General features: G+C 44.0%; 3 protein-coding genes across 9 annotated transcripts; 1 reads left to right on the forward strand and 2 right to left on the reverse strand.

Annotated features, from left to right (window-relative positions):
- The first annotated feature begins 8658 nt into the window (after positions 1-8658).
- Positions 8659-49751, forward strand: PRNP (prion protein (Kanno blood group)). 4 transcript variants are annotated; one of them, XM_075601282.1, is made up of 4 exons: positions 8660-8749; positions 9381-9504; positions 41903-41972; positions 46683-49751. In XM_075601282.1, exon 4 carries the CDS (start codon positions 46693-46695, stop codon positions 47353-47355), a length of 663 nt encoding a protein of 220 aa, XP_075457397.1. In that variant the 5' UTR covers positions 8660-8749; positions 9381-9504; positions 41903-41972; positions 46683-46692; the 3' UTR covers positions 47356-49751. The 4 variants fall into 4 exon arrangements, with proteins under 4 accessions (XP_075457399.1, XP_075457397.1, XP_075457400.1 ...); XM_075601283.1 differs by having other exon boundaries at positions 8686-8749; positions 9384-9504; XM_075601284.1 differs by lacking the exon at positions 41903-41972 and having other exon boundaries at positions 8659-8749.
- Positions 49752-91882: 42131 nt separating this feature from the next.
- RASSF2 (Ras association domain family member 2) lies at positions 91883-129007 on the reverse strand. Of its 2 annotated transcripts, none has more exons than XM_075601287.1 (11): positions 128850-129007; positions 125452-125542; positions 122041-122116; positions 119315-119466; positions 108271-108338; positions 106969-107129; positions 99355-99456; positions 98823-98874; positions 96737-96858; positions 96111-96208; positions 91883-93584 (listed from the first exon to the last, which is right to left on the reverse strand). In XM_075601287.1, exons 2-11 carry the CDS (start codon positions 125508-125510, stop codon positions 93515-93517), a joined length of 960 nt encoding a protein of 319 aa, XP_075457402.1. In that variant the 5' UTR covers positions 125511-125542; positions 128850-129007; the 3' UTR covers positions 91883-93514. The 2 variants fall into 2 exon arrangements, with proteins under 2 accessions (XP_075457402.1, XP_075457403.1); XM_075601288.1 differs by lacking the exon at positions 128850-129007 and adding an exon at positions 126029-126157.
- Positions 129008-130426: 1419 nt separating this feature from the next.
- Positions 130427-241649, reverse strand: SLC23A2 (solute carrier family 23 member 2). Of its 3 annotated transcripts, XM_075601291.1 has the most exons (17): positions 241464-241649; positions 236713-236760; positions 195497-195778; positions 183181-183279; positions 177157-177273; positions 169099-169256; positions 168270-168358; positions 159375-159442; positions 158297-158478; positions 155787-155907; positions 152970-153126; positions 148382-148529; positions 146763-146868; positions 138319-138448; positions 137548-137685; positions 136608-136703; positions 130427-134953 (listed from the first exon to the last, which is right to left on the reverse strand). In XM_075601291.1, exons 3-17 carry the CDS (start codon positions 195599-195601, stop codon positions 134718-134720), a joined length of 1950 nt encoding a protein of 649 aa, XP_075457406.1. In that variant the 5' UTR covers positions 195602-195778; positions 236713-236760; positions 241464-241649; the 3' UTR covers positions 130427-134717. The 3 variants fall into 3 exon arrangements, with proteins under 3 accessions (XP_075457406.1, XP_075457404.1, XP_075457405.1); XM_075601289.1 differs by lacking the exon at positions 236713-236760; XM_075601290.1 differs by lacking the exons at positions 236713-236760; positions 241464-241649 and adding an exon at positions 211936-212090.
- Between the last annotated feature and the right edge of the window lie 2144 nt (positions 241650-243793).

The raw sequence follows: 243793 nt of genomic DNA on the forward strand, positions 1-243793 counted from the left end.
CTCGTGTGCGCCCGCTTCCAACCTGACACGCATAGCCCTAATGCTCCCACCGGGCTAGAGGTGGAAGGGGATAATAAAATAACAACAACTTTATTGATACATTAAAAACGGACAAACAGACATAACTAACAACAACTGATAATACACAAAAAGGTTCAGCTATGAAATACCACATAATAAAACAAGAAAGATTAAAGAAAACCTAATGATAAATTAAATACATTTAGATGCAAGAAAATGTTTAAACAATCACAAACCCAACCTGACTGTAATAATTAGTAAATAATAAAGTATTAAATATATATATATATATATATATATATATAAATAAATACTAATTAAATACTGAATAAGCAAGAACTAAATTTATAAGAAAAAGCACAGACTCGGTATTTGTGATTGTTATGGACATAGTTCATTTATATGGGAAGAAAATAAATATTAACTATCAGATATAATATTAAACCAATGCAATACTATAAATAATATAATATAACTTCTATATATAGATGAAATAGATAAGTACTGTTTAACTAAAATATTTCAATAAAAAAGAATACTAACCAACTTAGATAAATCATAAACATTATTATTGAATTAGTTGATCAGGGTAAGCATAGAACATTGCAATAATACAGAACCCTTAACCACTAAAGAAAATGGGAAAGGTCCCAATCAATATTTATACCGTGAGGCACTCTGGTTCTTAAAGTAAAGATCCAGAATGCCTCACGTTGATCAAGTTTTAATTCTATTACCCCCTCTGGGTGATGGTGAAATAAACTCAATACCCTGAAAAACGGAAGTTTTTTAATCCACCTTGGGTACAATTAGTGAAATGTTTGGGGACAGGGTGATCCAAATTCCCTTTGGAAATCAATCGTACATGTTCCATAATGCGAACTTTAAGATTCCTAATTGTTCTTCTCACATATTGGCTACCACATCCGCAAGTGATGAGGTAGACAATATATGAGGATTTGCAGTTAATGAATGACCTTATAGTATGAGTCCTTCCAGTTTGGCTGGATACAAAGCTATCTGACTTTTTCATATTACTGCAAATCTTGCAATTACTGCAAGGGAAAGAACCATTAGGAAGTACATTCATCTGGTTAATTTGCGAAGAGAAAAGACTTGGGGACAAGGAATTAGCTACCGTCTTCGCTTTCCTATAAACTACATTTGGACCTGAGGTTATATATGGTTGCAGGATGGGGTCCAGAGACAGTATTGACCAATGTTTCTTTAGGATATATTTAACCTGTTCAGCCTGAGCACTAAATGAAGTGATAAACAATGGTGTATCATTAATCATAGAACCTTTCTTTGAGCGGTGAAACAAATCCGCTCTATTGATAGTGGAAACCTCCTGTATGGATTTACATAAATCCTCTGGGTTATAACCACGCTGTACAAAACGATCAAACAAATCTTTGACACGTAATTCATAATCTTCGTCATTCGAACAATTGCTTCGAAGACAAATACGTTGACCTTTAGGGATTCCTTTAATAAGGGCCCTTGGGTGACAGTTGTTAGCATGTAGAAAAGTGTTCCGAGAATTGGACTTGCGATTAGTGTCCGATTGAATAGATAAATGAATATCAATATAAGGATAAAGATCTAAATAGTGAATGTGATGGTGATTAAACGTATACGTGAAATTTAAATTATAAACATTGTTATTTAAAGTGTTAATGAAAGATGTGAGTGAAGTGACATCACCCTCACAAATAAGAATACGGTCATCTATAAATCGTTTGTAAAAGAAAATGTTCTCCCTAAACATGTTCCCATCTCCAAACACGTGGACAGACTCCCACCAACCCATAAAAAGGTTGGCGTAGGAAGGAGCAAAGCTCGTTCCCATTGCTGTTCCACGTGTTTGGAGATAGTGAACCCCATCAAAAAGAAAATAATTGTGAGTTAACAGAAAGTGAATAGAATCTAATAAAAAAGTGATTTGTGCAGGTCAAATATCTGTGCGTGAAAGAAAATGGCTAACAGCTGTCAACCCGTGTTGTTGTGCAATCATTGTGTACAGAGATGTCACATCTAGTGTGACCCAAATCATGTTAGGTCTCCATGAGATTTGATTAATATGTGTCAGGAGCTCTCCACTATCCAAAATGAAGGATGGTAAGGATCTCACAAGGGGCTGTAAAAACCGATCAACATAGCGTGAAACACGATCCCCCAAAGATCCAATGCTAGATATAATAGGTCTCCCAGGAGGGGAGACTAGCGATTTATGAATCTTTGGGAGATGGTGAAACACTGCCGTGGTCGGGGTCGCATTGAACAAGAATTCTCTATCATTTTCATTGACGACACATAACATTGTGCCCTCATCACTTTACAATTGTACTTATTACAGGCCTAACAAAACAATGCAATACAGTTAATCCTATCTAACAATACATTGACATAAAACACAGAAATATATATACAGATTTACAAGTGCACAAGAATTATGATCATAATTACCTTAAATGATGTCTTTTGGAATTCCAATAGGTCTTTCTGAGCTCTTCCTCCAAAACTCTTCTCTCCTAACTAACTAATACCCTGTCTGTGGTTTAAATGTGTTTCTAAACCCATTGATCAACATGTAGGGTGATTTCTGATTGGTTGGGAAAAGATACTCAAACTAAATGATGTGTGTGTTTCTTTGAAGTTGATGGGAAAACCTAGTAATACCTGATCTATCATATGATAGCAATACAGTAAATGTTGGACAGGTCAACAATACCGGAGTTTGATCTGATTGGGAAAATAGCATCTGTTTCCCCTGGGATTTAAATGTTAATTCAGGAAACACAAGTCTTGTTTTGAAGTTCTTGATAATACACAAAATAATGTTTATTATCAGGGTGTGGAGTAAATAAACCTTTTGTTTGTCAATTTCTCTCACTTGTTGCATCTCAATGGAATGTGTATCCAGGTGCAGATATCTACTTCAAGACAGTTTGTGATTTCTGCACAAAAGCATTTCTCTTGGGTAACACTAGTGTACGAGAGCAGGGGGTCTCCGGAGCTGACCTCCTCAACAGGACCACCTGTTTCCCGAGTTACAGGCCGGTATTCCACTGCAATGTTTAAATCTCCTGCATCACATGACCGGGAGATTTAAACGCACAGGAGAAACCGGCATCCCATACTGGGGCCTGTAACTCGGAAGCAGGGGGTCCCCGAGTCTGAAATCAATGCGGCTCAGCTCCAGAGACCCCCTGCTACAGTACACTGTTATTAAATGTAAATAAAAGCCATGTGACCGCCTATGAGAGCTGTGCAGGAAGATGCATATTTTTCTGTGCAGCTCTCTATGCTGCTCTTACAGACTGCGGCAGTGTTGAGTGGGATTGAGGGGTAGCCTGCAGATACCGAGCGGGAGCCCATCGAAGTTGAGCAGGGGACATTCGGTATTGGGAAGAAGTGGGAAATGGGGAAGGTTGTAATACCTGGTGATACAGCCTCACTTCTTTTTCCTCCTTCATACTGCTGTCTGGCTGATGTTGTAGTTGGCGGTTCTGGTGATGTTGCTTCCACTTTCTCACGGCGTCTGATTCATGCTCTCTCTGTCTGATGCTGCCATCTTACCTGCGCCCTCTGTCACCATACAGCTATACCTCCTGCACTAAAACACACACCTACAAATCATCCTCACACATTCTCTTTCTGTCCATGCTTCTCCTCCTTGCTTCTGGGGATATCTCTCCCAATCCTGGTCCCTGCCTTATTTCTAGTTGCTCTCGTCCTCGCCTCCCACATGCAACTTCTACTCCTTCTGGTGTAAACCCCTCCAACCTCATACCCATCCCCTGCCACCCTCCCTCCTCTCTCCCTTTCTCCTGTGCCCTTTGGAATGCTCGCTCCCTCTCTAACAAGTTCCTCTCTGTGCATGACTTCATTCTCTCTCACTCCCTGCTTCTCTTTGCTATAACTGAGACCTGGCTCACTCAGTCTGACTCTGCTCTGGAAGCTGCCCTCTCCTATGGTGGCCTTTCCTTCTCCCACACTCCACGCCCTGGTGGCAGGGGTGGAGGCGTGGGGCTCCTGCTCTCCTCTCTCTGCCGTTACAGAACAGTTTCTATTCCCCCCTCTCTTGCTTTTCCCTCCTTCGAGGCTCACACAGTCCAGATCTTCTCTCCTCTCCAGGTCAATGTGGCGGTCATCTATCGCCCACCTACCTCTACTCATCCCCCTTCTGCCTTTCTCTCTCACTTTGAATCCTGGCTCTCTTTCTTTCTCTCCTCAGACTCCCCTGTTCTTCTCCTTGGGGACTTCAATTGCCACATTGATGACCCCTCTCTCTCTTGGGCTTCCCGCTTTCTTTCTCTAACCTCTTCTTTTGGCCTTCAACAGTGGACTGCAGCCAGCACCCACAAGGATGGCCACTACTTAGACCTGGTTTTCACTAAAAACTTCTCTCTCTCCGACTTCTCCATTTCCCCTTTTCCTCTCTCCGACCATCACCTCATCTCATTTTCTCTCTCTCGCTTCTCTCCATCTCCATCTCCATCTCCATCTCGCCCTCGTTTTTGCAGAAACCTGCGCTCTATTAACCTACCAGCTCTTGATTCCACTTTACGCTCCTCCCTCTCCTCTCTCAGTTCTGCTTCAGACCCTGACAACCTGGTCAGGAACTACAACTCTGCCTTATCTTCCTCTCTTGATCTTCATGCCCCACTTTCTCTCTGCCGTCCTTGCCCTTCTAACCCCAGACCCTGGCTAAACTCCCACACACGCATGCTGCGTTCCTCCACTCGTTCCTCTGAACGCCTCTGGAGGAAATCTCATACGCTCGCAGACTTCATTCACTACAAATGTATGCTATCCTGTTTCAACTCTGCCCTCTTTCAGGCTAAACAAACCTACTTTTCATCACTAATCAACACACACAAGTCTAACCCACGCCGTCTCTTTTCTGTCTTTGACTCTCTACTCAGACCACCCTCAGCTGCCTCCTCTTCTTCATCCATCTCACCTCAGGACTTTGCTGACTTTTTTAAGAAAAAGGTGGAGTCCATACGGCAGAACATCCCATCTGTTGCCTCCTCCCATCCCACAATGCTTCCCAACTCTCCTCCTGTCTTTCTTGACTCTTTTTCTGCTATCTCGGAGGAGGATGTATCACTGCTGATCTCCTCTTCTCCCTCTACCACTTGCCCTCTTGATCCCATTCCCTCCCATCTCCTAAAACCTCTTGCTCCTTTTATAATCCCTATGCTCACACAGATCTTTAACACTTCCCTCTACTCTGGTACCTTTCCTTCATCCTTCAAGCATGCAACCGTTATACCATTACTCAAAAACAGCAAGCTTGACCCTACCTGTCCTTCTAACTATCGACCTGTCTCCCTCCTGCCTTTTGCCTCCAAACTCCTTGAACGTCTTGTATTCTCTCGATTGCTACACTTTCTCAACACCTATTCTGTACTAGACCCTCTACAATCTGGCTTCCGCACTGCTCACTCTACTGAAACAGCCCTCACTAAAATAACTGACGACCTCCACGCTGCCAAAGACAGAGGTCATTACACTCTGCTCATATTACTCGACCTCTCTGCAGCATTCGACACCGTGGACCACCCTCTTCTCCTTCACATTCTCCATACTCTTGGTATTCGGAACAAAGCTTTATCCTGGATCTCCTCTTACCTCTCCCATCGTACCTTCAGTGTCTCTTTTGCTAACACCTCCTCCTCCTCTATTGATCTCTCTGTGGGGGTACCCCAGGGCTCTGTCCTGGGACCCCTTCTCTTTTCTCACTACACACTCTCTCTAGGTGACCTAATCACATCTTTTGGGTTTAAATATCACCTCTATGCTGACGACACACAAATTTACCTTTCAACCCCTGACCTTACACCTGCTATAGAGACCAAAGTTTCTGAATGCCTCTCTGGAATATCATCCTGGATGGCCATCCGCCGACTGAAACTTAACATGGCAAAAACAGAGCTCCTTATACTACCTCCCAAACCTGGCCCTACTACATCCTTCCACATTGCTATTGGAAATACGATCATTCACCCAGTAGCCCAAGCACGCTGCTTAGGGGTCACACTTGATTCCTCTCTCTCATTCTCCTCTCATATTCAAAACGTTTCTAAAACTTGTCGCTTTTTCCTCCGCAATATCACAAAGATACGCCCTTTCCTCTGTTACTCAACTGCTAAAACTCTGACTCAGGCCCTCATTCTCTCACGTCTCGATTACTGCAACCTCCTGCTGTCCGGCCTTCCTACCTCTCACCTGTCTCCCCTACAATCTATCCTAAACACTGCTGCCAGAATCACTCTACTCTTTCCTAAATCTGTCTCAGCATCTCCCCTCCTGAAATCCCTCTCCTGGCTTCCGATTAAATCGCGTATCTCACACTCAATTCTACTGCTCACTTTTAAAGCTTTACATTCTTCTGCCCCTCATTACATCTCAGCCCTAATTTCTCGCTATGCACCATCACGACTCTTGCGTTCTTCTCAAGGATGTCTTCTTTCTACCCCCTTTGTATCTAAAGCTCTCTCCCGCCTTAAACCTTTCTCAGTTTCTGCCCCACACCTCTGGAATGCCCTTCCCCTCAATACCCGACTAGCCCCCTCGCTATCCACCTTTAAGACCCACCTTAAGACACATCTGCTTAAAGAAGCATATGAGTAGCACTGGATAATCATGGACACATGACACAAAGCTTGGCCCCCTGCAGACGCACTTACTAGTATTCCCTCCTACTGTCTCTGTACGTTCTCCCTACCTACCAATTAGATTGTAAGCTCCTCGGAGCAGGGACTCCTTCCTTAATGTTACTTTTACAGTATGTCTGAAGCACTTATTCCCATGACCTGTTATTTATATTTGTTATTTATATGACATGTATTACTACTGTGAAGCGCTATGTACATTTATGGCGCTATACAAATAAAGACATACATACATACATACATCTCCATCTGATGCTGCCCTCTTCTCTCTTTTTTTCACGTGGTCACTCGCATGCATTCCCGCACAGCCGCATTTATATACGGCGCGGGAACACACCACGTGATCACACTCGACCAATTAAAATAACCTGCTCAAAATTACATTTTCGGGCTTTATCGGTTTTAACGGAAAACACCACGCTCGGTTGTGGTCTATCTTTTTTTTTCTGATTAAAACCGGAATCCCTACAGTATACATAAATCACTGAAGGGGTTAATAAATAAAACACTCAAAGGGAAGGCTTCAGACAGTTTGGGGCTTTTAATCTGCCATTCCAATTATAAACTCTGGATCATTTGGTCCTTTCCTGGTCACCTGGATTAGAGCCCAACCACATTTTTTGAGAGGGCAGGAAACAGAACGCTGATGCTTTCAATAGAGCATTTAACAGTGGGAGCAGCTAAAGTAACACTCAAGGGGGCCTATTCTAGTAGCCTTCATAAAATGTCTCGCTTGGTCATTTACGCTGCAGGTTTTGTCAGTTTAGTTATCGTCGTATTCAGAAAGACCCTGAAGCCATGCAATAGCAAAATGACCAAAACTGACAAGGAGCAGCAACGTGATCTCAGCCTCTCTCAAAAGTTCTCACCAATTTGCATTTGCAGCAATCTGGCCCAGCTGCACAGAGAGCTGCACAGAGAGAGCCGCCTCTCCCTGCGCATAACTCACCAGCGATCGCAGGGTGTTAATAAGAATGTTAAAACTTGTGTACGTAAGCAGGGGCTCTCCGGAACAGAACCGCATTGATTTCAGGTCTGGGGACCCCGTGCTTCCCGAAATACAGGCCCCATTATGGGGTGCCAGTATCTTCTATGCATTTAAATGTCCAGTTACGTGACGCAGGACATTTAAATGCATAGGAGATACCGGCACCCCATATCTGGGCCTGTATCTCGGTAAACAGAGGGTCCAAGGACCTCAAATCAACGTGGTTTTTCTCCGGAGACCCCCTGCTCTCGTACACTAGTATTAAATGTTTTATTAAAATAGCTTCACTACCTTAGCGGTTAGCCGCTAAGGCAATGAAGGGGTTCAACTTCATTAGTCTGTTTATTGAGGGCAGAGGGGGTGGATGAAGGGGGTAGTAGCCCCAGAGTGGATGGCCAGACCTTCCAGGAAGGTTGTGGGATGAGTTAACCCCTTCACTGCCATAGCGGTGGAAACCAATAGGGTAATGAATGGGTTAACCAGTCCCGCTACCACCATCCCCTCCTCCCCCCCAGTCCTAAACACCCAACCTTAGGGCAACTACCCCGTGCACCCAATCACTCTACCCCCAATAAAGAAAAATAAACACAACAACCCTACTACCCACCTCCTCTACCCCCAACACCCTCCCCCCCCCCCAACACATACAGTACAGTAATGGGCAAAATTACTATTATCCAGATATGGGATGGCATATCCCATAGCAGCCTCAGAAGCCTGAGATTACAAATATCATGATTTCTGAGGACGACATGCTCAAGGAGCAAGATACTAACATTATATGTGTTACCTTTATATAGGCTTTGTGGCTTTAAAGGTTCTCAATGCCTTGCAAAACAAGCCTGATAACACGCTGAATAAAACATGCCCACTGACTCCCAACCAAATGTGTCAGAGGCGGATGGAAGGACCATTTGAGGATAGATACATACACTCCCCTCTTACAACCCTCTCTCCTAGCTCCACCCATCTCTGCTGCTTTTCTTAGCTGCTGCGTAAACCAGTCATTAATTCAGTCCTGGCTGAAAGAAGCTACTGGAAACTCTTCTTCTAGGTAAGCGGTGCCATCCATTGCAAACGATGCTGGGCTCCACAGAGCCATTCTGTGCTCTGCGTATTAACCCCATAAACCTATTATTGCAGTTTTTTTCACAATGCTTTGTGTCTGTGTGTCGTGTGTATTAAACCTTATGCTGTCACTGGGTCATGCCCCGCACAGGCTTAAATATCGTGTGAATCCCCTAACCCTGCTCTCTTTCAAATGCGCCGTTTCTTCTCCATTTTAAAATGCCCTCTTTTTGTTTAGGCATTGGCATTTTGATGCCTTCACTGTTCCTGTTAGCTGCTCCTTATATGTCTGCAGATATACGCAGGAAATGACACTTGCTTTATCCCGATTATTTTACTGCGTGTTCATTAAACTGCTGATTAAAGATTTATATGCCGGCGAATATTTTCATTGCGTGCGATTATTCGAATTTTTAAAATTATGCGTAGTTGCATTTTCTGTGCATTTTCCAGTGTTATTGTAATATATATATATATATATTTATATATATTAACCCCTTTGGTGTATGGGGGCATGCGGTGCATCGCCGTGCAATGTGTCGTAGGACTTCTGGTAACAAAGGTGTTAATACTACACCCCTTCCTTTTGTCTTATTCTTCGTGTTTTTTATACACAGCAGCAGCAGCAGTAGCAGCAGCATCACAAAGCACAAACAAGGCAGGATCTGTCCCCAGCTGCTTCATTAAAGGGATTATATACAGAGAAGAGTCACGGAAACCAAGACACAGACAGTAGAAGGGGTAAGAAACATTGAAGCATCATTACACGCCTCCCTTCCTGATATTTAATATGCTGCAGTGTAAAACAGTACTGAGCCTCACTACGTATTTTTACCTTCCATGTTAATAGATAAGGATGCTGACTCTATGTACAACTTCTGGCTTCTGACTGCCTGATACTTAGTGTACACCCTTTAACCCTATACAAACACTATAAGAATCTCCTATTGTAAGGCCGCGCTTATAGTGCCGGTGACAGCGACGCGACCAATGACGTCACCCGTCGCCGTCGCCATTTGCAAAAGATGTGTTTAGGTTTGCAGCCAGCGACGTCATAAAAGGGGAGGGTAGAGGGACGGAGAACCTCCTGATTGGCCGCAAGGGGAGGCCGTTGCCGAAAAAATCAAATATCAGTGACTACCAGATTTCTGGTAGCACTGTCGCTCCGTCGCTTTGTCGCTATCGCGTGCAACGGCGACAATGCATTTGTTTTGCCGCGATGCGACGGCACTATAAGCGCAACCTAATGATTGACTCATTAGAGGGTAGAGCGCAGAGACCACACAATGTGACATGAAATGGGGGAAGTGTATTTTGATGATTGTACAGTACAGCCTATTAATTTTCAATGTGTAAAGATGCTTTTTATCATGATACCGTGTAGCACATTTGTTTTCAGGTGGGAGAAAGTGTATAAATATGCTCAGTATTATTATATAGTGTAGCCTGTTTATATTCAGTGGTGGAACTGTATAGAGGCACTCCGTATTATTATACTGTATAAACTGCCTAATTATTTATTGGATGTGTATATAGATGCTCAGTATTATTATATAGTGTCACCTATTCATTTTCAGGGCTGTTGTAAAATACTCCGTATTGTACCGTGTATCATGTTCATTTTCAGGAGGTTGAAAGATACTGAGTATTATATATTTAAGCATCTGTCTTAAAGTGTATATAGATATTCTCTATCATTATAATTGCAGCATGTTAATATTTAGTGGTGGAAGTATAAAGAGATACTCAGTAGAATGATATATTGCTAGAATGCTGGATTTTACATTTCAGTTGGTTTTATATAGAGACCCCCTGTTTCTTTAAACAGCTCAGCCTCTATTTATGGTGCAATGGGTAAACACATCATTATACTGTGCACCATTTCATAGGGAAGAAGGTGTTTTCCACCCCAGAACAAACTGATGTTTCCGTTCAGCTAACATACAGGGGAACTGTTCTGCGGCCTCTTACTTATTTTTCTTGGGAACGGTTTAAAAGCGAGGGTTGCCAGGCAGCTTCTCTAAAAATACTCGACACAAATCCCACAGGCCCCCAAGCCAGTCAGGTCACTATGTCAGAGAGGTAATACCGGACACATACATGTCCACTATTACCACTCGTTTTTACTGGGCAGTGTCCGAATACAGGACTGTCCAGTTCAATACTTCACACCTGCCAACCCTATTTAACATCTATTCCCCAAACCGCCCCAGTTGTTCGCTTGGTTTCCCCCCCTCGCCAGACTAATCAGTGCCATAGTCACCGTTGCTTCTGGAAACAGCTCAACCTATCCTCGCGCTAGCAAAACAGGATAGGTTGCTCTGTTGCTGATCGTGGCGGTGACTGACGTGTGGGCCAGGAGTACATTTTTAGGTGCTTTTTCCATCCCTGATTTAACATACAGCTCAACCCCCTTACAACGCTGTGCTTGGGGTCCAAAGAATCACATCGCGTTATAAGTGGATCGTGTTAGAAATAATGTACAATTGTTTGAATTGCACAATAAAGTATTTAAGATACCAATAATCGTGTTGAAAAGTATTCATAAATATGAAAACTGGGAGCTGCACTTGCACCGCGTTATAAGCGGATTCGCGTTGTACCGGATCGCGTTATAACGGGGTTGAGCTGTACTTGCTCTCGTCATGACTGGGCTGGAAAATAGTGACTAATTGTTAATAAACGTGTTGGCAGTGTGGAAAATATATTGCTAGGAGGCAAATGAGTTAATGAGGATTAACGCTTGTATTAAAACTGTGTTGTCTCTTCACATGCCGTGCTGGCTATTCCTGGCACTGGCAGCCAAGGGCTTAAACTCAGATTATTAAAATGTGACCTATTGCCCATGTATGTTGTGAAGCTGATTCCTAGGGCTAAAGATTTTAGTCTCTTCAATTTAAATGAAGCTGATCTTTTCTCTAGCGCGGGGAAGCAGTTTCACAGCATATTGAACAGGAGCCTATTTGAAGGGTGACCAGATTTTTAAATGTAAAAACTGGGATACATGAAAAAATATTTAGAAAACAAATTAAATCACAAAGTGTGCCCCCCCTCTTTTTTGCTTTCCTCCATCTCCCCCATACTCCCTTCTCCCTCTCCCCCATCCTCTCTCCTCCCTCTCCCCCCATCCTCTCTCCTCCCTCTCCCCCCATCCTCTCTCCTCCCTCTCACCCCCATCCTCTCTCCTCCCTCTCCCACCATACTATCTTCTCTCTTTGCCCCCCATCCTCGCCCCCCACCTCTCCCCCCATCCTCGCCCCACCTCTCCCCCCATCCTTGCCCCTCCTCTCGACCCACCCTCGCCTCCCACCCTCTCCCCCCATCCTTGCCCTCCCTCCCCCATCTTCGCCCACACTCTCCCGCCCATCCTCTCTCTCCCTTCCCTCTCCCCCATCCGCCCCCTACCCTCGCTCTCCCCATCTTCCCTCCCTCTTCCCCATCCACCCTCTCTTTCCCATCCTCCCTCTACCCTCCTCTCCCTCATTCTCCCTTCCCTAACATACATCCTCCATTTCCCCCAGCCTCCCTCTCCTCTATCACCCCTCTCTCCCATCCCCATCTCTCCTACCCCCATGCTGCCTCTCCTCCCTCTCCTCCATCCTCCCTCCCCCCTCCCATATATACACACACACTACACCATATACATTTATATTCAACATATACAAACACTCTAAATAAACAACATACTGTATACATGCACATACAGTAATGCATGAAACACACATGCATTACAAATACCCACACTTACCAAACACACACACACACACTTACCAACACAGGCACACACACTTACCAATACAGACACGCGGAACCGGGAGATCTAGAGAGGAGCACTATGGAGTGCTCTGCAGCGTTACCTGCTGACCAGAAGCTGCACTGGTTACACAGTGAGACAGCCCTGCTCTCCTCCTTCCTCCTACTGGCTACAATTCTTGTAAGGCCGTGTCCATACTCCGGCGCGAACAAAAGGCCATACAGTACATCTACGAGGCAGGCCATAGAGCACGCAACCGTGCGCGCACAAACAAATTTGTGTTTGTCGTGCGACAGCCGGGTCACGTGAGCATTTCAGCCAATGAGGGCAAACCGCTCACGTGCTATCACGGCCATGCCGCCGCCACGCCTCCCCGTCGCTGTGGATGTCAGGCCACACATCACTTTTTGGCTACTGAATCTGCGGCCTAACGTGATCAGCTCCGTGCTCTGCCGCCGGAATCCTCCTCTGATCTCCTCCTACCTCCATCTCCACCTACCTACCCAAACCGGGAGGACACCTTAATAACCGGGACTGTCCCTGCTAAACCTGGTCACCGTAGCCTATTTGGTCTCTCTTATTAAACGGTGATGGTGTCGACCAGGGTATTACCGAACAGAAACTCATGTTCAAGTCAGAGAGAGTTTCCGTACGATAGTGCCCCAATTGCCACAATTAATGAATAACCCTGTATGATTCAGAGCAAACAAGTCTATGGGGAAATGGACAAAAGCTTGAAAGTGCGCAGCTAAAACATGATTCAACAGTGTATATAGAAACAGTGCAAGTGAAAGTTTAAATAAACAATAAATTGACCTTGTGGGAAATAACACTAATGTGACGTCTGCAGCTTTTCTTGAGGGGTGGCTCGACACCCCTAGGGCTATAGAAAAAACAAAAAGACAGGGCGCACAACGCACATAGTGAAGCACAATTAAAAAATAATTTTACTAAAAAATTAAAGGTTCTGCGTACATCAATATAATGAAAATCAAGCAGTGGGTTAGTGGGGTTACCACACGGAAGAAATGATCACAGCTCTCCACTGGAACAGACGCGAGGCACTGGATACCAGCAGACCACATCCAAGGCAGCAGCTTCCGTTAGACCTTCAGTCAGGGTAACCAGATGTTGGGGACCGGTGAAGAGTCCCGTGTAGAAGTCCCGCTATGAGGCTCAGAAGCCTCCGTCAGTCCTACAGCAATGCAGCTCCAACAGCACGCCGCTCAGACCCGTGGTGCGCCTTCTGATGACATCACGACACTCTCCTTCTCACATGGTGCGGGGGAGAGAGCACATCGGCGAACAACACACAGGGCAGGCAGGGTAGCAATAGTAAACACCCTGATGAAGTAACCGTGTTTTACGAAACTAGTTGGATTGTTGGATTGTTCATCTATCTGACCATACTGTTTGTCAAGTATATTCTTGGCTTGTGCCTCCCGGTCCCCTGCCTCACTGCATGTCGGTACGGGTGTTTACTATTGCTACCCTGCCTGCCCTGTGTTTTGTTCGCCGATGCGCTCTCTCCCCCGCTCCATGTGAGGAGAGTGTCGTGACGTCATCAGAAGGCGCACCACGGGTCTGAGCGGCGTGCTGTTGGAGCTGCATTGCTGTAAGTCTGACGGAGGCTTCTGAGCCTCATAACGGGACTTTTACACGGGACTCTTCACCGGTTCCCAACATCTGGTTACCCTGACTGAAGGTCTCACGGAAGCTGCTGCCTTGGATGTGGTCTGCTGGTATCCAGTGCCTCGCGTCCGTTCCAGTGGAGAGCTGTGATCCTTTCTTCCGTGTGGTAACCCCACTAACCCACTGCTTGATTTTCATTATATTGATGTACAGTACGCAGAACCTTTAATTTTTTAGTAAAATTATCTTTTAATTGTGCTTCATTATGTGCGTTGTGCGCCCTGTCTTTTTGTTTTTTCTATGGGGAAATGGGACTGATTTTGAGTCAGACTCCCTGATTTTTAGCCTCCATTTCACAGATTCAGTGATGTCACATTGATAAAAATTAAAACTTTTCCGTTAAAATGTTGTTGTTTTTTGGTCCAGAACCCCCAATTCTCCCTAGACTCCAACGTTAGGAGGTACTGTACCTATTTAGGAGCAACTGTACCTATTTAGCAGGTACTGTACCTATTTTGCAGCAATATGTACAGTACCTAATGCATATCAACTGTACCAATTGTACTGGTTTATGGCATTTATAAAAAATAGATCTGATAAATATTATGCATGTATCAGTATATACAAATACTGTATGTAGAGATGTTTTATTAGTTAAAATATTTGCACATGGTTAACCAAATTTGTTATGCAATATTTATAAGATACACCTGGTTGCATCAACCCAAATGGAAAAACTACGTGTATGGTTTTAATGCACTGGTTTTGGTCATTATGGAGTGACATCTTTCTGCATTCAGTGCAGTGGTTCCCAAACTTTTTTTAACGTGCCCCATCCCTAAAACAACTCTTTGTCTACGTTGGCCCCCTATTATGTATTTATTGCACAAGCCAAAAAGTTTGAGGGGTTGGGCACCCAAAAAACATCAAATTTAAGTACGGATTCCACTTAGCAATATATATTGATTGGGATATCCATGCAGAGAAAGGGTCTTCTTTGTCTCTGACCACATTTCTTTGTCTTGTAAAGCAATGTGTTGCAGACCCCTTTGGCAGTGAAAAGGCTAGGGCTGCAGCTGCCTTGATGTTTTCCTTTCCGCCTGTTTGTGTAAATGAAACTGGGAGGGAAGATACAGAAGCAGATGGTTGGACAAGGCCTTGGGTTGCCATGGAGATGGCTGGAGGGAAGGCTGCAAGGCCTAGCACTTACAATGTGTGGTGTTCACACACTCTATACAGAGTTATTTTTGTGAGGGAAATAAAATTCCAACATCTAGCGATTATGAAATTATTAATAATGGGGCTGGGTTATTTTTATTAGTTCAGACATAAATGTCTTTATTTAGGGCACCTTTTCCCTATAAAAATGCAACTGCAAATATAATATTAAAAGAAAGAGATGTAACATTGCCTGTGCTGGATCTCCCCACACCCCTGAAGATTTAGATACTCTAATATAAAGCAGTATTGAGTATGGTTGTGTAGTTTTAACTAGTTACAGCATTGCATCTCAAACTTGGAGAACCCACAATTTTTAAGTAATGTCCTCCTTTCGTAATGTCCCTTACAGACTCTGATAGAGGGAGTGAAACACGTCCAAATATTCACCATTTAAGTTCCAAATCGAGGATGGTACCGGGTTAGTTCGTTTATATAAATTGTAATGTCAGCTTCTAAGAAAATCTGACTGAAGAAGGGACCTTTGTGGTCCTTAAAGCTTGCACTCTTTTTAACTAGTTAGCTATGGAGCATATCACTTCTACCTTACTTTTGTTTCTCTACCCTTCAAGTTAGAGAAGATTTGACCTGTTTTGAAGAGAGCGGTAATACTTGTAGGTGTTCCCAGTGTCACCAGCTGCTTATTCTACAAGCCCAACCCAAATGATCTAGGTGTTTGTTATTGCTCATTTGGTAAATGCCAGTCTACAGAAAGGGCCGTTTCCTCTTTTCTATTATACCCTCTGCATGTAGTTGAGTGGGTGTGTGCTCTGGCAGTCTTCCCTCCAAGACCAGTAAGAGTTTGGCTCGTTCCATGTATCACAGGACCCTGGCAGCATAGTGAGTTATAAATAGGAATTCTGGTTTTCTGTGTTAATACTGATAAAATAAACAATGAAAACAAAAAAATCGCCCCACGTCATTAAGAACATTTTAAACTGTGCAGAGATACCGGCACCCCCTTCCGAGGTTAGTAACTCAAGAAGCAGGGGGTCCCCAGAGCTGAAATCAACACAGATAAGCTCTGGAAACCCCATGCTTCAAACCTATTTTTTTATTTTTTTTTACTGCTGCTCCTTTGATATACCTGTAACGGGTATTCCCCCACCCAATCGCAAATAGGGTCTCCTAGGGGAAATGCTACTCTGGTTACAAGGCATAATAGTGTGGCGCACCTGCTGGCTTACAGGACTCCTGAGTCTCCCGCTTGATGGTATTATGGGGAAGGTCAGGACAGGCTTCTGGGGACATACCCAGTACGTACTCACGGTGACAGTGCCTCCATCTATTGCAGGCCCCAGGATATGGGGTGGAATCCCTGGAATAGAACGTCCCACTCAGGGATGAGAGATTCCAGTCTCACAACCGCTTCTTTATAATCAGGAACACTTTATTTCCTCTGCAGCACACTGTACAGCATACACAGTCACAGCAGTACTTCTCAGGATAACCCTGGCCTTTCACTCCCAGTCAGGGCCCTGGAAGCAAGCCTAGCTCTTCCACTACCCCCTATCAGAGTAGTGGGAACAGTCTGCCAACCTCTCCCAGAGGGAGGGCCTCAAGCCTGCCAGGTCCCTGAGAGCTCGGTTAGGTAAGACTCAGCTCCTCTCAGGGTAGGAGCAACTGACTCAATACAGGAAATGCAGATCATTAAGACAGATACAACAAGAGCCCGCCCCTGTCCCTTATTGGACACAGGCCTGACTGCACTGCTTTCTCTGCCTCACTGATCTGCAGTGAGTGGGGAGAACCCATCTTAACTCCTGGCAAACCTGCCCTTACCAGGGATTATTGCACAGAAGGAGGACAGAATAATAGCCCAAACCTACCAGGGCTATATACCTATTGACAATCCCAATGCCACTTATGCTGCCCATCTTATTTCTTTAACTTTTTCTCCCTGTGTACCACCTCTCCTACTGTCTGTAATGGACACTCCCTTAACTTGGTTTTCTTCTGCTCTGTCTCTAACCCCTGCTTCACAATTATTTTTTTAGAGCAGAGGGGGAGGGGGAGGAGGGAGAGAGTTTTAAAAAAAATAGGTATGAAGCAGGGGTTAGTCTCTAAATAGTGATGAAAGTGATAGAACAGTGATGAACCACATCTCACAAGAAAGACCTGAAAAGAAAAATACAAAAAGCCCAGGCTCCATAGCGTAACTTGACACAAACAATTTAATAAAAATAAAAAAGCCTCTAGGACTTGCACTCACAATAGTTTAGTTAAAAAATCACATATAGAGAAAATTGCTATGCACGAACGGATGCTGGTTAGCGTGCGGGACATCAGCTGGAGGACGTCAACAATAGTACTCAACCAAAGCAGGAATCAGTAGAGAGCCTCCAGGAGATGCAGATATCCACAGAGGGAGGACCCGTGGACCCCACCGATATTTGCCGCCAAGCGGATTGAATAGATTCTGACCACTCTTCGTGTGTCCAAGATGGCGACTTTCGCATAGCTGGTATGGCGTCCGTGACATTCTATGCATTTTGTCACAACGTGACTTCATTAGGGGATAATTGATTGGTCCATAGTAAGGGTTTAAATACCCTAGGTTGCTAAAAAACCCACAATGCTAACATCATATTGGCCAATCATTATAAAACATACGAATTAAATTGTGAAAGGTGGGAATGCACATAAAGTGGAGTTTAGTACTAGATTGCTTGAAAATGATGTTATTTGTACCACAATGTTATTGCCAAACATGACCTAACATAATGAATGATAAATGCAGAGAGGACATGGAAAAAGAAGCAGTAAATTGCGGATAGGAAACACTGATTGCTATAGAATGATTCATAGGCTGGGAAGTGAGGAACACAGGACAGGGAGAATACTGAAGACAAACTACGTGCCAAATAATTGTGTATAAAGGCAGTATTATACCAGAATGCTAGTATCAATGCACTCATTTAGGCCTACAGGTGTGTGTCCCCATATTGGAAATCAAAAAAGTATTAAAAAATACTGAGAGACTTGAACTTATCAATTCCAAGTTTAAATGGTGGAATATGATCCAAACCCACAACATTTAAACTGGCTGGGTCTTTAGAGTGACCGGACGAAAAATGTCTGGGAACACTACAGATGTAGCGCTATGGTCGGTCGCTTGCATGCGAACATGGGCTCTTAAAGCATGTGCAATGGCTTGAAAGTCGGTGGCACACCGCCTAGCAGTCAGTAATGGCCCATCGGGATTAACACAGCAGGGGTACCTGCGTTTGAATGGGAGTCGGGCTGTGTGAATCCTACCAGGCAGCATCTGTCTGTAAGAGAGGCGCACTAAAAGTGAGACTAAATCAGTCAATCTTTCTGCGTGCCTCTAACAGGCAATCACACAGATTTTATTTTATTTTAATAACACAGTATTGAAGCAAGGGGTCTCCGGAGCTAAACTGCATTCATTTCAGGCCTGGGGACCACCTGCTTCCTGAGTTACAGGCCACGGTATGGGGTGCCGGTATCCCCGCCATGTTTAAACTCTTCTGTGTCACGACCCACATGACTGGGACATTTAAACAAAGCAAGGTGATACTGGCACCCCATAATGGGGCCTGTAACTCAGGAAGCAAGGGGTTCCTGAGGCTGAAATTAATGCAGCTCCAGAGATCCCCTGCTGCAATTCTGTGTTATCAAAATAAAATAAAAGCAGCTTCATTACCTGCAGGGTAGCCACTAAGGCAATGATGGGGTTATCAGAGTACCTGGTTTATTGGGGGTAGGGGCGGTGGGTGAAGGGGGTAGATGCTCCAGGGTGGGTGGTTATGTCTACCGTGAAGGTTGCAGGAGGGGTTTAACCCCTTCATTACCTTAGCGGTAGTAATCTCTATGGTAATGAAAGGGTTAGCCGCTCCAACTACCCACCTGAAAGGCTGTTATGCCGGTGCTACCCGCAGACCAGACCCGTCCCCTGTGCTGAAGGGGGAAGTAGGATATACACGCACCCGCAGCAAAGGGAGCGAGTCCGGAGTGTGGTGTCAAGCGTTGCCAGGCCAGATATAAGTAACGTGGACAATACTTGCCGGTATAAGAGAGGAATAGTGATTGCCTTGCCGAGGTCAGGGAGCGGAGAGATGAGGAAGGTTGAAGTACAAACCGTGATCGTGGGATGCCAGAAAATACGTAGTCCAAGGAGAGCCGAAGTCGAGAGCCAAAGGGGTTAGTCGTACGAGTACACCAAACACTTCCATACAGAGACTATGTCGAGCGATGAGAGAGGGCTCAGAGATGCTAGATAAGGCTGGGCTGACCAATCAGGGATGGAGGCGGGTCAGGAGGACTGCAGGTAGCCTCTCTGGATAGTTGTGGCTGATACAACCCAGGTGAGCACTGGTAGCACTCTGATTACACCCATGCAGTGTACGGGGCGGAGCCTCATAGCAGGAGTGGAAGTAGAAGAGTGGGTGCTGGGCGTGCGCTCTGTAAGCTGCGTGTGCACGTGACCAGCATTGAAGGAGGACACACGTGTGCGTGTGGGACAGAGGAGCTGACGGCCCGTGGAGGCAGGTAAGCGGAGGTTGCGCTGCGCGCCCTTAGTCTCTCTGAGGGTAGTCTGTGTATTGCGTGGACGGCGCAGAAAAATCAGATTCCTAACAAAGGCCTAACTGTCCTGGAACAGGATTCATATTTCTGTTTATCCGCACTTTGCAGCTTCTGCCTGTCAGTTCCTTATTTCAGCTGCATGTATATTTGCTCTGAAAACACACTGTACCTGTGTGATAGACACAATGTTGCAATCCCTGCCTCTGTACATTTAGTCAGTGGGTTGCTATAGCAACCTCTGAGATCCTTCTCAGAATGGGCTATTCTGCCCTCCCCCCGTCTTCCGTCTTTGCTACACAGTTAGTTTAGTACCATCTCACTTATTGTTGACCCTTGCTCCTCACTTCCTTTTCCTTCCTGCACTGGCTGAGTGAGTAACCCCCTAATGCTACACACTCCACGGCAAGGCCATTCTGTTTTACCTGCTTCTCATTACAAAGCACCTACACAGAGAAGCACTCTCTCATCACATCATACCATCTGCAAGCACCTGTATATATCTTATGCCTTTCCAATAAAGTTAAGAAAATATCACAGGACTTGGTGTGCTTTGAAAAGCGGGCTGAGTTAAGCTATCTGGCCATACTATATCGGGCCTATACCCTGTGGCTACAGAATACTAACCATTCACCCAGGGGCAACTACCCCCTTCACCCAACCCCTCTATCCTCAATAAACATTACAATACATACACCAATACAATACATTGAACAACCCTCCCCGACCCCCCCCCCCCCCCGCGCCCCCAACACGTACAGCACAGTATAGTAATGGGAAAAATCCCTATTATCCATATCTGGATAATAGCACATTTGCCCATTAAAAAATAAAACATAAGAAAAACATTACCCAGCCAGCATATAGTAAATTAAAGCTGTACTTACCCCTGCCAAGATGAAGGCCGTCCTCGTCCTCTTAGTCTTCCTCGACATCCTCCGTGTCTTCAGTGGGAACTGACAGTAAAATAAAAAAAACTACTGACCTGCAACCCCTTACATAGTTACATAATAGATGAAGTTGAAAAAAGATGTGTTCATCAAGTTCAATCTATGCTAAATGTTGTGGTTATTAACCGCTATGATATTTAAGGGGTTAAACCCCCTCCCGCTACCCACCCTCCTGGTTAGGCCTAACCACCCTCCCCGGAGCAACTACCCCCCCCCCCCCCCACCCCCTCTACCAATGAAATAATAAAACAAGCACTGAATAAAATACATTATATTTCAATAAAAAAAAAACATTTGACAATAAACCAATTGATTGGCACAGTAATAAACTGTTTACCACTCTAGCAGTCAGTGGGCAACCTAATAAAAAACAAACACCAAATAAAATACGTTGTATTTGCCAATAAACCAATTGGTTGGCACAGTGATAAACCATGGCCATAATATGGGCATTGTTTGCCACTATCGCAGTCAATGGGCCTAAAAAAAAAACAAGCTCCAAATAAAATACATTGTATTGTATTGTTTGTCTTTATTTATATAGCCCCATTAATGTACAGATAGCCTCCTGCCTGTGTATGCTGTTTTTTTCTCCATGATTCTAATAAATTAGCTTTTTTCCACTTTGGGAACACTCTCCTTTTTTGATCTATCCTATTGGGAAGTAGTGCGGTGTCTTTTTGTTCCTGCTTTAGTTCAAAATCCAGGATTCAGGTGTTATCCACTTGTTCATTCCTGTTGAACACCCTGTTCAACCACACACTGCATTCTACATAAAAAATGCTACTTTAAATGTAAATGTATGCTGCTTGCCCCTGCATTACTGCTTCCCCAGTGTGTCTCTAGCTATATAGGTCTTACAAGTCACCTGACTGAATTCAGTACAGCCCAACCAGCTCAATTAGCACATGTGAGACACGTTTAAACAAATGGTACTTCTAAAAAGGGTGTTGTCCGGTCTAGGTGTTACAAGTTGAATTTTATCAAATAGACACATCAAGGGGTGATTAGGAGACAGAAGAATCAAATTTGGGTTTTACCAAGGAGTTATAAGTTGAATTTTGTCAAATAAACACATCATGACATTTCAATTTTAAAAAAAATTGCCAAAAAATGCATTGATTGCCACTGCGCTTATTTATACCCAGAAATGGCCATCGATAAAGACATAGGCAGTCAATGGGCAGCCTAAAAAATATTCAATTAATTGGTTTATTGGCAAATGGTTTTTTTTTTTTTTTTAATTTAAATCTCATGTATTTTATTTGGTGCTTGTTTTTTTTTACTTTGCCCATTGACTGCTATAGTAGAACAACCATGCCCATATTATGGGGGGGGGGGGGAGCAGTTTCCTCAGGAAGGGTGGTTTCAAATCCGGGGTGGGTAGCGGAAGGGGGTGTTATCCCCTTAATTATCACAGTGGTTAATAACCGCTACGGTGATTAAGGGGTTGGAGGTCAGTAGTTCTTTTAGTTTACTGTGCCCACTGAAGACAAGGAGGATGCAGAGGAAGAGAAGGAGGACAGGGCTAAATAAAATTTTAATTTACTATATGCTGGCTGGGTAATGTTATGGTTATGTTTTATTTTTTAATGGGCAAATGTGCTATTATCCAGATATGGATAATAGGGATTTTGCCCATTACTGTAGTGTACTGTATGTGTTGGGGAGGGAGGGGGGTGAGGGAGGGAGGTGTTGTTCAATGTATTGTATTGGTGTTTGTATTGTAATGTTTATTGGGGGTAGAGGGGAAAGGTGAAGAAGGTAGTTGGTGAGAGTAGGATCTCTGGTTCTTCCAACACTGAGAAGCCCGCCCATGGCTCCATCAAATTCAATACTAAATACAGTATAATGGTCGTTCCAACATACTGATGCAGCGGCCGTTATTCGAACACTTCACACGTCATGTACATCGGAATCACGATTTGAAACCGCGGGATGAATTCCAGCCTTCCTGCACTATGATGCGAGCGCGGCGAGATCAGAAAAACGAATTTTAGTGTTCTGGCTTTTAAAAACATGAAATTGACACAGTAGCACAGTACTGTACACATTACAATTCATCCATTTTATTGCAAATAAAGAAACAGAATCCATGAAATTCAAACAAAACATCCGTGATAAGCGCGGGTGCCTGGGGTGATTGGCCGTGTTTCATGCTGCGTGGGGAACAGCAGAGAACTCAAAATCGGCGCCGTGATGTTTTCGAATAACGGCCGCTGCATCAGTATTTACAAAAGTTCTAAATAAATATTTAAATGTTTTACTTTGCGATCCACATTTAAGCCACTCACTTCTGTACTTTTTCGTAAGGCCTCTAATATAAAGAACATTTTGGCCCCTAGTAGGATAAGATCATCTAGGGATTCTAGTTTGACCACTGCTGTGGCCACAAATAGTAAGTACAAGTGTGGTACCGTACAATTCGGTGCCTAACATGGAAGCATATTGCTCTAAGTGATTCCTTCTCATTTTCTCGTTTTCTCTCTGTTTTCCCAGTCAAAAGTTCCATCACCTGTTTAACCACTCATGTGCTCCTGTTCCAGTGGTATTCAATATACTGTATAGGACTCATGAAGCGTCCGCTATGTGTAAGGTTTCTTGGGCACAGGGTTGCTATTCTCAAAGGAAACCTTGCACATAGTGTTCCCAGACATTTTTCGTCCTGTCACTGTAAAGACCCAGCCAGTTTAACTGTTGCGGGTTTGGAATATATTCCTGCATTTAAACTGAGAGGTGATAAGTCTCTCTGTATTTGTGAATCCTTTTGGATTTACAATATGGGGACACTTGCACCCTTAGGCATAAATGAGTGCATTGATACTAGCATTCTGGTATAATACTGCCTTTATACACAATTGAATTTTTTGGCACGCAGTTTGTCCTCAGTAGTGTCCCTGTCCTTTGTTCCTCACTTCCCAGCCTATGAATCATTCTACAGGTAGTCCTCGCTTTCCGACATTCCGCTTTCCGACGGAGGCTAATGCAATAAAAAAAATTTTTTATTGCATTAGCCTCCGTCGGAAAGCAGAATGTCGTAAAACGAGGACAGTTTCGTGTATCCGACGGAAATCGCCATCGGTTAACCGACGGAAATCGCCATCGGTTAACATTGGTCCCGCTTTCCAACAATCTGCTATGTGGAAGGGGTTTGCAGGATGCTTTGTGTCGGATAAGCGAGGACTCACTGTATAGCAATCAGTGTTTCCTACTGTATCTGCAATTTACTGCTTCTTTTTCAATGTCCTCTCTGCATTTATCATTCATTATGTTTGGTCATGTTTGACAATAACATTGTGGTACAAATAACATAATTTGCATGCAATCTTGTACTAAACTCCACGTTTTATGTGCATTTCCACCTTTAAAATTTAATTTGTATGTTTTATAATGATTGGCCAATAGGATGTTAGCTTTGCAAGTTGCTTAGCAACCTAAGTTATTTAAAATCTTACTATGGACCAGTCAATTCTCCCATGATGAAGTCACATTGTGACGAAACGCGTAGGGTGTCACAGACACCATACCAGCTGATGCGGAAGTCGCCATCTTGGAGACACGATAAGTGGTCGGACTCTATTTAATCTACTTGGCAGTAAATAACGGTGGGATCCGCAAATCCTCCCTCTGTGGATATCTGCATCTCCTGGAGGCTCTCGTCCAATTCCTGCTCTTGTTGGGTACTATTGTTGGCATCCTCCAGCTGATGTCTGGTGTGCTACCCGGCATCCGTTTGTGCAGAGAAATTTTATCTATATGCAATTTTTTAACTCAACTATTGAGTGCAAGTCCTAGAGGCTTTTTTATTTTATTGCTATGGAGCCTGCGCTTCTAAAATGATGCTGGTGTTTTCGGCTAAAACCTTAAACCGGAATCTCTAGTTATAAAGCTGTCTTGCATCCTTTGTCAGAGTTAATGGTTCCGGTCAATTTTTTCTATTGGCACACTCCAAGTGGAGTGACGAGTTAAAAGCATTTCCATTAAGAACAATTTAAAGGTGCTATCCTGTCCAAAGACATCTTTTTGCTCAGTGTATCATATACAAGAGCAGCCAATTAGAAGCTCAACCAGAAATAAATGTGGTTGTTACTTCCTCTCCCCAGTACCCTCTACTACTTGTCTCATCCTCGCTGTTTGATTGGCTTCTCTCTCCCAATTAAAGGCAGTAACATCTTCAGCCTGGAATTAGAGCTTAATCTGTTTCTATCATCCATGTTATTCTATCCCAAACAGCAGGGATTTTCAGAGGGGCAGTTTTAGGAAGGGGGCACAGGAATGTCGACAGATACAAATACACATATAACCAGCTATGTGTTGAAGGCCCTTGTCTTGCAGAAAACATTTTCAATTAGCAGGACCATAAATGCCAACCCTCCCTACAGTATATAGGGTGTAGACTAGATGTGCGAAACTGCCTAATATGCATTTACCGAATTTCAAGCATTTCTTTCCTGCCAAAATTCGATTCTCTGCTAAATATTTTGCCAAGCTTCAAAGGAATTATAATGTGGCTGCCAGCAAAATATTGCTAAACTGTGCTTTTTTCACGATGAAAACATTGTCAGCTGTGCATGGTTCGCGACCTCATGTGAAAATCTATTAGGGAGACTCCCGATTTTGGGCTCAGTCTCCGTCCTTCATCTCATTTCCCTGCATCTCCCGATTGCCTGCAAAGTGTTAAATAAAATCTATAAATCTCCCCCTCCACACTCCACCCAGAGCCTGCTGGCAAGGTCTAATCGATCTCTCTGACAGATTATACCTCCCTGCACTCAAGAGCATGGAGGAGGCTCTGGAGAGGCACTGTATGCTATATTTATTTATTTATAAAATGTTTTACCAGAAAGTAATAAATACATTGAGAGTTACCTCTCGTTTTCTAGTATGTCTAGGGAACAGAGTTATGATGACAAATACATGGTTACATTAAGTGAAAGTGAACAGGGTTATACAGTACATGCACAGTAAAAGATAATATGTTGTAGGCGTATGTAACATTTGCAGAACAGATTAAAATGTGCGAGCTTTAGTTTTGAAAGACCTTAGACTGGTGGCGGATGTGAGAGTCTCTGGTAGATTGTTCCAGTTGTGAGGTGCACGGTAAGAGAAGGAGGAGCGGCCGGATACTTTGTGGAGCCTTGGGACCATGAACAGTATTTTGGAGACAGATCTCAAATGATAAGTGGGCAAGGCAAAAATGAAAAAAAATAATGTATATATAGTCCCAAATGGTGCCAAGTGATGAAATGATAGTTCAATGGTTACAACCTTAAAAGTCCGGTTGGGCACAAACTCAGTTCACAGTTCATCAAAACAGATGGTTCTTCTCATATGTTGTACTTGATCCTGCATATTAAAGATATCAAGCAGAGAACAAACATTGCGCAGTATATTGAGACAAACAATAATATTTCCAAATGATGATGTATATCTGAATTGCCTACTTACTAGAAGTAGCTAGATCACGTGCAGGGGAGAGAATCTGTTCTTTAAGCCTTCTTGCCCTGGAAGCCTCTTGATGTCGCACGAACCCCTCGTGGTGTTCCTGGCCTCCGTGGGTATAGAAGGGATCTTTCTGCAGCCCCTGTCTTCAGGAATCCTGTACCTCTTACTCCGTTTAGGGAACAAAAAGAAGAAGGACAGAGGATTGCGCAGCACAATAAATCTTTAATGGCACTTGCCCAAAACCACGATGAAATACTCACAAAAGAAGAGTTAAAATACAATAAAAAGGTGCTCGGCCCAGCACACACACACAGCCGCCTGAGTCACTGGTAGTCCGCTCCGGTACCGCGTGTACCTCGCGTGTATCCGGCGCTCTAGTGTGACGTCACTATCTTCCGTAAGACTCGCGGCTGGGATGACTGGGACACTGCTCCTTAGGCTCCTCCCTATTGTCATCTATTTTTGTGTTTATTTAATTAGTTAGAGATATAAGAGATGTCTCAATAGATCACCAGGCAGCTCAGTTTAGTAAGTGCACAGCACTGTAGTAATAGCATTAGGTTTAGCGCTTTAAACAGTATATTTGTAATTTAAATAAGTGGGCAAGGAGTGGATAGTGATGCAATGGGGGTGTGGTTAGAATTAATTTGAATGAATATCAGTGATATAATTGGTGGCGGGGGCAAGTCCCATGACTGCCAGGGAAGGTATGTTGGCATCTATGCAGGTGTTGCACACTTCATCATGAAGGAACACAGAGCACGACCAGATACTTCAAACCAACCACTAGAGATATGCAAAGCTTTTGCCCATGGTCGTTATCCAGTCGTAATTTGTCCTTTTTCAGCAGCTTAAAAAAAACGAGACCTAGTTTTTACAAGCACAGTGCCAAGAATTACGTAAACGCCAAACATTGCAATTTCACAAAATTTGCTAATTTGCAAAATCCTCTAAAATCGCCTAATGCTGAGACTATAAATAGAGTACACACACCATGTATCGCTTGCTGACTGGCGATATTTTGCTGGATCTTGCGAAAAATGCAAAATCTACGACTATTTTAGCAACATTATTAGCGCTTTGAGGCTTGGCGAAACGTTACCCAAATAAGCAAAATTGGAAAAGTAAACGCTAAAAGTTTTGCAACTCCATTTTGGATGGATTTTCACATCTCTACCCACTATAGCTTCTTCTGATTATACAATTTAAAACCTTAACCACATTAATGGCTTTTTTTCAATAATTACAAAGGCTTTCTTGCCCCCTAACAACTTCTCAAGAATACCCTCATACAGCGACAACTAATTCAATTTATAGAACATGGGCTAGCATTTGAATATGAATGATATTCCCATTAATACTGCTTTGTTGGCAAAGAGATCAAAGGGATGCCAAGCTCTCATTGTCAATGTTTCCTAGCAACACAAGGTAATCATGTAGTGTAACACCAGGTTGTACAGATGTAGCCAATGTTATTATTCCAACCAGTGGCACACTCCCACTGATGATAGGGTGCGACAGCCCCGCCGTCTTCCGGGATGCGGCTGAATCATAACAGTGGCCTCTTCCCCTGCTGGCGCATTGTGTATTTCCCGCTGCAGTGCACCATGAGTTGCAATAATGTTGGCTACATCTGTATCTATATAGTGTTTTCTATTAAGACAGAAAGCTGCTTCAGCTGCAGACATATCCAGAGTTGATTGAGTCCTGGCAGTTCCAAAAAGTTTAGCAACATGCTATTATTCTCAGGAGAAAGCTAGATTCCTTTGCAAATTACAATACCTTTTCTTAAGAGTTCTTTATCAACGTGAATTTTTGTACACGAGAATAAAAAAACAAACGCATCTGGTGTAAAGAAGTCTTATAATCTCAAATTAAACATATAAAGTGGCCTATTCTATAAGCCCCAATAAGCCACTTATCGAGCACTTATCGGCCAAAATGCCTACTGCTATTGATTAAGCCTCGATAAGTGGGCGGTAAAGGCATAAATCGCCCCAAATTTCAGCCGCCAAAAACAGATCGCCGGGTGAGCGGCAATAAGCCACTTATCGGCAGGTTCTTAAACTCGTGCAATTCTAGTAGCCTCGATTAGCTTATCAAGGTTTATCGCAGCTCTAGAATGGCAATTTTCTCCCAAAATCCTCACGCCAGGAAAAGTTGGCGTGAGGCTGGGGAGAACCTGCAGAGAAGGCGGCGGAGAGGACTTAGAAAAAAAAAAACTTTTTCCTGCATCGGATTGATGCCGGGGGTCTCTGGAACTGGTACCCATTAATATCAGCACCGGAGGCCCCCGGCATGAATCCCATGCAATAAAAATGCATTTACATGCAACTTCATTACATTAGCGGCTAACCGCTAAGGCAATGAAGGGGTTAACTACCAGTGCCATATTTATTGTGGGTTGCGGGGGTGGGTGAAGGTGGTATTTGGTCCTTGGGTGTTTAGGCCGTGCGGAGGGGTTGCGGGTGGCGTTAACCGCTTCATTACCTTAATGGTTAATACCGCTACGGCAATGAAGGGGTTAACCAGTTCCGCAGCCCTTGGGAGCCTTAAACACCCACCCTTGTGGCTACTACCTCCTTCACCCAATCCCTTTACCCCCAAGAAACAAAAATAAACACAACAACCCAACTACCCACCTCTTCTACCCCCAACAACCCCCCCCCCCCCCCAAACACATACAGTACAGTAATGGGCAAAATTACTCAGGGGCACAGATTTATACAGTATCAGTCAATGGGCAATCACAAACATAAAAATAAATAAATACTATAAAAAAACCTGTAAAAAGACATTTACATATATTCTATATTTTACTTATTTACTTTACTTACTTAGAAGTCATCACCCCCGAATCCTAGCGTATCTGCAAGCTCTCGTACCGCAACGTCATCACCTGCAATCCAACGCCATCCACCTTGAAGACCAGCAACAGGTAAAACAAATCTTCTTTCTTTTATCTTCTATCACCGTCTTCTATCTTCATTTGTCATTATTTTCATCTTTTATTCTATCTTCTATCTTCATCTGTCAATCCAAAGCGCCATGGTAAATCCCTAATGGATGTTGTCTCGTCGGATTCTTGAGGTAAAATGAGACGTACAGGCCTTATATATGGCCTGTGATGTCACATTTTAGGGTCAGATTTTACAGCTCCAATCCGATTTGCCGCTGTATCATGTGCCCACCTCTTTTTTTTTTTTTAAGGTTGTGACGTCAAATCCAAGGGAGGTACGTCACATCCTCAAAACCTCATGACTGAGATCACATGGTATTACAGCTGATGGGATTGCAGACAATCCCATTGGTTGCTGTACCATGTGATATGTTACATTAGTTGAAAAAGCTGTGACATCATCCCTTAAAGTGATGTCACATCCTTTTGAACTAATGTAACCTATCACATGGTACAGCAACCAATGGGATTGTGTGCAATCCCATTTGGCTCAAAAACCATGTGATATCAGCCATGTGGTTTTAAGGATGTGACGTACCTCCCATGGAGATGATGTCACTTCCTTAAAAAAAAAAGAGAGACGGGTACATGATACAGCGTCCAATTGGATTGGAGCTGTACCATCTGACCCTAAAATGTGACATCACAGGCCATATATAAGGCCTGTACGTCTCATTTTACCTCAAGAAGCCGACGAGACAACATCCGTTGTGGATTTACCATGGGGCTTTGGATTGACAGATGAAGATAGAACAAAAGATGAAAATAATGACAGATGATAGAAGATAGAAGACGGTGATAGGATATAGAAGATTTTTTTTTTTACCTGTTGCTGGTCTTCAAGGTCGATGGCGTTGGATTGCGGGTGATGACATCGCGGTACGAGAGCTTGCAGATATGCCGTGATTCGGAGGGTGATGACTTCTAAAGATAAGTAAAATATTGAATATATGTAAATTTATAGTATTTATTTATCTTTATGTTTTTGATTGCCCATTGACTGATACTGTATAAATCTGTGCCTCTTTAGGGTACAGATAAATACAGTGACAGCCAATGCATTTTTTGGCAAATGCATGTTTTCTATTGTTTTTCGATTTCTGTTTATTGTTTGGAATAAATTGTTTAGAATTTGGATGGCTTGTTTTTAGTACATTTTAGGATTGGTTAGCGTTTTAAATGTATTATTTGTTTTGTTGGCTACTGGTTTAAATTAATTAATTGATTTGTTGGCTACTGGTTTTATTTATTTCATTGATTGGCTACTGGTTTAAATTAATTATTTGTTTTGTTGGCTAGTGCTTTTATTTATTTAATTGATTCTTGCTGGCATCGGAGGACATGGACCTGCAGTGTGCTGACGAGGATGCCCTTCATTATGGCAGGGGTAAGTTGAACGTTTTATTTACTTTATTAATGCTGGCTGGCTAATGTTTGATTTTATAATGGACAAACTCACTATTATCCATATGAGGATAAGAGTAATTTTGCCCATTACTGTACTGTATGTGTTTGGGGGGGGGGGGGTTGAGGGTAGAGGAGGTGGTAGTAGGGTTGTTGTGTTTATTTTTGTTTCTTGGGGGTAGAGGAATTGGGTGAAGGGGGTAGTAATAATAATAATAATAATAGTATGTTCTTGTATAGCACTGCTAATTGTACGCAGCGCTTTACAGAGACATTTTTCAGGCACAGGTCCCTGCCCCGTGCAGCTTACAATCTATGTTTTTGGTGCCTGAGGCACAGGGAGATAAAGTGACTTGCCCAAGGTCACAAGGAGCCGACACCGGGAATTGAACCAGGCTCCCCTGCAGCAATCTCAGTGTCAGTCAGTGTCTTTACTCACTGAGCCACTCCTTCTCCCTAGTAGCCTGAAGGTGGGTGTTTAGGCCTTCCAGGGGGTAGCGGGACTGGTTAACTCCTTCATTACCATAGCAGTTCCCACCACTATGGTAGTGATGGGGTTAACTCCTCTCACATCCTTCCAGGCAGGCCTAAGCACCCAACCTGGTACTACTATCCCCTTCATCCACACCCTCTGCCCCAAGAAACAGGCTATTTAGGTTTAACCCCTTCATTGCCTTAGTGGTTAGTCGCTAAGGTAATGAAGCTGTTTTAATATTACATTTATTACTAGTGTAGATGAGCAGGGGGTCTCCGGAGTAGAACCGCATTATTTGATGTCCAGGGACCCCCTGCTTCCTGAAATACAGGCCCCGTTATGGGGTGCCAGTATCTCCTATGCATTTAAATGTCTCATGTCACGTGACCATAGGAATAAAATGCATAGGAGATACCGGCACCGCATAATGTGGCCTGTATCTCAGGTAGCAGGGGGTCTCCGGACCTGAAATCAAAGCAGTTCTGCTCCGGAGACACCCTGCTCACCTACACTAGTATTAACATTTTTATTAAAAAAACATAAATTTCTGGTGAGATTTGCACAGGGGGAGCCGTCTCTCTCTGTGCAGCTCTCTGTGCAGCTCTCTCAGCAGCTGGAAAAAAATGCCCAGTTTACTCTTTTGAGAGAGGCGATCATCACGTCGTCGGCTACTCGTCAGTTTGGGAATTTTGCACTCACAGGTAATTGAAGCTTTCTGAATACCGTGATAGCACCACTCAAAAAAAAGACGTCATACACGACAGGGCGATTTTTTTTATGAAGGCTTAAAGAATAGGCCCCAAAGAGTGAATACTGGCTCATTAACTTTTTCCTTATTGCCCCATATAAAGGCTTCTAATTTCTCCTATTGCTTTATATACCACTCCCTATATTTCCTCCTAATACTCCCTTTAACTCAACTATTGCTCCATATTACTGCCCCCTAAAACTCTTTGTATTACTCAACATAACAGCTCGATATAAGGCTTCCTATTGTTCTACAGTATATAAATGCTCCAAATAACCGCTCCCTATAACTTGTCCTATTGCTCCATATAACTGCTCCCTCTAACCAGGACCAGCCTTAGCCTTTGCGGAGTCCAAGGCGACGTACTGACAGCGGGCCCCCTCCATGGGAAATAGTACTTATCTGCTGGCCTGGACGAGGAGACGTCCTTATGTAGCGTAGCGGCGTCATGATGGCATGTTACATCTCGTCGTCATTTGATGTCAGTCGCCATGACAATGAGACAATGCAGGAGAAGGGCGGCTCTGGAGAAGATAAGATCTCTCTGCCTCCCCACAGGAGGAGGGGGCCCAAAGCAACAGTCTTGCCCTAAGCCCAGCCCTGCCTCTAACGCATTCCTCATTTCTCCTAATGCAATATATTACCGCTCCGTATTGCTGCTCCGTATAAATTCTACTGTTCCATATAACCCCTCCCTTTAACTCCTATTGCTCCATGTAACCGCTCCTTTTAACTCCTACTGTTCCATATAACCCCTCCCTATACCTCCTCCTATTGCTCCATATAACCCCTCCCTTTAACTCCTCATATTGCTCCATGTAACCACTCCCTGTAACTCCTATTGCTCCATATAACCCCTCCCTATAACTCCTCATATTGCTCCATGTAACCACTCCCTGTAACTCCTATTGTTCCATATAACCCCTCCCTATAACTCCTCCTATTGCTCCATGTACTATAACTCCTCCTATTGCTGCATGTACTATAACTCCTCCTATTGCTGCATGTACTATAACTCCTCCTATTGCTGCATGTACTATAACTCCTCCTATTGCTCCATGTACTATAACTCCTCCTATTGCTCCATGTACTATAACTCCTCCTATTGCTGCATGTACTATAACTCCTCCTATTGATCCATGTACTATATCTCCTCCTATTGCTGCATGTAACCACTCCCTGTAACTCCTATTGTTCCATACAACCCCTCCCTATTGCTCCATGTAACCGCTCCCGGTAGCATTGACTAGTCCCCACATTATTATATTGTATTGTATGTCTTTATTTGTATAGCGCCATTAATGTACATAGCACTTATTACATCGTCATTAAGGAACCAAGAGGCGCAAAATCGGAGCAGCAAATCCATTAGGTGAAACTAAATGAGCTCTAGATATCCACAGGGAAGAAATAAAAATTAATTAAAACTGTAAATTTCACGGGAGAGGGAAAATCACATACAGGGCGTGTGACCTACTTAGGAGAACACGGGATATTTCATTAGAGACATTTCAGAGAGCACTTTAGCTGATGAGTAAACTCCCAGTATCTGGATGAGCCAGACACTAATGTGATCATGTACATTTACAGAGTTTATCTTGTTAAACTGCTAGAGAAGTCAACAATGCAATCCCTTTTTCAACAGGTTCGAGCAAACAGAAGAGGTAGTGGAGTATGTTTATATGTTAAACCGGATTTTAAAAATATTATAAAGGAAGATGTTTATGAAGGGATTGATGAAAATGTAAAGACTTCGGTGGATAGAAATTAGCAATGGAGGTAAAAGTACAAAAACAATATTTGTAGGGATATGCTATAAACCACCAAATATCTGTTAAATTAAGGGAGCCACATTGTGTAACCCTCCCTTCTCTCCCCTCCGTCTCACTCTTACTCCCTCTCTTCCTCACTCCCTCCCTCACCCATTCTCTTACACCCCCTCTCCCCTCTCTCCCCCCCATCCAATTACCCCACACTTTCATTTCCTCCCCCCACTCCCCCTACACACACACAATTCCCCCCCACAAAATACATATAAGAAAACCCAACCCAGCCCCAAATACTTACAAAGACTCCCCCACCCAGCCCCAAATACATATAAAGACCCACCAGTCCCAAATACAGATAAAGACCCTCACCTAGCCCCAAATACATATTAAAAAAGCACCCAGCCCCAAATAGATATTTAAAAAAACACCCAGCCCCAAATACATATAAAGACCCTCCACCCAGCCCCATATACATATTAAAAAACACCCAGCCCCCAAATACATATAAAGACCCTCCACCCAGCCCCAAATACATATTAAAAAACACCCAGCCCCCAATATATATATATATATAAAAAAATATATATACCAAATAAATACCAAGTTACCTACCTTGAGGATAGTCTCCATGCCCTGACTCTCCCCCAACTGCTTTGCCCGGCCGTCAATTTCAGAGAGGCCCGGCACATGCCAGCTTCATAAGCATGGCCTGGGACAGTCAGTAAGTGAGGTACGCAGCTGGGGGAGAGCCGGGCCTGGCGGCAACTAGAGGCCCAGCAACCAGTCTCCCCGCAACCACCAGGCCCGGACACTTTTCCCAGCTCTCTCCCTCTGTCTTTGGCCCTGGTGCTGGGTTCAGGCAGCTGAGTGATGCGATAGCAAGTATGAAAATGATGGGTGCCAGGAACTTTTGTAGTATAACTCAGTCTTTATTCACGTCCCTAGACACGGGTACACATCACACGCACTAGACACGGTATTTTATATACTCGTAGTTATTCATGAACACAGTGACCATTTTTAACACTTAAAGGGAGGTGTATTTACTTGGTTGCATTTCGAGTATAGAACCAGGCCCCATTCTTCGGCATAACATTCGTTGTTCCCCGTTTACTGCGGGCCCTTACTGGGATCTTAGATGGATCTGAGAACGAACCAACTATACTCCATTTCTGATTGGGAACTGCCACTTCCCTACTGAGTGAGGAGATTACTAAAATAGATCCGCCTGTAGAGCTGATCCGCTGACACCTGAGGGCCCTCTGCATTCAGCCCGCTGTGGAGTGTCTGTTTCTCCCTATGTAATACCTACTTGCTTCCATTGGCCATATACTTGGGATCCTCACTATAAGGCACTTTGCCTATCTTTAACATTATAAACAAGAGGGGGTCTGATCTCTTCTATTACATTATGAGCATCCTCCCTATTTACACTCCCGAGGCTCCTCTCCTTGTCCTCCAGGAACCTATCTTCTAGAACCTTCCTCCTATCCTATATACTCCCCTGTGGTGTCAGTATCCCTGTGGCAACACATGGTGGGGCCCAGCATATACTATTCTGCTATTAACCCCTCACAGCAACCTGGTAACCCCATTGAAAGGGGGAGTTACAGGTGATTTTAATTATCCGGACCTAGACTGGAGCAATTAGATTAGCAGTACAATAAAAGAAAAAGGGGGGTTGTGGGTGTGCTAAAGACAATTACAGTACATGACCCAAACTATTGAGGAACCAACCAGGAGAGGGACCTTACTGGAGTTAGGCTTTGTCCCCGCTGGTGCTGAGCGTGCTCATGCTTGGAGAGCTCTCCAAGCATGAGCGTCGGGTGTCCTTTAAATTTTCGCAAGCGCTCGCGGGGGGCGGGGGGACGCTGCAGGGGAAGTTCAGCGCACTAGGAAGTTAAATTTTTTTGTTTATCTAAGCGCCGAGCACCGGTGAGCGTGTGTGCCCGTGCATACGCGCGCATCGCGTGAGCGGAGTCTTGCATATTTATATATGCAAGTCACCTCGCCAAACGCCGCCCGCTCAGCGAGCTCAGCGCTAGCGGGGATGCAGCCTCATTAATATCAATGAATGTAGTAGTGATAACAAATATTCAAGTCAGTGAACATTTGGTAAACTGATCATAACATGGTCTCATTTTAAATAAATTATCAAAAAACATTATACGTGTTCAACAAAGACTCTACATTTTAGAAAGGCAGATTTTAATAAACTAAGAAATACATTGGGATCACATTTTTGCATTGAAAAATGTGGAAGATAAGAGGGCAGTCTTTAAAACATTGTTAGATACATACACTTGTTGGTGTATACCCTTGTGTAATAAATATAAAATAAACAAGTTTAAAGCAATGTGCCTAAATAAAAAGGTTGGGGAAATAATGGACAGCAAGAGGAAGGCATTTAGATTCTTAAAGTCAGAAAGGGGGAGATTCATCATATCTAATTATAAGAAATGTAACAAACATTGCAAAAGAGCAATCGGATTAGGACAAATTGAAAACGAAAAAAGTATTGCAATAGAAAGTATGATCAACAATAAAGTTATTCAAGTACATTAATAAAGAAAAGATTAGAGAAGAGAATACAGGACCATTTCAGTGTGAGATTGGCAGGCAAATGATTGGAGATGATGAGGGGTCAATTGCAAAAAAAAGGTAGAAGCCACAACCTTTATATTAACAAACAATTGGATAACAGAGTTCTTATGGAGTTAAGTTCAGTAATAACCAAACCATTACATTTAATATTTAGTGACTGCATTTTCACAGACTTAGTACCACAAGATTGGCGTAAAGCAAAAGTGGTGCTTACATTATAAAAGAGAACTAGATCACAACCGGGAAATTACAGACCTGTAAGCCTGACATCAATAGTGGGGAAGCTACTTGGAGTTTTAGAACAGGTTAATATTCAGGAATACCTAATGGATAACAAAAATATTAGTAATAGTTAGTATGGATAGATCGTGCAAAACTAACCTTATTCGTTTCTTCGAGGAATTAAGTAGGAATGTAGACCAGGTTAAAGATGATGTGGTCTGCTACAAATATTTTGCAAAGGCTTTTGATACGGTACAACACAAGAGTTTAGTGAACAAAATAAAGGAAATTGGTCTGGGTTAAAATATTTGCTCCTGGGTTTAAAACTAGTTGAAAGATAGACAAGAATTGTCATAAATGGAACCTTTTCAGGTTGGGCTAAAGTTGTAAGTGGAGAACCTCAAAATTTAGTACTGGCAGTGGCGGATTTCAAAATCCGCCGCCCCTATGTATGCCTCCTTATCTGCCACCCCCTCCTCCTTCTGAACCGCTGCATTAGATGGCGCAGCGTACGTCACTAATGGTAAAGCGACGTCATTACGTCATTTGACACTGTGACGTTACGTTGCCGTGGCAACAAGACGCCATGTGATGTCACGCGGTTCAGAAGGAGGGTGCAGCAGGTAAGGAGGCAGCCGTAACAGCTAAGTGCCTTTCCGTCTGGTCCGATAGGCCTAAGAGCACGGCAAATACTTATGGGGGAAGACATTTTTGCCCACCTAGACCAACTGGATTTTGTGCCTGGAAAACAGGCAGTGGCCGCACAAGATGAATTATCGATTTGGTTGCGTATGCCTCCAAAAATAATACACCCTCAATGGTACTGAGTTTGAATGCCGAGAAGGCCTTTGATCGCATTGACTGGGCATATATGTGCAAGATCCTTCAGGCCCGTTTCTGAAACCAATATAGGATCTATACACAACCCCCAAAGCAAGAGTAATCTCCCAAGGCTTCCCCTCTGATCTATTTTCTATAAAGAATGGCACTAGACAGGACTGCCCTATCCCCTCTATTGTTCACTCTCTGCATGGTACCCCTGGCCGCTAACATTAGACACAATCCCAATATTTCTGGAATACAGGTAAAAGATGAGACCTATAAGATTGCACTTTTTGCGGATGATGTTATTCTCATACTTTCTAAAACTTTGACCACCCTCCCAAAACTGTTCTTCACCCTATCACAATTCAATAAATTATTGGGATGCAAAATAAACAACAGTAAATCCGAGGCCCTTAATATAAATCTATCAAAAGAGATGGTCAAACTCATCGCCCTAAATTTTGATTTTAAATGGCAACCAATGGCTATTAAATAATATGGCTATTCAATAATTAGGAATCTTTATTACAAAAGAATTTAACTCTCTAAAGCATGAAAACTACCCCAAGATTTTTAAAACCCTCATGGATGATATAAAAACATGGTCTAACTATAATATATCATGTATAGGAAGAAGCCATTGTATAAAGATGAATCTTTTACCACGCCTGCTGTACCTCTTTTAGACCCTACCTATCCCAATAGTGACAAAGGATATCACATCTCTCCAGTCTCTCATAACTAAATTTATATAGGGAAACAAGACCCAGAATTAAAAAAAAAAATACCATCCCCAATAAAACGGGAGACCTACCGTGTATACTTTCTTACTACAAGGCAGCCTAATTTAGCTAATTAGTATTATGGCATTCTAGTCCTTCCCTCAGACGATGGGTATTTTTAGAATCATCCTTGATCTCCCTGGTAGAGCTCAACAACCTGTTATGGCTCCCTTTTATCTTTAATTACCCCTTTTTTCAACAACCCCAGATTTAGACCAGGTCGGTCAAAAGAAAGGGGTATTAACTGGACAAATGCTGGGATATCAAGACTCAGATACCTGGGCCCTAATCTAAAACCTAAGACTTTTGAATTCTTTCATGAGGAAAAAAATATACCAAACTCAGAATTTCACCCATATTTACAACTGAAAATCCACCCTTCCAGTCATCTCACCCAATTTGAATCTTTCTTAATAGAAAGGATATGCCAAATAAGTAAACATGGGAAGGATATTGATCGAGGAAGAAATCTGATTGCCATTATTGGAGCCAGGAAAGAATTATTATTTTTCCCCTTATGATACATCATTGGATAATGTTTCATTTATTGTTTGCCTTCCTCTGGATCAATATACTGTAAATACAAATATAGGATAAGTACAAATAGGTTGAACTCAATGTCTTTTTTTCAATCTCATCTACTGTGTAATGATTTGTCTGTACATAATGTATGTGTGTGTGTGAGAAGATTTAAGATAGAATGTTATTTAGCTGGCACAAGTTCCAATTGAGACTATAGCAAACGGAGAACTCTATAGCTTTATAGCTGACTTGCTATATAGTTAGTAGCAGATAGCTACTTCACTGACATTACTTCTTCAGAAGTGCTTTGTTTCCTGCTGCTAGAGCTAAATATTACACCATCACTTTGATATTACCCCTAGCATAGTTGGGAATATCTAAGCATGAACACCATAGATTGTAATATGAATGACTACTTTAGCAGTTGGATTCTGCCTAAAGAGATTAAGGTCTGATGGTGCAACTCTGTGAGGCTGCAAGATAGCCACTATCTCAATTATAACAAACAATATATCAGTGCAGTGCCAGTTTCAGACATCTTACATACAGGTGTTTCATCTTAGCCTACTGATTGTACTAAGATAGTAGTCTTATCATGATCTCTTCCCTGTTCCCCCATTTTTAAATTATGAATACAGTATATGTACAGATACTATGGGGCGTATTCACTAAACTGTGATAAGTGGTTTAATGCTTGATAAATGCCCTTATAGCGTGATACTGCCTGCTTTGCTATTCACTAAACAGTGATAACAGTGCAATATCGCGCTTTAATGGCTTTTTAACGACCTTTAACAGCCTGAGGCAAGAAAGTCGTTAAACAAACCAAAAAAAGGGCAAAATCACTAAACAGTGATAAGCATATCGAACTTTAAAATCTTGCAATATTTTGTCACCAGCTAAAGGTTAGTGCTAAAAATATTGCCAGATGCATTAAAGCATTTTTTTTTTTTTTCTGCACAGGATTGATACCAGAGGCCGGCAGGGGACCCCCTTCATTACCTTAGCTAACTGCTAAGGTAATTAAAGGGTTCAAAAGCAGGCACTGCAAAGTTGTTGGTACAGGGGGTGGGTGAAGCTTGTAGTTGCCCCAGGGTGGGTGTTTAGGCCTTGCGGGAGGGTGGCAGTAGAAGTTAACCCCTTCATTACCTTAGCGGCTTGCCACTACACTTAAGGTTGCTAGGTGTCCGGTATTGAACCGGACAGCCCGGTATTTGGCTACTCTGTCCGTTAAAAGATGAGAAATAATACCGGACATGTATGTGTCTGGTATTACCTCTCCGGACTTAGTAACCAATTGTGGGATTTACCCTGAGAAGGAATAGAGCAAGGCTGCTGCTAGGGGGCTGGAGGAGGAGGGTGAGAGAGGATGAAGGGAGGGGGAATGAGAGAGGATGAAGGGAGGGGTGAGAGGATGAAGGGAGGGGGGATGAGAGAGGATGAAGGGAGTGGGTGACGAGAGAGGATGAAGAGGGGGATGAGAGAGGATGAAGGGAGGGGGAATAAGAGAAGATGAAGGAGGGGGTATGAGAGAGGGTGAGGAGAGGGGGGTGAGAGGACGAGAGGGGAGGGGAGTGAGAGGATGAGGGGGGTGGGGGGTGAGAGGATAAGGGAAGAGAGAGAGGATGAGGAGGGGTGCAGTATTGCTCGCCATGGGCCTGTGACTGCAGGTCAGTTCTTTATAAATGATCTGACCATTACAGTACTTCATTTGTTCTAAATTTCACTCCAACCATGCACCAATTTGCATCAATTTGCATTATTTCATATTCTATTTCCTACAAATATCCTCGGAAGGGCACCCCCTCCCAAGACCCCCTCCCAAGACTCAACAGAATATAAATTGGTACAAATTGTTGAATACGTGGAGTGAAATTTATAAAAAATTACGTAACAGTCAGGTCATGTATAAATAACATTCTTCCCCACCAACGATTCTCGCGCACGTCGCACCTTTCACCATTTTGTCCAGTATTTTTGGACAAGCCACCTGGCAACCCTAGCTACAGTAATTAATTTAAATTTTTTACATGTGGTTTTAATACAGGTGTGCGGGAGCAGGGGGTCTTCTGAGCTGAACCGCATTGATTTCAGCCTCGGGGACCCCCTACTTCCCGAGATACAGACCCAGTATGGGGTGCTGGTATCCCCCTGCAGGATTTAAATCCCCCGTTCACGTGACGCGGAGGATTTTAACATAGCGGGAATACCGGCACCCCATACTGGGGCCTGTATCTCGGGAAGGAGAAGGTGCGGCTCAGTAAGTAAAGACATAGAGTTTGAAGCAGGGGAATCTGGTTCAATTCCCAGTGTCGGCTCCTTGTGACCTTGAGCAGGTCACTTTATATCTCCCTGTGCCTCAGGCACCAAAATATAGATTGTAAGCTCCACGAGGGGAGGGACCTGTTCCTGCAAAATGTCTCTGTAAAGCGCTACATAAAACTAGCAGTGCTATACAAGAACATGCTATTATTATTATTATTAAGTAGGGGGTCCCGAGACTAAAATCAATGCGGTTCAGCTCAGAAGACCCCCTGCTCCCGCACACTAGTATTAAAACCACACACAAAATGTTTTACTAGTTTTAAAATTAATATTGGAACTGCACGATCGCCTGTAAGAGCCCCGTGCATGGAGACGCAGCGTCTCCATGCGGCTCTTCCAGGCTGAATTTTCAACTATCAGTAGCCGATCGCTGGATAGCACTTGGATCGTTACCGAGCACGATAGCACTTAGAAAAAAAAAAGTCATTCGATGGTGCTTTTTCTTATCGAACTTTAAAAAACTTGGATTTTTTCTTAGTGAATACTATTTTTACCAACATCTTTTAGTGCTCGATAAAACAATGCAAAGTCGTTCGGCAATGCACTGATTTTCACAGTTTAGTAAATAGGCCCCTATGAGTTTAATGTATCTTTATCTTATTGAGACTAATGAAAAGTTATATTTTAATGAAACTATTTTCAGATGACACAATTCTCCTATTTTATACTAAGTAATTATTTGATATTAGGTAATTTTCATGTTTCATACTACAGGTTTAATGTGTATCTGTATCTTATTGAGACTCATTAAAAGTTATATTTTAAGTAAACAATTTTATGATTAGGTAATTGTCATATTTGATATTAGGTCATTTTCATGTCTCATATTAGGCCATTCTCATACTAGATAATTTTGTATTTTCAATATAGCATTAACACGCTGCCAATTGGATATTCTGAGTGAACATTGTTAAAGCAGCAATACAGGTTTCATTTATTTATTTATTTGTATTATTACAGGTTTGAAGCAGGGGGTCTCCGGAGCTGAATATAACAGTGCTCATCTCAGGAAGCGAACCGCGGGGCTAAGGTAGGGGTATATATTCACCGACCAGAGCCAAGGGACAGAGTCCTGTTAGAGGTTGCATATGTATGTATGTTTGTATGTGTGTACATCTTTATTTATATAGCGCCAAAAGTGTACTCGGCGCGTCACAAAGAATACAGTACAGGGAATTATAATAATACAATAAGCGCAGCAAAATCAGACAATAGGAAAGGAAATCCCTGCCCCGAAGAGCTTACAATCTAAGTGGTATGTTGGGAGACTTGCAGAGACAGCAGGTGAGGGAATAAGTGCTCTAGATAGCAGTGCTTGGTCCCAATGGTTGGTAGGAGTGACTGAGTGTGGGACAATAGCTATGAGTGCAGGCTATTGGGATGTTTGATTTGTGAGGCGAGTTTTAAGGTTAGTCAGTATTAAATTAGATACTGTAGGTCAACACCATTAGCAGGGAAAGAGGTGGCAAGGAGGCGTGGATGAGAGCAGGTGTGTACGTCACTGAGTTTGATGTCATCTCTCTCATCGCAGTAAGTAAAAAATCCAATTGTTTCCCTTTCAACACAGATTGATGTGCTTGGTCTGGCAGAAAGCCTAGTTGGGGAGATACAACTCTAACATCCTATTCACTGGAAATCCTAACAGTTCAATAAAGAGCAATCCCATTAACAGAGGCAAAAAACTACAGAGCGTGTTCAATTTGGAACTCAGGTCTCAGAAATAGCACTAACCCCTTCACTGCAGGCAAATTTATAGAGTTGTAGATGTCCTCTTGAGAGTAATATACATTGTTTTGCAGGTTTTCGTGGACCGTTGTGATAGGAACAAATAGATGTATATGGGATTTTCAGACCGGGATAGCCAGAGGTCTCGAAAGATCAAATGGAATCTAAAGGGATTAATTAAACGTCACTTGGGCAGATCTTGGCAAACTCCCATCTACTTGAATAGGACTTTCCGTGCGATGTGATAGTGCTCCAATCAGCACTATTGCAGTTTAATGGGTAACCCCTAAATCTGTTAATCCCTTTGCTGTCAGAGGGTCCAACAATTAATCTGATGTCAGTAAAGGGTTAAGGACGCGTGTTGGTCCATCGCGAGTGGGGGGAGGGAGCACTGTCAATACAGCTGTGCGTTGACTCTTCATACATTTTTTATGTTCTATCAGAGATTGCAGCTGCAAATAAAGCAGTGATTTTAAACCAGGGGGGGCGTGACATTGAGGTACGTCACAATCCCATGTAAGACACAAGAGCAAGACACATTTTAGTAGGCTACACTGAAACGCAACTCTACACATCAAAGAAAACACATGGAGAATAGAAACACTGTATTTGAATTTAAAATAAAAAAACCAAATCAACATCTGGACAAGGATTATATAGCAAAGCTCTTTTATAGAAAACCTTTGCATCAAAGAAATAAGGGTGTCACCTGTGTTTTTATAAGTAAGCCAGGGGTATGCAAATAAAATTGAGAACTATGAAACTTGTTAGGAACAGCTGCCTAAAATAACTAACACATGATTTCAGTCACACTATCACATCCAGTTCCCATGGAAACAGAAGTGCCAATGAAAGTAGAATTAATTCACATTTAATGAGATACGCGTCAAAGGTGCAATTGCCACTGCTCCAAAAAAAAATAACATGTTCTCCTTATCGTCTTTTAAAGGGCTTTCCCTCCACATTTTTGCAGGCCCCTCCTTAAAATTATATCAGAGGGAGAAAGTTCCTCTTAAAATCCCCACTGCACAGAATAGAACTATTTAGCAGAGAGAACCTTGCTTGGCACAGGGAGAAACAGTGTGCAGTGTGGAAACAGGGAATTCTGGGAGAGGAAAAAGCAGCCACAGGCTCTCCCAGACATAGCAGCCAATCTTTACAGGAGCAATACCTGAAATATCCTACATGTGTGTTTTTTTTATTTTATTTTTTAAATAAATCAGCTCTGTAGTATTAGATAATATTCACTACATATATATGTAGTGAATCTATATGTATATATCAAATTCAACTCTTCATGCCATTTTTTATGAGTTTTCATATTATGAGCATCATTTGATTTGTATAGCAGGTTTTAAAGCAGCAGTCCAAGCTGCCATTTAAAAAACAAAAATGTATTTAATTTTTTTCCCCCTTTAATATGTGCATCAATACAATCCACAGAATGCTAAATAATTAGCTAAGCTGCCTATCGATCATCCGTTCTCCTGTGATCGATTCCCGAAGATTCGGCTCTGGGGTTCACTAAATGACTTCAGAAGAGTATTGACTCAGTATCTGTGACTTTGTAAACGGTTGCTATGGGAAGAAAGGCTTGTTACAATAGAATACATCAGTTTTTTTTACCAGAGTTGTTTTTAAAAAAATGGAGAAACTCATTGCATTCCTGAGAGAGAGCTGCCATACGTTTTCCCAAATCTGGGATCCCTGGATTGCGGGAGAAGGGGGACAAGGGGACAATGGAGACTTATCCTTTATATAGAGAGGAACAAGCGATCCCCCCGAGGTCATGCGCACAAAGCCTGAAACATTGAGCATTTCTTATAGAATACTAGCTGATATACCCGGCGTTGCCCGGGATGTAATCTTCCCGCTCCCCTCCCCCGTCTCTCCCCTCCCCCGTCTCTCCCCTCCCCCTTCTCTATCTCTCTCCCTTTCCCCCTCTCTCTCTCTCCCCTCCCCCCCTCTCTCTCTCTCCCTCCCCCCTCCCTCTCTCTCTCTCTACTCCCCCATCTCTCTCTTCTGCTGTCTCCCCCCTCTCTGTTTGACCCCTTTCACATCAATCTGGTCGTCGTCCCCTTTTACAGGTCTGGTCCCTCCTCCCCCCCCCATTTACTGGTCCGGCCCCTCCCCCCTTACAGCTCCGTTCTCCCCCCTTTACAGCTTCATGCAGTGTGTGTGCGTGTGTGTGCACCAGTCAGTGTGTGTGCGGCAGTCAGTGTGTATGTGTGCATCAGGCAGTGTGTGTGTGGGCGCGTCAGCCAGCCAGTCAGTGTGTGTGTGTGGGCGCATCAGTCAGTGTGTGTGTGTGCGTCAGTCAGTGTGTGTGTGCGCGTCAGTGAGTGTGTGTGTGCACCTCAGTCAGTGTGTGTGCGTCAGTCAGTGTGTGTGTGCACGTCAGTCAGTGTGTGTGGACGCGTCAGTCAGTGTGTGTGGACGCGTCAGTCAGTGGGTGTGTCTGTGCATCAGTCAGTGTGTGTGTGCGCGTCAGTCAGTGTGTGTGTGCACGTCAGTCAGTGTGTGTGTGTGTGCGCGTCAGTCAGTGTGTGTGTGGCGTGTGCGTGAGTATGTATGCGTCAGCCAGTCAGTGTGTGTGTGCGTGTCAGTCAGTGTGTGTGTGTCAGTCAGTGTGTGTTTGTGTGTCAGTCAGTTTGTGTGTGTGGCAGTCAGTCAGTCAGTTCGTGTGTGTGTTTGTGGCAGTCAGTCTGGTGTTGCCCCCCCCTCTCTCTTGACTGCCCCCCCACCCCCCGCAGAAGTGCAGAGGAAGGGGGAGACGGAAAGGAGAGAGAGAGATGAGGCGGTGCGCGCGGCGCCGCCGAGGGTAGCGGCGACGGGGAGGCTGGCTTTTGTTGTGAACGGCGTGGGGGGGGAGAGAGATGAGGCGGTGCGCGTGGCAGTGCCGAGGGTAGCGGTGCCGGCGGCGGGGAGGGTTTCTTTTGGTGTGTCCGGGGGAGGTGGGGGGGTGTGGGGAGAGAGGTGAGGCGGTGTGCGCGGCAGGGCCGAGGACCGTGGTTAGCGGTGTGACGAGGGGGAGACAGAGAGAGTGAGGAGCGGGGGAGAGTGAGTGAGGGAGCGGGTGGAAGGGTGAGATCAGCGGCGGTGAGGCGAGGAGAGCGAGTAGCAAAGTAGTCAGTGTGTGGTCCTGCCAAGTGAGCTGCCAACTCCAAGTGAGCCCAAGAGGAGCACGCGGTGTGAAGGGCAGGCCCTGCTGTGCCGTCAGCCCACCCTCAGGCCAATGAGCTGGTGGGCCAATCACAGGGGGGCCAATCACAGGGGGAACAAATACACACACAAACATTATTTCCGTCTTATATATATAGATGGGTACTGATGACAAGTTAAAAACCTATGGCTGAAGAAGGAGTTCTCCCCCTCCTCCTCTTCCCCCTGTATTTGTCTGGTTTGTTTATTCTTTAAATGTGTTAGTGGTAGTTGTTGTTAATTTGACCCCATCAATACTGTTGAAATTTGACTGAAACATTGGCTAGATTGGCCCATATGTTATTTAATGCGAAAACTGCTAGATGTGGTCCTGAATATTCTCTTTTTATTTTCTGTATCCCATTGAAAACTGCAATAAAATCAAGCTAAAAAAAATGCTACAAGTATTTTCTCATAGTACAGAACTGATTTATTAGAAAGAAAGAAAAAAAAACCATGTGGAGGATATTGCTTGGTCTGCAGCTTTAACACACTTCCCCAGCAGTGCAAAATCTGTGCAACACTTTACTGTTTGCGATAATTTGTTGCCAATATTCCCAACTGTTTGAGCTGCAAACTGTAACAATAGATAATGTTACCTTAGTAATATAAGAATACATTGTAGCTGCTGAGTTACACTGATTGAAGGATTGATTGAAACTGAAAGGCAGCCATTTAATGAACCGTGGGAACTAGGATTTAAAGCCTAAGGTATTAAAATGTACGACTAATCTACACTTCTCCAGAACCAACAAAGAGACTAGAACCTTGAATGACATACAAGTTGATGATTTGTCATTTCCTCTAATTGCAGGTTTGTCACCATGCAAAGAAGTATATGGGCTTGTTTAGTGCTCATCTCCCTTGTCCTTGTGTTGACTGAGGCATCCAAGAAATCTGGGAAGAACAAAGGCGGCGGGTGGAACAATGGGAACAACCGGAACACAGGCCAAGGCGCACCTGGGACCAACTGGAACAGCGGCAGCAACTGGGGGCAGCCATATAACCCCAGTGGGGGCAACAACTTCAACAACAAGCAGTGGAAGCCCCCAAAGTCCAAAACCAACATGAAGATGGCAGCAGGAGCAGCCGCGGTGGGAGTAGTTGGGGGTTTCATGCTGGGGAGCGCAGTGGGCCGGATGAGCTACCAATTTGACAACAACGAAGAGTCCCGTTATTACGACCGCTATCACAACCAGATGCCCAATCAGGTTTACAGACCGGTGTACAGAGGCAACGCTTACATCCCAGAGGACAGGTTCGTCAACGACTGCTTCAACATGACGGTAACAGAGTATATCGTGAAGCCGGCTGAGAAGACAAATAGCAGCGAGATCGACACAATGGAAACCAAGGTCAAGAGCCAAATAATCCGTCAGATGTGCATCAGCGAGTACAGAACGAGCTACGGCTTCGGGTTGAGACTGCTGTGTAACCCATGGCTGGTCCTCTCTATTACCCTTTTTGTCTATTTTGTGGTCCAGTGATGGGATAAGATGTGTGTGTATATATGGATTTTTGAAATATATACATATTCAGATATGTCCCGGCTAAGCTGGCATTCTCTATTGTGATTCCCTGTGTAAGCACTGCCATTGGATACTATACAAATCTGTAATATAACCTATTATAGTGTATACATGGCACATGTCACATCTGTATAGAAAAGCAAGCAGTGGTTTTGTACTCCCTGGCTTGAGTCACGTGGATACAGATCTGTATTACTGCAAAGAACCACAGTTAATGCTGCAGTTCTACTTACAACATCCAATGTGTTTTTCATTTTGTACAAGCTGTCTTTATTTTGCCCTTTTTTTTTTTTAAAGTCACATTTAATTGTGAAATTCCATAGCAGCTGAAGAAATATCAATTGTAACTTATTTTTCTTGGCCTCTTACAATGGTCGCTCTTCTGAATTGGCAGACTGCTTTATAATTCATCCCTAATCAAACTAGTTTTGGGAATCTTCATTAGGTATGGAGAACACGTAGAGAATAACAGCTATTACGTAGTTATGCTTTTTGTTGAGGTCCTTGTTTGGCAAAGATATTCAACACTAAAACAGAATAGAATCATTTTGTTAGAGAGGGTGTTACATGGCTGAGTACTGTAATTTCATAGTTAAAGCAGCACATCTGGTTTTTTTTTAATTGTGATATTTTATTAAGAAATGTACAGATGTAACGAGGGTTATTTCCACTGCTGGCGTAATGGTGGAATGCGTTGGGATATTCTGCGTTATCGCTGCCATAGAATTCTATGGAAACTCATTCATATTCTACAGTGTAATGCAATATTCTGCATTCTCAGCAGGTAAATAAAAACGTGTTACTTCTGTACATGGAGATTCACAGTGTATGTATAAGTGATCCTTGCAGGAATTTAACCCACGTTCATGAATTCATTAATACCCACTCTACATATTCTCCCATCTGAAAAATGTATTAAAGATGAACTGCTCGGAAAGGCACTTCCCTAGCTTGCAAGTTCTGTGGGTTTTTAGTGCTTTTAATTTCCTAACATAAGATCTGTTTCAGAGATTCTTAAAGGCTTGAGTCGAAACACCTTCTCGTCCTAATGCTGAAGGCATAAAGCAATTCTCCAAAGTGAAACATTGATGTAGATTGCTTCCATCTTTAAAGAGACCAGAAATTATCAATGTTGTGCAAAAAAATAATAATAGTATGAAGCATGCAGTCAAGGTGAAAAGTAAAGGGGCTTTGTAAATCAAATAACCTTCTACGACCAAGTAGACTGTTGATTTAACAGATTTTTTGTAATGTGGTATAGATCCCTTGCCATTAAAGCCGTTATTGATTAGTAAGCCGAGGGCGACGCGTTTGGGGCGCATTTTCTGAATATTATTTTCGACTCCGTCCTGCTTTTAGCTGCGCCGTATATTTTGACTGTTACTGAACAGAAATGATTGCGCATGTTTTGATATGAAAAACCCCTTACAGTTATTGTTAAACGCTAATATGCAGAACTCCTTAACTTTGACCAATTATATGATACATGATACAGAGTAAGTGCTTTTGCATGCGTTGCTGGCCCCTTTGGTGGCAAAGGGGTTGAAGGTATAGAATTAATAAAGTGGCAGCCCCCATATACTGTAGGAATGCAGTGAGCTGATGTCAATTATATATGGTACTTAATGGGTAGAAACATTGTCAGGAAGGTTAAACCTACATAAATCAAACAAGTGTACGCATTTTAAAACCTTTTTGAAAGGCAACTTTGATATAATTGCAAAAAAAATCTATAAGGGACTGGGGGTTTCAGGGATTTATCAAATTATATCATCATTGGGGTGCAAAAATAAATAATAACCCCTTAGAATACCCCTTAATCCTGCTCCTCCACTGTAAATGTAAATTACAAACGTATGTATATATAGCTTCTCAAGCACAAAGATTTCCCCCATTAAACATGTCACTAGTTTATTTTGATCCTATAACCAATCAACCTATTAAACAGGTTTACGTCAATTAGTTCATTTTGTTCCTATGGAAGACTGGCCCTTGAAACCTATTAAATATATCATGGTCCTTTAAACCTTTCGCTGCCTGAGGGGCCCGAAAGCAATGTGTTGCTGGCCTCTCTGCAGGAAAACTATGTTACCCATTAACCATAGGTCACTTTGACCCTTTATCCCATTACTAAATTGCCATTTCTGCATTCGCAATGGCTTGTACCATGATACATATTACATAGGTCCTTCTGTGTTTCCTAAGACAATGTGATAAAATGTATTACAGCGGTCTCTGTTCAAGCTCATAAAACTGCCAACTGGTCCTGATCGCGTGCATTTATCATTCTCACTGTTAACAATGTTGTACTTTGTTTATAATAAACTACTGTGGATGAAACAGTCTTTACTGAAGGCGATTTTTGTTACGTTTTAACTTTGTCAAGTGCAATGGATTGTAAGGAAATCCATTGCAATCCGCTTCAGAAATCACTGCAGACATGAACTTCATAAACGCATAAAGAATCTCTCTGATCATAAGACCTTACAATCTAATTCAGAGTAATTGAGAGACAGGGATATAAAGCCCCTAACCTCCCTTTCCCACCCTTGCTTCTTTAAAATGTGAGTGCAGCGGTCTAAAACATTTAGCTGACGCCACTCCGCCAACGCCGTTTAGCCACATGGACATTTAGCCGCTGGGCATTTTGCCGCCAAGGTAACCCCCTAACCTTACCCCTTACTCTAAAAACCTTAACCTTGACTCCCTACCCTAACCCATTAACCGCTAACCTTAGCCCCTGATGCTAACGCTAATCTTTACCCTACAAACCTACTCCCCTTATCCTAAAACCCCTAACCTCTTACCCTAACCTCTTACCCTAACACCCTAATCGGACCCCTTACCCTAAAATGCTTAACTTTAACCCCTTACCCTAAAATGCTTAACTTTAACCCCTTACCCTAACCCCCTAAAGTTAACCCCTAATGCTAACGCTAATCACTTACCTTAGTGACGAAACAGCCGGCGACACACTGTCCTCGGGGTCCCATCCCCAAAGGTCCCATTCTGGGGTGCAGCTTATAACAAAGCACTATGGACAGGAGGGACATTAGCTTCTATCATTCGATATTTTCTAAGGGATATATGGCCATATTTACTAAGTAGTCTTCTGTCAAAAAAGGCACCAATGGACTGTGCAGGGTCTTCCAGCACCGGAAGGTGTCATATAGCAGAAGACTGCTTAATAAATAGGACCATGCGTTCTCCGGTCTGCCCCTGATGTTGAATAACAAAAGACAGAAGGAATCTAATACTTGCCTAGTCTATCGCTCCCACAATCAGCGTTACATATGCAAAGGATCTGTGGCCTATCCTTTTTTTTTTTTTCTCCCACAGAGGGAGATAGGACTGAGCGTGTCCCTCGCACCACAGGGTGACACGGTGACAGGAAGACTAAATAGCTCAAGGTTTGTCCCTCTCAAAGCCATAATCTATACTGCAGGGTCATAGTGCCTAAATAGTAATACAATCCACAACACTCCCATTCCAAAGCAAGTCTAAACCTTATTGAAGCATAAAAAATATAACGTAATACACATGATAAAAAGGGCAATATTTAGGGCTCTAAGTCCTTTGTCAAGTCTGAAACGTCCTTTAACATGGGTATTGCTTTTTTTATGCTAGAATAAATTTTTGACTTCCTTTTGAATAGAAGTCGCGTTATGTATTCTATCGCTATTTACATATTTGCTCGCTGTTTGTGGTGGTCAAAGGGAGTTCCACATACACCTGGTCATCACAAGGCTACTAAAGGTGAGCATAGGTTACAGTGCTAGAATGAGAGCCCCAAACTCTTAAGGAAGGGGCAACACGTCAAGTCCAAGTGACCCCTCCCAGGAAGATGTATGGTGGTGGAATTGAAGTTAAAGGTATTTGAGGGAGGAAAAAGGGTGGTCCTACTTCTGTTCCTGCTTGAAAGTGACTCAGATGTTCCCTTCCTCCTTTGGGGGGTGTTTTACTGGTACTTAGTTGATTTGCTATTAAAAAAAATAATAATAAAATGAAAAAAGTGATGGAAGAGAAGTGATGAATAAATAAGAGTGTGTGTGTACACATTAGATAGATAGATATGTGCAGTGGCTTAGCGTGACATGCACGGGCCCCCGGGCAAAAAACTTTTCAGGGGCCCATTATAAGTGAACGTATTCCGTAGATTCAGGAGAAAAAATTGTCTCTATATAAATTGGAGGGCATCTCTCCTAATCATCTTTCCTCAGCTCTCTCCCCCGCCTCTTCCTCATCCCTCCTCATCATCTTTCCTTATCTCTCCTCAGCTCTCTCCCTTCCTCTTTCTCTCTCCCTCTCCTCCAGCTCTCTCCCTCTCCTCCATGCCTACTGTGGTACAGGATGGTGATAGAGGCAGGCAGGGGGAGATGAGTACATGGAGGCGGGCCGCCAGAGTGAAGCAGAGGAGCAGCCGGCAGGGGAGTTAGGAGTTGCACGGGGGCAGAGCAGGACGGCCGGGGAGGAGCGCGCTGTAGCAGCATAAACAACGGAACTAAGAAAGACTTCCGGGTCTGACCGCTGAGGCGCGCTCCTCCCCGGCTGTCCTGCTCTGCCTCCGTGCAACTCCTAACTCATCTGCCCGCTGCTCCTATGCGTCACTCTGGCGGCCCACCACCGCGTACCATCATGTCCCCTCACCTTTTTCTATCTGGGGGAGAAGAGTAAGGGATGTCAGCAGGATAACTGACAGGGGGAGAGCAGGCCCCCAAGAGCGCGGGCCCTTTGGCTTTGCCCCTGTGCATGTGTACATGTGTTTGTTTAGGAGGTGTGTCTTTAATTGTGTTATGATTTCATGTACATGATTATCATAGCTTGGTGGGCATAAAAGGGACTTGGTCAATGTTGTCTCCTTTAAATGAAGGTGATCTGGACCTCCTACAATATGGTAATGGAAAATACAGTGTCATATGCGGCCGGGGCAGCTGGTTTGGGAGTGAAATTCCAGGCTGTTGTATGTTTGTAAGCCACGTGGCCTGGGCAGCTAGTGGCGATTGGAGATACTGTATGAGCAGGGGGTATCCCTCCAACTCTTGTAATGGTAGAGGCAGGGCTGGATTAATAGACAGGCAAACTAGACACCTGCCAAGGGCATGCTGGTACAGGGGGCCCCAAATGAAATAATTTTGCAGGAAGAAAAGCCTGTCAGTCACTCTGTGAAACTTTGTATGTGCGTGTGACTCTCTGTCCTCTCTCTGTGTGATCACTTAAGCATAAGGTGTATTGTGGGCCCTAAACCTTGCCTAGGACCAAGTACAACTATTTTTCAGACTCAGGTTTCAGTGCAACTTCTGGGTACCTGGATTCATCAATATTTGATGTTTTGTATGTTCAATAAAAATATGACCAGTTATCCTTCCTGCTTGGTGCTGTGTGTTATGGGGTTAAGGGAGAGGCCTCAGTCGAGGCCTGACTAAGTCTAGGATCTATGACCCTTTCAGCCCATGCTAGTCATAGTCAGGTGACAGAGTGACAGGGACACAGGAAGGAAGAAAATATTGGATATCTGCTGGTATTTTCACACGTGTTATCTGTTTATGAAACATTAAAAATACATACTGAGTGTGGTTGATGAGTGATGGTGCTAGTAGGTACTTTCATACTATTTTTATTCACACATTACTTTTTTACTTACAAATTTACAAATGCACTTTAAATTACAGAAAAAGGTGATTTATAACAAAAAGCTCTTTAGAACATAAACATTGTATACATCTTTCTAAAGTGAGTTCCAAAAAGCGGTGCCCCAATGTTTAACAGGTTTACAATGTACTTGGATACATCATACTCCACTCCCAGCATGCTCTACTTCCAAAAATGCCCCAAAATATCCTTTATTAGCAGGTACAGTAATGAACCTAGATTTTGAGGCTGTGTCTATTTCTGCCAGTGTGATAAAACTGAGAAGAGCACCACTGACTGTCTCCCATTGATTGAAGCTCGGAACCTTACAGCAGCTTGACGATCAATTACTGATTTGATCAATGATAAGCATTATAGGAAAGTTATCACCACTTCTATTTTATGTATAGGTCACAGGAGACCAGAACTTATTCATGGGATCAAGCACCAGACAGGACACAGAGATCAAATAAACGGGTGTTCATTTCAGCCGTAGCCAACAGACACAGCACAAAGTCACTTAACAGAGCTATACTAACAGCAATACAGAGGAAATCCCAGTCGCCTAGTTGCCCAGCAACACCGGAATGACTTCCCCGGAGCAACTTCAACTTCTGTAGGAGGTCCAGAGTCTTCAGGCACCGCTGGATGCAAGTTGCAGCCGAGCAACTTTAAATCTGCTCGGAATAGCAGGCAGCCTCGATTTCAGGTGTGTCTGGCACGTCTTTGGAGTCCTCCGCTTAGTCTGCCTGCACGCCAACCCAAGAATAATCTGTGGTTCTCAGATTGACCACTACTTTTCTAGAGTCGCCCCTCTCCATAGAGAAACATGGAGAATGGGGCAGCGACCAATTACGGCACGAATTCTGTGTGTTGAGCCAATCACAGCACGAGGGCTCACCTGTGTTGGCCAGTGTGGGCTAGGGGTGTGACGGGGAGGCTGAGGCAAGGAGGGCAGGAATTAAAAACCGACCAATGGGGAGGCGCATGCGCGACGGCAAGGAGCATGGCTGCTTAAGATAAGTGCTCCGTGCCTCGCTAGAAGATATTGATAGCTGAAACCTACCGAAACTCATTAAAATTGCCCACACAACACATCAGAGGACATATAAAGCCCCACTGTACCCCGCAATGTCTCGAAAACCCCCCAAAACAAGCAAAAAAAAGGTGCTGCCAGAATACTTTGGCCGCGCGGGACCCAGCGGTGCAGGAGGAGAAATGGCGCCACATTCAAACGCCGGCTCGGAAACGGAGCCAGAAGGAGAAGGAGAGGATAACCCTGCACCGAGGCCGTTGAGACAAGGCGACCTGGACAAATTATATGACAACCTTAAAGCACTGCTACAAGCCGAGCTTAAGGACATTAAGAGAGAGGTTACCGGGCTGGGGGAGAGGACGAATGTCCTAGAAACAAAAATGGACCAGACAATCAGATCCATAAAGAGACAGGACCGCAAATACAGCAATCTCCAGGAGCAAATAAACGAACTGCGGGACCGCCAGGAGGATGCAGAAAACAGGGACAGACGGAATAACCTTCGGGTGAGGGGGGTCCCTGAAACAATCCTGGACTGTGAGGAATTCATCATGAAATGGTTGGAGTCTCTGATGCCTGACACCCCTAAAGATCTCTTAGCCCTCGACAGGTGCCACAGAGCCCTGAGATCGAAGCCTCTAATGCACGAGCAGCCAAGGGACATTGTGCTCAGAATGCATTATTACCGCTCAAAGGAAGCAGTGCTGCACAAAACAAGACCCCTGCCGATCGTTGAATTTGAGGACGTGCGTATGTCTGTCTACCAGGATCTATCCCCAGAGACACTTGCCCGCCGTAGAGCCCTGTTACCGTTCACAAGGACCCTAAGAGATAAGGGGGTGAGATACAGATGGATCTACCCCTTTGGCCTCCAAGTAACAAGAGGCGGCAAGACGAGCACCCTGCGAGGACCGGACGAGGGGCCAGCCTTCCTCCACAAGCTAGGCCTAGGGGAGGCCCCGGCAGCGGACGCCCCCAACAATGCCCTCCCAGAACCGATATGGGACCAACAAGCTAGATCCCCGAGAGAGCAGAGGGGTGCAGTATCAACATAATGGTCCCAGAAAAGTAATAAACAGATTCAGTTTAAGGTTCAAAGTTGGTGAAGTTCCATCACCTAAGATGTTTGAGTTACGGGCTACTTGGCTTACGTTGATTACACCACCCCAGAAAAAAAGAGAAAAAGTAACGCACCCCTGAGGGAAAGAACGGAGATCCCCGACACTCCATCAACGGAGGTCCGGTGTCCAGGCAGCCGCAACGCACTAGAACTCCTGTTGGGGAAAAAAAAAAAAAAATGCGGCCTACCTGGCAGATAATGGAGGCCCCAGACACAAGATGGTGAAGCAGACCCAGAAGGCGGGAATCCATCCTGGAACGCAGAAGCCGGAAGAGAGTGGTGAGCGGGAAACAGGAGCAGAGGCGCGCACCTCCGCACTGATCGAAGACGACTTCCAAAATGGCCGCCCCCCGGATACGCGTCACAGAGGTGGACCGGAAGGTGAGACGCCATCTTGGAGGGGGCATGAGACGGGCCCTCACTCGTGCAGCCAGATGACGCTAACACCAAAGGCTGAGGACCGCAGAAGGACCCCAAAGCTGGCCAGAAGCTGCCGATCGACCCCCGCAGGCCTAAAGTGGCCACCTCACCGGCCCGCCGCGGGCAATTTGAAATCTGAAGCGAAACTGCGCTGATAGACGGCGGGGAAGAGGAAAAAGCGGTAGGATAGCGCCGCAGCGGCGATCCTAGAGAGCGAGCAAGGGCAGGGTAAGTAGTAAAGAGGGAGCTAGGACAGAGGGGGAAAGCAAGTGAAGGCAAGGAAATAAGGCGATAAGGAGACATCTTAGGAGATAAGTACATAAGAAGGAGTAGGGAAGTAGACTTAAATTAAGAGGAGTATGAGGGGAAGCCAGCAAGTAAGGTAAAGGAGAAGATGAGCAAGGAGGACACCAGAAAGATATAGAAAGATGCAAGAGGGACAGGAGGAGTGGTGACTGGAAATAGAGGGTAGGGGGACGTGACGTCAGATGAGAGGAGCAAAGTAGCAAGTGAAATAGGGTCGGATCAGAAGGTTGAGGAAGACAGGGGGAGGGAGAGGAACAAGAAAGCGAGTAGTAAGAAGATATACGGTTTAGATTGAAAGCAGGGGCCAAGAGGGAAGATTGAGAGCAAAAAGAAGGAGCAAAGAAACGTAGGTAATCATAAAGATTCGCAGGCTGTTGAGGACAAGACGTAGAGGGCACAATCGGACATACTAAAGGGGTGTACAAAGCCAGGGCGGATGCTAGTTTTACAGAATGGAGGATAGGTTTCATTAATCCGAGTTTAGGGAGAACGAGGCAGGAAAGGGAGAGAGAGTGACCTGCTTCTAAAATCCGCATGAGCCAGGCACTAGGGGGGAAGAGGGAGGACCTCCTGGACCCTAGTGAAGTCCTCGGGGACTGGGCGCGGGGGGTGAATAAACCTCATCCCACGTTTCCTCCGGACATTTGAAGAGGAACCCAGTTTCCCAAGGGCGATGATCTCGTCAAGGATGCGGCGGTGCCGAGACGACGAGAATGTTACTGTTTGTTGTCTTGTTTAAATGTTTATGTGTCCCCCCACGTGTTCCCTTTTGTGTGCTCCCCTTTGTGTTTCCCTGTAGGTGGCGTACTGAGTCATCACAACTCGAGAAGGAGAGAAAGTCGGAAATCCGGTCCAGGGACTTCTACTCGGAGCAGAACTCAGCAGCACAGTCTTCATATAATCGCAAATGAGTAAGGAACTCAGGCTTGTATCACATAACATTAAGGGGTTTAACAGCCCGGCCAAGCGACGTATCGCCTTCCGGGATTATAAACGCAAAGGGGCAGAAATCCTATTTCTGCAAGAAACACACTTCTCCCAGGGTAACTACCCCAAATTTTTAGATAGGGACTACCCGACACACTTTTTGTCTTCCGCAAAAGTGAAAAAAAAGGGGGTGGCCATACTAATTCATAGAAGAATACCATTCGTACTTGATAGGTCCTTCAAAGATACAGAAGGAAGATTCCTCATAGTTAGAGGGACAATCCAAGGGTTCCCAATTACTTTAGCAACAATATATGCCCCTAACGAGACAGCCCCAGGCTTTTTCTCTACCTTCTTTGGAAAACTTAATAGAGTGGCCAGAGGCAATATCATGGTCGCCGGGGACCTGAACAGGGCGCTACGAGAGGACCTTGACAGATGCACATCCACTAACATTACACACAGATCCGACTTACTAACAATTAAACAAGGCCTACGCGACTGCCAGCTACTCGACATCTGGAGGGAACAACACCAGAGACAGAAAGAATACACCTTCTACTCACACCCACATGACACATATAGTAGGATAGATTACTTCCTTGTATCAAATAGAATGGTCCCTGGGGTCTCTCACACTGAGATCCATGATATTTCATGGTCTGACCATGCATCTATTGAGCTGCGATGCACACTAATCCCACTAGACAGACCTAGAGCGAACTGGAAACTAAACGAAATTCTGCTGAAAATCCCAGCCCTACAGCTAGAAATCGGGGAAAAGATTACACAATACTTCAAAGAAAACGAGGGGAGTGTTGCGACACATTCCACGCTGTGGGAGGCCCATAAGGCTACCCTCAGGGGGGTCATAATGAATCTGGCCGCTAAACGGAAAAGAGAGCGGGAGGGAAAAATCTCTAAGTTAGAGGAAAAGTTAGCGGAACTCTCCTCCCTACACAAAAAGAACAAAAATGCCCACACGCTGACTCAAATACTATCCACAAAAACGAGTCTTAACCTCCTCCTCTCCGCCCAGGCTGAAAAGGAATTGACATGGTCCAAGCGGAAATTTTTTGAAAAGGCCAACAAGCCTGACACACTACTTGCCAACAAGCTAAAAAATAAGCTTCCAAACTATCACATTCACGCGATTCGAAACCAAGGTGGGGACCTTACCTCCATCCCAGCGAACATTGCAGGGGAATTTAAAAAGTATTATGAAGTACTATACAATGGAGATAAGGTAACCCATAACTCAAAAACAAAGGAAGACTTACGGTCCTTCCTAAAAGAGGCACATTTACCCATCCTGAAGAGATGTGAAAGGGAAGCACTCCAGTCGGATTTCACGATGGAGGAACTCTCTGGGGTTATTAAAGCACTAAAACCGGCTAAAGCCCCAGGGCCAGATGGCTTTTCAAACTTATATTATAAGAAATACTTAAAACTTCTAGCCCCCCACATGTTGAAATTATTTAACGAAATCTTAGCAGGGGCCTCATTCCCAGCACAAATGCTCCAAGCCTCAATCTCAGTGATCCACAAAGTGATCCACTTTCCTCCGGAAAGGACCCGGCAGACTGCAAGAGCTACCGGCCCATTTCACTGATTAACTCGGACCTTAAAATAAACTCTAAACTCATAGCCAACAGGGTGGGTAGCGTCCTTCCCGGGTTGATACATACGGATCAAGTAGGGTTTATCGGAGGTAGACAAGCGGCAGATAACACCAGGAGAATTATAGACTTGATTGATCTGGCTCAAAAAGAAAAAATACAATCCATGGTGTTAAGTCTGGACGCTGAGAAAGCCTTCGATAGAATAGATTGGCCCTACCTTTCGGAAACGTTGAGAGCATTTGGCTTCGAGGGACGCCTCCTGCAGGCCGTCCTGGCACTGTATAAAAACCCAACAGCAAGAGTGAGATATCAAGGCTTCCCCTCAGAACAGTTTGAAATCAAAAGCGGAACACGCCAAGGATGCCCGCTTTCGCCGTTACTGTTCGCCTTATGCATAGAGCCTTTGGCGGCACACATCAGACTTAACCCAGATATCTCGGGGATCCCATTAGGAGACCAAATGCACAAAGCCGCGCTATATGCGGACGATGTCATTCTCACAATAACCAAACCTCTCACATCTCTCCCAAATATATTCAACATTCTGGGCAAATTTAACCACATTTCGGGATTTAAGATCAATCAGTCTAAATCAGAAGCCCTCAATATTAATTTACCAAAAGAAGTTGAAAAACTGATTGACCTCAATTTTCAGTTTAAATGGCAACCCTCTGCGATCAAATATTTAGGGGTGTATCTCACAAGGGAATATAAAACTTTGTATAAAGCAAATTTCCCCAAGATCATAAAGACACTGGGGGAGGATCTCCGAACCTGGATGAGGGGAAATATCTCTTGGATTGGGAGGATACATAGCGTGAAAATGAATCTCCTCCCAAAGATGCTATATCTTTTCCAGAGCCTCCCTATCCCATTAGTACAGGCGGACATCCTCTCCCTACAGTCAAAAATTATGAAATTTATTTGGAATGGGAAAAACCCACGAATTACTAAAGGGATTTTAAAACGCCCCACACTACGCGGAGGGTTAGTGGTGCCTTGCTTGCAGGCCTACTACAAAGCAGCCCAATTAGGGCAGATTTTCCAATGGCACACAGACCCAAGCCTACGGAGATGGGTCGAGTTGGAAAAGAGATGTTGTGCACCAATTGAAATCCGAAATTTAATCTGGCTACCCAGAGAAGGGGTACGCAAGATGAACAAGCCGCTACAGACCATGGTCAATTCGTTAAAGGTTTGGGAGGCCACGAAGTTTAAATGTAACCTGACAACCAAAGCGTCATTAATGACACCAATAGTGGGCAACACAGACTTCGCTCCGGGCCTGAATAGTAAAAATTTCCTAATTTGGACTCAGAAGGGAATCTCCCACCTAAAGGATCTGAAGGGCATAACGACCATACAAACATTTGAACAAATTAAATCCTCTAAGAATATCCCAAACAGCGAATTTTTTAGGTACCTTCAGATCAGGGATTTCTACAACAAAACGCCAATACGACCGGCACGAACAAATTTCGAGTGTTCTAGAGATACGGACACTAGAGGACTCACGTCTAGAATGTACAGGGAAGTGATCTGCCAGAAGTCGCCCAATGACAATAGACTGAGTTACATGAGACAGTGGGAATCTGACCTAGGAGAGACTTTAGAGGACGACGATTGGGACAGAATTATTCAGGCGGCGGCAAAAAGCTCAATCTGCACCACACTAAAGGAGAACGCATATAAAGTCCTAATGAGGTGGTATTACACTCCGACGCGCTTAGCAAAATTTGTAAAAGGCTACTCTCCTCTCTGCCCTAAACAGTGCGGAGAGGCAGCAGATCTCCGACATATGCTGTGGTCTTGCATTAAAGTGGCCCCTATTTGGGAACAAATCAGAGATTGGATTCAGCGGATTCTCGATTTGGAGATCCCCCTGGACCCGTGGCTGTTCCTCCTGGGCAGACAGATCAAGGGTCTTTCAAATGCGTCGCATAAATTGATCGCGCATTTTGCCACTGCCACGAGATGTGAGATCGCAGCATTATGGAAACAGCAGGAGACACCCATTATCCCTAAGATCAGAAACAGAATTTGGCATGTTTGCCGGATGGAACAATTAACGAGTTTAGTTAATGACTCCGGCACAAATTTTCTAAAAGTTTGGGACCCATGGTTATCCCAGAAAAAATCCCAGGAGTGGACGCCTCCTCAATCCTGCATTAACTAAACCAAATGCGTTCTCCTTTAAGGACAGATTAGACAAAAAGACATAGTGACGCACAGCCAACGGACATCCCGATAGCCATAGCCAAAGGGAGACTGGGAGTGAGAAAGATAAAAGAACCTATGTAAAGCTAGTCAAAACTAAAATTCGTAGCGAGGGCCGAGAAATCAGCAGACAACAAGCCTCCACATCCGCTCCAGAACCTGGACATAGACCACCTCCCCCCACCCACCACCTCCCCCCTCCCCCCCTCTATCCCTGTCTTCATGTCACGTCAGTCTGGTCTTGTTTGTATTGTCTTAAGTAGTCAAGTCTAAATGTGGTCATTATATGTGGTTTGACAAAAATGGAAATGTAACAACGGGCTGTGAGAAATTGGTTGTATTTGTACTTTCCAATAAAAATTGAAAGTTGAAAAAAAAAAAAAACGACCAATGAGAACAGAGCCTACCTCCTCCTGTCACTCTGTCTGGGCAGACAATGGCTTCGTTCTTCAGACCAACGTCTCCAATATGGGAGGACTGCCCACCCCCATTCTTTGTTCTAAACCCCCTTGTGGAATCAGCTAAACCCAGATTGCTGGGTGTGCAGTGTAAGTAAGTGTATTACCAAGAACAAAGGAATACATTTTACAGTGAACAACTGTTACGTTTGTGTATGTTGCTTTGCACTGTCATAAGCAGAGGTGAAGAGTACAGACCGATCCGTACCTGTGATCTAAATCCTGAATCAGTAGAATAGTGGGGTCCAGTTCCGGGGTCAGGGCAGGAGAGAGCCAGAATGGTCGTTGTCACATTTCCAGGGTCAGGGCTGGAGGGAGGCAGAATAGTCGAGGTCACCGTTCCGGGGTCAGGGCTGGAGAGAGAGGCAGAGTATTCCGGAGGCAGGCAAAACAGAAACAGGGCTTCTAACAGGAGACAAGGTAGGGAGTACCACCGCTGCCTAGCGGGTCTGTCTCCTTGCTAGTACAGAACGACATACGCAAACATAACATGTTGCACAGGCCCCCAATGAAAGACTCAGATACAATCCTTTCGTCAAGGTCTAGTCCAGTTACACATAGCCACTTATCTGCGACAGTTGATGTGATGAATGTGCCATTGGATTGGCCATCAGTAGGAAGCCATCACCCTTGGGCAGCTCGGTTTCGGAATGCATCAATACAGATGCCAGGGAATCCGTGAGCAGTAAACTTGCCTTTGCCATACTGCTGCGGCACAGTTTATTCGAGCATTTGCCCGTTCTGTGCCGCAGCAGTAGCCTGGCGCGCGCCCGAGTGTGACGGGCGCGCGCCGAAGCAGCGGAAGAGCGCCCTCCGATCGGGGCGCTCTCCCTACCGCTGCCGGGTCCGCCGGGTCCGCCGGAACCCCCTGCCGCTGTCCCGCGATCGCGGGACACCAGGGCTCCCTCGGGGAGCCCCTGGACACGCGTGCAGGGGGCGCACGCTCCCGATGACGCGTGACCGCGCGTCTATGACGCGCGGCACGCCGAGGGGCGGCCACTAGCAAGCCGGGAGATTTCCCGGCTTGCGGTACCGACCACACTTCAATAAAGTGTGTCGGTAGTGTAGGTGGAGGGGGATACAGAATAACAGGGATACAGAATAACATGCTTGGGCAGGGGCATGGAGTAGCTGGCTCCTATTTAAAGCCCTAAACAAGTGCAGACAATTACTAACTTCAGGAAGAGGTTTGCCAGAAACCAAGATATGGCTGCAATGGCCACGTAAAGGCAAGTTCCAGGAAAACCCTGGACCGGAACTCTTACAACAACAAGCACAGTATACAACCATAAAGGTGCTAGGGTTAACACATATTCTGGACAAATGAGCCACAGACAGATGGGTGTACACATACAGGGTGATCCTGTACATCCATCAGACGGTTAGGGGCAATAGCTGGGCTTAACCTTCATTAATATGAGCCGCATTGCCCCTCTCGTCACAGAATATAGTAGTACATATAAATACAGATGTAGCAGGCATTATTGCACCCAATGGCACATGCCAGCAAGTACAATAACGCGTCACCCCATCCCTTTATAGTGAGTGGCTAATGTATCTATGTATGCATATCTTTCTTGATATAACACCATTAATGTATATAGCGCTTCACAGCAGTAATACATGTGAAATAATAATATTAATGTAACGGGTATTCCCCCTACCCCAATCGCATATAGAGTGCATGTGAGGGGAAACCTATATGTTACCAGGTGTGGTGCGTATACCTGCAGGTTCACAGGAGGCCTGAGCCTCCGCTGATGGGAACCTGGGGTGAATCCTCTGGAACGATCTTTCTTACAACGCCTCCAGCTATGTAGGATTCTAGGAGTGTAGAATGTACCCCACACAGGACCCACATATATTAAACACATACACCAAAGGTATATATAACACAGGTTTACTATATGCAGATAATAACATCACACAATATACATGCATCAACCATATGACATCAACAGTGCATAACTTCAGTGTCACCCTGTAACACTACTAAACACAACTATCCACACACCTCGCAGGGCCTTAACCCCACACTATATTCCCAAAGTCCTTGTACCCAAAAGTCCCACAACCCCACCCACGTATGGAACAGCGCTGCCCACTAAGATGAAGTGTATAGGTGGTGCACTTGGTGACTTGAATAATACCTGCCCGGCTCTCCTGCAACCGGTTACCGCAGAACTGTGGAAGAGGACCCGTCTGTATCCAGTGCCGAAGCCTCAGCAATGGGGGTCTCCTTCTGAGCAAGCTCACCACTCAGACAGTCTCTGTCTCTGCTCTGCAGAGAATGATCCACTGCAACACTGACCCTTCTTGTCAGAGCACACAGCACTGCAGATGTGTCCCTAACTAAGCTGACTGCTAACAGGGCAAGGTCTACCTAAGGGGGCCTTCCCTAAAGCAGCCACAAACTGAAGGGGAGTTGGGCCTAGCTAGGACCTAGGGGGTAACCTGGCCTAGTGTAGAAGCACTGCTCCCTACACACACCTTCCCCTACCTTATCCCAGCACCAACTGACACTCTGCCCTGCCTAGCACACAGCTGAAGGCACAGGATCCTTACCTAAGGGCCTGTCCCTATGACCACCCACCCTCACAAGTGGGGAGTCAGGGCCTCAACTCTAGCCCGGGGGATTTCTGGCCTAGGGCAGAAGCTCGCAGCTCTCTGCCCCCCTTCCTTCCCCCACTGTCTCCTTAGCCGAACTGACTCATGTACTTCACAGTCTGCTTCCTGACTCGGCACACAACAATGTATCCTTCTCCAGCAGGAGAATCTGCAAGCTCTATTGGCTGTCTGGCTGCCTGTGACCAAGGTGAAAGTACAGCCCCCAGAGGCTGCTGGGAATTGTAGTCTTTTATGGCCCTCTTTAACATTGAGGCCGCGTGCGCGCTGTGTAATGGCCGCCGCCGCTGCTAACTGCGCAAGTGCGAACTGGGGGAGGTCCCTAACTATGGAGCGCCTCTTCTCACTCCCTGTAATGGCTGCCGCTACTCTCCACTGAGCCTGCGTAACTGTGGGCAGACCCTGCACTCCTAAAATGGCTGCCGCTAGCGTTCTGCGCATGTGTGAGCCTCCGCGCCTGCGCGAAAGCGCACAAGATGGCGGCGCCCTGTTGCTGATGTTGCTGGGAACCCCTGGCGATGCGCTCACCCCCGCAGCATCACACACGAAAGGGGGAAAGGAACCAGGAGACAGGGGGACCGGAGGGACCCTGGCTACATTAATAACAAATACAAATAACACATAATGGGAATAAGTGCTTCGGACATAAAAGTGACATTTAGGAAAAGGAGTCCCTGCCCTGAAGAGATTACAATCTAATTGGAAGAATGTACAGAGACAGTAGGAAGGTGTTCTAGTAAGTGCGTCTGCAAGGGGCCAAGCTTTATGTATGAGGTGTAAAGTAGCTGCCCATATGCTTCATTAAGGAGGTGGGTTTTAAGATAGGTCTTAAAGGTGGGTAGAGAGGGTGCTACTAATGCAGACACTAAGGTGTCTGCTCCCACTGGTGTGCTATGTGTGTCCCACTGCAATGTGCCAGCGGGAGCATTAACACCTGCTACACCTGTAAATACATAAAACATGATCTTTGCATGTAATGAATACCTGTGTTAGGAGCCTTTATAGAAAGCTGAACTAAAGGGTATCTTTTTCCATGTGCCTGTGTCTGCTCTTCATCCTATTAGTATGAAATCACGTCCTATCCATGCTAGAACAGTTATTTTCAGAACCCGAGCTTTCCTTAAGCCAGGGGTTCTCAACTCCAGTCCTCAAGACCCCTCAAAAGGTCAGGTTTTCAGGATGTCCCTGCTTCAGCACAGATGGTTCATTAGCTTTTTTCCCTGCGCCCCCCTATCTGCTGTTCCCCTCTCTTCGCCGCCCCCACTCTTACGTCACGTCACGCTGCCATGGCGATGCGTCTCCAGAAGCCTTCTGAGCCAAGATAAGTGCAGTTTACAGAAGCCTACACCGCTTCCCCAGCACTTAATTGAAGTGCCTTCGGGAAGCGCGCAGGGCCTCTGTAAACCCCACGCCCGCCGCAGACAATCTCGCGCCCCCCAGTTTGCGCACCGCTGGCTTAGAGGGGAGTGGAAGAAGGGTTGCCACCTTCAACTAATGGCCAACCTGGAGGGAAAAAAAATTCTCTTACTTGGCGGCGTGCTGCGGCAGCGTCTCCCGACATCCTGCTGCAACTGCCCCTCCAACTGCACTGAACATGGCTGCGTGGCGTCATATGATGCCACGTTGCCATGGCAACGTAACGCCACGTAGCATCCCATTGCCATGGCAGGCAGCCATGTTCAGTGCCGTTGGAGGGGGAAATGGAGATTATTACCGGAGAATGCCGGAGACGCTGCCGCTGCAGCATGTTGCCTCCCGCCGCCGCAGCAGCACACCGCCGCAGCACTCCGCCACCCGGAGATTGATGGGCTAAACCCGTAGCCCGGTGCAAAGTACCTGAAACCCAGAGTTTCCAGGTCAAACCAGGAGAGGTGGCAACCCTGAGTGGAAATACTGGACTCAATGGTGAAAGGTGCGTCAGGTCACTATGTCCAGGGAGGAAAATACCAGACACATACATGTCCAGTATTGCAGTACCTCTCGTTTTTTACTGGACAGAGGATCCAAACACAGGACAGTCCAGTTCAAAACCTGACACCTGGCAACCCTAAGTGGAAGTACAGTAGGGGCGTAATATACATATACGCACACTATGTATATTTACATGTACACCCACATATATGTACACATAGATATACAGTGTATATGAATAACTATATACACACACTTACAGTACAGTATGACTGAAATCTGCTTCCTTACCCCACCCACATGGTGACATAATGCTGCTCTGCTGTGTAACAAATGAAATGTTTTCGCTGCGCCCTCTGCTGTTAACAAAGGAGCACTAACTAAGTCAGAATAAAATTGTATTATACAGTATGAACAGTTCACGGTTAATATGTTTTTAATCCATTGTCCTGACATTTGTTGAGAGTGGGTTCCTTAATTTTTCTATTGTCAACAGGAATGTCCCTCCCTAAATAAAGTGCTAATACAAACGGGGCAAAATCAGCTAGAAGTATCGTGACGTAAGACATTAATTTGGAATGTATTTTTAGGATCCATTAAGTGCCACATAATAGGAATCAGCTACACTCTGTTTTGTCTGATGGAAACAAAACATGTTGGCCTAAAACTCTACATATTGTATCATCTATTACAAATACCCTCCATTGTACTGAGTGCAGAAAATATAGAGAACCTATAAGTATAGCTGTCTGCTTTACAACACCATTGTCAAGTTGCAAACAAGGATTCTGGGTAATGAGATGCAAATGCACTCTTCAAGTCATTTGTAGCTTCCTTTCCATTTTATTATGTACATGCCCCATAGCTTTTACCTGCTGTATCACACAGTCTGGGACAAGGAAGTGCAGGATCAGGTGAACCGCTCCGAGACAGCTCTTTCATAATTTTCAGCTCATCAGTTTGAGCTTGATCAGTGATTTTTGCATGCCATTGTAACAATAGTTGCTTGGAAGCCCATGAGTGCTAGAATTGATTTTGGCATAAAGGAGGGAACAGCCATGACTGCGAACAGAAATGTTTGGGTCTATGACAAATGAAAGGAGCAGGGCTCACAACACACATGGGGTGACGGGAGAGAAGGTATGGGCTAGTGGAGTGGGGGCGGGGATTGGTTGAAGGATATATGGGCCAGGGGGGAATAGGTATGGGCCTGAAGGATAGGTATGGGCATGGGGTAGATAGGTATGAGGGAGGAACAGTATGTCCCAGAGGTGACGCAAGGGTCTACCTGCGACCCGCGTATGGACCCCCCCTCCCTTCCATGCCTGCACTTCATCCACTCACCTTCACTGCTTCCATCACTTCCACCCTTTATTTTTTTTTGTTTCAAATAATTTTATTGAGTTTTACAGCATATATGAAATCAATACCTTACAGCAGGCATCAGATACAGTTGCACAGAATCGACTCTACAAATCTGCATCCAATATTTCATATTTCCAGAAGTCAGCTGACACATAAGTGTGGTCTTAGTGATCCTCTTGGTCGATCCAAGCAACTGAACTATACCCTTGCTGCCTATTAAACTCATTCAGGGGGACAGACAATAAAATAAAATAAATTAAATTATATTACGACAAGTCAACCATGGGAAAGTAGGGAGGGTGGGGGGTTAAGAGAAGGGGGAGTAACAGAGGAGGAAAGAGGGTAGAGCCCCTCATCCCCTCCGTCCCCAGCCCAGCGTCATTCCCATTTCTCTTTCAGATTATTTTAGTGTTCAATCCATGGTTCCCATGTTCTATAAAAGGTATCTGTCGATTGTTTTATGAATGCTGTTAATTTCTGCATGAACATTACTTTGTTAATTAGTTTCTCTACTGTGCTTCTTGAAGGTGGGGCTATTTTTTTTCCATGAGGCTGCGATGGAGCACCTGGCGGATGTCAATATGAATGAGATCAGCCGTCTCATAGGGTGGCTTATATCTTCTACCGGCTTTGCTAATAAGTATATAAGGGGGTCTACTGGGATCGTTTCTTCTGTTGTGTCTCTTAGAATTTCTGTATTGCGGGGCACATCCACCATACGTGAACCATATCCCCTTTCTGTCCGCAGCCCCTCCAAAACAGATCTGGGACTTCTGTCTAAGTCTATCGGTTAGGTACCAGTGGAATAGAATTTTATATGTTTTTCTTTTGTAACGCTCGCACTGCCCACAAACAAGACAAGACCCCGGCACTGAGGTGGGAAGGTATAACACCACACACCCGCAGCAGCGGAGGCGTGCCTGGAAGGCGGATAATTTAGCATATCCGGGTCTGGGTTGGAGAGTGTAGAAGATGCGGTATACTTGCCGAGTTCCGGGATTGGAGAAGGCAGGATAGTAGGGGTCCGTAAGCCGTGGTCTGGGATTGGAGAGAGCAGCGTAGTCCGAGTCTGTATGCCGTGTTCAAGGGTAGGAGAGATCGCCGTAGTCGAGGGTATGCCAAAGTCCAAAATCCAGAAGGGTCCACAAACAAGCCGAGTCGGTACACAAGAGGTTAACTGCAAAGGAGAGAGCACTGCACAAACGAAGTAAGCTTCACGAGGCTGCATAGGATTATGCTGTGCAAAGCATGGGAGGAAGCAGGACGTATTTACAGACAGGACAGACCAATGGGGACAGGAGGTGGAGCGGAGGCACGGAGCTGGGATAGACTGCAGGCAACAAGGCAGGGAAGAGAGACTTGCTACGCAGTTGGGGATTATAGCACGTCATTGCGTGTGCGTGCCGTGCGGGAGAGACGCGCAACGCGTTCGGGAGGTGGGACCAGGTTCCGTGCAGCAGCTAGAAGAGCTGCGGGTGAGCGCACTATGTAATGAGAGTGGGGGAGCGCGCATGGGCAGGAGCAGTGGCCGCGGCGGCAGCAGTAAAAGGTAAGGAGGGAACACGCCGTAAAGGACGTGTTCCCCGATTCCTTACATCTTTGATGTGCAGATTGATGTTTTTGCCACGCATTCCCATATATCTTCCTATTCATCTCTGTCTATAGTAACATTTAAATCCTCAGCCCATATAAGCAAGTAATTGTGATCTTGTAACGCTTGCGCTCACCACGTACAAGGCGGGACCCCAGTACTGATGTGGAAAAGTATGAAACTGCACACCTACAGCAGCGGGGGCACGCCTGGAGAGTGGGTTGTCAGCGTAGCCGGGTCTGGATTGGAGAGATCGGGTTAGTTCAGATACTTGCCGGAGTCCGGGGGCGGAGCCAGTGGGATGGTCGGAGTCCATTGTGCCATGGTTGGGGGTTGGAGCCAGGAGATTGGTAGAGTGTCCGTAAGCCGTGAACAGGGATGGAGAGGTGCGAGTAGTCAGAGGCAAGCCGGGGATGTTATCCAGAGCTGGTCCAATAGTCAAGCCGGGGTCTTTATCCAGAGGGGGTCCTATAATCAAGCTGGGTCGGTACACAAGAAAACAACAGAGAGACAGCAACAAGGCACAAGGCAAGGCACAGGAAATGCAGGAACACAAGCTACACAGGTTTATGCTCAGCAAGGTGAAAGTGAAAGTTTTTTATGTAAACAGGAACCAATGAGGCTGGGGGCGGAGCGGAGGCGCGGTGTCTGCGGAGGTGTGTGCAGTAAGTAAAAAAACATTAATGTGTCCAATACAGTAAAAACATTGACAGTATGAATACAATTCACAACAATAAACATTATTTTTATTGGTGGAGTGCTGTAAGTAAAAAAACATTAATGGTGTACTGTAATTAAAAACATACAGGTATATTTAAATAAAGCAGTAATTTATTTTATTGGTGGGTGCAGTAAGTAAAAAAACATTAATGGTGTACTGTAATTAAAAACATACAGGTATACAGTATTAAAAAAAACATATTAGAATACAATTTAAAACAATGAACAAGTCAGAAATGAATCAACATTTTAACAGACGAGCAATCACGAAGCGAATTCGATCCCCAGCAGATTGTCCTTCCAGGGCCGATGCCTTGAATGCCATTAATGGAGTCTCGCACGATTTTCATTAAAGGATCATCGGTAATTGAAAAATAGCGCCGCAATTCCTCCACAATAGTCTTTAGTAAATTTTCAGGAAGAGCCTTTTTCTCGCGATTCCTTTCGTAGTTTACATTGTGGGCCCACCCTAAGTACAACGGGTATGGCACGTGGTGCTTGAAAATTAACAAGGCATGCCACTGGGGTATATGAGCACTTGCAAACCTATACTTCTCCCTGAGTGGCTGGGGCAGCTAGCGCAGGATGGTGTCAGGCACCGTCTCAATGCAAGCGTATGTGGGTTGGATTCTGGGAGAGGGTGTTCTTCTGGGAGCGAGTGTGCTTGTGACGGTGGGCGAGGGTAGGTTGTCTGGGATGATGCTTTCCTCCTGTCTTGGTCTCCTTGTCAGTGTTGCCTCCTGGCATGGTCTAGACAGGGTTGTCATGTCATCCTTGTCAATGGCATACATGAACACATAATCTTCTGATGGAGGGGGTGCGCTTGGTGATGGAAGGTTGAAGGACCCATTCATCCCATCCATGCCAACCTCCTGCTCCGGCGTCTGAGGTACAGGGGCATGAACTCTGAGCAATTATGTATCCCTGCTATGTCAGTCTCTATCTTCTCCATCCGTTTATCCATCTTCTCCATCCGTTGATCCATCTTCTCCATCCGTTGTTCCGTCTTCACCATCCGTTGATCCATATTTAGCATGGTCTCTAAAAGAAGATCTATCTTTCCCAGGAATATCGACACTTAACCCGTTCAGCATGCGGTCTAACGGGCTGGATCTTGTGCATGGGGTGCTGTGGACATCTGGGTGGATGGGTGCATAAGAGGATGAGATGGGGGTTCCCTGGAGATAAGCGGCAGCATCGTCGAGGAGTGATGGAGGAGGTGTCCTGTGGATTTCCGGGAGAGAAGCGACAGAGTCGTCGAAGAGTGATGGAGAATGTGCCCTGTTGATTTCCGGGAGAGAAGCGACAGAGTCGTCGAGGAGTGATAGAGAAGGTGTCCTCTGGACAGTACTTACAAAGTATTTTACAGTATAGTAGTTCCAGTATACAGTAGTTTGACCGTAGTAACTGCATACAGTAGTCCAATATGGAGTAGTTTTATTGTACACAATGCAATTATGTGCACTTAACTGCACTAATTTTTTCTTTCCTTTTCAGAGACAGCTGGCTGCACTACAAAAGGACGGGTGGGGTGAGGGGGGTATCATGTGTAAATTGTGTGAACTGTGTGTATAGTGTATCTACAGCAGTCATGATTTACAAACCCCCCCCCCCCCCCCTCTCTCAATGAACTACAGAATGCAATGTGGCCATGACGAACAAGAGAAAGACTAAAAATTTGTATTACTGTTTTTATTATTATAAATGTGCATTATTCATGATTATTTGTATTTTTCATTCTTCCATGATTATGCACCGGCCCTCAAATTTCAACTGACAGAAGAACTACAGGACACTACTGTACACTACTGTATGTGTACAAAGAAGATAAACACTGAAAATGATTATTTGTATTTTTTATTCCTGATAAAATAAAATAAATATTTCATTACATTCACATTTTTTTTCTTTGAACTTTAAATTCACTGTGAATGTGTGCGGGGGGGATTCTTCAAGAAGGCTTACATTTTTATTAATTGATTACATTTTTATTCATTGGCTAATCAGATTAACATATTCAATTCGAGAAGGGTTTATCACAAGTGCGCATGCGTTACTGTAAACAAAGCCTCAAAGGGTTGGGGGGTGGATGGATGAGTCATCATAATGGATTAGCATAAATTATACACGCATGCGCATTAATCATCAACTAGGTCCTTTCCCAAAGAGGATTACACGCAGGCACAGAGATGTGACGCTCGGCTCGGGACGATTAAAAGCACAAAGCCAAGCTTTTGAAAATGAATGGTTTTTGAGAGGTGTCGATAAGAAGTTGAAATCATTGAGCCTTGTGTGTGTCTGCGGAGGGGTGGGGGGTAAAGCTGCATGAAGGATTAGCAGTACTGTACTATAGTTCAAAGACATATTTTCAACAGGTCACCATAACGTTTTGATCCCCACACCCCCAAATCAATAAAAATTACATAAAGCATGTGAATGACCAGTGTCACATTAAAAAGCTACAGTACCGATAGAATATCAGAATAACAAGAATTTTTATGCAGGCACACGTCTGGAAATGAAACCAAAAAATAAAAAAATATATTATTTTTTTCCAGACTTGAACTTCCACATGATTATGAAGTTATACACGCATGCGCATTAATAATCAACTAGGTCCCTTTCCAAAGAGGATTACACGCAGGCGCTGAAATGTGACACCAGGCTCTGTACATTATACACGCAGGAATGTGATGACAGGTTCGGGATGATTGAAGCCAGAAAGCCATCTGGCTGGGAGAGGTGTACTGAACTGTGGATAATAAGTTGAAATAGTACTTTAGCCGTGTGTGCGGGGGCGAGAGGGAGAGCGCTGTATGCGTCGAAATGTGATACTGTAACACGCCTATGCGTTTCAACAATGTTCAAATGAGACATACAGTACTGTACGGTACACGCAAAATACTGTATAAAAAGAGTATGATAACAAGTAAAAGTACTGATTACAAAATAATACAGCACATATAGTACTGTATAGAAATGTGATAATTTTATATTCGAAGAAGACGCGACGCTATATTTTTGTAATACTGTATACTGTAAATCCATTTTACAAATACAGACATAATGCATTAGACTTTTAAGACAACAGCTCGCGAACACCCACCTGTGTTTTTAGACGGTATTGCAATATAGCGGACAGCGCTAAAAATCCGAGCGCTAACATACCGAAAAGCGCTATGGAAAAAAAGAAAATATACCGCATCTGGCCGCGGTTAGCAGAGCACCGCGGATCCAGCCGCATTAGGATAAAGGCGGCCGCAGCTGTATAGGAGGAGCCTCCAATAGACAGCCAGGGCGGAACCAGGAAGTGAGAGTCAATTGGCTGCTGGTGCACACAGGTGTGCCCTATGATGCAGCCTAATCAGGGTTGAGGGTGGAACTGCTCGCGCCATCCTGCACGCATCACGGAGGCCAGGGGCAGAGTTTAGAGCGCGCGTCACTCCCACGACAATTGCTGGGACAAGAGGTGGCGGAGCCAGTCGCGCGCCAAGCTGCGCACGTCACGGAGGTCAGAGGGCGGGGTCTGGCTCGTGTGTCAGCAGGGAGGCTGGCCGAACGTCCGCGTCATGTGACAGTGATGGGGGCAGGGTCTGAATCTGTGGGCGGTTGTACAGAGTGCGCAAGGTACGCATGCGTACTGGGACCATGAAACCGCGCATACTGGGTATCCAACACGGAAGGCTTGTTGAGGTGAGGAGACGGTCTGCGACCACCAGGATGGCGAATCCTCACAGTACCCCCCTTTTTAGGAGCGACCTCCGGGCGACTCCACGATGGCTTCTCTGGGAATTTAGCATGGAACATGGACAGATGTGTCCATGGCCGATCCGGAACAGGTAGAGGTTGAAGGAGACCTGCAGGAGGTATCCTGGGGGTTTTAGTCCTGGCACACGTAGGGCACGCAGCTACAAAGTCTTTTATGTCCTTTTGCATACCTGGCCACCAAAAGGTACGAGAGCTGAGGTCGAAGGTCCCCTTTTGCCGGGATGGCCTGCAGATTTGGCCGAATGACTCCATTCCAGAACCTTTTTACGGTGTGATGGTGAAGTAAAGAGACGTCCTGTGGAGCGAGATGCCAGAAGGGATATGGCTTTGTTGACGGACAATTTCTTTGAGTGCTCCAAATGAAGTGGCCAAGAGAATACATTTGGGCGGTAAAATGGGTTTTTACTGATCTTCAGACTTATCATCCAGGGAGAATTGTCGAGAAAGAGCATCAGCTTTAATATTCTTGGATCCGGGAAGGTAGGAAATTATGAAATTAAACCTAGAGAAGAACAGTGACCATCTGGCTTGACGGGCTCCAAGGCGGCGTGTACCTTATATATAATGCAAGTTCTTATTATCTGTGAGGATGGTTATCGGATCTTCTGTGCCCTCAAGCAGATGTCTCCATTTTTTGAGAGCTAGCTTCATGGCCAGAAGTTCCCGGTTCCCAACGTCGTAGTTGCATTGGGCCGGAGATTTTTTTTTCGAAACAATGCACAAGGATGCAACCTGGACAGGGAATTTTTCCTTTGGGACAGAACGGCACCTACGTCCATGTCAGAGGCATCGACCTCAAGGTTAAATGGAAGCTTGGGATCAGGGTGAATGAAAATGGGGGCAGATACAAAAGCTCATTTGAGATGATGGAAAGACTGGAGAGCAGCAGTAGACCACGAAGCAGGGTCTGCTCCCTTCTTGGTCAATTCAGTAAGTGGGGCGACAAGAGAAGAAAAATGTTGGATAAATCTCTGATAATAGTTTGAAAAACCAAGAAAGCGCTATACAGCCTTCAGGATGGTAGGCTGTGGCCGCTCTAGGGCCGCTTTGACCTTGGCGGGATCCATGGTGAGTCCGGAATCGGAAATGATGTAACCTAGGAATGTTGTGGATGACGAATCCTCACATCTGTTAAGGTGCAGGGTTACAGTCATCCACCTCAGGCTATATATAAAAAAACACAAAACACAGCGCACAACGCTCATAGTGCATTAAAAATTATATTAATCAATTAGGTATAACAGGTAAGTATTGTACGTACATCAAATAGGAGTTAAAACAGCAAGTCAAGGGATGTTACCCAAGCGCCAACCAGGTATCGCCAGCAAGATGTCATCTAGCATCGTCACAGGTAAGTGCCTCTTGGTCTTAGGGGATATCTTTGGTGCCTTTGAGTAGGATCTCCTGCTCACACGAGTTCCGTTTGTGGAAGTATTGACAGGCAGTGGTATATTGTGTGTCTGCAGCCACTCGTCTCCCCGTCTCACAGCTCATGACGTCACTCCCCCGCGACGGTGTATAACATGCACCGCAATCTCCTTACAGCTGAATGATGAACTTCAGGATGTACTAGTCCACTCATAGACTATAATCATAGTTATTCCAACGCGTTTCGAAACACAGAGGTTTCTTCATCCAATCTCAGGCCCCCAGACGTGTGACCTGCCTTCCTCAGGGGGAAGGAACAACCACTAACTTTAGGGCAGTCCTGCCCTTAAGTACAGCAAGAAGGAAAGCACCCTGTTGTCAAAGCTACAACAGGATCTACCACCCCCTGCTGTCACTCAAGTGCAGCACCAAAGGGGAAGGCAAAAACCATGATGACTACTGGCGACAAGCCTGTTGTACCAGGGTTTACTGCAAGGAGAAGGGAAGATTAGTAGTCAGAGAGTCAGAGTCCTGCTACATACAGATTGATTTGTTACTCCATTATGCTTTCTTAGTACAGCAATTACTAAGTATATCCATCTACAGTATGCTTTTATTCACTATACACGTGGTGTCCATTTTAATTGTTTTGTCTATATGTTACTCATTGATTGTTGTTTTCTTGTGTGTTTTCATTCACTTAATTGGTTACATAGCTTGAATTTTCTGACTCCATTTTCTTCACTTGGTGTTTGGGTTAAGTACACATTGTCCAACAGGCTTTATCTGGACAAAGGCCCATGCTGGGACCTAAACGTTGATCAGACACCACTTATAAATCATCACTTGAACACAAAACCATATACCATTATCTACATCTTCCACCCCACAGCCCTGGCCAGCTACTTTAGCTCTTTTATCTCTGGCGGTGCCTGCACTGAAGAGATGGAGTATATGAGATAAGCAGACCTGTAATGTATTTTCCTGTGTATTGCATTGATACAGCTAATGGATGGAAAACACCAGTAATTTCTTGTTGGGACTTAATGACAGAAATGGCACTTTGCTCAGAGTCTTCTATTTAGCTGACCACGCCTGCTATTTTTAAGTGTTTGTGTATTAGGTAATGGATTTTATACACCCTTTCACTGTCTGAAAGAGTATTGCATTTTGAAGGAAGCCTTTTAACACCTCCCCATCCAAAATTATTCTTTATACACATACATTCCTTAAAGACCAGGATTACTCGCATAATTAAATGGGATCTAACACACACTACTATCCCCTATAGATAGTAGTACGATAACCCTCTTGCACACATCACTATGCCCCTAGACAGTAATAGGATAAGCCTCTTACATACATCACTATTCCCTATATACATCAATAGGATCACCCTCATACAGATTCTATAGAATGTCCTTCTTACACACATCGCTATTCCCCATGGAATGAAATGGGATCACCTTCTTACACTCATTATTACCCTCATATAATAAAATTGGATCATCTTGTTAAAAATCTGAAATCTCACTCATACGCAGAGCAGCAAGTCATAATGGTGTCAGAGGGGTAAAAAAAAAAAAAACTATAAATAAAAAGAAGTATCTCAAACCAGCGACAGAAGGGGGTGTATCTCATTACAAAGCCCCCCTGGCACTGGTGGGGTTAAGGAGGAGTTGATAGGCATTTTAAATGATATGCAATGTCTGGGAAATAACCCTCCTACTGCAGAGGGTATATAGTAAGCAAGGACTCCAATTTTCCTGCATCCTGTGTCAACCAGAACTTTGAAAACAGAACAAGCTGTGCTGGGGAGGTAAGTACTTCCATATTAGACATTTTGCAGAAAGGGATATGTAGTCCATTATAGTCCATTGCATGTGTATATACAGCTCCAACTCTACACCCCAGAGTCTATGTAGAAAGAGAGAAGTTGAACAATTCTAGGGCAAAGTTTTTCGTGCCACATGTATTAAAGGAAATAATTCAGTTGAAAGAAATAGGATTTTTTTCTTTAATACATTTTGGAGAAATAGTTTTGCCCCAGAATTGCATCACTTTTGCCTTGATACCTAGACCCCCGTGTACCTTCTCCCAGCAGAAGCAGACACGTTTGCTGTACTCAGTGGTATATTTTAGTGGGCTTTAATTGAGGGTGTCAGGTGGGTGACCCATTGCTCTGAGGATGAATTTGAGAAAGTTGCAGTTTCATAGCATCACCACATTACGTTCTTATCCTAGTCCCTTAAAATAAAAAAACTCAACAACGCTACATCTCTAAAATGCTTATATACTTTAGTATGTATTTGCCAGAGCAAACATAAGACGTCTGTTAATAAAGAATAATGACTCAGAACGTGAAATAACACCTTTGCTATTCAAGAGGATTGCAGTGTGTTAACTTGCAGTGGGTTGCTGGCTCCTTCTGCCAATATGGGGTTAAATCAAATACCAACATGAACTCTTCAATATTGATCTTTTTGCATTTTCCCTGAGAAAAATTCCCCTCAACTTAATGGAAGTAAATTGATAATGAAGAAGTCTTCTACATTTACATTACACATAGTTACATAGTAGATAAGGTTGAAAAAAGACATATATCCATTGAGTCCAACACGGTAAATTTAGACGACAGATACTTATCATATATTTCCATGTACAGTACATTGATCCAGAGGAAGGCAAACAAAAAACCCCAGTGAAACATTATCGATTGATGTCTCAAAAAATAAATTCCTTCTTGACTCCAAAAATGGCAATCAGCTTTCTCCCTGGATCAACATCCTTCCCATGTATACTTATTTGGTATATCCATGTATACCTTTCCTTTCTAAAAAGATGTCTAACTTTTTTTGAAGCTATCTATTGTATCTGCTATACGTCTCTATGGGTAATGAATTCCACATTTTAACTACCCTTACTGTAAAACAACCCTTTCCTTTGTTGCTGGTGAAATCTCTTTTCCTCCAACCTTAAGGGATGACCCCGTGACCTTTGTACTGCCCTTGGGAGGAATAGTTCTTTTGAAAGCTCCATGTATTGTCCTTGAATTGTGTACAGTCAGAAATGTATTCAGGAGCCCTCCCGGCCTATAGATGTGAAGCATGGAAATGTTCTTCTGTCATAAACACCCTGGGCAGGGCAGCCGACAGGTTTACCGGGGCCCAGATTTGTGAGTGGCCCCTGTCGGTGGTCCTGTGAGTCCCCCCCACTCTCTCTCTCACACTACAGGGCCTATGCTCTAATTGCAAACAAAATACTGTCAAGCGCTTCGGTGTGAAGCAAATGCACCTATGGTGTCATTGATGTCATGTGGAGCTGTGAAAAGGGAGCAGTGTGGGCCACAAGGATAACCGGAGTATCTGAGCAAGGTAATGACCCTTACCTCAATCTCAGCTCCTGGTCTGGGTCCCGCTCTCCTCTATTTCAGCTCCTGCGTGCAGCCAGCATTGAAGATATAGCTGTGTGGAAGAATTGTGGCGCAACTGCGCATGACAGACTTCACAGGATCCCGGATGGATAGAAAAAACTTTATTGGCACGACAGCATCACACATCGTCTCGAAGCCCTAGCAAGAGGGTGAAACGCGTAGAGGGGGAGATCGTGGTGTAGCCCTAGTGTGATGCTGTCGTGCCAATAAAGTTTTTTCTATCCATCCGGGATCCTGTGAAGTCTGTCATGCGCAGTTGCGCCACAATTCTTCCACACACCTATGCTCTATTTGCCGATAAGCCACTTATCAGGGCCTTTCCGCCAAAAAGGCCTACTGCTAATCAAGTAAGCCCCGATAAGTCGCCGATAAAAGCCCTTTTCGGCAATTTTTTTTTTCCGAGAAAAAATAATCGACAAACGAGCATTGAGAAACAGGTTTTCAAACTTGTGCAATTCTAGTAGCCCCGATTAGCTTATCGAGGCTAATCACGGCTCTAGAATAGAGAGTTCCTCTCAAAATCCTCCCGCCAGGAAAAGTTGGCAGGAAGGTGGTGAGAAGCTGCCGAGAAGCGATGAGAGAGGACTTAGAAAACAAAATGCATTTTTCCTTCATCTGATTGATGCCGGGAGTCTCCGGAGCTGATACCCATTAATATCAGCACCCGAGGCCCGGGCATGAATCCCGTGCAATAATAATGCATTTACAGGCAACTTCATTAAATTAGCAGCTAACCGCTAAGACCATAAAGGGGTTAAGGAACAAAACAACTTTATTGGGGTCACATGGGGTGAGTGAAGTGGGTACTTGGCCCTTCACTCACCCCCTCTGCACCCAATAAACATTACAATATGTACTAACCACCAAAACAAAACATCTACTCCCTGTGCCCCCACCTAAAAGCATATTTTATTTTTTTATACACAGGATTGATACGAGAGTCCGATGGGGGGTCCCCAGGTGGTCCCTGCGAGTATCAGTGGGCCTCCAAGTGGTCCTGTGGGTGTTTTGGGGCCCCCGGGTGGTCCCTAGGGGTGTCTGGGGGCCCTCGGTGGTCCCTGCGGATGGTCCCCGTGGGTGTTCGGGGTCCCCAGGGGGGCCCCATGGGTGTCTGTGGGTCCTCAGGTGGTCCCCGCGGGTGTCTGGGGGCCCTCGGGCAGTCCCCATGGGTGTCTGGGGGCCCTCAGGTTGTATCCGTGAGTGTCCGGGTGTCTTCAGGTGGACCCTGTGGGTGTCTGGGGGTCCTCGAGTGGTTCCCACGGGTGTCTGGGGGCCCTCGGGTAGTCCCCACTGGTGTCTGGGGGCACTCAGTTGGTCCCCGCGGGTGTTCCCCGGGGTCCTCGGGTGGTCCCTGCAAGTGTCTGGGCGACCCCGGGTGGTCCCCAAGGGTGTTCAGGTGTCCCTGCTTGCCTGCGTTACCAATCCTGTGCCTAAAAAATAAAAAATATATATAAATACATATCCCCCCCATACATACAGTACAGTACAGTACAGTAATGGGCAAAATTACCATTATCCAGATATGGATAATAGCGCATTTGTTCATTATAAAATACAACATTAGCCAGCATAAATAAAGTAAATAAACCTTTCTACTTACCCTTTTATCATGAAGGGCGTCCTCATCAGCATACTTCAGGTCCATGTCCTCCGATGCCAGCAAGAAAACATGAAAAAATACAATCTAACGGCCCCTAACCCCTTAGCGGTTAATAACCACTATAGTAATTAAGGGGTTAACCCACTCTCCCCCGCTACCCACCCAGGAGGCCTAACCACCCACCACAGGACCACTATGCCCACCCTGTGCCCATTGATTGGCATAGTGATACATCATACCCATATAATATGAGCATGATAAGCCACTATATCACTCAATGTTCACCCTAATAAAAAAACATGAAGGCCAAAAATACACAATAATAAAAGATATACACAAGCACCTAAACACCCCAATTTAATAAATAAAAGCACTAGCCAACCAATTAAATAAATAAAAGCACGGAGGTATAGGGGTTGTTGGGGGCACAGGGGGTGGGTTGGTTGTGTATTGGTGGGTAGTACATATTGCAATGTTTATTGGGGGCAATTGCCCCCAATAAACCTGCTATTGTGCCTTAACCCCTTAATTGCCTTTGCGGCTAGCCGCTAAGGTAATGAAGCTGCTTTAATGTAAATTTTATTAATAGTGTGCATGAGCAGGGTGTCTCCTGAGCTGAACCGCTTTAATTTCTGCCTCAGGAAACCCCTGAGTTACAGGCCCTGGTATGGGGCATCTGGTGCCGGTATCGCCGCCATTTTTAAATCGTCCGTGTCACGTGATCGTGGGATTTAAATACTGGAGGAGATACCAGCACCCCATATCTGGGCCTTTAACTCAGGAAGCAGGGGGCCCCCGAGGCTGAAATCAATGCGGTTCATCTCAGGAGACCCCCTGCTCCCGCACACTATTAATACAAATTACATTACATTAAAGCAGCTTCATTACCATAGCAGATAGCCGCTACGGTAACGAATTTGTTCAATTTTTTATTTGGGTTTTAATACTAGTGTATTGTAGCAGGGCGTCTCCGGAACAGAACCTCGTTGATTTGAGGTCCGGGGACTCCTGCTTCCCGAGATACAGGCCCCGTTATGGGGTGCCGGTATCTCCTTTGCATTTAAATGTCCGCGTCAAATGACCATGGGAATAAAATGCATAGGAGATACCGGCACCCCATAACGGGGCCTGTATCTTGGGAAGCAGGGGGTCCCCGGACCTCAAATCAACTAGGTTCTGCTCCGGAGACCCCCTGCTACAATACACTCATATTACATTTTAGATTTTTAAAAATTGATCTCTGGCGAGATTTGCGCAGGGAGAGGCGGCTCTCTCTCTGCAACAGAAAGAAATCGCCGGGTGAGCCCTATCTCAGAGAGGCGATCAGCACGTCGCTGGCTTCTCGCCTGTTTTGCAAATGTTGCTATCACAGGTATTCTGGGCTTTATGTATACTGTGATAGCAACGCTGTCAAAAATGGCAATTTAAACAGCTTGGCACTTAGTGCATAGGCCCCTACATCTTTCTCTCTCCTGCTTCTCTCACCCCTCTCCCCCTCTCTTTCCCCCCTTCCTTTCACTATCTGCTCTTCTCTCACTCTTCCACTCTCACTCTTCCTTCCCTCTCTCACTCTTCCACCCCCTCTCTCACTACCCTTCCTTCTCTCCCTTCCTCTCACTCTCCCCCTCTCTTACTGTCCCCACCTTTCTCTGTTGCCCTCCCCCCCGGCTCCACATGTTGAATGGGAGTGCGGAGTCCGTCCAGGCCCTACTGAGCACCGAAAGGGGCCTACCCGCGGTGGGTGCCCCTCCATTGCTACCCTCCTGTCGACAGCCCTGACCCTGAGAATCCTTGTACAAAGTATATTATAAGTCCTTAACCTGTGTTCTGCTGAACCATGGGGTCTCACAGAATTGTTGAACAGAATTTGTTGGCAGCAAATATTTTACTCTGCAAGAGCCAGTTATTCTAAATGGAAAAAACTCAAATAAGAAATGAAATGTTAGAAATTCTATCTAATATAGAAAGCGTTAGTTAATCTAAAAGTGTATGTGGATATATATATTGGATAAGTGGGCTGAAGTTTCACAACGTCACAATAAATGTTCAAGGTTTTTCAACCTTTTAAGAAATGCAGAATCATATGATATGGATCAGGGTTAAAGTGTGACGGCATTAGGGGGTGGGGAGTACCCCTGGTTTTGTATTTACAAATCCAGAGTATCCCTCCTTTTTTTTTTTTTTTTTTTACAAAACTTGCAGGGATATTTTGTATTACGGCTCTTACCTCTAGAGCTTTGGTTCAGGTTTAGAATTTCCTAACGTCAGGCACAGTACCACATGTTTTAAGGTGCGTGTGTGTGTGTGTAATTGGTATATAAGTAACATGTGTAGGAGTTACCCTGTAGTATTGGGAGACAGGAGACCGAAACCATAATCTATAAACTGTTGGTAAATTCGCCCCAATCATTTTAAACTTCATAATATTAACCGCTGCCCCATCTGGCAGTAAAGGTTAATAAGAGACCTGCCCCCAAGAGCTGATAGTCGTTCCAAAGATACATGGAGGTAGCCCAACCCTCTGGCATCAAATAGGTTAAACGTTGCATACCAAAATATGCCTGGTAACCGTTCTATAAAAATGTACAGTATCTAAAGCCATATAAAAAACTACTTAACGAGCTGGGAAAAAAGGACAGTGTGTGATGCAGGCTATACATAGAAACATAAGAGATGTACTGAAATGTTAAATCCCCTGTCTAATAAAAAATGCACGCCGAATTTCTACAGCGAGGGACCAGCGTGTTCTGTTCTGCAAATGGCACCGGTGGGGGGAACGAATACCAGTTCAAATCCCATTTCGGCTTTTAGAATCATAATGTTTTTAACATTTGATATGCTGGAGGAGTTATGGCTAATATCTCAACTCTTGCTGATTCTCTGCGAGTCTCACTGTTTTGAAATAGTTCTCACTGATTTGTTTAGCATTAGCCTCTCGGACGTCTCAAAAATCAGCACATTTCCATTCAATTGTCATTTTGTTTGGTCCAGAACCCACCAAATCTCACCTTCTACCCTTTGGGGGTGACAGCTCTGCTAACATATAGTAATGTAGTAAGAATTACCGCTTATCTGCCAGCTGCAATGCTGAGTACCTGGACATATAATACATACAGTATGTTCCTTCACAGGTTAAATCACAATGGGCAGTCATTCGTTACTCCTATGCCTGCTACTTCTCACTTCGTTAGTTGATAGCAGCATCTCCAATCCCAGAAGACCAGGAAGCAAGAAACCAGGCAAATCATATGAATATAACAGGGGCCACCCAACTAAGTTCAAAGTCGCGACCTTCGCCCCAGGCCAGATATTGTATGGAGGAAAACTCCTCCCTGTGCAGTTTAACGACACAGTGGAGTCTGAAGTCTACGCAGCGAATTACTCCAAGTTCCCTGATACCTTACACTACCTGCACAGGCTCAAGCCCAACAACGTTAGAGAGACAGAGGAGGGCTTCATGGGCAACTGCATCAACGCCACGCTGGAGAGGAATAAGGGTCGGATTTCAGACTACGTCTCAGAGGGGGACGTGTATATAAGGGTGGCGATGCAAGTCATAGAGTTTCTATGCCTGGAAAATTACAACAGGCCGTACAGTGGGGCTGTCCTGTACACTGGAGGCTTATGGCTAATCACGCTAGTCGCACTACTCTCCTTCACTGTGCAGGAAGGTGGTTGAGAGCAGTCGCAGAGCTTTGCAATGGCATTAACACTGCCGAAAAAGGGTTAGAGGCATTGTCCCACATAGGACCAAACAAGTGAATTAATGATGAAGCCTTCTGTTGCTAGAGGCATAGGCAACACAGTGCGAAAACAATGTGGTGCTTACCTCTGGCAGCAACAAGGTTAAATCTGATGCCTAAAAGTAAGATACATTTTTTAATATCATTTTTTGCTGTATCAATGATAATGTAATCAGATTTTAACATGGTCCTCATTACCTATCGTTTCATTTTGTTCTGGTCCTTACCCCACATTGCAATGCACTGCAGAATATGTTGGCGCCATATAAATTAACGATATATATATATTTATTGCAAGGATGGTAGACACACACGTCCCAAAAGCTAAATACCTGGGTGTACAAACAGAGGATAGAATCAGAAAGACCTCCGCATTCATAGGACTTGATTGCAAAAGATACATGATTTATTTCATTCATGTTCTAAATAAATCCTGAATCTTTTGCAATCGAGACCTGTGAGTGTGGAGCTCTTTGTTTGTCCCTCTCGCTATATATGTATGTATGTGTATATATATATATATATATATATATCAAATTAAAAGATCACTTGTGAGCACATTCACAAGTCTTAGAAAGGTCTGCAACCTTGCACTATACAATGGAGGTTTCTTGTCGCCTTTTTCACCCACTATATATATATATATATATATAATCAGAGGACAAGCTCTATCGCAACTATCACAACTGGACTAACATGACTATTTCCGTATATATATTGAGAAAGGTCCCACTGGGGGACCGAAACGTCTGTTTATGTGTCTTTTTCAATACAAAAACGTCTGATCAAACTTACCAGAGTGCTGTCTCCTGATCTCGTGCTTCAAACGGTATCGTATGGTTTATTATTGCTTTATGGGATAAGCATCCAATTTTTTCTACTTGTAAGTGGAGTGCCGGCTGTTTCTTTGGATTATATATATATATATATATATATATATATATATATATATATATATATATATATATATAAAACAAAAAGTAAACGCTTGCTAGGATATTTCAATAATTCAAAAGTGTTTGTGATAAAAACATGTATTTTGAATGAAGTGACAGTGAGATATTGACAAATATTATATATATAGGAGTGTGACATTTCAAATAAGTGTATAATAATACTGTAAATACAGTGATAAAATGCAACAAAACGTCCATATAGTATATAAGGTCCATATACTGGTATACAGTGGTGTGAAAAAGAAAGTACACCCTCTTTGGATTCTATGGTTTTACATATCAGGACATAATAACAATCATCTGTTCCTTAGCAGGTCCTAAAATTAGGTAAATATAACCTCAGATGAACAACAACACATGACATATTACACCGTGTCATGATTTATTTAACAACAATAAAGCCAAAATGGAGAAGCCATGTGTGAACAACTAAGTACACCTTATGATTCAATAGCTTGTAGAACCACTTTTAGCAGCAATAACTTGAATAATCGTTTTCTGCATGACTTTATCAGTCTCTCACATCGTTGTGGAGGAATTTTGGCCCACTCTTCTTTACAATGTTGCTTCAGTTCATTGAGGTGCTTGACAGTTGGTATGAGGTGTTTGTGCTGATATGCTGTGTTTGGTTTTTGCCCAAACGTGGCGCTGTGCATTATGGCCAAACATCTCCATTTTGGTCTCATCTGTCCAAAGGACATTGTTCCAGAAGTCTTGTGGTTTGTTCAGATGCAACTTTGCAAACATACGCCATGCTGCCATGTTCTTTTTAGAGAGAAGAGGCTTTCTCCTGGCAACCCAAACAAACCATACTTGTTCAGTCTTTTTGTAATTATACTGTCATGAACTTTAACATTTAACATGCTAACTGAGGCCTGTAGAGTCTGAGATGTAACTCTTGAGTTTTTTTGCAATTTCTCCAAGCATTGCACGGTCTGACCTTGGGGTGAATTTGCTGGGACGTCCACTCCTGGGAAGATTGGCAACTGTCTTGAATGTTTTCCACTTTTGAATAATCTTTCTCACTGTAGAATGATGGACTTTAAATTGTTTGGAAATGGCCTTATAACCCTTCCCAGATTGATGGGCAGCAACAATTGCTTCTCTAAGGTCAGTGCTGATGTCTTTCCTCCTTGGCATTGTGTTAACACACACCTGAATGTTCCAGACCAGCAAACTGCTAAAACTTCGTCTTTTATAGAGGTGGTCACACTTGCTGATGATCAATTAATCAAGGGCATTTGATTAGCAGCACCTGTCTGCTACTTAGCATCTTAATTCCTATGGAAGCAATAAGGGTGTACTTAGTTTTTCACACATAGCTTCACCATTTTGGCTTTATTTTTGTTAAATAATTCATGACACGGTGTAATATGTCATGTGTTGTTGTTCATCTGAGGTTGTATTTACCTAATTTTAAGACCTGCTAAGGAACAGATGATTGTTATTATGTCCTGATATGTAAAACCATAGAATTCAAAGAGGGTGTACTTTCTTTTTCACACCACTGTACATAAAGGATATAAAGTGCCGTGGCATTTCTGCAACTTCTAAAAGGATGAACCACACCCATGAAGATCTGTTTGGAAAAGGTTAAAAAGAGGCGCGTGCTACATAGCGTAAATCTGTGTTGACATTTAATACCAATGTAGAAGATCAAAGCAGCACACTCACAAGTGTAGCTAGAACATGCGCATTGAGAGATGTGTTATCTCAAATCAGTGGTACTCATCTGGGGAGAACATCTTATGCTCCAGAAGAAAGGACTATCACTTCAAATCCAAGGTCCATGTTAAGATGTAAGAGTCCATACTTTTAAACCATACAGGAAACAAATAGTAACAAAGTCGCCCGATTTGTATCAACTTAACCACTCTGTAGCACCAGTGTCTCGATACACTAGCCGCTCGTGGACACGTGATGACGTAATATGGCTAAACATCCGGGTCCCAACGCGTTTCGTCAGGAAAATGAGGCGTTTAGTGCCCATGTAGCTTATATATAGCCTGTATCAAGTCCAGAAACCAGCTGAACATTTAGATCATTATGGGCGTCAACTAGAAACCTTCACATGGATGTTTGCAGGACAGAAAACATGGAAAGGGTATATAAAACATGGAAAAAAACATTCTGTTTGTATTCAGCGCATTATTATATAATAAAAAGACAAATGCAACAGTTGCTACAGCAATTTAAAAAACGGAACATAACATATTTATTAGCATTCATAGGAAAAAGACCAATAATGCAATAAATAATACAACTTAAAAATAAATAAATATAATAAAAAATACAAATTGATAAGAAAAATTAAATCAAACTAATAATAAAAATAAAAATTATTGTGTGTGCTACTTTGATCTTCTACAATGTTATTAAATGTCAACAAAGATTTATGTTATGTGGCACGCGCCTCAATTTTTTCACCTTTTCAAAAATATATATATACATACACTCCAACGATACATATTTAGCAGGTGCACTACATGAATTTGGGCTGCATACGTTTTACAGGGATTTCTTTAAAGTACCTCCATCCAGCATGAGTAGAAGAATTACAAGTGGTACCTGTGTTTATATGCAAAAAGTTTGAGGGTCTGTATATTGCTTTTTTTCTTATAATTATTATTACGTTTCCATGCCATTACTCAAGATGCACGTGATGGGTTAATTAGCTTTTCAAGACTCATTGAATGGACCTCAAATTAGAGCCAATTGGCCCCACTTAGCCCCTTAATCAAGCTCCGATGCAGCCTGATCCCACGTTTACTGCCCCTGATGCATCTGTCTCTCTCTTCTATAACTAGGAGGCTATTTATCAAAGTCTCTGCACAAGTTTTGCACCCGGGACCCTTTGTTAGGTGCAATTTGTTGTCCCTAATCATGTCTGCTTTAGACTATTAGCTCTTGTGACCAGAGATCTGTATGTGTACTTTCTCTTTATGTGATAACCGAATATTTCATCCAAATGTGTACGTTACCGTCCAAACCCCAATTGTACTGTACTGTGCAACTGTATGTAGTGTTGCCAACATAAATAAACTATACTTATGCTATGGTTGCAAAGTTTAAAACTGGAAAATCCTAATCAAAATGTCACTATGCCTATATACTTTGGGACACCTACTAATACTCAACATGCTTATGTCATAGATTAATTGTAGTGTTACATATAGATGAAAATGTGTAAGGGTTCGACCACAGATTTCTCCTCCGCACAATCAAATGTGGAATATACAATGGAGTGTATAATATACTAATTATTACTAGCAGCTGTGTCTTTGCAGGGGAAAAGTGCCAGAACACTAAAGAAAGGAAAATGTATTGTTTTCCTAAATAACAATAAACAATGAATCTGTCATTAACGAAAAACATGTATTCATCTACTGTCAATTAGTGTGTCTGCCACTTTACTCATAAGCCTGTAACGTAATCACTATACTGTATAAGGAGCTGGAGAAGTGCTGGGTCGGAGTCATTAACGGAGAATCATTTCAGATCAGTGTACAAATCACTCTGGGAGGATTCATGATAATTAGGCAGGTCACAGATAGAAGTGGAAAATGGCCTTTTATTGGCAGGCGGCGAGAGATGAGAAGCAGCCTCAAGCGGCCGTAATTACAAGAAATACTCATACTCAATCGAGAGGAGATTTGGATAAATGTAAAAATGAGAACATTGTGGTGTCAGTTACTGTAATGCAATGTAATTCATAAGATCATCCATTAGGACAGAGGGAGGGGGAAGGAGGGAAGGGGAAGAAGGGAGGGGAGGAAGGGGGGAGGAAGGGGATGTGGAGGGGAGGAGGGCTGGGAGAGGAGGGGCGGGAGGGGAGGGGCGGGTAAGGTAGCTGGGGAGAAGAGGGAGGGTCAGGGAGGGTAGCTGGGGAGGGGAGGGAGGGCAGCTGGGGAGGGGAGCAGGGGAGGGCTGGGGAGGGAGAGGTGGGAGGGGAAGGCTAGGGAGGGAAGGGGGAGGAGGAAAGTTGATGAGGGGGAGGGAGAGGAAGAGGCGGAGAGAGAGGGGTCTTTTTAATATGTATTGGTGGTGGGGGTCTTTTTAATATGCATTGGGGGTGGAGGGTGTATTTTTTCATATGCATTGGGGGTGTATATTTTAATATGCATTGGGGTGGGGGTATATTTTTGAATATGGGGTGGGGGGTGTATTTTTTAATATGCATTGGGAGGGGGGTTTATTTTTTATTATGTGTGGGGGGTGGGGTTATACTGTATGTATTTAGGTGTATGGTTTTTTTTTGGAATGTATTTTGTGGGGGGGGGGTCGAGTGAGAGTGGGGTGATTGACGGAAGGTGGGGGCGAGTGAGAGGAGAGAGGGGGTGAGGGAGGGAGTGAGTGAGGAAAAGTGGGAGTAAGAGTGAGATGCAGGGGAGAGAAACACATGCGAGGCCGGGGGAGTGAGGAAGAGGGAGTGAGACGGAGGGGAGAGAAATACATGGGAAGAGGGTGGGAAATATAGGGTTTGTGAAGTGTAAATTGGGGGCAGGGGGCTCGCAATATCGCAGAGGGGGGTGAGGGGGTCGGACTTAACTTTAGTCCTGGGCCCCGGGAAATCTGTCAGCGGCCCTGGCAGTAGTTGCCAGCAATAAGAACCGGCTTAGAAAAAGGGAGGCACATTTTGACAACTAGGATTTCAAGAGGGGGGCTTGTGGGGCAATATAGGAGCGTAAATTGTAAGGTGTCTGCAATATAAAATAATACCCCTCCTCCTCTCTTTGATCTGTTTTTCCTAGAAATGGATTATCCCTGAATGGCGGTAGTTGCATCTAGGGTTTTAGGGGTTAGCCATGTTTCTGTGAGAATTGTGACTTTGGGTTTATGTATAATGCACCATGCCCTTAGTTCATCCAGTTTTGGTGCAGGCTCCAGATATTTATATGGGTGACAGATAGTCCTTTTTGGAATTTGAAAGTGGTATTCTCAGGGGTATGGTACAGAGTTGAAAAAGAGGGGCGTGGGTTAAGTTCAATATCCGCTGCTAAAGAAAGTAACAATATAAGTAGAAACTTGAGAAGGTGTTTGCAAGTTGTAAATTTGTGGTGTTTGCCATAAGGCTGCGGCCATAGAAGCACCGACAGCGCTGAGCAGCGCGGACAATCCGCGATGGGCCCCGTCATCCCCAATGAGGATGTCTTCAGAAGGTGCTTCCGTGAGCGTCCGCATGCACGCTGAAGTGCTGGGATTATCAGCCGACAGCTGAAATTGTTCCCGAGCGCGCTGTCGGTTGAAACACCCAATCGGAGCGAAGCAGTGTGACAACGTCGGCGCTTCGTGGGCTCTTGGCCCAGTGACATCAGTGCCCCGCCTCTGATCGTGCACGCTGGCTCGCCGGCTAGTCCATGTAATCTCTCCTGATTGAGCTGATGATATTGGGTGTGGGCCAGGAGGGAGGAGTTCGTAGTGGATAGAGAGTGTAACATTTCCATGAGGTCACAATAAAGAACAGAGTTGAGATTAAGTAGCAGGTTAATTATCACAAAGGTAGATAGCTTTGCAGGAAACTGTGGTAAGCCAAGTTAGTGTACACATTGAGTAGACAGCAGATGTGGGCCTTTTACTTGCCACTGAAAGCGTGCTGCGTTTGCAATGCTAGTGTCTGTTCAGGGATTGCATAGGTATGTGGGGGGGGGGGGGAGAGGCAGTTGTGTAGACAAGTGTTGGAGGCTGCAGTAAATAAATTGTAGGGGGGGGTTAAATATGTAGGCTAACAGGTGTGGGATAATAGTGTTGTCTGAGCTCACCTTTTGCTGCGTTGTGTAGAAGAGTATGCAGTAGGATCCAGTCTCCAGTCCAACTAATGTTCACTTAAAAGATTCTCACTTTAAGATGCAACACTCTTAGGCTTCGATTATACCAGCTCCGACTGGGCATGCATGCGTTCTCGTGACGTCATCATTGCGTCCTAGCGGCATGTGCACTGCAGGCAGGTGGCAGCCGGAGGAGACAGGGAGGCGTGGCCGTGAGCGGTTCACTCTCATTGGCTGAACTCAAATCGGAACAAAATCCAAGGTCTGTTCTCCTGTCTGCCGCCTTGCAGTTCTTGTCGCGCGTGGTATGTAAACATTCATTGGATTGTTGCAATTTGATTTTGAGGTGCGCGGCGGCACACAGTGCGGCAACGCCGGCCGCTTTAAGTATAATCACAGCCTTAAGATGCTATGCTACCCTGCTAAATAATAGAGGAGGCATGGCAGTGGTAGCAGTGCAAGTTCAGTGGTGAGTGCTGGGCACTGAAAATGGAGTTGGGATAAGTGCAAGGTGTAAGATGTGCTACATCCAATCTAGGAGTGGTGGTGCGTTAGAGCGAAGATTGCTGTGTCGAGAGTCTTTGATAGAAAATGTCTTCCTTTCAGGCACTGTTCAACTCCAGACTCTAGAGCCAGTAGGTGGTGTGCAGTTGCCTACTTCTTTTTTTCACTTATGTTGAACTCCCTGTTAATGTCTTGCATTTATCCAACTGAAAAATGGGCCACTTCAAAGATGGGACGCTGCTTGCCCCCATCTACCCCCTCCTTACATCCCTCTCTCTCCCTACCCCCCCCCCTGCCGGGCCGTATCTGTGCAGCAGTGGCAGATTTCCCATTAGGCCCGGGCTAGGGCGGCAAAAGTGTCCGCCCCATATACATTTGCCGCGCTGTCGGGCCTGATGGGAAGGCACTTACACGTGGCTGCCGCCCTTCTCCTCCTGAATCGTAGCATTAAATGACGCCGCGGACACATCACACAGCGTCGCGTTGCCATGGTAATGCAACATCATGAACTCACTTGATGCTGCAATGTCGTTGCTGTGTGGAGCTGTGTGATGTGATGCCCGCCCCCCTCCCCCCTCCCCCCTTTGGCAACCCTGATTTCAGCATTAAGGGAATCTGGTGATTTTCCAGAACTTTACTAGCGAAATAAGGTGAAAATGCAATGCACATTAGCAAAGCCGATGTCTAATGGCATTAGTCTTCCGAAAAATTGGTGTATGGGGACAGAAAAAGAAATCAGTGTTGTAATATGGGGGTTTGGATGAGGTATTGCAGTTACATAGAATTAAACGCGTACAGAAGGCACTCGATGGATAAGACCTTTAAATTCTCTCCAGGGCACTTTTTCATCAAGCAAATCCTCAGTGAATAAAAACACACAGGAGAGAATGAGAGAGAGCGATGTTGTGGTATACTTGGCGTCGGTATCATAGAGGCACGGCGTGGGACCGTGCGGGAGGCAGGCCAGCGACTGGGGAGATGCCGGAGGGCAACAAGAGGCTCAACCAGCGTCGGCCCGCCCCCCCCCCCCCCGCAGCTACCGTCAACCCAGTGAGGGAGAAAGGCAGCAGCTGGGGAGCGGCAACCTGCGGACGGAGGAGAGCCGCATGTAGGTGCTGAAAGAGCCGCCGTGCAGGTCCCCGACCCCTGCACTAGCTCAAACAAAAAGCGTCATTCAGCATTCGAGAACCACCCCACCACTTTCAAAATTGATGTTCAATTTAGGTGAGATTGCTGCTTGAACTTGATTCCTCCCCCCCCCCCCCTTATATTCTATTGTTACAGCTGTCTCCTTTGTACTGCGCTACAGCATATGTTGGAACCATATCATTCAGTGACACACCTAAGATCATTCGTTCCCATTGCAAATACGATGTATTACAAACCAAAGATAAAATGCGTGTAACTTTTATTGCAAAGTGCTTTATTCAGGAAGAAACAGATGGATGTGCTATACAGTTAGCATTTCTGCTGCAAATTTCACATTTGTTACAGGTAGTTATAAAAGACACAGAACATTACAGAGAATTCAGAAGCTCAGCACATAAGCAGAGTATAACAATGTTACAAAACACACATACACACACAGCGGCTAGTGCAGGGGCGGCCAAATCCAGTCCTCAAGGGACACCAACCGGTCAGGTTTTCAGGATATCCCTGCTTCAGCACAGGTGGCTCAGCTCATTATGACTGAGTCACCTGTGCTGAAGCATGGATATCCTGAAAACCTGACCTGTTGGTGGCCCTTGAGGACAGGAGTTGGCCGCCCCTGCACAAGATGTATCATCTGGCTCGAAACATACTGTAGGTTCCTTAGTCTGTTAAACACATTGGCTTCCAAAAAGTCTAAAGCCACAGGGCCTCAACACTGCTTTAACCCTTAATTATCAGTGCAAAGAGAGCCAAGAAATGGAGTTAAGGAATAGGCGAGTCTTGTTACAACGTAACCCCTTCCCTGCCGGAGCGGCATTCAAGGCTCTGAAAACATACCTTATGCTTGCCTCTGTATTTTCTTAAAACTATTTGTTTGAATTGTGCCCAAAAAACATCAAAAACACATACTTCACCCTCTGACAGTGGTAAAACCTTCTTCTGGTCGGCGTCTCATCTTGTGCTTTTCATTTAAAAATCTAACATTTTCTACAACCCCGAGTGCAATATTTTATTATTATTTTTTTTTTACACAATTGTTGTTTTTTTGCACAGAAAAGGTAAGAAACTCGTGTGTATCTGTGCGTTTCCTGCTTCATCCTGCTCGTTGCTATTTGCATATCAATACCCAGAATCCTCCCCGACAGTTTAACACACAAAAGGACATTTCACAATGGGGTGAATGGAGCAGGTTTGGGGACATGCGGAAGACATGCAGATACACTCATGGGCTCCCTATCCTTCCTGTTCTTTGTACGGTAAAGGAATTTTTTTACTTTTCTTTACCCACCAGAACCTAATTGTCTCTGGATATTTTTTTTTTTTTTACAAATTCCCTTTAACCTCCTTTTCTCGGCCTTGTTAAATTCTGCAATCCAATAGTTTTCGAATTCAGGTAAATGCTGGCGTGAAATACATTTTGGGGTCGTCTAAAACCCCATTCAGTCCCTGCGACGTATTACATACCAATGAATTATGGCTGAGCACTTCCAAGACTTATTTTTGACTAAATCTTCAATAAGTGTTACTAACGTACAGCTTTAAGTAAAAAGCAAAAATGTCACATCCGAATGAGATTTCAATGGACTGTACACTCAACTATTTCGTTTGATAGCGGATTTTGGAAAATGAAGAACAATTATTTGGATGTATTTTTGGATGCAGAACAAAGCAGTGCAGACCCTCCATCAGGAACAGAGCTACGCGATATGTGCTTTATCTATCACTTTATCAAAAACAGCTAAACGCCTTTGTGGGCTCCTGGGTTGGTTGCTGCCCAGGTATCTGCCGCGTACACTTCTGATGCACACAGGAGTCTGGGCTGGGAAGGTCAGGGTAGGAGAAGTGCATCGTGTGGTAACAGCAGCTCAGACGCATGGAGACGCTACATAGTTGCGGGACAGCCAGCCAGGTGGTGTAATCGCTGCTCAATCGTTACACGCAGAGACATATACCTGCGTTGGATAAAACATACCTCAGTAAACTGGCAAATTCTGTATAACAACCTTTCAAAATACAAGTTAAACTGTACAGGACACACGCCAGTTTCAAGTTCTTGCATCTGCAACAACTTGTTATTCGGGGTTTTACTCCTGGCACAGAACGTTAGATTAAAAAAAAAAACTATTGAAGGAGGAGAGAGGGAAAAGCAGAGTTTGATACGTGCCGTTATGAGGTGTGTACCATGGAACGACTCGTATACAACCAACCCCTAAATCACACGCTCAGGAAAATGGGCACAGTAGGTGAATATATTGTCACGCACTGTCACCTGGTGGTACAAGGTGAGAAGGCCTCTTTCAGAATCAGTACAGGCATACCCCGCATTAACGTACGCAATGGGACCGGAGCGTGTATGTAAAGCGAAAATGTACTTAAAGTGAAGCACTACCTTTTTCCCACTTATCGATTCATGTACTGTACTGCAATCGTCATATACGTGCATAACTGATGTAAACAACGCATTTGTAACAGGCTCTATAGTCTCCCCGCTTGCGCACAGCTTCGGTACAGGTAGGGAGCCGGTATTGCTGTTCAGGACGTGCTGACAGGCGCATGCGTGAGCTGCCGTTTGCCTATTGGGCGCTATGTCCTTACTCGCGAGTGTACTTAAAGTGAGTGTCCTTAAAACGGGGTATGCCTGTATTGCGGAATAAAAGGGAACTAGAGTCTTGTGATAGATACTGTACAACCACGTTGAGGTCAGCCTTTGTAATTAGTAGTCTCAAACTGTGACCATGGACAGCAGGAGTCAACGTTTCCCAAAAATACTGCTCAAATTAGCTGGATTTTGCTTACTGATATATCTGTTATCGCCCATTTTCTATTCTTTAGTTTCTACTCCAAACGTTCAAAAGTGTATTAAATGTAATGCGTTTGATGCACGACACTTGGGCGTATAGTTTTACTCCACAAAAATAATGTCAACAATTGTAACGGAGGTCACATATCGCCCTTTGTGCTCCAGTGAGTAAAGACGCTGACTGGAAACAATGACCCTGAGTTTGAACCAGGCAGTCAGCTCCTTGCGACCTCGTGTCCTTGTGCAAGTCCCTTTATCTCAATGTGCCTCGGGCACCAAAAAATAGATTGTAAGCTCCTCTGGGCAAGGACTGTGCCTGCAAACGTTCCATGTACAGTGCTGCGTACACTATCAGCACTGTACAAGAAAAAGCAAATAGATAAAAACATACCACTTCTTTGATACACAAGAGGTGTAAGATCAGAGGAAGTATCTTGTTGTTTTCGGGGTTTAGACAAAGTCTTCATCATGTTTCCTTCTTAGCCTTCATTTTATGTTTTATATTATAAGCATGTGACAGTGTATAATTCTACAGCCTCACATAAGCTGGCAATCATTTGGTGCTTCTGTTATAAATCTGTCAAAATCCTGATTGTGTGCCTAACATAATGGCTGCTTCAGTCAGTGTAACTCAGCAGCTACAATGTATTCTTTATATTACTAAGGTAACATTATCTATTGTTACAGTTTGCAGCTCAAACAACTGGAAATATTTGCAACAAATTATCCAAAACATGAAAGTGTTGCAAAGATCTTGCACTGTTTGGTAAGTGTGTTAAACCCTGCTGCCGAAATCAAAGGATGCATTGAAGGAGCAATCCAAGCAATATCCTACATGTGTTTTTTTAATAAATCAGTTGTGTATTTTTAGATAATACTACCTTTTTTATTTTAAAAATTAACTCTTAATGCCATTATTAATGAGTTTTAATATACTGCGCATCCTTTGATTTCTATAGCCGGCTATAACACACCTCCCCAGCAGTGCAATATCTTTGTAACACTTTCCTGTATGTGATAATATGTTGCCAATATTCCCAGCAGTTTGAGCTGTAAACTGTAACAATACCTAATGTTACCTTAGTAATACAAGGATACACTGTAGCTGATGAGTTACACTGACTGAAGGATTGATTGAAACTGAAAGGCAGCCATTTAATGAACCCTGGGAAAAAGGATTTTTCTGATCGATCACAGGAGAACTAATCGATGTGCAGAGTAGGTAATTCTTTCTCAATAAAAGGTAATCAAATTAAGCATATATTAAAACAAAACAAACAAATTTAAGCTGCTTGGATTGTCTCTTTGAAACTCATTAAAAATGGCATTCAAAGTTTAATAAAAACAAAAAAAAGCTACAATTATCTAATACTACAGAACAGATTTTTTTTTGTAAACCATGATTTTACATGTTTTGCTGCTTTCATTTATACAAAATAAAAAACCTAATGTAAAATGATCACATATCAGAAATCTTAAAATGTACCGTCCTGGCTGTCATTTGTGGAAGTACCAGAGAGGCTGCAGTGCACTGAGATTCCTCAGTAACCCCCTCTGAGTCTTTTACATGGTTGCCATTTAGTTTCTTGCAGGCCTCTCTAGCAGTCAATGTGGACACTCAGGGCAACCTGGTGGGGGAGAGCAGACACCCAGCCATCCCAATGTCCCTCTGATGTACCTCCTCGTCAGCTTGGTGACCGCTCTGTCTTCTTCCTCCTTGAGCTTCTGAATAAAACTGCTCAGCACGGGCATCTCAAATTTAATGTATTGTGCCACCTGCAGAATGAAAGGAAATATTTTGATTTGAAGCTCTCCAGGACAGGAGGTTCCCTTCTCTCTGTGCTTAATTTCCATGTCTGGCGCTCTTAATCCTGCATTGTATTTATGGAAGCAGGGGTGTCACTCTTTCTCTTGGTCTCCATTGATGTCTCTCTTCAGATCAGTCCCGAATGGAGGTATGCAAGGCAGCCATTGGAAAAACAGGGGGTTGAAGGGAAGGAAATCAGAAAGGTGGATGGAGAAAGAGATAGAGAAGAGGGGAATAAAAGGAAGGTATAGAGCGAGAGAGAGAGAGAGAGAGAGAGAGAGAGAGAGAGAGAGAGAGAGAGAGAGAGAGAGAGAGAGAGAGAGATTTGATTTGAGAGTACAAGAGGAAAATAGGAAGGTGAGAGGGGTGAGACATTCTAGGAGAAAGAGGGTGAGCAAGAATTAGACCGCACAGGAGATAAAATATTATAGCACAGGATGAGAGGATGGAGAGACTGAGACGAGAGAGACTACAGATTAAACAGTAGGGTCTCTTACATCATAGGTGACTTCTTCCACCTGGTCCTTCTCCATGAGGAAGACTCGGGACACCTGCTCACAGGGTCCTTGCAGGATACGGGCAATCAGAGGATAATCCGACTCCTTCAGTTTTCTCTTCTCTGTGCAGGGGAAGGAGGAAGAGATGAGAATGGAGCTATCCCACACCCAGCACCATGCAAAGAGCGCACAGAGAGGTCAGAGGAACGAGCCGGTATGCAGTACTCTGTAACCCTGTCTGACCCCTCAATCTGTACACAACCTGCATCAGCCGAGTATCTACACCCACAGTAAATATCCCTCAACCAGTCACAACACGAGGATTTTTGTTACAATAATAACATTTGTTTCATATATAACACATTTATGCAGATTTTTTTTGTTGACTGCCTTGAAGAGTTTACAATCGGATTATTTTTTGCCTGAGGCACAGGGAGATAAAGGGACTTGCCCAAGGTCACAAGGTATAAACTGGTCTCACCCACTTCAAAGGCAGCGACATTACCTCTAGTCTTTCAAGCCTCTCCAAAATGCACCTTAACCAAAGATTTTAGGAAAAAGTAATGACTTAGCACACAAAGATGCTAGGGGTACGCGCAGTGGCGTAGCTAGACATGTGCGGGCCCCTAGACAAAAAAAATTTCAGGGCCCCATTAATATTAATTCTGACTGCAAATTGTTTCTCCCTCCCCCATCCTCTCCCTGATCCTCTCTCTCATAATCCCTCCTCATCATGACTCCCTCCTTATCATCATCATCTATCCCCCTCCCCATCATAATCATCATCTCACCCTACTCTTCATCCTACAGATCCCTCCCCCTCCTTTTCCTACTCATAATCTCTCCTCCTCCTCATACTCTCCTTCTCCTCCTCATCATCATCTCTCCCCGCCTACTCATCTCTCCCCTTATCATCTCTCTCCCTCCTCCCCCTCATCATCATCTCTCCCCCTCATCATCTCTCCCTTTCATCATCATCAATATCACCAGCTCTCCCCCTCATCATCATCTCCATCTCTCCCCCTCATTATCAGCATCAGGTCTCCCCATCATCATCACCATTTCTCCCCCTCATCATCACCATCTCCCCACTCCTCCTCCTCCTCATCATCACCATCTCTCCTCATCATCATCCCCATCTCTCCCCCTCATTATCATCATCAGTTCTCCTCCTCATCATCACCTCTCCGTCCTCCTCCTCCATGCCTACCTGTGGGTGATTATAGAGCCAGGCGGGGGGGAGATGGAATGCGGCGGGCGCCCGGCGTTAAACAGAGGATAAGCCGGCAGAGGAATGAGCAGTGGTTACAGAGGCAGAGCAGGATGGTCGGGGAGGAGCCCACTCTAGCGGTCTAACCCGGAAGTCTTTCTGACTTCCGTGTCTGCGGCTAGTGCGCGCTCCTCCCCGACCATCCTGCTCTGCCTCTGTAACCACTGCTCATTCCTCTGCCGGCTTATCCTCTGTTTAACGCCGGGCGCCCGCCGCATTCCACCTTCCCCCCGCCTGGCTCTATCTGAAGAGAGATGGGCCGCCGACAGGGGGGGGGGGAGAACGCCCCCCCCCCCCAAGAGCACGGGCTATAGCTACGCCAGTGGTTACGAGTGAAAAATCGATTGTCACTAACGGAAGACTGGTCTAGTGGTAACATCACTGCCTTTGAAGTGGGTGAACGTGGTTCAAATCCCAGCATCTGCTCCTTGTGACCATAGGACCAGTCACTTTATCCTGGGGTGGCTCAGTGAGTAAAGACACTGGCTCTGGCACCGAGAGCTTTAAGCAGACGAGCCTGGTTCAATTCCCGGTGTCAGCTCCTTGTGACCTTGGACAAGTCACTTTATCTCCCTGTGCCTCAGGCACCAAAAACATAGATTGTAAGCTCCACGGGGCAGGGACCTGTGCCTGCAAAATGTCTCTGTAAAGCGCTACGTAAAACTAGCAGCACTATATAAGAACATGCTATTATTATTATTTCCCGTGTCTCAGGCCCCAAAAATAGATTGTAAACTGCGGTTACATGTAAGAAAATGTTACTCTTTAAAAGCTGCCCCTCTCACTGCCCTTATCCCCTCTTACTGCCCCTCTCACCTCCACTCGTGTGAACCATGTAGAGGGAAAATTCATTGGCAGAATTCTCAATCTGGAAGCAAAGCAGAATCAGAACGGAGCACAGGACCCAATCATATTTAAATGGAGCAACACAGAAACCACCCAAAATATTTTGATATATATTTATATTTTTGTATTAGGAATATCTTGCTATATTACATAGAGCATAAACATTACCATATCATATTTTATGAACCCTTTTAATTTCCTAAATGTTAAAAACATAGCAAAAAGTATGCGTTGAAAACTAAAACTTCCAAAAAATCAATTAGAAAAATGTAAATGATTTATTTTCAGTTTATATACATGTACTACTTAATTTCTGTGGAACCTTTCACAAAATACAGGTTAACAGCACTTCCCTAGCGCAGACACGCAGTCAGTATCTAAATAAGGATCAAGTCAACAACTCGTCCAAAAGGGTGGAATACATACCAAGAGAACACACAGTTTGCACTTCATTATGTATTTTTGCTTGAGTGACTGCACTCCATGTACTAAAAAGCCTCACCTTAAACTTGTTGAGAAGCAGTTTGAGGACCTGTGGGGTAGACATGGTGCTGTTTATTCGCACGTTGGTTATGGAACCGTACGCCGGCGTGAACACGGACGTCTGGAACAGCAAATGTGTCAGTGTCAGGAAATCCACTACCCCCTAGGTTGGAATCTTAACCCAAGACAATCTGACAATCTCCCCCATGATCCCCCATGTCTATTAATTCCCTGCGTGCTAATGTCCATGCTGCCCAGTAAATAACTAGTGTATTTGAGCAGACATTAAGGGAATGGGTACAGCAAAAATCCCTGGATTCCAGTGGCAGCTGTACATAAGGACATGTTCAGGGTGAATTTTTTTACATGCTATGTATATAATAATGAATAATTGTCTTTTCTTGTAAAGCGCTGACAGTGTACATAGAATTTTTGCAGACACAGTCCCTGCCCCGTGGAGCTTACAATCTATGATTTTGGTGCCTGAGGCACAGGGAGATACAGTGACTTGCCCAAGGTCACAAGGAGCAGACACTGGGGATTGAACCAGGTTCCCCTGCTTAACACTCAGTGTCATTGTTTACTTGCTGAGCCGCTCCTTATATAATTGTATACAGTGTATCAGTGTGCCTGGTTTGGACTATGGGTATTTTACATTAAACTGTGATTGTCCTACTCAGGGAAATCACATGAAAACCCCAATTGACTGAAGTTGGTGTTTCCATGTGACAGGGCCCCAATCAGCACTACCGCAGATGAATAAATAACCCCCTGTGTGTATCAGTGACTCAGCGTTTTATTCCGTATGTGTATTGTAATTGAATCAGTTTGTCAATTGTCAGTTTATTTATCAGTTCGCCTGTATGTGTGTCAGCGTTAATCTATGTATGTATGTATCAGCTGGTCTGTCCATGTATCTGTGTTAATGTGTGTGTGTGTGTGTGTGTCAGTGAGTATGTACGTGTATTAGTGTTCGTGTGTGTCACTGTGTGTTTGTTCATGTATCAGTATTAATGTGTGTGTGCATCAGTGTGGTAGTATCTGTATGTGTATTAGTGTTGGTGTGTGTATCACTGTCTATACATGTATCAGTGTGTTAATGTATGTGTATTACTGACTGTAAGTCTATCACTGTGTTAGTGTGTTTATCTGTTATTCTGCATGTGTATCAGTGTGTTATTGTATTCATGTTTGTGTATCAGTGTGCTAATGTGTGTGTGTGTGTGTGTGTGTGTGTGTGTGTGTGTGTGTGTGTGTGTGTGTGTGTCAGTGAGTCTGTACGTGTATCCGTGTGGTAATGTGTGTGTACCAATGTATTAATATGTGTGTGTGTGTGTACCAGTGTGGTAATGTGTGTATCAGTGTGGTAATGTGTGTCTATATCAGTGCGTTAGTGTGTGTGTATATATCAGTGCTTATATCATGTGTCTGTGTGTGTGTGTATCAGTGCGTAATTGTGTGTGTGTATAGCAGTGCTTATATCATGTGTCTGTGTGTATCAGTGTGTGTGTATCAGTGTGTGTGTGTGTGTGTGTACCAGTGTCTGTATCAATGTGGTAATGTGTGTCTATATCAGTGTCGGGGGAGAGCGTGGGGCTTCTGTAAAGGTCTCATATCCTTCGTGCTGCCCATCTCCTTCTGACGCTGCAAAGTCACATGACGATGTGCTGCCATGACAACGTCACGTCACGTGGCATCACATTGTCAGGGAAACACGCTGTCACGTGATATTGCAGCTAGAGGAGGAGAACGGCGCTGCTGGAGGCGGTTACCCGGGCAGCAAAATGGTAAGAGCCTGTGGGCAGCAAAATGTTACATTCGCCACTGTGTTAAATTCGCATCAGTGTGTTAATGTGTATGTTAATGTGTGTGTATCAGTGTGTTAATGTGTTAATGAGTGTGTATCAGTGTGTAAATGTGTATGTTAATGTGTGTGTATCAGTGTGTTAATGTGTTAATGAGTGTGTATCAGTGTGTAAATGTGTATGTTAATGTGTGTGTATCAGTGTGTTAATGTGTTAATGAGTGTGTATCAGTGTGTAAATGTGTATGTTCGTTACATGTTAGTAAATGTGTCTTAGTTACATAGTAGATGAGATTGAAAAAAGACATACGTCTATCAAGTTATCTAATGATATCTCATAAGGGGAAAAATAAATTCCTTCCCGACTCCAAGAATTGGCAATCGGATTACTCCCTGGATCATCATCCTTCCCATGTTTACTTATTCTTTCCTCATTGGCTGAACCGACGCCGTGAAGTGGCCAATGCTCGGCCGCCGCGCCAAAAGACAAAATTCTTGTCTTTTGGCAAAGGCGATTGCGCATCGCACCGGGGCGCACAGGCAGCTACTGGGGCCGGCCCCATAGAGGGCTGTACCTTGTGTGTGCCGCGCACGCCGTCGCAGCCATCGGGGACAAAGCCTAAGGGACGACCTGTGCCCTTTGTACTGCCCTTGGGATGAATAGTTCTTTTGAAAGCTCCTTGTATTGTTCCCAAATATATTGTATATAGTTATTATATCGCCTCTTAGAAGCCTCTTATCTAATGTAAATAAATATAATTAGCTAGCCTCTCCTCATAAATCAGATTATCCATCCCCTTTATTAATTTGGTGGCTCTTCTCTGCACTCTCTCTAGTTCCATAATGTCTTTTCTAAGGAGTGGTGCCCAAAATTGTACTCCATATTCAAGGTGTGGTCTTACTAATGCTTTATAAAGGGGCATCATTATGTTTACTTCCCTTCCATCCATTGCCCGTTTAATGCAAGATAAGATCTTGTTTGCCTTTGCAGCTACTGCATGACTTTGGGCACTATAGCTAAGCCTGCTGTCTACAAGCACTCCTAAATCCTTCTCCATCAAGGATTCCCCTAATTTATCCCCATTTCATTTGTAAGTTTCCTGTTTATTCTTGCTTCCCAAATGCATAACCTTACATTTATCTGTATTAAACCTCATCTGCCATTTACCTGACCAAGTTTCCAGTCTCTCCAAGTCCTTCTGGAGAGAAATTACATCCTGCTCTGATTCTACTACCTTACACAATGCAGTGTCATCAGCAAAGATGGAGACTTTGCTCTCTATATGAACCTCAAGGTCATTAATAAACAAATGTAGCCAGTGACCCGTGGGCTACTAATTCTCTGGCACCTATAGCACTGTAAGTCGCAGAAAAGAGTGGGCAGTGTTTTGAACATATCCTGCAGGGCCTGGTTGTATTGTTATATGTTATATGTGTGTTACCTAATAAAGTTCAGGAGTAGCCTGGTATTACAAGGGGGGTCTATGACTGATAGGAGGCCGGCATACAAGCCGCCCCTGGGAAGGAGGGGGTGTCCCTCTAGAGCAGTGATTCCCAACCTTTTTTGTTTGGAGGAACCCTTGAAGTATTTTGAAAAATCTCGGGGAACCCCTATCTGGCTGATACATATTAGGTTCGACGGGGGTAAATCACAAAATTTCACACCTCACAAGCCCCCTCTATTTCTCACCCTCTACCCATATATTTCTCTCCCCTCCGACTCACTCACTCTCCCCCCCTCCCGCCTTGCATGTATTTCTCCCCTGCGTCTCACTCTTACTCCCTTTTCCTCACTCACTCCCTCCTTCCCCCTCTCTTCTCTCACTCGCCCTCACCTTCTGTCGTTCCCCCCACTAAATACATACCGAAAAAAACCACCCCCTTAAAGCTGCAGTTCAGTCTTTTTTTTTTTTTAATTAATTTTTTTACTTCAATAGTTTCATGTGTGCAATCTCTAATTCCTAAAGAACTGTATAGCTGCAGGTCAATTCGTTCTCCATGTATTGATCGGCGAAATTTGGAGAGATCATTAGAGCTGGCATATGTTTTTATTTGCTTCTGTCACTCAGTGGAAGCTCATGAATATTCATGAGCACTCCTGCACTGACATGTGCTAGAGGGAGGGCAGGGCTGACAAAGGGGTGTGCCAGGGCTTGTGACAGGACATGAAGGGGCAGTGCCTTAGCAAATGGCTGTTAAAATAGAATACAAGAAAACTGGTCTTTCAAAGTTGTTTTTTTAAAAACAGAAAATGCTAAAAGTATTTTTTCTTACTACAGAACTGATTTATTAAAAAAAAACACACATGCAGGATATTGACTGAACTGCAGCTTTAATACATATAACCCCACCCCGCAATACATAATAAAAAGACTCCCGCCACCCCAATACATTTTAAAAAGACCCCCAACGCCTGAATATATTTTAAAAAGACCCTCATCACCTCAATACATATCTCCCGGGACCCCTCATCATCATATCTCCCAAGCACCCTCATCATCCTCATATATCTCTCCCAGCACCCATCATCATCATCCTCATATCTCCCCAGCACCCTTCATCATCATCCTCATATACCCACCCCCCTGCATCTCACATCACTTTCCCCCCGGATCCTCCTGGGCTGGAGGCGCTGCGCTGACCGATGAACCATCCCTAATAGTCTGTCCTGATGCCTCCCTATACTACCGTGGAGATCTCAGGCCTTCTGTTCTACCTCACAGGTATGCACCAGCACCCGAATACACCGGTAGCTATATGATCTCACTTAGGGTGGGGGAAAAGGTGGTACACAAGTTAAAAAGAAGCAGTCCCAGTACCAATTCTTGAGGTACTCCACTAACAACATTAGCCCAACCTGAAAACGTTCCATTTATTACAACTCTCTGTTCTCTATCCTTCAACGACTTTTTAATCCAGGTACAAATATTTTTACTGAGACAAATTTGCTTTATTTTTTACACTAACCTCTTGAGTGGAACCATATCAAAAGCCTTTGCAAAATATAAGTAGGCCACATCCAGTGCATTACGCTGGTCTAAATTCCTATTTACCTCCTCAAACAAACTGATAAGGTTAGTTTGGCATGACCTACCCTTCATACATGCATGCTGACTATTCGTAATAATTTTGTTTCCCATTAGGTTAATCCTGAATATTATCCCGTACTAAACCTTCCAAGTAGCTTCCCCACTATTGATGTCAGGCTTACAGATCTGTAATTCCCCGGTTGTGATCTAGCTCCCTTTTTAAATATAGGCACCACGTCATCTTTACACCAGTCTTGTGGTACTGAGCCTGTGGAAATGGAGTCCTTGAATATTAAATGTAATAGTTTTGCTATTATTTTACTTAACTCCTTAAGAACTCTTAGATGTACAGTATGCCATTGGGGCCAGGTGCCTTATTTACTTTCATTTTATTAAGCCGCTTATGAACATCTTCCTCAGTTAACCAATTGCTTGTTAATATGGAGGTTCCTATATTTTCTTTTCTACATTTTTGTTGTTAAGGTACTTAAAGAAGGGTTGATCTTACTTTCTATTGCAATGCTTTTTTCATTACTAATTTTTGCTAATTTAGTTGCCCTTTTGCAACTTTTGTCACATACCTTATAATTCTGATACGATGTCTCCGTCCCTTCTGACTGAATATAAACGCCTCCCTCTTTTCCATTTCCTCCCCTACCTGTTTATTTATCCACATTGATTTACTTGTTTCTTTTATATTTATTACTATAAACTGTTAAGTATGCTTTCATAACAATGTTTTAAAGACTGCCTATTTATCTTCCACATTTTTCCCTGCAAAAACATAATCCCAATGTATTACTTGTAGATTAGACCTCAGTTTATTAAAATCTGCCTTCCTAAAGTTTAAAATCTTTGTTAAACCCAAGTAATATGGTTTTTGACAATTCATTTCAAATGATACCATGTTATGATCAGTGTTACCCAAATGTTCCCGGACTTCAATATTTGCTATTACTTCTACATTGTTTGATATGACCAAATCCAGTATTGCCCCTCTCCTTGTTGGTTCCTCAATAATTTGGGTCATATAATTGTCTTTAAGCACCCCAAAAACCTGTTTCCTTTTGTTGTAATGCTAATCTCATTGCCCCAGTCTATGTCTAGATAATTAAAATCATCCATTACACAAATATGACCCAGTTTTGATGCCTTTGCCATTTGCTAAAGTATTTTGGCGTTCTCAATCTCACAGATATTTGGTGGTTTATAGCATATCCCTACAAACATTTCCGTTCTACTTTTAATTCCACTGCTAATTTCCATCCACGAGGTCTCTACATTCTCATCATTCACTTCATAAACATCTTCCCTTAGGCCAGGTCCCCGGTGGCGCGTGGCGCACACAATCGCTCACCTCGGTAGTGGAAGGCCCCAGTGTCTCCTTCCGTGTCGGCTCACGAGGCACTGTGGCGTGTCAGCCAGCAGGGGATACAACATGATTGTGTTCCCATGCGGCAACGCGGTCACGTGGTGCACTTGGAGACAATACGAGAGGAGATAGCTTTGGCCGATGGGAGTGTAGCTACTGTTAGCCAATGGCAGAAAAGCAACTCTGAAAAAGTTTATCAACATTTGTTTAAATAGTTAGAGATGTGTGAATTGTAGAATACAAGAATTATTCCATCTGATTTTGGGTAATATGTTAAGTGACTTGTCTGATAATGCACCGTAGAAGTGACTGAATGCAACCTAAAATAAGATTACCCCGTTATGGCCGTGCCCACCCCCCATTTTGGCCACGCCCCCGCGCCTCTGATCGATTCCTACAGACCGCAGATTGCGGTTTTAAGCTGTGCACACACCGCCAGGACACCAGGCGCGCTTGCAGCAGCCTCCACCAGGGACTAAGCCTTAGCATAGGTTTTAGATACAGTTTAACATATAAGCATTCTCCACCTCCTCTTCTATTTGCTCAAACCTCCCGAAAAAGTGAATAACCCTGTAAATTAACTGCCCAGTCATGAGTTTCATCCCACCATGTTTCAGTAATGCCTATGATATCATACTGCTCCCTTGTAGCTATTAATTCAAGCTCCCCCATTTTAACCGGTCAGACTCCTTGCATTAGCAAGCATGCATTTCAGTTTTTTTCAGTCTGTACTATTATCTCATCTGCTCCTGCTTTTCTGCGCCTATTGGGTTTAGTCTTTAGAAGTTTTCTAGTATTATCTGTATTTAATATGGGTGTCTCCCTGCTTGCCAAACTCCCACTTGCCCCCATTCCACCTCCATGACCCCTTGCTATTTCCCCATCCCTATCTATTCTATTTAGTTCATTATCTGTTTCTTGTCCCCCCCCCTCCATCCTAGTTTAAAATCTCCTCCAACCTTTTTAACATCCTGCCCCCTAGCACAGAAGATCCCTCTTCAATGAGGTGCAATCCATCCCCACCATAAAGATTGCACCTCTCAGAAAAGGAATCCCAGTGCTCTAAAAACCCAAACCCTCCTCCTACACCATTTTCTTAGCCATGCATTAACCTCCCGAATCTTCGGCTGTCTCCCTGGGGTAGCACATGGCACTGGTAGTATTTCAGAAAATACTACTTTGGAGGTTCTTGCCTTAAGCTTGCAGCCTGGATCCCTGAAATCATTTTTTCTCTAACTTTGTCATTGGTGCTAATGTGTACCAAGACTGCCGGGTCAGTCCCAGGCCCACCCAACAATCTGTCTACCCGATCCGAAATTTGTGAATTTGTGCAGTGGTTAGAAACCCTCAGGTGCAGGTGTAAGTGCTCCCCAGCTATAAATATACAGCGACAGCCATAAAAGCTTCTCTGTCACCCCGTTCCCGCACCTTGTGGTTGTAAAAATGCCCGTTGATGGAGAATCGATGGCGTTTGATGCGTCTCTGCTCGCCTGGCGTGCGCAGGTTCCCCCTCCGTCGTACCCCCACGTCACTCCTTGTGCGCATCAACTGGGGTACGTCCTCCTCCAACGGCCTCGCATCTTCCTCATCTGCGGGAGTTAACCAGACACGCCGGAGTTTATCAGCACTATATATGCCGAACGGTCCATGAAATGTCTGTAAACATTAACCTTTAAACCTTATTCATTTGATGCAGGAGTGGTCAACGGCAGTCCTCAAGAGTCACCAAACAGGTCAGGTTTTCAGGAAATCCCTGCTTCAGCACAGGTGACTCAATCAGTGGCTCAGTCATGATGAATGAACCACTGACTCCTGCATTTAATGTAACCATGTATTGTCAACATAACTCTGTGCCCAGGACATACTTCAAAACGAGAGGTAACTCAATATATTACTCCCTGGTATATTAATCCTGTCATTGAGCTGCTCATGCAGTCTGTTCCAATACAAGTGGGGAATGAGGGCAGCAGAAGGTAGCCTATCCGGATCTGTGTTACAGGCTTGGTATGGATAAGAGGAGGTGTTAATATTCTGTGTGCTCTGCAGACAGCCTGTACCTATCCTGAAAATGAGTCCTGAATTATTAAAGTGCCCAGGCTGGGATCAGCTGGTGTCATGTATAATACATAGGGAGAGACCAGCTGCCTTGTATTGGCTGAGAGACATATTGCTTAAAGAGCCACTGGTTAGAGCCGCACCCTCCTCTAAACTTACTAGAGATCGTGCCCCAGTGATGCTCATGTCATCCAACTCCGTATCACTCCAATGGGCAACTGAGCTCTCAATCACTCAATCAGATGGCAGCCAAGGACAAAGTTGCACATTTGTTTTTAACCCAATAAAAAAAGCAAGCTGTTCGTGTGTGTGTCATTTTTTTTAAATGTTGGATGTTGCAATAATAGCTAGTGCCAGCACAAAAAATAACAACAGAAGTAGGAGACAGAACAGCACTGATGTGTTAACACTCTTGCACTGGAGGCCATTTTGGCAGCTTGGTATGTGTGGGGCTTGAATTCAATGCTGTAGTGCAGGGGTAGCCAACTGCACTCCTCAAGGGCCACCAACAAGTCAGGTTTTCAGGATATCCCTTCTTCAGCACAGGTGATTCAATCAGTGGTTAAGCTCATTATGATTGAGTCACCTGGGCTAAAGCAGGAATATTCTGACCTGTTGGTGGCCCTTGAGGACTGGAGTTGGCTACCCATGTTGTAGACATTGCTGACCTCTCACCTGCGCAGGGGCTGTCGTCCGTTTCTGTTATCTGGATGTCAGGAATGGTGGTTGGTTTAGCTACTTGTCTGCAAGAAAATAAAAGCAGATGGTTCAGTATGTACAGAAGGTCAATGGGAGCTTTGCAGGGGCCGCATACATTCACTAAGACTTGGGACGCTGAGTTAACATCAACATCTTCATTCCGCAATATTATGAAAGGGGCAATCCTTTGTAGCTCACAAAATAAGTGGGAATCAACGAACCAATAGTAACATCTAATTTAACGGCAGTAAGAACCACTCGGTCTGTCACCCTCCCCCCACAGCCTGCCACCCTCCAGCTTCCTCTTGTTCTGGCACTTCTCTACCTGAAACATGCTGCCCTCCTGTTCTCTGTTAAACACCCTTGATATGTTTAAAAGTTTCTTGTCCCCCCTCGCCTCCAAACTGTATACGTGATATCTTAAGTAACGCTTTCTGAGCCCCTATGGCAGGCCCTGCCACACCAATGGCCCTAGTGATGTATCAGGTATGTCGTGGGTACATGCTCATTAATTTCATGGGTCTGGTCAAGAAAACTGCTCCAATGGAGCCTGTGACGTACAGCACACCTGTGAGCACGTGACCTGCATATGGGACAAGGGTTAATATACAGCTCACAGGCTGCTCCACTTTTCACCTCCGCAAAAGTTCCTCAAATGAGTAATATATCCCCTAAATCTGCCCCCATATACTGTCACGAACAGCACACACGTGAGCACGTGACTTAGATATACAAACAGGGTTAATACACACGGCTACTCTAGTCAACTTACCTTTTCGCCTGTGCAAGGTACCTTCCATGAGTTAATATTAACCCCTTACTCAATTGCAATCATATCTACAGTATACGCTGCTGCAACCCGAGAAATGCAAATAAAAGATGTAAAATTAATAAATCTGCCAGGGTCTCAGGTACCTGTTTATGATTAAAAAAAAAAACTATGCACTTAACACACAAAAATCTGTTGTCGCAAAATGTGTCCGAAAATGTAAATACTCTCTCCAGAGGATGCAACAGTTAGAGGCTATAAATAGAATATACAATTACAATAAATGCAGAACAGTTTCTCAAAATAACAGGGTAAAACATAAAATACAAATCCCTATACAGTACATTACCCAAATGCCATAGGGTTTCTTCCAGAGAGATCACTGGCGCGGAAATGAGAAAGCTAAGCTTTAGTACAATTTTTCCCCATTGAAACAACATAAACCCACCCCGTCGTAAATCAGCTGTTAGATTGACAGTTTTACGACAGAGTAAAAATAAACCTTACAAACGACGTTTAAACTTTTCCTCAATATCTAAATGCACTCATAACTTTCCTTCTGTAATACTTACAGTACACACACGTGACCTACATCAATAGATTCAGGCGGTCATTGAGCAATGAGACTAAATCACGATCGTCTTAATCCTACATTTCAGCGACAAATGGATAACTGTCCCTTAGTAAAGGGGAGCGCAACCTTCAGCTGCTGCACCCCCCTGCCTTGTCTCCTCTAGTGCTAGTGCCCCCCTTTACCTTGACCCTCACATGACCCGGTGGCGTCATTTGATGCTGCGTTGCCATGGAGACGAGTTCTAATGCCGGCAGAGTCAAGGTAAGTTGATGTTGCAGAGGCCTCACGCGATCCCCCGGCATTTAATTTAAATGCCTTAGGAAAACTGGACTGAACAGTCCCAGGATCTGTGCGACAAGGTGTTAAACAGGATTATAATGCATTTATATGCATCTCAAGTCCCATAGATAGAGCCAAGTATTATAGCATGTTGATAGGAGTTTAGATGATTTCTTTAAACAAACTTGATTGGCAATCCATTAGATAACCATTCATAATTTAGTAGATGCCACATGAAGGGCTTAAAAATGTGTTCACTCCCAATTAAGCGATTACTATACCAAGACAAAGTTCCCTAGGCAATTCCAATCTGGCTTTCGCCCCAAGCACTCCATGGTAACTACCCTCCTAAAAGTTTGCAATGCGATCCAGAGTGGAATAGAACTGGGACAACTCCCTGGTGAAATATTCCTAGATTTTGCAAAGGCATTTGATACTGTTGATCATGTTTTCCTGCTTAACAAACTCCAGTGCTGTGGAATAGGGAAGCATGCTTTAAACTAGTTTCATTCCTACCTATCAGGTAGATCCCAACATGTGTCCATCTAACTCCATCCCCTTGGATATCACTTATGGTGTCCCGCAAGGCTCTGTTCTGGGGCCCCTACTCTTCTCAGTGTTCACCAGTGATCTTCCTACAGCTTGTAAGGGAGCTTCAATACACATGTATGCAGATGACACAATCTTACATGCACACAGCCCTAGCCTCTCTGACCTTCACATACTTCAATCTGACTTTTTGAGACTTGAAAATTGGATGACCCAAAACAAACTGTTTTTGTTTTTTTTTCTAAATAGTTTTATTAGGAAATTATGCATTAGATATGTATAATGGACTATATGCAACCTAATACAAAAACAATTTTAGGATAAGGGGGAAAGAATAGAATAGAGCATCACCAAAAAGGCGAGGCCTCCGGATAAAGAAGGAGGCTAGAAAAAGAGAGGGAGTAGGGGGGGAGCGGGGGGAGGAGGGAGCTGACCCCCTCCCCAGTCACCGAGTGCCTAAGTCCATCAATTTGGGTTTGAGGTCAGGGTGTCTTGGCTCTCCCTTTCATATTATCCTACTTTCATACAAAGCGGGTGAGTGTCCAAGCTAATCTATAGAATTAGCCATGGTTCCCAGATTTTATAGAAGGCTGTTGTGTTTTGTTTAAGGAAAGCAGTCAGCTTTTCCATAAGCATCACCTCATTGATCCTCTTTTTTATCATTCCCTTGGAGGGGGTAGATACCTTCTTCCAGGAGGCCGCTATCTCACATCTAAAACCAACTGTTTTTAAACACCGACAAGACTGTAACAATGGTATTTGGGACCAAGGCTAAATTTTTAAAGCTTCCAATGACTGAGCTCCAGATCAAATCCAACGCTAATACCACACTAACTCCTGTTACTAGTTTTAAATACTTGGGCATATGGTTTGACTCCCATTTAACATTTGGGATGCACATTGATACCCTGACATCCAAAGCCTATGCCAAACTAGGGGTACTTTACAGGAACAAATCCTCCCTAAGTCTGCTGGTAAGAAAGCATATCGCACAGCAGATGCCAATTATCGACTATCGGAACATAGTATATGACTCGGCACCCCAAACCCACCTTAACAAACTTGATACCATCTACAATTCAATTTGTTGTTTCGTTATCCAATGCAACTACAACACACATCACTGCGAAATGCTCAAAGAACTAGATTGGTCATCAATTGAGTCTAGTCGCCAAGTTCATCTTTCCTGACTTGCCTTCAAATACTTTCTGAACAAGCTCCTCACCCCTACCACATGCAGTACTTATCATCTGAGATCTGACTCCAAAAGACTGTTCATGGTCCCAAGGTTCAACAAAGTATCCGGCCGCTCCTCCTCTTACCGTGCACCCCAAAACTGGAACAATCTACCGGAGACTCTCACAGCCTCCACCAGTCTAAGTTCTTTCAAAACTAAAGCTGTCTCACATTTGAATCTGGTCTGTAACTGTTACATACAGTATGCCTATAATCTATATTATCTTTAACTGTGCATGCAATGTCATGTATATAATGTATACCCGGTTCACTTATGTAACTATGTATTGTAACCATGTATTTGTCATCATAAGTCTGTGCCCAGGACATACTTGAAAACGAGAGGTAAGTCTCAATGTATTACATCCTGGTAAAACAGTTCCTAAATAAATAAAATAACTCCAAGTGGGATTTATGGTTACGAGGGGAAGATGTCGCCTGTAAAGCTGTTCTAGCCTGTTCACCACCACACTTATAGGACGTACTACTTAGAGTGTAATGATAATAAAGGACCACAATATGCAGCATACTGTAGAAACATAACTCCAAAAGTAGATAGTACTCACTAACTGTAGAAATTCTTGGCTGCAAGGCGTTCATCCAGCATTGGGAAATTGTAATGGTATAGTCCACGATGGAACAATGCGGTGCACAGCGTGCAGGGAGGAAAAATGGGAGTGCAGCACATCCAAATGGATCCAAAACAATTTATTTTGAGAATGACATAGGAGACATCAAGATAGGTGAGTATATGGAGCAACTCTGACGCGTTTCGGGTGTAGCCTGCCCTTTGTCAGAGTATACTCTATGACAAAGGGCAGGCTATGCCCGAAATGCGTCAGAGTTTCTCCATATACCTTCCTATCTCAATGTCCCTTATGTCATTCCCAAAATAAATTGTTTTTAGTCCATTTGGATGTGCTGTACTCCAATTTTTCCTCCCTGCAAGCTGTGCACCGCATTTTTCCATCTTGGACTATACCATTAAATGCCTTAGGGAAGAGCGCGGGTCCTCTGCAACCGCCGCGTTCCCCCCCCTCCCAGAAAGATCTTGTGATCTCCAGTCCCCACTTTACGCACCCCTGCCTTAGTACCTGCTAAACCAGATGTGTCTAATCATTATATGCCACTCGGTGCCACGGATACACACATGCAACGCCCAGCATTTTCAGCAGATGACGTCACAGAAAATTCTCATTTTTCATAAAGTCACTCTTTGGTTGAAAACTTTTTTAGCCATGCCCGCTGAACCTTGCAGAACCCTCCAGAGAATGCCTTTAAAGGTAGCTCTAAAAAGATAATGTTTATAAAGTTGTCAAAAGGGCCATATTTTATTCCCATCTCTGGCAAAACCACTGCCCTTATCTTGAGACTGTCATAAACCCAATATATTTATATTTTTAAACCCAACTTGTACCTTCATTAACCCCTGAAGCACCCGATTGCTTAAAATACATAATATCTCACCAAGCCATCTGCACTTCCGTTTCTGTCAGCTGGGGGGCGACAGCGATCATGTGATCGCTGCTGAATCGATCACATGACCAGAAATGCAAGATGGCACTGTAAAGGTTAAAGGGCCAGTCCTTAATGGAAGCATTTGACAAAGTTTCCTTTAATCAGACAAGTTTAAGCAGTTTTAAATAACTTTTTACACTTGGGACATCTCCATGGTAACCAAATGCTTTGGAAGATTTTTACCATCTTCACATAATATCTTTTATGATAGAATAATAAAAGTTACGCATATATAGGGAAGTTGCAATTCAGACAGCCCCCCTCTTTATTGGTTTGTTTAAACTAATCATGCTGCCATCCGTTCAAACAGATAAAGGGGAAGAACCATAATTACCAGTAGAAAAATTAGATTCCAATTACATAGAAACATTCATTTACCCACGAGGCAAATAAATTACAATTTCCCTTGCAAGGAAAACGGATCTTTCTAAGAAAAGTGTTTATACTAGTACTGTATATTGAGACGCCACTAAAATCTATATATGCTGGTGCTAAAAATCAGTGGGACCGACGTCAAATCACAGAGCAACAGAGATAACCCGCGAGAGTTAAAGTGCTTGGACTAATCCATGCTAACTATGATAGAGAATATGTTACACTAGTGTGGGCCCTCTCTTCACTGCAGTGGAGTCTATTGCCTCCAGCCCTGAAAGGGTTAAGGAGACACGAGTTTCTTTATGCAGCTGCTCAGATGATTTCCACGTGGCCTAAAGCTGGGAATATTTTGCTTTGTTCTGTTTGGAAGAGGCGCCTGGCAGGCAGAAGTGGCTGGATTGTGCAATGCTGCAAATGTTCAGATCCCGTGCATCTTGCCAGCTGACCTGACTTGCCTTGCCTTCCCTTTTGACAAAATCAGCAGTGTGGCTCTTCGGAACTAACCCAGGAGAGATGTCAAGGTGCGCTGCTTCACGTGCAGCACTCATTACTCTGACATCCCAGCTCTTCCCACACGGGTGCTCTCATGCGCTCTCACACGTTCTCTCACACGTTCTCTCACTCTTGTGAGGATACCAGAGAAATACTTCCCAGAATAGGCACAAAAGGTGAACATGTCTAAATATTTGACGTTTCGGGCCTTTGTCAAAAACACAAAAATATTGTTAAAGGCCCATGCGGTGGCTGAAACGTTGAATATTTAGAAATAAATGTTCACCTTTTGCACAATTCCACGGCTTGTGCCTATTTTGGGACGTATTTCTCCTAGTATTATGACTAGGGATTACTTTTGTATGGAGCACCGGGGCAGGTGTCAGGAGTTAAGTGTTCACCATCTAAGGCTAAGGCCCCGCTCCCTCAGTCAGCGCACCCGCACTGCAGACAGGCGGCGCGCTGACAGGCACAGACCGCGATATGCGGTCTGTAGGGAGCAGGGAGCCGGAGCGGGAGGGGGGCGGCGTGGTTTGAGCGGAGGGACCCGCTACTCCCCCCCTCCCTCCACGGGCTTGGTCTCCTGGGCTGCAGGAGGGAGCTGCTGCGGGCTGCTGGAAGGTAAGCAGCTCCCGCTCCCTCCCCCTTCCCCACAAATGACACACACCCACACACACCACCCCCTTGTGTAGGAAGCTGTCTGACAGCTCCCGCTCCCGCCGCTGATTGGCTCATCAGCGCACCACGTGACGCGTCACCGCTCGGGATCACAATTTTCTTGCATCCCCTGGTGGCTGACGCGTAGTGAGCCGTGCAGCGAGGGGGGACTGGGACCGGCTCAGAAGGATTCCCCTGCTGGTGGGGAACGCTCACGCGGCTGCCTGCGCCGCCGAGCGCAGCGGGCCCCAGCCCTAACAATTGTTGCCTATTCATTTCTCTCTCATGAGGAGAGCTTCTGCGGCCCCACCCCCGGCCGATACCGGAAGTTAGGCCCAACCACAAGCCGGGCACCACTTCTGTGATTGTGCACCCGGGTGGGGCTCTCCTCTGCCCCAGGTAATGAGGGGCCGCTAATTGTACACCCCCCTAACCCCCACTCTATCGCCAAACTGCATCTAGATCTGAGTTCTCATTACAATGCCGTCCTTCTTTGCCACGAGTACAATCACTTTTGTTTGAAGAATTCCTGAAGATTCGGGAGCCGCTCCTGCAGCACTTTCCCTCTGTGTTTGCCTCATACAGTGATCTAGCAGTCCCATGCAACACCATTTCCCACTTTGGTCTGTCATTGGTTCGCTTTCTCCAACCTGACACTGTTTTAAACTACTTTCTGGCCAGTTGGGTCTGCAACACATTGCAGAGCCACGCAGCAACACGCAGAGCCATGCACCAACACGCAGAGCCAGGCAGCAACACGCAGAGCCACGCAGCAACACGCAGCAACACAGAGCCACGTAGCAACACGCAGAGCCACGCAGCAACACGCAGAGCCACGCAGCAACACGCAGAGCCACGCAGCAACACGCAGAGCCACGCAGCAACACGCAGAGCCACGCAGCAACACACAGAGCCACGTAGCAACACACAGAGCCACGTAGCAACACGCAGAGCCACGCAGCAACACGCAGAGCCACGCAGCAACACGCAGAGCCACGCAGCAACACGCAGAGCCACGCAGCAACACACAGAGCCACGCAGCAACACACAGAGCCACGTAGCAACACGCAACAACACGCAGAGCCACGCAGCAACACGCAGAGCCACGCAGCAACAAGCAGAGCCACGCAGCAACACGCATCCACGCAGCAACACGCAGCACCACGCAGCCACGCAGCACCACGCAGAGCCACACAGCAGCACGCATCCACGCAGCAACACGCAGCCACACGCAGAGCCACGCAGCAACACACAGAGCCACACAGCAACACGCAGAGCCACGCAGCAACACGCAGAGCCACGCAGCAACACGCAGAGCCATGCAGCAACACGCAGAGCCACGCAGAGCCACGCAGCAACACGCAGCCACACAGCAACACGCAGTCACGCAGCAATACGCAGAGCCACGCAGCAACACGCAGAGCCACGCAGCAACACGCAGCGCCACGCAGCAACACGCAGAGCCACGCAGCAACACGCAGAGCCACGCAGCAACACGCAGAGCCACGCAGCAACACACAGAGCCACGCAGCAACACGCAGAGCCACGCAGCAACACGCAGCAACACGCAGCAACACGCAGAGCCACGCAGCAACACGCAGAGCTACGCAGCAACACGCAGAGCCACGCAGCAACACGCAGAGCCACGCAGCAACACACATAGCCACGCAGCAACACGCAGAGCCACGCAGAGCCACGCAGCAACACGCAGAGCCACGCAGCAACACGCAGAAACACGCAGCAACACGCAGAAACACGCAGAGCCACGCAGCAACACGCAGAGCCATGCAGTAACACGCATCCACGCAGCAACACGCATCCACGCAGCAACACGCAGAGCCACGCAGCAACACGCAGAGCCACGCAGCAACACGCAGAGCCACGCAGCAACACGCAGAGCCACGCAGCAACACGCAGAGCCACGCAGAGCCACGCAGCAACACGTAGAAACACGCAGACACGCAGCAACACGCAGAGCCACGCAGCAACACGCAGAGCCACGCAGCAACACGCAGCGCCATGCAGCAACACGCAGAGCCACGCAGCAACACGCAGCAACACGTAGAAACACGCATAGCCACGCAGAGCCACGCAGCAACACGCAGAGCCACGCAGCAACACGCATAGCCACGCAGCAACACGCAGAGCCACGCAGCAACACGCAGAGCCACGCAGCAACACGCAGCCACGCAGCAACACGCAGAGCCACGCAGCAACACGCAGAGCCACGCAGCGCCACGCAGCGCCATGCAGCAACACGCAGAGCCACGCAGCAACACGCAGAGCCACGCAGCGCCACGCAGCAACACGCAGCGCCATGCAGCAACACGCAGAGCCATGCAGCAACACGCAGAGCCACGCAGCAACACGCAGAGCCACGCAGCAACACGCAGAGCCACGCAGCAACACGCAGAGCCACGCAGCAACACGCAGAGCCACGCAGCAACACGCAGAGCCACGCAGCAACACGCAGTCATGCAGCAACACGCAGAGCCACACAACAACACGCAGAAACACGCAGCCACACGCAGCAACACGCAGAGCCACGCAGCAACATGCAGCAACACACAGAGCCATGCAGCAACACGCAGCCATGCAACAACACGCAGAGCCATGCAGCAACACGCAGAGTAATATAAGAACACACAGAGCCACACAACACGCAGAGCCATGCAACAACACGCAGAACCATGCAACATGCAGAATGATGCAATATACAGAGTAATATAACAACATATTGCAGAGCCATGCAACATGCAGAGTGAAGCTACACGCAGAGCGATTCAACAACATACAGTGTGATATATAGCATGCAGAGCCATGCAACACAGAGCCAAGCAACAACAAGCAGAGCGATGCAACACGCAGAGCGATGTAACACGCCGAAGAATATAGCAACACGCAGAGCGATGCAACGCGCAGAGCGATGCAACGCGCAGAGCGATATAATAACATAGCAAAGCGATGTTAGGCGTTGTCCCCAGTGATCGCGACCGCGTGCACAGCATCAACAAGAGTCGTCCCTCTATTGGGCCGGCTCCAGTCAGTCCGTGCGCGCGCATGCAAAGTGCGGTGGCGCAACCACATTTTGAAAAGTCAAGAAATGTGACTTTTGGTGCGGCGGACGGGCGATGGCCACATCACAGCGGCGGTTCAGCGAATGTGGGCGAACCAGACGCGTTATGTCATGGCCACTGCCCCAGCCACGCCACCCCGTCGCGAGGTATCTGAAATCCTCTGATCGCTCGGGTGAAGGCCAAGAGCGCCGTCAGATGCTCCGTTGCTCGCATGTGCTCTCTGGGGCCGTAGCCTAACTAATCATACACATAGCAATATGATAACATGCAGAGCAATAGAATAGCATGTAAAGGGGAAAAACGCAGAGCACTGTAATACCGCGCCGATCGCTCTAATACCGCGCCGATCGCTCTAATACCGCGCCGATCGCTCTAATACCGCGCCGATCGCTGTAATACCGCGCCGATCGCTCTAATACCGCGCCGATCGCTGTAATACCGCGCCGATCGCTGTAATACCGCGCCGATCGCTGTAATACCGCGCCGATCGCTGTAATACCGCGCCGATCGCTGTGATACCACGCCGATCACTGTGATACCGCGCCGATCACTGTGATACCGCGCTGATCACTGATCACTGTAATACCGCGCTGATCGCTGTAATACCGCGCTGATCGCTGTAATACCGCGCTGATCGCTGTAATACCGCGCTGATCGCTGTAATACCACGCTGATCGCTGTAATACCGCGCTGATCGCTGTAATACCGCGCTGATCGCTGTAATACCACGCTGATCGCTGTAATACCGCGCTGATCACTGTAATACCGTGCTGAAATACGGCGCTGAGCGCTGTAATACCGCGCTGATCTCTGTAATACCGCGCTGATCACTGTAATACCGCGCTGATCACTGTAATACCGCGCTGATCACTGTAATACCGCGCTGATCACTGTAATACCGCGCTGATCACTGTAATACCGCGCTGAAATACGGCGCTGAGCGCTGTAATACCGCACTGATCTCTGTAATACCGCGCTGATCTCTGTAATACCGCGCTGATCACTGTAATACCGCGCTGATCACTGTAATACCGCGCTGATCACTGTAATACCGCGCTGATCACTGTAATACCGCGCTGATCACTGTAATACCGCGCTGAAATACGGCGCTGAGCGCTGTAATACCGCGCTGATCTCTGTAATACCGCGCTGATCACTGTAATACCGCGCTGATCACTGTAATACCGCGCTGATCACTGTAATACCGCGCTGATCACTGTAATACCGCGCTGATCACTGTAATAACGCGCTGATCACTGTAATACCGCGCTGATCACTGTAATACCGCGCTGATCTCTGTAATACCGCGCTGATCTCTGTAATACCGCGCTGGTCACTGTAATACCGCGCTGGTCACTGTAATACCGCGCTGGTCACTGTAATACCGCGCTGATCACTGTAATACCGCGCTGATCACTGTAATACCGCGCTGATCACTGTAATACCGTGCTGAACAATGGGGTTAATGATATCAGGAGGAGGAGTATTACTGACCCCTGAGTGAGCAAGTTGCACCCCGAGTGCCACGACGTGGAGGAGGGAGGAGGGCGAATTCGCTCATTGTCGTCCTGCATCTGAAGGCGTATGGGACGTCCTAGACCCCAAAAGATGTTCAGCAACCCCTCCACGATCAGCTCACCTTCCTCCTGCAAAATATTGACACCCATCAGCTTCAAAGGAGAAGGTCACATGCTCGGCTAACAGAGGCTGCAGCGCATAGAGATTCACCTCAGCTACTTCTGGGACCGCACAACCCTGACCTTCCTGCTTTACCTGGTGTTTTACAGGTCAATGCTGATCATGAGGAATCTCAACACACTGCAGTCTATTGAACTACATGCTGTTAATGCTGATGGATGTTCATTGTCATTTACTTAATTGTAGTAGTTGCTTATCTTTTTTTAACGTGTATATAATATTCTTTTACTTATCTCCAATGCGCTTTGTGCCAGTTGTTTTTCTTTATTTGAGATCCTTTTGTACACTTGTAAGGGCAAACAGAAACAGCGCTGCAAAGAGGTGGTATTTGATGCAACAGAGTATCACAAAAACATAATTGAACAGGACCTTTGCTTTTCATTCTGCACCTCCATATATCTCAACTCGGATCTCTCCCCTACTCGCCTCAACCCAACATGGTCTCATCTTTGCACCTTTTACCCCTACAGACCTCTCCCATATAAAACCTTTTCCACGAATCTCTCCCTACCTATGGAACGCTCTTCCCACACAATATTTGTCCAGCACCCTCACTTCCCACACTTAAATCCCAGCTGAAAATTCACCTCCTAAAGGAAGCATCTCATTAAAAGTTCTACACCTATGCAATGAGCGGCAGATGCAGGTCATCTCCTGAGAACAGAAAACCCGGGCGCTAGCCTCAACCTCTAAGTGTATATACAGAAACAAGGTCAAAGTTACCAACAATTAAGTGAAAGGAAAAGGGGTCTCCTTAGCCAATGAAGGAAGACCTCCAAGCAACCCCTTCTGCTGCAACCCCAGGAGGGACCATCCAAGACCCCTAGAACAAAATGGAAACAGAAAAACAAGGGGAGCAAGGGGTTAACACAATTCAGTTCCCAAATTCTAGTTAAAAAATGGGCTTCCAAAGGGAGGAATAAACCTCCTGGAAGGAAGTGAGTGGGGGGGGGGAATCTAAACTATAGATTACACAATACTTACACAGCCTAATTTAGGTATGTGACTCATTTGGGTACTAACCAATCAGAGCAAAGTTAGGGTTAGGGTTGACACTTAGGATTATTTTTCTATTTTTGTTTGGCCCAGGGTTATAGGGGAATACAAAAATTTAGGTATGTGACTCATTTGGGTACTAACCAATCAGAGCAAAGTTAGGGTTCCCTTTGGAAGCCCATTTTTTAACTAGAATTTGGGAACTGAATTGTGTTAACCCCTTGCTCCCCTTGTTTTCTGTTTCCATGCAGTTCATCCCCTGACTGCACTTTTAATAAATGCTGTTATTCCTACTGTGTCTGTAAGTCTCCCAACATAACACTTAGATTGTAAGCTCTTCGGGGCAGGGCCTCCCTTTTCCCTATTTTTTCATTTACCTGTTGCACTTATCCCAGCTTTATTTACCGTATTCTGTAAAGCGCTGCTGGCACTACATACATAAAATTATACACACATGTTATGTGTAGATTATTATAATTGCTATTTTAAAAAAAAATATATATATATATATATATATATATCTTTATACATATACAGATATATATATGTATATATATATATATATATATATAAAACAAGAAAAAGAAATAGTATTAGCACCTTCCAATGATGAATTTTGTTTATATTTGTATTACATGTATTATTATTACTTCCATTTTCTATATTTGTATTACATGAACTATTACTACTTCCATTTTGATTCAGTTGCTTTAACACCAGCAGTGAAAGTAGTTAAAACTACTCGTATGTTGTCAATTACACAATTAGTGAAGTCTAGCTGTGATTGGTCATCACATATATAAATTATGTCTGCATTTTCCATGTTTTTATATACCCCCTGACGAAGTTTTAAGGACGAAATGCGTAGGGTGTGTTTCGGATCATTTTATGCTATCTATATTGAATTTTATATGTGCATATACCAGCATACTGGCATTTGGATCAAATCGAGAGCAGAGTATATGCATTAAGTCCTATGGATGCAGTGTCCGCAAGCGGGACCCGCAAGCGGGTGCCTTTGATATTCGTCACAACACGGTATCGTATTGTCTATTTCACTATATAGGATCTGCACCCACCCTATTGACTTACCTGACGGAGTGCCTATTGTCCTATTGTTCTCCGGCGATATCAGTGTATCTCGAAAGCTCGCACAAATAAAAGCATTTCGTTAGCCACAGAACGGTATCATCTATTTATTTTTTGATTATTGAAGCTCGGCTAACACGGTACTGATACCTATACATGAATATATACATATATACACATATACATACATACATATACATCTATATATATATATATATATATATATATATATATATATATATATATATATATATATATATATATATATATACACACACATATATATATATATATATATATACACATATATACATATACATATATATATACACACACATACATCTTTATAACGGAAATACCCTCCCACCAATTTCTATGGATTCCGCTCATACACACGTAGTTTGGGTATCTGGGTATCTGCTGACCCCTCTCTTTACCTCTCTGTTCCTCAGCTGAAGGTTCTGTCCCTCATAGTACAGATTATAATTCTTCAGATGGGACAGCAGCTCATTCCTTCAAAAAAAAAGAAAGAAAATGTTTTGTGAACACCATTAGGTTTATTTTTTATACCCACACATATACCTCAATAGAAAGGATAAAGAGAAGTCAGAGAGGAGACAGGGGGGGGGGGGGATATGTTTGCAGGAACGTGAGAATACAAAGCCCTGCGCTCGCTCAAACACGCTAAAAATAGGCCAACCTGCCAATTGCAGCGATTCATCAGAGCATGAGAGGAAGAAACGCAAACTCGGTTCCAGATGTGGACGGAACACTGCGTATCCTGCACCTGCGTCTTACAGCTATTTTTAAACATTTATTATTTTAATAAAGTTCATGTATTTTTAAATCATTTTGGCAATCAAAGGGGGGCCGTTAATCTTATTTTTCCCCACCCTTTATCAGACTTAAGCACGTCCACGCCCTGTCAGAGCATTACTTATATGAATGTATTATTTTAGTCAGTGGGATAACATCTAAAGGCAGGAAACATCACTATAAAACCTTAGGTTACAGCATAAGATAGATTCTCAAAAATGATTACAAAACGTTAATTACTCATCTATTCTGTGTTTCTTGGGCATCCATCACCAGGGTTTATTTTTATTTAACCAGTCCTGCACCTCACAGGTTGTGTGAGCACCAATCTTGTATTTATATAGCAGCTTTCCATTCCCAAGGGCCTTGCAAATATTTCCGAGAGGAGGCCATTCAGCCACCTCTGGGGTGGATCTGCAGTGTTCTAGTCCAAAGCCTCCAGAGAGCCACGAGGTTATTGGGTCACACTTTGCAGTTATGGTATTGATGGAGATATCTGTGCTGGTCAAACCAGGGGCAGACTGAACTAATGACATGTGGTTAGCTGGTGACACTGGTTAAAGTACATAAGCAAAGAAAAGAAACCTAGTATGGGCACTCATACACCAAGTGCATGATTAATGAAATAGTTAAAACTATAAAACTTTATTATCCAAACTTTAAAATAAAGGGCACTAAAACGAGTATTAAACGCTGTGATCCTAAAATGTTCTGGATCAATAATATTAAACTGCAGATAAACACCAAATTGTATCAAGCAGTGATGAACAAGTGGATACAATCAGCCACTGTCCAGTGTGAACCAGGGTGAAACTAGTATCTGTATTGTGGTGGTGTATATTAGTAAAACAACCCTAGAACTATAATCAGTCTAATAGCAGATCTCAACTGAAATTCCTTGCCAGGTCTGCCAAGCTGGTATAGTGAAAACCCTCTGAACAATCTCCACACAGCAGGTAGCGAGTAGCTGTATAATACAGAGGACCCTAGCCTAACTGGTGTAGGAAGAACAACACACAGGGCAGAGTGAGATGTAAGGGTAACACTGCGAATAAGCGTAAATAACTGAAGTCTAGGGTACAATGTAACGGCTCAGCTCCTCTGGGTATATGAACCCTACATGTAGGTAGGACCTAGAGTCAGGGACACATAATGCTGCCCCATACAAACTAAATAGTAATAGTATATTATACTGTACAACACCACCAGAAAACACTCCGTAGGTAAACGAGCCGACTCAGTGTGGAGTCTACCCGTGTGCCTCCAGAAGGCAAACCTCCAAGATATTGTGTTGCAGAGTGATCAGAGGAGGTACATCCAACCCACAGATATTAATGTAACTGAGGTCAATCACGCACTGATCCGACACCAGCTCTGTTGTCAGAGCTGGCCAATAAAAGGTCAGTGCTCAAATGAAGGTACTTCAGCATGTGAACATAGGGTACACCGTGTGCACCCTACTCCTACTGTCATCTCAATATACTAATATACTAGTTGCCTGGTTCTCATTACTCCTTAGATCATCCGATCAGGCAATAAGGAGCAACAAATAAGGACCCGCTGCATTTGGCGGCAAACAATGCCGCCAGCTGACTCGCAATGAAGCATAGGAGTTACACGCGTGCACCCGTCGGATCAGTGCGCGACGGTGACGAAGCGACCAAAAATGTTTGAAGCCGGGTAAATTTTATTTCTTAAAGACAGTCGCCACATGTGACTGTCTCTTAACCAATCAAATAGCGCGGCCCGCCCCCTTAGTGGCGTCACTAGCCTTGTCGCCAGCGACGTCGCTAAAAACCTAATTATAACTTTCACTAATGGCGACGTCATCAGTCGCGTCGCCAGCACTATAAGCGCGGCCTAAGAAACAAAGAGTAGTATAAAACAAAAACATGATGTAATATTTTGTATCCTATGAATGCTGCAACCTAAAGTTTACAGTGAATTTCAGTGCCTTAAAATCTTATCCTGTGGCCTTACCTAAATTATGCTCTGACAGGGAGTGAACGTGCTCAAGTCTGATTTGGGGGCGAGGGTGGAAATAAGATGAACAGTCACCCCAATAATTGCACAAAATGATCCTAAAAGGCATATTCTTAATTAAAAAAAAAAAAAATATATATATATATATATATCTTTTACTTTAAGAAAAAGACATCCGTCACCTATGCATAATACCTTCACCATACCTCAGAACCACATTTGGCAATTTAGGGGTTAACCTATAACTCACTTTGATCATACAGGGGTCAGACCCTAATAAGTAACTCAGACCAGGAGAAGACTCTCAGAATGGCCTGTGGTTTCCATCCAAGGAAGGACCCGTCTAAGGCTGAGCTCATGGTGGCGGCGCTGGCTACCGTGTGCGTGCCACCGCGCACACTCCTGCAGCCCCAGTGATGTGTGCACTAGGCTGCAGGAGATTGGGGAGGCGATCGGGGGCGTGGCGAACGTGTCACGGAGCGGGCTTGCCCTCATTGGCTGATCCAGCTCACGTGACGCTGATGTCACATGACTGCAGCCCGAAATCTCAAATTTTGTTGTCGGGCCAAAATGTAGCAGCGTCGATGCATGCACCCCCGCGGGCACTTGAGGAACCACAATAGGAAATCAGGTAAGAGTCCCGCAAGTACCCGCGCACGTTGCGACGCCGACCTAAAAGGCCAATTGACGACGGGGCTACATTTTGGCCCGACAACTACATTTGAGATTTCAGGCTACAGTCGCGTGACGTCAGCTGGATCAGCCAAAGAGGGCGACCCAGCTCCGTGACGTGTCTGCGACATGTTCACTATGCCCTCGATCGCCTCCCCAAACTCCTGCAGCCTAGCGCACACATCGCTGGCAGTGTGGCACACGCCCGCGCCATGAGCTCGGCCTAAGTATTTTTATGTAACATCGTGTGTAGCATGCAGCAGGTCAACAGGGGACCAAGAAGACTTCTAAAGTGTGGCAATAGTTATGGCCGTTACTCTAGGAACTCCAGAGACACCAATAGGAAAAGCAATGAATGCAGAATGGAAAAAGCTCACTTGGAAATGTACATGTCCTTTCCACAGGGAACAAGCGAGGTCTCCAGTAATTGATCCATGTGTTCATTCCTCTGTCCCTGGCGGGGACAACCTGAAATTCAAAGAGAGACCTGTTAGGGACCAAACTGTGACTGAGCAAATATATTGTGGACACAAATTGTAACCGCTATCCTGCCAGAGATGCAATATCTAATTTCATATAGCACTTTTCTCCCAATAGGACTCAAAGTGCTTCACTATCACAGAATAGTGCACGGTACTCAGCACACAGGATTTTTACAGATGCAGTCCCTGCCCTGTAGAGCTTACAATCTATGCCTGTTAACCAAACTGCAGAAATACACTGATATACACACACACACACACACACACACACACACACACACACACACAAAAGGCATTGATACGAAGCACAAGATACTGGACGCAACATTCACTTCAATAGGATGTGAGATGTCTTATGGAAAAGCACTGCTTAGTACATAAAGGACCATAGTCCCCCACACGCACACTGATCTATACGATACACAGATTTGCACACTCACAACTGCAAAGATACACACAAACCCACACATACATATAAACTGCAGAAATTGTCAGACTGGGCTATTTTGCTTCTGTGGGTTGCTGCAATGTATACAGTATATATTTTTCCTGCGTTGAAAGTGCCCCGCTTCCTGTTTGCTGACATGCCTTTAGATGTGAAATCCTAGCCAGGCGTGTGACACGAGAGTCACTTCCTTCCGAAGTCACAGGGCTTCCTCTCCTACAGTAGCTGTGGAGAGCCAATTGTCTCAGTGTTCAGGCAGCAGGTCAGCACCCCAAGTGCTGCTTCATTAGAGCAACTGAATGAGGCCGTAAATGAATTTCAAAGAGGGCAGAGCACAGCCAATGACCCACTCCATGTTAATCAAGTCGTTTCATGTGGGAGAGAGTGTCGCCGAAAAGATAGGAAGTCGTTTGCACTAAAACACATTTTCAGTAAATCTGTGTTCTGCGTTGAAAAAATATACACACGGAGATGTCAAAACCTCAAAGGGATAGCATGGAGTGAGCTATATCTCTCACCATCTCTTGATACAGACATCAGGGACACAAACCTCTCCCCCCTCCTAAGGAAAACACTTACCTGTCCCCTCCTCCTAATACACAGGCATCAGGGACACAAAACTCTCACCCCTTCTATTACACAGACATCATGGACACAGACATCATGGACACACACCTCTTAACCCCTATTAATACACAGATATCAGGGACACTTACCTTGAGAAAGGGCACTAAGGTGCCTGAAACGCGTAGGGTGTTTATGTAGCAGTTTTTTGTTTGTCCTGATATTCTTTTTTATGTAGTCTTTATTAAACAGTTTTAGTTTCTATTTTTGGTGAGCTGTCAGTGCTTTTTGGGGACCTGGTGCGATTCAACTTTCCAATCACCACTTCTGCTTCCACACTTACCTCGTCCCCTCCTCCTAATACTCAGACATTAAGGACACATGCTTCTCACCCCTTCTAAGGCCGCACTTATAGTGCCGGCGATGTGACCGATGACATCACCATCGCCATCGCCAAAGTCCTATTTTAAGTTTAGGCGACGTTGCTGGCTACAAGGCCAGTGACGTCAGAAAAGGGGGAGGGCAGAGGGACGGAGAAGCTCCTGATTGGCCACAAGGGGAGACCGTCGCCGAAAAAAATCAAATAACAGCGACTACAAGATTTTTGGTAGCACGTCGCTCCGTCAACGTCGTGTGCACTATAAGCGCCGATGACGGCGACAATGCATTTGTTTTGAAGCGACGGTCGCGTCGCTGTCACTATAAGCGCAGCCTAATATGCAGACAGACACACACTGGAGTTGGCTACCCTGACCCAGTGAATTCAAAATAGCTACAAATCACCAGGGCAGTTTCTCGGACTTCTCTTCAGATATCATTTGCGATTTCTATTTACAGGAGTGGCCTTGTCGTTGCAGGCCCCAGTGGCAGCTCAGAGGTTAAGGGGAAGCAGATTGCAAAACAATAGTTGAAATGGAGTCCCGTGCATTTCAATAAGCAACCAACTTGAATCCCGCCAAGATTAGAAATGACTCAAGACACATCCCTGTGCTGAGAATGAAATGAATCCTTAGGGAGGGTCTGAGGCTGAGCAAGGAACTCGCATGAGCCGTTAGCTGGCATCTTCAACACAGCAACATAGAGCGAGAGAGAGTAGGATTGTGAGTGTGTGTGAGTGTGTGTGAGTGTGTGTTAAATGAAGCCAGTGATGGAAATATCATGGTATTAGGGGTATGGAGTAGCTCTGCTTTTTAACAATTTTGTCATTTATAAACCAAATACAACTGCTTTAGAGTTACAGAGCAACACTGCTTTTTAATGTATAAACCCAGGGATACTACATCGTTTGCAAGCACTTGGCAGCTTAAAATGTTTTTATTAGCTTTGTATGACCTGTGCAATAAAGGTCTGCGTAATAATACAGAATATCATGTATGTATGTACACACACACACACACACACACACACACACACGTGTTCTTTGCCCTCACAGACATAAAATACACACAGTACAATATTGTTTCATTTCAATACGTTACAAATTTACAAAAATAATCTAGTAATATATATATATATATATATATATATATATATATATATATATATATTTTTTTTTTTTTAAAGCACAACCAAGTTTGGAAAAACAATGCATTTATTATTTACCTCTAAAATGTTTTACCAGGATATTGAGAGTCACCGCTCGTTTTCAAGTATGTCCTGGGCACAGAGCTATTGTATGTCGACAATACATGGTTAAATAGTATTTAAGTAGCGGTACTCTTACCGCCTGGCACCGTTACACTTCAACCATCACCTGCAAGCCAGAAAAAGAAGCACCCGTGCCCAAGATTTGTATGCAACAGCCAGGGATGGAACTCTTCAAATTCCCTTTAACCCCTTCTTCGTAGCATCGCTACACCTCTCTGGCAGGGTAAGAGGTTAATCCATCCAACTTCCAACCCAAACATGCCATCCTGCATCCTGTCTCCATTTGCACCCCCTTACCAGGGCAAATTATAATATGTGTGTGTGTGTGTGTGTGTGTGTGTGTGTGTGTGTGTGTGTGTGTGTGTGTGTGTGTGTGTGTGTGTGTGTGTGTGTGTGTGTGTGTGTGTGTGTGTGTGTGTGTGTGTGTGTGTGTGTGTGTGTGTGTGTGTGTGTGTGTGTGTGTGTGTGTGTGTGTGTATATATATGCAAATGGAAATATTATATATAAATATTTTTTTTTTTTAAGGGAAACAAAAGCTTTGTAAAAAAAAAAAAAATAAAGACAATAAGAGGGGTTTGAAAAAAGGAAGTCAAATCCTAATAGGTTTGGGGTTGTAGAGAAGCAGAATGTACGTACCCTGTCCCTTTGCTGGATTATATCTGGAGAGGGTGGGAGGGGGTCCTTGTTTGTTCCCCTTCTGGGGTGCTGGCTCTGTGCCTCCTCCCCCTCCCCAGTTTGTATTCACTGGGATCTCCCCCTCTGACCCATCAATAAAAGGGAAGTCTGTGCATAGGAGCAGCTGTCCCCTACACTCACACTGTGATAGATGGCTCACTACTCCCTTCCCATTGTCCAATGGCAGCTCGCTCTGGTGTCTGGCCCTGCGTGTGATTGGCTAACGGGGCCCTAGCTGGGCAAACCCCCTTTCAGACAATGCTAGGACAGGGAGGGGGGCTGTTTGGCTGAGCTCTTCTGCCTTATAGCATCTGCCTTAGTGCATGGCAGGAAGGGGGAGGTGAGGGAAACAGTCACACTTAGAGGGACATGGGAAAGTTAAGTGATACAGTTAGACCATTCAGGACTCTGATGCACTGTAGAGCGATATGCTGCATACCTAGTAACAATTATAGCTGCTGGAGGAGCAGTCCCAGTTAGCACAAACAGAATTATGGCAGTGATGTGTTTAATTGGTTACATCTTGGTCTATATAGGGTGTTTTTTGTTGGGGTTTTTTAAACTTTCACTTCCAGGAAATCATTTATTTGAACATGCTGCAATAATGTGACCTTGGGCTCTAGAAAATATGAAAATATCCAAAAGTTTTTTTATTAGGCATTATTTGAAATACATGTAATGTACTAATATTAATGCTATAACTACAGGAGATCAGAGGAACACACACACACACACACACACACACACACACACACACACACACACACACACACACACACACACACACACAGGCAGAAATACAACAGAAAATACTGATACAATGCATGCACGCACAAGGAATTACACCACATGTCATTACATACATACGCATCACATTACGTACATATAATTTACACCACACATACATATCACATACACATAATTTACATCACACACACATTTCACATATAATTTACATCACACATAGATACATGGAATTTACACCACACACATACTGATCACACCACATAGATTTACATGGAATTTACACACCACACAGATGCATATAATTTATAACACACACACACACATACACACAGAATTTGCTCCACAAACAAGCGTATTATACTACATACATACAATTCACACTACACGTTATCTCACCAGATACATGGAATTGACGTGCGCCACACACACACACACAGAATTGACGCCACATGCATCACCACAAATGCATGGAATTGACCCCACACACTAATGGGGATATAAAGTGTCAAACGGAAATGTAGTACTCCAAACATGTGCAAATCGCACTATTTTTATATATATCCCCCATGATTTACAGTACAAGATAAAATTGGCACACACACGCTTTTTTTAAACGGTCTTTTAGATTTTTCCGTCTCTAATTAGCTAATTTGGGGAGGATTGCATGCAAATTCTATGCTAACCTGCATAAACCCCTCTTTAATACCAGAATGCATTGACCAGCTATGTATTGCAGGCTGCATTGGCAACTGATACAGTTTCTTTCTAAAAAATGACACGTGAGCTGCAGGTATAGCCATTTTGTTTTTATTATTTATATTTAACAGCTTTAAAAATACAGAAAAATAGCTTTTTATTTTCTACTATTATTCACAACATCTGGTCCAAATATTACATATTTCTTAAATATATTTCAACAAAGCCATGTTAGGGAAAAAAAAAGAGGAAAAAGAACACTTGATATGAAATAATTTCTTTGGAAAAAAAAATGTAAAAAAAAATTGGTACAAATTTCACATCTCAAAACAAAAACAGAAAAACTTTGTAATGTTACAGGCAAAAATACAAACAGCGGTCCAGCTATTAACCCTTAGGCTGCTGGCAGGGGATCAAATAATTAGCTATTCCTTCCAGCAAACCAGAGGTTTAAAAAAATCATCTTCATTGGTTGAAGACAATTGCTTTTGAACACAATATATAGTATAATTTAAGTCTTATTTAAACTAGCTATATCACCATAATGCAAAAAAAAATAATATATATATATATATATATATATATATTAGTGCGATTTCAGTACATACATCATTTGTGATGCGCAGAAATTGGCGATCGTGAGACAGAACAAAAGGAATGTTATGAAATGGGTTTAAAACCATTAAAGGTCTGCTTTCAAGGTTCATTTAGCCCCTCCCTTTTATTTCCAGATACATTAGGTGGTGGAAATACACGCCAGTAATAAAGTCTGTGTATTTGGTTTAGGCTGGAGATGATTGCAGTATAGATGCAGCCAGACTTGCTGTCCCCAGAGCTGGGAAGAAAATGAAACTGCTGGGGATCCAGGGATAGGGACCATTCAGGGCGCTGTTCTGCTGAATGGGTACCCCCCCAAACCCCCCCCCCCGGCACAGAGCACACAGAGGATGGCTACATCTGTACATTGCAGAGCTGAATGAGGATACTGGAGGCGACGTATAAAAGGCCAATGGAGTAATATTTATCAAAGCAAAAAAAATAAAATATCCCGTTGTATTCTAGATGGGCTTTTTCTTAGATGAATCTTGTGTTTTTGCCCTGCTTTTGTAGTCGGGAGATTGACGCATAACACCCACTGTATTACTACTCAACAAGTGCCCTGTGACATCACAAACCAGGAAATATGCTAGGCAGCGTAACTGTGATGTCGTTTACTACATCTGTGAACTGGGTATTTCATGTATGCGGCATTATAAGAGGGAGGGCGTTAAAAACCTGAATACTGCTTTTTATTATTTCAGGGTCCGTTTTCCTTTTTAATACTGTGAATGCTCCGACGATTTTTACACAGCTGGCATTACATATTCACCCATTTTGCTGAAACACTGCAACACTGTATGGAAGTCTTTCCAGCAGGAAAGGGGTTAAATGTGCCAAAACACATCAGGCAAACAGTATCCGAGAGGGTGTGTTGAGTAAGGGTGCCCACGCACAGACCCAAATTGTGCGTATAACATCGTAATCTCAGGGGTCGTGGGCAGCATCCTTTTAGAAACCCCAGAAAAAGGCGAGGTAAATTAATTTAAAAAATAATAAACCGGTGTGATTCTAGGTGTGAGGGATCCGGTGGATCTTGGTCAGCTTGGATACGTTTTATTTCAGCCTATTTTTTTCCTATCAACGGAAAGACAAAGGGGGAGGGAAGGGGGCTAGACAATGAAAAAAAAAAAAAACAGACAGATCCCAAAAGGAGGAGTGGGGGAAAGGAAAAAAGGTGAAGGATTGAAGTAACCCGAAAGGTGGCTAAATGGACAGGGGGTTGGGTAGATTGGAAAGGAGGATGAATTGTTGGATTAATGGGAAGATGGAAGGATGGAGAGTGGCTAATAGTAAGTGGATAAAAAAGATGAATGAATAGCTATATCGCAGAGGCAAATGTATAAAATGGATGGTGAAATCCCAAGGGTGGCTGAATGGATGTAAAAGTGCACAGAGAAACGGCATGGGTGGGTGAATGGAGAAATCACAAAAGGCAAGTGAATGAGAAAACAGCGGGTGAATAAACCGATCCGAAAACGTAGCTATTTGGATAAATCCGACCGTGGTTGTACACAGATTCCTCACATCTAGAATACAAAACATGTACGGTTATAATGACAACAAGTCGGCGTCAAAAGGATGTTTAGTGTTTAGCGGCATGGAGACATGGAATAGCAAAAGCAGCAGCTCACTGGTCTAATTAAACTCGCTGCTGCCCCCTGCGAATCTTACCCATAGGCCGTTGTGTACACTCCTAATACATGCTCTTTGTTAAATATACATAAGTGCATTCAGAACATGACATGGGTGAACACTATAAGGGTTTTCTGTCTTCAGCATGAGTATGGCCACTCAATGCATATAAATCTGACGGTTCCACAATGGGGACATTTCAGGGTTAAAAATCAGACTTCATAATCACACACATGACACTGTCATGAGAATATCACCCCCCACCCATCTGGCTTGACCACAGACCAGGGGTAAGAAATGCTACTTAAAACATCAATGGAAATACTGAGAAATGTGTAAACCAAAGTGTCACGTGAACAATTCTGCCACCTTTCTCCTGCCCCAATGCAGAGGCATAAGCTGCCTTGGAATTAGCAAGGATTTAAATCACGCAGAGGGACAACACCATGAGTAATTTTTTTTTATAGCAGCTTTACCGATTGCGTCTAAAAACTTCAGTCCCACTTGGCAACGTATACTTACTCCTTAGAGTGCCGGGAGCATGGCAGCAGCAGCAGCAGAGTGCAACTGGCCCTTTAAAAACAATCATATGAAGCAACTGGTGCACGGATGCTAGACCCTGAAGTGGCACATCGTAAGACCTCTGGCGTTCCAGGGCCCAGGCAGTGCCAGGCAAGTCATATGGGCACTGTAAAGGTTCATTACAATTATATCCGCTCTGCTGTGTTAGGTCTCTTCCTTACTTGTAACAACTGTTTCATCATTTGCGTATGAGATCTTTATTATAACAATGTCAATTGCTGAATTTAAAAAGCTGGGCCCACTTACATTGGAGCAATCTAAAGCTTTTCTACCGTGCTACCATTGGTTGTTCCACGGTCTAAGAGAAAATTAATTGCTCTGAAAATGTACAGTAGGCTCCAAAAGCTTACAGCAAAAGAGCAAATTGACAATATACAGTAGGTAATAGAAGATCTATACTGCTTCAATAGGGCATCAAACCAAATTAACCAAAGAATGCAGCAGCAGCAATTCCAAACTTGCAGCGATCAGAGCGCTAAAACTGGTTTTGGATAAGATAACAACTTAACCGAATACACATGATATACTTTTTAAAAAATATGTGTATGTGTATATATATATATATATATATATATATATATATATATATATATATGTATGTATGTATGTATGTATGCATGTATGCATGTATGTATGTATGTATGTGTGTGTGTGTATATATATACACACGTATGTATATATCAAAATAGAAAACTTGCTGACAATTTCACAATAGAGTACGAGAACATTGTGGAAATCCAATTAATACCAATGTATACAAATAAAAAAGTGGGTATTCTCAGCTAGACTAATTTCTACTTTAATAAGCCCCTCTGGCAGAGACCAGGTTTGTAACTACAATATTTGGCATCTGTGTCTCCGAAAACAAGATAAACGGACTCAATGAATCCTCTAATGTTGCGTTGTTGATAGAAGCGAGCACCATTTGGTACACTTACTGACCTTTAAAGTCTCTAAGCACCTACTAGTGGAAACAACGTATAACCAGTTTGCGTCTCCAGGGTACAATTATAAAGGAGAGGAAACAGACAAGGGCAGGAGAAAGGTGGCAGACGTTTAAGTAACGACATCCCAAACTGCAAGCTACAACTGGGGACACAAAAATCCTTGGGGTTCTGTTGGTATGATTGGCAGAAACATCGAACCGGAATAATTTAAATACTCTGGAGCTGAGACTGAGGGCATCACCAGAGGGTGCCCCAATACCCGTTAAACTAGCCAGTGTTGAGTTACCCTCTTTGATGCCAAAGGGGCCTGCAATGCAGAGTGAAAGAAAGGGAACAGAGAGGATGGAAGAGGGAGAGGTGCGGTGGGGAGGAGACGAAAGCCAAGGGATGGACAAATTGAGTGCAAGGAGCAGATTCACTTACGGCATTAGAGGCACTGCACAAAATAGGGTGGGGAGAAGGGGGAATTAAAACCGATTTAGTGCCCTGGTCTCAGCCCTGGAATTATTAAATGCAGATATACAAAAAAAACAACACATCTGGTTCAAAGCTTGCTAAACCTGGCAAGATATTGCAAAGACGTGTCACTGTACGACTAGACATGAGCGAGCGGGGAGAGCCGGGGTTATACAGCAGGCTCGGATTCTTCCTCTGCTCGCCGGCTCTTGCTGCTCCTCCTCCGGAGGCTCTTCCACTGGTATCCGGCAAACGTTGGGCTGATGGGAAGGTAGCTGAAGAACTTGTGCCTCCTGAGAAAGTTCATCCCGATGGGCAAGTCATACGACTCCATCCCCTCCATGGCGGCAGCCCCTTTGCCCACTCCGCGTTTCCATTTCCGGATGCCTCTTTCCTCCGGGGTGCCTGGGAGGGCAGATAATGTGCGTTAAAGGGAGAGTCCCATGTAGGAGCAAAGTGACCGAATGACAATGACCATGTTTAATGGATTAATAGATCAGTCCTCTTTAGTACAAAAGTAACCTTATGACCGTGACGTGTAACGGGTTAAAGCAGTGGTAGCTACCATTACCCACATATATTATATGCACAGTGCACAGGCAGAAGAGATGTTGCAGCCGTGGGTGAGGCTGCATTCTCCCAGCTCTGGCGAGTTGCCAACGTGGGAGCACTGGTCAATATACTGTGCCGCTCCTCTCCTCACACTGGGAACTGATCATTAGCACAGTAGAGGAGCAGGACACTGCAGTATCAGTGCATTAAAGGCACAGTCAAAGCAATATCCTACATGTGTGTTTTTTTAAAATAAAATCGGTTCTGTAGTATTAATACTTATTGCATCTTTTTTTCATTTTAAAATTCAACTCTTAATGCCATTTTTAATGCGTTTTAATATACTGAGCATCTTTTAATTTCTATAGCCGGCTATAACACACCTCCCCAGCAGTGCAATATCTTTGTAACACTTTCCTGTATGTGATAATTTATTGCCAATATTTCCAGCAGTTTCCCCTGCAAACTGTAAAAATAGATAATGTTACCTTGGTAATATAAGAATACATGGTAGCTGCTGAGTTACACTGACTGAAGGATTGATTTGAAACTGAAAGGCAGACATTTAGTGAACCCTGGGAAGCAGGATATTGATGCTCAATTTGTTCTCCTGTGATCGATTAGCAGCTTAGGTAACTCGTTTTCTATAAAGCCAATCAAAAAATTGGATTGCCTCTAAGCAGCTGAGGGAGCAGGGTAAAAGCAAGTAAAGCCCCAGAGGGCCGCCTTTTGCCCACCAATGGGTTAAAGGGTTAGTCCCATACTGTTTCAAGTATAAAATGTAGGCGATTGACACTTTTACATAAGAAAAATATAAGTATATTTGATTAAAATTTTTTTACGTGGTTAACAAAAGTTTTATCCCACGTCTTTTTGTGATCTCACTCTCCAAATCTACCAGTAAATTGCAATTTGTTTTGCTCTGATCGTTAAGTAATTGCAATGCCATCGTTACAGACAAACATAAAATAATTATGAATTCAGCAGACTTAAAAAAAACAAAAAAAAAAAAACATTTCCTTTATCCAAAGTTTCCCAGATTACCAATATGACCAATATATTGCCCCGTTCAGAGAGCTTTCTACAATGAACAACCTTCCCTAGATATCACATCACCTCAGGAAAACACTCTTTGATACGACACTACATGAGTCTCCCCCCATAGACGCCAGCCAAAGAGTGTCAGTCGTTTGCGGATGTTAGGGATGCTTTGTTACAATTCCCATAAACATTTATTATCTCTAACTACTCATGAAGTGTCTGTAAATATAACCTCTATTCATTTAATGTAACCTTGTATTGACATAACTCTGTGTCCAGGACATACTTTAAAACGAGCGGTAACAATGTATTTCCTGGTAAAAAAAAAAATAGAAATAAATTCACTAATGAACAAGCTGTGAACCTCATAGGGGCTAAGGATGATTGAACCAGTCTAATGAAGCCAATTACATGGACCAGGTTAAGAGGACTAAGAAATCAGGCCTGTTCAGCCCATGGCACTAACCTGGTATGGTGTTGTCCAAAATAAAAGCTACACAGCCGCCTACAAACATGGCTGTCGTCAGAAGGACGTTCAATACCTGATCAATCTCAACAATGCCTGAAAGACAAAAGGAGGAAATATACAGATAAGAGACCACAAGCAGCTCAAGCAGGCAATCGTGTCACAGAGAGGAGAATGGGACACAAATTAACCTCCCATGTACAAGTGGTAGCAGGCAGTGGGTTTGGCAAAAAGTTGTACAACTCCAAAATTATGTTTCTGTCACTGTGCATTTTACATGTGCTATCAAAGTCAAGTCCTAGCAGCTGCATTGGTTCAAGACCAGTTTAAGGCCACGATTAGTGTCCATTGCGTGCCACGAGTACAAATGTGTTCCTCAATGAGCAGAGCGGGCTATTTTTTAAAATACAAATTAATTGTTTTTTTCACACGACGGCCGCGTCATGTGAGCGGTTCAGCCAATTAGGGCGAACCAGCCTCAGATTAAGAAACACCCATTTCCATGGAAGTCTAGCAAAAGTCTATTGCATTTCATAACAATATTTTGACTATTCTTCTAATGAGCAACACAACAACTCCATGCGTGTACCAGAGCAGAAACTTCCAGCTGAATACTTACAATCTATGTGCAAGATGTTGAATACAATAACCCTGATGCTTTAAGTCCTGACAATTAGGTGTGCATGGACCTTTCTTGCTGTTCTACGATATTGTTTGGAGGCTGGGTGGACCCACCTTGTTTAAAGCACCCAACATACTTAAAAAACAAACAAAAATTAAACGTTTTCCCCCTTTACAAAAACCTTGTTACTACCCGAGTCTTTCCCACTGTGCGATATCGAAGTCTCTCTACCTCCCTGTTCCTTCCCTGGACATACTTGAAGAGGAGACCTACATCCCAAGGTATCCTTCCTAATACATCATGCTGCGCTGCTCTTACCTGTGACCAGTGGGTTCTCCTTCAGATAACTGGGAAGGACAAGCCCAAAGAAAATAGAAAAGCCCAGGACAAAGAGGTTTCTGGATGAGTTTAAATCCACAAACTGGAGGTTTGAAAGGCCCACGGCTGTGATCATACCTGAAACAGAGGAGGAAAAGCATCAAGCCTGCATCTCTTACACAGTCTCTATAACTCATTCAGCAGTTAACCCCTTTCACTGTGGGATGTAACACGCTGCTTAAGCACTTGCTGCACAGGGGTTAAATGTGCATTAACATGTTAGATACCAGACTGTTCCAGGCATCTTACTCTGGGAGATGTAGTCCTACGCATTTAGGTCACAAGCCCTAGACATGGATCTCCCTTCCCAGCAGAGGTAGTAGAACCCAATTAAATAAATGTTAAAGCAGCAATTTATGTTGCTCAATTCTTAATCTAATTCTAATTCTAATTCTTAATTTATCTGATTGGAGAAACTTGACTTTTTTTAAATGTTGCTGGCATTGTGAATAAAATACAAAATGGCTGCCAAGGTTAAACGCTGGAATTTATACTGGCCAATCAAAGCAAGGCTGACTCCAGCAGCCATATTGTTCAGATAGTGTGGATGAATCTGGGGGGATGTAGGGACCCTCCTGCAAGCTGTACACTGCTTGTGGTATACAGAAAGGGATCTTAATAAAAGGGACTCAAATGGATCTCACAGCAGAGCGGGTGGGCCTAGTGGTCCTTATACTCTGCTATATAATTTCTAGAATGTGGTTAACTCACCAAACAGGGTGCAGAACAGAGCTCCGAGAACGGGATCGGGGAGCGAAGCGAAGAGGGCGCTGAATTTCCCGATCATGCCCAGGAGCAGCATGATGGCCGCTCCGTACTGGATAACCCTGCGGCTCGCCACCTGCCGGGGGAGACGGAAAACATGATGGTGGACAGCAGTGCTATTTAAAGGTGCAATTCTTACAAAAAATTACCTCAACTTGAAAGTGAGCTCAATATTATTTTCCATTTTTATAAAGGCCCAAAGCCTGCAGTAGTGTCCACATGGCAGCTTCTGCTGTGAATTCACACATACTCCCTATCACCCAGCAGCACAGAGCTGTTTTCACTTCACAAATAAGTTCCTATAAGATTCTTTGAAGTTTAAGAATGTCACTAAATGAGAGATTAGCAGTCCTTCTACTTTAAGTTTTGGGCTCATTATTTAAGAATAAAAAGCACAATGTAGAAATCAGTGAACGTGAGGTGTGAAATTACAGCAAGGGTAAGAAACCTTTCACACACATGAACATGCAGGAGGAACTACCCTCAAACCAATCGGCATGCTCCGTTCTGCCAATAGAGGATGGAGGTTTCACTAGTAATGCCTTTGACAAGAAACACATATAAGCAAACCATGAGTGTATCTGTATGTCTGCCTCTGGTGCCCAACCCAATTCACACACCCCATTGTCACATGATCCAGAGGCTAAACAGTAGTCAAGGAACTATAGGAAGTCCGTGTTCCATATGAACAGGGTGACCTGTCAAGTGCCCTCATTTCATGTCATTACCCAGAATCCTTGCCTGCAAACATTAACTTTCGTGTTTGGCCATAATTTTTTATACCAATAGAGAACACAACACACTATGTGGCATCTCTTATTCCTTTTCATGCACGTGGCGTGAAGCTTGACTGGGGCTTCCCTTCATGAAGAAAGCATATTAGTAATGCAAGTATACATATTTATGGTTTTTTTTTTATTGTGTGTTTTTAAATCGCTATTTCCCAGAATTTTGGTATACTACATTACATTTTTTTCTGCTCCTGCTTCACTTAGCTTTTTCCAATATATATATATATATATATATATATATATATATATATATATATATATATATATATATATATATATATATATATATATATAATGACAAAGAGACAGCACACCGCAGTTTAAATCCAAAGCAAAGTGTATTGTGAACACAGGGCAGGTTCGGTCCTCACAGAGGGACCTTCCTCAGGGTTGTGCAGCAAGCGACTGATCTGGGCACCACTATATACCCCCACCAGTATGCAAAAAACACTTGATCCCAATCATAAAATCAGTGAAACCTGCGAAAATCCGAGCTGCAGCTGTTTGGTACCACCCACTTCAGTCAAGAGGCCAAATCGGATCCAGTCTCGTGTGCTAGGTGCTGAAAGCTCCAATAAGAGCTTACCACAAAGTTGACATCGGAGGACCGCGCATGCGCTAGTCTGCTGTTTACAGCCGTATCCCTGGCGACGCGCTATACCACAGTTCAGTGACCTGACGGCGTCCATAGCAACCAATAGGGTGCGTGCGCGCGTCATAACTGTATCGAGCATACGTGAGTGGATAGGTGTATCCATAACAACACTGGCTCCGTGAGTACTGCCAAAAGCGTCATAGCAACCTAGTGAATGCGTGCAGCTGCAATTGTCTCCGGCGTCTTTCAGCTTACAAACAACTCCTCACTGCAACTGCTCACAATGAACATGTGACCCAGGGGGGGACCCAGGGGTCACATGTTCATTGTGAGCAGTTGCAGTGAGGAGTTGTTTGTAAGCTGAAAGACACCCGGAGACAATTGCAGCTGCACGCAGAGAGAACCAGGAACCCCTCTATCCAGGATCTTGAGATCAGAGCTGTGTTGACGGAGGACACTCTACAAGGTGACACCACGCAGAGGGAAAGTTTTGCCAGAGTGGTTGGAGCGGAGCAGCGTCCCAGAGGAGCATGTTGGGGCATGAGATTGTTCCATTTAAACGGATGTTTGTGAGTGATCAATTGTAAATGTCCATGGTGTATAAAATCTTTGTATACGTTATCACACTAGGATCGGCGCCTCTTCTCCTTTTATTTTCTGTTCAGTCACGTGGAGGGAGTATGTTGTGCCCAAGGAGAAGGCTGCCAAGATCCAGAGATTATATAGCCAGGTTCATTTTAAGAGGTCACTGTGACTGGACTTTGTGTGGTTTGGACATTTGTTCTTTTATCATAATTTTTATGTATTTTAACTTATTTTATATTGCACCCTAGGGCGCTGTCTCTTTAAAATATATATATTAAATATATATTAAATATATATATATATATATATATATATATATATATATATATATATATATATATATTATATAATTATTCTTGTTATCATTCCTTGCAATGGCAATTCCCTCCCTAAAGATTTAAAGGCATAAATAGATTTTTTTTTTAATGGGTTAACCCATTAGTTCCTAAAGAGGGAAAGGCTGCCATATTTTTTTCCTATCCACCTAAAATCTGAAACAAGCACTTTTGGGCAATATGAATTATCCAAATCTTACTGATACCTGTTAGCTAGATCTAGAGTTGACAGTGTATCTTTATAGACGAACAAGGTAGCAATTTGTTGGCAACGTGAAAGAAACACTTAGAAAAGTTGTTACCTTGTTATGGACTAAACTTTGAAGTAGTTTGTCAAATGCGGGTGAGAGACCGATTGGCAGTATGTGGCTTAATCCAGACAGATGGTACTGATTACCCCTTGTACAGGGCTACACTGAAGAGTGTTAGTTACAATGGTGTAGAAGTAACAGACTAGACAGCCTCTGAGAGTATATTACAGGCATACCCCGGTTTAAGGACACTCACTTTAAGTACACTCGCGAGCAGGGCCGCCAACAGAAATCGTGGGGCCCGGGACAAACATTTTAAGCAGGGCCCCCCCACCCCCCCTCCGTGTCGGCGGTATTGACCCCCCCCCCCCCCAATTTCACACCTCACGAGCCCCTCTCTTTCTCCCCCCTTCCCATGTATTTCTCTCCCTTCTGTCTCACCCCATCTCCCTCTCCCGCCTAGCATGTATTTCTCTCCTCTCCTTCTCACTAAGGCTGCGGCCCCACTGGCGCCGAGCGCGCTCATGCTTGGAAATCGGTCTCTCACCCGCATTTGACAAACTACTTCAATGTTTAGGCCATAACAAGGTCACAACTTCTCAAAGTGTTTCCTTCACGTTGCCAACAAATTGCTACCTTGTTCGTCTATAAAGATACACTGCCAACACTAGATCTAGCTAACAGGTATCAGTAAGGCCGGGGCCATCGTAAAAAATACAGCGCTGAGCTGTGATGAGCCAGAAAACTTACCTCCTGCTTCCGGCATGTGTGGGGCTTTGGTAAACGCTTCCGCAGGCGTGCGGAATTGCAGCCAATAGATAATTAAATTTTTCGCGCTGAGGGAAGCGGAGGGCCGGTCACATGACCGGAAAAAACCAATGGCACTCCGTGACGTCGGCACTGTGACGTGGCGCGCTAGCCCAGCCTCACCTCCCGCCCCATAAGCACGCTAGCTGACGCTGATGCCAGGACACAAAAAAAGCTCCCGTGAGAGCATGAGCGTCAGCACGGCTCAGCGCTGTATTTTTTACCATGGCCCCGGCCTAAGATTCACTGGATACCTCTAAAGGACAAGCAGGCTCCTTTTTAAAGCAGCAGTTCAAGCAATATCCTACATGTGTGTTTTTTTTTTAATAAATCAGTTCTGTACTATGAGAAAATACTTGTAGCATTTAAAAAAAAAATGTTTTAAAGACATTTTTAATGCAGTATAAGATTCTAAAGGAGATTAGGAAGGAGGCCAGCCACAAAGAAAGTAGCATTCAAACATGTATTGAGTGAAGAGCCCTCTGGATAACAAGTTTGTATGTGTGGACGCCTTAAATACATCATCTTGGCAAGATGTATGTATGTCTTTATTTATATAGCGCCATTAATGTACATAGTGCTTCACAGCGGTAATACGCGTGACAATCATATACATAACACATAATACAAATAACAGACCACGGAAATAAGTGCTGCAGACCTAAAAACATTTAGGATAAGGAGTGCCTGCTCCGAAAAGCTTTCAATCTAATTGGTTGGTAGGAAGAACATGCAGAGACAGTAGGAGGGCGTTCTGGTAAGTGCTTCTGCAAGGGACCAAGGTTTATGTGTGAGGTGCATAGTATTAGCCACGGAGCTACTCATATCCTTTGTTAAGCAGGTGTGTTATAATGTGGGTCTTAAAGGTGGATAGAGAGGGTGTTAGTCTGATATTGAAGGGAAGGACATTCCAGAGGTGTGGGGCAGTCAGTGAGCAAGGTTTAAGGCGGGAGGGGGCTTTAGATACAAAGGGGGTAGAGAGAAGACATCCTTGAGCGGAACACAAGAGTCGGGATGGTGCATAGTGAGAAATTAGGGCTGATGTAAGGAGGAGCAGAAGAGTGTAAAGCTTTAAAAGTGAGGAGAATTGAGTGCGAGATGCGGGATTTGATAAGAAGCCAAGAGAGGGATTTCAGCAGGGGAGACTCCGAGACAGATTTAGGAAAGAGTAGAGTGATTCTGGCAGCAGCGTTTAGGATAGATTGTAGGGGAGTCAGGTAAGAGGTAGGAAGGCCGGACAGCAGGAGGTTACAGTAGTCGACACAGGAGAGAATGAGGGCCTGTGTCAGAGTTTTAGCAGTCGAGCAACAGAGGAAAGGGCGTATCTTTGTGATATAGCAGAGGAAAATGTGACAGGTTTTAGAGACCTTTTGAATATGAGAGGAGAATGTGAGAGAGGAGTCGAGTGTGACCCCTAGGAATTGTGCTTGTGCTAATGGGTGTATGACAGTACATCCAACAGTAATGTGGAAGGAGGTAGTAGGGCCAGGTTTGGGAGGAAGTATGAGGAGCTCTGTTTTAGCCATGTTAAGTTTAAGTCGGTGGAGGGCCATCCAGGATGATATAGCAGAGAGACATTCAGAAACTTTGGTTTATATAGCAGGTGTAAGGTCAGGGGTTGAAAAGTAAATTTGTGTGTCATCAGCATAGACGTGATATTTGAACCCAAGAGATGTGATTAGGTCACCTAGAGAGAGTGTGTAAAGAGAAAAGAGAAGCGGTCCCAGGACAGAGCCCTGGGGTACCCCCACAGAGAGATCAATAGAGGAAGAGGACGTGTTATCAAGAGAGACACTGAAAGTACGATGGGAGAGGTAGGATGAGATCCAGGATAGAGCTTTGTTACGAATACCAAGAGTATGGAGAATGTGAAGGAGAAGAGGTTGGATAAGGAGCTGGACCGCCGACAGCAGGGGGACAGCCAGGACAAGTGTCCAGGGCCCGGCTCTCCCTATCTGCAGACCTCTTCCTCTCTGTCCCACACAGGGCCCTCTGACATCAGCACGCGGTGGGCCTCTCTGCTGTTGGCGCCAGAAGTAAGCTTGGCCCACCTTCTGGCACGCAGCAGCATGAGTGGGAGGCCCGGCGCGCGCTGAAGACAGAGGGCCCTGCGTGGGACAGAGGAAGACGGCAACTGCTCTGTCTGGCCGCCGGGCCTCCCGCAGTCACTCCCTCCCTCCCCCCGGCAGCCACTGGGCCCGGTCTCACCATCCCCAAGGTAAGTGTATTTTTTTTATATATTGGGTGGGAGTATTTTTATATGTATTGGGGTCCTTTTTATATGCATTGTTATATATAATAAAAAATATAATATAATAAAAAAAAATATATATATATATATATGGTGGGTGAAATAGGCAACAAAAAAACTCCAACGATAGCATATAGCCAATAAAGAATATCACTTGTGAGCATATTCACATGTCTTAGACAGGTCTGCAACCCTGCCTTTCAACCATTATCACCTAGCATACAGTGCTCGCACTGCAGCAAGGGATTCTGGGAAATGACATGCAAATGAGCGCACAAGCTTAAATGGTTTCCATGTGTGTAGATATTCCAGGCAAAAGGTGACACATTGTGTGCTCATTTGCATGTAATTTCCCAGAATCCCTTGCTGCAGTGGGAGCATTGTATGCTTGGTGATAATGGTTGAAAGGCAGGGCTGCAGACCTGTCTAAGACATGTGAATGTGCTCACAAGTGATATTCTTTATTGGAGATATATAGATATATGTATGCGCATGGGGAGGTTTAAGATGCATTGGGTTTTTTGTTTTGTTTTATAAGATGTTTTAAGGTTTTTTTTTTAGATGTATTGTTTGTTTTCAAGAAGTATTGGTGTCTTTGCGGTCTTTTTTAGATGCATTGGGGTCTTTTTTATGCATTAGTTTTTTTTTAATATGTTGTAAGGAGCCGGACGCACTCCCCGCGGCGGGTCCCCTACTTGCCTGAGCGGACCTACGCGGCGGCCGTCCCCACGTTGCCCCGTCGGGCCTCCGCTCTTGGCGGCTGCGCGCCACTGCCCTCTCCATGGGCGGCGAGGCGCACTGCCACACTTCCGGGTTTTTGTCTCCTCGTCCTGCACTTCTGGCTCCGCCCCCCACTCGTCACGGAGCGCTCCGCCTCCCAGCCCAGCCACACACCCGGCTTCCTCTCTGCCTATCCCTGAGGCAACCCAGACACACCTCCGTTCCTCCCCTGCCCTCCATTGGTCAGCCATCCTTTATTACCCCAATCCTTCCTCGCTCTGCATAGCTTCTCGTAGCATTGTGCTGTTTAGAGTTCTGTGCCTGGCCCTCTGCTCTTTTCCTGTTCTAGTTGCTGATCCGGCTCGTCTGACTACCCTCTCTGGATTTGGACCCCGGCTTTCCGTGACTACGTGTACTTCTCTACCCCTGGACTTGGCTACGGACTTCGACCTTGCTGCTCTCTCCCTTCCTCGACCCCTGGCTTCTGAACTTACTATTCGGACCTCTGGCGCCCCGGACTTGGCAAGTACTTAACCATTCAACACTCGCTAATCCGGTGACGCACCCTACCACACTCCGGGAACGCCCTCACTGCAGTGGGTGCGTGGTATACTACCTTCCCACCTCAGTACTGGGGACTGGTCTGGTCTGCGGGCAGCACAGCATTACATATGTATTGGGGTTGTTTTTATTTATTTATTGGGGTCTTTATGTATTGGGTTTTTAATTTTTTTTTTTTTTTAAATATGTATTTGGGGTTATATGTATTGGGGAGGTGGGGTTTTTTGTATGTATTTGGGGGGGATATATATCTGGGGGGGTGGAGGAGGTTGTATATTTTTTGGGGGGGAGTGGGGATTTTTAAAAAAATATGTATTTGGGGATGGGAAGTTTTTTTGTGGGATAATTGATGAAGGAGGGAGAGAGGTGAGACGGGGGAGGGAAGGGGGGAGGGGGGAGAGACGGGGGGAGGGGGGAGAGAGGTGAGACGGGGGAGGGGAGGGGGGAGAGAGGTGAGACGGGGGGCGAGGGGGGAGAGAGGTGAGACGGGGGGGGGAGGGGGGAGAGAGGTGAGACGGGGAGGGGGGAGAGAGGCGAGACGGGGGAGGGGAGGGGGGAGAGAGGTGAGACGGTCAGAACTGTAGTCCTGGGCCCAGGAAATCTGTCTGCAGCCCTGATCAGGAGGCCTTCTTTGTTAAGCACCTATCTTCATCCTTTTGTTCTTGATGCAATCTATTTACTTTCCCTCTTTGCTTCCTCAATCTTTCTTTGTTCTACAGGAGTGTGACGGGCCACATAATGCACGTTGCTTAGTGACTGGAAAGCCATAACTACCCAGTTGTGTAAAGGATTTAAATATGTGGTGGCCACATCATGTGTTTACTGCTCGCTTTGTACACGAGTTCGCAATCTGGGGCCGGGTAACAGGATTATACAACAACAGTATATTCAGGATCTTCAGTTGTTATGAATGATTAGCTAGGCTCAGCCAATAAAATGGTTTTACAGCCTATACTCAGCGATCATAAAAACCAGTAGCTGCTCAAATGTATTTTCTGCAGCAGTAAAAGAATCACTGTATATTCACACATTATAAAAGAGCAATTCTTTCCTGGCCTCCAACTATCATAGGTGTGACACAAAGACACACAGACACACAGACACACAGACACACAGACACACAGACACACAGACACACGTGCTTACCTTGTGGTGACGTCCTCTATCAATGTCAAGCATTCTTTGCATGGTTTCTTTTCCGTGCCATTTTCTATTGAGGGCGTCTATAAGGGGCTTTGTTTATCATTCTATATGGAGCCGAAACGTTTAATAAACCTTATTCACCTCATAATCGAGTGCCTGTATATCTTCTGATTTGTACATTTTAGGATACGGTCTTTGCCCCCATACAGAGCACCCACTGTTGAATTTCATTATCACATATTGGTTTTGGTGCTTCTCCTTGGTCCAGAAATTTATAACAACATGAGTGGTTCCATAAACCCAGCCGATTTCTCTCTAAAATTATAATAACCTTATACTACGTGGCATTACCTTAGTGATTCCCAGCACGCCGATGTTAGGACTGGAAGATGTGGATCCGTTGCCGGTACCAAACACTCCATCCAAAACGCAGGACAGTCCTTCAATGAAGATTCCCCTGTAATGTACACAAGATGTGAGTTGGCTCTGTGTGGCGCTGGTGAACAAAATAGACCTTCACTTGGTGATGCTTTAATTCTAATAACCAACACGGAAACGGTCCTTCGATTATCGTACATGCTGTGTTGTACACAAGCAAATAGAAGGTAGGTCAAACTAAATGTTGAAACATTTAGAACATCTTAAAACAACCCTACTTGGCGCCGGTTTCTTCTGAAACAGCCCAAAACTAATATGACCCTATACATGAGCCCTCCCCCCACCCCAGCATAAGATTAGCGTTGGGGCATGGTGATAAATAGCAGTGGCAACTATTGGGAACTCCATCAAGGTGAAACTTCCATAAACATCACTGGAGGATACCACAGTGGTACGGCCCATTCAAGTGACTGAACCATAAGGACTCCACACGAGCACAAGGAGCAGAGCCACAGAGGGTTTGATTACTGTCTTCATTTGCTATTCCCATTTACCTTTCATTGACTGTTGTGGACTCCTGGTGCTTCTTTGCAAGCTGCTTTCTTGCAAGCCCAGTTTCTTGTGGTACTTGAACTACTGGCATTGACTTTAGTGGATTCTTGCTGCCCTGCTATTAGCTGTTTAGCTGTATTTAGCCTACACTGTATGTTTGCTATCTATTTTCAGGGGTGTCTGATTTGACCAGTTATAGGGGAAGGGAGGTTTAGGGAAGTACCTCTGGGACCCCCCCCCCCCCCCCACCTTGTGACATGCCCATTTGTGATACTGGTTTCTGCAAACACATTTGATTTATTTCTGGTTTGTTTTATTATTAAATGTTTATTCTGCATTACAACTGTTTTCATCATTTAGCTATTAGACAGTGAGTGCTGGTACTTACGTAGATTTGTTAGTACTATACAGGGGAATAAGGGTCCCCTTTTGTTCCGTGCACCCTGCAATTGCATAAATTTAACACTTTCAGAGTGCTGTCTATCGTCCCCTTTTACCCTTTGAACTATAAGGAGTCTTCCACTACCAGGAAGGGGTCTTAAGGCATAGTCCTAAAGTGCCACAGCCCCTCCGGCATGCCGAAATCACACGACTGCTCCCCGGAATGATATCAACACATTGACGAGGTAAACGAGAGGTCCGCGTCTGCTACTCTTCAGGCCAGATCACGTTCAGCGCTCCACGGAAGAGCAGAAAGCAATCTCACGTAGAAAACAACCAGAAAGCCCATGATGTAGCCACCACGTCATGGGGCCCCAGACCTCATAACATGGTACATACGTCAAGGGATTAAACTACAAGTGCAGAGTGTGTGTGGAATGTTTTCTACCCGTATTATATAATTCGTGGAGTTTTTTTAAGACATAAGAGCACACAGAATAGAGACCCTGTGTGGTCTTACAGAATTTCTCTTCTAGAGCATCACTACTTACGATATTTTCACCTTCCCCTAAGGACAGCACTGTTCTATTAACGACGTCCCATAGCCAGAAAGGATGCCCAGAGATACACAGCCATGCTGTTTGTGGGCTGTTACTCACCTATTAATAGCATGGATGGGAGGAGGAGGAGCACATGCCAGCCGGGCGCAGGCGTAATAATCGCCAATGGATTCGATGATGCTGGCGACAACAGCGCTGAGCATCCCAATAACTCCGGCCGCAGACACCGTGGGGAGACCCCACTGAACTGTGAAGGGGAAAAAAATCACATTCATTCATTGTTGGAAGGGTTTAAAAAGAAAATGTGTATATAATGGTAGTGTCGGCTACAGGAGAGCAGTAACTGGTTTAAAGGAGCAGTCCCACAACGTAGCGCAAAAGAAAAAAAGAAACCATTTTCTTCAAGGGTGACTTTTTTTTTTCAAAAATGATAATTGATCAGTGCAATTCCTCCTTAAAAGTAACATTTACTTATTTGGATCTTGCAAATAATAAATGTTGTGCCTTTCTCCATGAAATGTATATCACATACTTCTGTTCATCCATTTGACCAATGATGGCTTCACAATTAATTCGATTTGCCTGTGACAGAGGACATAAGGAATAGTCTTATCACAACAAATATATGGGGTAAAAAGTGTATGTGTGTGTATATATGTGTGTGTGTGTATATATGTGTATATGTGTGTGTGTGTGTGTGTGTGTGTGTGTGTGTGTGTGTGTGTGTGTGTGTGTGTGTGTGTGTGTGTATGTGTGTATATACGTGTGTGTCTGTGTGTGTGTGTGTGTACTGTAGATGTGTATATGTGTATATGTGTGTGCATGCATGTCTATGTATGCGTGGGTGTATGCGTGTGTATGCCTATTAAACACATTCCTGTCCTCAGTTCACTTTACAACTTTATTCTAAAAACAAATATTTATTTTGCTCTCTTTGTAAGTTCAGAATGTTTTTTTTCTTTTGAGACTTTGAAATGGGGAGAGTCGAATGTAACACGTCTTTTTTCTAGCCTTTGTCCACCTAATCTATCCCTAACTAGGGAACACTCTTTCGCTTAATATTTATCCCTCTTTTACAGGGACATATCCCTTTTTAAATAAAGCAGCTTCAGAGCTCTGAGAATCCAGAGAGATAGTTAATTTCAGCCACTGAATTCACTAGTCTCCACCTGGACTAATGAGAGATCTGTAAAAAGCCTCATGTGAGATACAGGAGAGATTCCTTAGCTCACATTTGGGCTGACAGAAGGAGAGCAGAGAAGCCTGCACAAAGGCTGTGCTGAGATCAAGACACCCAGACACCTATATTTCCTGGGCACAGACGACCCAGGAACCTGACAGAGACTGACATGGAGGGCCACCTGCTTAAGGTACTTCCTGAGACTTTGGGGTGATAGGCTGGTAATGGGAATATCCCTCCAGTCCTGCAGATATGATCTGGGGAAATAAGTTAGCCCTTACAAAGGGATAGGGGTTTGTTATTTTGTTGTTTTTGTATGTTTTCCCTGGATAAAGGAACAGGCTCAATAAAGCCAAAATATAATTTCACCCTAAAACAGTCCCCATTTGCATGCCTCTGCACACATCTCTTACACCCTCCTTAAAGTAACTTTTACTTATTTGGATCTTGCAAATAATACGTTTTGCCTTTCTCCCCGATTTGTTGAAATTCAAGTATATCAAATACCTCTGTTCATATTTACTTTGCAAAAAAAAAAACCCTATTTGCCTGTGACAGAGGACATAATACTATTCCTTATCACAACAAATCTATTGGGTAAAAATGATAAAAAGCCTATAGAGTATTTACGTTAAAGTTAAAAAAAAGATTTAAAAAAACTTATACGTGTCCGATATTTGTGTGTGCGCGTATATGTGTGTGTGTGTGTGTGCGCACGCGTATGTGTGTGTGCACGTATATGTGTGTGTGCGCGTATATATGTGTGTGTGCGTGCGTATATGTGTGTGTGTGTGTGTGTGTGTGTGTGTGTGTTAGATAGGATAGATATATATCTGTGAGTATAGGCGTGTGTGCGCCTTCATTTCCCGCTTCCCAAGTCCAGCCTAAAAATCACGTCTCAAACGAAGCCGCTCATAAAATTATCTACGTCTATACCAGGACTATATAAGATATTGAGATGCACTTGACCTCTCTGACTGCACATTTACTCTTACTACAAGTCTCCCAACATACCACTTAGATTGGAAAAGCTTTTCAGAGCAAGATCTTCGTCTGCCGTATATTATCACCGATATGCTGCTCTAATCACCATGGTTTGTACTTTACTTGCCTCGTATTGTCATTTTGTAAAGCGATGCGTAGATGGCTGGCTATATACATACAATTATGCATACCAAAAGGTCATTAAAATAGCAGTCAGCGCTGCTCAGGATAACTTTTTATTGGTAACACTGTAGCCATAGTTTTTGGGTCAGACAATGGCACACAAAAACTCAAGTATCTCTGGAATCGGTGGGTCCCTGGAGGTCAAGGAGTCAGGCAAGAAAACACATTTTAAACGTAGGATTGCTCTTTTAAGGATAAGAAAGAACAGGGAAGGGCATTACCTCTGCAAGGTCCAACTCAATCTACTAATATTTTTAAATCATTTAAAGTCGGTGAGTAAACATGGCGAGTGGCGACTTGGGAAGGGTTGGATTTCCCCTGGTTGCTCTCTTTTGCCTGAAATCACTGACAAGACTTAGCCATTAAAGGGGAGGGGGGGGGCTGCCTGTGCTATCTGATAAGGGCAGGATGGGCTACAGGTAAAGAAAACACTTAATGGAGTCATTCCTCCATTCAGATGCCCCGACAAAAAATACAAATTGTCATTAATGTCCAGAGAAACAAAATGAGCGAAATCTTTGCTTTTCGTTTGATTTATTTCTTCAAGTCAATGCGATCATTACATTGGTTCACAAAAAGGGGTTTCTTCCCAACAAGATATTCCGTAACAAGCCTGTAATCTAATTACAAACTTACAGCAACTAGATGCTGTATAGCGGCCTCCTAAAGTGCCCAACAATATTAGAGACAGAAAAAAAAAAAAAAAGACTATGGCATACCCTCCTGATGGAGAAACGGACAGCCCTTCTTAACGATAAAGTGGCTACGTTTGAGGGAGTCTGAGGACCTTGGATGGCGAGGAGCGATCCCCTTGGCTCTAATATACAATTACTTACACTATAAGTATCTGCAGATCCCTCGCCGGACAGGACCCCCAAATAAAGCCAGAGCTTAAATAAAATAATAAAAATAAATCTCACCAGACCATGTGCCCAATAAAGACATATCATTCGGTTGCTGACTTGTGTTCAAGAGGAGTGTAGCCGTGACAATGCAAAGTACCAACCTTCAGATTAAGTCTGCTGATATGTAATTGCATCTGAAATGTACCTAACCTCCTTTGGTTTTAATTGTTTGTCTTTCTGTAACTTCAATGTAATATGAATTACAGGTAGTCCTCGTTTTATGACGTTTCGCTTTCCGTCTGCGCACAATGCAGTAAAAAAACTCATTATCCGCTGCAGTTTTCGCGCATCCGACAGACACCGCCACCGGTTAAACATGGGTCCCGCTTTCCAAATGTCCCCCGTCTGATGCAGGTTTGCGGGACGCATTGTGTCGTAAAGCGAGGACCACCTGTATTGTCTCCAAATGTCTCCATACTCCCCTTTTTTTTTTGTATCCCCCCGCCAAAAAAAAATCTTAATTAAATTAAAAGTTATAAAAAAAAATGGGGTTTCTTGGTTCGGCTACATGGGATTGCACCTTTAAAGAACAGAACTTCTCTGCGTGTACAGAAGAGCATTGAACAGACAGAGGAAAGGTTGCTGCTTTTACCTTGGCTTTTATAAGAATCCTTTTCCTAGAAGGAATCCTGTTTTGTAAGCGTGGGCTTCTCCCGATACAGGCGGTCCAAAAACAAAACAAACAGACCCTGACACGCAACTCCCTGTGTACACTGCTCTAACGGAGGAAAGGGCTGTGCGAAAAGCCAGGCCGCGGGAGATATTAACACTGAAAAAGGGAAAGGTACAACGTGATTTCCAAACGCCTGGCTCACTATTCCTCCTCTCCAGAAACACATGGGTTGGAGCAGTGTACACAGTGACCTCTTAGCGACTCAGTCGAGTGTTGGGGCAGAGCAGAATCCAGCAGGGCCTCAATACACACACAGATTTATTAATCCCGCTCCTGCCAGAGGGGCCTGCAGACCAGCTCACACCAAGAAAAATATATACAGTAATGATACACAGTCTTACTTCAAGAAACCTTAGGGATCGGAGACACGGGTTTCTGGATTTAATTGTAGAAGGTTTAACTGCCTAAGCAACTAGTATGAAATGAGTAAGTCCACGAAGGCTCTCGGCAAGCCGCCAGTTAAAGAACCGAGAATAGTGGTTTGCACAAGGAATTTCGCTGAATTTGTTTGTTTATAAACTCAATTTTACAGGTTTTTCAGCTTTCCTACAATTTTTGACCTGGGAAAGTATGCTGATCAAGAGAAAATAATAAACACGAGCTCATTTACATAATAACGTCACCCAGAAGATCCTAATACATGAAGTTATTCTGCCAGCAAAGTAGAAGCACAGCGCTATATTATATACACTGTCATCATGGTAAGAACACTGTGCTCTGACGGTTCAAATAGCAGTGCCAGAGGCACAGAGAAATACTTACATGGGTAGGGGATTTTAAACCAGGGAGCCACAATAAGTACCCCTTGTCTGGCATCAGTGCGTGCGTAATAACCATACTTGGTGCTGTCCGGGGGGAAAACGTCTGTCACCGTGAATATGAAGCAGAGGAACCAGGAAACCAAAATGGCCATGATAATCTGCAACCCAAGGAGAGGGACACTGTTGAGGATACCATACATATTTATTAATTGTATGTATATCTATTTATAAACTAAAGAGAAAGAGTATCCTCACTAATGAGACCACTCCGTTCCCAAAGATAACTATCGTAAATGGTTGTGGTTAAAAAAACATCAAAACTTTATTGGAGAAAAAAAACCTCAAGATAAAATATAGGGGTATATAAAAGGCGGAGAAATAAGCAGTAAATCGGTCTGAAGGGTTAATACCAAAATAGTATTCAAGCGAAATAGTTAAAAATATATTGCTATCCAGATTGACACTATAAATCCTCATCTGGCAGCAGCATATGGGTTAAAGTGGTTACTAAAGTATCAATATCATGTGGCAACCGTTAACAGACGGTCTCTAACAGATACTATGTTGCAAAAGCAAGTGGTGCATTAACTTCAAGTCTAGTGTGCACCACTACCAGCCCTTAGGGACCCTGACAGGAATACAGGAGCGATCTAGGAGATCCTGGTATCTATAGAATTGCCACTGCGGTTGGCAAGCATAGGATACTTAACCCCTTCAGTCCTATCATTGGTGCTCAGGACACCTAGGTATGGTTACTTATATTACAGTATTGTGTGCCCTCATAAATCCAGAGGCCAGTAATCCTTGTGCAGTAAGACAGTACTTATTGCAACCAAGATAAAAGAATCACGTCATGTGATTTAAGTTATTTAATATGTATTTTTATTATATTACTGGGTATTCTCACTATAGCGATTTTTTTATTTCTTTGTTTATATTATCACATTTATATATACACATGCATTTATTGTAGTGTTGTGCTTATTTCAGCTGATTTCATTGGTGATCAGGGGTACTTAATGCGCATGTGCTGCCTCAAGGCGTGACCTCCTGACGAAGCATTGATTGCGAAACCAGTAGGGGTCACGAGAGGCAGTACTGCGCAGTCTCCCTTTGGCTGGAACGGGATTTCAGGAAGTGGTTGCAGAGAGGTAATTTCTGCCGTGTGTTCGCGTGTCCGGACAGTTTTGCATCCACACTGAGCCCCTGCTGCCACTTCTTGTGACCAGTTTCGTTCTCCTCAATTGGGCTTTTTTTTAGAGGTTATTGAGCACCCTGCGTGGATGCTATTTTATCTATATAGATACTAGTTATATGTATTTCACTGGAGTTATGCTTTGGTTTGGTATTCACAGGGTGTGATTTACCAAACACAGTATATGTTTCATATGTTTTTTTTGTTTTGTACATTTCATCAAGTGATTCTTTGTATTTTGTCTTTTTTGTCTTTTGGAAAACTCCCTTGGGAGTCCTTACAAAAAAATATAGTAGTACAATATATCCAGAGAGCAAGCCAGAATGACAGATTTGATCTGTTGTTGGAACTCTTACCTGCTTTGTGTATAGCAGAATGACGACAGCAGCTTTACACCTACTTGTAGTTTTGCTGTCCTGCTCTAACAATTACTATTATCATTCAAAATGGAGAATATATATATATATATATATAAAAAAAAAAGAGAGAGAGAGACAGAGAGAGAGACAGAGAGAGAGACAGAGAGAGAGACAGAGAGAGAGACAGAGAGAGAGACAGAGACAGAGACAGAGACAGAGAGAGAGACAGAGAGAGAGACAGAGAGAGAGACACAGAGAGAGAGAGAGAGAGAGAGAGAGAGAGAGAGAGAGAGAGAGAGAGAGAGAGAGAGAGAGAGAGAGAGAGAGAGAGAGAGAGAGAGAGAGAGAGAGAGAGAGAGAGAGAGAGAGAGAGAGAGAGAGAGAGAGAGAGAGATACACACACACTCTGGATATATTGTACTACTATATTTTTTTGGTAAGGATATCCATCTGCTAAGAAATGTTTGTTTGAATACTTCTTATTGTGTAGCAAACATGAGGATAACACTGTTAAACGCTATATTACTGCTCTGTTTCCACAATGATCAGCACTATTTGTATCTATGCATACTAGTCATCTGGTGCTCCTGGACATCTGTTAAAAGCCCTTGCTTTTATAATGATTTGTAATGGTATTTGAGCTATTTATCATGTTTTTTTCATTATGAAATAACATTGTATATACTGTGATGGGCACTAATAGAAATTACAATATTGATATTTATGGGCTTAAGACCGTTCTTAAAAAAGTTCTCCGCCACATTGTGCCTGATTTACATTGTTCTTTATTTTGGATCTGTATATTTTGTCCTTATTTCATTCAGGTGGTGTAGGAGCAGTGTGGGAGTTGGTTTCATTATATTTTTTAAAGTGTGTATGTGTCCTTTGTAGATGTGTACTAATTAAACATTATTTTTGATATTTTCTATTACATGTTTGCTTTATCATTATCAATATCCGAGTGTTTTTTTGGTGTTCTTTTTTCTTGTGATTAATATTATTTTCCCATAGCACCGCCAAACATTTCATAGTGATGTCTGCTGTGTCTGCTGATATATATTATCCAGCTATCATTGCTGCCTGATAGATTAAATAGAAAAATGATTTAAAATCAATGCCTTTTAAAAAGTATCACGCTTGTAAGCGCAAGACTTTTAAAAGTCATTGATTTTAAATTATTTTTCTTGTTTAAATGTAAACTCAATATGTTCACACACAAAACTACACTACATCTTTGCTCTGCATAGTTGGTTACGCCACTAACCGGGAACATTTTGAAGAGTTGAAACTTGTAGGCCGTCCATCCCTTCTTGGACTTGTAGACTGGAAGAGGCAGCTTGACGTTCCTGGCGTACTGGGAGAACAGCAAGACCAGGAAAATGGTGCTGACCGGGGAGAAAAGGAGGACAGCTCAGAAATTGTATGGACAGGTTTTTGTGGAACATTACCCTCAGCGGCATCAACAGTAGGAGCTAACCAACAAGGACATGAAAAGAGCCGCAATAATTTTTTTTTTTTTTTCAATTCTAATGCCAAGAAGGGATTAAAACATTAACAGGGGGAGTCAAAACAAACCTTCTGCACGCACAAATTTGTACATCTACGCTTCGCATACACACATTAAACACAGTGATACACACAGTACAGACAGAGGCACGCACATTAACACAGCAAGATACACACACACAAAATACATAAACACACAGACCTACACATGCTTATACTATTGCATGCTGCTGAAGGACTGTGCTTTTCGGCTTAGATGGGCGCTGTGGCGTTATACTGTAAACCTCTTTGCTGCCAGAGGGAAGCAAATGAGTTAAATGGATCCACGTACGGTACCCGACTGAGAAGGCCATTAGTTGTCAGTGTCTCTGAATAACCATGTTGCTAGGTAGCTGCTCTTTATTTTCAGCCTCACCTGACCTATTTTCCCCTTCAGAAGCCATACTTAATCAACTAAGGATTGTGTTTAATACCTGTGCTGAAAACTGTGAGCTATGCTAATCTGGCCCCCTGGCTGGCACTAAATTGTTCTCTATTTGCCATGTATGCAGCATAAGCCAAAATAATGAGCAATGGCCAAACCCAAGGTTGTGGCAGTGAAGCTCTATGTACAAACAAAGCCTAATCGATGAGGTTGGGGGGAAAAAAAAAAAACACATGTCCATCGAGTTCAACTTATACTAAATTTAGATGAGATACTATACCCCTATATACCTTACTTTATAAAAAGATGTCCAACCTTTTTTTGAACATATCTATTGTATCTGCCATCACAGCCTCCATGGGTAACGAATTCCACATTTTAACTGCCCTTACTGTAAAGAACCCTTTTCTTTGTTGCTGGTGAAATCTCCTTTCCTCCAACCTTAAGGGATGACCACGAGTCCTTTGTAATGCCCTTGAGATGAATAGTTCTTTTGAAAGCTCCTTTTACTGTCCCCGAATATATTTGTATATAGTTATATCTCCTCTTAGACGCCGCTTTTCTAATGCAAAATAACCTAATTTAGCTAACCTCTCCTCATAAATCAGATTGTGCATCTGCAAACCTGCATACGTTAGAACATGGCTCCTCAATTGGCGACAGTAAGAGTCTTGATCTGGCCCTCGAAATCTCTTCTGCTAATTTCATACTAGTTGCTTAGGCATTCAAGTGCAGTTTTTCACACTAAAACGGATTTGTATGTTAAGGTAATATAACGAAAATATATATGGTGCAAACGTTATAAATGCTTGCAAAACGTTGAAATAGAATCATTTTAAATATTCAAAAGCATCTAAAATGACACTGCAATAAGCTTGTGGCCCTGCTACTCCTAAATATTGTCTGAACTGGCCCTGTTGAGAATCTAATTGAAGAGCCCTGTGTATAGTGTACATTTTAACAGAATATACAAATATGGTATCCTATTTTAAGACACGAGCCACACAACATACAGACAGCCGTGCTTGCTTTTCAATATACATTTCACTTTTGAAACCTCACCCAACCCATAATTTTTGCTTAGTTAAACACACTCCTCAGGTTACATGATAACACAGCACTCCCCAATAACATGCATGTGGACCGAAGTTAATATTATGATGATTGTGAAAGGAGGACACGAAAGTTACTAAAAGAAAAATGTGAAAAATTCCTAAAAAGTTGTTGATATTTTTCCATCTTTCTTTTCCGACAGTGATTTTACTCTGTCCCTTATATTTTTTTAGGACTCTATCTTGTGAATGAAAAATGACGAAGATATTGAAAATGGGTTTAAGGGAAAGTAATTAGCAGTTTCAAATACAACTACTGGTGGAGTGTAATAATGCAGATTCCTGCCTTAATTAACAATACTAATAGAGGCAGTAGCATTACCGACCTAACTAGACAATTAGGGACAGTGTATTGATCACAAATGGCCCTTCAATTCTAGGAATTTCCAATTGGCTGAAGCAGAACCTCCGTAGTTATGTAACTACCTTTACAGCAGGTGATCTAGGTTCAAATCCCAGTGTGAACTTTGTTACTTTCGCAATATTTCCTTGTGCCTCGGGCACTGCTATTGTAACTGGAACACATGACGCCAGCAAAAGAATTACAAGTACAGCGCTGCATACAAGGTCAGCAGAATATATGAAAGCGTTCACTTAAAAGGACATCGGAGTTGAAGTTCAGGATAATACGAAGTCCCAAGTCAGAGGGACTGCATGGGAACATTTTACATTTGTGACAGTAAACGGTAATGGGTATCCTGTGGCGCGTCTGTGAAAAACGTCGGTGCTTACAGCATTGCAATGCCCCAGTGTTTGCCAGCTCTCTCTCCAGCCGCCTGGAATCCGGACAGGCCTATCAGGGACACGGTGGGTGTAATGGTCAGGGGTCCGATGTAGCTCAGCAACGCTCCAGGCAGCCCGAGGAATCCGATAATCACTTCAATCAGCGAGGACATGATGATGGCACCTTGTATCTAGGCAAGAAAAAGCACGAGAACGTCACCATTAAAAGGCTTGTCAACATCATTGTTATTATTAATCTTTTCATCGCCGGAAGACCAGCAAGACCAGCAACAGCCATGTGCCAGTGAATATGTCACTGTGTTTTATTCAACCATTTAAGTAGGCACTGCAATATACAATAGTGTTTTATTCAACCATTTAAGTAGGCACTGCAATATACAATAGTGTTTTATTCAACCATTTAAGTAGGCACTGCAATATACAATAGTGTTTTATTCAACCATTTAAGTAGGTACTGCAATATACAATAGTGTTTTATTCAACCATTTAAGTAGGCACTGCAATATACAATAGTGTTTTATTCAACCATTTAAATAGGCACTGAAATACAGAACTGTTATTTTTATAAGTTGAATAGTTGAATAGGCAGAGATATAAAGGTCTTTATCATTATTTGGATAGGCATAGCAATATATAGGTGGGTTTATTTGGAAAGCCACTAAATAACAAATATATATATATATTAATTTTTTTTCTTTTATTATAAAATCCTTTTTCCTACCAACTATTAACCTAAGTTATGGCAGTGCTGTCTGACACTGGTATTGAAGGAGGACAAGGAGCCAGAAGAGTGAAACAAGAAAGTTACATTAAAACAAAATAAATACTACAGAGTAGAGGGATAAAAGGCCACATTTAAGAAGTAGTGCTTAACCGTGCGGCATCTTATGGTGCATTCACTTAAATTGTCCTACTGTTAAGCACAGCTGAGCAAATATGGCCCAATGCTTCTGTCAAGTCTTTGGAAGATGGTGCTTCTGACCGTTACGTAGCTCTGCAATGTGTTGCAGGCTACTCTGGCTGTGAAAGGGTTAAAGGGACAGTGTTAATTGGCTCACAACTGTACCTCGCGTATCCTTGGATACCATATGTGCTCGGTATGTAGTAGTTCCGTTGCATTTGTGATAGATAAATCTGGAAGAGACATTGTAACAGGTCAACCAATCAAACCAAGGCTGCGGCTATCAACAAGAGAGGGTTTTGCTTTGACAAACTTACATTATTTTATGATTGACAGATGCCCCAGGAAAATCCCTCCGACATGACAAACCGATTGGCTCAGACTTGTCATGGATATGCTGAAACGGTTATCCCGCCTCCCGCCTCCCACCCCTCCCTCTTCAAAACAGCTCTTGAAAAAGTTCCATTTTAAAAGCTTGCACGAAAGAAATGGAAGTCTGTTATAACAATCTTAGCCGGATGGTAAAAACATGAAGTATCTTCACTTGGAATTAAATCTCGTAATTCGTAATTCTCGTAATTCGTAAACTAGTGATGTATAAAACAAAAGTGAATGGGGCTCATCTTCCGATGCGCAGCCTCCCAAACGGATTGCGTTTCTTCTAGGAGAGAAATCTCACACCACCTTGATTGCACTTTTTGCACATATAATTAAATCCTAGATTGAACTTTAGATCTTCTTCATAGTTGCACAAGTATTTTATTACTCTTATAATACTTATATGTTACATCTGTATTCTTTCCTGATCCATTATATCACTATTTTATTGAGAGGAGCGCTGTTTTTCTTCTAGTAATGTATTTATGTAGGTCTTATTATTAGTGTTTGTGAAGTGCCAACATATTCCCTAGCGCGGTACAATTGGGTACAGTCCTGTATATTACAAAAACAAAACCGTTACATACAAGTGAGGAGAAACATGCACAACAAATACAAAGAGGTAGTGAGGGCCCTGTTCGCGAGAGCTTACAATCTAGAGGGAATGAGGGACAATGTTGAAACAAGAAGGTAAGGCGGCTGCTCATTTCAGAATAAGGTACGGCTCAGGTTAGTTTATGACCCAGTCTGACTGCTGAAGACATTAAGGTGTTTCTTTACCTTACGTAGGGTGGAGATTGGTCCAGCCACACAGTTGGTCACAATGAGGCTGGAGGGGAGTTGGATGTTAGAGGTATGGCAAGTATGATTCCCTGGAAAAGGCGAGTTTTTAAAAATCTGAAAGCTGGGGGGAAGAGTCTGGTACGTGGTAGGGAAATCCCGAGAGAGGGGGCAGCACTGGAGAAGACTTGCAGTGAGAGGAGGTAATAAGGTGGGAGGAAAGGTGGATGTCGTGGGCAGAACGCAGGGGGCGTGTAGGTATTTGTGGACAAGGGCTGAGATGTAAGGGGGGCAATATTATTGAGACCCTTGTAAGTCATTACTAGGGTTTTTAATGTAATTCTTTGAGTCTATGGGAAGCCGGTGTAGGGATATGCGTAGTGAAGCAGTAGACGTGGAGCAGTGAGTGAGGTAGAGGAGTATAGCAGCAGCATTTTTGGATGGAGTTGGGAGAGACGAACAAGTGGAATGCCAACTAAGAGCAGGTTGTAGTAATCGAGGCGAAATTCTAGTTGCATCACGAATGAGAAGATGGCGTATCTTGGCATATACTTTGGAGTGGAGTTGGCAGGACTTTGGGAGGGACTGAATGTGAGGATGAAGGAGAGATCAGATCAAACATGACCCCTCGACAGCAGGCTTGGGGAGATTGTAGTGTTATGGACACTGAAGGAGTGTTGGTCTAGCAGCGACAGTGGAAGGAGAAAAACAAATATTAATTCTGTTTTGGACATGTTTAGCTTCAGGTAACAGTGAGACATCCAGGAGGATATTGCAGAGACAGTTGGAGAAACAGGACAGGAGAGAAAGGGAGGCGTCAGGGGTGGAGAGAGGGTGTAGTCCGCAAAAAGATGATACTGAAAGCCAAAAGATTGTGAACTAATACAAAGAGAATAGGTATAGAGTGAGAAGAGCAGAAGGCCGAGGACAGAGCATTGCGAGACTCCAACATAAAGAGGGAGTTAAGAGGAGACACCACCGAAGGAACCATGAAGGAGCAGCTGGATAGGTAGAACACTGCATCACGGGGGCCAATGGAGTGGAGAATGTTAAGGAGAAGGGGGTGATCACCAGGGGCTAAGGTAGGCGAGAGATCCAGATGAATAACTAAGGAGAAATAACCCATAGATTTAGCTGCGAGTAGGCACTTTTGTTAGTGCCGTCTCGGTGGATTGTTAAGGACGGAAACCAGATTGTAAAGAGTAAAGCAGGGAGTTGGAGGAGAGAAAGAGAGTCAGGCGGTTGTACATAAGTCGTTCAAGTAGCTTGGAGGCAAAGGGGAGATAAAAGAAAGGGCGGTAGTTAGAGGGGGTGGATGAGTCAAGCGAATATTCCTTTACAATAGGAGTGCATGCTTGAAAGAAGATGGGAATGTGCCAGACGTCAGAGGTGAGTTAGGGTGGGGCTTAGCGTGCCAGAGAGGGTGCGGAGATGCGAAGTAATAGGATCAAGTGGGCAGGATTTAGGGAGTTCTGAGGTGCGATGAAACCTCATCCTCGGTCAAATGGGAGAATGAGCGGACTGGATTTTGGTGTGTGAGGGGAATTTTACATGAAGAGATGTCATGTCTGATTGACTTAATCTTATCTGCAGTAGGTGGGTCCTTGAGGGTGGAGGGGGGTGAACAATAGGTGTAGTTGGGCAGAGAAGGGAGTTAAAAATGTCAACAATGGTTCTTTCAATTATAACTCTATATACTTCGATTTTGTCTCAAGTTTATTTAATATAGCTGAGGCTGTTCTTTAAAGTCACGGAGTCAGGAAGGAATTCATATTTCCCCTTATAAAAGACATTGGATTATGTTTCACTGTTTTTTTTTTTTTTAGCCTTCCTCTGGATCAATATATTGTAGATACAAATATAGCATAAGTACCTCTGTCATCTAAATTTAACATAGGTTTAACTCGATGGACCTGTCTTTTTTTCAACCTCATCATAGAGTTATTAACGTTTCATTTATCCACAAAGCCTTTAAGAAACATAATTCTTTGCCTCAAAGGTGGAGTCTTGACTTCTGGTGGGCGGGCCTTGATAATAGCTACATGTAAGAAGCTCTGCCCAAAGCCCCCTCTAAAATACTCCAAAAAAGACAAAATCCACCCTCAAATTCCATCAGGGCAGGAGGGGAATAAAGAACCCAACATAACAGGAAAACAGAAAAACAGAGCAATTCACCGGGAGTCGGACCGGTCAAGCAGCCAGGCGGAGAACTGAAGACCGGAGAGCGATCAGAGGCGAGCCGCACTGGTACAGAGGTGAGGAGTCCGCTACAAAGACACCGCACCTGCTGCTGAAGATACCCCGACAACGGGAGCAGAGACAGCGAGGTCTGAGGTCTGGGAGCTTCGCAGAGTCGGCGCGGATGAAACAGGGAGACAGGAGGCAACACACTCGTGCAGGCTCACAGCCAATGGGACGCGTGGGCTGCCTGGCGGAAGCGCGAGGGGAGGATGGCGGCGTGGGGCGGATGGCGGCTTGGGGCAAGCTGCATCAGGAAACGCAGAGGCTCCCATGACTGAATGGACAGCAGCGGGAGTGAGACCGTGACGCATGTGCACCAGGCCGCAGGCATCGGTGCGAAGGCGAGGAGGCCGGGGGCTGCGGCTGATCAGCCGAAAAGGTAAAGAGGCCCTATGGGGACAACCCCGCCCCCCACATCAAACAGACACGGTTAAAAAGTCCGCTGGGAGGTCTTGAGCAGTGTGACACAGACTGCCAGTAGCAAGGGGAAAGCCTATGCAACAATCCGGTTAGGTTACATTTGGCTGTCATTGATCTGTGTACCCCTGGGCCCCAAGTGATCACAGTGTGGGCAGCTGATACAGGAGTCAGACGCTCTGCTTCCCCACTATAGCCCCTGGTCTGCCACCATCTTGGTTGCAGTGGGATTCCTCCCCAACTACAAACTAAAAGCACAACAGGGCACCCAACTAAGCGTGTAGCATACACCTATGTGCAGGATAAAGTTAAATGCCACCCAAACATTTTAAAATTGACAGATTTATAGATAAAGCAAGTACAAGCAGCAAAAAGATTAATAAGCAAAAAGAAAAAGAAACAAAAAAACCATTGGCCCCAGAGTCACAAATCCCCAGATAAATCTGGAGGAAATACATCACGATACCCCAAGAATAGGAAATTACTTCTGTGGAGGCCACAGCCAGAGAAGTGCTGAAGCTGATCTCCCCTCTTTGAGGAAAAAATATCAGATCTTAAAAATCTAACTCAAATCTCCCAAGCAAGCAGAGGCTTTAGAGCAGGCCTGCACAACTCCAGTCCCAGAGGGCCGCAAACAGGCCAGGTTTTCAGGATTTTCCTACTTCAGCACAGCTGGTTCAATTAGTGGCTCAGTCATACCGAGCCACCAATTGAGCCAGCTGTGCTGAAGTAGGAATATCCTGAAAACCTGGCCTGTTTGCGGCCCTAGAGGACTGGAGTTGTGCAGGCCTGCTCTAGATAAACCTATAAAAACCCTGGCAGTACAGGAAACTATCAACACACTTAAAAATAACAAATCACCAGGACGAGATGGCCTTAGCAAAGAGTACAACTAAATTATTAGACCCCGAAATAGCAATATCACTGACCAACCTATACAACCATATAAAGGAGGGGAAAAAAGCCGCAAAATTTTAAGCCTGGAAAATAATTGTCCTCCCAAAACCAGGCAGAACTCTGAAACAACCATCGTCATACAGACCCATTTCCCCGTTAAACCAAGATTTAAAAAAATTCTAACAAAAATATACACAAATTGTCTTAAAAACATAGTCCCCAATTTTATATCCCCCGAGAAAACAGGTTTTGATCTCAGGAAACAGTCCGTTACGAGTATACGGCTGCAGTCACACAGCGGGCTTTGCGACACTGCGTGCACGCGCCTCCGTCTGCTGGGCGATGTGTGATCATCCCAAGCAGATGGAATGATCCGACATGCGGGGGGCGGAGCAGCGCAGTGTCATGGGCACAGAGTGGCGGAGAGGTCCGCACAGGGAGGAGGGGGGTCCGCACAGAGAGGAGGGGAGTCCGCACAGAGAGGAGGGGGGGTCCCCTCCGTCCCCACTGCCGACTTTCTGGTCAATTTCAGCAGCCAATCAATGTAAACGTCTGGACATTTATTGGCTGCTGAAACTGACGTCACGCTGCTGCAGCCGGAGATCACAGTTTCAAAAGACTCCCGCGACTGCAGCAGCATCGACACCGTACTTTGCAGCCAATGGTAGTTTCAATACTGAACACTACAATTGGCCGCCAGGAGTCTGTCACGAACGTGCATGCGCACATAACTGCGCGCACGTCGTGTAGCGCGCTGTGTGAGCGAGGCCTAAGATCTACTGTGGCGGCTGCAGAACAGTCCAAATGTACTGTAACGACATACAGTAATAGTAAATCTCGACTCCGAAAAGGCATTCGACAAAATTACATGGGCACATATTACCAGGACTCTCCAGGCACAAAACTTTGGGGAAAATGTTACAACATTAATCCAAACTATAAACAACTCCCCCCAAGCCTATATCACAGCTAATGCACTGAACTCTGAACTTTTCACGTTACAACGGGGAACAAGGCAGGGCTGTCCCCTAACCCCAATGTTATTTGATATAGCTCTCGACCCACTAATTTGACACCTAAAAAAGATGGAGGAATTCAAGGGTATTCAAATAGGAACTAAAAATCGCAGAATTTGTGGACGATATGCTCCTTTTCATTTCAAACCCTCAAAAGGCAATAACCACTATTATAGAGGCAATACGAATATATGGCAAAATCTCAGGTTTAACCATCAACTTTGAAAAGTCAGAGGAACTAGCTCTAGATTGCAATCAAAAGATAAAGTTGAAGGGTCCCTTCCCATTTAAATGGGCAAAAAAACATCAAATTCCTGGGGGTACACATCATGAGTGATATTCATCAATTATATAATATTAATGTTAGACCATTGACAGATAACATCACACAAACGTTTTGAAAATGGCAGGACTTAAGCGTAACATTCCTGGGGAGATGCCAACTGGTGAAGATGACAAAAAATCCTATACATATTACAGATGTTGCATATTATAAGAGAAAAAGACGAAAAAGCTCTAAGCAAAGCATTTCAAAATTTTATATGGAAAAACAAAAAGCCTAGAATTAGTATGGCAAAACTAGAGCAACATAAAAAAAACAGAGGTGTAAACCTCCCCTCACTTAATATGTACAATTTGGCCGCTCTCTTGAGATACGCGGGAGACTGGATAAACCATACAAACTATTTCACAATATATTAAATTGACCAACAACAGTGCCCAGATATAAACTTTGCATATTTGTCACGCATGCCTTCTCAGGAGGTCCCAAGAACTATAAAAGAAAACTCATTATTATTCAGCACATATAAAGCGTGGTACAGAGCTAGGAAACCACTCTTTAAAGAACCAAGTTGCTATTTCTACCGTTCACTAAGAATCTGCGGTTTCAGGAAGGGAAGGCGAATTACCCTTTTGAGGGCTGGGAAAAGAAGGTAATCCTTGGCATAGGGCAGCTCCTGAATAAACTACTGTACTTACTCATTCCAGGAACTGAAAGATAAATATGCGCTACCTAACACACAATTCTTTGCATATCTACAAGCCAGGCACTACGCATCACTAAACAATTTATCAACAGCAGATACAGTCAATTTGACACTTTTCCAAATGGCAAAATATGGGAAAATATCAAATATTTATCAATGTCTGAAGAAAACATTACATTATGATGATAACACACTGGGAATTGGAGCTTGGTTAACAGACTGCCCAAATCTAAATATGGAGACTATCATGAGACAGTTTGGGAAATCACTAAAAATCATCCCATCCACAATATACCAGGAAATGAACTACAACATTTTACATAGGACATACACTACGCCCAAATTCAGATACAAAGCAAAACTATCTTTGGACAGTAAATGTACAAAGTGTGCAGCCCCACAGGCAGATCTTATGCACTGCCTATGGAACTGCCCAGTGGTCCAAGAGTTCTGGTCACGAATAGACGAGTACTGAAAAGATTCTCTGAATACAACAATCCACAGATCCCGAATATGCGATTTTTAATATTATAAACCTAAACGCTAAAGGGGCAATAGGGAACCAAACTGATAACAGCAAAGAAACAAATTATAGCTATGTCCGCAAGGAAAACAATCTTACAACAATGGATACATAAAACTCCCCCATCTCTACAGCTGTGGAAAGAAAACATGTTTGGTATATTTACACTTGATTGGGTGTAAGCCACGACGGACAAAGAGAAAAAAAGCTGAACAATTCTTCCAAATCTGGGAACGCTTCATTGCCGCACAGTCAGATGAGACAAAGACAAAAATCCAAGAAAACATTCAACACACAACATGGTATGCAACACGCACACTAACCAGGAATCCCCCAATTAGATTCTGAACACTACAATATTTCAACAACGAGGGACCTGGGGGTGGAAAGGTACTTAACAGGACTACGGATGATACCATAAGACTAGTGGAATAAACAGCTTAAGGCATCTGACGGACGTGAATAGGTTGTACAGGAGTGGCAAAGCGGGTATATTTATGGTATTGAAGAGTTTCTTATATGAATATTCGAGTTAGACCGACAGAGGTCCAAAACAGACGAAACAAGGGCTGGGGTGTACTATGAGGTGGGAAGAAGTTGAAGTGAGATAATTGGTTGACATTGTACAGTTACAATGTTTACCATTTGAGTTAAGAGTTAAAGTGTTACTATTTTAAAAAATAAAAAGGAAATGTTGCAATACAAATATGTTATGGAACAGAAAGATACCTGTATAAGAAACCTGCTGTATTATGCATGAAAAAAAATGTATTTTATGTATAAGTCTGTATAATTTCCAATAAAAAGATTTTACAAAAAAGAAAAGCGGAGTCTTGGATCTCATAGGTTTGGAGAACATACTCCAAGGAGAAAATAACACTTACCTTAAGAGGTAAACAGGACAAATTTGAGGAGACGTCTTCATTGGTTACTATATACCTCTGGTCTTAGAGTACAGAACTCCGCTCCGAGGGTGGAGTAGAAATTATTATGTCTTTTTATGCCAATACCAAAACAGCTAAATGTCATGGCTCACTTTGTGCTAAACTTCACATCTCCTTCGTGTGTCAAATAAGTGATGGTGGGGGCCATACCGGTGGTTCCCTTCGACCTCACAACTATGGTTAAGATCTACTTTATTTTTTATTTAGTGTAATTAATTTAATTACTTAATTTAAATTACTTTCATTACAGTTAAGTTGATCACCCTTCCTTCTCACATGAATGCTATACTTTGGACAAATAATGTCTAAAACTATTACTGAATTGTCTCTTGCTTCACCTTACACCTGTGCAGTGTTTTGTATCTCATTTTATAATCAACTATTGTATGATGTTTCACTTGCAGTAAGTCAAAATAAAGAAGTAGAAACAAAATGAAAAGTAATCCCTAAGAATGCTTTAATAGTCACAGCCACATGCACTTGAACCCTTTCCGATGAACAAAATCTTTCCACAAGCCTCCCCAAAAATAAAAATGCAACTCTAAGGATATTAAGTGTAACTACGGCTTTAAAGCATGTTTATTAAATGGAATTTCTCCCATCACACGGTTAAACTCTAAGGTTGCAAATCGGGAGATTAAATACATTCTTTTTACACAAGTGTCTCTGGGTACGGGAAGGGATTAGAAGCGTACGAACGAGAAATGTATGAAGAGACTCAAACCGCAAGTTTAAAGTCTTGTGTTCTCAGAGCTGTAAAAGAGACATTTAAACAGAGGGCGACAGCAGGGGATGTAAGGAGACTCGGTTATACAAGTACATCTGGAATCTTAACAGGGCTGAAATTACAGATACCTTATACAGTGGGGTTTTACCTGTAGCATTACATTTCCATTTCTCAAGGGATAGGATGGCCCGAGCAGGGGCTAAGAAAGCAAAAGCACTCGCTTGGAACAAGGGTAACCTGAAATGACAAGGGGACATTGCAAAAAGTAAGCAGATGTGGGTAATACAGCACTATGCATGTTTGCACAAGTAAAAAAATAAATAAACTACATTTGGAAATGTACTGTATTAATAATAACACTTACAATTAATGTAAACATATTATATTGTTTTTGTATACCTTAACAGAACTGTTGGTTTCCTCCCGTTACCTGCGCCAGCGAGAATATGTGCCCACCGGACACAAAACGGTAGGGGTGTCTGGGTTCGGCCCCGCAATAAATGGAACGTCATCGGGGGGTGACATCGAGGCTTTCCATTGTTTGACACTGCGCCCATGTTTGCAATACCGCGGTCACATTCTTGTTTTTTGTCTCAAAATTAGCGCACGCAAAAAAAACCCTACAAATATCTGGGGAACCAGTGGGTCTTTGTAAGTCACGGGAACAAGGACGTGCTATTAGAGCCAATAAAGACGAGGGAGGAGAGGGGCATTGCCTGTGCAAACTATTGTGGAACAGACAGTGATATCAAACAAAAAGGAGCAGCCAGAGGAAATTAAACTGCTTCCAAAGTCTCAGCTCCTCGTGAAAAAACTACTTATAGGGGTTTGATTTTTGTAGCTAATAAAAAGGCTTCAATCACACTGATTTTTTCCAAATCTTCTATTTGCACAATTTTATGGTTTTATTTCTCTACAGCTCATTAGGTAGATAGGCAGGTATATGGTTACATTAGAAAAACCAGAGCACCACTCACCTGCACCCAAAGGTCGTCTGTAGCAAAGTAGTGATTCCTACGCAGAAGAAAATGGTCCCTATGAGCTGGCTGGTGGCCCACTGGTCAAATCCAACGCACATGGCTTCGGCGAGCAGGAAAGGCACTGCCACGGTTCCACTGAAGCATGTCAGGTAGTGCTGCAGGAAGCGGGGCACAGGTAGAGCAGGGATACAGGTCAACAGCTAAATATACCATCTTTGATACCAGGTGTGGACCTGTTGGCCCACACATTATCTAAAGCAATAGATCCAGTTTGAGCGCTTATGCTTTCTACATATACCATAGATACCCTTGTCTGTAAGCATTTGTTAATTCCTATACTGCATTAGCTTTTACCACCTGTACTGGGGGGCTGTGCCATGCACCCACTTGCTCAGTGAAGGACTTGTGTTTCCCATGAACCTCCCACCCTGCAGCTTCTGGAAATGACCTTGTTGTAGCCTGCGTATGTATGTACACACACACACTTAGGTTATGTTCTCTCCAGAATATTTTATATAAAGCGTGGATGTCTCAACCAAACGGATCCACGACCACATAGCGACAGTGAGAGAGGCAAGCAAGAACTCAGAGATCCCAGGAAACCCTGAGCTGATAAGCTAAAGGTTCCCCAGCCCAGTAAGAACCAAACACCCACCAGGAAGACAGGACAGCTATGCGGCTGCCCCCCAACCGTCGACTAGATCGCCCCTCACTCACCCCCCCCTCCTCCTTCCCCCTCCCGTGGTCTCGTCCCCCGGTATGTCTTGTAGGTCCTGTATGTTAAGCTCCTGAAGTTGTTAGATGAAACGGGTGGTTATATTAAAGACAATGGGTTGTGTTATCATGTATGTACTGAATCACCTAATAAAATTGAAGTTATAAAAAATAAAAAAAAGTTGATGTCTCACTTATACAGTCAGTAACAAACTATTTATGTACGAATTGCTTTGACTTTGCTTTATTCTTCTTCATCATCAACACTCCTGATTTCATGATGAAGCCCTTCAGTGGTTTTACAAGATCAACGCACAATCACTAAAATGTTGGGGAAGTTAAAATGAATTTCTCCCCACATTGTGGTCTAAAGCATTGTGTTTGTAGAAAAGAAGAGCACCACATGCTCGTGGGAAAGATACTAACATTATAGGAGTTAGACCTGCTTCAAAAAGTAGGTAAGAACTGGCCCAGAATTAAGACAACCGGTATTCAGTTATTAATGTGGATTTTGCATTTTTGAGCACTAAACACGCCTTAAATTGAAAAAAAAAAACTGTTAAAAATGATAGATATGGATAACCTCTTCTAAGCGCTTTCACTTAATCGTAACTTCTTATACTGCAAAAATGGACTTGAACTTGTCTATACTTCATTCAGTGTCTTTTCTCTTTCCTACTGTTTAGTAATTTGCCTCTTTTTGTACCGGTTTGTATTTATGACCGCTGGTCATATTAGGTACAGCGGGTTCGTTCACTCCTTGCCGTGAACCAGTCCTACAACAAATGATCGTGTGTCTTTCTGCTGGTCTGGTGTACACAGCGTTTAAACTGGGTCCACGGCAGCTTAAACCAGAAGATCGGCCATGGCTGGCCAGACCAGGTACAGGTACAGTGAGAGGAGGCAGCCGCTTGATAAGAAAGAACCTTTTCCCTGCAGGGAAACGTCATATGAAAGGTCATTTATGTGCGAAGGTATTTGTCTTTCCGTCCAAAAATATTCTATTGCACCATGCAACCTTAAAGGGGCAGTCCCTCCTAGCACCAAAGTAAATGAAGGACTGGCATATATAGTAGGCTAAATGTAACCGACAATTACAAAGGATTTTAAACTAAAGTGTTACATTTGTAACATTTCCATGATAAATAAATACTTTATTTGGTGCAGAGGGGTTTTTACCAGTGTCTTGTAGATCAGACTGACCGTGCTCAAAGCCCCAGGTAAATTGTTCATTTTGTTAAATTCTCAGAAAACATAAAACACTTGCTTCAAGGGCAAATCTTAAACCTTTGAAGCCAATTACACAAGAACGCATTGGAAATATATATATACATATTTAGAATAGTTTTAGTCTTTGCGAAGGACTGTCTTTTAAAAAAAAAAAAAGCAGTACAATCGCAAAATCAAGATTGGAGCTAAACACGAACCATGAGAGCGTTACAAACGAAAAGCGTTAACTAATTTCCCCCCCCCTCTCCACAAACAAAATCTCAATATCGAACTTATAAACAAATTTAGTTTTTAAGGATTGGCTGCTGAACAGGGGAGCAGTTTTATTTCTTCCCCCAGAATTCCCTGCTGTTTCGATTTCTCCAGGCTGGAATCAAAGGTTTGTTTGATTCTATCTGCCTGGCAAATGTGTGAACCAGTGGTTTTCAATCTTTTTTCTCTTGGGGCACCCCTAATCACAGTGATCAGTTGTCAATGCACCCCTACAACAGAACAGGGACACACACAAACACACACACACACACTGCCCATGCTGCTTCCTACTCCTCTGCTTTGCCACACCCCACAAGCTCCTGACATCTCCTTATAGGTTGCATTACCCAGCAGTAGCCAATCAAGATAGAAGGAAATGGCCTTGCTCTCTCGCTGCTCTGGGAGATTGGGGAAATCCCGTGGCACCCTTTTGATCTGCTCACGGAACCCAAGGGTACAGCGGAAGCCCGGTTTAGCTTCCGCTAAAGCCATGGATTCTGGGAAATGACATGCAAATGAGCACTCACAGCAAGTCACTCTTTACCGCTTATCCAATTTAACATGGACCCCTATAAGCCAACGCCTGCCACATCACACAGCTTTTCAGCACAGCCTGGGTTAAAGTACATAGTCAGTAAACCTACCCACACACAGCTATGTCAACCTTTTGGATCTCAACAGTGCGAGGTTGGTTGCTGGCTTTGCAATGTGAACCTGGTACGTGGGTATAACCAGACAGAGGATATAGAAAAGAAAAAGTAGCGCCAACCAACTACCAAGGTAAACAACAATAACATGTATAAAATATATACTATTACACTGTAATCCAGTGTTTGAAAAGTCCTGCTGCTAGAGAACAGGGAGGTGATTCCAACATCTCCAAAGTAACTTGTATAGAAAAGTCCTCCAGTGCATAGGCTCAGCTCACCATCCCAAGCAGGTATATGTGGGAGAAAACAGACTGACACACAGAACAAAACAAAGGGTATAATATCAGTATGTGCTACCAAAATACTGCAGCGCCTCACTAACTAGCAAACTCACAATTGTGCAGATCCACACTAGAGTTGCGGATGTAGCATTCCACAGCAAATTAGCTTAAAAAGAGTAGAGAAAACGGATATAGCGTAATACGTTTTAATAACAATAGGTAGATAAAAAGTGGATGCCCTCACAAACGACTGTTAAAAAGGCATTGGTGAATCGTTTTCCAGCCTCGTGTTCCTCCGCTCCAGTCCAGCTCTCCCACGTCTGTCCCTCTGCCTTGTGGCTAATGGGTTCCTCCGTGGTACTTGGCTCAGCTGCTCCCAAGTGCCTCTGTGTCCCTGCTTCACGGTGGCTCTCTCAGGCTTCTCACAGCCTGGTTTGTGCCCTCCGATTCCATGCCTACCAGGGTCCGGTTTGCGCAGCTCCACAGAGGTCTGTCGGGGGTTAGCTGACTCGTCAGTTGCCGGTTTCAACGAGTATGGTGGCTTATGTGACGATCATCACTGAGGAAACTACATGCGAAACGCATTTGATGAAGTCTGACCAGTGTAAGTCACCATACTCCTTGAAAACGGCAACAGACGAATCAGCTAACCCCCGAAGCAGGGACACAAAGGCACTCGGGAGCAGCTGAGCCAAGTACCACAGAGCAACCCATTAGCCACAAGGCAGAAGGACAGACGTGGGAAAGCTGGACTGGAGCGGAGGAACACAAGGCTGGAAAACGATTCACCAATGCCTTTTTAACAGTCGTTTGTGAGTGCATCCACTTTTTATCTACCTATTGTTATTAAAACGTATTACGCTATATCCGTTTTCTCTACTCTTTTTAAGCTACTTTGCTGTGGAATGCTACATCCGCAACTCTAGTGTGGATCTGCACATGTAAGTGTGAGTTTGCTAGTTAGTGAGGCGCTGCAGTATTTTGGTAGCACATACTGATATTATACTCTCTGTTTTGTTCCGTTTGTCTGTTTTCTCCCACATATACCTGCTTGGGATGGTGAACTGAGCCTATGCACTGGAGGACTTTCCTTTTTCCATTATAGAAGATATGGGGGGTAAAAAATAAATAAAAAGTGTGACAACAACCCGCCACCGTACAGTGTTCAGCAAATACAAATATCACTTGTGGGTACGAGACATGCAAATGTACCCACAAGTGGCATTTTATTTTTTGTACACCATACAGTGGACGGTTTTTGTCACTTTTTTTTATCCACCATAACTTATTTAATGACTGGTGAATATTTAAAAATGCAAAAGAAACTGTTTATGGTAAATTTGCATTTCGGCAAAAACTTCACCCATCTTCACCCATCATCTCTGGCAGCAAGATTTTCAGATGGCCTCGAAGTTTGTCAAATCCTTGGAAGTTTAGGAGGTGTCTACAGGTATGTGGTGTGATTCCCTTTCAAGCCACGAGGAAAACAGATATAATTCCATCAAAAACGACATCTTTATTCGGTCAGTATTGCACAGTACTTCCTCGGTTATTAAAACTGCTCCCAGTCAGAAGGCAGTATAACACATTGGTTGGAAGTCAGGAAGCTGCGTTACAGGACATCGCGCCCGATCACGCGGTAACTGCCATTGATTTGAGTGACCATTGCCAACATATCGGGTGTGATGTCGCATCGCCAGCTCAATGAACCCTGTGTGTCAGAACTTAGTCCCTCCTGACCGCGAGTAACTCAAAATCCTCCGGAACTCAAATCAGCATAAAATCCCAGCCAGGTCCGCTACGTTTGATTTTGTGAATTTGGGCGCAAAAAGCTGGACTTAGTCTCTGGCGGGCGGGCTTTTCAGGCTTGAAACCGAAGCCGGTTGCTCTACTATTCATGCAGAAGCAACTTTGAAAAGCCCGCCCTCTTACAGAACAACAATCTGACTGGCTCATAGATTTTTATAGTATTCTGAGTTTCATTCACAAAACTCAGCAGCCAATCAACGTGTGGGAAAATTCCCAAGCAACCAATCAGAGCCAAGTCAGCTAGAAAAGCCGGGTCAGCGGGAAATCTGAAATAGCCAAGGGACTTGCGCAAGGACCTGGGTCCCAATGTTAAGGCGTAGAGGCTAAAATCTATTTAAGCGACTGTAAGCCCTCTACCCAGTTGTCTTCGTTTGTATCCTGTATTGCTGAATGAATTGCTAGCCTGAATCCTGGCTACGCATGGTCCCCTTCCTAAGTAAGAGTAAATATTCCGTTTGTTATTTGTCCAACATTGTGTGTCCACCTTATTTGAAGGAATAAAATCTCTTTATCATATCACAGTCGTATTCAATTCAACCCAGTAATTATGTGTATATTATAACCCTGTAAATTATCGTGACAGGCTTATAAAAAAACTGGCTGACTTGCGCAAGGACTTGCCCAGGACATACTTGAAAACGAGAGGTAACTCTCAATGTATTACTTCCTGGTAAAATATTTGAGAAATAAATAAAGTTTGCCGCCTTCGTCCCTGGCTATCTCAATGCCACCCGCTGGGACAGGCTCCACCAGGTCTGGTAGAGCAAGTGGCAGTCCGGACGACTGCCATTGATCTCCGGACCTGGTACTCCGCCTTTCCCCGCTGACCAATTGCTATTCTCACCTCTGGCATTCTCTGACTGCTTTGAACTCCGATGTCCAGCAGACTTACCGGCGCCTATGGGTTAGCTCGGGCAGCCAGTTTGGACATCGGTTCCGAATGTAAAAACACATTACATTTAATAAAGTATACTTTAATATATTATGGTATGTTGGTGATATACTTCTGAGTCTCCGGGTACAGGGGACAGTAGAAGATGTTGTACTTTTATTTCTACCTGCCTTATTCCCCACACACTAGCTTTTGGATTCATACTGGACTCTGAGTCCCCCCCATAACCTTATATACGATTGGGGCACCCATAAACCCTACACTGGTTCTGGGTCACGTTGGCACTAGCTGGGGTATCCCCCTTAACCAAGGGATTCCCTCAGCTACAAGGATACCTACCCATCCCTGTTCCTCATTCTCCTTTCTGGGCTATGCTGAAGCAGGATACCCTAGTGGCGAGTCGCGCTTGCGTTTTCAAGGGGAGGTATTGCCGGGACAATGTGCCTACATGTATCCGAGAACCAGGCACTATTCCCAGGTACATTTATGGGGGACCCGGTAACTTCGGACCCCAACCTCCAAGGTACATTCTGTTAACGGATCATCCGCAAAACCCCCCTTGAAACTCATACCCTAGCAATCCCTGCTTGTTGGCATGCCCGGAAAGGGATAAAACACAAAAAATACTTTCATTACAGGCAATACATTGAAAATATACAATGTTACTGGGCCCATGAGCCAACTCTTGCACCCTTATACACGGATCAGGGGTAACCAAAAACATGCTTCACCTTTATTTGAGAGCCTGGTTACCCCCTCCCGTCACAGGGATTTCATCACTTTGCACCTTGGACTTGCAGATTACTCATTCTTAGGATTTCATTGATGTTGGTCTATTTTATTATAAAATAATCAGATTTAATTTAGATTGATTCTTTTTTTATCTATGAACTTTATCTAAAACACTCAGTTAAAGTACAAAAGTTATTCTGTATTTTCTGGATGCAAACCTTTATTACCTCACACTCCCAGAACATGCATGTGCAGAAGGAATATACCGTCAAATTTGGCAGGTAAAGTTGATGTTACAATCACAATCACAGTCCAAGCTACTGTTTTTTTTAATTTATTTTTTACATTTGATTTCCCCCCCCCCCATTTAATATGTGCATCAATATAATCCACACACTAAGTAATTAGCCATGTAGTGATGGATCCGTTCTCGTGATAGATAAGTGAAGATTTGGCTCGAGGGTTCACTAAATGGCTGCAGAGGAGTATTCTGCACAGTCAGTGGAATGCATATACATACATATGCATATTAATATGACAACGTTCTGTGGGGAAGATCACGTGACCAGGCAGTCACTAGATACAATTGGTGCACTGCTAGAGAGAGGGCAGGGCTCAAAAAGGGGTGTCCAGAGCCTGTTTCAGAAGAGGAAGGGTTTTTTACTTTATAAATGGTCGCTATAGAGACAAAAAATCCTTGTTACATCATAATACATAAAAAATGTCTGTTTTAAAAATAAAAATGCTACAAGTATTTTCTCATAGTACAGAACAGATATAAAAATAAAAAATAAAAAAACACATGTAGGACATTGCTGCAGCTTTAAAAGCTTGCAGTGCTGCCGCCAGAGGCGTCCGTGCGCGGCGCGATCACATTGCCTTAAGGCATTGATCGCTTCCATAGACCGCGCACGACAGCAAGAGGGGGCGCGCGTTGTGTGAGGAATCAGTTGAAATCGATTTCTCGGTGTGACGGGCCGGTCACGTGAGCGGTTCACCCAATGAGGGCGAACCAGCTCCGTGATGTCACAGACGCTCATAGACACGCTCCCCGACGGTGCGTCTACCATGTCCTGAAAACGCACCCGCTTCACACGGGTGACATCACGCACGCCTCCGCGCAGGCGAAGCCTTAAGAAAGATAGGGTGAGAGACAGCGCGTACAATATAATTGCAGTATTTTAACCCTTTCATTACAAGATGTCTGCAGCAGAGTAAAAATGAATGTATTACATGCCACATCCGAGACAAGAGTTAATCAGCTACATTAGTGGTACAAGCCACTACACTGCACAATGGTCCTGAAATGGAGATCAGTACCATGTTCTCAGTTGAAACACACATACCAGCAGTGGCGGTTACACCACTGATCGTAAAGCTCTGGATTGTGCTGCTGAAATGGGTTAAAACAGACCAGGTCGCTGTCAGACAATGGCCTGCATCGAGCAATCAGATCCCAGGCCTTTTGCTATGGCCCTGCCCAAGTACAACTTACCTGTAAGCCCAGGAAGATGCAGAGGTACCATGGCGGGACGTCTTCAACCGTGTAGATCATGTCCATCCTGTGCCGGTCTACACTTTCCGTGCTATCTAGCGTCTCAGCTAGGGACCTCTGTGCGGGAGATAAAGGGTAGAGAGCAGATGTTAAAGATGCAGTCACTCCCATAAACACGCTGCCTTCTCCCCACATACAAAAAAATCCGCATTAATGCTACTATATTATTCATTCTATTCATTAACATTAGGAACCCAACGCCATGGTTGACATCTCTGTGCAACTGCACATTTAACCTCTTCGCTGCTCGTGTCAACAAATTGTTTTTGCACAAATAAATGTTCTTCACTGGTCACTTCAATAGTAACATTCTCCAGTAGTTTTCCCTGCTGGAGAAATATCGCTACCGATGAGACGCTTTGCAAAATGTTGCAACTCAGCGCCGATCAGTTGCGCCATTCTTTGCACTCTCGGGTACAAACCCTGAACGAGACTCCATGCACTCTGTTTTGACGTTTATTTGCAGTTTGGGGTTAGAGAGTTCTATTATAATATTTGCAAAGTAATTAAACATACAAAGCAACTGCTGAAAAAGAGGATTTAACCTCTTCTCTGCCAGAAGGGCCCAAAACACTGCTAAGCAATGGTTGCAGACCTCGCTCACAGCAAAGAGGTTTACCATAGGTTAAAATCCCATGTAGCTGGTCAAGTGGGACTGCAGCTTTAATAAGTTTTGCTCTAAGCTTTTTACCTTAATTTGCCTTGTAAATTTCCCATGGCTGTATTTCGCAAATATAAAAGATTACCATAGAGTAAGACGAGAAGAATAAAGAAAGGAATATCACGTTTCCTGTATTACAAACAGAGCATACAAATCACAGAGGATTTCACGCCGGTTATTTCCAATTTTATTATAGAACACAAATCCTTTGCTAAACATAAATACAAATACAAATAATTAACAAAGGTGGGTGAACAAAACCTTTTTTGCATGTACATCTCATTGCCTAATGCACATTGACAGAACTCTGGCAGCAAGGGATCCTGGGAAGTCTGTCAAGCAAAGACTGTGACCTTAACCCTATTCACTAAAGGGTGCCAAGCTTCAGCACGTCTTAACTCCCAGTAATTTGAATGGCAAGTAGGGCATGCTAAAGCGTAGCACCCTTCAGTGCATATGAGCAATAGTTTGCCCAACCAAGGGAAAAAATGTATTGCTGTCCCTAAATTAACCTTCAGTGCCACACCTTTAATGTGCACATTGTGTGATGCTGGAATGATTGTGTGGACAGTTGGGTGCAAAAGGGGTTAAAAAAATGCTGACTGACTCAGGTGATGCAACAGCAACTTTACCTTAGCAGTGACCTTAACAGACAAAACTTTCCAGGTCTGGATACCATGTGAACGCAGGTTAATAATTATCCTGTTCAGATTTCGCCTACAGAATGACACTGTACTCAGACCATCCAGTGGAGTCACTCCGGCCAGGAAAAATATTCCTACTGCCGCAATAGGGCAACACTTAGACAGTAAGCTCTTCAGGGCAGGCACTCCTTTTCCTAATGTTTGTCTTTTATGTAATGTCTGTAGCGCAAGAAAAGTGGCATTGGGTAATGGATAAAGTTCTTGGCATACTTGGAATTGTAAAACACACACACACACACACACACTATACTTTCTATATGCCCCATATGACGCATGTACCTGCCAACACTGGCCGTGCTTTGTTCCCTAGGTGCGATTTCTCCATGTAATGTGCAACTATAACAACCATACATACAACAAAGTGAGCACTGTGATTTTGAGAGATGATATATACCTATCTCTCTACACAAGTAGCACTCATGGAATATATCCACCAAGCGCAAGTATAGGGATAAAATATAAACAGAGTGCTAACTTGAATAAGCATATATCAAGTGACAAATATTGATAATAGATAGGTTTAATACAACCTTAGGCAAGTGAGGAGTGCAAAACAATAATGTATATCAAACTAAACATTTTTAAAACAGCATCCTGGGAATGTTCATGTAGAGAGGAATGTACAAGGCAGTAGGAGAGGACTTAACAATATCTTGGCTGCAGTGATAGTTCCGCAGCTTTCGATAGGGATGAACCACATCCAAAAGGTATAGAATAAGGGGAATGAACCCCATGGAGTTCGGTGCTCTACAAGTGCATATGTACAGTATAATAGGTGTCTCAGTATTGGAAGTACTTTGTGAGCTTTGGTTGGTAAGAGGCAAAAAACAAGATCCCACTGCAATAAATATATGAGGCAATCAGTAGATATATGGAGCAACAGTTGCAGACTTATGAACCTAGGGGGGGGGCGCCCGTTTTGCAGGGATTCGCAAGGAGTCAGGATAAGAAGCTGGATAAGAACTCCTCTCCTGTACTCACGTACGCCAACCGGTGCCTGCTGCCCTCCACCCGCCTGGTATCTTCACTGCTAGCTCTGTGATGGATCCGGCTCTAAGCCGCGTGTGTGGCGCCTCCGTGTGACGTCATCGCCGGCGCCAACCTTGTGGGTCTGGGAAATTCCAGTGAGACGCACCACGATCACCAGCTATCCCCGCGATAGCCAGGGGAGGAGATGTAGTGACGTTTGCTCAATGCAGAGGATCTGTAGCGTGCTCCAGCCGTTGGATGTAGAGGTAAAGAAGAAAAGAAGCTTCGGCGGTCACAGCAAACGAAGGAGCTCAGCCATGAATAAATAAAATCACTATTTAATCAAACTTGGTGCTGGACATTACAGGGATTCACCTTCTCTGACGCGTTTCATTCCGCAAGGAACTTTATCAAAGAGTCCAGCACCAAGTTTGATTAAATAGTGATTTTATTTATTCATGGCTGAGCTCCTTCGTTTGCTGTGACCGCCGAAGCTTCTTTTCTTCTTCACATCCAAAAGGTATCTTAATAGACAGGGAGAGAGAAAGCGCGTACCACATAGCGTAAATCTGAATAAAATGTATTTGGTACAAAAATAAAAAAAACCTTGAGATAGGCACACTCACGAATTGCAGATATAAAAGCGCATGTTTCTAAAATCTCATAATGGAGGGATGGTCTGAAGTCCGGTTCCGGTGTCATCCGGAACAAGCAATAGTCGACGCTCACATCCATACAGCCGTAGACAAACATCCAGCGGGAGCAAGCGTACCAAGGGTATAGATTATAGTCAATACTATAGTATTGTAGTATTGGATCTATACCCTTGGTGCTCTCGCTCCTGCTGGTTTCAATGAGTGTCTAAATGCAAGCACATTAGTATAATAAGTTCCTCTCTCTGGATGAGTCTCCCCCTATTCTGGTCTTCTTTGTCTAGAGGGGCCACTCATTGCTCTCTATCACCTGGACATTCCTCATCTACTGTATATAGATAGAAAAAAAAATGTATTCTCTCTCTAAATAGGCTATGGATAAATGTAATATTTATACTGTAAGTGTTGACTTCTCACTGTTGCACAGTTCTAATTTGTGTCTTTTTGCATACCAGTCTCTGATGATACTCTCTCTAATACTCTCCATTTGATGCTTTGCAAATGTGTGTGCTAATTATCATGCAAAATGAACTTTGTTGGAGAATAATGATATTGTTTTCTGTAATAACATTGTATCTACTCTACTTAATCTCTTATATACACATTACTATAATGAGGGTAAGTATATTGCAGTGCTGGTACCTGCTGCTATACGTGGTTCATATCTACGGTGTTGTATTTATGTTGTATTTTTTTATCATAGTAATTTAAGCCTGATCGCATCCACACTGCTCTCTATGGGAATATTGATCTTCTTTGTATTTCACTATTTCAAATGGATTGTGCTATATTATATATAGCAATTCTTGATCACTGATAACTGGCATGAAACCTAGGCATTAACTATTGTGTCTACCTCATTGTAGCGCTCTCAAGTTAGAAACATTGTTTTTATTGTTCACAACTGTTCTCAATTACCCTTTACAGCTGATACTGGTTATGTACATACCATTTCAGGACCATTGATATTAAGATCTCTATTCCCCGATTAAGTCACATGATCTGTGACGAAACGCGTTGGGACAGTCCCTCTCTGCGTGGTATGTCACAACGCGACCGTCTCCTGGAAGTTTGGCAGAGGTTCCAGTCGTCCTACTCTGCACGGTATCAGCTATTGCATTTCCCTGGCCATTGCAGTACACCGGGACTCTTGCGGCTACAAGCAGGACGTTTCTCTACGGCTGTAGGGATGCGAGTGGCGACTGTTGCTTTTGGATGACACCGGACCTTCAGACCATCCCTCCATTAGAATTTATCTCAACATGCACTTTTATCTGCGACCCGTGTGTGTGTGTTTGTGTGTGTCTATCTCAAGGCTTTTATTGTGTGTACCAAATACATTTTATCCAGATTGACACTATGTGGTACGTGCTCTGTGTGTGTGTGTGTGTGTCTGTGTATGTATACACACACACACACACACCTCTGTAGATAGATATAGATGTGCTGTGCACATATATATACACACACACACACCTCTCTAAATATTTAATTGATAACCTCTCTGGAATTACAGAGGTCAGAGCACAGATTCCTGAAGGATTCTAACGCAAGTTCTTGTTTTCCAGGCTGCTGAACACATCCGCCTTGAAGCAACTACTAGTATCTGACCTAGATCTCTGGCTAGAAGAAGAAGAATTGGGAGACACTAGGGCTGGGAGAGCGAGTGCATCACGAAGGGAATTTAATACCTTGAAAAAGAAAATCAACCAGCAGATTGAATGGGGCCAAGATAAAGAATGAAAGGCTTCATGAAGCAAAGAAAGGAAATCAAACCACTGCAGTGCAATAGATAATGACTAGCATTACGACCACCCATCATCTCTTAACCCTTTCACTGCCAGAGGGGATAGCAAGACATTGCTGGTCCTTCTGGCAGCAGCGGAGTTTTCTGCCACAGAATTACTGCAAATCAAATAAATGACAGTGAGGTGCACATTAGGGGCAAGGCTCCTCCATACTACTAACATTCGATAACTACATGCGGCATAAGAAATGTTCTATGGTTACTTACATGGCAAACCTCCCCTACGGCTAAAGTAATTGAATCGCACTGGATTTTTACAAGGTTAAACAGGATTATCTTTTTTTTTTAAATTATAATTATATACATATACGTCATTACAAAGATATGTATATACTTTTTTTTTTACCTTTAAATATTGCCAGGAAACACCCTTTTCTCATTTATGACATAACTAAAATCCTAATTCAGTTACTCCTGTCCCGCCTTGACTACTGCAACCTTCACCATGCACCATCAAACTCTCCTCCAGGATTCAGACATTTAAAAACTCCACAAAAACTCCCCTTTTCAAGGAAGCCTATCTACTACCACCCCTCCAACTCTTAGAGACCAGCGGTGTGGCTGGACCAAACTCCACGCCAACACTCCCCAACATCCTCATCTCCAAACCTTAATGGGATCAGGTATGTAGTTGGACCACACTACATCTTGAAGCATACTGCGTCTCACAATGAGCAGCCACTTTACCCTTTGTTTCAACACCGCCTCATTCTCTAGAGTGTAAGCTCCACGGGCAGGGCCATCCTTACCTTCTGTATCTGTTTGTGCCCGTTTGTCTTTATTTCTATGTCATTCAGTTTATGTTACATACATAACTCTGTACTCGCAAGAAAACAGATACTGATTCATTTTATGAAGAAAGCAAGTACATTTTACTTAATGGGTGATCGAATCTTGACTAAGGAAAGCCAATGACGCCAATATTGTTCAACCTTTGTACAGTGCCGGGGGTCCGACGGCACCAGTGTCACCGGATGTCCACATCATGTGATTGCTCCAGGAGTGATCACATGACCGCGACAAGCCCTAGATGCCGGAAAAGGCAGCGAAGGGGGTTCCACTTCCTTTTGGATTGGGTTGGCTGGCTGCCCCTAGAAGACAAGCAAGTGCCCATGACAGAGCGGGTACCACAGACACTGTGTCAACAGCCGTTTTAATGCAGATACTCACTTTCTCTGCAATGCCACTTTCAGTGGTATAAATTGCCATGAGTTCTGTATCCTCGGTATCTTGATCTCCACTGGAAGCGGCTCCTCCATTTCGCACCTCCTGCAAAACACACCGTCTATGTATTACAATGGCATAGTGGTCAAGCTGTTGGTTTTCCGTTTTGTCGATTCGATCCCCAACTGAGCCACTTATGCTCCACTTTGCACCAGTTCAACACAGTAAACGTCACCATTAATCAATGTGCTGCCAGAATTCCACCCCAGGAGGTGGCTGCTTGCATAAAGTAATCTGCAAAGCCAAAAACAGGCAAGAGAAATTAAGATTACTAAATGCTGTTTGTTAACCCCTTTAACTTGGATACCTACCAATCTGCTACTAGAGTCTGTAATTAAGATGTTAACTGTATTGTTTATTACCCTACTAAAAAAAATCACCTAGTCGACTCTTATTTTGCAAAGGAAAGATTACTATACAGAGTACCCAACTACACTCCTCCAGCACCCAAGCTATTTCTCAATCTCTAAACGCAAACTGGTTTTAAAAAAAAGGAGCAGTCCGCACTGATCGCCAATTACTTTAACAGCCCTCATCTTACCCTTTCCATCACTGTTTTGATTTTCAAACTCTGATGCTTCACTGAAGAGCTATAAGCAATTCAAATATTAATTGTCCGGAAGGTTAAAATGGAGCTCCTCCCAAACCTAGTGCAGCCTAAAAGATTCCTATGGTAACCTCAAAAAAGAAATTAAGAAAATCAAGTCTATAAATCTATCTTTATAGCATCAGCCCTTGTTGATTCACTGCTGGATGAAGGCCTTCCAAATAATAGATATATAATTATTAATATATAATTATTAATATAAAAATATACTCAGGGACAAGATACTAACATTATACATGTTAAACTTATACAGGCTTGTAGAGGTGGGGATCGATGCTTAAAGACTACAAGAAGTATGCCGTTATACTCTGTGTCTTATTTCTGGAATATACCAAGAGACTTTCAGTATATACCTCCCCAAAGACTGCTTAAGGCCAAGACCCCCACCGCCCCAATACATTTTTAAACGACCCCCACCGCTCCCTCCCCCCAGTGTGTCTCTCACTCCCTCCCTGCAGTTTCTCCCTCCAGCCAGTGTGTCTCCATCACCTCAGTGTCTCTTTCCCTCCAGCCAGTGTCACTCCCCCCAGTCAGTGTGTCACTTCCTCCCCCCAGTGTCTATCACTCTCCCTCCCCTCTAGTGTCTCTCACCTTCCCCCAGTGTCTCCCCCTCCCTCCCAATGTCTCACATCCCCATGTCTCTCTTTCACCCCCCCCCCCCCCTCTGTCCATGTCTCTCTTACACAGGCAGACACAAACAGACAGACACACAGATAGACAGACACACAGATAGACAGACACACAGATAGACAGACACACAGATAGACAGACACACAGATAGACAGACACACAGATAGACAGACACACAGATAGACAGACACACAGATAGACAGACACACAGATAGACAGACACACAGATAGACAGACACACAGATAGACAGACAGACAGATAGACAGACACACACACACACAGACAGAGACAGACAGACAGATAGACAGACACACACACAGAGACAGACAGACAGACAGATAGACAGACACACACAGACACAGACAGACACACACAGACACACACAGACAGACAGACAGAGACAGACAGACAGAGACAGACAGACAGAGACAGACAGACAGACAGACAGAGACAGACAGACAGAGACAGACAGACAGAGACAGAGACAGACAGAGACAGAGACAGAGACAGACAGAGACAGACAGAGACAGACAGAGACAGACAGAGACAGACAGACAGAGACAGACAGACAGAGACAGTCAGACAGAGACAGACAGACAGAGACAGACAGACAGAGACAGTCAGACAGAGACAGACAGAGACAGACAGAGACAGACAGGCAGAGACAGGCAGAGACAGGCAGAGACAGGCAGAGACAGGCAGACACACACAGACAGCAATGTAGGCGAGGTGCTGCATGAGCTGTACAGCACAGTGCCACATAATGCCTGACTGAGAAATTGCAGCTACAGACAGACTGCTTTTTTGAGGGGGAAATCCGGCACAGCGAGTGCGGACGCAAGGGCGGGCAGACAACATAATGGCGCGGGTACACGGGTGGGTGCGCGGGCAGGAGAATGCACGCACGCACAGACAACATGGTCTGCGGGGGTACGGCGGCTGGTTCCGAAGTGGCCAGGAGGAGGAGCACGCCCCAGCGCTGTGACATCACCCCCTGGTGTCTGCCCTGCTAAGCGCTCTGGACCTACTCTCCTCTGCTGACTATTACCCGATTCTTGGCACAGCTGACAGGTAGGCTGCACTGTCAGTGATACTATAAATGTAATAAAAGAATTAACAGAAAGTAAAATCACAACATTAAAAACATAAATAAATAAATAATACATTAGTCCTCGGCCAGGGTGGCGCTGAGCGGGCGAGCGTACTCGCGCTGGCCGCGGTAGCCAGCTTGAGCGAGCGCCTGCTCGGCGCTTAGCTGCTTGCAGAGCAAGCAAATTTGATTTTGCTGCTCGCAATCACGTCACGTGAGCGGTTTGCCCAATGAGGGCGAACCATCTCCGTGACATCGTGGCTGCGCCCCCAGACGAGCGCGCACCTAGCTGGCCACGAAACGTCCAGGCAGGGAGCGGTGCGCGCTCACATGACGCACTTGCGAGCAGCAAAATTAAATTTGCTTGCTCTGCAAGCAGCTAAGCGCCGAGCAGGCGCTCGCTCATGCTGGCCACACACATTGCCGCAACGTGTTTCATCGCGGCCAGCGTGAGCATGCCCGCCCGCTCAGTGCCACCCTGGCCGAGGCCTAATACAGATAGGTAGTAGTAAATAGAAGGAAAAAAGGGAGGGGATGGGAAAAAAAAGGAGAGGAAAGGGAGGTAGCAAAGAAGTGGATAAATGCCGAACCCCCCCCCCCCCCAATTATGGTCCCTGCGCAGCCACGTGCGACCGCCGTGCGCACTCCTGCAGCTCAAGCGATTTGTAAACTTGGATGCAGGAGATTGTAGATGCATGGCGGACGCGTCACGAAGCTGGTTCGCCCTCATTGGCTGAACCAGTTCATGTGCGCTGACGTTACGCGGCAGATGCCTGAAAATAAAACATTTGTATTGGTTCGGCATAAAAAGTTTGCTCACCCCTGCTTTACAGTAAGGGCAGTTCAAATGTGGAATTCATTACTCATTGAGACTGTGATGGCAGATACAATAGATATCTTCAAAAAAAAGGTTGGACATCTTTTTAGAAAGGAAAGGTATACAGGAATATACCAAATACGTAAACATGGGAAGGATGATGATCCAGGGAGTAATCTGATTGCCAATATTTGGAGTCAGGAAGGAATTTATTTTTCCCCTTATGAGATACCCAATGATATGTCACTGGGGTTTTTGTTAGCCTTCCTTTGTATGAATATACTGTAAGTACAGATATAGGGTAAAGTATCTGTCTTCTAAATTTAGCATCGGTTGATCTTGATGGACGTACTGTATGTCTTTTTTCAACCTCATCATCTAATACAGCGCTGCGCAATCTTTCCTGCTCGCACCCCCCTCCTGCTTTCCTCCCTGCTCGCGCCCCCTATCTCCCTTACCTCCTCTCCGGCTCCCGGCGTCAAATGTCGTCGCGGGGGTCACATGACCTCAAGACGTCATTTAACGCCGCGTTGCCATGGCGACGCATCGCCGAAGAGAAGGTAAGTGAAGTCTCAGAGGCCTCATGCGATCCCCCAGCATTCATTTAAAAGCCTTGTGGGAAGAGCGCGGGACCCCTGCAACCGACGCGCCCCCCTGTGGATAATCTTGCGTCCTCCAGTTTGCGCACCGCTGATCTAATATGCAACTAAGACATTCATACACATGTACGTTACCACACTATGTAACATAATAGTAACGCACGCGCACAAACAAACGCAACCCAACAGTCTCCGGTACAACAGCCACGCCAACCAAGTTGGTGGCGGCACTGGAGGATTAACACCTGTGTAGTGTCCAATTCGGAAGCATGGACCCCGGCAGCGCAACCGACACGGTCTACCGGCACTGTGAACCCACTTTTTCAGCCGCAGCACCGGAGACAGCAAGTCTGGCCGGCCACACACACACACGGCCACGGCCACAGACACACGGCCACAGACACACGGCCACAGACACACGGCCACAGACACACGGCCACACACACACGGCAATTTTAGAGGAAATTCAGCCGCTGTGTTTAAAAGGTACTGCAAATAAATATGGTGTATTGTGTGTATATTGCTCCAAAACTGAAAACTTGCTGATTTTTTTTATTTATTTTTAAACAGCAAGTCATTGCTGGACCCACGGACAGGGAAGATGTTAAGGAAACAATGAAACAAAACCGGAAGTGACTCAGCTGGTTCGAACGAAACCTCAGGGCAGCAACAACCAGCAGACCCTACTGAATCTGTGTGGCCCAACAAAGGAACGAGGAAGTGAAAAAGATAAATGTGTGTCTCATGTTGAGTTTTAATGAAATCACATTGCATCAATACATAGCGAAACCAATGTCCTTCTCACTTTCAGCTCTGATTGTCAGTGACAGAATCATAGTCCTGGGCTTATATCACACATGTTAGACAGGCTTTGCAAGGGCTGTATAAACCCCCAACTTCCCCCCCAGTCCCGGAGCAAAGAGAGGGGCCAAAGGAAACCCCCCGACCACATTCTCATCAATATTCTTGACAGATCTGAGAAGGCCGGCTAGTGTGTAGAATGAGTAGCTTTATGACAATACAGTCACAATTTGCTTTTATGACTTTTTTCCCATCCGCTCGTTGGACTCGAAGGACTCTCGTGCTGCTGTCCGTCGCTCCGCAGGTTGAGAACCCCCTCTGGTCTGGCTGCTGAAGGTTTTCTTCTCTTGGGCTGAAGCCTAGGCTCTCCACCAGGCCCTCCGCTTCTTCCAGTGTCCGGACTGATATCTGCTTACCCTCTCTCATGATGATTAGGCGGAACGGGAACCCCCACCTGTATCAGATTCCTTTGCTTTTAAGGGCCATGGTCACCGGTCTCATTGCCCTCCTCCTTTCAATTGTAATTCATGCAAGGTCGCTTAAGACTTGGATGGAGGATCCCTCGAAGATTAGGTCTGCGCCTCCTCATCCTGTAGGCATTCAGGATAATTTCCTTCGTTGTGAAACAATGTATTCGTAGTATTACGTCCCTGTTCGGGATGTTGTTGCACGGAGCAAGGGCTCTATGTGCCTTGTCCATCATTAGTGCCTTCTCTCTGAGGTCTGGGACTAGGGTCTTGAACAGCCTGCGGATGTAAGGCTGTAATTCCTCCAATGGGACGGATTCAGGGACGTTCCTGATTCATAGATTTTGGCATCTTTCCCTGTTCTCCAAGTCTTCAATGTTATCTCTGAACTGGGAGAATTCTTCTGAAAATCTTTAAGAGTTCTTCCTCTAAGTTGGAACGTCTTTGGATGGAGTCCGCCATTTTAGTTTCTAAATTCTCCGTTCTAGACCCTAGTGACACCATTTCTTGTTTAAGACCTGTTACAGCTTTTTGAATTTCTCGCTGTATGGTTATGGTGTTTTTTTGGAATAGTGCATCCAAGTCCAATTTAGTTATCCTTGTCTCCTTGGTTTAGCACAGATGGCGACCCCTGGGTATGCTCGGGGAACCCCCCTCCTCATGGCTCTCACCTGACATTGGTTTTCGAAAAGTACTTGGAAACTTCTTGTGTGGTTCTTTTCTTCACATATTTTGGTGGCATCTTTTTGGGCTTGTGTTTTTATGGTATCTTCATATGCTTCTTATGATTCAATTCATGTATTTGGTGGTCTATTTAGGCGACGGTCGGCGGGCCTCTGTCTTCAGGCGGCCACCATCCCACACTTCATGTCCGCTTCCAAATCAGATTTTTAAGATAGGTCCCAAAATGTGGTCAGACTCAGCTCAGCTATTTTCTTGGGGGGTTGCACTTAATTGTAGTCTCTGGAGCCTCTGCACTAGTACTAGTTGGAGAAAACACCCTCCGCCCGCGTCAGGCGTCTCCTTCCTGCATCCAGCCCCTGTTGGAGACTCCAGGCCTTTGCAGGACTCTGTAGTAGCCTCTTATCCCCTACGGTGATAGTGATGGAATTTTTGTAATTTTGGGGCCTCTCCCTCTCTAAGCCCTTCGGTTTTCCTGCAGCCCTTTTCTGAGCTCCTCACTCACTGGCATGAATATCCCACACCGGGGGAACAAGCAGGGTGATCCTGCGCCGCCTCCACCCTCCCTGCACCAGTTCCCTTGGACGCAGGGCCCCAACCTCCCCTGCAGATGTTTCTATCTGCAATTCGGAACTCGGGGAGAGAGGATGCCTCACACGTCCGCTCCGGAGATGCCGCTGCAGGAACGTTTTTATGGGTGGGGGGTGAAGAGTCAACACAGCGCTCTCCTGCAGCACTATAGCAGAGTGCCGAGGCAAAAAAGCCAACCAGACCACCCACTGCGGTCTCCCTGGTCGGCAACCAACAGCTGACTACTTTCTTCTGCAGTGCCGGAGCAGGGACTCCCATCAGGTGATTCCCTTCCGCTTCGGCTCCTACCTCCTCCGCCTTTCAGTGCCCCACCACAGCCTCACTCTTGCTCGGCGGCCATCTTGCACTCTCGGTCATGCCTGTGAGGAGGCCCGGAGACCCGGCGGCTCTACTGTGGGTTTCTGCCGGTCCTGCTCCGATTTCTGCCGCTTTTGGACCCCTATGTGCCCGGGGTGAGGGCTCCATGGCCTGTATTTCCCTTTTTTGGGGGTTATTGCGGTGTTAATTGTCCTTTAATAGCCCTTCAGTCTTTTTGGGACGGAGCTTCACAGCAACGTGTCCTACTAGCCTGAAGTCCTGGCCACCGCGTTTACGTATTTTTAATAAGGAAAACAAATGAAAAAAAGTGTATGCGGAAGTTATGGTGGCTATTTCTTTAAAAAAAAAAAAAAAAAAAAATTTAAAGTCTGGTGCGGCTATTCCAAGTTGGACGGGCCCGTTTCACACCCAAGCAGCCTATTCCTTCAAGAGCAGAAAAAAAAAATCTGAGCTGAACATTTACACACACTAGGTGATATTGGCCTTAGACCAACGTAGTGTTCAAATAAGATGATTCTCATTAAAAATAACCCAAACTGCAAGAAATGGAGAATTTCTACCTGCATTCCAAAACAAACGGAGAGAGAGCATGCTAAAAATGCATCATTCTCCATCAACGCCAAACTAAACGAACAGGACGCGGCTCAAACCCAGGGAAAGGGGCTCTTACTATTTCATTGCATTTTTATTAAAAACACAGCTTTGTTTTTTTTTCTAATTAGACATCGTAAAAATATTGGCACACACAAAAAATGGCCGATTTTCTAAAACGAGCTTTAAAGCTTTAAAAATACGCGATTTCAGAAGAGCTGGTGCATAAGAGGCCGAGTGCCAGAGAGGGCAGGTCCCTATCTCACTGAAGGAGACATAGCACAAGTCGGTAACAAAAGCAGCATAATGCTGCATATTTGGCAATGCTGGCCGGCACTGGAAGGTTTTTTTAAAGAATCATCACATTCGGCTGGGCTCACGCATTCCTTTTGGGGCAAAGGTGTTGAGAGCTAAGCAGCAATTGCTTAATCTAGGCAGATTTCGTGTCACAAGACCTACAGGCGTCACCGGTCACCAGACCGTCACTTGGGGGTAACCCTTTCCCTGCCAGAGAGACGTTCAGATTCTGTTTTTGACCCAAAAGTCTCCAATACAACAGAAGAACCAAAAAGTAGAAAAATAAAAAAAGTTAGGGAATTAACTGCAGAAGGCGAATGTCGCATGTATCATACCCCCGAAACAAATAAATGTTTCCGGATGGGACTTTACCTTTATAGCAGAAATCTACTTGAACAAAATGCAGCTTTGTTTCCCCAAGCAGAACCCTTTTTTTTTTTTAAATCCTTTAAAAAAAAAAAAAAACAAGTCTTCTATGGTCTTTACATCAATATCTTCTTTTCACAAACTAGATGCTAAACCGTACAAGAAAATCTAGATATTGAGCTAGCACAAATAATGCTTTTGTGCTGCGTGATCTCTCTGGCAGTGTATGGGTTAAGATCAGTTCTCTCCACTACAAACAGCAAAAGGAGTAACACAGAGGTGGTATCAGGGGGGACACATTCTCCTCTCCCCACCCACAGATTAATGTGGCTTTAATGTTTTCCCAGGGAAGAGGTGGTTTCTATAGCAACCAGACACTTCGGTATAAAGGAGTATATCTTGGCCATGGTTGCTGCAGATAATGCAGAAAAGCTACACAAAAAATCCTTATATCATGGTTCCTGTCTTGTGCACAGACTAAGATAAGCCGTTATCAGATAGCACAGAGGTATACAAGTTCTCATGGATAAGGAGGTGCTTTCAATAAAAAAGGGTCAGCCCCGCAGAGCTGTCAAAAATGTAAACTTATCTATGTCATTATCTGCTGTGGTCTTACGTGAGCCCGACCTTTCACCACATTAAACACATTACTGCAAATAGTGCTCTTTAATTCAATGCAGGACTGACCCTTTAAACCTATTAATGCAATTAGTTCCCTTTGATTCTACCTGCCAATGACTCTTTAACCCAGGGGTTGTTAACCCCGGTCCTCAAGACCCCCCCCCCCCCCCAAACAGGTCAGGTAACAGGTTTAAAGGATATCCCTGCTTCAGCACAGGTGGCTCAATCAAGGTGTGCTGCAGGACTAATTGAGCCACCTGGGCTGAAGCAGTGATATCCTCACAACTTGACCTGTTGGGGGGTGGGGGGTATGTCTTGAGGACTGGAGTTGAGAAGCCAAGCTTTAACCCATAAAGCACTAGTCATACTAGCCCTTTGCCGCTAGCTATGACTTTCCCTTTACCCCATTAAACATATTACGTTCATCGTTTTAATCAGATATCCTGACGAGGCAAACTCCGTTTTTTATTAAATCAATGGGACAGTGATTCACCAAGGCAATTGTAATCAGTCGGTCATATTCAGTGATTACACTGCCAGATAACTGGAGCAATTTCCTGTGTGGTTCTAAATTCAGCCTTTATCACAAGTGAACTTTTCCCCATAACAATGAGAAATAGTACTACAAACACCTAGAAAATGAACCGTCCATACAGTTGGTGTCATAAAGCAAAGTTGTATATTTAAAAACTCTTTGAAGTAAGGCTTTATATTGAGCTAGAGGTCTTTATGACTCTATAAAAGGCCTCGTGAGCTCATTGTTACGAGGCATAATATGGATGTTACTCAAGGTGAAGACATGACACAGGGTTCAGAAAAAAGTGTAACAAGCCAATTCGCTGAATGACCCATTTATCTGAGAGTTCAAACTGCTTACAACAATTTATTCTGAATTTCCCACATTTTGTGTACTATACTGATGGGAGAAACAGCTGTCTGCGATAGGCTTACTGGTTAATCCCTTCTTTAACCCATGCTGTGCTGAAAAGCTGTGTAATACAGCAGACATACATTACATTTATAGGGCTCCATGTTAACATTAGTGTTACCAGGTGGCTTCTCCAAAAATACTGGACTCAATGGTGAAAGGTGGGTCAGGTCACTGTGTCCAGGGAGGGAAATACCGGACACATACATGTCCAGTATTACAGTACCTCTCATTTTTTACTGGACAGAGTATCCAAATACAGGACAGTCCAGTTCAATACTGGATACCCGGCAACCCTAGTTAACATGGAGAAAAGGCAAAAGGTGAAACTGTGCTCATTTACATGTCATTACCCATAATCCCTGGCTGCAGTGGAAGCACTGTATGGCACAAGAATGGATGGCAGGGTTGCAGACCTGTCTGATGTGAATGTGCTCACAAGTGTTATTTTTATTTGCTGTATACTGGCGGGCAAACCATTCATAGAAAATGATGTATTGGGTGATACCTTTTTTTATTTGAACCAACAATTGATATTATAAGACAAGCTTTCAAGGGTTCGTTCTCTCTTATATCAATTGTTAGTCCAAGTAAAAAAGGGCATCGCCTAATGCTAAAGTACTCATTTATTCTGCATTATCGTAAGGCCGCGTCCATGCTCACAGAGTGTTCTCGCACATGCTGCGCGATGAGTTCCATTGGGCCAATAGGAACATCCATGCTGCGCGTGAGCAGTGGCAAGAGCTATTTCTACTTAATTCGAGAAAATGATGGAATTGGCCATTTTACAAGAAAAACCCACCGAAACGAGGCAGCCTCCAATGTTCAATTGAGGGCTCGTATCTCCCTCTGGATTTGCAAATATTTGGGCGACTTAAGTTTCATTTAACAATAACGATTCTCCTCAAGGCTCCAGGTAAAACACAAATGTACTTTCCTTTTCCCCCCCAAACAAAGTGTTTGCAACACGGTGAAGCAAAAAAGTACAGTGTCTCAAAACATCGTACACATTTCTGCTGAATAGTCAGGAAAACACACATTTTTCGCGCCATCATCCGTGATTCACTGTAGAAGCAGCAGAGGAAGGCTGCAGTTCATTGTTATTCATTGCTAACCTTTATTTACGGACTAAACCCACACGGGGAGTACGCCACATATGTTATAAAACTATCTGAAAATACCTGGCATTGCTCAGAAATTCAAAGAAATCTCCCCCCTCCCCCCACCCCCATCTCTCTCCCTCCCATCACTTTCCTTTAATACCTTATGATGTCCCCAATTCTTTCTGCCTCTCCTCCTGCACTCTTACGTTCTCTTCACGTGCCAACAGACTTCCTCTCTTTGTCTGCTTGCTGTATAAACTTTATAGCCACCTGGCTCTCCTTATCTGCCACCAGACTATGTGCATTCTGATGTCACCAGTAGACGTCAGCAGTAGATGTCACGTGCCAGACGCAGCGGCTACAAGATACAACACCCAGTGGCCTACTTGCTTGTCAGAAAAATCGTAATAACTCATAGAATGTTTAAAAATTTAATTGAAAATTGGATAGAAACAAAAACCTGCTCCCTGATGTCAGGAACCCTAATGCTTCATTTTGTTACGATATCTTGAGGTGTCCAGATGCATAGCGGACAAACAATTTTCAAAAATATATAGTAGATTGTCCAATAATACACTCAAAATCATTTGCAAAGCACAAAAAAGTGTAGTGTTGCTGTACCACATCAAGCCATAGGATTAAAAAAAATTGAAATAAACAGAAGCAAGCAAAGGGATGAGCAGCATCTGATTAGATATGGTGGGATATTCTGCCACTGAATCCTATAGTAACTGCAATATTCTGCATTATAATGGGATATGTTGTGTTATCTGGGGCAAACCGTTTGCGTACTTCATCTGTATAAACAAAATGTGGTCCTGCATCTATTTGATAACAATATAATTTTTACTTTTGATTAGCCTTGTCCTGTTGCTCTTATTTTTAATATTCATACGCTGTTTTCTGACGGACCCATTTCTTTTTGCCCTTTATTGGCGCCTTATAAAACCTAGGTTTGTAACGTAACCGTATCCCCTAGCACAGAGGTGCGCAAACTGGGGGGCGGGAGATTTGTCTGGGGGGCGCGGGTGGTTGCAGAGGTCCCGCACTCTTCCCCAAGGCATTTAAATGCTGGGGGATCGCGTGAGGCCTCTGCAACACTTTACTTACCGTGGTTCAGACGCTCTGTGACACGTCGCCATGGCAACGCGGCGGCAGGGTCACGTGACCCCGCAGCTACCAGATTAGGGGGGGGAGGGCGCGAGCTCCGGAGCAGGCAGACAGCAGGGCTCTGCAGGAAGTTGGTGCTCCCCTGCCCTAGCACAGTGTTTTTCAACTGGGGTTCCTACTAAGCCTTGGGCATCCTCAAAAGGGTTCCCTGCCATTTTCAGGTCATTTGAAAATCTCAGACTCGCTATTAGAGAGGGTTGGGGTTCCTTACAATGCATCTGATCTCAGACGCGCTATTAGAGAGGGTTGGGGTTCCTTACAATGCATCTGATCACAGACGCGCTATTAGAGAGGGTTGGGGTTCCTTACAATGCATCTGATCTCAGACTCGCTATTAGGGAGGGTTGGGGTTCCTTACAATGCATCTGATCTCAGACTCGCTATTAGAGGGGGTTGGGGTTACTTACAATGCATCTGATCTCAGACTCGCTATTAGAGAGGGTTCAGGTTCCCCAGAATTTCCCAATATAAGTATAGCGTTTCTTAAACAAAAGGAAATTAAAAATAACATTTAAAAAAAAAAAAAAGAAAACCTCCCCTTGCATCTGTCCGGAAAGCGGAGCAGACGGGAGTGCGGCTCTTACCGGAGGGGTGAAGAAGGCAGGGTGCTTGGACTCCTCCTCGTATTTCCCATCCGTTGAGTCTGAGTTTTCCATCGCTTTGGATGAGGGATTCCTGCCAATTCCCATCTCTGGATCGGTGCCCGTTTTGCTGCCGGTGTGCCTTGGCGGAGCCTGGCAAGTGAAGTCTGGTGGGGTTGCCCCTTCGTAGGTTAAGGAGCAAGTGCCGTCAGTGGTCACAGGGATGGGTCTGCAGTCCTGTGCATCCAGACTGGTGTGTTATGTGCAGTCGGGGTTCGCTGGCACCTGGACAGGGGAGAAATGGGAGTCCAATTAATCTCCATTCCTAATTCTTGCACACAGTAACAGAGTGCATTAGGTGGGTAAAGGAAAAAACTTCTCTCTACCCCCTCCCTGCACAGAGTACTGCAGCAAAATTAGTAGCTTATGTCTTGTCCAAAACGCATCTCTTGCGCGCATGCACAAAAAGGATAGCAGAGTGAGTGCCAAGTCATCTTTTGGACATGCCCCTCTTATCCTTGCAAGCAGTAATGCAGACTTTTCGTTTATTCCTGGCCACACCCATTTCATCCCTATACAAAGTAAGAGAGAACTCCATCTTCTAACCTCCCTGCAAAAAGATGCAGGAAGTGTGCAAATTCCTGCACCTATCCTCTCACCCCACCTTATATGCATTCGTGCCGGAGTGGCCAAATCCAGGTCTGGTATTAAGGATATCCCTGCTTCAGCACAGGTGGTTCAATCGTTGACCGAGCCACTGATTGAGCCACCTATGCTGAAGCAGGGTTATCCTTAAAACCTGACCTGTTGGTGGCCCTTGAGGACTGGAGTTGGCCACCCCTGCACCAATGCATAGTTTGTTCATGCTCAGTCTGACCACACTTCTATCCTGTCCTCTCCCCGCACACAGTAACGTAGAGTGGCTGTTCATGTTCTTATTCTCCTCTCCTGTCCTCACCCTTTACACAGTAACGCACTGTTAGCGACTATTCCCAGCAATACTCATCTCCTCCCTGAAATGCCCTGCTGACATTGAATAGGCAACTGTGTAAGGCTGGAGTTGTATAAGGACACCGAACACACCCCAAAGTGCTTCTAACAGGAAACTGGCAGTGAAAAATTACAATTACTCTGCTTAGCCCCTGGAGGTCATAATGCATTGTGGCGCAGCTGGCACTCCAGTGGTTAAACATCTCTACTGTGCTGCTAGGAGTTTTAATTCTTTCTTCCTGTGACGCAGTTCCTGCAACGGGTCCAAAAAGAGCCCCTTTCAAACATAAAAATAAATCTTTTTTATATACACATCTATGCATTGCAAAACCAATGTCCTCTACTAAATATCCAGTATTTTTGTCCAACTTCCTCTTGGAAATCATATGACATGCATTTGATAGGACCGCGAAACAGTCATTTATTTATTCCACAAAATAAAGAACAGTACCAGATACCATTAAAAAAATGCTCTATAAAAGTTTTTTTTTTTAAGTCTATGAAAAGGTAACATTGGCTCATAGAATGTCCCTATAAAAATATATTCGTTTTTTATTGCTATGTAAATGTGTCCTTACAAGTCTTATTACACATTTGTGGCCTGTGTTGAAAGAACAAGCCTATGCATATTGATGGGGATTGAAAAGCACAATAAACATGATCGAATATGTTACATGGCTCAGTGCTTTCACTTTATTGCAAAGCCAATTTGTTGCCAAGTGGGACTAAAGCTTAATCCACTTTGCTGGCAGATGGGACTGAACAAAGCAATACATGGTTATAAAGATGCAGCTACCCTCCAAAACATGCCCCACCCTAAAACAGGACTTGAGTGCGATGCCCTTTAAACTACATTAACCAACCTTATCGTTACTTAATTTTCCTGGCTGTTTTTATTTAATTTTAGAAAGGCCCAAAGTGCAATAGATTGTTCACATTGTAACAAACATGTTGATCCGTTGCACACTAATACACATACCACGAACTTATGCATAAGCACCCATTTTATTCAGCGGATACGATAGCATGTTTCAAGGGTCACAGTCTTTCAGGTTGAATGAGCCGTGATCCCTGAACTGTTGTGGTACCACCAGATCTGCTGCATAAAAATTGTTTGAAAGTGCTTACGCATATGCTCGAGTAGCGTGCGAATCAGTGTGCGTATCAGTGTGCGAATCGGTGTGCGAGTCGGTGTGCGAGTCGGTGTGCGACGCACAACATTTTAGTTACTGTACATCTGTGTAGTGCGGATCCCTACACAAATGCATTCTGCCCCAGCTATTTCCTCACTCAGTGAATTTGCACAGGTATGCACACCTATGTTAGGGGCGGCCAACTCCAGTCCTCATTCTGACTGGGCCACCTGTCCTGCAGCAGGGATATCCTGCAAATCGGACCTTGGGGGCTGGAGTTGGCCGCCCCTGTTCTATGTGAACTGTTGCTCACATGGCAACCTCTGCTATTTATTCACAGAACTCTCGAAAGCTTGTCCTATGACATAAATTGTTAGTCCAAATAAAAAAAGGTATCACCTAATACTGAAGAACTCATTTATTCCGCACTATCGCAACTGGACTAACACGGCATATATAGATATATAGATATATAGATATATAGATATATAGATATATAGATATATAGATATATAGATATATATATATATATATACCAATACACACACACACACACACAGTACAGAGTATGAATGTCTTTCAGAGAAGAATGTTACAATAAGAGGTTGTGAATCTTGAACGTGAGAGGCTCAGGGAAAACATCAAGGGGCTATCTAAAGTAGTGGATTCATGGAAATGTCTCCCAACAGAGGTGGTGGCCAATATAGTAAAGCAGTAGCGCGCTTAAAAACTTTTCCATAATCACAGACCACTTCTGTGTTCATAACCATTTGCAGGGTCATTATACAGACACTTCTAAGTCGGTACAAATATCTTGATAAACGGGACGAAAAGACTGGATCTAAAATTCAAACTTTAGTAGCGATGCACAGATTGCAGGAGAGAGCGGCCTGGAGTGATTTTTGGGAGGCGACAGGGTCCAAAGTTTGAGAACAACAACTGCAGTAAAGGGATTCACACAAAAGGAGACATTCTCTAGCGTGTAAGCTCCCAGGGGCAGGGCCTCATTACCTATCGGTATCGGTTTGCGCTTGTTTGTCACTGTTTATGCGATTGATACCTCGTGTACCACTCTGGGGTATATGTTGGTGCTTTACAAATAAATTCGAATAATATCAAATGGGGTCTGAAGCTTTACAGCAAGTAGGAAATAGACAGACTGGATGGGCCAAATCTCTTAAAACTGCTTTGCTATATATATATATATTACATATATTACTACTGTGGCACGTATGTGCATTGATGGCACTATATAAATAAAGACATACATACGATAAGCAGTGAAAAACACAAAACAAGGTCTGAGAACAGATCTATAAAAAAAAAAATATTTTTTAAAAAGAGCCACTACTTGAAAAACCACGTTATCCTCAAACAAGCAGACGGTCCCAATATTCTGCAGTACAGAACTGCTTTTCTGAACCTGTTGTTCACGGCCACATTACCCAGTGACGTACTGCAAAATAATTATCTTAACGTTGTGGTGACCTACAAATCAGTTCTTAGAAACAGAAGGTGCAGCCATAATTAAAAGTCCCTACAAAGAATATTTTGAATATTTTTTTAAAACTAGAAAAAAGTTCAAACTATATATAGAAAGGTATTTATATTTTAAAAAAAGAAGAAAAAAAAAAGAAAAAAAAAGAAGAGGCGGCAAATCAACTGGTACAATAAATGTGTCTTTAATAACTCCACATTTTGGCTTCCCAATGGAGCTTTTTCAAGAGTCTACATAAATAAGTAAACATGGAAAGGATGTTGATGCAGGGAGTAATCTGATTGCCAATATTTGGAGTCAGGAAGGAATTTATTTTTCCCCTTATGAGATCATTAGGTGATATTTCACTGGGGTTTTGTTTTCCTTCCTTTGGATCAATATACTGTAAGTACAGATATAGGATAATGTATCTGTCGTCTAAATTTAGCATCGGTTGACTTGGACGTATGTCTTTTTTCATCCTCATCTATTATGTAACATCGAGCGAGTAATGGCACATTTATTACACCATTTGGTGCCTGATTTTCTTTACCTTTCCATATACAGTAGTACAGTTTAGTACTTTAGCAGCAGCACCAGCTTCAATCTTTTTTTATTATTACCGTTATTGTGTGACCTGACATACATATGTGGCGAGGAAACGTTTGTGAACCACTTAGGATTTTCACATATTTCAAACTTAAAATGTTAGTAGATCTTAATCCAAGTCCTAATAATAAAGATAACCTGACTAAATGACACAAAAACATGATACTTTTTCAAGCTTTATTTATCCACAAATAATTAAACATTCAATATCCTTGTGTGAAAAAGTATGTGAACCTTTAGATTCAGTACCTGGTAGCACCCCCATGAGCAGCAATGACTTCAACTAAGCGTTTCCTGTAACAGCTGGTCAGGCTCATCGGTTTTGAGGAATTTTGGTCCATTCCTCCTTCCAGAACTGCTTCAATCAGGGACAATTTGTGGGATTCCTTGCATGGACAGCTCGCTCCAGGTTCTGCCACATTTCAAATCGATGTTCGGTCCGACCTTTGACTAGGCCATTTAAAAACAATCTTTTTCTTCTGCAGCCATTCTTTTGTAGATCTGCTTGTATGTTTAGGATCATTGTCTTGCTGCATGACCCACTTACGCTTCAGCCAACAGACGGCTGGCCTGACATTCTCCTCTAGAATCTTCTGATACAATGCAGAATTCATGATTGTGCTAATGATGGCAAGCCATCCAGGTTGAGGCACCAAACAGCCCCAAACCATCACACTTCCACCACCATGCTTGACAGTTGGAATGAGGTACTTCTGTTTGAAGGCAATTTTTGTTTTTGCCAAAGATAACGTTTCTCATGTAGGCCAAAAAGTTCTACTTATGCCTCGTCAGTCCAGAGAACATTGTTCCAGAAGTCTTGTGGATCATCTATGTGCTCTTTGGCGAACTTCAAATGGCAGCAATGTTCTTTTTAGAGAGCAGAGGTTTCCTCCTGGCTATGCTTCCATGAACGCCATTCTTGTACAGTCTTTTTCTGATAATTGAGTCATAAACACTCACATTAGCCTGCATATCCTTGGATCCTCTGGGGTTCTTTGTCACTTCCTTGATGATTTGACAATTTGTTTTTGGAACGATTTTGGTAGGACGACTGCACCTACGTAGAGTGACTGTGGTCTTGAACTTTCTCCATTTGACTCACAGTTTCTGACCTTTATATAGGGTGGAGCCTCCCAAAATCCCACCTGAAGATCTACCTAATAATTTAAACACCTGATTATAATTATCCCCTTTAATTCAGCTGAAAAAACCAGGGTTTCACTTACTTTTTCCACATACCCCGACGTAATTACTTGTTGTTTGCCTAATTCAATCATCATTTTGTTTCAAAAGACATGGAATTGGTTAATGTAAACCCTACTGGATATTTAAGAAAAGACGGATTTTGATTCAAGAAGGTTATCATGCAAAAGCTATGGAACTTCTGCAATTATTAGTGTAACACACACACACACACACACACACACACACACACACGCCCCAGGGTTCAAAGCTTCAAATCCCTATGCTAGCTACTCTCCTCATGTATTTTGGGGACACCTTTTGAATACAATTTGCAAGGCTGTACTATAAAGCTGTACTGGTATTTTTGGAAACTAGCAAGGGGTTTACTCAGAGAGACTAAGCCCTGCAGAGATGGGAGGTGCGGTCTGGCAGCGCATGCAAGAGAATGTCTGAACCTCGACTGATCGGCAGATTTAGTAGCAAGATCTGCAGCGTCTGAGCCTTAATAAGCCTCTTGCGCTGGATAACAGGCTTTAAACCCTAAATGCCTAAAGCTGCAGTGCCACTACACCAGGTTCTATTACCGCCGCAGCACAGGGGGGCTCGAGTTCCTGAGGTCACATCTCCATTGCAAGTCCGGGTACAAAGATCCTGCAGGGCTTATATTTTTAAAAAGGTGCAATTCCTGACAGTGTGCCAAAAACAAACAAAGTGTCATTAACTTCCTTAAACAAATATAAAAATATATATTGTTAAATATTAAAGTTCTAACGATGATTTTATTGATAAAAATGTAAGTAATGAGTGACATTAGATACAAATGTCCCGTTAATAAGTCACAAAGTCTATTAAACAAAGCAAGGTGGGCCTTGCTGCTTTTTACTAACAGACCTTTCACCGTGTGACAGCAAAACTATAATCCCATAGCCGACAAGAGAAAAAGTGCCACCAACGGTGCAGTCAATATCAATAATAACAGTGATTTTGTCCCAATGATACTCGAAGCGCGGTAACACACACACACACACACACACACACACTTCCCAGATAAGCTTACACTCTCTCTCTTGTACCAAAAGCACAAGGTGACTTGCCCAAGGTCACAAGAAGCCAACACCGGGAATTGAACCAGGTGTCTCCGTCAGCAAAAAATTTTTTTTAATATTCACCCAAATTATAAAAAGACAATCCAAGCAATATCTTACATGTGTTTTTTTTTTTTTTTTTTTTAATAAATCAGTTCTGAAGTATTAGACAATACTTATTGCATTTTTAATTTTTTTATTATTTAATTCTTAATGCCATTTTTAATGAGTTTTAATATACTGAGCATCCTTTTATTTCTATGGCAGTGCACAATCTTTGCAACACTTTCATGTTTGTGATCATTTGTTGACAATGTTTCCAGCAGTTTGAGCTGCAAACTGTAGCAATAGATAATGTTACCTTGGTAATATAAAAATACATTGTAGCTGCTGAGTTACACTGACTGAAGGATTGATTGAAACTGAAAGGCAGCCATTTAGTTAACAGGATCTTTGCTGATCGATCACGGGAGAACTAAATCGATCGGCAACTTAGGAAATTAGTTTTGAATAAAAGGTAATCAAAAGCTGCATATATTAAAACAAAAAAAGTGCCGCTTGGATTGTGTCTTTAATATTGTCCCACATATCTAACAAATTCAAGCATATAATTAAATGCACTACTAAATAGTATTGCCCTGTGTCTCCCGATCACACGGATTCTAGGAATCTATAGGTTTCCTTAATACTTTGGCCAATACAGACACCAAATTAGCAAGACTGTTCACACCTGCATTTTTCAGGACTGAATGCAAAAGGTGCACATCAGCATTAATGATGCAAAACTACCCTTAGCAGAACAATGCCAATACAAAAGAAGATCTTTTCTGAAAGTACATGCGAGGAGGAATTCAAAACATGAGCAGCGGGTCTGTCCCCACTAAAAAGTAGGTCGGGTATCTTTATTGAAAACTGTGTCAAATGTAAAAAGAAATATATCAAGACCACTGACTGAGCATCAATAGTTCTCATACCAGCTTAGAGTAACCATGGAAAGAACTACTTACCTGTAATGTCATATATTTATTGTTGTTGAGAATATACACCCACACACGAACATTTTATTTTTTTGCTGGGCAGCATGTACATACAGAGATAGATATAAAATACCCTCACTCAGCTATGGTACAGTACATGTGCAAAAGAGGGGACAGTGCCCAGCTGGGACAATAATAGCATAAGACCCACACCAAGAAGAAGGTCCCAGACTAATAAGCACTCAATCCCCCAAGTGATATAATTAATGGAGACATAAAACTCAAATTTAATAGGTATCAAATAAAATAGTGTTCGCAATTTTATTTGATACCTATTAAATTTGCGTTTCATGTCACCATTAAATTATATCCCTCGTGGGCTTGAGTGCTTATTAGTCTGGGACCTTTTTCTTTGTGTGGGTTGCATACAGTATTAGCAAAAAAAAACAAAAAAGGTGCTCACAATCATTGGCAAAGCAAAACTATCTTCTAGCATAAAAATCCCCCCCCCCCAATAACAAAATATTTAACATGGGTAACATGTTTTCCCGGAAACATTAGCCGGGAATCTTGGCTGAAACCAGTGGTCTTGGTATTTTAACGCGTTAATTTGTACTAACTTCAGAATATGACTTCCTTGATGAGACAAAATACACCCCCCATAGCAAAAAAAAAAAAAAAAAAGATACACAAAACGATATATATTTTTGGAAAGTACACCTACAAGAAAGTGCAGACATGGTCAATGTGTCTTTCACCACAAGAATATCACCGTTTCACTGCCAGGGCTAGTTACCAAGAGGCCAATGGAAATATTTGTAATCATGATTTCTGTTTCACGGTTATAGTGCACCTTACAAAACCACACACAGTATATCCAAAGTTGAATTTCAAATTAGTGATGGTCCCATCTGAATATTTGGTCATAAGACCTCACTAATATAATTAGTATGGAAAGAAAATACAAATCACACACACACTTTTTAAACTTTAGAATGCAGTAGTGTGTGTGTGACATGTGTGACATGGCTATCCAAATTGGCTATCCAAATTGTGTCCGGATTAGCCAAAAAACAAGAACAGGGTCTACTTTTAGCAAATGTAACATTTAATACATTTCCTTTAATGTTTTTAGATGAAAAAAAAAAAAAAAAAAAAAAGAAGGGGGGGGGGGGAAAGAGATGGAGGACCCCAATGTACATTAGACAAATTATATATACACAATTAGAATCGGCACTCCAATATATCAGTATAATAATGTAAATTATAGGATAAAGCAGTAAAATTCCGGCCATTATTGAAAACCCTGCTCTCTGATTGGATAATGCCCGGAATTTTAGCAGCTTGCAAAGTGTAATTTTCAATCTGTTTATTTCCAGCTTTCACAACAGCTGGGGCAGGATATTGGTCAAAATGAAGTAACAGCTCTGAGACAGGGCAGGGGATTGGTCAGGAAATATCAGCCATGGGTTGACTCCTCCCCCTCCTGAGCTGACTGAAATTTTCTGAGCAGATGGAGAGAGTCTGCAAAGTAGTAAGTGGCTGTCTGCAGTTTGTTTGTGGCTGCAGTTTGTGTGCGAGTGTGTCAGTAGCAGTGTGTGTGTGCTTTGCCTCGGGCCCTCAACTCTTCCAGCCAGGGCATTATTGGCCAGTAATGCCCTGTTCTGAGGGTATTATTACTCAAGTATGAGGCAATGTGCAAGGCAACCAGAGGGACCCCTCAATCCCGAAGATGCATAAGGCTGCGGCCATGGTAAACGCTGGAGAGGGTGCCAGCGTTCACTCGGCTTCTCCCCGCCGCCTGAAGCAGGAGAGATCTGTGTGCTGCATGCATCGGCTTCTCCCCGCCTGAAGCAGGAGAGATGTGTGTGCTGCATGCATTGGCTTCTCCCCGCCTGAAGGAGAGATGTGTGTGCTGCATGCATCGGCTTCTCCCCGCCTGAAGCAGGAGATGTGTGTGCTGCATGCATCGGCTTCTCCCCGCCTGAAGCAGGAGAGATGTGTGTGCTGCATGCATTGGCTTCTCCCCGCCTGAAGCAGGAGAGATGTGTGTGCTGCATGCATTGGCTTCTCCCCGCCTGAAGAAGGAGAGATGTGTGTGCTGCATGCATCGGCTTCTCCCCGCCTGAAGCAGGAGATGTGTGTGCTGCATGCATCGGCTTCTCCCCGCCTGAAGCAGGAGAGATGTGTGTGCTGCATGCATTGGCTTCTCCCCGCCTGAAGCAGGAGAGATGTGTGTGCTGCATGCATCGGCTTCTCCCCCCGCCTGAAGCAGGAGAGATCTGTGTGCTGCATGCAGAGGAGACGGGGTGGCGTGTTGGGAGGGGTGGGGGTGGCCGTGACATCACGGAGCTGGTTCGCTCTTATTGGGTGCCCCGGCTGCCGTCTGGCCCGCAAGTGAAAACAAAATTCTCTGTTTCCTCCTACATCGCGAGTACCGGCGCCTCTGCTCTCGTACGCGTTGGCGCGTTCTATAGACAGCCTCATAGAGGCACATCTATGTGATCGAGCTGTTCGCGCCCTCCTGCGCGCCGTCGCGATCACCATGCCCGCAGTCTAAGAAGTATCAAAGTGGAACGCACTCACATATGAGAAAACTACACAGGTCATACTCATGGTATAAACAACAACACAATGTGGAATGGGAATAAGAAGACATCAACACTACAATATAGTTATAAATAAAGTGACAAGGGGGCAAAGTTTCGAGGGACAACCCCATCCTCAGGCTCTATACAACCTGAAGTACTTCCCGCACAGAAAAAAGCCTCAAGGTTTAATTGTTTTACAAACCAGCACGTGTCAAACTCGGGCACACAGCATCAGCAGAGAGAAAAGAAAGAAAGCAGCATGAACAGGTAAGCTGAAGCCCGGAAATGTCCGCAGTGCTCACTTTGCGTTTTCCCCATGCCCCCTTTTTTTTTCCCCCACGTGTGTGATTGGTTGTTTATTCTTCAGTATTAGCATCCACGCACCCCCCCCCCCCATTTTCTTTGGGGGGGGGGGCGCTTCCTGTGTACAGCTCCTGAATACCATCTTAAGTTTTGTGTCCCTTCATTGTGTGGAGGGGTACGATTCATGATCACAACTTCTATTTATCATGGGAATGGGATTACGGAATAAAGGCAAAAAATAAAAATAAGGTGTGTGTGTGTGTGTGTGTGTGTGTGTGTGTGTGTGTGTGTGTGTGTGTGTGTGTGTGTGTGTGTGTGTGTGTGTGTGTGTGTGTGTGTGTGTGTGTGTTCAAAACTGAAAAAGCCGGTCCGGTCCCAACACCCAATTGTGTCCCACCCCAGTCCGGTTCGTCTTGTTTGTCCTAGTGGTGTGGTCTACCCATAGTTTGTTAAGTTTGTCTACTTTCTCGTCTAAGTGTTACCGGTTGGATAACAAAATTGAGTATTCTGTAATGCAGCGGTGCGCAAACTGTGGGGCGCGACCCCCAGGGGGGGCGCGACACTGCCGACGGGGGGGCGCGGGGTTTACAGAGGCCCCGCGCGCTTCCCGAAGGCACTTAAATTAAGTGCCGGGGGAGCTGCAGGGCCTCTGTAAACCTAACTTACCGTGGCTCCGGCGGCTTCCTCCCTGTGTCGCCATGGCAACGCGGCGTCAAAATGACGCTGCGAGGTCATGTGACGTCACGTTGCTATGGCAACGTGACGTCATTACGCCGGAGCGCGGGTAAGTTGGGGTTGGGAGGGGGGCGCGGGAGTGAGGGGACAGCCGGCAGGGGGGCGCAGGGAAAAAAGTTTGCGCCCCCCTGCTGTAATGTATGCCAATAGGTGGTGATATTATGTATGCACTGTAATACCAAATAAAAATGAACGTTATAAAAAAAAAAAAACAATGAAAAAGCATCAAAAATAGCCAATGAAATACAAGTGAACATGAATGAGGGGATTTGCAACCCCAGCAACATTGTGGACAGGGGGGGGTGGGAGAATACATACACACCATCCTCACCCTGATGAGACCCAAAAGTGCGAAACAGAGGTCAGTGGATAGGTTTAATAGGCTGTGCACTTTAACCCAGGCTGTGCTGATCAGCTGTGTAATACAGCGGGAATATACTTATAGGAGTCCATGTTAAAATGGACATGAAGTAAAAAGTGACCCTGTGTGCTCATTTGCATGTTATTTCCCAGAATCCCTGGCTGCAGAGGAAGCATTGTACGCTAAGGGATAATGGTGGAAAGCAGGTTGCAGACCTGTCTGAGACATGTGAATGTGCTGACAAGCGGTATTTGTATTTATTTACTGTACACACTTACACAAACACACAATGAACAGAAGGCTGCCACTCCCATATCAAGTTGTGATATAGTACTTTTAATCTCTACGTGACCTTTCTCAAGACCAAAAAAAATTAATAAATGTACACACACACACACACACACACACACACACACACACACACGCGCGCGATGTGCAGATGAGTGGATCCAGCCAGTAGAGGCAGATCTAAAGCGCTGCAGGCTGTATGGGGTGGATTATGTACAATGTACGTCACAAGGGCTTCTCGGGTGCCAGCTCTTATAGAGTACACTATACATCCATAGAGCACTGAAGGGATTAAAGTAACAATGTTAATAAATGCGATAAGCGCACTGTCCCTTGAGGGGACAGTATGTAATTGAAGTATCCAATATGTTTCACTGTATCTTAAGTTAATAAAACATTTATCTTCACCTCTAGTCTGGGGGAAAAAAACAACGATTTCTTGCAGTAGGATCCTTATTATGTTTATTTGCCATATGTTTTGAAATGCTCTATCCGAGATCACTTTCCAGTATTACGGTTAGATTTTAGATATCTGATTTGTAGTGATCTTTTAGCGCATGTGATTTATTGTTTTGAACAGGGATCTTCCAATATATACACTATTTTTACTGTGTTCTAGGTTACACTTTGGGTCACAATTACAGTTGAAACAAATACATTGTTAATGCCATCTTAGTCACTACTAAAGTTAAGATATACCAGTTTTTATTAAAAAGTCTTTGAATTTTAGGAAAACTTTCTGTGCATCTATTCACAAACATAACTCCTTTGCTGTTACTTTTATAACTATTTACAAAGGAGACCATGCCTGTCTAAATGATCTCCTTTCTCTAAGGCTTTTGAAGGATAAGGCTGCGTCCATGGATACTGCTTGCGGGCGGAGGCGCACTGAGGCTGAGGGAAAGCGGGTGCTTTTCCTGGCCTTAGTCATGGCCTAATTGGGCGAACCGCTCACGTGACCGGCCCTGCGCTCCGGTGAGCGTGAAAATTTTAAATTCTGCGGAGACTTACGCTTCCGCGCGCTTGCGGAAGCGTAAGCGAGCCCCTGCTAAAGCCGCTCTCATTGCGGCTGCAGGGGCTCAGTGCCGAGCGTGAGCGCGCCAGCACTAACCATGGATGTAGCCTAAGTATTAATATTTTCCCATTAATCTGCATATTTAAAACCTGCAGCCTAATACTATTTCTGGGGATCCTTTGGAATTGGCCAACAGCTCTAAGTATCTTAGAAATAGTATCTTATTTAAATATCAATTACAGTCTTCCTGTTTTTTTGTGGTATACATCAGCTTCTCCTGCACATTAAAATTTGCCAAATCTCAATTTACTTGGGGGGATGGGGTGAAAAAACCCTCCCAGATCAGCTATTAAGTGAAAAGTGTTCTTGTTTCAAACTGAGGACTATTCCCAAAAACCCTTGGTTTTTAGCCCACTCTATCCAATTGTTTGGTGAAAAAAAGCCATATGTGAAATTCTGCAGAACCCCAACCCTCTCTAATAGCACGTCTGAGATCAGATGCATAGTAAGGAACCCAAACCCCTTTAATAGAGCGTCTGAGATCAGATGCATAGTAAGGAACCCCAACCCTCCCTAATAAAGCGTCTGAGATCAGATGCATTGTAAGGAACCCACACCCTTTAATAGCGCATCTGAGATCAGATGCATTGTAAATTCTTCTGTATTTGGTGCAGTTTTCTCATGATCTAAAAATTGCAGGGAACCCTTTGGGGATGCCCGCAGAACCCAAGGGCTCCTAGAAACCCTGGTTGAAAAACACTACATGAGCGCAGAGGGGTGGGCCTTTGCCTGTGCAAACTCCTGTTCTGACCACAGTGATGACACAGGAGAGCAGCGAGAAGAAATAAAAACTCCTTTAAAGCCTTAGCTCCCCAAACTTAATTTGTTAACTTCAGCACAGGGTAACAGGGGCACTTGGCAATGTAATTTTTATTGCAATTTTTCGTAGGTCATGTATGTCTAGAATTTTTTAATATAGTTTTACTTTTCTAGTGTAGATTAAGCTACCCGCTAATAGTAATTAAACTAAAGTGATGGAGAACATACAAAGCCACAATTAATAAAGATTTAATATGGCCAACATTAGCACAAATAATTTCTGCCCGTTGGATATAACACATTTTCCCTACTCAGGTGCCGTGCTGGTATTTGGACAACTATTGCGGTCTACACTGAATATCGAAATCTTTTACCGGGCACCATGACTACCTCTCCTCAGGCACCTTACAGTGTGCGCGATCATTTTTATCATGCGTACGTGTTTAACCGCAAGAAAAAATTGACTGAAAAAAGGATCACTTTATGGTTCGGAATTAGGGGGTCCCCAGAACGGAACTAGGTTGATTTCAGCTCCAGGGACCCCCTGCTTCCTGACATACTTTCTCCCCTCCCGCCAATAGGGTGTGCTGGTTACTTCCCGATTCTTATAATCTCCCGCGGGACGATGGCCAAGAGGAAAACTGCAACATGATCTGGATGACGGATGATGCTGCGGCTTCCTATTGGCCCGCGTGCCGTGGGAAATTTAAATCGCCATTTTGTTTCCCCTAACGGAAGCATGAGAAAATATTAAAAATGTCAAATGAGTAAGCAAAATTACATTTTTAAACAACACTTTGCAATACAAGGAGAAATGTACCTCATCCCTTTAGTGGTACGAGTATCTGTGCAGTAAAGGTAAGGGAACACAGGGAGTAGGGCATCATTGAAAGACTGCAATTCATGTGGCAAGTGAGAAACGTAGTGTATTGATTACTTCAGTGCAAGAGTGACCAACTCCAGTCCTCAGGGGCCACCAGTCAGGCTTTAAAGATATCCCCGCTTCGGCTCAGGTGGCTCAGTCGATGACTGTGTGCCAAAGGGACCACCAACGCATTGCCCCAGGGGATCAGTCCTACGTTTTTACAACGTAGACTATATACCAGTTCAATAGGCTTCACTAGGTCCTACTACATGGGACGGCGCCCTCAGAGATAATCCAATTACTACAACTCACTGAGCCCTTTGTGCACCAAGGAGAAATACATTCCCTGCAATAAACATTTATTTTTGTTCCTACAGAATTTCAAAGGAGGAATTTTTTTATTTTTTTTTTCAAAAAACACCCTGAAGGGGGGGGGGGGTTAAAGAAAAAAAAAGTGTTTATGCGACCGATTATATAGTAAACTCTCCCCTTTTGTGCAAGAGAAAGGTGGCATAGTTATTATTGTGACTCACAGTAGGGATGAGTCAGCGTGCCAAAAAATGGCCACTTTCTAGTTGTAACACTAGTTAACTCCTTTACTGCCAGCGGGCCCCCTTACTCCGTGAATGAGCAGTCCCCCAATCACCTAGACGTCTAGATTCTATATTTCAATTACAAAGTGGTGTGCAGCATGCAGATGCCTGGGGTGAATCCTGTTGGCACATGGTGTATGTGTGTGTCTGTGTCTGTGAGAATTAAAAAAGGATATTATTAGTATACATGACCCGAAGAAGAAAGAAAAACATGATTACTGAAGCAGCTACTAATGTTGGCACACACTAGGACTTGGTTACTCACTCTCACACTGCCGAACTTGGCACCACTTCTGGGATAGTTTCTTAGAATTCTAATAGATGATGCCCAAAAAGTGCCAGGTTTCTGCAGTCTCCTAGTTAAAACCCTTTCGGTGAAGTTCAGCTCAAAAACATGAAATAGTAGTGTTTAAGGATTCCTGGATTTGACAACCTCCCCCCCCCCCACTCCCCCACTCGCCAAAGGATTTACTTGAGCCCAAATTCTACGCTCTCCCGACCAGGATTTCTTTTGAACAAGATCCATCGACTCTGCTGAGTCCAACTTATTAAAACAACATCCAACTCATTCTCAGCAGCAAAGATTGCAGAAGAATCTGATGCCCCAAATTTCATTGTGAGCTCTACAGTGGAGGCACTCATTGTGTCTGCAATTGTGTATTTTGTATTATATAATGCTGCGTATTCATCACTATTTATATATATATTAAAAAAAAAAAAAACCTACCACAAATATTACAAAACTTAGTGTTTTTAAATCTGAGGGGTTTCCATGAAAACATTTGGCAATAGCCATTTTACTTTACAAAACCAACTCAAAAAGGTTGTTAAATGTTAAGCTCTACATCTTCTATAAATATGGAAAGACTATACTGAAACACATACAAATATACTCCACCACAGCAAACCAATGTGCTGTAAACTCCGTCTAAAATCCTATTGAGCTCAACACAAAAAGAAACATTAAATACACATTGTTGTCCCCGTTTTTTTCAATGATCAGATAATATTGATTTATTAACACAGCAGGAACCCATATGAGTAATAGTAACAAGTGGTAACAAGCCTGGAGATTCACACGCATGTCTTGCCTAGATACAGCATAAACAGAAGAGGAAGCCACTGTAGAAATCACATTAGATTGTAAGATTTACAAACCAGGACACGGTGCTGGAAGTAATGCTGCACTAGTGCCCTGAACACCAATTGTACAGTGCTGCAGTATACTTATTAAAAGATTAGCAAAAGGAAAAAAAAAACAAAAAAAAAACGTGTTGTTAAAAGGCAGTGTGCGTTTGAAATCGATCATACAGTAAAACAAAGACATAACATTTCTTCAAGGCTGACGTGATATTCTTAGTATGCATCTCCCCTGGCGGATAGCTGAAATCATTGGGGTTATTAAAGCCCTCTCACCTTGAGCTGCTCAGCACAGGCACATGTGTCTGCTCCAGGGACGGCTCTGTGTCTACAGTCACACAGCATGACCGAGTCATTATACAACACTGTAGCAGAGCATGCTTATTTAACATGCTGGAGACGCTGCTGCATTGCATAAGAATGGAGTGGTCCTGCTCCATACGTCACTGCAGTCTGGCTTGCTTGAGCTGGAATTGTGACCCCCGGTGGCATATCTGTGAACTGCAAGTATACATGTAGCCCGGCTCACTGTCTCCAGAACAGCAGCAAAAAATACATAAATAGCCGCGGCTCCGGAAACTGTGCCTGCCGCGATATCGCTACGTGGGGGTTCATGCTTCCGAATCATACACCCCACCCCATCCCACCACATCACCACACACACGCAGCTTGCCCCAGACACAGTAGGCGCTGCTGTACTTGTACAACTTTCTGCTCAAGTCTGCGCTTATAGTGCTGGCTACGGCGACATCGCACAGCACCGCAGCAAGTACAGGCATACCCCGCATTAACGTACGCAATGGGACCGGAGCATGTATGTAAAGTGAAAATGTACTTAAAGTGAAGCACTACCTTTTCCCCACTTATCGATGCATGTACTGTACTGCAATCGTCATATACGGGCATAACTGAGGTAAATAACGCATGTGTAACGGGCTCTATAGTCTCCCCGCTTGCGCACAGCTTCGGTACAGGTAGGGAGCCGGTATTGCTGTTCAGGACGTGCTGACATGCACATGCGTGAGCTGCCGTTTGCCTATTGAGCTTAAACCGGGGTATGCCTGTACATGCAGTCCATCGCGGGTGCCCACAGTGGGCGCGACCGCGACGGCACTGCAGAGCGACGGAGCGGTCACGATCAGCGTAGTCAAAGGATTTGGACTTTTTCGGAGATCTCCACGACATCAGTGTCACGTGAGCGGTTCAGACAACGAGGCGAACCGCTCATGGCCACGCCTCCACCACGCCCCTGTCGCCCTCCCTTGGTCTCCTGCACCAGAGTGCAGGAATCGCCATAGCTACGGCGACGGCTGACCTCACGAGATCACGTAGCCAGCACTATAAACGCAGCTTAACCTCACCAAAGGGTCAGTGACATGTCCTACAAATATTCCGCAGCACAGAGAGATGTTTTCTTGACTTGAATAAGAGTCTCATATTAACCATTTTAATTCTCTCTCTCTCTCTAATTGCAGAGGCAATGTGAAAGACTAACCCTTTGAGTGCCAAAGCGCGCCGCACGTGCTCGCATAGAAAAGCGAGCGGGAAGATTAAGACGTAGCCAGATCATGGGGCCCACCAACCCCCATAACATAGTAGCGATGTCTATAGTGCAGGGGAGCGCAAACTTTTGAAGCTGCGCCCCCATGCCTGGCCTCCCCCGGTCTCGTGCCCCCTTCTCCTACATCAAATGACGCTCCGGGGTCACGTGACCCGCGGCGTCATTTGACGTCGGTGATGCCTTGGGGAGGAGTGCGGGACCTCTGCAACCGCCCGTGCCCCCCCCCCCAGACAAATCTCCCGCCCTCCCGCCCCCCCCCCCCCGTTTGCGCACCGCTGCTATAGGGCACCAGAGGGTTAAAGCAGTAACTCTCCCAGAAGCCTATACTAGTTTAACACCTAATGATCGTATCTTGCCACCTCAGCATGTCCTGCTCTTAAACTTTTCTTTAAAAAAATAATAATCATGATTTTAAACACTTTAATCTCCATCTTTGGAGCTTACCATGGTAAAAACGCTAGGCTGCCCTGACCTGTGTGAAGGGCACCATTTTAACTTCCCAGGCACTTAATATTTCAAATGGCATATCTCCTGAATGAAGCATACCATTTTCAGATGAATATAATAGATCTATTGCTCTTTCCAAAGCTGTTTTTTATTTTAACGTTTAAAAAAAATAAAAAAAAAATAAAAGCCATCAGCACAGGAGCTGTTTTAAATCAGCAGTCCACCTTTGTAACATAATGGAATTGTAGCAATGATTGTGCCACTTTAATGTTTCTCTCAGATTTCAACCTAACTGCTAAGCAGATATAAGAAAATTCACTAAACTAACAATACAGGCTGCATTTGTTTTAAAAAAATTTTTTAAAAAAATAAACCCTTCAATAATTCTACATCGCTGTGATGGGAGGGGGTAACCAGGCTCTATAATAAAGGTCAAGCCCTTTTGGTTACCCCTGCTCCGTGTAGAAGGGTCCCAGAGAGTTAGCTGTTAGACCCAGTAACATTGTACTTTGTGTAATTAACCCATTTTTTTGTGTTTTTCCCTTTCCGGGCATGCCAGCAAGCAGGGATTGCTAGTGTAGGAGTTTCAAGGGGGGTTTTCCGGAGGAACCGTTGACAGAATGTGCCTAGGAGGTTGGGGTCCGGAGTTACCGGGTCCTCAATAAATGTACCCAGGAATCATGGCCGATTCTCTGATACATGTAGGCACATTGTCCCGGCAATATTTCCCCTTGAAAACACAAGCACAACTCACCACTAGGGTACCCTGCTTCAGCACAGCCCAGAAAGGAGAAGAATGAGGCACAGGGATAAATATTCATTCCTGTGGAATCCCTAGGTTAAGAGGGGTACCCCAGCTAGTGCCAAGGTGACACAATCAGTATAGGGTTTGTGGTGCCCAAACATATACAAGGTTGGGAGACTCAGAGGGAAAATGTGTGGGGAAATAAGGCAGGCAGAAATAAAGAGACGTTTTTTCCTTTTCTGTTCCCTGTACCCTGGAGACTCCAAACTTTGGGAGTCTAAGTCTTAGGTAGGGTTTTGGGGTGAAAAGCAAGTCATTTTGATTGGAGGAGGTCTGGGGACAGTTACCGGTGGCCCTATAATCCCCTGCTTACTCGCACTATTTTCGGGTACCCGGGGGGGTGAGTTGCACTGGGGCCATACATTGTCTCCCAGACTCCTAGTTTTCAAACCCCAAGATCCTCACCTCATAGCTGAAGGGGTTCCCCGAGACTCAGTGTTTATTAAAACTCATTTCAGTGTATTTTACATTCAGAACCGATGTCCAAACAGGAGCCCGTCCAAACCCATAGGCGCTGGTATGTCTGCTGGACATCGGAGTGCAAAGCAGCCAGAGGATGCCCAGAGGTGTGAACGGCATCTGGTCAGCGGGGAAAAGTGGAGTACTAGGTCCGGAGATCAATGTCAGTCCTCCAGGATGCCACTTGTTCTGCCAGACCTAGGGGCGCCTGCCCAGCGGGTGGCATTGAGATAGCTGGGGGGAGATGTGGCAGGTTTGCGCATGTCCCTTGGCTATTTCAAATTCCCACCTGACCCAGCTATTCAAAGATGCTTTGTTTGTAATAGCAAAGGAACCGGCTTCGATTTCAAGCCTGAAAAGTCTGCTCGCCAGAGACTAAATCCCGACTTTTGCGCCAAAGTTCTCAGAAACGAATGTAGCGGACACGGCTGGGATTTTATGCCGATTTGAGTTCGAGGAGATTTGTACTAACTCGCGGTCAGGAGGGAACAAGTTCTCAGAAGAGAACGTAGCGGTGTTTTATGCCGATTTGGGTTCCAGGCGATTCCGGGCAAAGTCCCTATCAGGGTAAAACTCCCATAGATTTCCCTGCCCCTAGGAAAGTCTAGTTTTCAACCCAAGCCCCAAAGTAAGTGTGTCTTTTTGTCTGTATTTTGTGGTTCATTGTGTGCAAGCAAATGTATGCCGAATAAATTACAATTTATTTCTCTACCTTGTTTTGCTCAATGAATGATCCCGGTAAAAAAGGTGTTAATAACCTGGTCTCCCGTGACAATTACATCTACATTCAACCTGACCGCGAACACTACAGACAGATTTGACATCGTATATTGTGGTTCAGATGAAAGACAAAGTAAAAGAGAAATGTTTTGCAATGAAATCGAAGGCAAAATGTTACATGCACGCCTCTGTGCCAGGAAAAAGCTTCTAACATTTTAATATATTTTTAAAAAGGTCCAACAAGTAATTAATACAAATTACAGATTAAGCTTTTATTGTGGTCTAAAATCTGTTCCTGGGAGATCTAATCGCTAATCCTTTTGAGATGCTTATATAACATAATTATAACAAACATGTTAGGTGTGACAGTGTGCAACCAAATCATGATTTGATATTTCAATACCATATTAAGCCAGAAACCTGAGCGGTACTCCCTGTTTTTAAAACGAAAGCCCCGTGAGATCAGAAACAAGAAAACCTGATTTTTCTGGGGGGTTTTTGGTTTGCTAAAACAGGAGAAAAATACAGAGCTCCTGCTTAGCGGCACCCCCCCCCCCCCCCCCCCCAAGAAAATAAACATTTCCAATATAAATTAGCTTCCGTAAAACGTAACCATATCAAAATTTATTTTTTTGTTTTACTGCATTTTTTTAAATTATTGTGTGTGAAAGGGACTGTTTGTTAATAAACTTGTTTAATGGCCTTGGCTACAAGGATTAGGGGGCTATTCCTGTCGAAGAGGCGAGGATAGAAGGAATCGAACTCCCATGTTTTAACAATCTAACAAAAACACAGGGTTATCACTGAATTGAAATCGCTGGGAGTAAAGGGGGTTAAGAACAATCTGACATCTTCAGTGCTATAAGCAGTATTGTGATTCTGATTTAACACCTTGAGCAAAAAGGCACGTCGGGAAAATAGCTGGGTAACCCCTGCCCAACCAGCGGGCCCACGCAAAGCGTTGCGGCAATACCGGGGTTAATTCTAAAGCTCTACACAGCTGCACGTCATTCTCATTACTCATAACGCTGTTAGCGCAAGTCGCTCTCCCGCTAATTACATTTAAGTACAATGCTGGCTTTTTAATAGCCACGGCTGATGTGGAGTATAATCCATGTTACGTGGTTGTGATTTTATCCCCTTGGGCGATGCACCGGGACATCACATGGGGAAAGGTACAGCAGTGAAGCAGATTAACCCCGTCAGGGCCAGGAGGCTGCAAAGCACATACCAAACATTTGGTAACCCCCCCCCCCTCCCACCCTTGCATGTGATACAATGCATTGCAAGCCCCTCTGGTTTAATTCTAGAGGAACCTACACAGTATTGCACCGTCAGCAGTTAACCCTTTGATTGTCCAAAGACTTAGTCACTAGGTCATGGGGACTGGCGCTCCGGGGGCCCCATGACGTAGGGCGTTTTAACCCGCTTGGGAGCACAGGACGCAATATGCCCAGTAGTGAATCTACTGCCTCATCTTCCGTTTTCCATAAAATGGCCACTGAAGTCACGTGGCCGCACTGTGCCAGAGGGGCCGTGTGGCACTCAAGCAGCACGTCGTCACGGCACTCAAAGTGTTAAAGAAAAAGGATCCGTTCTTAAATTCCACTCGGCTGCCGGGTCCGGGACAGATTCTCCCTCATCATATTTTGCACTGAAGTGTCTTCAGTGTCAAAGGTAAGGAACTGGGAAATCATGTTCCTGCCCCTTTATCCAAGTTAGGAACACACAGCAAGTTATAGGGACTAAAAGTGACAAATACTCTTTCTTTGCTTATATGCCGCATTAGGCAACTATATGTATAAATTCTGCCCCTTTTTGATATTATGAAGGGAGGTTGTATTCAATGAGCTATGCCCACCCACTTTGTTTGTATCTGTGATGTCACATGCATTGGCCAATAGGATGTGAGGAAGAGGGAGGGGCTTAGAGTATTGAATACCGGGTCTAGCAGCCAATAGATACTCCTGACGAAGCCGTAAGCAATACGGCGAAACGCGTAGAGTGTTTCAGCCCACACCAGAGAGGAAGAACACTGAGGATCCACCCTTACCATCAGATCCGGTGGTTCCCACTGCACCGGAAGTGACGTGACGGGAGCCCCAGCGTGGACACGAGTGTTTCCGGTTGAGGCGGAGGAGAGCGTGGAACTCAGGGGATCGCGACCAACTGAGCACCCGTTATCCGCAATTCATTACTGCCTACTCTCATCATAGAAGTGTAAGCCTTCATTCTTGTATTCCCTGTTTTAATATAATACCATCTGCACTATATGGTCTCTTCTTTTTTCCTTGGAGGTTGGGGGCTGGTGGCTGCTGCATTTACACAGGGTGCATCCACCCCTTAAGTTGGATGACTGCTTGATTTTGATTGCTTCAATGCGTGTAGTCAATTTTGAACCCTTTTTTGCACTAAATCACTGATTTAAAATATTATTGCACTATGTAATGTTTTCATTATTTTATGGCTACGAGACACGCTCACCTGATTTTTTGGAAGGTCTGTAAACCTGCCTTTCCCCATTAATCTCTAAGCATCCAATGCTTCCACTGCAGCCATGGATTCTGGGTAATGACATACATTGTCATTTGTCACTTTCTGCTTCTTCTCCATATTAAACATGGATCCCTACAGGCTTATGCCTGCAGCTTCACACATCTTTTACAGCAAAGCTCATTTGCATGTAATTATCCAGAATCCCTAGAAGCATTGTATGCCGAGAAATGAGGAAAGGCAGGTTTGTTGTCCTGTCAGACATGTGAATATTGGAAATGGCAATGATTAAAAAGCACACCCACTTCTGAGAATAGCGTGTGAAAGGGTAACCGAAAACATGACAAGCTAGAAGCACCCACCCCTGGAGGTACGTTAACAGCTCCAGTAGGAGATGTTAGCACCAGTATGGGAGCATCTATGGAAAGATTAAGCATTCACCCCGAGTGATAGATGAAATGCTATGCAACTGTGACATTAGGGGTAGCCAGGCTATACAATAAAGGTTAAGCCAATCTGGTTACCCCTGAAATCCGTATGTCAAGGGCTGAAGTGTCAGCTCTTGGATCTAGTTGTGCGCCTTGATGTATTTCCCCATATTTCTGTTCCTATTTCACGAACTCTGCAGGAATGTAAGCTAGGGATGTCAGGTGTAGTTAAGATCCCTGTTAGGAAACAGGAGTTTAAAGCTGCAGTTCAGTCTTTTTTTTTTTTTTTTTTTTTTTTACTTCAATAGTTTCATGTGGGCAATCTCTAATTACCTAAAGAAATGTATAGCTGCAGGTCAATTCGTTCTCCATGTATTGATAGGTCGAAATTTGGTGACATAATTAGTGAAGGGATCTGTTTATATTCTGCTTGTCTGTCAGTGGAAGCTCATGAATATTCATGAGCACTCCTGCACTGACATGTGCAGAGGGAGGGCAGGGCTGACAAAGGGGTGTGCCAGGGCTTGTGACAGGACATGAAGGGGCAGTGCCTTAGCAAATGGCTGTTAAAATAGAATACAAGAAAATTGGTCTTTAAAAGTTGTTTTTTTAAAAACAGAAAATGCTAAAAGTATTTTTTCTTACTACAGAACTGATTTATTAAAAAAACACACATGCAGGATATTGACTGAACTGCAGCTTTAAGGGTGGAAATTGGAGAGCAACTATGGTTAAAAACTGTATAAAGTATTGCTGACCAGAGTAGTCGGTAGTACTGTTATGTTAGCTGCAAATAGTGTATGATTTGCATGCACCCGTCTCTAGATGACAGGGTGGGTTATGGAAGCCCAATGTTAAGTATAGGGAAAACCTGACATTTTGAGAGGATTTTTGGGTTCCCGGAGTCCTAGAGATGTGGAATTTGGGGAGTGTAAGTTTTAGGTGGGATATTTGGGTCAAAATGTATTCCGTTTGTTTGCAGGAGTTCGGGGGACAAAGTTACCGGAGGTCCAGTAATTCTCCAGACGTCCATGCATGATTTGCGGGTACATGAGATGAATTACACCGGGGCGACACAGAGTCCCACAGAATCCTGGTTTTCGAGCCCAAGTATCCCAGACCCATTTCCCTCAGAGTTATAAAGGTTCCCCAAGGTCTATACCTTATTAAAGTATGTTTTATAATGTTGTATACTGTATGTATAAATGTCTATGCAGTCAACCTGGGCATTCACATATGTGCCAGGATGTTGGCATAAACATTGAAGTTCAAAGGAGGAAGGAGGTCCTGAGGACACCCCACTGGGGCCCCTTTGTGACTGCCAGACCTGGTGGAGCCTGCTCAGTGGGTGGGATATGAATTAGGTGGGGGAAGTTGCTGCTCGTAAGCGCATTTCCCATTGGCTAGTTCATATTTCCCACGCACCCGTTTTTTCAAGCCGGCGTGGCACGCCCCCTCCTCTGACATCAGCAGCCAGATGAGCCTCCGTTCTGATTGGCTGGTGGGAAAAGTTCCCACGCTCTGATTGGCCGCTAGTCCCTGTTCAATGTTAGGCATAGGACACCGAAGTCTATGTAAGGGACTGCACAATCAGAGATCTCTCAGTCTCTCAGACAATCTTGGGACTTGGTCCAGTGAAGCACTGACAGGCTTTCCCAGGTGTTTTGCTCGCAATAGCAAAGCACTAGGCATTTAGGTGCCAGGGAAGCCGTGCCTAGCTGAGGACAAGTTCTGAGGATCAATGTTACTTGTTCCAGGCTCAATCCAGTTACGTGGAGCGGACATGGTAAGCCTTTGCTGAAGCAGGCGTCCGGCACCTATTTGAGGCTAGTTTTCACCCCCAGTAAGTGTGTATTTTGTCTGTATTTTGTATTTCATTTGTGTGTATGTGGGTTTACCCAAATAACCCTCATTTTATTCCACCATCTTGTTTTGCCTAGTGAATGATCCCAGAAAGGTATAAATGTGTTGTCCTGGCCCCCGTGACAGTAACTACAAATGAAACATAAAACAGATCCATACAAAAAGTCACAAATTAAAACAAAAGTATGATACAGAATTCACTACAAAAAAAATTAACCCATACAACATGAGCGACTAGGCCCTCTCCATAATTAGTATTTGGAATTAATTAAAGTTAGGACAAACAGACAAAAAGGAAGGAGGAGCTTATACAAATACACCATCAAGTAACCATATTTGAACACAGTGCAAGTTAAGAGGCCTATCTTGGAGAATACTTAGATCTATAACCATCATTAATAGGCCTATTTTAGAGGCTAATTGCCTTTAGATATAATTTTTTTTATCTTTTACATGAGTTAGACTAGCTATTTATCCAAAAGGTCCCAGGTTTTATCAAAACTTTTTACATTTTAAGAAGGTTACAAGTATTGCCATTAACATCACGTCTATTCTTAGAATAACTGTATTGTTTGAGGGACTTTCATGGAGCCGAGATAGAGTATCTAGCGGCAGTAAAGATATGGGAGATTAGTTTGCGAATGGCAACGCAACTCCATGTGACACCGTTGCCAGAAGCCGCCGGAAACAAGGTAAGGGATTTACAGAAGCCCTGAGCACTCCCCTGGCATTTCATTTAAATGTGGGGGAAGAGCGGGGGGCCTCCGTAAACGTCACGCCCCCCAGTGCTCGATCACTTATTGGACCACATTTTCTACAGATTTGGTTTGAGGGGAAAAAAATCGGGAAGACTAAATATTCTGGGGGTTAAGGAGGCAAATCAAGCAGCACATATATATATATATATTTACGTGGTTAATGAACTACGGTGGTGGAGCAGTTCAGACGCCAAAAATCAGACACAAACAAAGAAGTTCCCTGAACCTTATCCAAGACGAGCCGTGCTGAACAGGAACTGCAGGCTGCTCATTCGGGTTGCCGGAGAGACGCTGAGACAGTGACACCAGCAGCAGTGAAGCCTTGCAGTTCATACAGCGAGACGGAACTGAAGGAACTTGCTACAGTCTGACACATGTTTGGCGAATGGGCCTGTCCCATACAACGCTTTTATTTTACTGGCAAAGTGTGAGTGTGCATTTGTCTTTGTTCGTGTTAATTAAACCTTTATTATTGGATTTTACACATGGATCGGGCGCTTTTCCTTTCTTTTTTTCTAATACACACACACACACGTTTCAGTCAGTGTGTAATTCAGTAGCTACAATGTATCCTTACATTACTAATGTAACATTATCTATTGTTACAGTTTACAGCTCAAACTGCTGGGAATATTGGCAACAAATTATCACAAATAGGAAAGTGTTACAAAGATCCTGCACTGCTGGGGAGGTGTGCTGCACTCAAAGTCAATATTCGGAGATACATGAAGTATTAAAAGCCTAATTTGACGATACCTAAATAACTAGGAGTGGAGGCAGGGAATATTTGGAACAGAGTTAATTAATTTAAGAGTTTCCCGTTAGTCAATATGTTGCCTATATTTATAATATTACAATTTTTGTTAAAAAGAGCCTCACCCACCCAGATGTAAGCCCTTTAAAGAGGCAATCCCAGCAGGCAATTTTATTTTACATGGGATTGAAGCACGGGGGCATCTCTGGAGCTGAACCCCACTTATTTCCGTAAGGGGTGGCGGTAGCCACTCTGCTAGGCCAGCAGGGTTCACAACGTCATCAGGTTCAGCTTCCTATTGGCACGGGAGGCGGAAGCTTTAAACTTTACCGACTCCCCCTTTGGAGGTTTATCTCAGAAAGTAGGGGGTCCTGAGAGCTGAAATTAAATGGCTTTCAGCTCCGGAGACCCACTGCTTCAACCCGATGTTACATATTTCTTTTTTTTTTTAAGCGCTTGAATTGCTCCTTTAAACAGGTCACTGCCATTAGCAAGCACACTTTAGTCCTAAGAGGGATCACCCTTTTAAAACCCTCTGGCAGTGAAGGGGATAAGAGAACTACATTCTGCATTCCAGAACCCAAGGCCTCCCGATTACAGCAGCAGGAAGACAGGCAAACAATGTATTTCCGTAGCAATGGATGCATAGGCCATGCGAGAGGGCAGCCACCCTGCAGGCTGACACGACACATGGTGGATGTGACTGAGGACAGAGTCTGGGTGTAGCATGCCAAGTCATTGCCGCATATTCAGCGTGCCCAAAAACGCTTCTAAATTTAGGTGTCAAAGCTCCCGCGTGGCAAGAGCTGTAGTGAAAGCACTCAGCAACAAATCAGAACTTGTGTTTGATAACTAGTCTGCACTAGTGGTGTATCGAGTACCCGGAATTATCCGGCACATTTCCAGCTACCCAGACATAACTCGGACCCGGCAACTGAGAAGTGGGCTCGGTGCCAGGTAATACCCGGCTTCGGGTAATGTCAGGGCAGCTGGAAATAATCTTAATACTTACCTTTCCAAAGACATCTAGGACCAGCAGCAGCGGTCCTGTGGCGGTGGCAGCATCAGGGGTGTCTTCAGCCGGCGGGGGAGCTGCAGGAATCCCTTCCACAGCCATCTGTCCAATAGGAACGCTCTGTCTCCTGCTCCGGTCACGTGGTTCCCCGGCGGCTCACACACACACACTGTTTACCTGCTCCGGTGCTGTGGAAGGGATTCCTGCAGCTCCCCCGCCGGCTGAAGACACCTCCGATGCTGCCACAGGACTGCTGCTACTGGTCCTAGATGTCGCCGCCACCCTGCAGGTAAGTGCCAAACCGGGTAACCGGGTACCCGACCGGGTAGAACCTTTGATTTTGGCTGGGTACCTGTTACCCGTTTTTTTTTTTTTTATAAATGAGGACCCGGTCCAACATCAGTCTGCACAGCTGGCGGCAAAAAAAAGTTGCAGTGTGTTGTCGGATTTCTGGAGAATAGGCTTTTTGAGCAGAGTGAAAGTTAGGGCTGTTATATACAGCATGCGGCCGCGCGTGCCGCATGCATACTGTGTGAGTATACAGTGTTTGTCTATGTATGTGTAATTTATTATTTATTAAAAAAAAAAACATTGGTAGAAATAATATATTTATTAAATTTGTGTAGACACAAATACATACATTGAGCGCAGGCAGCGTCGCGAAAAGATGAATTTTATCATCTTCGCCGCTGTCTGTCGGCTCCCCTCTCCCTCCCGTGCGCGTGCGGCCCTTGTATAGAAAGGCTGACTGACGTAAGCCAACAAAAATTCCGCGCGCACGCACGTCGTAGCACGCGCACGGCACTATATAACGTGCTTTAAACAGGAGGGAAAGCTTCCCCATAACTTCAGTTGTGTCATGTGATCGTTCCTGGAGCGATCCCATGACTTGGCTGGTCCCGATACAGAAAGAGGGAGCTCTACTTCAATGAACGAGCATAGGCACAGTGAGCTTCACTTTCAGCCCAACCACCCCTTAGAAAATGAGCAAGGGTGAATGACCTTACCCGGCACGTCAAAAAGGCAGTGAAAAGAAGTGGGACCAGCTAATGAGACAAGTTTAAATCTTTACTGTTTGCGTAGCATCAAATCATTTGGGGATTGCCTTGGTATGGCGCTATGCTTAGGTTTTGCCCAAAATGTGTAGCTCCCTCTTTTGAATCGAGAAATATGAAGTGGGTTAAAGATGCTGTATTGCATTATGTTGAATAGGATTACAAGATGGCAAATGGTTAATTTAATTTTAATAAATATTACAGAATAGAGAGATCGACATATCCAGAGGAAGGCAAACAAAAAAACCCCACAGTGAAACAGCCAATGAAGTCACACAAAATCAATTCTTCCCTGACTCCAGTATCGGCAATCATTTGCCACTGGAACAATAGCCTTCCTACGTTTACTTATTTGGTAGATCTGTGTACTTTTAAAATAGACGTCTCCTTTGGTAATAAACTCCACATTTTCACTGCTGTTAATATAAAGAACCCTTTCCTCTGTGCTGGTGAAATTTCATTCCCGCCAGTCTTAACAGATGACCCTGTGTCATGTGTACTGTCCTTGAGATGCAAAGGATGCTTGCTTTTGGTACACGCTGGTTACGTAGGAGCCAGTACCTAAAAGAAAAGAACTACCATTCCAAAAATGCAGTGATCAGCTCAGTTGCTAAGCAGTTTTATGACGATCACAATGGCTGTCATCTTTACTATGTTCCAGAGAGACGTTTCTCACGGGAGACCAGGTATTTACACCTTTTTACCGGGATCATTCACTGAGCAAAACAAGATCATTTGTTGTACTGTCATTTATTCTATAGAAACAGACACACATTAGATTACAAAATACACACTTACGGGGGTCTGGGCACCAAAAATTGACTTTTCCAAGTGAAATGGCACATAAAATAAAGTCTTTAGGTTGACCAGGACTTGTCCCGAAATGTCCTGGAACTCAAATCCAGATAGATAGGAAAAATGCTGCACAGCAAAATTGATACAGTTACCGGTGCTCCAATGTTTGTACGAAAGCCTGTGATCAGCCCTGGATAGATGATAAAAGGAACAAAGGGCACAACGAATTTAGAATATCCAAACTCATGTGTTGGCTCAATAAATGAGTTTGGATATTCTAAATCCGTTGTGTCCTTTGTTCCATTTATCATCTGGAACTCAAATCTGCATGAAGTTCCTGACGCCACCGCTGTATCTGCTCCGGAGCTGCCGAAATCCCTTGACCGGGAGATAGTACCAAACGTCCTGGTACTCTTTTCGGCTTGCTATCCCAGCCGCAATGTTTTATTTTCAGAACTTGACCCCGAAAAGTGTGATGCCGACTCGCTGCTATTTCTCCAAGAGCATCTTTTGGTGATTTGAAATTTGCCGCTGCTGTCTTGATGCTTAGAATCTCTCGTCCGGATTGGCTGAGGGTTTCTTACAGTATTTCAGAGTTCAGTCATGAAATACTCCAGCCAATACAAGCGTGGGAAGAATCCTACCAGCCTATCAGAGCGTTGCCAGTCTAAGCCAGGCAAGCACGGATTCAGATTCTGACAAGGGCATGTGCCAACCTGGCACCTCTGCCACTTGTCAGTCAGAAGCCACCCGCGGAGTTAGGCTCCTCAAAGTCTGGGGATGGGCAAATGGTGGTCCGATGACTTCCATTCATCCCAGGACGTGCGTACTTGAGGCTAACCCCGCTGCCCAAATGGTTCACACACATTGGCAACCTCTGAGGCTTTCATATTCGGGACCCGAGCAGATTTGGTGGCACCAAGCTTAGTAGCCACATGGTCTCTCGGAACCATGGACCTGGAAGTCCCCAGCTCATAATACTGTGCATAAGCATATATACCATTAAAACACCATTTAATAAAATATACTTTTCACATATTTTTTTCCCTAAGTCCTTTGGGTAGAATGAACCTCTATACAACGGTTCTGGGTAACCGGGCATTGAACTGGGGATCCCTCTGTTACTGGGGGGACCCCGGTACTGTTCGGGTGATACGTTACACCCCTATGCCCCGCTTACCTTCCTGGTCTATGCTGAAGCAGGGAGTCCTAGCCGTGAGTCGCAAAAGCGTTTCCAGAGCAGGATTTTGACCGGAGCCTTGTGCCTACATGTATCCGGGCTGCCTGACCTGACTCCCGGGTACATTATTGGGGTGCCCAGCAACTCTGGACCCAGACTATCCAAGCACAATCTGATAAGACTTTCTTCACAAAATCCCCCGTGAAACTCATAGCCTAGGAAGCTCTGCTTGCTGGCACTCCTGGAAAGGTAAAACACAAATTCTTTATTGTAGCACAATTACATACATTACTGTATCTGCAAACAGGTTCAAGAGCTGACACACTAAAACTCCAAATATGGATCAGAAGTAACCAGCTTGGCGTAATACCTTTATTGATGGCCTGGTTACCCCCTCACCGTCACAACGTTTGACTAGGATGAAAAGGGGACAGTAAGGACAACTTGTATAGAAAAACAAAATGTAAACCATTTTTTACCAACCTTCATGTATTTGAATGAAACAAAAGTATTTTCTTTCTACAAATGAGCAATCTATATATAGTTTGGATATTGTTTGGCATAGATATGCCATATGTCCGAGCCTATAAAAATATAACAATGATCAACCAAATCAAAGCTCCAGCAGGCAAACAAAAACACGACTGTGCAATCAGAGGGACGTGAATGTAATTTGCAGAGGTGAGAAGACCCAATTGTAAGGGTATAATTAAATTGTGACTACATATATAAATCCAGCAAATCAGATGAAAAGCAATGGTTTTATTTTTTATTACAGGATAGGAATCAAGGGGTCCTCCGCAGCTAGACAGCTATTTCATCTCCCGATTCCCACAACACTTACCAGAAAAGTTACTGGTGGTCTGTGCAGCAATTTGAACAGTTATCCAATAGGAAGCCGTAACTGATGAAGTTGCAGTTTCACATTGGCTAGCGGAACTCACAAGATTTGAACAGCCATTTTGTATCAAGGGATCCAGGAGGTAAAAAGCGGAGCACAGCGATGGCAGAAATGTAGGGCTACATATCAAAATCTATATTAAAAACACCTTTATTTACCGTGGTGACAACATGGAGAACAGGTCAATCACAAACGCGTTTCGCGCATTGCGCTTTGTCAGAGTGTATTTTCGTTCGTATAGTCAGTGACTGAAATAACTTAACCTCCGCCTCTAACCTACGGTGATGCGACGCTGTTTTGGCGCAAATTCGGCAAAACGAACCAGATTGGATGAGAAGAGTCTCAATCCATCTGCCACTCGCCGAACACCTATCAGATGGAAACGGAGGCTGAACGTAACACATACAAAACAAACAACAACAACTAATATAAACATACGATTTAAATAAAATATACAGATTCCCAACAAGCTCTGAGAAACCCCAACCATTACCACATACTGTAATATATATATGCATATAAGTGTCAAAAGGAGTGCTAGTGGGCGTGGCTAAATGTATACAACAAAAAACAAAAATGCCCAAAGCTACATCCATTGTGACAAAAATACACAGTGCAATACCTATATATCTCTTGTAAAAGGGTCATTTAGTTTAACCCTTTGGCCAAAGCATCTTAAGCCTGCTGCCACTTACAAGGCATGACCGTTAGCAGGTCCTAACACTCTCCTGGGTAAAAATTCTTATTTACCTGTATGTTTTGCCAGGTTACGACAGATCCAATGCGATCATTCTTCCTGTAATTATACAGGTAAATAAGAATTTTAACCCAGGTGAGTGTTAGGACCTGCTTCGGTCATGCCTTGTAAGTGGCAGCAGGCTTAACACGCTTTGGCCAAAGGGTTAAACTAAATGACCCTTTTACAAGAGATATGTAGGTATTGCACTGTGTATTTTTGTCACATTGGAAGTAGCTTTGGGCATTTTTGTTTTTTGTTGAATGACTTAAATAATACGGACATATATTAAAAACAACAATACAAAGAAGACCTGTATTGGAATCAAAATATAAGCAGTCTAATTTAATCCCTATTTGAATCCTCCATTGAGTTATATTAAATCCCATAGACTATTAAAAAATATATATTAAATCTATAATAAAATACCAGTATATTAGAATTAGACACTTGTGAGTGGGTTTATTGGCTTTGCATCTCATCCCTGGCTATGTTTAAAAGCTGTGTTTAAAGCAGCAGGCATTGGCTTAAGGGTTTTCCATGTAATGTGGTACTGTGTGCTCATTTACATGTCATTTCCCAGAATCCCTTGCTGCAGTGGAAGCTCTGTATGCTAGGTGACAATGGCGAAAAGCAGGGTTGCAGACCTGTCTAAGACATGTGAATGTGCTCACAAGTAATATTTTTATATGTTATATGGTGTAGGGTTTTTAGTCACCTTTTCAAATAGACAGGAAATAACCATACAGTACCTCTATGTATAATAGAGAGTAAACATCAGATTAGATTAGGACTGTTTCACCATAGGTATAACCCATCACTCCCCGAGAGTAGATTTACTTTGTGTACAGTATTAAATAGAAACTGTCCTCAAAGGCTCAGTTAGCAAAAGCAAAATATCCAATCTCAGTTCATGAGAACAAAGTATCCAATGTCCATCTGCAACCAAAAAAGGATAGTGTTATCTTAAGAAAGTATCATAATATTAGCAACATTGTTCCACCAACCACCTATATGTCAGTTGTAGTATGAAGGATATCTACAAAATATATATACAGATATCATCTAAAAATGTGTATATAGCAACCACATATACAGATATAGATAGATCCCTATATCAGAAGACATGTATGTGTATAGAAGCATGATATTAGATCTAAATATACATAGTGTCCTACTAACTTATTAATGGCTGGTATATATAATGAAGAGCACCATTCTTGATATCCCTATACAGTCAACACATTTAACCTAACTATGTCTTATGTCCTGTATTGGAATTGATCCAGAGGAGATGGAGTGGAGGCTACTATAACCACAGATAATAGATACAACTCTTTAAGTAATATTAGAGATAATGTTAATCCCCATTATCTTAGTATGAGAGACTATACATAAGTTTAAGGAAATGTTTAAGCTCCCAATCGGTATTCATACCCATGGGAACAAGTATCCCAAGGGTATAGATCCAGTACATTTCCCTGCAGTTGAGTACTGCCTCTATCTCCTCCCCTAATATTCTTCTGTACATATTCTATAGCACTGAATTAAAAAGTGCCAATAGAACCATTTTGGCTAATAGGCCATTTTGTATCCCGTGGCGTGGCAGACACCTGTAATGCCGCTGGTAGGTATCTAAGCTAATCGTTGGTCCCCAAAGCTACAAATATTGTCGTTCAGCACCGGACACAAGAGGGTCAAACCTAATAAAATGATATCTCTCTATCTTGTATAGGCCGGATTGCTGCTTCAACCCTTTGGGTTGGGTCAACACTATACGTAGTAACAACGTCATGGTGTCTGGCACTCCAGGTCCCATGATGTAGTGGCTATGTCATGCTTAAGCTTAGATTGTGTCCTGCGTTCCCATGGAGCACGGGACACGGTCTGCAGTGAAGGGAAACGGAAGATGAAGAATCCTCCACTTCCATGTTAAGGGCACACCGCAGTCACGTGCCCAGCACTCTGCTCTGGTGCCGCTCTCCCTCCAGAACTCAAAAGGTTAAAGTTTCAGCTACCTAGACTACCTGTAAAAACCTCTTTCATGTCCCGCAGAATTTATGATCCGGCATTATAATCTCTACCACATGCTTGGTCACAGCCAGAGTGATCTTACTATGAAAGATCCTGGCTTTCTATCCCCAGCTGTTCTACGCATGCCATTTTTGGAGCGGAGCATACATGCTACTCTAAAATTCAATAGCAGCTATGAACAATTCCTCACTGACTTCCAGGACTGGATACATTATTGCGAACCGGAAACCCCACCTGGCAAAATCTAAAGAGGTTTCAGTAGTAGACCGTAATGAAGGGGGCCGCTTTAACACAGCAAATATTCAAGTGTTACAATTGTGACAGGATAGGTCATTTTAGACATGACTGCAGACAACCCAGGGTGAGATGGTGGGAACAAAAAGAACATCGAAGAGACAGGAGACAGAGACAGGATGGGCAGGATACATTACACCCCACTTCTGAAGGAATTGGCTAAACTAATTAAGACTAATGATTGTCTCTGGGCATGGCTGATGCAATTGATCTGGCTCGGAGCTCAGTTCACAACACCAAGTCTAACCCATACAGTTCACAATAGGGGTGTCAGGCCCCTGCCCTGTCCAAATGAACTGACAGGAACGGTAGAATTAGCGGACAGATAGGGGGCAGAACTGGAGCAGTGAGAGAAGCAATGACAAGGTGGAGAAAGTAACAGATTGTTATTTACTCTGACAGTGCTTATGTGACCAGATCACCGAGTATATGCCTTTATGGCAACAAACAGAATTCACTGATGCAACTGGTAAACCTTTGACACATGAACATGTGCTACAGCACAACATTAGAGCAGATAAGATACCACCCCGTGCAGCCCTCACAAGTGAGAAGTGGGTACCATGCTGTAATGACAGGAAGGTCAGCAATCCTGGGAAATCCATGAAATAACACATGAGCAGCTGCATGAAGTCCGTTCTGTGAATAAAGCTCCACAAGTGTCACTGCAGATAGAAAAGGACGCAGAGCTGCGCAAAATAATAAAACACGCTAAAAATGGAGACTGTGGTCCAGAATATCAGTTGCAAGAAGGAATACTGTTCAGGGAAGAGGATGGGAAACTTAAATACACCCCACCTGCAATGGTTGGAAAGGATTTTGTCAAAGAAAATCACAGGATAACCCTAGGCAAAGGGACAGAGGCCTGTACTGACCACGGTTCCAGTGGCTGAGGGACCATCGTGTACCCATCAAATTGATTTTTGTAGGACCACTCCCTACAACTCCAGGAGGATACAGGTATCGGTTGGTAATCGTGGATATCTTTTCCAAATGGTTAGAGGCCCTTCGTGTAAAGAGATACAATGCTAAAAGCACAGCTAAAGCTCACTGGGAAGAAGTGTTATCTAGATGGGGGTTCCCTAAAGTAATTGAGTGCTGGGGGAACCCACGTTACTGGATCCATACTAAAGGGAAGTGTGCAACTTGTTCGGGATCCAGCAGCGTTTTAATGTCTCTTACCACCCCCAGTCATCAGGGATGGTGGAGTGAATGAATCGTACCCTTAATGAAAAAATGAGGGAGCTGGTAATCGAATCAGGGAGAAATTTGTTATGTCACTTTCCAGCCATTCTAATGGCCATTAGGGGGAGCGCAAGTAAAAGTACACGGCTCACCCCATACCAGTTAATGACAGGTAGAGAGATAAACCGCAGACATCCGGCAGACCCACCAGTCTCTACTCCTGTGAAAGAGGAAGTTGCGAAGTATCTATTTGTGAAACAGCTCCAAGAACAGGTATCAAAATACCTGCAGTTTGCCGGCCAAAATATGGCTCCACTTGAGAAACTGAATAAGAAAGCCACCCTACTCTCTTAATGTCAGAGATAAGGTAATGGTGAAAATTGTTGCCCAAACTACCCCTTAGCAAGCGAACTGGGAAGGGCCCATACACAGTCCTGCAGACACTTAAAGCAACAGAGGAGCACCCCAAGAGGCGTAAACGCTTTAAAAAAAGGGATAAAGAAAAATGGGTGCTTGTAGATCAATGTATGATGTATCTGCCTTACACTGCTAAAAACAGATAGTGCATTTGGTCTTTTACAGGTTCCACTACCATGGAGCGTAAACCAAAATCACGTAATTCGCGGGACATGGAATTATGGATGCCAGCGTTTGTTATCCTAACATTTGGTCCTAACATTTGGAGCCATGCTTGGCATTGGACTCACATACACGTTCATGAAGGAGGAAGGCTGTCCTACTGTACGAACATTGGGACTAGTGCAAATGGCAGCCACCACCTTACCCGCAATTGCCACCATACAGTACCGGTAAAGACATCAAGGAATCACTTGTAGGTTATCCCTACGTCGGACAAAAGATAAACTTTCCAGTTCTGTCAGTCAGAACCGATAAATCTGTATAACTAATTTGGGAAAACAATTGTATAAGAGGGGGGCTGAATTGTCAGGAGGAATATTGGTTTGGATGTTTTATACACAAGCCTGGCAATACTGGAAATGCCATGTATTGGAATAGTACACAAATACTTGAAGATGAGTGTATATGGAAACTTAGAACAGGAGGTGATGAAAATGTTGGAAAAGGGTTTAACCTTACTAAATCACTGATTTTACATGTCCCGGTACCAATTGGAAGTATACATGTACACATACCTGTATTTGCAAAAGCAACATACAATTCACAAAGTCTGTTAACAAATCTTCTGATATAGTCGCCACTCGTTTTGAGGAATGAGAATCGATTGAGGTTAAACTGGACTTGGTGCAAAAGATAGGAGTCAATGTACAATACAAATGGCTAAGAACACACAAGATGAAACCCGCTCTACCTACGGTGACCAGAGGTCATGAACCAGACAGGTGCACCAAGGCCGGCAATGGTGAACAAAAGAAAGAGGCTCCAGACGGAGCACAGACACTCCGAATGGAGAAGATCCCTATAGCATGCTCTCAAAGTCTGTATCGGAGTGGTACCTTACACAAGGGTGTCACACACACAATTTGGCAAGTGATGGTCAGCATTAGCTGTGCTCTGGTTGTAGAAAGGCATTTGCAGAAGCTTAAATGGCTAATGGGTCAGTGGCCCTCTTCAGCACCAAGGCTGTATAATGGGTGCATATGTAGAACCGTCACGCTAGCCCAAATAGCTACGGGTGCAGTACCAGAGAATAAGCAGCAGTAACAATGCAGTCCATATTGGATACAAACAAGGAGTCAAATGCTCCAACTTCAGAGACAAGGAACACTGATATGTTGATGGCCCAGCACCTTATAACATGCTATGCTTCTCTGCAAATGCCTTTCTACAACCAGAGCACATTGTGCCGGTATTGTTTAATACGATTTTATTGTGCTCACAGTCTGGTCCTTATTGTATACCAAATAAACCTGGATTTTAAACTATATTCAGTGCAATACAGTCTGGACCACGAATGCTGACCATCACTTGCCAAATTGTGTATGTGACACCCTTATGTAAGGTACTACTCCCATACAAACATTGAGTGCATGCTATAGGGATCTTCTCCGGTCAGAGTGTCTGTGATCTGTCTGGATCCTCTTTCTTTTGCTTACGATACAAATGGGATTACCTGGAAGATAAGTTTTCTGCAATGGAATATTTCTAAATGATATCCTAACTGCAGCCAAAATGTTAAGGTATTGGAAAAATCTATCACTAAATGGTGTCAACAAGCTCACCTGCCACAGTCAGAAGCTCATTGTTATAGGTGATATCACAGGAAGGATAGGTGCTGGTCTGGGAGTTAACACCATTGACAGTGAAGTTTTGGAGGAACAAGACGAGTAAAATAGCAAACACAAAAAAGTTGAGGATGCTAAAGATCTTGCCCAGGAAATTAGTAATCTGTAGCAGCAACAAGTTAAGGTGTCAGTGAGTGTACTCCCAGAAATTAGAAAAAGGTTAAATGCAAGTGGATAGTGTCTACAAATTGGGAGAGGTTTCATGGGCACATATATGCACACAAGCACAGAGTGCATTGTCAACCAATCTAAAAATCACCCTGCAATTGTTATGGGTAAATGGCCCCTGGAACGGCTTTTGCCAGTAAAACGTTGTATTTCGCAGTTTGCAGTGGAGCATGGTGGCAGGGCCATCGACAGGGGACGGGGGAAGAGCCGGGACAGGTGTCCCAGGCCCTGTGGCTGCAGGGGGCCCGGCGGCCAGACAGAGCTGTTGGGGCCGACCCAGCTGCCGGTCCTCTATTGGCGCCGGGCCTGGCCTCTCCCTCACTCTGTCCCACGCTGAGCGCCTGATGCTGGCGCGCGCCAGACTTCTCTGATGTCTGAGCAAGCTGGGCTCAGCTTCCAGCGCGCGCCGGCAGGAGATGGAGACCTGGCCCACACCCACATCAGAAGCTCAATGTGGAACAGAGTGAGGGAGAGGACTGCAGCTGAGGGAGAGCCGGCCCCGGCCCCAAGGGAAGACAGGCAGCAGGGTCCGGCCAGAGACCATCCCAAAGGTTAAAAAAAAAAAAAAAATTTAATATGTATTTAGGGGGGGGAGAGAGGGGGGATTAAATATGTATGGATAGAGAGAAATTCTTTATTGGCTATATCACTTGTCACTTGAGCACATTCACATGTCTTAGACAGGTCTGCACCCCTGCCTTTCAACCATTATCACCTAGCATACAGTGCTCACACTGCAGCAAGGGATTCTGGGAAATGACATGCAAATGAGCACACAAAGTGTCACCTTTTGCCTCTATATATAAAAAATATATATATAAAAAAAAAAAAAATATATATATATATATATATATATATATATACACACACACACACACACACACACACACACACACACACACACACACACACACACACACACACACACACACACACACACACACATATATATAAAAAAAAAAAACTTAGTAAAGTTATGGTGGGTAAAAAAAAGTGACAAAAACCCTCCACAGCAAAGCATATAGCAAATGGAAATATTACTGTATGCTCATCTGCATGTCTTAGACAGGTCTGCAACCCCGCCTTCCACCATTATCACCCAGCACACAGCACTTCCACTGCAGCAAGGGATTCTTTTGCATGTCATTTCCCAGAATCCCTTGCTGCAGTGGAAATGCAGTATGCTGGGCGATAATGGGGAAAGACAGGGTTGCAGACCTGTCTAAGACATGCAAATGAGCATACAGTTATATTTCCATGTGATATATAGATATAGATACACACAAATTCTGGGAGCACACAAACATATGAATAAAAGTAAAAGTATACTTATCATTAGTCCAGGTGCAGAGGGAGTAAGAGTGAGACGGAGAGGAGAGAAATACATGCAGGGAGAAAGGTATTGAATGAGTGGGGTAATTGATGGAGGGGGTGAGTGAGCAAGAGAGGGAGTGAGAGAGAGGGAAGAGAAATACATGGGAAGAGGGGGGAATAGAGAGGGCTTGAGGTGTGAAATGGGGGGGGGCTCGCAAGACCGCCGACATAGGGGAGGCCCTGTCGTAACTTGAGTCATGGGCCACGGGAAATCTGTCTTTGGCCCTGCCTGGTGGACAAATTTATTGGGATTATGTGACGTGACAATCTGAAAGTACGCTTCCTTGTACCATTGGAAGGGGAGGTAAGGACCACATGAGAAAGTGTAGTCATAGAGCTAGCTAGGAAAGGATTTTCGCTCCATCCCAGACCGCTCCATACACATGTTGAGCAGGATTCTCACACTGGGAAATGGAAATTGGTGAACTCGGTTCTTCAGAGAAATATATACATACTATATTATGCCGACCATCAAAATACAAGGTTGTTGATGAACAATGTTGAGTAAACCATACAAGTTGTATCATGGAAGGTAAAGAACATGTTACTGATCCTGTTCATTACATTGGACAGGATAGGGTGTGTTTTCATCTTTGGGAAAAAACAGAATGTAAGTTATACACACCATCTTCCCGAGTGAAGGCTCTTGGTGTAATAAGATCTCACTATTTGCTATTCAAGCAAATAATTACATTTTTCTATTACGATAACTCCCAACAGCAATGCTGAGTTTAACAATTCAGGAGCAGTAAACTAGCAGAGATCAGATGCTAGCCTGGGAATGAAATAGAACTTAGGGACTGCTTACAGGATTTTGGAAATAAGGAAGATGTCCTGCATGAGTTAAAATACCAAGGTGCCTAGTCTGCCATAGTTCTTACATGAGTTACAGAAAATTACCCAGGTTATTAATCAATTGAAGGAGGACGCAAAAGTATCTTGGTGGGAAGCAATTTTCAGATATAGCCCAACAATGAACTACGTAATAGGTCATGCTTGACCCTGTTATTGTTTATCTTTCTCGCCCATATTTTGATGTGCTTATTAGAAATATGTATTGCAAGCTTCGCAGAGTGCAGTATCAAATGCAAGCACAACATAGCATACTATATAAGCCACTTATTAACGAATCATATTCACTATACATAGGCGTGTGATTATTGTGCTCGCTTCACATGCCTCCCGAGAAGTCAGAAGAAGGTATGGCCTTATTTGGGTGAAAAGGGGGGTATATGTTGGAGCTGAAACACCCCTGGACTTGACCCTCAGGATTCTGGGTAACAAGAGAGGCTGTTTAAGACTCAGCCAGTGGGATCCAGCAAGGAATGTGTTAATGTCTCAAAGAGACAAGGCAACATCAGAAAGCCAACCCTGAAATTCCTGAAGACAGGACAGTGAGACGTACACCATGCATCACACACAGCTAGGCACAGCAGCAGACAACACAAAACACAAGGAAACACGGAGGTACAGTATTTGGAGCATGCACAGAGAGAATGCAAGTAGTAAAATGATTAGTGTGACAGCTTTTCTAAAGAGATAAGTATAAGATTTGTCTTGATCAGAGAAGAGTACTCTTGATTGCTTTGTCCTGCACGCAAAGGGACACAGCTGGCTATTTTACTCGTATTGATGCTGCGCTTATAAAAACAATTCCTACTCTTGGAACACACCACTGTGTCAGCCTCACCTTTTTACATGCACACAAGATGTAATTCACAGGTATAAATTTATTTTTAAGAAAAATATTCTGTCTGTTCCTACCTTTTTTATGTCAGCATGTATATAGTACTACCAGGACACCATTCTTTCCTTGAAAATAAAAAAAATAAAAAATGTATAATAATTTAACACCATATGGCCAAAATCAAATCGATCAAGATTCGAACGGTTTTACAAATACAGAATTTCGGAACAGGAAGCAAACACTTCAGTGGCGAATAATGTAATAAGTCCATCACAACTACCGAGAAATACCATCATTTCAAAAAGATTTGAAGAAGCAGGCTTGGTTTCAGTGTGGGGTTCCTCTAGTTAGAAAATAGAAGTACAAATATAAATGGAAACAATCCAACTTGCCTCCCTGTACAAAGACTCAAGGAAAGGGGGGTGGGGGAAAGTCACTTGATTTATCTATCATTTATTTTTTAAAGTAACTGGAGATGTTCAAAAATGACAAAATCAAAACGAGAGTGAGCGAGAGCGAGATACATATATACATACAAACAGACGTCAGCAGCACTCCACTATAAAACAACTTCACACCATTTTATTATCCAAAATAAGGATCAGACATCGTTATAAAAACAGCAGCCGCAAGAAATGGCAAATAGCAGCATAAAAACACAACAAAGCAGATTTTTCTTTTTGCTGCTGCTGCTGCTTTTAAAAGATGTCTGGTCCTTATTTTGGATAATAAAGAGAAGTTTTATTTTATTTTTTACCATGGAGAGCAGCCGACTTGTTTGATTCCTGTATACCCTGGCTGGGGAGTGATGGTAACGAGTGGTCTGGACGGCACCCAATCTTTTTTTCAGCAGGACACGTGCTATATATTATAGCCGTGAAAATATTATGTAGGAGCCGGCTTATATTTAACATTGGATTTTAACCTTTTCAATGCCAGGGCAGGATTACAGAGGATAAGACACCAAAGTCATGTGATCAATGTGGCCCTGACCAACCACCCCACATTCAGGGGCAACCGTGGCTGCTGTCAGCCCTAAACATGTGCAAAAGGGTTAGGACTCTTCGCTGCACGTCACAAGGGTCATTAGCGTTTCATCGCAAGTGGTAAGTGCAGTCTCATATCACCTACTGCTAAATGTTTAATGTCAGTCTGGGAATTGTCTGATTAAATGCTGCGTTAAGCTTTTAATGGGAGCCTAAATATGGCTTCTCACGGGAGGATTAGGAAGCAGCACAAAACAAATGTCCATTAACAATGTAAAGAGACGAGTGAAATTTTATAGCAGAAAACAATGTTATTATGATGCATAACTTTAATCTGTCTCCTTTCCAAGCAAAATTCCACGGCAGGGTGTCAATACCCAACCCAGCGCCGGCTTCCAGAAAGAGAAGCTCTGCAATGTTCACACACAAACACACTTCTGCCCTTGACGATCCACTGCTGTATGAAATCCTCCAAAAATGATCTTCCAGGTACTGCGTGGTTGCCAGCTTCATCTCCACGTCACTCCAACAAATGTTCTGATTTCATACTCCCATCTTACTTTTGGTCGTCTTGGTCTTTTAAGCTCTCTTGGAATCCAGTACCATATTTGTCCAACAATGGTCATTTCTTCTTGTGATAAATCAGCACACTGACATTTTAATTTCTTCACCCTTGTGATGTCACAGACTGGTTTGTTTTTCTCTCTCCCCCATCTCCCTCTCTCCCCCCCATATCTCTCCCTCTCCCCCCCCCATACCTCTCCCTCTCCCCCCCCCCCCCCCCATCCACCTCGTTTCACATCCATACATGAGCACGGGCAGAATACACGTTGCAAACGTTTTTCTTGAGGCACAGGGAAGGTTTCCTTGAAAGATTGTCTTTCTACTTCCAAAAGGCCTGATCGGGCTCCCAAAGAGCTGCTCCCCTATGCACAAGACCAGCGTGCTAAGGGTTAACATTTGCTTGTACTTTGTGGCACGTCAACCCTACCCACTGGAATGTTAACGAGCCAAGAGGATTCCTGTATACCCTTGCTGGGGAGTGATGGCAACGAGTGGTCTGGACGGCACCTGATCTTTTTTCAAAAGGACAAGTGCTACTATATATTATAGCAGTGAAAATATTATGTAGGAGCCGGCTTATATTTAACATTGTAAGAACTTTGTATTCGTAGCTGCATTCATTCTGAACCCCTTCAGTGTACATCTGCTTCGCCCCAAAGGCATTTAGCTTTTGGCACAGCCAAAGGGTGTGAGCCGTTTGCTGATGTTATAGCTTCTCTATTTCAATTTAAAACTCACCATCCCTTTTATCCCCGGTACCCAATTTTCCAAATCTAATTGTCCATGAAAATGTCTGTGAATTGACTGCATAACCTCTGTTCTTTTAAAGGTAACAATGTATTGTTATAACTCTGTGCCCAGGACATACTTGAAAACGAGAGGTAACTCAATGTATTACTTCCTGGCAAAACATTTTTAGAAATAAATAAATGCACTGCATCCCATCTTCAATCTCCTGTCGATTTCATTCAAAAGGTTCCCATCCATTGTTATTTGCCAGTCAGGTTGACAGTCTTCGACTCCTTGTTCTATTCCTTTTATTTCAATCTTTGCCAACTTGACACATTTGTTGAACATCACACTTTGGTCCTGCTGATATTAATACGGAGGCCCACAGTCTCACTTGCTTCGGTGAGCTCTACAATTTCGTGCAGGTGGTCTTCTAGACTTGTGCCAAAAATAATGTAATCTGCAAATCGTAGGTGGCTCAAACATTCATAGATTGATTCCTTTTTCTTCCCAATCGAAGGTCTTTAACAATTCTTCAAAACGTTGCCGTGCAAAGCTTTGGCGACGTGTGGGTATGTGTGACGGATAGATATAACTAGATATATATTTTAAAAAAATTAAAAAACACAGTGCTGAAACGTTGTAGGTATAACCTAAAAGTCACAGTGATTTACAAGTTGCTGGGAATGGGGCTGAAATACTACAATTCCTTTTGCTACCAAATTGCTTTATTTAAAGCAAAATTATTTATTATTTTTGCTTTTAAAGACACATTTGCGTGTAAATCTGTCATTGTATGTGTATACACAAATATATATGGAGATGTCATTTGATATATTGGGATAATTACGATTATTGAGAACAGTAGCAAGTCACTGTATTTTTTATTCTGCACACAAAGAGAACAGTTGCAAAAATGATGTAACTACAATCTGTCAATAAACACTGATACAGAGAGCTAAACAAGCAGTAAATATTTAACTAAATCTGCCCCAATTAACCCACGAGGTCTCAGTTTGGGGATTTTGGGTTGTAATAGAAACTAACCGGTACTGAAACAATAAAATCAGATGGAAAATCCATTAGCAATTAAAAACTATATTTTGTTTTTATAAATAATTATATTGACCCAATAAAACAGTTTTCTGCAATAAAGAAAACAATAAAATGCATGCCCATGAACTAAAATATACATTGTGCAGTATATGAAAATAAACATTTATGGAATATAGCACAGATTTTTTTTTTTTTTTACATGACTGGTGCAAAGAGAAGCCTAAATCCAACACAAACATGCAAATAAAACAGTACTTTATATTTGCTGGGAAGTTGTTGTTTTTTTTGGGGGGTGGGGAGGAAGAGATTGAGAATAATGACATTTTCTCTGCATAAATTATAAATGTGATCCTATGAGGAGATCCACAGTGCACAACAGACATCCACCTCTACCAAACATTCATGAGTAGGGTTACCTTTAGCTAACCGCATCAAGGACATTCGGGCTGGGCTTGCATTGTTTTAAGAGATTCTCAAGCACCAAGATGCCTTATTGTTTTCCAAAATAACAAGGAGCCTTATATAACCCCACCATCAAGCTTTGCCTTCCAGGTGCTTTATTGCCTCCTCCCCAAAAAAGATATTCATAAGTATAAATACCCAAGGGTACATTATTACACCTTAATTTTCAGATGCCTTATTACAGCACTGCTAAAATCAAGGATGTATCCATCAAGCCTTATTGCTCTCACTCCTGAGTACCCCGTTAAATGAGATCATCATGCCTAATACCCTCTCATTGCCAACTGGGTGTCGTACTTCACTCTACCCCCTCTACTATGTAGGCGCCCCCTCACTGGCCCACTCCCAATAGATACATTGTCGGCCCCTTAATTTGCCCCTTCACTTTGCCCACTAGGTGCCTTATTGCTACCTCACGGTGCCCCCACTAGATGCCTTATTGCCCCTTCACTGTCCCCTACTAAATGAATACAATTACAAGGCAATTCTATTGGCAATTAAAAATAAGATACTCTGTTTTTATAAATAACTATATCCAATTTAAAAAAAAAAGCGGAGGTTTTCTTGCAGGGAACTCCCTCCCCCCAATAAAATACATGCCTATGAAAATAATAATATATACACACACACACACACACACACACACACACACACACACACACACACACACACGATTTCATTAGGATTGATGCAAAGAGAAGCCCAAAGCCAATCCCACATGTAATATTTCTATTTGCTGGGAAATAAAGTGAGGGATTGCTGAGGATTGGATTTCTAGGTGCTTTATTAACCCTTACTAGGCGCCTTACTGCCCATTCACTGCTCCCTCCTGTGGGCTTTTTCATCCCCTCTCCCATGTACAGCTGGTGTCACTTGCTGCCCTGACAGTCACTGGCTGTCACGCCTGATCGCTCCTTCTGGTGACAGCTTCCTCTCCCCGAGAGGCATAAGCCGCCCCCGGTCCCCTGTGCTCCTTCTCCCCAGGGTACTTTACAGTGTCAGCCCCACGCCCCTACACCTCTCTCCCTCACCTGCCATGCCCGACTTCAATGGCGGCGGTTCCGTGTAGCGGCCCGGGCACCGAGCTTTGTCTGGCTTCCCCTGTGAGGCGGAGCAGCGGCTGCGGACGGAGGATGGAGGCGGATCCTGCGCAGCCCCCTCCCCCGAACCCCGCTGCGGCCCTGACAGTTCGGAGCGGGAGGCCCCGCCCACCGCAACCAGCACGTCACCACGCAACGACGCCAAGTCAGGGCACGACACGAAGGTGTAATGCCCTCATCCTGACGTAATAGAGGGTGTGGCCTGTTCAGTCATGTGCTGTAGTCAGACCTGGGCACTACCTACCTATCTGCTATTATTATTATTATTGATATTTATAATGTTCATATATTGTATCTGTATTATTTAGATATAGCTTTTATTATTATGAACACATTTATAAATATTCTTATTATGCATATGTAGCCGAGTCCCCATTCTTACCTCCGGTGCAGGGTGGGAGCTGTGGCTGATTGGAGGCTGCCGTAGCTCCGCGCAGATCAGGAGTGGCTATTTTGGGCGTCGCGCATGCGCAGAATGGTGAGGTGCGCATGCGCAGTGTGAGACGTAGTCGAGTGCCCACGTCCCCCAGCAGCCCAACTTGTACAAATGCACCGCAAGACCGAGGGGGAAGCCACTGCCCAGGAGTTGGTCGATCTCCTTAACCAGTAGAGATGGCGTCCAAAAAGGAAACCGGTGCACAGCTGAAAAATGCAACTTGGACAGAAATGACCATTTGAAAAGTATTTATTAGTTAAAAAACATACAGGTAGAGTCCTGGCAGATCTCCTAACATATTTCACGAACACAGAACTCTGCAAGAAGCAGGGGAATTACCCCTTTCATCCCTACGGATTCACTCTGTGTTCAAGGAGGAATGCCATAGAATCTCTGCCCAAGAAGGAATTGGACAGTTCTTCAACCTGGAGAAGTAGCCCACACTACTTGCCCTTGTATGTTGTTTTTTATGATCCATTAAATTACTTCAGCTTTTTATCCATGGGAACGCTCTCTCTCTTTAATCATTTCTCCTGCATGGAAGTAGTGCTCTGCTTTTTCCTCCATGTTTTTCATGTTCAGCGTGCTGGACCTGAGGTCTGGAAACTACCAGGTACCCATGAGCCCCGAAGACCAGGCGAAGACAGCGTTTGTCTGCCCCCTCAGGTTCTACCAGTTCACCCAGATGCCCCAAGCCATTTGTGGTGCACCTGCAACTTTCCAGAGGTTAATGGAAAAGGCCATTGGTGATATGAATCCCTGGGAATGTCTGGTTTATATGGATGATATCATCGTGTTCGGAAGAACGTTAGAAGAACACGAAGAAAGCCTTCTGAAGGTTCTGGATCACCTGGGAAAAGAAGGCCTGAAGTTGTCCCTGCACAAATGTTGCTACTGCCGCACTTCGGTCACCTATGTGGGCCACATAGTGTCCGCAGAAGGAGTGACTACTGGCCTATGCTGATCCGGAGCAGCCGTACATCCTGCATGTGGATGCCTGCTTCAACAGGCTACTGCGGGAGAAGTACTTCATTCATTACGAATCGGATGCACTGCGATCGGGAGAGAGACTTCGAGAGCAAGTTAATTAAAGAGCTTCTAAAACTGCTCAACATCGAGAAGTCTTGTACGACTCCCAATTATCCTGAAGGAGATGCCCTGCTGGAAAGGTTCAACCGAACTCTCCTGGATATGCTAGGCACTCTGAAGGGCTCCAAGAAGGCCAGCTGGAGCAAGCATGTCGAGCCGCTAATGTATGCCTACAATTGCACCAGGCATAAATCCACAGGGTACGCACCCTATTTCATGATGTTCAGCAGAGAGGCACGACTACCTGTGGACATTTGTCTACGAGTATCCACTGATGGGGTACCGAATATGACGCACTATAAATATGTGCAATGGCTCCAGGATAATCTCCGTCAAGCATATCAGCTGGCGGAAAAGGCCACGGCCAAGCTGAATGAGAACAACAAGCGGAGGTATAACCACAAGGTCCGCCATCGGGAACTTCTGCCCGGAGACGCAATTCTTCTGCAAAATTTAGGAATACCGGGAAAGCATAAATTAGCGGACCGCTGGTGAGAAGCTCCTTTTGAGGTAGAGTCACAGATGCCGGGGCCTTCCTGTATACCGTATCCGAGATGCAGACGGAAGGGTAGGGGTCTGGCATCGAAATCACTTGCTACCTATTCCTCAAGTGGGAGAAAGTGAACCCGAAACATCCTCAGTAGTGCCGGCTAGTGAACCGGACAGGAAAAAATCAGGAACTCACCAGTTCAAGGAGATAAAAAGTCTTTATTAACCTACATAAAAAATGGAAGCA

The sequence above is a fragment of the Ascaphus truei genome, chromosome 5 (assembly GCF_040206685.1).
Source record: "Ascaphus truei isolate aAscTru1 chromosome 5, aAscTru1.hap1, whole genome shotgun sequence".
Lineage (NCBI taxonomy): Eukaryota > Metazoa > Chordata > Amphibia > Anura > Ascaphidae > Ascaphus > Ascaphus truei.

What these genes read in the sequence shown, in the direction of transcription:
- PRNP (XM_075601284.1), top strand. Translation starts at nt 46,693, where the DNA reads ATGCAAAGAAGTATATGGGCTTGTTTAGTGCTCATCTCCCTTGTCCTT.
- RASSF2 (XM_075601287.1), bottom strand. Translation starts at nt 125,510, where the DNA reads ATGGATCAATTACTGGAGACCTCGCTTGTTCCCTGTGGAAAGGACATG. An exon ending in TGCTTCTCAACAAGTTTAAG is followed by an intron (nt 98,875 to 99,354) that starts GTGAGGCTTTTT and finishes CTTTGCTTCCAG; the next exon opens with ATTGAGAATTCTGCCAATGA. An exon ending in TGGAAGAAGTCACCTATGAT is followed by an intron (nt 96,209 to 96,736) that starts GTAAGAGACCCT and finishes TTCATTCTGCAG; the next exon opens with GTGGCACAATACATTAAATT.
- SLC23A2 (XM_075601289.1), bottom strand. Translation starts at nt 195,601, where the DNA reads ATGGGAATTGGCAGGAATCCCTCATCCAAAGCGATGGAAAACTCAGAC. An exon ending in ATGGAAATGTAATGCTACAG is followed by an intron (nt 159,443 to 168,269) that starts GTAAAACCCCAC and finishes TGTCTCTTCCAG; the next exon opens with ATTTATCTATCACAAATGCA. An exon ending in GGAGAACCCACTGGTCACAG is followed by an intron (nt 136,704 to 137,547) that starts GTAAGAGCAGCG and finishes TTTGTCTTTCAG; the next exon opens with GCATTGTTGAGATTGATCAG.